Below are 288,358 nucleotides of genomic sequence, written 5' to 3'. Positions count from 1 at the left end.
TCTTGGCCCCGGGCACCTCCCTCAGTCGCTCATTCAGCAGACTCACCTGTGCACACACTCGCTCATTTACATGTGTATGTGTGTGTATGTGTGTGTGTTTACATTTTGTCACACCATGCCAGATTGGACTTACCTCTAAGTAGTCAATGGGCAGGAAGGTCTCGGGCTCGTGCCGCTCCGCCTTGAGGAAGTGGATACACTCACGAGCCACCTTCTCTGTTGCCACAACAATGGCGTTCATGTGGCGTCCAAACACCTTGGTGATGGCCAGCTGGTACTTCTTATGGATGGGGCTGCACAGGTCAGACAGGCGGCCGAACTGCCACAGGGAAAATAAATAAGATTTACTAGATATACATAAAAACTTTTTTTTTCTTTTTGACAAAAAAACACCACCACCCAAACTAAACAAACAAAATACATAAAAACTTAACATAGTCTTTGAAAGTTAGAGCTGACATTGAGCAGCATAAAAAACCTGAGTGAGTGCTTTGACAAAAATAACAAACAACCACATAGTAAAGTGGTTTAAAACTCGCGCATGTTTACAGAAAGGTCTTTTGATTGGTAAGTACAGATTTTTTTTTTATCAGCGTCTAGGAAAACATTTTAGTGGCGTTTCAGAGTTTTTTATTGTTACATATCGACATAACTTTTCCTTTGAGAGACAAGAAAAAGGTTCACAGAATTAAAAGTAGAAATAAAATACACTGAAAACCAAACTCAACGCTGTTAGGGCCTTACTATATTTGGGGCCGCAGTAGCTCAGTCTGTCGGTTGGGAACCAGAGCACTGCCGAGGCGCCCCGGAGCAAGGCACCGGACCCCCATCGGTGCACCCCCGATTCTTTAAATACACTGTAGGTACCCTGCTCATGCCATGCTTCAGTGTTCCTGCTCCATAACAGTCTGTCTCTTACCACTGTATCAGGGTAGAGTCTGTGGAGGCGCTCGAGCAGCTCATTGCGCTGCACCTGGCGTCTGCTCTCCTGACTGTCCAGACGAGCGTTCCCCAGCTCCTCCAGCACCTGAGCCAGCTCCTGGTTCACCTCTACTTGCCGCCGGCTGCCCTTCTGCAGCTCCGCACTCAGACTTTCCTCCTGCTGACGGTACTCTTCAAGGGAAGACCTGAAACATAAAATCCCTCTATTGAGTATGCTGTCTCCCTCAGTGAAATCATTTTGAAGCACGCAACTATAGGAGCCAATCAGCTTTCAGAAGGGTGGTACAGGCTGGCATTACACTGGACATGACGGTACACTGATTCATAAGGTGTCTTATGACGTACTTGCAGGTCTTGGTGTACTCCTCTAGCACTTCTGTTCTGCGTGTAAAGTCTTCCAGCTGAGTCAGGTTGCTCTTAATAGCAGCCTAAAACAAAGGATTTTCAAGTTGAAGGGGGGGTTCATTTGAGCAGCTATAAATAATTGTTAATCCATGTATTTGATTCTGTCCTCGCTGTATAAAACATGCTACACAAATAAACCTTCCTCGCCTTGCTTCAACACGAGTTAATGTTTGTACCTGCACTTCCTTCTTTCTGCGCTGGTCGAAGGCCAATTTTTCATAATCTGCTCTGACCTCCCAGTGCAGCTTCTCGACCTGCTGGCTGAAAACAGCACCCTGCTTTCGAGCCAGCTCCTTCAGCTCTTTGTATCGTTCCAGCTGCAGCAGAAAATAAAACAAAAACAAGCAAACACACATCTAGTTGAAGTGAAGATGATTCTCTTTTGTTCCTGGTGACACGGCAACATGGTTTGTAAAGAACTATTAAAGAATATGAATAATATTAACACTATTTCAGTGGCATAACAAGTATAGATAAGCTTAAACAAATCTCAGTTACAGACAGATGAAGTGCTGTGGACACTCACACAAACTCCACCGGCTACGTTATAAAACTGGTTCTTTACAGCTTTGCTGTCAGACCCTCAAGCTGCTACTTTGTACATCATGCTAACAGGCTACGACTGAATGAAAAAGTAGGCGGCGTTGTCTGACACATCCTCACCTGATCCTCATCCAGGTCGATGTCTCTCCCCCGGGAAGCTCCCGTCTCCTGCGCCTGCTCCTCGTAGCTCCTCCAGGTCGTCTCCAGGTCAGCGATCTCCTGCCGTCCCTCTGCCATCTCCTGCTCTTTAATTGCCATCAGCTTCTGACTTTTCCTCAGGGCATCCTGGACATCCTGAGCCTTCTTCATGTGATGGGAGGTGTTCACCTTTGCTTTGATGTACTGGGATCGACACTGGGATTGGACATGCTCCTGGGTGCTAGGCGACAAGGCGAGAGGGAGAAAATTCTAGATAATGGACCTTGTGGGCAATTGCTGAAACTATAAATATATCAGCAAAATAGGCGAGTTGGATACGTTTTAACTGCCCCATTAGCCATACGTTTGTGTGTTCTATTCTATGAAATGTACAAATCTGTCTCACACTCTCAGCTTGTAAAAACCTGATACAAACACACACCGGAGCTCCTTCTCCATGTGCTGTTGCTCTCTGCTGAGGCGTCCATGTTCTTTCTTGCAAGTTTTGACCGTGTTTTCCGCCTTCACCAGTTTATTGTTTTTGACAGCTGCCGCCTGCTGTTTCTCCCTCAGGGCGTCGCTTAGGGCGCTGATGCCCTTCTCATTATGGTAGAGCTCAGCCAAGCTCAGCTGCAGGCGGTTGTGGTAGAGTTCATCCACGAGTGCCTGGTACTTTTGGGCCTGGAGAAGTGAGGAGGGAGGGAGTGTATCAGTAATTCAGGGCATGTCAACTTACTTTTGCTGCTATCTCCTACTCCTACACAGGGTTTTCACCAGGGACTAACAAGCCTGGAGCTCCTTGGTTTCTATATCCGACTGGGCCTCAGCATCAAGCATCATCGATTTTTTTTTTTAACTCAAGGTACTAAAAGGCAGCTGAGTTAATCAAATATGATAATCGTAGACTAGTTCATCTAGTGGGATAGAAATATTGTGTTCCTCTTTGTGTGTTTCTACCTCCATTTTTTCCTGGGAAACCTGTTTTCTCTCGATGGTGGCAGATTTCTTCTTATTGAAGTGAAACTGTGTGTCCTCTTTGGCTTTCAGCAGGGCCTCTTTCTTCTTATCATACTCTGCAGCATGTTCTCTCGACTGACTAATTGTCTCGAACATCTTGGTCCTCTCCTTTGGGTCCTTCAGTGCTAATGACTCCACTGTCCCCTAGAAAAGAGCAGAATGAGTAACACGTTTGTTTTTTAAAAAAAGGAACAATGCCATTTATCTTCACTGAGCTGTGTGACTTGATGGGTATATGTTTTCATGTTTTACACACAAAAATACAGTAACTATGAATCTGTACCAATAACACCAGGGCAGTGACATGCACATCATTTCTGTGACTTGTTGGTGATTGTGGTTACCTGGAACACCAGACAGTTTCGAGCTTTGGTCACAATGCCAATCTTGGCCAACTCCTCGATGTATTTGGAAAGGCTGATGTGTCTACCATTGATCCGATACTCAGAGGAGTCACCTAAAAACACGACACACAATGAACGGCAGTCATGACAGCAGCTGAGGAAACTTTGAGAACAAACAACAGTACTTGTTTATTACTTCAGACTGCTAAGACAATCTGAAAAATGTGTTGTCTCACTTTTTAAAATGTGGGTGGATAAATATGATCTGGATTAATCCTGCACAGGATTTGCAATCAACTTCATGAACCAAAAACAAATCCTTAAAATGTATTGCCTGCTATAAACAGGGCGAGGTTGTCGACATTTGAGCATTCACATGCAATACAACTCAAACGTGCATTTATTTCAATAAATAGGAAAATGTACTCAAGTAAACAAGCCATGCTTTCTCAGTCAGCATGTGTGCATTTATAATTTCTAAACTTTTGACATTTATCTGGACGTTGTCTGATGCAAAATATTATCGATCCTCTGATTAATCATGCAAGTTTAGTGGCGTAAGAAATGTCTTTTGGATGTATTTTGGATTGGGGGGGCAGGATGCAAACACAGGTATTGCATCATCCTACATTCTCACATAGGCCTTGTAAATTAATACACCTGTTATTTGATTACTACTATAGGACCTTGAAAAAACAATGACCCATTATAGACGAACATTGTGTATGTTAGAAACTATAAAAGGAAAACTGACTTTCTTTGGACTGTTTTGCAGTATATAGAGGTGCATAAACAGTCTGAACAGATGAAGAAATAAAAAACTAACCTTGAATGGTCCTGCTGAAGACGGTCTCCTGGTCTTCATCGTCGCAGTACCGCATCGCGACGCAGGCGGTGTCGGCAACCGGCTGCCCGATGTGGGCTCCGTGGACCAGGTCTCTGAGGTGCTTCACCCGGAGAGAGCCAGCCCGCTCCCCCATGACAAAGCTCAGGGCGTCCATCACGTTGGACTTGCCTGGATTAAGTAAAAAAAAAATACACGCACGCAGCACATGTTAGGAATTACCGACTAAAGTTAAAACATTTAGTTGTGGTACTTTTAAAAAAAAGTAATGCCTTGTTATCTGAAATAAATCTTAGGATAGTGGTGTGAATTAATAAACTTAATGTTTGTTGGTTTTGTAACTGCTTCTACAAATATAGGTACACAAAAACTTTGTATTAATGTGTTACATAAATATGCTAATAATGGCGTCATGAGCTAGCAGAATTAGCCCGCTGACGGTTAGTTAGCAAAATCATCCGTTAAACGTTTACTTACCGGAGCCGTTTGTGCCAATTATACAATTAAATCGCATAAAAGGACCGATGACTTGTTTTCCACGCCACGACTTGAAGTTTTCCACGTCAATTTCTTTGAGATACCCCATTTTTATTTTCACCCTTGCACAGATAATTTATGCTGCTTGAGTTCAGGTGATGTTTCAGAAAGAGGAAGGATAAACAAATGAGCGGGAAATTATTTAAAACAGTCTGGCTAAAATGCATATCTATATATATATATATATATATATATATATTTTTTATATATATAATTTGATGTTTCATTCAAATTAACCAATGCAATGACCTATGGTATGTACATGATTCAATTATGTAATTCAATACACTCAGACTTAAAGAGGACATATTAGGCTATATCCGTTTTCCACCTTTTCAAACAGTCCTGTGGTCTAAACAAAACATCTGTGCTGTAACTTGATCAAAATATAACGTGAATCAAGCAGCAGAGAAGGTTTGTGAACCTGTAGAGTCTATGGTAGAGATACCAGGGGAGGGGATTTTATTTTATTTTATTTTTTTATTTTTTTTTACCACAATCCAATTTGTGATGTCACAAACTTAAAAAAAATTTTTTTTACAATACAGTGTATCTTTTCCCAGAGAGGTTGAACTGTAGTGTGAGACAAATGAACACACAGAAAAGAAATCAGTTACAAACGTGATTTTATTGGTTAATAAGTCAGATGTCAAACATCAGCATGGAATAATGAGGAAATTGCCCTGCTAATTAAAAGCTGACTCAACTGATTTTATTGTAAAGTTTTTTCTTCATGGTTGTAGCTTCTAATAAGGATGGTCACGGACGTACTCCATGAGGTGTTTGAGGGCAAGCCAGGTCTCGGTGGCTGTAGGGATGATCTGATTGGCTGGCAGGATGAAACCATAGCGACCAGTGTCCCTCAGCTCAAAGGCATAGGAGTACTTGATGCCCATGTTGTAAGACCAGTCAATGCTGCCGCCGCTGGCTTGGTCTGTGAGGAAGAGGACATGATAAAGTAGTACATGTACTTTTGGAGCTTTTTGTGAACAATAACTCAATGTTTTACTCTTTCAGTGAGTAGTAGAAATGCTGACGATAACTCTTTGAATCCTTTTAAAGGAATAGTGATAACAAAAAAAAAAAACCACCCAACTCATCAGTGCCCCCTGGTGGACAACCTATGTTTTGGATTTCTAAATTGGCTCCTCAAGTCTTTGATGCATCTAATCATGTCTGATGTGATATTTATAATTCCACCTACTGTATAGGCATACACATACATATCTACAAACAGATGCCCCTTATTATCTGTTTAATTGATTAAACAGACTGATTACCCAAATGAAAGCTTAGTACTGATTAGTACTGATACTATTATTCAAGAGGAGTTGAAATAAATACATCCTCTGAAAAACGTCCATTTCATCGCTCACTGCTTTTTCAGGAATGAAATGCATATGACTAAACTGTTTATAAAAAAGCCTGTCCCACATAATTATCAAATTAAGCTTACACCTTTCAGAAGAATAAACACAACAACAGATAAATCATTCACATTTATAATGAGTTTTGCGAAGCATTTTTAAAAAAAACAAAGGGGAACTACTGGTTTTTAATTAATCGCTTAATTCCATTATTTAATCTCAATAATTGAATAAACCTGGAACTTCACATTTCAGCGGTTTGTTGTGAGTTTATATAAATTGTATTTGTGTTGTTGTGGAGAAAGCAAAGACGGGAAATCGGTTACTCACAGATGATGTTGCAGATGCTTCCAACCTTGTATCTGGTGCCATAGAGGGAGGTGAGTTTCTGCACTGCTGCTCTGCCTACAGCATCCTATAGGGAACAGAGACACAAAGGTACAAAAATAGCGTGGTGAGGTACAGTTAACAGATGAAACTGCTGCAGAGAGTCAGTAAAAGGGTTGCAGAGAACACCTTCTCAGATTTCTCCTTGAGTATATATTTTGAGTAAAGAGGCCAAAGGACTTCTTTTAACCTTCATATATTAGCATCTTTACCTCAAAGATAACTTGACCAATCTCTGTATCATATACCTCTTTGTTAAGAAAAAGAAAGGACAGGATATTGACAAGATCAAGTTATATTCTCGTCATTTTTGTTCGGAAATAACAGTTTGAGCATCGCTTTGTGCAAAAAACACAACTTGGCTTAAAGGGGGCGTAAAGTCACATGAGATCAGACAACATTAAAAAGTTATTATATACTAGCTATAATAACAGTTTTTAACAGTACTGCCAGGGAATTGTAAATGTAGTAAATGATCATTTGAATAGACAAACTACTTCAAATAGACTAGAAATTGTTATCCAATATTGTACAGTTTAGGTGAATAAAGTTCTCAAAGGTTGTGGCTTGACTTGACTGTCTGGTATGAGAATTACTTTTCAATTACGGGGTCAACAGCAAGGTGTCTGATTTAATTTGCCCTTTGCCCTTTCCATAAATGACCATTTTCCTTTTCCCTTCCTTACCAGCTCAGACGCATGAGGCACATTCCCGCAGCTGTATCCGTAGGGGTACATGAGCAGCTGGGAGTAGGCGTGGACGGAGATGAAGGACTTGAAGTTTCCGTGGCTCTTGATCAGGTTCACCACGTTCTTCACCTCGATCTCAGAGTGAGCTGAGGGGCCGTGGTAAGAGTCAGAGCAGGGGTTCCTGCTGGCTCCGGGGCCTGGAGGACCATGATTAAAAGATAAACATGCTTGAGACACAATGAACATCATAACAATGTGCATACCGGTACCTAAGAACTGAGTTGTTCAAAAATCCTTCTTAAAGAATGACAGGACAGATGGATGTTGCAGGTCATTCCTTGCTCCCTTGTTTTACATCAAGGTAGTTTGCTTGTGTAGGTACAAACAGTAAACGTTCAGGCTAAGGGTGTGTGCTTCTGTTGGCGATAATGGAGGGCCACATTGAATGTTGTGTTTACAAGCTACAACAAAGAGAGGATGCATTTGTCTTTTCTTTACTGACCACCAAAGCCTGCGTCCCAGTTCCTGTTAGGATCAACTCCCCGGCACGTGGAGCCTGAGTTCATGGAGCGGGTCTTACGCCACATACGGTTCTGAACACATCACACACGCAGTCAGTCATGAATCAGGGACAATGTGAATACTGTTACTAATATTTCAACAGACGTTTGATGACCATGTTTTACTGTCATCTCTGAAAAAGGTTTTTTCTTCTACATAACTGGTCTCAAATGTGAACATATGGACACAGAAAATAAGCGCTAAGATCCAGCATGTTGCATTCAGTGGCAGTGACGCACGTTGGAGTGGGTGTAGGCGTAGCCGTCGGGGTTGGCCAGCAGCAGCATGTAGATGTCCATGGTGTTCAGGAGAGAGGTCAGGGAGGCATCAGTGCCATAGTCAGTGGCGATCTGAGCAGGAAAACAAAAAATTACATTCATATCTTCATAGCATTTCACACAAATAGAACGTGGTTATTTGAAGTATGAAACTTTTATGGGGATTTTTTTTATTTTTAAGTATATTTACAAAGCTAAAAGATCCAAAGGTTAATTTCATTTGCTATTAATCTACTGATTTGGTTTTAGCAACTCAAATCTTCTTGTTATGATAATTTTATTTTTTTTCATGAGTCCAAACCAGAAATCAGAGAAAATCTTATACCAGAGATAGATGAAAGATGATACAGATGTTCGAACAGTAATCCAGTTTAACCCTGTTGACATGCATTACCTTGTTAGCGGTCCACACTCCGGTAGCCTGAGACACCCACTCTCTGGCGTGGATCCCCGTGTCGATCCAGATGGCGGGACGCTTGTTTCCACCAGTGCTGAACTAATCACAACGAGGAGCGGTGACTGCTCAGTTTACAATACACACATCCAGTAAAGGCAGCTACAAACACATGAACTGTAGGTCTATGAGTTGTGTGTCCTACCTTGAGCACATACATGGGCCTGTTCTCATAAGATTTACCGATGTCCTGCATCGAGACCAGGTCAGGGTACTGAGCCACCAGAGTTTCCATCCAACTGTAGATCTGTGTTAATGACACAACAAACAATACAGATATATATATAATAATATATAATATAATTATAATATATCTAAATAATAATAATAACAGATGTAAGATGAGTTGAAGTTAAGTGTTTGTGGGTTGTAGCCCATGAACATCTCGGTATTTAAGTGGGTCATGAGTGAATCGTGTGTTTGTGTAAAAAGCCTACAGTCTCCAGGCGATGATAGGCTCCAAAGTTGAAGCTCTTGGTGCTGCGCTCGTTCATCTCCTTCTCCTGCATCTCAGCCTTCTCATCATCCAGAAGTTCCTAAAGGTGACGTACACAAAAAAAGGCTCAGATTTAGTATTGTGGAGTTAATGTGTAAGTTAAGAAATGACTGAATGTGGAGGATTATGTACCTGGAGGTTGTTGATAAGGACAGAGTAGTGAATGTCGTGGGAATCGAGGAACTGCGTCACAGCGGCCAGACTGGAGAGGGGCACACGGATGTCGACGGGGAGATCAGTGGAGACCGGGTCAAGCCAGAAGTCCACCTGGGATCAGACAGGTGATTAAAACACAAAGAAAGCTCAGTTCTGAAATGCAGAGGCAGAATATAATTTCTAAAATAATTTGTAAATGTTGTATTTCTGTTTCAGTGGCTCCTACTAAAATTTATGAACTGACATTTTTCCACACTTCTGTATCTTCTTCTGTATAAATAAAACCCATGTTAAATATCACAGAGATTCAAAAAGTCAAAGCCTGTGCCAAGAGTTTAAATCATTTTACAATGTCCTTGATTATTCCAATCAGAGTTTATTAACTTAAACATTGAAGGTAATTGTCACCATCCCAGTGAAATAAGAAGAAAGGTTCATCACTGCATTATTATTTTGTGTATAAGATAGTGCAGAAAAAGAAACAGGAGCCGATCCTCGGAGAGTTTCTGACTTCCTGATAAGTGCTGATGACTCTGTTAACCTTCAGCCCACACACTCTCTCAGGGCGGTTTGTCCAGCCTCAAACTCATTTACCTTTTGCACTTCTTGGGACTTTGTGAGAAACTTTTTAGCACAAGCAGCTGAGAAAAGTTAGATAACGTAGGTGTTTGTAACAGTGTGTGTGTGTGTGTGTGTGTGTGTGTGTGTGTGTGTACCTCCCACTCCTCCTGAGTCTCCAGAGCCTGCAGGAGCTGGATCTGCTCCTCGGTCTCAGCATTGGCCCTGATGACCTGATCCCTGGAAGAAATTCATTTCAGTTTATGAAAACTATTATTAACATTTTAGAGTTAGTACTTGCTGCTCTTACTTGCAGGAGTATTTGCTTACAGATATGGCAAGCAATCAATCGCACAGAACTGCGATCCCCGGGACCTCTGACTCCCACTCTTCTCTTTTTAACCCCCTCTAATGAAGAATTCATCTGTCTTCTCAGCTCGGTTAGTTATTTGATATGCTGAACAAATGAGGCACCTAAGGGGAGAAAATTCACCCTTCGTCTTTTCAAACTTTAATATAATAACTTGGCGTGTGCTTTCTCTTTCTCAGCTAAAAGGCAGAGAGAGCTGGAGGCTCTCAAAGTGTTGATTACCCTAACCCTTTATTTTGGTTGGATTCTTAAGAGTTTCCTCCAGGTGTCAGGCTGCCACACGCAGGCAGCACTGATTCAAATGTTCAAATCAGTGTCTTTATAAATATGTGTCTCTCCTATTCTGAGACAAAGTTAGTATTAATAATAACTCACCCAATAAAGACCCTCTCATTAGCGTTGGCCGCAGCCACGAGCACCAACAGCAGCCAGAAGCCTCTCATCTCGTCTGTATATCCCGACTGCTTCAGGACCATGAAGTGAGTCACGTCTCAGTTTTTCTAGTATCCTCATATCACCAGGCGACAGGTGGACTGTTCCCATGCAGGGAGTTACCTCACTCAGCTAAGAAACACGCAGTTCTCCTGCATGAGAAATAAAGTTATTTTGAGAGACGAAGTTGCTGATAAAGCTGATTTGTGGTTTTCTGTTCAGAGCTCAGCTGCAGATAGCGACACTTTCCCTGGATCTGAACCTTCAGTGGACAGCAGCTACAATAAGAGGGATCTGTCAGAGACGTATCATTGACAACTACTGTGAAGGGTCTTCATGTTAAGGACACTTTTATGAAAAGCTCAAAGTGTTTTGTTTTTTTAGCTGAAAGTAAAATATTCATAATGTTTAATAGTGTTAAAATATGAGTTGATGTGTTTGGTAAATGCTCTACTTCCCTAAAAATAGTTTGTGTGTCATGATTCTGTACAGCTTTTGAGCCTTTCGAGCCAAAGTGATCAATATGTGAGTCAGAGCAGCTGTTCCTTTGCAAATGGTCTAATTTTTAAGTTTCGAACTGTCATAGTAAAAACTATGTAGCATAAATAGACACAGAATGATTACAAAAGTCATCACAGCTGCATGTGTGTCCAGTAAAAGTGAATTGGTTATCAGCTTCCAAAAACAACAAATCTATAAATTTGAAAACTGTTAATGGTGTGATTTAAAAATCACCCATCACAAACCTGAGCTTCAACGTCTTCTTTCTGCGTTACTATTGTGTCCATTTAAAGTTCAACTTAACTCGGTACTAAACTTTAAAGTAAGCTTCAGTCTTTTCCTGAATCCTTGCTTTGATTCCTCGTCGTCTCTTTGCCATTTAGTTTGCCCGGCTCTTCTCGGCTCCATTCACGTCAGCCCTCTGGACTGAACTCTCATTAGGAGAAACTAAAGGCTCCTTTGATCCATTCACATCAGACTTTGTTTTAGCAGTCTTTTCCTTCTCTTTATTAAGACTGGACAAAAACACATTAACAGAAAAGAGAAAGAAACATCATTTTCAGTCCATGTGTTGCCTCTCCTCAGATTCATGGGAGTGAGAGTCAGATCATTTTGCCCATCCCTGTTAGACGTTAATAAGGCCCTTATAGTCTGAACTAAAACCCAGTGGCCAAAACCTTCAGAAGAACCTGACACTGTTATAGCAGCAGATCAATGTCAAAGATTTGTAAACTCACATGGGTGTAACGTTCAAGTGTCCAAGGAGTGTAACACTTGCATGTGAACACAGCAGCCAGTAGATGGCAGTTTGGCACTATGAATCATACTGAAGCAGACTATACAGCCATAGTAAACTCTAATTATGGCTCTGTTGAGTGACATCAGATTAAGCAGGCTGGAATTACCCTGAATCCTTAATTATTTATCACACAGTGAGGGTTTTTTTTGTCGTGATGAGTGTCACTTTTATAATGGGTGTGTATGAGTGAGTGGGGAGCTACTTACAAAAGCCGTTTCTACAGAGCATACCCAAGACTTGGAGGGCTCTGGAGCTTTTTTAAGGGGCTAAAAAGTAGGCTATATAGCCCATTGCTGTCTGCTTTTATAACCAGGGTCTTAAAACCTGTAGAGATCAGATTATAAAGTCTACTGAGGGGTAAAAAAATGAACCCTATTTTGCATACTGAGCTTACTGGTGTACAGTGCTGAAACTGAAGGCAACTCAATCCTCGTACTTTTGTAAATATTTAAAGCATTGTATGGTAACAAATCACATCAAAATACTCAAAGTTATCTTGGCCTACAAAACATTATCTTACCCCCGAAGCCCCTGTACGTCCAGAGGATGCTTCTCCTGGAGCTGTGAACGTTTTGGTTTTTATCCAGACTCTGCGTCCTGGTGGGAAACCCAATAAATATCTCCAAAACTCTTAAGAGCCTGGGGAGAGTTCCTGTGGTGGAAACAGAAATAAAACTACACATTATATTACCAGCAGTGAATATATTAGAGCATCAACAGAAAATGTATTATTTATAGGCAACTATTGAGTCGGGTATGTACTGCAAGACTGTTTTTAGGAATCCCAAGGCGACTCTATCTGCTTTTGGCCTCTGTTGTTCGGAGTAGCTGAAGAGGAGAGGCGTACAGACACAGCAGAACCAATTTTGAGACGTCGTTTTAAAGTGGGAGAGTAGACACAACCGAGCAAATATTGTAAGTGACCAATGAACGACACATCCATAATTTAAGTCTCATCTTATTTCCATATAATAAGAAGAAACTTGTACTAACAAAAAGTGATAACAATTGTATTATGAACCCGGAATCGTGATTTGTATGATATATTATTCAGATAGTAGATCAACTATTTTAAGTCATTTTATCAGAAAGATAACCAACATTTGCTGAGTCAGCCTCACAAATGTGAGCTGCTAATCTTTGGGTTTTAAACCAATCAAGGTGTTTTGGCGATGGCCTCTTGAGAATGAACACGTCTTTTCACTATGAAGCAATCAGAACTAGAAAGATAAGTGGAGTTGTTAGATGCAGCCACATACATGACTACACATCACTACATTAAAAATACACCTGAAAAGGGGTTGTTTTTCTTTCTACATTACACACAACACAGACAGTAAACTACAATTTAACATATATATTATAGTCTGTCATGTATTTCTTGTGATATATTTCTAATCCAAGTCTTCTATTGCTTGATAATGTAATAAAGTGTAAAGTAATAAAGCCTGATCTGAAACCCCCTCTCGGCGTTTCCCCTGATGTTGCAACACAGTCATATTTCATTACTGTTAGCTGAGGATTTGGGGTTTTGTGTTACGTTATTCATCCAGAAATCCACCGATTGACACATGCTCTCTGCTCCCATCAGCTGCTGTGACACCCCGCCAAACTCTCCCTCCTCTCAGAATTAATAAAAAGCGGTTTTAACGTGTCACTTCCCTTCCTTTTCACTCCCAAACAATCCCACGAGACAACGCGGGAGGGGAGGGCAGAGGGAGGGAGTGTTGAGGCTTGAATCGAAGTGGGAGGCTACAGGGCTCATGGGAGTCAAGCTGGGGCTTTCCGTCTTTCTCAATGTGGAAATTATTTATTGCTATTCCTGCTGTGTGTCTGAAAGTTTAATGTCCCCATAAAAAGTGGCTTTACATGCAAATGTGGGTGTAGTGTGTGTGTTTTCGCCCTCTTTTCTCCCCTGTCGTTTGCTTCTAAAAGCTATACGAACAAGGCAACCCGGACCAGCTTTTTCCACACGACTTCCTCTGCTACACTATAAATAGATCCATTTACATTGCATTTCATGGCTGAGCTCTCTCTCTCAATATTTCAGAGGGCCACCAGTAAATTGACCATTAATCATTTATTGCTCACTTGTTCATCTCATTTTGCACAAAAGATATACTTAGATATTACAGAGCATTTTACAAAAAAAAAAAAAAAAAATCCCTCTTTTGATGTGTATTTTAGGATATTTTGAGTTTATAAAAACCACTGTCAGAGAGAAGAGATGACTTTGCATTCATTTAACATGTGTAAAATGTTTGGTCACTTGAGCACCTTGTGATTTGTCCTTGTGTCCAGGCTGGCGGTCAGGTGACAGAGGCAAGGGACAATCATTCTCCTGTGAATATCTTTTGTGACTTGAAATCTTTCCTCTGATTGGATTACGCTCTTCAATATCCGCCTTTTACAACTGAGTGCTGTTATTTAATTGTACGGTGCATCAATTCTCTCTCATCCTGCATGGTTTATAACAGCATAACTTTCAACAGCGCCTGTGAACAAGACAGGGGGACAGTGAAAAAATGTCAATTTCCCTGCTGGCTTGTGAAAAAGTAGAGACAGACCTCTGAATTAAAATGCATCGTGACACGCTGCTGAACTTTCTCATCTATTTTGCCCACTATCCCTGCCTCCTGTAATGAATACTAAATAACTTGTTGATGATAATGAGGATAGAAAGATCTGCTCTGTGTTTCTCTGGGGCTGACACAGAATTTAGATTATTTAGATCCCTGGATAAAATCAGAAGTTCACTGCTAAATAATAACCTTTATTAGACTGTTAAATAAGTAAAATACACCATGAAAAGCTGCATTTGCACCTTAATATAATGTTGCACGTGATCGTGTTTCAAATAAGTTTGTTGTATAGGGAACAAACTGAATCCTACTGCGCATATACCAGAAGCTTGAGCAAGTGTTACAGCTAATATCTCGAAAACATACAAAGAGCAACGTTGGCATTGCTATTGATATACATGTCAGCTTCATTGGCTTCATTTCATTATTTCCATTATTGGAAATAATGGGAGTTTCATAGGTTATGTGGTTCAGATGAGATCATTAAATATCTTTTACGTGAGGTCATTTTTCAAGTTCAAACAACACCTTATCTGTGAAAGCAGTTATCATTCCACCAACTTGACAGTAAAGCAAAACATAACGTTTACGAGCTGTCATGATAGGGAGGTAATGCTAGCTACCAAACAGTAATGTTAGCTTAGTGGTGCTATTGTTATCCAAAAGTGAAGTCAGCCAGCAATGTTAGCTTACAAACAGTAGCATAAGCAGGATGGTGGTAAATGTTATCTATAACTGATAGATAGATAGCAAGCAAATAGAACTAATTGGCTAGCTAGTGGTAATGCTCTTCAGAAAGTGTTAGCTAGCGAAAGGTTATGTCAGCTAGCCAGAGTTGCTGCTTGTCAACAGGTATGCAGGCAACTCTATGGGGCCCCAGGCCAGTAGGGGCCTTACTCTCAATGCCCTGTTAAATGTTGCATGCATTATTGCTGTGAAATTAATAATGGATGCTGGTTGGAAGGGCCCCCAATGAATGTTTGCCTTGGGCCCCAACAGACCCTAGAAGCGCCCCTGTAGCAAGCAGAACAAAATGTTGGAAAGCTGTTGGTAATGTTCCCTAACAGTATTGTTAGCTAGCAGGTTAATGTTTGAAGATAATGTTAGCTAGCCAGTATGTTAGCCTACACACAGCAATGTTTGCATGCTAGTGGTAATTCAACAGCAGTATAAGCCAGCTAATGTTTCGTTAAGGACTACAAACGTTATCTTTTTTTGATAGGCCTACAGTGCCTTGGATATTGGGGAAAGGTTCATGTAGCCCTCATCCTTTCAAATTACACAGATTTTGTTGAGGGAGGGAAAACCAATTTGAATGTTATGTAAATTAAGCAGTCAGAGGATAAATGGCTAAATATTTAACAAATCAACAAACCTCTCTTGGATGTAAACATCAGAGGACTGTTTTTGTCATTATGCAGTTTAGTTGACAGTGTATCCCATCCACATTGACATTGTTAAACATATGCATCCAGGCGTTTACATTGATCTGTGTAATGGTTATGTAAGCTCTGAAACAGTCACATCTCTTCACTATGATCTACAGTCTTGTCACATTTACATTCTCCCTTTTGGCTGATTGAGGCTTCATGTAGCCGTGTGTCTGTGAGACATCTTGGACGCAGAGACTGGAGAGGCTCTGCTGACCTGTTTATCCCAATATGAAAACGTGCAGTGACTTTTATCTTTCCCAAGGCGCATAGTTTAAGGCTGAATATCAGCATTTTTTCCTCTTGAATCTTGCGTTTTCTTGCATACTCAAGTTGACATGAGTCCCCAAAGAATAAGTCATTACCTTTTCTTACCTGTCAACAATGTGAGCTAACAATGAGCCTCTTACCCATTTCATCCTGTCAAGATTGCATCACTTTAAGTCTTTTTTGTCACAAAAACAGCCAAACCACTTCCCCAATAGCTCTTTCTTATGAGAGAAGATTTCTTCCTCTAAATCGGATGATGGAATACTTCCCTTTGGGTCTGACTCTGTGTTACAGTATTGCATCATGCCTTGAGATCTGTTTATTATGTAATGGTCTAAAAAAAGACCAAAACAGCCCAGGAAGGCCTCAGCATGTGTAAAAATAGAAAGGCAGGCACAAAATGATCCAGTTATATTTAGCAACACTACCCCATCCAGTTCTAAGAATAGCTGCAGAGATGTTTCATATTCACCCTAAGACTATGCCTCGTTCGTGCCAGAACGTTATTTCCCTGTACTTTCTGAGTGGAGTGGACAGACGCTGCCTCCTCTAGAGTCTGTCTGTGTTTGTGAGCTGGCTGAGGGCTTTTTGAGGTGCATGTCATCAAAATTTTACACACTATTCCTGATTCCATTACTCATCAGCAACTATTTCAGCATGCAGGCATCTCTAAGTTGATGAGCTTATTAAGGGGAAGCAAGGGAAATAAAAACGATCATTAACGGCAGCTCGGAGACTTGAGGAGCTCCCCACATTGGCTCAAGAGATATTAGATTCATGCTGAGCTTGTTCAAATCTGCTTTATTGCTTTGCAGTCTCAAGGCTCGATGCAGGGGGTTCCCCAAGTGAGAGGAGCTCACGTGTGACCCCCTGAGAGGAGAATTTTAACTTTTTTTGTCCGATAACATGAAACAGAGTCTGATGGAGCTGTGTAAAAAATAACTGGATCGGGTTTATTCAAAGCTACAACTATGAAACACATTTTCTGCTACTGAGTTTAGGAGTAATGTTGGTTGTTTTTCCTTTTGCGTGTAATAACGAGCGAATAAACATGAACACACACGTAGGCCGAAATACACACTCATGCCCAAACAGGATCCTATGAACATGCATTAATAAAGAGGTCTCAGAGTGAGGGGGCTGCCCACAGCGAGCACTCCAGAGCAGTTTTGGAGCTCGGTGTCTTTCTCAAGGGCACCGCGGCAGTGCTCAGGAAGTGGACTGGCACCTCTCCAACTACCAGACCAACTTCCAGACTTGCTCCATGCAAGGACTTGAACTGGTGACCCTCCGGTTCCCAACCACACTGTTTGATACTATCATGCAATTCTAATTCGAGGAATCGTTTGACCTGTGGGAAATCTTCCTCTTCCCTTTCATGTTACAAATCAATTTGAAGTCCATGCCTCATATCAGTGTAATGATGATATTGCTAAGACAATTATCTTAATGAAAAAGGAAGCAGCTGGAATGATTTATGCCCAATATTATAAATCAATATACAAAGATGATTAATTTTAAACCAACAGAACCAGTTTATTACTTTTGGTGATTTTACTTCATAAACTGCTGCAATCAAACATGAAGTACCACAGGGATTATTCCTAAGACCTTTTCTAATGACCCACCACATGATGCTCATGCATACAGTATGATCAGCTAAAAAAAAAAAACCCTCCATTACAGTCACCAAAGCTGAAAAACAATTTAGAAAATTCCTGCTGTGATGAAAATTCCTCATTAAAACCTAATCCTGAAACTACAACTTCACTGTTAAACAGTTTTGGTAAAAGATTAGATTATTTTCCAACACTTTTTACAATTTAAATATGGCAAGAGAGCTTGAATTTCCCTCGGGGGCAATAAAGTATCTATCTGTCTGTCTGTCTGTCTGTCTGTCTGTCTGTCTGTCTGTCTATCTATTAATTCTATATTTTGCAGTTCCAGTCTTAATACTGTTCATGCTTTTACTGTTTGACTGTGCGTTTAATTGCTTGGTTGGTTTTATTGCACAGTCATTGCTCTTTTATTTTGTCTGTTTTGTTTTATTCCATATGTTTCACTTTATTGTATAACACTTTGAATTACCCCCCAGGTGTATGAGGCGCTACAGAAATAAAGTTTATCAGCATCATTACTTTTATATTCATTACATCTGAAGTCAACAAGCTTATTGAAAGCTTAAAATGTTCAAATCCAGCAGCAGGAAAACAGACAGAGAAAAAAAAGTAGAAACAGTCATGGCTTCTCGGATGCCCTTTATTACTGATATAATATCGACTAAGAGAGTGAACATCAGCAGAAGCCATTTCTTTTCTTTTAGGAAAATGCCCAAACAGGAATCCTCTACCATTGCCCCCTTTCTTGTCCCGGCAACGCTCGAGTAGACGGAGCTTCCCAAACCTTCATCAAGGTGATCAGCACAACTACCACCAGACGACCCTGTTGCCCAGCCATCACCACCAGACTGTGTCAACCCTCAACCATCGCCTGACACCCAGCCTCCACCACCACCGGACTGTGTCAACCCTCAACCATCGCCTGACACCCAGCCTCCATCACCACCGGACTGTGTCAACCCTCAACCATCACCTGACACCCAGCCTCCATCATCACCAGACTGTGTCAACCCTCAACCATCGCCTGACACCCAGCCTCCACCATCACCAGACTGTGTCAACCCTCAACCATCGCCTGACACCCAGCCTCCATCACCACCGGACTGTGTCAACCCTCAACCATCGCCTGACACCCAGCGTCCACCATCACCAGACTGTGTCAACCTTCAACCATCGCCTGACACCCAGCCTCCACCATCACCAGACTGTGTCAACCCTCAACCATCGCCTGACACCCAGCCTCCACCACCGGACTGAGTCAACCCTCAACCATCGCCTGACACCCAGCCTCCACCACCGGACTGTGTCAACCCTCAACCATCGCCTGACACCCAGCCTCCACCACCACCGGACTGTGTCAACCCTCAACCATCGCCTGACACCCAGCCATCACCACCACCGGACTGTGTCAACCCTCAACCATCGCCTGACACCCAGCCTGTGGTCCGCCTGCGGACTGTGTCGTCCCATCATGCATTGTTTGTCTAACAGTCAGATGAATTTCTAACATGAATGTAATTTTGGTTGTTGACTGCATCTATTCGCACAGTGAGAGCAGAAAGAAATATGTAACCATTCTTTTCCGAAACATTTTTTGCTTTCATTTTATTCAGGATTTGCTGTTTGTCTTCTCGTTTAACTTCAGAGATTTTACATTCACCTTTTAAATGTGCTCATATCTGTTCAGTGTGTATTATTGAAGAGCTCTCATATTTTCCATTAAAGCTTAAAAATAGTGATTGTATTTCTTGAAAGGTTTCTATAATAACATCGCTTAGTCACCATGACATTTCAGCACCTTTTAGTAAAAATTCCTTCTCTCTGCATAGCTTATCTGGTGGGATATAACTTGTACATGCTAAAGCCTTTGCTGTGTGGGATGTTAGGTTTCTGGTTTACAGTGCCAATTACAGTTTCTGATTATAGCTTTAAGTGGGAGGAGACCATAAAAAATATAATAACACAAAATGAAGTTAAAAGTCACCCAAAGATGAAGCAACAGAGTCGACAGCAAAGAGTGCTCATTAAAATCTTGGACAGGGCTCGAGCGAAGACAAGGGGAAAAAGTGTACCGGCTGTAATTAGCACACTGTCACTTGTTACGAAGCAGCCCACGCTCGTACACATGTCAGATCACTTCCCAGCATCATCATCAATCGATTGTTTTTCTGCTATTTTAAAAGCGAGAAACATCTGTGCCTGATAATGAAGCAGAAAAACGCCTGAAATATAATCCTGAAAAAACATTGTTTATCACAAAGAGGGAGGCATAAAACTCACACCCAGAGCTTCTCTTTCTGGCAGGTCAGAAAACGCCTGAATAAAACATGGAACACAAAAACTTTCACGTGATGTTTTTGAGCACAACACATGTTCCTTTTTGACGGTGAAATAAAAAACGGTAGTTTTGATTTGCTGCACCATCGAAGCAGATTGCACCACAATGTTCTATTATTTCCGTCCCAGAAAAGTCTCTTTTTTTTTTTGACGCTCCACGCGGCACTAAATAATGAAGCACTAAAATGTGATCGTTCAAAGACTGTCAGTGTCATCAAATGTAAAAGGTAAAAAGCCTTCAAGCGTTAACTCCACACAGCTCAACGTGAGCGACAAACCGCTCAGTGTATGACAGCATCTGCTTCCAGAGTCTGACTGCTGTTGGCATGTGAAAACCCATTCAAACCCTTTGGATAATACAGATAACACAACACAGTCGAAACACACAGCCTGTTTTTATTACTTCCTGCATCTCTGAAATTTTGGAGATATTGAGTTATCACCAAAAGTCAGGAAACACTCGAAACTGAATCTCATTTCTGAGAGTTCAATAAACAATATTTCACGAAGCGAAGTTCTCTGTGTGGCTGCATGTTATTCAAATCTGCTGATAAATGAAATAAATTAAATATCGAAGTGAGTTGCAAAACTGGGCTCATTGTCGTGCTCATGAAAAAGAAAGACAGTAGGAGGAGCCAAATGCAAATTAAACCAAATTATTGGATTAAAAAAAAAAGCAAAAAGGCAAAAAACAAAGTTTCTTTAGAGAGACGTGAGAAGTTTAACGCATGCATGAAAAACAAAAACTGTGAGACATGTCAAGATCATGGTTGCAACCCGTGTTTGGTCCAATATGCTGTATTTCTCAGGAGAAAAAAAGAACATGTTCAGGAAAATAAAAGTGACTTTCCCTGCACTGGTCAATGACTTCAATGATGTTTCTGATCCTGATTGCAGCCTTAAAGGACACAGACTAAAGATACGCATTATTTAGTTTTGTCAATAAACCCAAAGAAAAGACCAAAACCAAAAAAGGTGGATATAATGAACTCCTTTGTGCCCTAAAGCTCCACTGTTGTTAAGCCACCGTGTTGCACAAAGTGACATGTTCTTTAATTACTGTAAACACAGACAGTCCCCGTACACCGTCCTGCAGCCAGAAGTACTCACTAGAGCACCGGCTGTTTCTGTATCACTATCGCTCTCTGAAAACTAACACTGCACATGGTACTTTAAAGGCCTTAAAAACAAGAACAACAAAAAAAAACAATATAAATACCAGCTGTATTCAAAGATTTCTGTCAAAGGTTGTCACAATTAGCTATATTGGCCAAGTAAGCTTTAAAACAAGGAAGTTGAATTGGTAAACTGTGATTTCTTTGAATAAAGGGATCAAATAAAATATCAACAATATGTACAAGACAAAATAATAGTGCAGTGGTGAGTAATGCAAAAGATGCTCGGTAGTTTGGAGGTAAGAAAAGTCAGAACCTATTATGGATTTATTTTTGACATTTTTTTATGGCTTTAAGTGGCTGTGGAAAATCAGAGAAGACACACACATCCCTATGTGGGAGCTGGAAAAGACACGGAAAGGTAAACAAAACAAAAAAAGCACATAAGATCTGCACCAAAGAGCTCTTGTTTAAAGGATTTATTGACAAGTAAGGTATCGAGCCAACATGGTCGTCTGAGGAAGAACATGTTGGCTGGAAACGTCACTTGGCAGTAAATCATTTCAAAGGGAGCTCCTTGGTTTACAGATCTTGTTACCTTTTATTGACAGTAATTGATTTTTAAAATGCTGAGGCTGAAAGTGACAATGATTTTCTGTTTCCATTAAAGGTGTAATGATGTGAGGTAGGTCTATTCCAGTGTGCTAGCTCAGGTTGAACACATTTCATTAACCTGGTCAACATGAAGAGGGTCATGACATCATGTGTTTGTGCTTAAAAATAGAGTCAGTAGACTTACACTAAAGTAATCACCTCTGGGCCTCCATACACGTTTGGTGGTGTCGGTGTCTGCTGAGGCCCGGTCCTCTGCCTGCTTCTGGAGTTTGGTGTTTGGTGTTTGGTTGACACTGAATATTTCTCTGCAGGAAGCCGGTGTGTCTCTCCCAGCCAAAGACAAGACAGCTCGCAGGGGAGGTTAGGAGTGGACACAATTCAGCAATCAGACGTGACTCAAACCAGCTGATATGACGGGCGTGGAGAGAAGATCAAATACGATCATGCAGCTCGTTCCAAAAGCGAGAGTGAACCTTGTGTTGGTGTTTGACCAAGGATGTGGAGTTGACCGGTATTCTGTTGGACATGTGGATGCCAAACACCGCTACACGGATGGTAGCTTGCAGTAAACATGCACACCACGTCCTACAGTGAGTGTGTGCTTCAGGGGGCAATGAGTCCAGGAGGAAGGGCCCAGTTTGAATGTTGGCTTTACAAGCTGCAACAAACATTTCTACTACCTTTAACAAACTGTCCACTGTGCTGAGGATACACTAAACCCATATTCATCCTTTCATGACAAAACTAATCGGTCTTTTCCATTTGTGAGGTCCCACTAATATCCTTATTATAAGAGGTAGCTGAAAGTGAGACAAACTTTTCTTTCATGCTTTGAATTGATTGAATTCCCCTCAAATCGTTTTCCGTTTCTTTTAGCGTGATTTACTTCAGTGTCAAAAGGCTCAGTGACCCAGATCTCTTGCACTTTTTATGCTTTTTTTTCGCTTTAATCTCGTTAAAGAAAAAAAATCACTGAAGTCTGGTTCTATTGGGAGATCAACATATTTAAAGTGTGTCATTTTTCTAATACCATATTTAAGCAGTCTTATAGCTCCACATTCAACGACTAAAACAACTCTAGAAAAGCATCAAATGTGTTTTCAGTGACAAACCACAAAAACAAACAGTTTGATATGAATATTTATTTAAAGACTTTAACTCTTACAGAAATAGTCATTTTAAATTAATCTTTAGTGGCTTCCATATTTCCTATGAGAACAGTAAAACCTGTGCTGTATCACAATATCACTGATTTGAATACATATCATGTTTGAATGATACTGAGGATAGCCTGTAGTGTAGTCACAAGCATCATGCAGAATCCATGAATCACTCTTTGAAGATCCCAAATGACGACTGATGAAATCAAGATTTGATATGCATGAATTTGAGCAGGTTATCTGTTTCTGTTTAAGATAAAGTACAGATTGTAGGAGCTTTAAACACTGCTGTGTGTGACTACTGAATTCATGTTAAATGATTCTGTTTCTGTGCTTGGATTTAAATCAGCCGAATGTTTTTCTCTTTCCAGATCATTCTCCCATCGCATCGCGCCTCAACCACTGGGTCCGAGGGGAGACTGCTGAATTGAGTCGGATGAGTGGCTGTGCATGATTGTACCAAATAAAAAAAAAGAAATCAGAAAAGAAAAACATACAAGAAGAAAACATCTGAAGGCATTGCACAATTCCAAGATTGATCAGTGAGATTTTTAAGGCAAAAACGTTGTCTAAAATACTCTGAAACAACACGTAAAGATGTCATATTACAATTAGTTTTTAAAACCCCACAGGTGCATCTCTGTTAGAAAACTACACATGCAAACTGAATGCATGCTATAAAAACATCAGGATAAAACAGGATATTCATCACGAGCATTCGTTTAAACCACTTTGTTAATAATATAAGGTACAGTAAACAACTTTGATGTTGTATGTGTGAGAATAATGTGGGCGTTCATATGGCCGGGCATGCTGACACGGTACCGCCTTGGCAGAGTGACATGGATGCATGGATGAGCGGTGGGAGGCAGCGAGGTGTGAGCCTACTTCATTAAAGCTCATATGGCGGACTGCAACGCAAAGTTTTGTTGTTTGTTTTTCTTTGCCTTGCAGTCTCCTACACAATAAATGCTTTTGATTGTCACTCGTACTCTGACACAGCCTCAGAGGAACAGTGAATTCACACGTTCGAGCCGCACGTGACAAACACATAAGCCCAACTGCACTCGGCTTCTATGCAAACAAGCTCTCGTTTTCTGCTCCTGAGGGCAAATCCATGCAGGCGGCAGAAGAGCTCCATATACAGTCATATCTGTCCTCTGTATACAGCAGAGAACAACGAGGAAGTCAGGTAGTTGTATTATGCAGCCTTTATGATATATAGCATATCTTAGCCTGTCAAGCTTTGGACCGCTCCACATTTTTAATCTGTGGAGTCTGCAATTCTTTATTTTTTCGTTTAAAGCAACAATACGTAGGAATTTGGTAAAGTGTGATTTGGCGCCCTCCGAAGGTCTCTGCGTGCAACTGAACTGAACCATCAAACTGCGCACGAGTAAAACACTGATTCTGACTCGCTCACTCTCTTTTTCTTATCTTAACTTCATCAGTGCTCTTCCCCTCTTCGCCTCAGACACAGAATCAAACAGTACAGAGACGAGCTTTCTGGCTTCTTCTCAAAACTGAAGGCTTGAGTGAGAACGAGCGCCATAAAACTGTTCTGACTTCTCGCACAATGTCTTCAACCTGGTGCCAAAGTTACATAGTGTCGTCAACAGATGATCGGGCCGCTCTGTGGACAGGACAGAGGCTCCAGTCTCCCTGTTAGAAAAATTATTTTAACGATAAATAGACGACTATTTCAAGGTGATAAAATGACATATTGTTGCTTTAAATAGCCTGGGGTTGTGCCGTCTTATCCTAACCATTCCCAAAATAAAATCAGGAGCAATTTATTTTGATTTCTACATCATGAAACATCAACAGGTAACTTTTCAACTGTTTGCTTGAGCCGTGGGTTTTGAAAGGTTTTTTTTGGACTTGTTGGACTTTGTGTGAGGACTAAAATCCTGGCAGGCTGAGCAAAAATAATTGAGGGGGCGGAGCTTAACAAACTCTTTTCATAACCAATGTTCATAATTATCTGATCAAGGAATACAGTATTTGAATTTCAGAAAATGCTAGCCATCGCCCAACGATGGTGTGCTCTAAGTTCGGGGGACACTGATCTAAACGTAAAGTAACCTGAATCGCGGTTTTCACGTACAGAGGCCATCGTCTTTGTCGCAGTGACTGTGGGTTCAAATCTGACCTCTGCCCTTTGCTGCATGCCGTCCCCCACTCTCTCCTCCCAACACTTCCTGTCTCTCTTCAGCTGTTCTAACAAATAAAGGCAAAAAGGCCATAAATAAATCATTCTCATTAATAATGGTCTCTTCACATTTTTGAGTAGTTTCACTATTTTCTGATGGATCACTTCACTTAGTAAAACATATCGGCCTCATGTGTGATAATCAAGATGAACACCTCTACTAACATGTCCTACACATTTTGACCAGTCAGAAATGTGATTTGAATGTGATAATGATTTTTGTGGTTATCACTTTTTAAATCATCCAGATGTGGAGACATTGTGGATGTTCACTTGACAGGAAATGTTAAGAAACCTTTAAAAAGGCGCTTAATGCCCGATGATCACCTCATCACTGAAAACACTGAGAAAACAAGCGAAGGACCTCCTTCACACAGCTGTCACCTTGTTATGTAAGTGTCATGCATGTTTCATATACAAATACATGTACTGGATGTACAGTATATAAGAGAGTGTGGGTGTAAGATGAAGTTGACATCGTGTTGTGATAAATAAATGAAAGGCCCTGCCTTGTGTTTCAGGAGGAGAGTGTCAGAGTCCTGGCAGTTTGCTGCAAAGTCAACTCTCTGGAAAACATACGTACACATGTTATATACACAATATGTACACGAAAAAGAAAAAAAAAAACCCTGTTCCTGCCTGATCTGGTCTTATCTGGTTCAGGCTAGTGTTGCTCCAGTCTAATTCCATACTAAAGACCAGTGCTACATTGTGCAATTCAACATCCCCCGTCGTCCCACTGCACGGAGTCCTGCAATGACACGACAACACAGAAGGAGTACAAAAACCTATCAGACCAGCTGTCCCCACACTGAGGGACCCTATTCAGTCAGACTGAAAGATAACCAGCTTCTCTGGAGTGAGTCTCAGTCAACAATGACATGCTACACTTTCATTTAAATCCAATTTGGCAGAAATGTTGCTACGGAGTGAACTTGCTCACCAGGTCTACTTTTAAACATCTTGCACACATGAAACAACATTATTATTTAAACCATTCGCGTATACAAAAATACAGGCCTGTCGTTCATGATTTAAATATGAATAACTGATGTATAAACATGAATAAGGCCTGTTAGTCATGATTTAAATATGATTACAGGCCTCAGTATAAAATGTTACAGTTATATCAGCAGTTAAGAAGCAGCATTACAGACACAGTATATTTACCATTACACAAAAAAAGGCAAACATTTTGTACAGTGTATAAATATCTCAGAAAATATCTCACAAGCAGTTTATAAGTAGACGTTTGAACGAAGCATCATTAGCCGAGAAGTATGTGATAACTTTGAGGCGCAGGTTTAGAAGAAGAAGAAAAAAACGTCGTAAACCTTTATTTGTGTGGATCGTGTGTTTCGTGACTGAATAGGGCCCAAAGAGTACAGATGGGATCTACAGTTTGCACAGATACAGAGTTAAATGTTGAAACGCTGTTCTTCACACATTTACATGAGTCATAAAGGGGCCTCTGGGTGCGGTGGCTGGAGCTTTTGTGCTTTGCCTAAAGTCATAAATCTTACACATAACTGGGCAAAACTGCAGGGTTGCTTTGGAGTTTCAACCCTCGGAAACCTGGCTAAAAGTGACAGTGCAGTTACCTGTTTAAAGTATTTCCCCAAAGAACACTGCCCAGAATAACTCAGTCTTTTAAGATCAAATACGGACCATGACAAGGCTCTGCAGTGTTTGTAGTTTGCTTTAGTTATTCTGGCATCGCAGCAGATACAATGGATTCAGATGGTGACCCAATTACAAGACCAAATAATTCAGCGAAGTCTATAAAAAGCACACATAATATTTGTTTATGGATGGACAGTTTTAATTAGCTTCTACTAGCAAAGAGCGCTTTTTTTTTTTTGCTATACTGGGAGCATGTGTTTTTTTGATGACAGGGTAAAGAGGATCGATATTAAAATAATCAACATTAACATGTAGGAGTTTTCACACTTGCAGAAAACTCCTGAAAAACTCCTGATATTTCCATAAGGAGCTGTGTGTATAAATAAAAAAAAAAAGCAACATTTTTCACTCGGACTTCTCCTGATAGACCCCGAGTGTTTTTTTCCCACAGTCCGAGTGAGCTGATGTGAGAACGCTGCAGGATATAACAGGAGAATTCAGCTCGAGCCAATGGGAGGGGGCGGTGGCGTTTGTATGCTGTGACCGGAGGCAGCGCATTGACTGTCCGCCCACAACCGCTGCGATCTCCACGTACGTAATCAAACGGCTGCTTTACGTTTTCTGTTCCTCCTCTATCTTGTTCTCTGCTCTTTTGATGATATTGTGATTCTGTTAAACTACTCGTAGCGTTGATATCCAGTCAAGGCAAATATTCTCACTCTGCGTCCACTACTCCGTCACGTCTTACCCTGCCGTCTGACAGGGATAGTCTCCAGCTGTGAGGAGAATATGTGAACAGCCAGGTCAGGAGAATAATCCGGAGCAGTCTACCTGAAATTATCTATACATTATATTTGCACCAATAAGCTCTTAACTTCAAACACACTTCACCACCATTTGTTTTACTTCCACTTGCAGTTCAACAAACTCAGCTAAAGTCACTATTCGGCTGTGGTTTGGACGGATTTTAACGACAATCTTGCAAGAAAAAAACAAACTAAAAACTGCCATTGAATGAAGGTTTGACTGCTTCTCAACCAAACAGACATCTGTCTCTTAAGTATCAAAAATCTGTCAGATTCAAACTAATAAAAGAAAGACGTCCAGATGCCACTCGCTGATGAAAACAGGATTATTGAGACCACAGTTTCTCAGGGCCTTTTTTACTTTTTCACACTTTGAACCCGGCCTTTGAGGATCTGCCTGGACTTATTATGAGGGTTTGTTTTTTTCCAAGTAGGGGAAACAATAAATGATGAAAACAACCTTTTTGAATTTCTTTTAAAAAGTGACATTTCCACAAGAATCCATTGCAACTTTTGTATCCTCCAGAAGTTTAACTTCTACTAATGCAGAGCCTGTACATTTAGCATTATTTATTGCAATCAGAAGCATTCTGGTTTTTCTTTTGTTGGGTAGTATTGAATAACCTTAAAAAGGCATTTTATGTGTACAGGAAATAAAACAGCCAATGTTGCAGGCGAAAGAGCTTATTGGCCAAAAACTGTATATAAATATATATATATATATATATATATATATATATATATATATATATATACACACACCAGTTAGCTTCCAGATGTATTTTAGCCTTTCATGAGTCTATAACATTTATGCATTTAAATGCAAATATCCAAATGTAGGAATTAGCCAAGGTCCTTCTGTTCTTGTGCACCGGGACATGAAAGAGCCAAGTCTTGGCCAATGTATTTGTTGTGCCTGCTCTACACCTCCTACGACTACATCTCTAAAATATAGGTCATTATTCCCAAAGGGCTAAATTGCCAACAGAAGATAGAGAAATAATTCTGAGGTTGTAACTGTGCAGAAAAGCTGCTGTCATCCCAAAAGTAGCAACCTCCATCCTTTTCAAGCCAACAGGTGGGGATTATTTGAAAGGAAAACTGAGTTTTTCTGGTGACATGTTCCTTCAAGTCGATGATTAGCTACATGCTACTTAACCTTTAGGGCCTACTGATTATTACTACCATTGATTTTATAGTTACAATGCTGTTGGACCAAACAAAAAGACGTGTTCACAGTCACTTCTCTAATCCATTTGGGCAACTGTTCAAAACAAACTGGTCTGTTGGTGAGCTGTTTTCTGTGCACATATTCACAGTGTGTTGCTAACACGGAGAAGTGTGAGTCACCTGATGTGAAAGCTACCAAAGTGCCATGATTCTCATCCTACAGTTTGCCAGATATTTCATGAAAACTTAAGTGAGAAAAAGGTAAAAACTGTGAACTCAACGCACACAGAAACGCCAACACATTGTTATTGAAACGTTTTGGCACTATCAAACCAAGTGAGAGGTAGAGAGACGTTAAACAAAACAAAGAAATGCTTCTGAAGTACGATGTTAAGTCACAAAAAAAAACAAAATAAACAAGACGCTAACACACAGTCAGGTTCGGTTGTGAGATGTGTGTTTTTGACGCCTGGGCTTGGAGATCCACGTTTCCAGAACCCACCGTGTCTGTGAACGTTATCCGACAAAAAACAAAAAACAAAAAAAAAAATAGAGTAAGGCTGGTTCGAGTCCCTGCTGCATTTCATTTGACCAGACTCCCAGGGAGCACAGCTACCTGAGGAGTCAAGGCAGGTGGACGGAGCAGAAATTGGGAAGATTTCAGGTTGTAGGTGATTGGTTGGCTTGTAATGGGACATGGCAGTGGTGTCGATGTTGATGTGGGAGGGACAAAGCCCTGAGTGCAAGACAACAGTGCATGCTTCTTTTAAACTAGCACATGCTCCATTTATTTAAAAAAAAACAAAAAACAAAACACTCTGTAATGAAGAACGTGGCATCACGGCCTAAATGTTTGTTTTTTTGTACAAAGTCACAACTTCCAGTTTCTGCAGCCGAAAAATAGGAATCTGAAAGGTTTTCACATTGATTGGTATAAATGTCCTCCTGAAAAAAACTCCCACTCTAGTCCTCGATTTGTAAACATTTATATATTGAGAGATGATATTGTGAGGAAGTGGAAAGAGAAATCGAAAAGAGATGAACAGTGTTTGAAAACAGGGGCTCCAAAGCTTGGACCCTGACAGTCTGAAAGCTGCGAGTGATCTCAGTCTCAGTCCTGTTCTGTCTTTCTGGCACACCAGAATCCTCCTCCTTCAAAAACCTACAAGAAATGTCCCTTGGAAGAGTCCCACTCTGGGTTTTCCGCATCACGATCACAGCTCATGGCAAACCGAACCCCCACAGTGCAGCATGAGAGAGCTGGCGAGGTCCGCTGTGTGCTCAAAAGCTTCCAGTGAAGAGCAGGAAGAAGAAGCAGAAAGAGGAGAGGACAGACCAGAGGAGTCAGCCGGCCGGCGCTGAAGAGGCACCTGGGACTTTAGATCCGGCTCACCCGCCTGGCAAGGAGTGGGTGGAGAGCGGGTGGAGGGCAGGTGGTGTAAGGGGGCGGCAGGGGACCGGGTTTGATCCCTCTGGTTCTCATGTAGGAAAGGAACTGGTCTGGGATTTCTGCGAGCACTTCCTTCGCCAGGCGAGCCATGCTGAGGATGTGGTTTCCTCGCCGGTCGATGTAGTCTCTGAAAGGAACAAACTGTGGAGAGGAGAGGGGGGAGGAAAACCCATTGGCTGTCACATCATCCCTTGAATATGACAGACTATAAGTAAAAAGAAATGTGAGATTTAACAATGAAGGAAAAAAAAAAAAGTAAGAGAACCAAAAGTCAAAAGAATCAATTAAAAAAAATATTTCAGTTTCACTTGGGGGCTCAAAAAATTCAAAATTCAACAAATCCCTTCATAGATTTAAAGAAGGGAGGAGAGGGGTGTGAAGGGGGATAGAAGATGAAATGAGGAGAGGGAACAAGAGAAGAGAGGAGAGGAAACAAGGAGGAAAAGTAGGAGAGGACGAGAGAGGGAACAAGGAGAGATGAAACGGGTTGGAAGAGGGAAAAGATGTGAGGCAAGAAGGATAGAGGAGAGGAAGAGGAGAATATAAGACGGGAGGAAACAGAGAAATGAGAAGACAGAAGAGGAAGGAAGAGAAAAGGAGATGAAAGAAGAGAAATGAGCGGCAGAAGAGGAGGAAAAGTAGAGTTGGGTCAAACGAAGGAGGGGAAGGAGGGAGTGGGGGTGTTAAAAGGAGACGGGAAAAGAGAAGGAGAAAACACAAAGAAAGGAAGGAAGGATGGCGGAAACATGGATAAAAGAGAAGAAGGTGAAATGAGAAAAGAGACAGGTCGTGTTGATTGTTGAATAATCAGGTTAGAGAACGCAAAGGACACAAAAACGCGAGGTGGACGTAGTTTAGAGGTGTGAGACAGCGAAGAGGAGACAAAAAGGAGAGAAAAATGGCACAGTGAGGAAGAAGAGCAGAGGGTCAAGCACCGCGACCTTTCCCCATTAATCATAAATCCCACATTCCTCTGGGGACGTCCTGCTGAGCAGCCAGTCACATCGCCAGTCAGCCATGTCTCTACCTGAACTATGTCCCTCTCCGCGTATCGTCCTTGGGAAGAGATCCTCTCCTCGTCCCCGTCCAGCTCGATCATTTCTGTGTGGGGGGGGGGAGAGAGAACACACATCAGTCACACCCTGTCAGGAGACTCAAACCGCCATGTCAGAGCCGAGCCGAACAAACACGACACGCGGCTCGTCTGCTTTTAATCTGCTGGAGCCATTAGCATGCCACTGGGTTACATTCCCTCTGAGTGTTGGTAATGCCAAACGTGGCATGAGTACACAGAATTTGCGTCGCTGAGCGTGAAGCCATCGGGCTCTAAGTGGCGCACAAGCGTGCACGTGGGCGAGAGAACATGCGAGAATGTGTGTAAGAGCCAGCGATGTGCAGCACGGGGACGTCATGCAAACCGTCGTGCACCCTGGCTTCATAAGCGTGATAATCCCTGAATCCTGTTGACTGTGCAGGCTAATTGCTCATCTTCAGTGAGTTGTTGTTGTTTTTTTTCGTTGTTTTTTTTGCAGAGGACTGCTCCGAGAATTGTAAACATGACAACAAAAGGCGAGAGGTGGAAAGTAGGGCCATCATTCATTATAAGACTAACGCTGAAAACAAAACAAAAAAAACCACCACATCTGGCCTTACAAATGAGGAATTTCACATCCACTTAACCTCAGATTCAGAAGGAGGAGGAGGAGGAGGAGGAGGAGAGGGGAAGAATTAAGAAGGAGGAGGATGGAGGAGGTTGAAGAAAAGAAGGGTTGATCCATGTGGGAGGCGAGATAGGAAGGAGAATGAAGGCGAAGGATTACTGCATGCAAATAGACACACAACACAAAAGCATGCACAGGCACACGAAGGATCTGCTCCCATCCTTACCGTCAAATTCCGCTGGTCCAACCCCAACTATTATAATTGACATGGGCAGAGACGCCGCCTGTGAAGGGTGGAGGGGAAGCAGATGCATCAAAAGGTGGAGAAGAAGCAGCGCTCGCACTTTCCCCCCATTTTGCTATCTTAAACGCAGCAGGCTGACAGGAAAAAAATCCCCCCCCCTGCAAATGACTGCACTGTGCTCTAACAGTGCACAGAAGGGAAGCTCAATGACAAAATTCGACACCATTGTTAAGACAGACGGGGTTTATTCATTCACTTCCATCTGCCTTCCCCCAGCCGCTTTAATAAAGCCTCTCGTCCGTCCAGCTCGGGAGTTTTGTAATTTCATGCATCTACAACTTTGTCTAAATCTCTCAGAGCTTGGCAGCTTAAAAACGACTCCCATTTACATCTTCGTCCGTCTGCTCTGAGCTGCGGCTGAACTGCTGCCCCGCTCCGCAATATACTTTATTAAATCTCAGCCGCCCTCGTACAGTTAAAGTGATGAATGAAGCTTTTTCTTTGTTTCATTGTTTCATAACTTCCAGTGGTTATTAGACGCATGGCCAAATTGCTGGAGAATGGAGGGGGTCTGGGTCCTCTGCGGGCATGTAAATAATTACTCTGGAATCCAACTCTACAATGGCGTTACATCACACGGGCGAGCGAGAGGGATGGAGAGGCGGTGTGATGTGGAGCGGCGGGAACAGGCGATGGAGCCTCCAAATATATGAAAATCGTTAGACGCTTTACCCCTCATTAGAAGGCAGAGTTATTAGACCTGAATGTGGCAGGATCAGGGGGTTCAGAGGGGATATAGAGGAGAGAGAGAGAGAGAGAGAGAGGAGGATGACACCCCAACCCTCTCAGCTCATTAGTGAAGATGGGTGAAAGGAGAGAGAAGGAGGCAGCAGCTCGACAGCTTTTCATATCGCCTCCTTCATGTTGTTTGTTTGTTAGTTTATTACAATTCACATTAGTGGATAATCGTCGCTGGACCACCTGAGGTCCTCGCATGATTCACTACAAATTACCCGAATGAATATTGGATGCTGCTGTCAGAATCAGCCGCTCCTGGTTACTGGTAAAATGTGCTTTCAGTAATAGGACACGCAGTGCAATGAGAAGCTGAGGTACTGTACATTGACGATGGACTCCTTGGTCTGTGCCATGTCTGTGATGACGCCGTCAGAGATGATGAGCAGGATGAAGTACTGCGAGCCGTCCGTCACCGCTGACGCATACCTGGAGTGGAAAGATGCAAATCAGGAAACACTTCTTTAAACCAATCCTTCATATAAATGATCAATCAAATACAATCTAAAAAAGCACTAAAGAGTCAAACTTTGATATGTAACAGATTTGTTTTTGACATTTGATCGCCTCTCTTTTCTTCCCTGTGTTTCACCATTTGATGGTGATGAAACACCTGGTGAGCCTCGGAGCTCAACCCGGTCGTTATTTTTAATCGACGCATCTTCTGAAAACAACCACGCGTCACTTTCAACTTGATTTTATATTTTAAAAAAATCAGGTTTGATCGAATGTTTTAGGAAAAGCAACATCCAGCGTTTAACAGACGTACAATGGACGAGTTGATTAAAAAAAAAAAGGCGTTTCTAAGTTGTTGACATTATATGTTTAAAAGAGATCAAACAGTAAAATAAATGCTTATTGTTATTGGTCGTATATCTGAACAGGTTTTGTATTTTTAATGACTCGTTTTGGCAACATAATGATCCAGAAGTTGCCGCTTTTCACTCCGCTCCTCGTGTGAATGACGCTCTGTTAATAAACTGCCTTCGTCTGTCTTCCCATCAGAACTTTATTGAAGTTTAAAATTAAATAACTGGAAGAGAAAAAAACCCTTAAAATCAGTCTGGAACCACATGCACAGCTGCAATTACCTGAGCAGATAACACCCCTCATCAGGTTATTAGTCCGAAGTGATCACTTTCAAATAGACTTGAGAAGTGAGAGCAGATGGACCTGTTACACTTTAATCATTGTGCTGCTCCACATTAATACACTGGGCCACATTAACTACAAAATAAGCTTTCTTCCTGTTTATTCATTCGGATATAACAGCAGTTATTGGATACCTCTTGGACCCAGGTGTGACTTTCTCTCTTCACTTACACGATGAGGATCAGTTTCCCTTAGTCCTGGTAATATGTGCAGAAAAGATTTGAAGGATATGTTTGAATCAACAACAGAATTATTAGATCAGGATGGGTTCATTAGAAATGTGACGTGACGAGGTGTCACCTTTTTTTATTTTTATTTAGCCGTGTCTTCCTGGGTTTTAGTCAGACGCTGCTGCACAGAAGTGAGCGCTGAACAATGCAGCTATTCTCAGTGCGAGTGGGCGGACGACACTTTCCGAGAGAGAGAGAGCGAGAGAGAGAGAGAGAGAGAGAGAGAGAGCGAGAGAGCGAGAGAGAGAGAGAGAGAGAGAGAGAGAGAGAGAGCGAGTGAGAGAGAGCGAGAGAGAGAGAGAGAGAGAGAGAGAGATGGGCTTTTAAAGCTGATGATGAAAGGTGGGAAAAGTGCTTGTTACAGTGAGTCTCCAGGTTCATGACAGAGGATGTGGCGATAGAGGATGTCAGGTGGAAGTCAGAAACTGCTGTAGTACACAGCAGCACATGACATTTTTATCCGTGGTTATTGTTGTAATATTAGCAGAGTGCAGCTGACAGTTTGTGCTAACCTCCACTGAAGGTGTTTATATTAAGTTTCAAATATTGAAAAAGGCAGGAAGAGCAGGTTTCTGCATTTATAATTGGTTGTAGCAATAAAGTCTGAACTCCACTCGAGGGTCCGTTTGTCTCTTGTCTTGTCGGTTTTTTTTTTTTTTTTTTTTAATGGTGCAGCGCGGGGAGATTAATGAAGCCTGTATTTGTGAAGTGGGAGGTGTGACATTCATATTATCCTCGGCACTGTTTCTTCTAATGAGCACGGGGTTTTACCTTCATTGTTCCTTTCATCTGAAGGTAACCCATCATTGAGCCGACTGTTCACACACTTCACAGGACTGTTCTCTCTCTCTCTCTCTCTCTCTCTCTCTCTCTCTCTCTGCCTTCATATTATATTATTGCATGTCACTATCTTTAAATCCCAGTTTTAACCTGGGGACTGTTGGAGAGGATAACCTGCCCAAACAACCAGCGCTCGTCTTTCCTTCTTTCTGCATCTTATTCCATCTCCCTCTATCCCATTTTCAAGCCCAGCACAGTTTAGCAGACGGCTGTTCCGTCATGATCCGGGTCTGCTGAAGATTTCTGCCTGTTAAAGGGAATTTTTTTTCTTGTCACACTATGACGGATTAAGCTGGGCTCTTTGTAATATAGCAATATGTAAAGGTCCTTTATCTACTTCCTGAAAACATAACAATGAGCATGCTCTGTTCACCTGCTCTCTTGTTAATGTTAACAGACAAACAGTAAACAGGTCCTTCAACACTTGAATTGATGCTGTACCAATAAAGACTGACTGATTGTGGAAGAGTTAATCAGTGAGGCCTCGTGTCCACCAAGCGTTTTTAAAGGCAGAAGAGTTCTGACTGTGTGTTCACTGAGCGCCTACATGAAGCACATCCGTCCTGTCTCCATGACAACAGACTGTTCACAACGACAGCTGTATGACCGAATCTGCTCCGCCAACTTTTTACTGCACGTTTTTTTTTTTTTATTAAAGATTGTTTTAGCGATCAGACACGGAGCAGAGAGGATGTGGATACCAGACAAGATCCGCGGGCGGCAGAAATAAAGAGAATCTTTAATTAGATTGCTAAAAGAGTGCTGCTGTCAAATAAAAAATAAAAAACACTCACACAAATCAATCTAAATTTAGCACAATACGGACAAACCGTGCGAGATGATCTGTTCACTGGTTTACATCTGGGCTGTAGAACGTGGCGAGCAGGCCCATTAACCAGAGCTGCAGCCACTGTTAGTGACGGATGGCTTAGACATGACATTTACCAGTTATATATTCATAATTTTCCATCAGGATCAATAAAGTAAGGTATCTGTCAGATGGATTTTAATTCTAATTATGTTAACCGACTTGGTAAGTCTGGTGTCAACCAATCATGCGCATCCTCTTCCTACACAGATCAACTTAAAAACCATCCTCACAAACTATTGGTTTGTCTTCGGTGCGTTTTAGCGTGTCCCTTTAAAATCACCTCTTTTTGCTTTTGCACATCTCTGTAAACATCACTGAACGTTGTGCATTGTACTGCATGACGTTTGTGTCAGCCTACACATGCCCCCCCCATCCCGGGCTGTGATTATATAGGACCTACCTGGCCACATGGTTAATAACAGGGGAGAAGTGGGTTGGCCCGTAGAGACGCACAGATTTGAGACTCTGGTAATAGGCCTCCATCACCCCCTCGATTCCGTTGCAGTACGGGTTCTGTGGATTACCGTTCTGCACAAATAAAACAGAGAAAAAAACCTTAAAAGCCACGTAAATAAATACAGAAATGTACCTGTGGAAAAAAACATGTAGCCTTAGATCTAAGGTAATTTTCACACTGTCAATACATCCGATTAGAAGACTGTGGAGGCTCGCTGTCTTGGGATACGGTGGTGAAAATGTGGTTTTAAATGGATTTATGTTTAGAGTAGGAGAAAGCTGCAGAGAGCCATAAATGTCAATCTTTATGACCTTGTTCTCTCTGCAGCTTGGGTATAACAAGGCTTGTGGGAGCAAGCTGCTCTTCATGGGTGGACTCGGCTTCCTTTCATAAAATGTATATATCCACCACTTCAGAGTTAGAAGCATTATCTTAAATATTACCAATGTTTCCGATAGCATAAAAAAATGCATATATTATCCAATATTGTGAAAAAACAAGAAGTAGTTTAATAGATTATTTTTTAAATATTATTTAAACTTTATTTAACCAAGAAAGAAGTGGGTCTTACAATTCATTACTTAAACAATACAACGTGTTTGTGCTGTTCTACTGCTACTATTTGGATAAATGTTTTAACCATTTCCATCAATGGGGGTCACCAGTTAGAGGCAGCGGGGGGGTCAAACATTTGGGAACCCGTATATAGATATATAGATATGAATATGTGAAGTGGATGTGGAGAAATCTTCTTTACAGTTATTTCTTTTTGCAGTTTATTGCCTTGTATTTATTTGAAAAAAAAAGAAAGAAAAGTGTCTTGTTTAAAAGATGGAAATGAAATATGCACAGGAGATGTCATAACGTCTGATTGACTGACATTATGTCTGAATAGAAGAGGATTAAAAACAACACATTTATCCAAAGAGGAGTGTCTACAGAAGAGCAGGAGGGGCCAGTGGAGAATTTCTGTTTGTTTTCTGTATTTTTGAGTCAAACTGAGAGTCCTCCTTTTAACAATAAACTCCTCCTCTGACGTTAAAAATCCTCTTTGTGCTTCAAAACTTAAAATCCAAATCATAATGCACGAAGTCCCATCTCCCTTTTCTGATGTATATTCTATCAGTCGGACATCCGTAGCAGCCGGTATCCTTCCTTCTATCAGTCATCGGCTTATCTGCAAATGTGGCATGTGCCAATGTCAGTCGCAAATGTGTATCTGTTGAGTTGCATCAATTTCATGCTGGCAAGATAATTTATCTGCACATTCAGAGAAAAGGTTTGTCACAGGGCAGATGAAAACACCTGTTAGATAATCTCTGATTCTTTTTTTCATGGTGAAACATGACAGGAAATGTCAGCAGTTTGGGGGCCTGACACCGTCTCTGAGAAGCATCAGAGACTGTGCAGTTTGTAAGTCATGTGCAAGTAGGATTTCTAGAGGAGGAGCTACGAACATTTTTAAATTAATACATCAATTCCAACAGCTCATTTATAAACAGCAGCGAAAAAATCAAGAAGAAATCATGAAAAGGATATTGGTTTTGGACTCTCAAACATTGAGATTGGATTTTCACAGTCAGAGAAACTTTATTTCCTCATAAACCTGAAACTGAGAGACTTTCTGGACTTTGTCACTTACAGATTCTTCGCCTCGTTTCTTTCTTTTCGTTTTTTTTTTTTTTAATCACACCTGGCTCTAATGCTCTTCTGCAAATCTTCCAGAGAAAAAAAAAAAACCTGCGTGCCGTACTTTTGATTGCAAGGAGACAAGCATAATTACACTAAAGTGGCTACAGCCAAACCCACCATCGAAAGACAACCGCATATAAATGTAAACAAAATGCATAAGATGACCTTTTCCTGGGGATGGTATCTACAGGTAGGTGTGATGTGGTGATAAAGAACTTCAGATTTTCTAATGCACTTCTGTCCGCGTGAGCTTTAATAATGTAAACACAGTTATACGTCTTAACCTTACTAAAGGTTTTTTTCGATAAAAGATTTTGGGGCTTAAAAGAAGACTGCAACATTTCTCACATAAATCAAGTATAAAGTATCTATAAATAGTCACAACTGTCTACAATGAGTAAGAAGCTCCAGTTGTGCTGTTGTCAGTGCCGTTCACATCATGTTTACATGGGCGGATAAAGCATGCTAACATTAGCCTGCTAACACAACAACAAAGGCAATGGCCATTCAAGCCAAGAACAATTTTGTCTGCAGCTTATACTTAGTGGCGTTTAATTATGGTGCTTTCCAATGATATAACTCTTTTGTGCGAACACGTGGGGAGAAGGTTTGGAGGTGTGCTGCTGGAGGAGAGCGGAGGCTTCAGAGCAGTTTGTTTTGGTTTAATGCTGGTGCTCAAGGGCGACATCTACTGGATCAAAAAGTTACATATTCTTCCTTTAAAATGGGCTTATTTTGTAGGCTTATTATTTTTTTGGTTACATTTTGCCCATGTAAGCGTAAAAAAGGATAACATCTTCTTTTCTATCTTAAACAGGTGATCAATAACTTGATCACCTGTTGTGCGTGCAGTTAAACAAGAAAAGCGCAGCAGCTGTTTCAAACTGTTTTATGCATCCACATATTTGTTTGCACATCAAATACCTCCTCTATTCAGATTTTTAATTGCATTAGATAGTTTTGACGTGCACACACCGCCTGCACGGTAAATCACAACCTCCAACTAATTGTGTAATTGTTTGTACCGGCGCATTACAATCTATAGACGCCCCCCTCTTCCTCCTCTTTTGTAAGTGAGCGTCTGTCTGATAAACAACGAGGTGGTGAACTTCCCTCAGAAGGTAAAGTGGCATTAGACTGTGTAACACTCACCCCTTAAGGGTTGTATTCACTCACACAAGGGATTCAGGGAAGGATTAACTTAAATCAGAAAACTTGTCGTTAAAGTAACTAAACCCACAATTAAACCATTTGTCTAAACTCAATTCAATTTAATTAATGTCGGGATTATCCCAACTGATCATTAACACAACAAAACAATTTTATAACGCCCCAAATAATCACTTCAACAAAACCACAAAACGAAAACCAAATAAAGCAAACAAAAGTTCATATTTTACGGTCTCTTAGTCTCAGTTTGTCCAAAAATAAATCCTCCTTATGCGCATCCCAAACGTTTCGTCATCAAAAATAAGCGACGTAATCCAAAAAATAATAATCCAAACAGGGTTATTCCCACGCAGGCCACAATAAAAGGGAAACAAAAAACGATCTCACCCGGATCCTTGGAGAGCAAATGTCCCGTTCCCTGGCATCGCCAAACTTTTCCTCGTCAACGAGCCGCGTGTCCAAGAATGAATGAAAAAAAAGTTGGAATTCCTTATTTTCTCGATTGTTGCTTTGTTCATTTCATATTCCGCTGTTTATTTTCTTAAAACCCCTTAATCCCCATCAGCATATGAACTTCATTGTCAGCTGCAGAAAAACTTTTCCCTGGCACTGAACTCTGTTTTTTTTTTCACCTGTTCCCTCTGGGCTCTCGTTCTTTTTCCCCCTCCCCTTATCACCGCCCTCCTCCCTTTTCCTACAGGTTAATTGATGCCCCTACATCATTTCTTTCACTACAATGGAATAATATTTATTTTATGTTTCAATTGAATTTCCTTTCCTTCCTCGTTTTGAAACATTCATTCTTTTTGTGGCTCTGTCACAGCACATTGTCCCGGACTGCATGCTCGCACTCTGCGCGCTGAACGCAGCAGCACCGTCACGATGCAGCGAATTAACATTTCATTAACAAGTCACTATGAGAAGCTTTGTGCAAAAAGTTTTTGTCTACGGTTAATTTAAATACTGATATAAAAAAAGTCCGACATATTCAATATTATTTATTATGTTTTAATAGGCTATCCATCAGATTTCTTTTCTGAGCTCAAAATAAAAAGTGCTGCTAAATTAGGCCCTCAGATTTTTTTTTTTAAATATCAGACCATTACAATTTCTGCTTTCACGCTCTGACGCTCTGACGCAGCGACGTGCCTTTATTGTGGTTTGAACGTAAACAAAGTTACAGTAGAATGACGTGTCGGAAGGACATCAAAGGCAAGGTGATGTGTGACGTCACATTCATATCAATTCGAATCTACACTCGGTGCAGTCCTGAAGAATACATTTCATCAAGTGCATTCATCTCCAAGAGACAGACAGAGACAGGCAGACTTATCAAGAGACAGACAGAGACAGGCAGACTTATCAAGAGACAGACAGAGAAAGACAAACTTTCCACCTGTCCTCAGATTTTTTTTGCCAGTTTATCACAACACAATGCCTTTTTTTGCAGTTGGCTTCCTTTTTGGCAGCTTGATTACTAAAACTATGAGGACGCTCGTTGACAAATGTATTGTCCCAAAAGAGGAAGGAGCAGGCGATGACGACCTGAGCACCCCTGAACCTGCCGGCCATGATGCTCCTTCGGTTTCAGTTGACACACTGAGCACATCATCTTCATCTGAATCCTTCGTGGCGACGTCAGACGATAGCGATGACGGGTTCCAACTTCAAACCCCGTCTCAGACAGACCGTTATCTGCCATTAACAGATGTGCCCTGCTCTCCACTTCGCACGTCATCTTCATCTGAATCCTCAGTGGCATCATCAGACGATAGCGAGGATGACTACATATGTCATGGTTTGGTTTGGTTTTGTCTGTGTTTCTAGTTTTAGTTTTAATTCTGTCCTTAAGTGTTATTTGTTTCCTCGTGTGGTTTGTTTCCCTTGTGTGCTTTAATGTTTCATAGTCTTGAGTGTGTCTCTCTGTGTTCTCCTATGTTACCTGTTTGTTTAGTTCCTGTCTTGTGTTTTAAGTGTAGTCTTTAGTGTTTCCTGTTTTATTTTGTAGATCTGGTTTTGGTGGTGGTGTTAGGTTTTACTTTGTACATGTCCTCAGTGTTCTGGTCTTGTGTTCTTTGTTCCTTGTGTTTTCCCGCCTTTGTGATTACCCTGATGTTCCTCACCTGTCTCGTTAGTCTCACCTGTGTCCAATTACCCCTGTCTATTTAGTCTCTGTGTTTTTCCTCAGTCTCTTGTCGGTTCATTGTATTGTCATGTCATTGTCAGTGTCTTTCGTGTGTCGTCATCTCTGGTTGTTGCTTATCCCTGCTCCCTGTGTTTTCTCTGTCTTGGTTTTTGGATTTTGGTTTTGCTAAGTAAGTTTTTGTTTTATCTTTTTTGTTAGCCCTTACTGGTGTGGTTGAAGATGTGTGGCGTAGTTACAAATATTAACCTGAGCGGAGACGACTGGTGTATCGACTGTAAGTTCACTGCATCAAGCATGGAAAGCATCGGCCAGATTTACTTTTTAACACATACCCATTAGAGTTGTTAGAAGATCAATGAAGTGCTGACACCCCTTGGCCGCAACCCCACCCCCCTTCACTGTTCCCTGTGTTTGGTTGCCCCCCCCGAACTGTTACCCGTGTTTGGTCGGCCTTCACCCCCCCCCCCCGGACTGTTCCCAGTGTTTTGCTGCCCCCCCCTGGACTGTTACCCGTGTTTGGTCGGCCTTCACCCTCCCCCCCCCCCACCCCCCCTTCACTGTTCCCTGTGTTTGGTTGCCCCCCCCCCCGAACTGTTACCCGTGTTTGGTCCGCCTTCACCCCCACCCCCCCCCACCCCGGACTGTTCCCCGTGTTTGGCTGCCCCCCCCCCTGGACTGTTACCCGTGTTTGGTCGGCCTTCACCCTCCCCCCCCCACCCCCCTTCACTGTTCCCTGTGTTTGGTTGCCCCCCCCCGAACTGTTACCCGTGTTTGGTCGGCCTTCACCCCCCCCCCCGGACTGTTCCCCGTGTTTGGTCGGCCTTCACCCCCCCCCCCGGACTGTTCCCCGTGTTTGGTCGGCCTTCACCCCCCCCCCCCCCTGGACTGTTACCCGTGTTTGGTCGGCCTTCACCCCCCCCCGGACTGTTCCCCGTGTTTGGTCGGCCTTCGCGGACTAAGAACGGGGAACAGTCCGGGGGGGGGGGGCGATCAAACACGGGCAACTTGTGTTAAATGTGTGTATGTTGTCTTATTGTAATAAATGTGCATGTGAAAATATCTGCATGTCTTTGTGTTTTAAATGTTTGTGTCGTGCATGTGTCAGTGTGTCTTACTTACACGTGTGAGTTGGGTGTGTGCTTTTGAACTATCTTGTGTGTTATTGTGTGTCCATGTGTAAGTCGGCTTGTGTGAGTTAGTGTTTAAAGTTGTGTACATGTGGTAATGTGTGAAAGTAGAGACAATAAATAAGTTAGAAAAGACTTTTTGTCCCGCTCAGCTCAGATTAAGTCCGTCCTCCTCCTCACCTCTTTCTTCTCACTCGGACTCACACAGGGTGTGTGTCACTGTCGTGTGCAACATTAAAAATAGCTATTATGCACCTGCAGAGGACCAAGATTCATACATGTATGGTTTACTGTTTGGTAGACAGTTAACAGTCTAAAAACCAATAATAAAAAAAATCCACATAATCTGAACCAAGCGCTAAATGAATTAAAAGCTCCAGATTTTTTTTTAATCCACAGTGGGTCACACACTCAGCTCTACGAGAGGGAAAATGTAAAGCTGGAGTGGAGCGAGGAAAATACAGGAAGGAGGAGAGGTAAAAAGCAGCAATATAGTCTGTGTTTGTTTTCCTGATTTGTCTTTTGTCGTTTTGTTTCCTGTTTCAGTTTGTACTTCTTGTCCTCAGTGTGAGATGTTGCTGTCAGATCATTTAGAAAAAAGCGTTGATGAACGCTGGTTGGAGAAGCCCCCCTGTGAATATTCGTCTATAGGGCCCCAACACACACACACACACACACACACACACACACACACACAAACAAAGTGCGGCTCCTGTCAGGACCGAAACATCCATCTGTCCCTTTAGGGCCCTCTGACTTTTGTGAGGGGCCACCAGGATGTTTGAAGGGTCTGATTCTGTGTTCTCAGAGAAACACGGAGATGTTCTCAGAAATCGCCTCAGTGAAGAAAAGTAGTTCGTGGGTCACTGGAGTGAAATTCGCTTGGTGCAAAAACATAGAATTAAGAAGCAGAATATAGAAATGAATGTCAGCTGTTTCATAATGTAAGAACTCAAATCTAAAGCAAGTGGATGGGGGGGGGGGGGGGGGGGGGGCTGGATTGTTTTGTTATGAGTAAAAAAAGAAGCAAAGTTAAATCGTTTAAAATCAACTGTGATGTTTTCTGCTCCTCAATGTTAATCCCTGCTGACCTCACAAGAAGCAGACACAGTGTCAGCCATGATTGAGGCTTCAAAGCAACAATCCAGAGACCAATGAGGATCTTAAATATGGACCATGTCCACTTTTTTATGGCTTCTTACCCAAACACCCAACACCAACATGGCAGGTCATACTGAGAGCTTTAAACATGCTCTGAGCTGTTGTTTTAGGGAAGTTCATATTGCATTTTACGTGCAGCATCAGTCCCAGCTATGAAGGAAAGTTAAGCACCTTGCAAAGCTCTGAGACTAGCGACAGAGATGAACAAGGCGTCAATACAAGATGAGCTTTTTGTTATTTTCCAACAAAACTCGTGCACGGCAAAGATTAGAAAGACTATGAAATTGTAAATGCGTTCAAAATATAGGAGGACATCACAAGTCCGCTGAGAAGTCGCAGCTCGCCTGCAGACAGAGAGCTTTTTAAAAAACACAGACGACCACACAAGCTGGTCAAAAAATGAGTCTGAAAGTCTGAAACAGCTGAAGAGTAAATGCAGAGTCTGGATCTGTGCCTCTGATTTGTGCGTCCCCATTAAAACAGCTTAAGAGCTGCTGCAAAACATCTCAAGAGATTACACAAAGTGTCAAAAAAAAAGCCTCTGGTCTTTTCTGATCTCACTTTGTACCAATAATCCAAAGCTGAGACACAGACGCAGTTTCCTTTTTGTGTTGTACCAAAGTTAGATAAAAGACAGACAATGCTCTCACTCTGTTGTCTTTAAGACTGAGGACACTTTTATGTCATTCTTTGAACTCTAAAAAGAATTAGACCGTATGTACCAGAATTTATCTCGACTTTTGTTTGTCTTCAGGCTTTTGGTAAATCAGCATCCTCTACTTTCATATACAGAGTGCTACCATTATTGATTTTATGTCAGACAGCTAATACTTTGAAAATTTTGCTAATTATATTCAAGGGCATGTACAATAAAATGCTTACACTGTGTGTTTTTGTTCAGAGGGCACTTAGGCTAATTTTACATCATGCAATGTAGCTGACAATAATTTCATTATAGTTTGTTTTGATAAATTCAGAGACAGAGCAGCTAAAAGTGATAATGAAAAACAATCGACCCTAAAGGAGAATATGAATAAAAAGAGAGATTTTATCGCCCTTTATGGGAAGAAAGCTAAACTGGAATTGCCTTTTATCTTAAAAACAGGCAGGATTCGGTTGCAAACTGAAGGATAACAGAATTACAAGGATACTCAGAGAGATCAAAAATGGCCACCCCAGGGCCAAAGCATCCATAATGCTCCACTACTATCAAAAAATATTACCCAGTGTAAGAGGCATTAGAGGGTTACAGGCCCTCCAGGATGTAAAATCCAATCTTACATTGAAGATATTACGGACATCTTAGAGAGATGTCGACAGTTAAACTCTTCTGTTGCAGCCTTTCAGTGAAGAATATCCTGAGGGGAGCCGTTTTACATTTTTAACTCGGCATGAGGGATGGATACCAGGGGAAGCATCTTCAAAAAAATCAATTTGGGTGTGTTTCTTTTGGTCTTGCAATAGTGGTAGGAAGAAGAAAAACGTCTCTGTGTTAGGGTGACTGTCTCTTCTTTAACTTCGTCATTTTTGGAACCAAAGTGTTGTTGTTTTTTTTTGTCTTTTCACCCTTTGAAAATATAAAAATGAATGTCTGGTTGACTGGCTTTGAGATAGCCAAAAGAAACTCTGGGACAAAGAAGTACATTATTTAAGCTACCCATATGTTTTTTGGGGGGATTTCTAATTAACTCAGCATGAAACCATCTTGACTAGCTGTGCTTGGTTGCCCATGAGTACGAGCAGAGCTCCTGAGACTCCTTTGCTTTGTAAATGGAGCTTGCATAATAAAATCGGAGTCAGTGGTGGATTTCCCCCACTGCGGCTTCACAGCTGCAGTCCTCCTCTTTAAGAGCCGACTAAGCTAAGTCCTTAATGGTAAGAGTAGTGTGTGTGTGCCTTGTCTCAAGGTCTGGCGCCTCTGGGGAGGCAGTTACTCAACGCTGAGCAGATGTAATGGCTGTAAATGCCTCTGGAGCAACATCTGGAAGTGACAGTAGACAAAGAAGAGCTTTATGGGAGGCTGGGGAGAGTTCAGGAGACAAGCGCCGGGTATTATGTGACATAAAAGGAGTAAAATGGATAGAAAGATGAATGGCTGGATGGATGCAGGGATGAATTAGCATCTCTGATGGATGGATGTAGGAATGAATGATAAGATTGATGCACTGATAGATGGTTTAATGGAAGGATGGATTGATTTTGGGTTGGAAGATGTATACATGATTGAATGATGGGTGGTTTAATAAATGGATCAATTTGTCATGGGATGGTTGATGGAGGGAAAACTGTTGAATGTATGGATGGATGGATGGATGGAAGGATTGATAGCTGGACTACTTATCTGAAACTTGAATGATGGAGAGACAGATGGATGGATGAAAGGACAGACTAATGGATGGATGGATGGATGGATGGATGGACAGACGGATGGATGGATGGATGGATGGACAGACTGATGGATGGATGGATGGATGGATGGACAGACGGATGGATGGATGGATGGATGGACAGACGGATGGATGGATGGATGGATGGATGGACAGACGGATGGATGGATGGACAGACTGATGGATGGATGGACAGACTGATGGATGGATGGATGGACAGACTGATGGATGGATGGATGGACAGACTGATGGATGGATGGACAGACTGATGGATGGATGGATGGATGGATGGACAGACTGATGGATGGATGGATGGATGGATGGATGGACAGACTGATGGATGGATGGATGGATGGATGGACAGACTGATGGATGGATGGTAATCTGTATATGGTTGCAAACATTTAGATTTGACTTTAACAGAGTTTTCTCATAAAACTTTGTATCTTGCCGTCATAAAGCCATTAAAAAGTTCCTGTGTGTACGTAACCTTAGAGGAACAGACCCACAGTAAGTGTATGTGATTGATTGGATGACTGTATGTCTATAAGAAGATTAATGGCCGGACTTTGGATTGATGAAGTGATTGGAAAAAGTTGTGTCCTCACCAGAGCAAACTCGTGTGAGACTCTCCCGTCTGGGGGAAGCTTGGCTCCAAATCCGAGTGCAGGAAACAACTTGTCGCTGTCGTAGTCCTGGATGATCTCTCCCACCGCCCGCAGTGCCATGGCGTAGTCATTCAGCTGGTACGGGCTCATGTAATGGAGCGAGGTGGGCTGGGACGGGTTGCCTGAGACCCGGATGGTTCAACACAATATAACACACATCAGCATCAAAGTGTAATTATGCCTGCTCCCCCTGGGCTCTGAGTCATATTAGATACACACAAAAAGGAGGGGAGTGGGTGGAAGAGGGGTTAAAATGCAGACTGGAGTTTTAGTTACACAAACATTTCTCCAAGGCACAGCTGCATCAGAGGCAGAAATATCCTCACTGGATGCCTCCAACCTCAGAGGCTAACATGAGGAAGCACCATTTTTTTAATTTTTTTTACAGGATAGCTTAAGTAATACAAAACAACTTCGGCAATTTGGATGCTACCCTGATAAGATGAGATGAAGAGAGACCTGCTGAGCCCACAAGATCCTCTCTTTAACAGTCACGAAAATGTGATTGTTGTTTAATTAAAACGTCCGACTCTGCTCTTAAAACTCAGTTTTCTGTCTATAAAGAAGCACGATGCAGAATATTAGCTGAATTTGTCAGCTTGGTATTTTGGTACCACAAGGAAAAGACCAGAACCATATGTGGTCTTCGAGGTCTGAGTGTTGGGCTGTTGAGGGGGAGTCCTTGGTTTTTGCAGCCAACCTCAAGTGGACACTCGACAAACTGTAGTTTTTCAACATTGGCTTCAGTTTTCATGAAGAAGCAGAAGCTGCAGCTTGGGCTTGACTTTTCCCACAATCCATGAGCGCCTCGTCTCGACACACGTTACATGTATTAGGACTTAGTCTGGATTTTTGGGTTTCACCATAACACTACACAACTCTCGCTCCTGACCGACTTGAGTTTCTCTTCTCTGATGTTGAGATGGAGCCTTCAGGCATCATTTAAAGGCCTTGTCAACATGTAAGTGCATATTTAGATACAAACACAAACACACACCTTTTGGGAAACCCCTTCCAGGGTGAAGATTCGGTTTGTGTTTTTAAAATGAGAGAAGTGCAATAGCAGATGTAACCGACTGTAACTAGTGCTCCCTCTGTGTTGAATAGCAGAGCACTTTGAGAAGTGAAATGATCATTTCAGACTGGAATGGTGAGAGCGTGTGTGGACATGATTAAAACCTACGTTTAAAAAAAAAAAAACACCCATCAACGCGTGGACTACGTCAGCCTTCAAATTCAAGACCAAACCCAACTATGTTTCAGTGTATATGGAACTAATTTTCCACATTCGTATTTTCTTTGTTGCATTAAGACCTGAGACAGTTTGTTCTTCCTGTTGACAGGAAAGTCTAATTACGGGGTCATTAGTATGTACTTCTTTTCTCTAAAAAGGCCTCAGACGATTCTTTCACATCCGATGTTCTAAAGGAAGAAGAAATATTTCATGTTTTCCCCTGAAGATTATCACACACTCGGTGGTGCACACGGCGGTGTGTGAGGCAATGAAGGAAATAAAACTAAAGCTTCCATTTTCATCCTAATGAAGGGATATGTAACCCAGTGCAACAACAGTTTTTTTATGTTCAACTATGGAGCTCTTTGGCACAGAGGAATACTGAACATGAGGCGATTCAGGCATTTGAAAATCGTTGGTTTCATCCGGACTTATCTTTTTAAAGACGCAAAAACATATTAGATGTTAGCAGGTGGTGTTACAGAGGTTTAATATTCTGTTTCAACTTCTGTTCATAGTCGGGCTCAAAGACAAACCTCAGACATGATGTTATTACGTGCATAATATCACGATTAGTTCAGCCTCTCTCAGAGACGGGAATGTGGGAAACTGATTTGATGGCAGTAATGAAAGCCATCCATATCTTCCTGTGTCTCCACAATTGTGTTACAAACAGGAACTTAGTGAATCATCTCGGACTGAAATGAGAACATCGCTCATTTGTGTCAAAGTCTACAGCGTTTTGTTTGTTTGGTGAGTGTCAATTATATTCTCTGACAAATGGACAGCTGTTTACCTGCGGGGCTTCATAAACACCGACTACATTTGGAAATTGAATTTGAAGAAACAAGAGTGTGGGCACTTTGCTGTCTGCACTGAGGCAACAACTGAACATCATGTGGTTAATGAAAAATATCAATCTGAGATGAGATATTTTAAGAATCAGATGGTGTTTGAATCAGCGTCAAACTTTCGACTCTCTTTTTTGGTCTCCAGCTGAGTAAAAAAAGGGGGTCATTAGAATGAGGGGAGTAAAAGTGACTGATAAGAAATCTCTTTAGTCCTCACGTCAAATCAAGATCTGAGTGTTAACCGCCAAAGTTTTATCTGTTCGACACACTTAAGGGATCTAATTGACAGGAGCAAAGGCTTAAAACACTCACCATTTGATGCTGTGAAATCAATTGCCACCGTGAAATTAATCTGAGTCCTACAGGAGAAAATAAATCACGTCAGGACTAACATGGAATCATCAATCACGCCACATTATACCACAGCATGTTTCAAAGCATGCAGCAGCAAGCAATTAAGCAGCAGGTTATCAGCATCTGTCTGTCTAAATATTGAAGCTGATGGTGCAGTTCTGCTCTGTGCAGAGTGATCTCTCCGTTCACCGTTAACTTACCCGCCTCTGATATAGTCCAGGAAGGAGAGCTCGGTGTCTACCAGACAGGACAGGAGGGTGACCTGCCAGACAGCAAAGTGTGGTTAAGGTGGAATTATAAAGTGTTAGATTTGCAATGGTTAGAACAGTGAATGACGATAGAGTTGTTGGATCAATTCTGTGTCTTCTATTTAGTAAGTAAGTCAAGTTTATTTATTCAGCACCTTTCAGGAATAGGCGTCACAAAGTGCTTTACAATACAAAGATAAAAACAGAGATCATACAAATAGAGACGGATCACACAAAGGCAGGCCTAAACAGATGGGTCTTCAGCTGCATTTTAAAAGTGTCCACAGAGGTCAAGGCTCCCAATTCTGGAGGAAGACTGTCCCAACATTTCGGAGCCACAAACTTGAAGGCACGGTGTCTTTTGGTTTTTAGCCTTGTTCGGAACCACGAGCAGACCCTGGTCAGAGGACCTCAGGGTCCTGCTGGTAATATGTGGCCTCGGCAGCTCAGTAGCATAAGCTGGAGTTTGACCATGCAAGGCTCTAAACACAATAATAAGATCATTTAACGCTCCTTTCTAATGCTTTGACTCACCAGCGTCAACATGTAAACCTAAAACTGCTGTGCACAGTACACTGAATAGCTATGAGGGAGAAAGCAAAAGGGGCCCTTCAAAATAAGAGCAGCTTCCCTGTCTAAATAATAAAACATCAGGGGAGAAGCTAATCAAGATGTCGGGACTCACTGTTCCTGAGTTTTGGTATTTTTTCTTCTTCTTTCCTTTTTTCTTTGGATTGAGAACCTGTGGAGAAAAACAGACACGAGCATGTTTTTTTGTGTCTCAGCGACGAGCAGGTGACAAAGTGGCAGCAAGAGTTTCTAACTCATGTCTGCTTGTGGGTTTAGTAGACCGCCAGAGAGAGAGAGAGAGAGAGAGAGAGAGAGGGAGAGGGGGAGGGAGAGAGAGAGAGAGAGAGAGAGAGAGAGGGAGAGGGGGAGGGAGAGAGAGAGAGAGAGAGAGAGAGAGAGAGAGAGAGAGGGCATCAAATAAAGAAACTTTGAGAGAAATATCAAGGTTATAGGGAACATATTAAAACACTGTTTCATCGCATCCTTGAACAAAAACAAAAACAAAAACAAAAACAAAATGATTGCTAGCTCAAAAGTCAAAATATTTTTTTTCATGATTTACGATCTGTTACCCCAGGAAGGAGACACAAAGGGCTCAAGTCAAGCGTTCATTCCTGATCTAATCTATAAAGTCACATTTCACTTGAGTACACTGGATGCATTTGAATTAAGAGGGTTTTTTTTACAAGTTCAAATTTAACTAAAACATCACAACTTCATTTGTTTTTACAGATATCTAATCAATCATCTCTTTTTCATGGTGTTTGTCCTTGTTTAAAGGATATTAAAAGGTTTTATTTAAATGTTTTAGAAAGAGTGGCAGCAGTAGATTCACAGTTTATCATCGCGTGAAATGTGTGTAATTGAGGATGTTTTGACCGAGCGCTGATATTTGAGTAGTTTAAATGTGTGACATTTTACAGATAGATCCACAGTCTATCCTCTGTAAATATCTGTCTGAGTCACGACTGTCTGCAATGAAGCGCGAGTCCCGCTGGCTGCACGGAGGTCTGAGCCGTGTTTTCATGGACGGGACGGCCGACCTAACTTACTGTTCTCACTGCTTATTTGAACGTCACGTCAGCGTTTTTAAATCAAGGTCACTCCGAGTTAATTTGCATGCAATGTGAAGCTAGCTAAAGAGCGCTAACATTAGCCTGCTAACAAAACAATTGCAGATCGAGGCAGCGATAATTTTGTCTGAAATTAATGACAGTGAGTTCCAATTTGATAACTCCTTTGTGAAAAACGTGAGCGTTGAGATGAGAGCGGATGGAAGGAGCTGAGGATTCAGTGTCTCCAAACAGCAGGTTGTTTTGGTTTCACGCTGGCGCTCAAGGCCGATATTTACAGGATCAACATGCACATTCTTCCTTTAAATCTGGGGTATAAGTACAAACAGCCTGAAGGCGCCTCCTGTTTAAATCTCTTTGGTGTTTCTTTAAATATAACCCTTTTCAACAACAACTACATTAATGATAATATATTTATGACATTTTCTGACACAGTTATTGCCGCCAGCTGCAGCCCAGTTTGTGTGCTTTACACTTTTTAAAGTTATCAGATCCGGATTTGATTCTGAGCTTTGGGTGTTTAATGTCAAACATCTGGATTGAATCCAGCACAGAAACATTGCAGAGACAGCTCGCAGGCTGATGGGATGATATGACATGTTTGGAGAGAGAGAGAGAGCGAGCGCCCTGTCTTCCTGCCTGCACACTTACTGATTCAATCTGTGCTCCATGAGCACCTTTGCTGACTCTTGACCTTTAGTGGTTTATGGTTTGCTCACATGCGGCCGGTGTTGAAGTTAATAGCCGGCTCACTGAAGGGATGTGAGCGTTAGAAGAAGAGTCAGAAGTCAGTCTTTGAGGAAATAAGCCTCGCTCGATCACATACACCACTATGTATTCCAACCAGGACGTAACCTGCTTGTGCAGTCACTACGACTGTAATCGACTTATAGACCAGAGAGATGGAGGTTTTTTACATTTAATATTTTCAAAATAAAATCAATGAAATAAAAAAAAGCGGAATAAATGAGGACGTGGAGCAGAGAGAGACACAGAACTCAAATTAGATCAAACCGGTTCACCTTGAAAAAAAGATCTCGGAAATGTTTGCTGTGCTCTTGGACTAAACATATTTCAAATCAAATATGTGTCTCCATTTTAAATGAGCAGATCTATGTAATTTAAGCAATACATCAATCCACTGCCGAGCTCTGGTGTTTGTCTATTTTTTTTCTGCTTGTTATCCGTTTTCAAACAAGAGGCAGGAGACATGAGGTGTACCATCGGAGGACTTGTGTTCACATAATTGGGAAAAACTGCCTTCTCCTGACACCTCCTCTGTTATGTTATGGTTTTTTTTCTTGTTTGTTTTTATGATCCTGAGCTCATGGATACCCCCGCACTGTGTAGGCAGCACAATGACAAAAGTGTGACTACAAGCTGTGAGCCCAGCCTTTAATTGTGCTGCAATTACAGATGGATCAGATTCTAATAATGTTTGTTTATCCCGAGATATGAGGAAGACATATATGAAGACAAAACGTTATAAAAGTGGAGCTTTAAATATCCGTGTATAGAGGTCAGACCAGGCCAGTTGCAGAAATACTGTTTGTGTCACCGGGTGTTTTAATGAGGAAGCTTTGAGCGACGGCTTAAAAAAACAAAAAACAAAGATGGGATAAAATACTTTGTAAACTGTAAAATGCAGAATATAACTTTCACTGGTTTCTAAGACGCAGTCTGTTTTTGAAGGTCTCCATCCCGACTCTGCCACAACCTCTCTCACCCAATCCTGTTCTCTCTCTCTTCTGTTTCAGTGCGATCGCTGTGAAACTCCTCCGTCCCGGTCACCTCCAGTCCAGCTCAGCAGAGTTCAGATTCAGTCTCAGAAACCTACTCCTCATCACATCCTAATACACTCTTCCACCACCAGTAGGCTCCATTAGGACGGGGGGGTTTCCTATCCTGCTGTAGCTCTCGCTACCCCACCGAGTACATGAATCCGTCATGATGGAGTCTAATCCCCAAAGACTTTAAAAAGTAAAGACATAAAATCGGTTTTCTGTGACGTGTTTAATATTACCTCGTAGATGTGGAACTGGGATTGGCTTCTGGACATTTCTCTATAGCTGGTGCTGAACTCTCCGATGAAGTCGTGGCTGTAAAACAAAGACACACGTCACATTTCTCCCCAGCTCGGAATAATCCCTCTTTGTAATGATGCTGTGTCACAAAAAGCCCAGAACCTGTAATACGGTTAAAGTCAAGTGATTGCTTCAAGACTATAGATTTTCTAATGTCTTTGTAGTGCGTTCAAATTACCAGTAAAGTATTCTTCAACGTGCAGGGAGAATCAGGGGGGGGCACTAACAAGCTCCTTGGCAACCGGAGGCGTGGGTGTAGCAACCAATTTCATAATTTCATGGATATAATCAGCGCGGTTGGACTCGGGGTCAGAAATAAATGGGGGCTCGGGGCCAAATGTCCTTGAAATGAGGAACGGTGATGGTAAATATATTGTAGGTTATATCTGACTACACGGGTTCAGGGACAAACAGGCGGACCTTTATGAGACACATTTGTGACAAAAATGTGCATCCCTACTTTGCACACATGCTCTAAAAGGTAAAATATGTAGAATTTAGATTTCAATGTTTACATCTAAATTCACTAAAAACGGACTGAACACACGTTATAAACGTATTAAATTGTTGAGGCTAAGTTACCTCAAATATTTCCAACAGCTATCGCAGCCAGAGAAATCTGAACTTAAGAGCCGTAACGGATCGCGTCTTGACAGACGTGAGACGTGTTTATCGTTACCATGGAAACCTGAATGTTAACATCATGGTGCTGCTGCACGAGGAGGCGGGAGCTGCTACTGAAAGCTGCCGTGCTGCTGCTGCTGCTGTGATAACAAGACGTCATGTTCAGTTTACTTCAGGATACAGAGTCAGTAAACATATTCTCCTCCTCGGGTCGGTTTCGCCTGTTCCTTTTGATTAGTATTACTGATTGATCAGTAATCACGGGGGCACGACTCCCATGATTTCTCGTCGGCGAGCCCCCTGGCGGCGTATTGTACATACAGTGTTTAAATATCAGTGGGATCTGGTAAACAACGCATCTCTGAATCTAAAATGGCCTCTAGGAATATTACATAGAATAGATAATAGACAATAATAGACAGCTCTTGCTCTTCCCAGTGGTGTTGATGCAAAAGTACTTGCGATGTCAATAAAATACTTCTAACACATTAGATGGACTGAAAAAGTACGAGCATGGCTGCCTCACCCTCCATCTCTGTCCCAGTCGTACACCTCCACCTTAATGCTCCTGCAGGAAAGGACGAAAGAGGGGGGAAGAGGGAAGGAGAGAAAATCCCATTAAAAACCAATTAGCATCCATTAGATTTACAGTCTTTCTGCTTAAAGTGCTGGAAACTTCGTCCATGGAAGCTCGGGGTCTTAAGTGGTCCCAGCCTACGTAATGTAGAGAGGAGAGTCAGTGAGTATTCCTTTGAAGGTCGTTATTAGAACAACCCCAAGGAGAAGGTAAGGTACAAATTAAATCAGCATTGGAGTGGAAAAAACCCTCAGACATCCACGATCCAACTCTTCAAACTCAAGACGGTTTTCTGATCCAGAGTTGGTGGTGTGAGGGTTAAAGATGAAGTGTGTGGTCATTATACTGCAGCACTATATATAAATTAGATTTACATTATAAAGAGCTATGCTGGATCAAACAGAGCTTTCAGAGCAATTGGTTTTCTGCTTCGTGCTTTGAACGATGTGTTTGCATGAACAGGGACAAATCCAAACCTGGTCCTTCTTTTCTTTGTCCCCCTGCAGGACCATACAGGGCTCAACTGTGTGTGGTTCAGGTTCTCCACAGTGGATTTGATTATTAGCCACAGTGTCAGAACCACCCACGGTAGAGTGACCACGTGCTACCCGAGTGTGAATCGATGGTTTGTTGTGCTCCTGTAGGAAACACAGGCTCGTACGCTGTGAAGGTTTCTTCGCAATTTCCAAGGGAAACAAATGCACCACTCACAATCACGAGTGCCTCAGCGAGCTCTCTCATTGTTGGAGCTCGCTGTTACCATGGCAACGTTCCTGCTCCTGGGTGCTGTATGTAAACTGATAGTCTCGCTGCTGGGCTAGCTAGCTCGTTAGTTATCTAACAAAAACAATTCCTAATAATCTTGTTATGGCTCATTGAATGTAATGTTTACATTCACACAACACAAAGACATGATGTTGTATTATCAGTATAAACACGATAACAAAGACAAATGTTACATTTAAGGAGAGGCGATATCATCCTACTGCTGCATAAGAAGACCACTGAGATCAGCAGCCTCGGGCCCGCTCACCTTACCCGAGCCAAGGTGGAGGTCAAAGGTCGATGGAGCGTTCTCTTTGATGGCAGCTCAGCTCTGTAACAGTCGACTTTCTATCCGTTCAGCTGACTCTGTTTCTGTCTTTTTGCTGACGGATGATTTTATCAGTGTGCATATTTTTGTCCTTGGCTCTTTTACCGTCTTTCTGTTTTCACTGTGTGTCTGAATTAAAACTGCTTTTTTTCTCTTTTACTGAGTCAGTACCTGTGTTACCTGTTCTGTTATTCCCTAAAATATGTGAACAATATTCATACGATAAAATAGCTGTGACCCCATTAAAAGAGAAATGTTTATGTATGTGGGATTCCTGCAGTGTTCGACTGTACCTGTCATAGTCTCCGTTACACAACGCTCTGACGGGAATTTTAAAAGCCTGCCACACCGGATCCAGAGTGTTCTTCACCACCTCTGTCTTGTGGCAGATGGTAAACCTGCGAGAAATGCAGAGCTGTTAACAAGTGATACATCAACTTTAATCACCCATCACCCACATTTAAAATATGAAAAGTTTGAGCATGTTTTATCGTTTAAAAAAAAAAAAAAAGGAAGAATAAAAGTCTCCCATTAAAAAAAATCCAAACAGCTTCTCTTTTTCGTCTCAGCCGGCTGCATGGTTGGTCAATATCTGTCTTGATTGACGGCTGGTTGCAGGCTGCAGAAGAAGAAGATCTAGCCTGTGAACAACTGTAACCGACCAGCTGACCGACACCTTGCTAGCTTTCATCGCAAGTTATTGAAAAAAGAAAACAAAGCTTGCTCCATTTAAAAACTTGCTACGAATCATTTGAGCCACAATTCAAGTCATTGACTGCTTTGACTTTGCTTTTGACATGTTCATGGGGCCTCACTTTGTTGAAACAGTGCTGATCAAATTGTCGATGGCGCCACAGAGGGGGCTGATTCTGTTGGCAGCAACGAGAGCAGAAGTATAGATCCAGTGAGAAGCTGCACCAAGTTCATCTTCAGTTTGGTAAAAATCTTTTGTGAGCTTCGTCTGGACGCAATACAGGATGATTACTCGTGAATGTTCAGCTTCTGTAGTTTCTAAATCAGCAGTATGAGTACAGAAGAAGTTGTCATTGTCCTTCCCGTTTACTGAATTACAGCCTGTTGTTGGTTTTTTTGAGACAAGACTTCTCTGTCAAACTGTAGTGGGACTGCTGATTATGTTGTACATGTGATTCATGGAGCTTGTATGTACGAAGAAGAAAGAGGTAAAAATAAAAAACCCCGAGAGCACCTTGTGTGCATGTTATTAATGGAAGTTTTATGTCACAGAGCTTTTTTTTATAAAGCATGATCTTTGGCTAAAATAACTTCCTGCTCTTTTTTTATGCGTGGCACCTCGCCTGGCTCTTTGTAAGCGTGGCGTGCGGCTGTTAAACCCTGCTGCTGAACATTTAGGCTGCTTCAGTAGATACCCAGCTGCACAAAGAGAGAAAGTGTGTCTCCTCTAAGACGCTGAAGTCGACCTGAATAAAAGCATCTGCGGGGCAGAAGAAACTGTGACCCCGGCATACAGTTTTCACTTAACTCAATCTTATCCACCCTTTCTCCCTTTATTTTCCTCTTGTCAGCTCGGATCTATTATATCTGCTCATCCTCCTCCTGCTGCTTTCTCCTGTTAGCGCCTGGACGCCATAAGTCACATATACAGCAGCGAGAATTATGTAACATCACATAGGCAGTTTAGACCTTATATCGTCTGTATGGGAGCTTTTTGGAGCATGAAAAAAACAACAACACTCCCACTCCGTATGAATCGCAGGCATCTTTACATGCTGTGTATGTTTGCTTTGGTGTGTCAGCCTGAGATGGCTGCTTCTGATAATTCAGCAAATTGATGTCCAAATAAAACCGCGGGCGAGCAGCTTGTCAACTCACGATCCGTCTTCGTTGCTCCGGTAAAAGACGAGGAAGGGATCCGATTTTCCAAAGAAATCCTTCTTGTCCAGCTTGTTGCCACAAAACTGCAGCATCACCGACTCCTGAAAAAAAAACACAAACGACAAAGAAAATAAGTCAACAAAAAGTGTAGACGTGAGGCAGCCGCAGGTCCAAAAACTGCAAAATGAAGTCATGTTATTTGTCAAAGTGATAGTGAAGGATGACAAAAGACTGCGTCGTCTGTTGGCTCGTGTTCAGTGAGTTTTTCTGGAGCAGGGGGAGGAATGTTTTCAGTTCACAGGAATTTTATTTTGTCTTGCTGTGGCTTTTTTTTTTTTTAAAGATTTCATTTCTTTATGCCTTTATATCAGAGATATGACCGAGGACAGAGTCAGAAACCAGGGAGGGAGGGAGGGAGGGGGGGAGAGAGAGAGAGAGAGAGAGAGAGATGGGATTCGAACCAGGGCTGTCCGCTCTTGAGGATGGTGAGAGCTGAACATGAAGATGTGTCTCCTGCGTGTCTCCTGCCTGTGCTGACAGCCGTCACAGCAGGATGATGGAGGTACACGCTCAGTTAGGCGAGGCGGCTTTTGAGTGAATTTATTTTGAATTCTTCATTATAATTGAAAGGTAAGACGGGAACAATAAAACATAATTGGAAGTCGTTTTTACTTTCTGACTTCTCACTTTCAGTCACAACAACATTATTTATTAAAATCAAGATTATTACACGCTCATTTTCATCCTGACGTTATTGTTACACTTGCAGATTAAATCTTCTTCTTCTTCTGGGTTTTGATACAAGAAACAGGCTCCCCCTGCCCCACACACACACGCTTTTATGTTATTATTATTATGTTTGAATTCCTGTGTGTGAAAATAAATAAATGAATGCAATTAGCTCCTTAAATGTAAAATGTAATGACGTGCAGGGATTCAGTTTTAATTAAGTGTTCCCAATTCTGTTCCTCATCACTCCGACTTCACTCTGTTCTGGTTCTTAAGTAGGCCGTTTTCTTTGTTCCCTCGGATGTGTTTGGAAAGAACCCAGAAAAAGAGATGTCTGACTTCTGTGCCAACTTCTCTGATGACTACAATGCATACATATTGCATGAGGAGAAATGTCAGAGGAGAAATTGATGCCTCTGCCTCTTTTACGATGGTTTTGCCTCCTTGTGCTGGTCGATACGTTGGTTCAAAATGACAGCTCAGACTCATTTCTCTTTGATTTGAAGGGAAGGACACCAGAATGTGACATCAACCTCTAGATGTTTTGATCTCAGACACACACACACACACACACACACACACACACACACACACACACACACACACACACACACATCGGGCACTTCACTGCAGATATCTTGTTTGGAGTAGGTGACGCATCTCGAGGTGGCAGAAACACAATGGGCCCCAAATGGAAAGATGGTTTCTCAGATCCAGCAAGTTTTTACCTGAATGTCTGAGGTTTAATAAAAACAGGGATTCAAATAAAAGCCAAGCGGCCGAGGCGGTGGGTAGATGGAAAAAAAAATCATCGGCCAAATAAGAAATTGTGTTTTTGTGTCACATGCACATCTGACACATTTAATCAAAAAAAGCTTTATGTTCTGTTAAATCAATCACAGATTTTATCAGATGAGGAAATAGGTCTTTATTTTTTTAAATACATAGTTGATGACATCATGCAACATAAACTGAAGTGGACTTTTTTAAAAAACAAATCTGTGTGTGAGACTCTTATTCACGATAAAGCTTCTACTGGCCTGCAGCAACAGAATGTATAAAGAATGGACAGAGCGTAACCTCGCCTCAAATGAAGCCAAAAGATTTAGAGCTCCCCCTACTGACTGTCTTTAGTATTGATCAAAGACCTCGCCTCTCCTGTTCGTGCAAGGGACATGTTTTTAGTTTATCACGCTGATTTGAGGTTTTTTTTTTTAATGAGTAATTTGGCTATAAAAGAAGTATACAACGCCGTGATTGACAGCTCTGCTGAATGATGTCGCTCCTGGAGAGCTTTGTGCACAGAGTCAAAAGAGAAGAAGAAGAAGAAGAAGAAAGAGAACATAAAGAACACAAACACATGACTTATTGAACTTTCCATAATGTTGAGCGTCTGCTTCAAACTGAGACGAGAATCTCCTCCGCTGCGGACGGTAACGACCTGACGGGTCTTTGCCGGTTTATCGATAAGTTCAATGCGTGCTTTTGTGAACAGAAGGGTCCTGACGTCAATACCACAGCACTTCATGTCGATCTCTGCCGCACTAACTCCGGCTCCAAACGCTGCAGATAAAAAGTATGTTCGCTCCATCTTTGTACAATGCAAGGAGGTTGAGGCCCTTTGTCCATCTCTGTCAGAAGGTTTATACTTTTATTATGTCAGTATCAAATTTTATCCCACGCTCTTATCAAGGGGGGAAAAAAACGTACGTTAATGTTTTGGTAAAAAATCTGAAACCCAAAATGTGAAACCATGGCAACGGGGAAAAATAAAGGGACTCATGTTCTGTTAGCTGTCGGAAGCAGGAAGGACAACAAACATGCCCTTTAAATTATAACACAATCCAAGTGACAAGGAAAGGATTTACCGGGTAGCTAACTGTTAGCCACATGTAGCTTGAAGATAATGTTCGTGTCCCCTGAAGTCTCGTTTGAATGCATGAGGTCACACTGTTTTGAGTGTGTAGACTCTGGTTGTTGGTGAGTGATTTCTTTAGTGTGTGATGTGCTGAGTTGATCATCGTCTCTAAAGCTGTCATTATTTGACGTGTGTGTGTGTGTGTGTGTGTGTGTGTGTGTGTGTGTGTGTGTGTGTGTGTGTGAGTGTGTGTGTGTGTGTGTGTGTGTGTGTGTGTGCGCCGGGCGTTGAAAAGCAAAGGGAGAGTTAACGCATTTCTTTAATTGGTGTGAAATTGTTTACAAGAGTAGAACCTGAAACAAAATGTTCTTATTAAAACCAGACTTGTTGTCACAAAGGATTTTTTTTTTAGCAATTAAAAAAGTTTGGTGTCTGAACCAAAACTTTTTTTTTTGTGTGTTTTTCAGATTAGTAGGGCTTGTCACTTTGGGTAATTAGAGGAAGAAGAGCCTGAAATAAATCAACAGGGAAGCCAGACACACTCTTACCCTGCAGTTGCTCAGCTCTTCTGCTCTCACTATGATGGTGCCACATTTCTTCCCCGGGATCCCACTGGAAGAAAAGAGAGAACGGTTTGAGAGTAGAGACATTTAATGAGGAAATCTGTTGCTCAGAATCAGCTCTAACTTACATGATAATCACGTAACACAAGGCGATAGCAGCTGTTGATTTACATTTTTAAGATGGAAAAATGTTGTTTTAGACTCCCTGACGGTTTTCTACAACCAGGATTTGGAGGATACCACATCAGGTGAGTTGTGCGACGAGGCCTTGAACACATCTCAAACACAGGCATGGTCAGTGACACGACGTCGACGTCTTTGTTACCAAGCACATATTTTAAACAGCTCCTCAGCTCTCACATCTGGTAGGTTCCCTGTGGGGGGGCGACGTGCTGCTATGGACCCCCCGCCCCCCTTCTGTGTCCGTGTGTTAGAAGCCCAGGAGCTCTTGTCCCTTGTGCTTCCCCCAACCTTACGCAAAGTGATCATGCACGAATACAATCGCCGTCCTCATTCATGCACGGCCTTGCTCCGACCTCCACCTCAGCGGCCAGAAAGCGTGGACAACTGGAACGCAAGAAAAACAACGGAGAAATCCTTCCTGCATCTTATCCCGTCTTCCATTTTTCTGTAAAATGAGTAAGATCTTTTACCTGCGAGATATGTTGTTTGAGAAATAATGATTGATTGATTGATATGTGCAAGAGGTGTAGATAATCATCTTACTTTGCCAGAGTTTTGGTCTCAACACGATGAATTTGTCGGTAGTTAAATCGACAGACCTCCCAGCAGCCGACACTTTCATTTGAAAAGGGAGCTAATTATCTTTCTATGGCCTCATCCTTTATTTTCTGAGGCGACGCCTGCGAGCTGCTTCAGGCACAAAACTCGAGCTGCACAGATCCGACACTGACGTGCGTCACTCTCAAGACCTCCAATCACACACGTCCTCCCAACTCGGTGGTCCATTTAAGTGTCCTAAGTGCTGCACTCACACGATCTTTCTTTGGACTCTCATGCTTCACGATCTACTCTGAAAAAATACATTCACAAGTGTCTGCAGCGCATTCGGGTTTTTTTTTTTTTTACATATTTTCTGGTTATTGGTTACACACGCATGAGACCTTTTAGACGCGCACATGACTGAAGAGAAGTCTGAGTGTGGCTGGACGGAGCTGCTACACAGGGAGCTGGACGGAGCTGCCGAGGGTTTGATGCTCCTCTGCAGAGCTTGAACAGGCAACCCTCCAGTTCTTAATAAATATCCATCCGTTTCTAATCTTACACACAAAAAAGTTTTGTCCCCGTTTTGTTTACTTCATGATGCTCCATCGCCGCACATACTGGATTCAGGAAGTTTGTTTTTTAAACATTAATAATAAAAACTTGACGAGAATGTTAATTATTCTGTGTTTAAAATGTCAGCTGATTGCAACAACGGACCCCCCGCAGACATGCAATCACATTTCTCGACTTTTCCAGTATTTGTCACATTTACATCCAGGGCCTGATTTGTGTAGATGGATATTAATTAATGCTTGATGAAGACCTTCAAAAAAAATCAACGTGAAAATAACACCACATCCAGTGACATTTCAGCTGCAATGTTTGTTTACATCGTGAGCTGGCGAGGCGTAATGCTCAGCCAATAAAGCCAAGGGAGACTGACCACTAAAAATAGACTGAATGAATGCCACAAACCGCGGGCCTAATTCACAACGACCAAGAGGAGAGATCATTTCATTTGGATAAGTGACGTCCAGTAACGGCACAACAACAGGCAGAGAGCGAGATTAAACGACACGTGTGGAGAAAGTGAGGAGAAATTGATGCACGGCTTTGAAGCTCCCCGCTCATCACCTGAGACACACAGCTGTCCTTTGATGCACAGGGAAGAATTCAGGGATGTTAATTTATGATGCGAGCTGAGAGATCACACGGTGAGGGGGGGGGGGGGGGCAGATAGAGAGAGAGAGAGAGAGAGAGAGAGAGAGAGAGAGTGGGAGACAAAGACAGGAAGGACAGAGAGAGATGGAGGAGGGGATGACAGGCTGAAAACATCCACGAGAGATTTCCTTTTTTTTAGTTGGAACCTTTTGAGCTCATAATCAATATTAATGTGTTCATAATGAGGCAGATTATTTATGATTTATTCCAGTCTAATAGAGTGGTTAAATGAGCTGAATACAAACCTGGACCAGACTGAAAAGTGTATTTAATAAGTGCATGAATAAAATGTTCTTTTTTTTTTTTCATCTCCAACATAAACTGTGCAGACTGTCAGATTTCACGACACTCTCAAGGAAGAGCACTTTTGTTTTTTTGAAGGGGGGGCTTGGTAACTGATTGCTGTTCTGTTTACATCAATGACCTCCACTCAAACTTTTGTGGCAAACTGTACATTGACCAAGCTTTGCCGCAGTAAGCAGCAAGAATACAAGGTATATCTATATGACGGGGACGTGAACAGCAGCTTTATGAAAAGTTGAATGGTTTTCAACGTGAACGCTCGGAGCTCCGAGCGGCCGCACAACAAGAAGCAGAGCGCTCAGAAAGAGGCGGGGACCTGCTGCTCATTGCAAACTCAGAATAAAAGCTAGGCGGACGTAATAATTATAAAATAACTTCAATAAAATAAGTAAAGGCAGCATGTTAAAAAATGAAACTATGTGGTCACAAACTTTGCGATATCGCCCGTCTGGCTTTAAGGTTGTAAATGACGATCTGATGAATTCAAAGTGAGTGTTTAAGAGAACAAAGCCGTCTCTGTGCTGGAAACATGTTGTCTTAGTCACTGAAGTTAGTGATTTCACACAATCTAACAATGGAGCATGTTATCATCTCAGTCGTGTCTTTGTTTCTTCTTTATTCTTGCCATCCGCCTCCACTCCACTGAGCAGCAGTGTGATGTGTTTGACTTAATAATGCCTTTTTGTTTGTTTCACTCGGCGGCGTGTAAAACGCACACATGCAGGAGTACACACTTCAAAACGCAACGGAGCGTCACACAAAACAGCTAAAAATATCTACGAATGTCTTAAAAAAAAAAAAAAAAAGGCTAAATATAAACATGCAGGTACACACACACACACACACACACACACAACTCACATTTCTGAGTGAATGACTGTAGGCAGAGGTGATTACATAACTCGGCGACGGCAACACATTCTTACATCATGTTTTTTTGTGCCATTCTTCAACAGGCCCATTCAGCTTTAACCACTCTTTGATTCTGCCAGGCACACACACACACACACACACACACACACACACACACACACACACACACACACAGACACACACTAATACAGACAGACAGTCAGAGATTTAAATGCCAGGCCTGAATACTCAATCCTCTCTTACTCTCTTTCTCTCTCTCCACACACACACGTGTGGAGCACACACACACACACACACACACACACACACACACACACACACACACACACACACACACACACACACACACACACACACACTGTGTGTGTCAGGGAGGGGATGAGGCCAGGGTCAGACTACTGATGGCTCGCTGCCCGGGAGGAAAACAAAAGCAACAACAAATCGTTCTGTTCGGAGAGCTGGAGAAGATGTTGGCGTACTGCTCTGTGTGTTATAATGACAGTCACAGTGCTGCACACACACACACACACACACACACACACACACACACACACACAAGCCTATGTAAAGACGAACGCTCCCTTACTGAGTTGTTGATGTCTGATGAAACACTGACTTTAGATATCAGACCATTAAGTGGTCCAATGTTTGGTTTTCATCATTAGCTGGAGAGCCCTTAAAATCAGCCTGAGGACACTTACAATCAGCCAGAATCACTCCTATCAACACATCCACAGCAACAGGTGGAACGAGGCCACAGCTACAAACTACTTTTGGGTGAGAAGCTCCACACAGATGTTGAACATTTAATTAACTGGCCACACATCTTCACACTTGACTCATCCGCAGCGGTTTTCAGATTCTTGTTTTATTTGACCAGGTTGGTGCGATTAAGATTAAAAACCTCTTTTTCAGGGGAGACAAAAAAAAACACAACGTTACAGACAGAAACACAAAGACAGACAAAGTCGAATTTTCAATTTGCATTAAGTGGGAACCAAATTTGGAAGTCAGAAGGTGAAGCAGTCGAGCCAAAAACAACTGCCTCCTGTATAATCTGCTTCCACGTCTTTTCTTTGTCGATTTAAAAACATTGAAGGACGCCAGCTTCTTGACTTTCAACTCCTCCTGCAACTAATTCCAGACCGAGGTTGTGGTAAAAAAAACCCAAAAGCCCTTTTCCCAATTTCTGTTTGAGTGTTTGAGACGGAGAGCATAAAAAGAATACTGTCCAGTACTTTCCTCCACGATGAGACCACAGATAGTGAGGGAGCCTTATGTAGAGTGAACGAGCCTAGACGCCTCACCAGAGCACGCAATCAAAAAAGTAAATTCAGATGTTTACTCGTATGAAATTCTCATTTGATCTTTTCTCCATGGAATAGTTGAGGCTTCAGTAAGGTTTTGGCTTCTTCAGTAAATGAGCTGGGAGCAGACCACTGACATCCCCCCCCCCCCCCCCCCCCCCCGGGTGAAATGTCACTTTTCACTACACACTGTTTACCATCTCCACATGTTTACAGTCTGTCATTAGGCCCCGCTGCTATTTAACTATTCATTTCATCCTGCTGAGGGAGACACGGTAACGCTGTCATCAACATCTTCGCTCGTTTTCACGCCTTTGCTTCTCCTCATTTCAACGATGAACAGTTCCAAGCGATCTTAAAATGACATGCAGATTTTCAATTCAGCCGACTGAATGGAACCGAACCTGAAATCAGCAACACGAGCCCAAACAACTTTAGTGCCACCTAATGATAGCGGCACTCTGATGAGAGCAATGAAATACAAACCCTCCGCTTTTTAATTATGAGCGCCTAATTATAATAGCAACGAGTGTGTTTATTTGTTTTGTTGGAGTCTGTGTGTGTGCAACCTCAGTACTCACATCAAAGGTTTTTCCAGGCGACTCCCCAGAGAGCCGACGATCTCGCCCAGCGTGCAGAACGCCTGACCCAGGAAGTCCTGCAAGAAATGAAACGCAAATAAAGACGAGATTAGAGGCTTCATAGCAAAACAAGATCCTTTAATATTTGGTCAATTGACAAAGTGAACTGCATCAACGAAGTTTCCCAATATGTAGACTCAACGTTGTAAATTCACCATAGATTGTTGCTTCACAAATAAGAAAGAAATGTCCAATTCTAATGGCACCCAAAAGGTCCCAAAATAGCCATCCTTTTATTGACATTTTTTTGAAACATGTTACATGTTTATTGTATATTCTGTTTTTGTATTTTATTTTAGAGCTTGTTTTATTTTTGTAGTCTGCTGCGCTGATGTCACTTCCTGTTTTCCCGCGCCACTCTCCTCAGACAGTATGAGACCCGCTGAGGAGAGGTGATTGTTTGGTTGTGCTTCGGTGTATATATATAGTTAAAACATGGGAAAAAAAACATTAAATAGTAGATAAAACTATATTCCCTGAGGCTCATAGACCTTTTAGTAACGTGTTAACTGTTCAGTTGAAGTATTTAAAAAGTTCCCTTTAAAAGGTTCATATGTTGAAGCCACAACTGAAACTGCTATACTGTATTTCTTTCATTTTAAACAGGAGAGAAAAGGAGAGTAAATCTACTTTGTTTGGCATCAAAGGTCCCTTTGATTCGTAACAACGTAGAGAACTCAGAGCAGTGAAAGCCAGACCGGCTACGTTAGCGTTTTAGCATACCAGCACAAACCGCCCTGCACAGTCACCAGATCTTAAACCAAATGAGAACTTTGGGATGAGATTCGTCCCGTGGATGTGCGGCACACAACTCTGCAGCGACAGTGTGATGATATCACGTCAATATGGAAATCAAAATCTGTAATGAAATGTTTCTAGCACCTTCTTGAATCTACGCCACGAAGAATTAAGTCACTTCTGAAAACAAAAACGGTCCAACATGGTGCACTAGTGAACACTAGTAAGGTTTACCTAATGAAGTGGCCGGTGAGTATATTAGTCACATAATCAAATGAGCTTGACTGACGCCAGCCATAAGAGGCACAGACAGTTCAAGAGCAAATTATTTTCATTGTAATCCAGTTTGTGGTAATTGAAGCAAATTTATAACAGGCATCACGAATCTCCAGTTGTTACGGCCAAACGTCAACCTGTATGTGACCTGATCAGATTCACTTGAAAGTCTGTAAATGATATTATTGGGTTATCATAATCTGGGGTTAATGGTCAATCGACAGAAGCACACGATGTTTGGAATCAGTCTGTAGCCATGATGCTGGCCGGGGTTGACAGAGTAGGATCTTATCGGGACAACCTTGCGCTTGCTGGCTTGCTTGAGGAAAAGAAAAATGTGGAACAAATGTTGAAGCTGGTCACACATCTGTCCAGGATGGGATTCAGAATAATACTGTAAACAAAGAGCCGCTCCCCCTCCCCTCTCAGCTCTGAAACAATAGAAAAGAGCACAGGGAGCCTTTTCTTCTACTTCTGTCATCGACAATAAATTGATCAGTCGATGAGTTAAATGAATGCTGATTAATCACCAAATGTGACCATTTTTCAAATGTGATCAAATGTATGAAAAGTGAAAACAATTCATTAAATGTCTCATATTTTTTTGGGGGGTGTTTCAGTGGGACAAAGCAATCCAACAGGGTCAATGATGATATCGTAGGAATAAGCTGCAGTTTTACCTGCCAGGACCTTTCAAAAAAAAAAATCTATAAATCTAGATAAAGAGGGCATGGCCAGTGAGAGAAATATCATCTGCCGTCACATAGAGGCTGAGACCCACGGGGGGGAAAAGAAGGGAATGTGTAAAATGTTTTTCTTTCTTATCTACCACTAATAAGAACGACATCGTAGAATTCAGTGAGTTAGAAGTCATATAATTTACTTAATTTCTCTTTCTAAAGTGGAGTATGTTCTGCACAGTGACTCACAAGCCCATGTGTGCAAAGGATCCTGCGTCCTTGTTGATCACTGTAGGGTGACCACAAGAGAGTTTGAGCAGGAGGAGCCTTTGGCCAGCAAGAAGAGTCAAGCAGAGAGAGAGAGGCGAGGGCTTTAAAAAAATCTGTTTACAACATGCAATGAAAGTCGGTTCATGCACCAATACTGAGGCCTCTCCTCCCACTTTGTGTATGCATGTGTGCATGAGGAAGCATCCATGTATATGTGTGTGTGTGTGTGTGTGTGTGTATACGTTTGTGTATGCAAAAGTGCTTGACAGATGAGCCGTGTCGAGTCCAGCGGGCAGAAAGCTGCTCCAAAGATCTTTGCCGGTGCTGAGCATTTCTCTCCCAGCCGAGGTCTTGAAACAAAAAGAGATGGTTAAAAAGCTTGGGCGCTTCCATAAGAAGTGTGCTGCCCGCGAGCAAACCCAGCCCAGCGCCCGCTGCACTCAGAAATCTAAGGCCAGAGGCTGAGGCGCCTCAGATTAACTGGCTCAGTGGTGGCAGTGATAAAAAAAAAAAAAAAAAAAAAAAGGGTTAGGAGGGTAACTCCAAATAACAAGATCACAGCTGAATTCCACAAGTCCTTCTGATCACAAGACCTCTTACACAGAGAACACACTTAGAGTGTCTTTAGAGTTGTAGTAAGTTCAAGGGGTATTACAATAATGGCAAAAAATGTAAAAAAGAAATAACTGAATAAATCTTAGAAATCAGCACTCAGACATAATTGGACATTTACTAGACTTCAGAAAATGGGAATTGCTGATTGCAATCAATGTCGAGGCTGAAGTTGGGCTGCTCACAGGTGATCTGGGAGTGTCCCGTGGTTCACACTTCTTTTTTCTTTTTTTTGGGAAAGGGGTGAGGGGTGGTGGTGGTTAGGGAAGTGTTTGAGTTTCACTCAGGCTTTACATCTTCAGTTTTGTCTCTTTGTAAAAGCTTAACACACCTGATAAAATTGATGAGACATTCCCAATTTTCCAAGTTCCAATCACAGCTGCAAGAATTACACAGCAAAGTTTAATTCAAAGTTTAATTCGCCAATATGTGGAGGATTCGATTTATGAAAAGTTTCAGTAACAGGGAACCAGAAAAGAACTTCAAGTCAAATGCAGCTATACTAAAGAACGACCAGACGTCTCCCGTGTCCGCTCTTCTGGACGGTTTTGTGAGCACGGCTCCAAAACGGAAACATCTTTAAACTCCCACGAGGACGGTGAATCAGATGTCTGATATGTCTCTGGTCAAATTATTTAAGTATCACCACAATGCTATTGAAGGCTAAACAGTAGAAATACACTTTATCATACAAAACATTTTCTTTAGGAAATTGCTTCTGTTGTGTATAAAATGATGACTGTGGATTATCTTCATGGTCAGACTATGTTTCAGTCTTTCTTATATTTCGTTATCAGACACATCCTACAGATTCACCTCGCTTTGGTGAACACTTCTAAAAGGCGAGAATGAAGACATTTCATTGGCTTGTAGATGTCAGACAAACTGTAAACATTTCTTCAACCTCGGTGAATCACATTTCCTTTTCAGCTCACATCCTACACTTCATACACCCCCGATAGAGAGCTACGTGAATCTCAAACACGTGTTACAGCTACACAGAACTAAAAAAAAAAGGATTTAAAATAATATATCCTCAGAATTATCATGAAAGTTCTTACTAACTTAGCTAACGTAACTAACGTAGCCAACGTAGCCAACGTAGCTAACGTAGTCAACGTAGCTAATCAGATTAATTCAAGCACTCAGAAGTTCAATAATGACCAAAACTTCATAACTTTCTCGGATGTTGCTATAGCGACCTAGTCTGTGATTTACAACCAATCAGAATAGGACAAGTAAAATCGAGGCAAGCTCATTGCGAGGTCTTCTCGTTATATCAGCCCCAAAGCTTTGAATGATTTTAATTTGAGAGTGCCAGATACAGTTGAGCCAGTATTTAGCCAGTCATCTTCAGTGAACTGCCTCACTGAAAATTTTAACAGCGTGCTTCGAGGCCTGCTGGATTCAGTGGCCCCAGTAAAGATTCGCAGGTGCCCTCAAAAAAGTCCTTTACCCTGGCTCAATGAGGATTTATTGTCATTGAGAAAGGACTCCAGGAAAATGGAGCGTCAGTGGCGTCATTTTAGGCTTGAAACACACTATCAGATGTGGCAGGATTGTCTGAGTAATTATCAGGCTAAAATGTCGGCTGCAAAGGCAGCTTATTATTCTAACCTTATTATGAGCAATAAGCAGAACCCTAGACTGCTATTTGACACTGTGTCTAAGCTCACAGAGTGTCACCAGTCAGTCAGTAGCTCTGATCTCTCAGCCCATGATTTCTTGGTGTATTTTAATGATAGGGTTGAGGGCATCAGAAACAACATATCTCAGTCCTCCACTGTTGTTGGGGAGTGTCTTTTTGCCATGTCTGATCACACAGGACAAGGCCTGACTGAATTTGAGCCAATTTATTATGATAATCTGACCAAGGTTGTTATGGCAGCAAAATCTACAACCTGTTCGTTGGATCCTGTTCCATCCTGGGTTGTTAAAGACCTCTGGTCCACATTAGGGCACTATGTGGTCACTATCCTGAATTTATCACTCTCTTCTGGAGTTTTTCCATCCTGTTTTAAAACTGCTGTGGTTAAACCCCTATTGAAGAAACCTGGCCTTGATGCAGAGACTCTCACCAATTACAGGCCTGTCTCAAATCTGTCCTTTCTGTCCAAGGTTTTTGAGAAGGTCGTGTCAAAACAGCTCTTGGACTATCTATCGTCTCATGATCTCTTTGAGCCACTACAGTCTGCATTTCGAGTAAATCACTCCACAGAAACAGCACTGACTAAGGTGGTGAACGATTTATTGTTGGCTGCAGATGCAGACTCAACATCCGTTTTACTGTTGCTAGATCTCAGCGCAGCCTTTGACACTGTGGACCACTGTATACTGTTAGATCGACTGGAGAAACACTTTGGCATCTCGGGTCATGTGCTTCAGTGGTTGAGATCTTATCTGTCAGAAAGATCTCAGCGAGTTTTATTTAATAATGAGGTCTCTGAGTCTTGTGCTGTAAAGCATGGGGTTCCTCAGGGGTCTGTCCTCGGTCCGCTGCTGTTTTCTATGTATCTGGCACCACTGGGTCACATTTTGCGTTCGTGTGGGATTGCTTTTCATTGCTATGCAGATGACTTGCAGTTGTATATGCCAATTGTAGCAGGTAATGAGTCTGTTGCGTCGAAGCTTGAGTCCTGTCTAGCTGCTGTTAGAGGATGGTTGTCTTCAAACTTCCTGCTTCTTAACTCGGCCAAGACCGAGATGATGGTTGTCGGAGCAGCAAGACTGAATCATTTGTACGATGGCTTTACTCTGTCACTTGATGACTGTGCCATTTACTGTAGGGACAGAGTGAAAAATCTTGGTGTTGTGTTTGATCAAACTCTTTCTTTTGACCTTCACATTAAAGAGGTGACAAGAGTGTCATTTTTTCACCTAAGAAACATCGCTAAAATTAGATCAATCCTGTCCTTTAATGATGCTGAGACTCTTATCCATGCATTTGTATCATCACGGTTGGATTACTGTAATGTTCTTCTGTCGGGTCTGCCCAAGAAGAGTCTGCGAGGTCTGCAGATGGTGCAGAACGCTGCAGCACGCCTTCTTACTGGATCCAACAGGTATGAGCACATAACTCCGGTGCTCTCCTCTCTCCACTGGTTGCCTGTTCACGCCAGAGCGGATTTTAAAGTGTTACTGCTGACTTTTAAAATTGTAAATGGCTCTGCACCAGCATACCTGACTGGTCTCTTAGATTTGTATGTGCCTGCTCGGTCACTTCGCTCACAGGGGACTGGCCTCTTAGCTGTCCCTAAGGTTCGCAAAAAGACTATTGGTGAGCGGTCCTTTTCATTCCGCGCTCCCACTCTCTGGAACACTCTCCCTACGGACATCAGACTTTCTTGTTCCATTGATGTGTTCAAAGCAAAGTTGAAGACCCACCTTTTCACTGCTGTTTATGCCTGATGTTTTTAATGATGTGTTATGTCTGTGTGTTGAGCTTTTAAGCTGTGTAAAGCACTTTGTCTAAAAGTGCTCTATAAATAAAATTATTATTATTATTATTATTATTTTATTTCATGAATCAATCGATCTATTTTATGTCGAGACAGATTAATCATGATGCAGATAATATCGGCCGATATCAGTCAGCGTCTATGGTGTCAGTTAATTTATTGCAGATATCACTGGATTTATTCACCAGTCTAATGTCATTTCATTTGAGGTTTAATTTTATTAAACAATCAGTGTCCAGCGGGAGGGACGGACATGAGCTATTACTTAAATATCTGGCATCTGCCCCCAAAATCCCAAATTGGTCGAGCTCTAATTTTATCTTTCTTTTTTGTGCCAATTTTTGAAAAATGTGATCTCAAGAGACTTTACAAAGGAGCAGCTCAAAGACCTGACTGTTTGTTATATTACCTCCAAAGAGTCAACATTAATAATCCTGCGAGAACGATCTCTTCACCCTAAAACTCAAAACTGTTTCTGGGACTATATTTTATTACAGTGAGGGAATATCACGCTCTCTGAGTCAGGAGGGGTTTATTCAACAACTCTAAACTTTATCTATTAGATTATCTGCTTGGAAAAAGAAAGTAAATTATTAAACATGTCAGAGGTGAAGATAACAAAAAAGGAAAGTTCTGAGGGAAGAAATAATTGTACTCTTCCAGCGATTATAAATGTAATAAGCGGAGTGAAAGACTGCACTGCGTTCAAATAGTCATGAGGGAAACACAGCCAGCGAAGTCAATCACTGTGTGCAAACAACCAAGCTGCTTCCCTGTCTGGATTCTCCTTTGCTGATCAATTTTAAAATAAGGAATGCAAACTTTGAAATGAGATGACTGTTTATGTTTACTCTCCCACAAAAATACACGGCAGTGAAATAAAGAACTGTGCACAAAGCCATTAGAAGTCAGACTGAAGAAGCAACATACTTCTCATCTCTATTTCATGGAAAATGAGAGGCAGTAATTATATTTACTCGATGCACTGTCTTTGCACATCTTCCCCTGCAGACATATCGGCTTAAGGTATGCAAACCATATGGCGAGAAAAAAAAAAAACATCTGCTGTAGTGGGAGGTAGGAAGCACCCTCAAACTCTGCCAGTGAGCTGCCAAGAGACACACTGTACTTCTGTGCATTTTTTTTTTTTTTGTATCCTTCCAATTTTCCTGTTATTTAAAGCTGTGTGACAGGGAATGGACCAGTGCCTGGACAATGGAGCCATCACTGCGTGCCAGATCTCTAATCCCACACATCCACAGCAACGACAGGACGCATCCAAGCGTCCTCAGCCTTCATGCTGAGAGTGAGTCGCTACGCTCACATTGCTCAGCGCTCTGAGTAGAAGCCCGGGGGCACAGAGGGGATGGGGCTGAGGAAAGGATCTCCGCCTGCAGTTGGCAATGAGTATAAAGCAGAGTAATAAGAACGGGGGCCGGGGGTGTTATAGACAGAACTGGAGCAGGGTGCTGCTGGAGCTTCTGTTTGAACTGAAAGTGAAGGATGAAGCTCTGCTGAGGGGAAATCTGAAGGTAGATGTTTGTAAACCAAGATGGAGGTAGAGAAAGACTGAAGCAGCATGCTGAATATTCCAAGCTGAAGAAAAAACCGAACTGAAAAATGAGGATGAATGAAGTTCCCATGCTGGATCCAAGCCTGCGACGCTTGATGTTGAACTTATGCTGATAATACATATAATCTATGCGATATCAATCAATCTTTTCATAAGCAAAACACTTAGTGACGCTAAGAAAAGTCACAGCGGCAAGAAAAAAACCTGTCCTTTTCAGAGACAGAAATCGTGGGCAAAACCAGGCTCATGCAGAAGAACCGTCTGTGCCGGGCTTGAAAAATGGGAACGGGAGGGAGAGAGGGGATAAGATGCAGGGAGAAAGATAGGGACACAATTAGCCAAATTCGGTCAATTCGGATCCATGTACACGTAAACTGTTCTATTTAAAGTAGCAAAGATATTCCCAAATGCATCAGAGCCTTATGGGAAGATAATGATTTTTTTTCAAGTGTTGGTAAAACCCTTCAGGGAGGTGCTAGCGGAGCAAAGTCATTGTTAAAGGCTTCAGTTCTTTCACTGCACAATGCATAAAAACACAAAGTAAATGTTCCATCTTTTACTTTAACAACCACCAGGGATAACATGGACGTTGTAGAAGAATGATAATGGACGACTTGAATGGAATTAGCGCTTGTATAGCTCAATGAAATTGCCACACAAGCACACTAAAGCGTGCAGCCCAGAAGCATAGCTCAGAGACAATGTGGTGTAAAAACCCTCTGAAGGCCTTAAGCACGGGTCACACAAAAGCCTTATTCCTTTCTTTAGGATAGTTTAAATGCCAACACGATTGCTTTGTCCCTGTTGTGACACTTACCTTTGAGATTCTGATTCAAATCAGGCTGCTATTGTACTGGAAGGGTAAACATTTGGCTGTATAACATTTCCCTGAATGCATGACTGATTGTTGTACAGCTGAGGTGAAGGAGACACTCACGTGTTTCGAGAGGTTGTCGCTCTTGCAGTCCAAATCGTACCTGCAGAGAAAAGAAGGAGAGAGGACACGTCAGAGCCGGGGCCCGTCCAAAGGCTGAAAGGTTGGAGCTGCAGCAGGTCTGACAGTCAAAGGCTGCCGCCGAGCAAAATTAGCAGTCCATGTGACAGGAGCTTCTCTCCCTCATTACATATCATTAATGCCAGGCACTTGTCTGCTAATCACTGCGAAGAAGCTGTTCAGGGTTCAAGTAGGCTTGTGGTGATTGAAGCACCAAAAAAGATGAACTGATCTCATTTCATGCACAAGAGTGTGACAGCGACACTTCACCTCCCGCACCGTATGTAAAAAGAAACGTGCAATCGCATTGTTCAGCACTGCAATAACTACATGAACTGTAATACCTCAAAATATATTTAAGAATATTTAACAGATGTCTATCAACAGTTCATTGTGTTTCACTCAGTACCCGTGTTGGCAACATATCCCTCTTTAGTCCAACCTGTTCCAAAAAGCTCTTTAATTATCTGGACTATATCTGCATCAGAGTAGCTGACAGCTAGCTTGCGCTTCATCTGACTGCAACAAAAAGGTGTAACAGCACAGCCATCTTTTCTGGGGTTTCAGGTTTTATAACTCAGAATACATCTGTAGATCTCAGGAAACAACATACTGCAGACACATGGAATAAATAGCCTATAAATAAAATCACACTGATACTGTAATTGGTAATGTCATACTTGAAATCCAGGCCTGTTTCTCCATCAATGAACAGATTTGTCATTAACAAGCTAACTATTACACAGACGAAGCTTTATGGAGGTTTTTCTTTTATCAAACAGGAAAGATTTCTTCTCTTCATGGGTAATTAAAAAAATATTCAAATTATCTGTAATTTGCGTAAACCATGGGGCAGCTTAAGCAAGTTTGAGGAAGAGTGTCAAAATCCATCCATTTATTTCAACATGTATTATTTATTTACCTTTTATGAATTGGGGGGGGTTAAGTTTAGTTTTTTTAGTTTAGTTTTGTTTGAGGGTTTTTTTTCTTGTTGTTTTCCTCCTGTTCTGTTTGTCCTTTAAAGCCTGTGACATAATGAAAATTACAATAAGAAGACCCAAATAAGAAAATAAAAAAATCCACACCCTGAATCAAAGAACTGTTTCCCTCAGATTAGCAGCACAGTGTAACTGGACCTGGATACGCAGCTTTCACTGTACATCATATAGATGTTTATTTCTACTTACATAATAACTATGTTATTGTTACTATCATTGTTTTTTTCCCGTTATTTCTTTGTTGACATCTTCATGTATATTTGCATCTGTACATATTAGTTCCAGCCCTGTGCGTGTGTTTACAGAGAGCCACTGACAAGCACGTACGTGTCAACACACTCGGCCAATTAAGTCGATTCTGATTCTGATTGTGACAGGACAGTTGGCAGATATCTGGGATGCCGCTTTGGATGAAACTTTACATAGTAATGCGTCTCACTGCTCCACTCTAGCGTGGAAGTTGCATTGGGCCAAAGCAGAGTGATATCGTGTTTGAGTGCTTCGTCTTAAGCTGAGAGGAACGATGCATGTCATCACTTGAAACGCTGATCCCTCCGTCGGATCTTTCACAGCAACTTTTCATGAATGAAACTGAAAAGAAGAAAAAAACAGAGCAGCAGGAAATTCAGCCAGATTCACAGATGACTGGAGTAGATCCTGAACTCATTCAAAAACAGATTTTGAATCCATGGATCCAGAATAGTTTTGAATCAGAAAAAAAGATTGTGAATCGAATCGTGGCCCCAAGGATCGAAATCGAACGTGAGACACCCAAAGATTCCCAACATTAGTTACACGTCTCCATATTACAGAAAGTAGGTATAATACGTGAATATGAGAGAAGACAATAAAAACAGTTGGCCAAAGTGAGCGACCTCGATGTATTATCTGTTTGCCACAGTGAAGTGTAAACTGTGATCACGATGCTCATGCACTTCCTAAAAACACACCTGATATGTGACGTCATCAGGTTTCTCTTTCGGGATCGAAAACTTGTCTTGGTTAGCTGAGATCTTCCGCCTGGACATTAGATACAGCGATACATCGTCGACGTGACTGCTGCTAAACATTGATAGTTTGATTTTTTTCTTTTTTTATAAATTACAGTGCTCTGGACAGATGTCCAGATGCTACACAGGCGAGGATGAAGGGAACTTAAACTGAAGTCACCCGAGCAAAGAAAAAGAAGATAATGTCGTAAAGTCAATGTTCCCCTCAATGATGAAGAGGAGAGACCGACACGACATCCCCGTGAATAAACTCAACACAACTCGACTTTTCATTCTGCAGTCAATCAGATGGATCATTATATCATCACCATGGCGTGCGGCATATCGCTTCATATGGTGTGGTGCATTACCTTGTGATTCCCAACCCTATAGGAGCAGTCATCCAAATTCATCAGTAACAGCTTTACCACACAGACCATATAAACCACTTATCACATCTGCAGAGCGCAGATCCTCCAGCATAATTCACTTCTTCCTAACGTGTCAACCTTCCCAGCGGTGTCAGGTGTGGGTCAATATGAACGTGTGTGTGTGTGTGTGTGTGTGTGTGTGTGTGTGTGTGTGTGCAGCAGCGTGCAGCAGAGTGTGTAAGAGGGAGAGCCTTTCTACAGACAGCATGCCACGTACGATAAGACGCCTGCTGACAAACCGAGGAGACTCACGATGTGTCACTCCAGGAGAGGAGAGCCTTCCATACACTGCTGCTTCCGTTAATGTAATTCCATAAGGAGCGTGAAAACATGCTGCGTTTATGCAACACGCCATCTGCAAAATGCACAGGTGATGCACACGTTCTATTCCTCCCAAACGTTCAAAAAGGGATTTATTTAACCATCTTTAATCATTTGAGAACCAAAGACAGAGACAGGACCGAAGAAGAACAATGTACTCCTGATATATACACATTTTTAACCACACGTACACACACACACACACACACACACACACACACACATGCAGAGAGCGCGCAGGAGGGCATGTCCCAATGTGCCTCGTGAGTGCAAATTATTTGGTGTGACTGAACGTGCGATTGTGATTGTGTGTGTTTTCGAGGATGACATCACCCTGCATGGCACTGGGCCAAACAGGATTTCTTTTTGGTCCTGTGCTGTCTTGTGATGGGGGGGGGGGGGGGGGGGGGGGGGGGGGGAATGGGAATGGGAATGGGGGGGGGGGGGGGTCGGCCGCTCAGAGCTCCGTTTGAACTGAGCGATGATGACTAATGATGGCACACAAACAAACGAGGCCGGAGAGGCAGCAAACAACAGACGACAGCACACTGACACTGGAGCTCCATTTCCTAACATCTCCACCAAACCTTCATAAAAGCCTTCAAACCCACCGACACAAGACGCTGCACAACGTTAGGAGCATTTATTCTGTACCGTTCTATTTATTGAGACAGATTATCTGCAACGTTTTTAAACAGCTTTCAAATAATCATTTAAATGAAAAACGATATAAATGTTTACAGAGATTTGGCTCTCGCGTGATCGTGTGATTCTTGCGTGATCTTGTGATTCTCGCGTGATCTTGTGATTCTCGCGATCCGTTCTTAATTTGTTTTTGTGGACATGACATGCAGTTAAATCACTTTATATCACGTCACAAATTTCTGCATATCGCAAAATGTTTAATATCGCAAAAATATCGCACCGTGGCTCCAGTATCATGATGGCATCGTATAATGGGGCCTCATGATTCCCACCCCTATACAACCAATACATCAATAAAAGATCAATACTTTGTGTACAATATCAAAAGAGAATATATTATCATACCATGCTGCATTGATTGTCCCCCATCCCCACATTGAAACTAAGCTAATGAGTTAAAACTTGAATTTCCCTTGGGATCAATAAAGTATATATCAATCTTAAAATGTTATTGTGAATAAAGTAAATGAATGTTTTAATGGTTCTGATGGACTCATGTTTAAGGAGTGAACATTGTGGAGTGATGAAACTCCACTCATAAGATGTTCAAAGTTAATGCAGCCACATTGTTCTTCTCTTCCTCTCGGCAGGTCATTTCACTTGATATTGAGGTCTAATCCAATTTGTCACCCTTGATTAGACACCCACCCAGGGGACCTTCACTGGCTCCAGTTAACATCTTCAGTTTCAGCACCAGCAAAGAAGATTTTTTTAAGTGGAGGTCTAAACATGGCCATCAGTGAGATGAGGGTTAACAGGATTTCCAGGCACAGAAAGCACCAGAGGAAGTGAAGAGTGTCGAGGCTTTGGGGTCTTAAGGGAAGGACAGCGTGGGATGCTTCAGCAGCAAGCTACTCTGGTGGTTTGCAGGGAGTTTGGTGCTGTCTGTGGATAACCTGAAGGGATGTGAAGCTCAAAGTCGAAGTGAGGCAGTTGGAGGTAATGATGGGCTGAGGAAGCTGCAGTTAAAAAAAAAAAAAAAACTTCCAGACCTCAGGACAGAGGCTGAGGAAAGCAGGAGTAACCACTGGTACTGTAATGAGCAACGTGAGAAACCTGTGCATGTGTAGTGCAGAAGACAGCCTCAGTGTGTGAACGTGTGTGTGTGTGTGTGTGTGTGTGTGTGTGTGTGTGTGTGTGTGTGTGGGCTAAGGCAAGCCATGTCCTCGCTGTGAGTTATCGTAGCATAGGGCCATCAGCCCAGAGGACAGAAGTGGGTCCTGATGCTCTCCCACTCACAGCGTGCCCTCCTGCAGGGAGTCAGCCATGCAGCACACATGCAAACACACACACACACACACACACACACACACACACACACACACACACACACACACACAAATAACATCTATTCTTCTCCATTCCCTCGCCTAAAATCTTGCAAGATTCTCTTGCGTTGTCTGCAAAACATTCCTCAAACATTAAAAATCTACACATGTGCATAAAAGTGCACGCCAAGAAAAACACACAATCAATGAAAACACTAATAGACACACACACACACACACACACACACACACACACACACTCACAAAGTGGCACACCAATAAATCATAAATGTCTTTCCAAGCCGACCAGAAGCTGAGCAGGCATGCTCACGTAAACACCTGCACATGCACACACACCTTTAAAAATCAAATCAACTGTAAATGAACTGTAAATTTAATTCCCTCAAACAAAATATAAACAAAAAATAACAATTAGATAAAATGGACCACTTGTGAACACAAACACACACATTCAACCTACAGCGAGCTAACGTCTTGCCGTGACCTTCACTGTAACCTCCCACAGCTTGTGAGCAGCATGCGGCCGCGCTGACAGACCAACAAGTAAACAAACAAAAGAGCTGTTCCATATTTCATGAGCCATCGTGAAAAAATACAGTACATACGTGCGAGTCCAGAACACAATAGAGAACATCAAGATTATTATAATTACTCTGGACAGCTCGACTGTTGGAGCCACATGAGGACATATGTGACTTTTAAACTTTAACAGAGCCGTGACTCAAAGTACAGGTGTAGCTGATGTAGACAAGTACATTTGAAATATTCAATTCTAGGTACAAAAAAAAAACAAAAACATTCCTGTTATACTTTAAATTTAATGGGAGATTTGTCCCTCTAAACACAGCTGAATTACATGAACTATCCTGGATGATTTACTGACAGCATGTCAGTCTCATTAAACGTCCACTGTGACAACAGCAATGTTTCGCCATTTAGCAACCAGCTGCATGGAATGGAGGTCCGGGTCGCTGCTCTTCTCACCTGTGCGCCGACGTGAGTGGCTGCACATTCAGTAGCTACTTGAATTTCTATCTATCTATCTATCTATCTATCTATCTATCTATCTATCTAGCGGTTGACTGTTGGTGCTCGAATTGCCCCACGGGGATAAAAAAAACTTCTTCAATTGAGTACAATTTTCTCACCACTTCTGTGACTTCATGTTTAAAAAAAAAAAAAGACTAAAGCAACTCCTTAACATAAATGTCCTCACCTTTACGGTGAATTATAAAGACAAAAGACTAAACTAAAAATGCCCCAGCCTGGCTGAAAGTGAGGTTGTATTCACATGGACAAAGAGTTAGACTGCAAGACACATTTAGTTGAAGTTAGTTTGGGTGAACGACCTCTTAAGTTTGGCAACGACTGCCTGTTTTATGTCTCGCTCACACAAGGAGAACACACGAGAGTCGGGACGGAGAAAAGCTTAAAATATTCCGATACTATTTCTGTGTTAGTCTGTTTGTAAGTTTCCCCTGTGCTTTCCAGAAGGTGTTGTCCATCTGCTGACTGCCTAACTCCATGTGAGTGGAGTCAGGCAGAAGAGGATTCTTGAGAGACTAAATTTGGCACAAACATGTTTAATCTCAATTATTTTGTTTTCATAATTGCAAGAGAAAAAACATTATTCATCATTGTCATTATTAAAATGAGAACATCAAGGTTTAAACGCACTGTATGCCACCACTTGCTCCATCAGTATTTAATTGTTACTAACCGAGGTGAGATATATTATTTAAAAGAGAATACATTTATAGTGCGCTTTATTTTGTACCAAACACAGCAAATTAAGACAACTGGGAATGAAAACACACATCGCAAATTATGTTTACAAACTGTAGCACAAAAAAATCCTGCATAAGAGCCGAGAACATAATGGGGCCAAAGGATGAGCTCTGAGGAACCCCAGAGGTGCTTGTTATCTGCTCTGGTAGTTTAAGAATCTCCTGTTTTAACAGAGCAGGTTCATTTTGGCAGTGCGGTCTGAGGGAACTCTGCGCTGACCCAGAGATACCCACCCAGTGCTCAAGGCAGTCAATTAAAATTGTATGATCAAGTGTGTCAAAAGCCGCACTTTGTGCAGAAAGGATTAAGACCGAGCAATCTCCTGCATCTGCTGTTCCCAAGGAGGTCATTTGTTACTTCCACGAGGGGCTTTTTTGTCTGCATTTACTCTCATTCAAAAACATAACTCGATTTTTTAAAATATGATAATGCCATTCACATGCCACTGAGGACAAATGTGTGTTTGGACTGGATGAGGTGAAAGGACAGCAAATTGATCGTAATCGCCACAAAATGCCAAGCGAATGATTCACCGTTTGCACCTGGCCCTGTTTCTTTTTTTTTTTTCTGAAAGCATTGTATGAATGGGATGAATTCAAATGGAAATGATGTTGTAAAAGTGGCATGAAGACTTGTCTTTTATTTAGAAGGGAGAAGACTTACATCTCCCCCTGCACAGACCATGAATATTTCAGTCTTAGCTTAACTTTGCTCCGCACAGAGCAGCACTCTCACCCACTCCTTTACAGCACTCACAAAAAGACAAGAACACACACACACACACCCGCAGCACCAGTGCCAGCATGCATAAGTCAATTGTTAACTCACAGGTCGAAGCGTAGATTCTGCCTCTCCTCAAAGAAATAGTCCAGGATGAATTTGCGGACAAAGTCAGGGTTGAGGGTGTTGTCGATGACTTCTGTTCGGCCAAACTAGAAGAGAAATGAAAATTGTAACATTTGAAAGACTCATTGAACAAACTACAGCCCCAGGAACAAAAGGAATCCCTGTATAATGTAGTACAGCTTTGTGATGGTTGAAAATTTAAGTTTGTTGACATGTTGGGAATCTGACACTCGACACTGAAATTAGAGAGCGGCTGTTCGGAGAATCAGAGCGGAAAGCGTTCTATATGAATTAACAAAAAGTATGTCAATACATGTAAGGTCAATGAGCAGCGAATACAATCAAGTGTACAAGGAAACATATCAGCAGGCTCACATTAAAATCCAAGTCTGACTTCAGACAGCCATTGTTTTTGTCAAATCATGTTTCACAATTTCAAAAAACTAAAGTGGTGACGTGTTGACTCAAAGGTTTACAGTTGAAGGAAGGTTTTCGAAAAAAAAAAAACTAGCATGATTTTAAAAGTAGCATTCTCTCACTGCTGCGTCTTCACCAAACCCCCCACCCTCTCCCTCCGTGCTCCCTCAAAAGCCACGCCCCCCTCTCTTACATGCACGAGCACCATTGGTCCAGAAGCTCGGCTCACGCTTTGACGAGCACGAGGTAGAGAACGAACGTCCCTTATTCAGAGCACGTGAATTATTAATGTCTGTCAGGACCTCGAAATCTGTATCGGGAGAAAATGACCCAGTCGGCCTTTACATTTTTAATCTTAACCTATGACTGCATGTCCATGTTTGCAAATAAATCTGCAAACCCTGAGGCTTTTGTTTTTCTTGGCATTCGCTTTATCAGTGTTTTTACACAAACATGAACGCCCATTAAACAACATAAGCTTCTCATTAAACATTTGTATATTTTCTGCACGTGACTGGTAAGATACTCAGCGTCCTCATTGTGACAGATTCAAAAACAACACAACCGGCTTTATTTCGTACTTCAAAAGAGAAGAAAATAGAATTTCTCTCCCTGTTCTGATAATTCAACACAAACAGACACGTCTTCAAAAGCCTAATTATATTCCTTCAATGTGACATTCTGAAATACTGCATTGCTGCCGTTTAAGCTACCTGGAGGCAGTCACTGGTTAAAGAGTATTCCCCCCCTCCCATGCACTCACCTCTCTCCATTCCCTGTTGGCAATTCCTTGAGTGTACAGCACACAAACTGTTGAATAAGAAGCAGAGGAGAAGGGGAGAGAAACAACAGCGGGTTAGATTGATTGAAGAGTATTTAACTGAATATACAACGCTGCAGAGTCAGCTGAGAGCGTGTTCTTTCCCAGGACCCCAACATGAGAGGGAAAAATCCCTAATTAAATGTCACTAGAACTTTGCCTTGCAGCATGATGATATTTCAGAGAGGGGGACAGGAGGCAGAGAGACGGGGGGGGAGAGAGGACGGGGTTAGTGAGTGTCTGCGTGGGTGGAGAGACGTCCTCCTTATTGACATTCGAGCGTCTCCGTTCCAGGGAGTCTTGGAGTGTTTTTTGATGATGGACCGCTAGTGAAAACACAGCGAGGCAATCAACTGGCACTAACATGACATTTCATTTGCTTTCTAGCTGCCTATACTGTATTCACACACATCTGTCACATGGCAGCGGCTCACAGCTCGGAGAACCCCTGGGACGAAACACTTGGAAATCTCTTTTCACCGGCAAAATGCTGACATGAGGAAAATGTGAAAAGGGGGAATAGCTGAAATGTAAGATAATAAATTACATGTTGGGAGTCAGTTCACCATCTTCAGAAAATAATTATGCACGTGAATAACAAACTACATGTAGAACACATGGTTGGTGTGTTTTTCATCTCAGTGAAATGACCTGATTAAAATCAGGTTAGATAGATTTGTAGGTTTGGGCATCAAATAATCGTTATAGTTTTTAAACTGGAGCCGCTCAAGATCAAAAAACAATCAGATGATATTTGAGGATAAAGCTCAAAAAAGGTATCTAAAAGAAACTCAACGATCAACAATTAAAAAGGATTCACACTGGAACTATTTTGAAGTAGAGACCACCCAGGGTATTTTCAGCATGGAAGTACATTTGTTGTTTATTGTACTGTATTGTCAATACTGTATTTGTATTGACCAATGGTGCGTTAGCAGGCTTTGGGTTGTGCAAGAAAAGCAGTCAATGTGGAAACCAAAAGCAGGCAGAAATTAATCGGCGTGAATGAAATCCGACCTCAACACACTTCCTGTTTCCCGGCCTCAAGCAAACACTCGATGAAATGCAGGATTTTACCGCCAAAGTTTTTCTGTATGGCTCGTGTTAGCTGTTACATATCCGTGCACCCTCCTATAGAAATGATCTTTGAAAATGTGCTTTCATATGAGCAACACAAAGCAACCTGTTTCCAGCCCATTCCACCTGAGCAACAATGATGACAAACTGTAAAAGGCCATGGACACAACCTCTGTCCGTCCTTGGACTGTGTGATTACACAAAAGCAATGAATACCTAAAGGATATCCAACACACCCAGGATGCTATCTTGTGTTGAGTGCAAAGATGGAGTCTGCAAGCTGATAGACCTTCAAGGCAGCCAACTGCATGGTCGGTACACTTATCTATCTATCTATCTATCTATCTATCTATCTATCTATCTATCTATCTATCTATCTATCTATCTATCTATCTATCTATCTATCTATCTATCTATCTATCTATCTATCTATCTATCTATCTATCTATCTTGGGGTTTGATTCCTATATTATTGTATTATTGTTTGTGTTTATCTAACCAGGGAATGAAAATGGCCGTACCTGGTAAAAATGGAATCTGTAGTGAAGGCTGTTTTGTCAGTGTGCAATTAATGACTTTTTCTGACATGTCCCCTGCAGCAACTGTTTCAGACATTAAACGTTAAATCGTTATAGGAAACACTAATCTTGTGGCTGGTTGTAATAATAATTGTAGTTGTGTCTATAACCGCTGTGTATTGTGTGTAGGGTGTAATGTGATGAGACCAGAAGTCATGACAGTTAATAGATCATGTCCACGACTACGCCGTGTTTGTTGACGTGCAAATCCAGAATCTCTACTTTGGTGTTTTCGAGGAATCCTCCATGACACGACTTGTAAATGTACATTTACATATCCTTTTTCTGCATCACAAAGCATACACGTGTGTTTATTCATAATCGTCACCTATGAGACTAATCACATCTGAAGCAGCCTCCTATCTGATGTGTAAAAATGTAGCTTTGCCAAATCTTCCACACTGACACTAGAGCATATGTGTTGGAGGTGTTTGCACTGAAATGATGTTTGCATTAGAGCTTCTTTTTTTTTTTAACACACATCCGTCACGTCCAGCCTCGCTGCTCCCTTTATAAAGCTTTTATGAAAAAATGTATGCAAAGGTCTATAAAAGCAAGAGAAGGTAAAATGTATTCACACTTCTAACCCTAAGTGCTTTTCACAACACACAGGAAAAATACAATGTGATTTAAAAATAATACAAGCAGGCGAGGCCAGGCACTTAGAATAATAAAAAAAAAAAGCATGTAACAGTAGGGTGTCAGTAAAGACAGGACACTACGGAGGTTACACACTATGCAGGAAAGTGGGCTCTACTTCGTTTGTCCACCTTGCATGTCAAATATAATGTGTTTGGCTTGTAATGATAACTGAACTTTTAAGGTGTCATACAACAAGTGGGGGGGTTCAGGGTTAGTTTCCAATTCCTGTTTTGATATCAAAACCACTGAAATGGAAATCCTGCATGTGGTTTTTTTTTGTTTTTGTTTTTAATGATCAAATCTGCACTCGTTTCGCTCACAGCAGCTTTTGGTTAAAAATATGAAGATTCTGTACTTTTTAATTGTGCTGGACATTAACATTGATTGGCACACTTTTACTAAGTGTTTCAGAACAATACAAAGTGTTGAACCTCTTAAAGGCATACTTCAACCATTTACATGAAGCTGTGTATCATTAGAAACATGGTAGTAGTGTTGAACGGTCGTCTATCCAGCCCGTATCCAGCAGAAAAATGTGTTTCTCTTTGCTTGAAAGTTTTCTTCACGTGATGCAAAAAGCGTCATATTGCATCACATGAAGAAAACTTCCAGGCAAAGAAAAACATGTTTTTCTCATCTCAGGGCAAAATGAGGGTTGGATTCATGACCATTCAACACTACTACCATGTTTCTAATGATACACAGCTTCGTGTAAATGGGTGAAGTATCCCTTTAACTTCCTTTCTTCCTGATGCTCAGATACTCAGGAGGAATTATTTCTTGGACAGAAGTCAAACGTGGAAACTATTTGAAGGGTTACTGGTCGATGCTTTGCTGCGGGTTTTGAAGGCTCATAAAAACCTTTGTTCATTCTGACTTCATGATGTTCCAGCTGCTGGTTGTGTGCAAAAATTAAAGGGAAGAACTTTGAACAGGGAAAGGTACTTTTTAATCTACGGTGGCTCACCGAGGTCAAAAGGTGAAAACATTTAAATTTAGCATAAAAGCTCTAAAATGAAAGGTCTTGTCAGAAGGGGCCTCCATAAAACACGGGCACAGCTGATCTTATGACATCTGAATATGAAGGCAAAGCCTTTCACCCTTTACATGCATTATCATTAATCACTGAATTCATTCACCGCAAATTAATGCCTGAGTTAATCATGAGCTGCCAGTAGTTTCATTATGGATTCATTAACTGTTGTGATGGTGAGAGGAAATCAAGCTAGGTTTTAAATCATCAAACTGGGAAAAAAAAAAGTTTAGCATAAAAAAACTATATGTGTTGTTTGAACTATAAGGAATCACGCATAGTGAGCTTGTTGTTTTCACAGAGTGGAAACCCAACAGGGCGAGCTGGACCCGGACGGCAAGCAGAGAGGGACACTTGTTGGATTCATAGTCTTCATTCCAATCAAACTAAATATCAATTAAAACCTTTACTTTAATTGAGGCTGCTACCTAAAAGGGACATTCAGAAGTAATGTCACCATTCACACACATTAATATGCTGCCGCTCAGCAGAAGGAGCAACACATGGGTTGAGTATCTTGTGTCGTGTGGCTGCAGGATCAAACTGACTGAGCCACAGCCGCTCCTGTAAGCTAGTATGACCAATTGTTTAAGAGTGTGAGCTGCTGCATTTCTCTTGTTCCTTTTTTATGAATCAAATCCATATTTAGCTCAGCGTTGCTTCAGTATTTCTCACGTCTTAGCACATTTTTGTTTCTGTTTTCCTGACTCACATTCATGTTGTAAATGTTGTCGTGCTGTTTTTGGACGTAAACAAACAAAAGGACCAAACGTCCTGCTACTGGTACAGCAGCAGAAGGGCTCATACGTGTCGTCTTCCCAGCCTGGATGTTGTATACGTTGCGTTGTGGATGGTGTGCGAGAAGCACAGGCTCAGCTGGCTGAATATAAAGTCCTCCTGTAATGTTGCGATGAAGCACGAGATGACACATGGTCTCTGAGTTGTTGTGTGTGTGTGTGTGTGTGTGTGTGTGTGTGTGTGTGTGTGTGTGTGTGTGTGTGTGTGTGTGTGTGTGTGTGTGTGTGTGTGTGGGGAGGGGGGGAGCAAAACATCAATAGCATGCCTGTAAATAGCGATGCATCATCGCCCGCACCTACAGGTGCACTTTCAACTCCTGCTATTCATCAGGCCGGTGATGAGGAAAGGAGCTTGACAATAGCAGCGCTAACACCACCTCTGTTTTGAATGTAGGAGACAGTGTATACTTTGATACTGTTCCTGTCTGCTAAATGCCCTTTTCCAATCTGCTGAAGCTCTCCCATCAAAGCACACTTCCGCGTCCCTGCGCCACAGGAACAGCGGCTAACAAACACACGCACACAAACATGGAGAAAACACAAACACTGGATTGTTGTCCAGCTTTATAAGCTTATATGAATATGGTGCGTGAGCGAGCCCGAGGCCCTAGATGTGTGCACTTTTTGCGAGTGTGCGTGTGTGTGTGGCTCTGCTGAGGCGGTCTAATGCTGTGTGACTGGGGCCAGTGCTGTCAGCAGAGCAGAGACATGGACGCAGCACAAGTGCCTCCTTGTATAAACGTTGGGGCGGGCAGGAATGCTCATCCTCCTCTTCCACCGTCTGACACTTAAAGGTCCAACCCTCTAGTTCTGGGAGCTCATCAATTATGGGTTCACACACACCATGGCCATCACTAAAAACCCCGCTGGGTTCACTGCGCAGCACCCAGGCGATGAGGTGCTGAATATTTAGAGAATATAGCAAGGATGTGCTTAAAAAAAAACCATCATGCTAACCAAACACTGGATGAGAAGAGGATGAACAAAGATAAGATACATACATTTCCACCTCACCTTTTCATCATAACTCAGAGTATCCCCCCCCCCCCTCCCTCCCATCATGTTTATTTTTAGAGGGCTTTTAACAGACAGGACTGTCACAGTGTGTTATGGAAAACAAAGCAGGCACGACAGACAAAAACAGCGAGGATCTGCTTTACAATCTTCAAGCTCGAGTGTGCATGTGAGGCGGAGAGGACCCGCGTTTAATCAGGCTGCGTTTCATTTCCAACAAAAGGTGCGGCTGATATGATGTCAGAGTTTTGGTTCTAATATCTGATCAGAAAGTAGAGGATGATAAACGGCCCTCTGGTTGGGTTTTATAAAAGGCGAGAGCGTTTATCTGTTTAATGTTACTGTCATGGTTTTGTCTCTGTGTTGCCTGGAAGTTTATTTCCTGTGTTGTGTTTTAAGTCTAGTCTTTAGTGTTTCCTGTTTTATTTTGTAGTATCTGGTTTTGGTGGTGTCAGTGTTGAGTTTTACTTTGTACTTGTCCTCTAGTGTTCTGGTCTTGTGTTCTTTGTTCCTTGTGTTTCCCGCCTGTGTGATTGCCCTGATTGTCCTCACCTGTGTCTGATTACCTCTCGTCTATTTAGTCTCTGTGTTTTCCCTCAGTCTCTCCTGGGTTCATTGTCTTGTCAGTTTGATGATTGTTGCGTTTTTGCTCCTTTGGATTACTTTGTTTGCTCCTCATGGATTTGGGATGTTTTGGATTTAGTTTTGAGTAATTTTTTTTTTTTTTTGATTTTGAGTTTGCCTCTTTGTTCCTGCAATTGGGTCCTCCCTCCCTCCCTGTGTTTCTGAACACAGAGAGGCACTGATCCACTTTTTGTTTGATCGATTTTTTATATATTTTTGACTAGTTAGAATGTTTAAGGGAAATCCTGGCGTATATATTACTCTAATTCATGCTTTTTTTTTACTTTGTCTTCCATATTATATTGTTTTGTTACAAACATTGTGTTTATCAATAACGATATTTTCACATCATAACTATTATTGTTTTTGGTATTGTGTGCGAGGCTCCACAGAGCTGCAGTAAACTTTGCTTTGTGCTGGCGTCACAGTCAAACAGGAAGCAGCGACATCTGTAAGGTTTTTCAAAATAAACCCCTTTAGTCTGACGTGTCAGATTTGTACTTTTGATCCATCTCGTCTGAACTTCTCGATATTAACGATGTTGTGGATTCTTCTTACAGTTTAGTCTCAACGTCTTCAAAGTGAGACGGAGAGAGTTGAGATGGTTTAAAACGCCCAACCATATTTCTTTATCAGTGACGTGGATCGGTACCATCGGTCCGATATCCGACGCATAAATGGCATCAATCAAATACAGAGATAAAATCAGATCAGTCCAATCGCTATGTGAGCATGAAGAGAACACAAAGAACTCTAAATGTAAAATGACAGACGTCAGACGGTCAACATGTTAGAATCCAGATTGGGTCTGATCCTGTTCTAGTACTGAAACCTGATACCATGTCAGAAAGAAACCAAAGTCTTTAACGAGCTCATTTTGTACTTCTGCTGGCACGGAGGACTCCCCTCATCTGCACAGTGACACTGAAATAATTAGTGTAAAAGATCAGTTTCCACTGTGTTCAGGCTGATAAAGCACTCCTGCTCTTTTCTTCCTTTGCTTTGTTTGACTCCTTTGGGAGGTAAAACTGAAGAAGGTTAGTTTATTATAAAAGTACTGATGTTTAGTAAATTAGCCTGAATAGGTGCTTCTTTCCTTTCTGATAACTGAACTGATAACAGTGTTAAGACTTCAAGCTTTCCATGACTAACCCTCAGTGGGGACATGATGGCTACCACTTATGACAAAGAGCTTTCTCCTGACATCTAGTTTGCCATATATGAGAACAATCAATGAAGAATCAGCGCAGGAATAAATGTTTTTGTTCAGCTCTTTCATGTCTGCATAAGAACGTCGGAGAGACGCTGCTGGACTTTATGAAGTTCTGACTCTGTGTTTAACACGCGAGTCACTCTGTTTTGAAAAGGAGGAAGACCTCGACGGATAATGTGTCTCCTTTCAAATTAGATTCAAAACATTTATTTCAACCCCACAGACACTGAGGTTTCCCTCATTTGCAGTGACGTTGAGCTCACAGCGTAGAAGAGGAGATACACAAGTGAGTGGAGAAGAAAGAAGGAATTTTAACCTTAAAACAAGGAGAACGCCAGCTGCCGCATTAGATCACAAATCCCCCGGATCGCAGCGAATCAAAGATCTTCACGGCTCAGATCCGTTTCACACACTCGTTGACCTTTCTTAGCTAGCTGTGACTCAAACAGCATTTTAACGGCACTACAAATCTTCGTAATGGATCACATCTTCACGTTTCTTCACTTTAAGCTCATTGCTACGTTGCGCTCTTCAGACTGTCACTCCTGATCTAAAAGTTATAGTGGGAAGATGACGATGTCTTCTACAATAGAGGAGTGTTTTTGTGCTGCTTTTGATAAAACTTCGAGAGAACAGAACGAGCTCAATCACACTTTCTGTCGGAAGCCCAGAGTCTGCGTCTGTCGTTTCCCACTGCGGCGCACAAGGCAGGATAATGGTTTTTGTCTGACAATCTTTCTGATCCACAATGTCCCATGTGTGTTTGATCAGGCCATTATCTGGCTTATACTGTTTAGCCTGGCGCTGGCAGGAGTAAACAAGAGTACAAGTTAAATGCCAGTTTTGGGTATCTGGCTGTTTTTGATAGGGGGATGCGACGAATAGATTTCAGTCTGCACCGAAAAAGGAATTAAGGTTTAATACCCAGTCCTGGTGTTTGCGCGCTAGCTTAACACAAAGCCATTGTGACTCGAAATGAGAACTCAGTTTGAGGTTTTACCAGGAAAAAAAAAACGCCTTCAAACAACACTTACGGTTTCTCTATCAAGGCAAATGTCTGTTGGATTGCAGCTCCGGCCTTTAAAAACCACTGGACCAGTTGGCTAAATTGAACCCCTGCTGTCAAGGAAGTGAAAAGTGTGTGTTTGTGTGTGTGTGTTCTTATCTGTAGGAGGGCAGTGTGTGTGTGTGTGTGTGTGTGTGTGTGTGTGTGTGTGTGTGTGTGTGTGTGTGTGAGGATGATCTGCTTCCCCTCACTCACGTCTCAAGCAGCGAACAGTGACGAATACGACCCCTGACATATGCAAATGTCCACTGATTCACACGGGCCGAGCAGAGCGCGAGTGTCTGTCTGTGTGTGCATCTTTTTGTGACCGTGTGTGTCCATGTGCAGTGAAATCAAGCCCGTGTTTGCACACTTAAAACCTGCCTGCATGCAATGAATGTCGGTTGATAATGTCTGTTTGTCTGCAGAATGAAGTGTGCAGGGGTCTGTATGTGTTTGTATTTACGTTGTGTGTGTCTGGCCTCCTGGGAGCTGAAGCGTGTGTGTGTGTGCGTGTGTGTGTGTGTGTGTGTGTGTGTGTGTGTGTGTGTGTGTGTGTGTGTGTGTGTGTGTGTGTGTATGTGTGCGTTTGATGGGAGACATGCTTACTTGGATCAGACTTGGAGAATGTGTCTCTATCCAGCAGGTTTCTGAAAAAACAAGAAAACAAAGACACGTGTTGGCATTAGAACTGATTGTGCGGCGCTCAGACTTGAGCAAAGAAAGTAGAACAGGGTAGTTATTGCATCACTAAAACTCGCCTAATTAGCTCCCTCTATAACCCCCGACAACATGTTTAACCATAATCCTCCCCTGAGCTGATGAACAAAAGCCATTTCATCTTGTCATCAAGGCAACAACATTAAACAGACTATAAAATTGAGCTTAAAATGGAGTCCATTTATATTTCAAACAGAAAGAGAAAGCAGCGGAAGAGAGGACCTATTTTTCACTTTTTTTTGCACTCCCTGGATGCGCGGCAACAACAGTGGAGACTGCCATCAAATTTACATGACACTCCAGTCTTTGCTTTCTGCATGAAGGGGGGGGGGGGGGGGGATAAATGCACCAAAGAGTCCCATCACAGAACAGATGCTCGACACCACTGAGGTACTTTGCAGTTAAACAGCTCTGAAGGAATTTAATATGCAGAGAAAAACAACACGTTGGAGCTGTCGGAGACGCGAGAAGAAAGATATCGAGGAGCAGCTCGGGCTCAGGGCAGGGAGACCCGGAGTGTTACGTCAGTGATGGGCCCTCTCCGTGTGCCATTTGTCTTAAAGAGTCCACGTCTCAGGAGGAGGTAGCCAGGAGGTTGACAACACCCAGAGGAGCTGGGGTGAACCCTTCACTCGCCCACTCGCCTTGTACTCCTGCCAAATCTTACATTAAAACCCCATAAAGCTTTCATAGACCGAACCCAGGAGGATTAAATAATATGAGGGCTGCAGAAAGTCCAGCAGGACATTTCACCCCAAAAACTACTGTAGTGGAGCAGCTGGAAGCTTTTGATAAAACAGGCATGAAGAGACCAACTCTACTTTAGAATACAGGATTTTTATTCAAAAGACTGAGTGAGAGGCTACAATTATTGGGGAAAACCTGCAAATTCATTCATACCTGAGGTAACAAAACCGATATTTACAGCTTCAAAAAGACCGTATGGATACTCTGCATGAAATATGAGGCCACATATGCTTCACAGATTGTGTTCAAATGTCAAACCCCTGCACGGTGGCTTGTAGGTGAAATATCACTCAGTTACTTTGGGGATATTCCAAAAAGTCTGAGAACTTTGCAAAAGACAATTAAAAAGTAATGATTTTCCAAATTGATGTAACCGATGTACCAGATTTTTCTCTCCTTTTTCTCAATAAAAAAAAAAAAAAACTGCAACAGTTCCACTTCTCATGACACAAATGGGTTAACGTTTTTTATCTTAGGGAAAATTCTTGCAGAGGCTGCCCAGGCTAACAAAGACGCCCTAAATCTAAAGACAGCGATAATGATGAGAATATTCAATATTTTATGGCTAGCTTCCAGTGACAACTTTTTTTTTAATTTCCTGCAGATTTAATCACAATAATCACATTTTTAAAATAGATTTCATACCGAGAATGTATCACATTTAAAAGGGGGAAAAAAAGCTACTCGCCACCTATAGCAAGGCAGCCTTAACAGTTGATTCAGGATTTTTAGGTGGCGTCTGGGGTCGGACATGAATATGAGTGTGCACGTTCAAGGGAAGCAGGAAGGGCTGTCAAATTTAAATGAAGCAGTGGCCAATGTGGAAGACGCTCACTGGAAGACGACGGACCAATTGGGGCGGCCAATCAGATTTCAAGAGGGACCCGGGTCTCCTTCAACCCCACCTGGATCCACACCTGTCACCATGCCAACAAGCTGCTGCGAGATTGCATTACAGGCTTCCAGATCAACCACATGTGTTAAAGCGTGATACGTGCAACAAGATGATGACATGTTTTGCTGCAGACTTGTGAATTCAGTGGTATTAAATGCTTCTGTATGGATTTGGATCTGATGTGCATGTAGTCTACAGGGGGAGAAAAAAAAACAGATCATGCTGCAGGAGTTTCTTTGGATATTTTAAGCCTTTTTTCTCACTGCTTTCACTGTCACATTTGGAATCTTCTGACTGACATGAATTCAAGCTGACCTCCTTACAGCCATTTTCAAAGCCGACAGAGTGCGATTTTGACTCTTAAAAGGGAGATTTTGTGTAAAGCACCGCTTTTAAGCTGCATTGATGTCAGCAGCGAGACGTCCGCACAGTGCTCACAGTGCTGACAGAGACAGACAGAGACGAAGAGGGAGAGAGGGAGAGAGGCCCTTGCTATCATGCTAGCTGCGGGGTGAGCGTTCTGTCGCCCATCCTGTCCTTTATGACAAGCAGTGAGTGTCTTGAAGCCGTTGATGGCTAGTGATGTATCTAGATCAGGCACTCGTGTTGTGCTGATCCCAGTGAGGCCCAGATGGTAAAACGCCACGCTCGGCTGCTCTCGCTGTCAGGGAACGCCCACTGGCCTTTTCCCCGGCTTAGAGACCTTAAATAAATGATAATAAGCGATGGAATCAGGCCTAGTCATATCAGAGCTGTGTTTGTGACAGGCGGAAAGTCTGGGAGATTGTGTAGGAGTGAGAAGTGGGCGACTTCACCTGCCAAATGGGATCAATGTCTGATAAAAAGAAATACTGTAATATGTTGGCTCCCAGAGGAGAACGGGCACGAGCAGCCAACGAGATGTGGAGAAAAAAAAAAAGAGTTCAAGTATGTTTGAATGAGAGAGCACAACTGAATGTGGTTGAGTGCTGGCAGAGCTGCGCACACTTACATGGATATGGTAACTCTCCCTCTGATTCACGAGCACCTCAGGGCTTCCACCTGGCCCTCGTAGAGATGGCCGACTCTTTAAAAAGCCCTTTCCACCGCGGGCTGCCCGTGAAAACGTCTGTGCAGTCCGAGCAGAGTGCCCCATCGTTCATCAAACATTTACAAGAGTGGTCCCTCCCCGACACCAGAATTACATTTGAAATCCCACCAGTGACATCACAGCCTCCTAAACATCGCAGCTGGAGCTTTAAATACCTGTATGTGAGGAGGGAGCGGTGGCGGAAGCCGTGAGAACAATTGAGATGAATTTTTCCAAGATGTATTCTTTAAAATGAAAAAAGGAACATTGCTTGCCCTTCGTGTTTTCATCACGACCGGACTGATCAAGGACGAATTTTCCAGGGAAAAGAAAAGGTGACGCATTCCAAACAAACATCATATATATACCGTACCCCTTGCTTTGCCCACAGACTGTCGTGTTTCATAACACAGATGTTCTATACGTCTTTACACAGCCTTACAATTTACTAGTATTTTCCATTTCAGCACAATGTGATGCCAAGCAAGCAAAGACGAAAACAGCTTAGCCTGCTTGTGTCGTGACAAGAATATTCTCTTTTGTTTGCTTTGAGCAAATCCAACTAATTAATGGGTAAAAGGGCCTAATGCAAAGGATTAAAGAGAGAGAGAGAGAGAGAGAGAGAGAGGTACCACAGGGAGTCTTTGGTTTCCATTAACATCCGCACTATATGACAGTGCAAATGTATATAAGGTGAAAAGTCTTCCTTCTATCTTTCTGAGCTTTTAACCACATGGCACAGACTCGATCAACGGTCGCCTGCCTGAGAACATTATCTGATCGTATTTTCATTTCAGTTTCAAATGAACGTTAACCGATCTTTTCAAAGCTTTTTGCAGTGTCAATAAAATTTGAGTTCTTGAGGGAAGAATGTGCAACTTTTTGATGCAGTAGATGTCGCCCTTGAGCACCAGCGTGAAACCAAAACAAACTGTTTGGCCACGCCTCCGCTCTCCTCCAGCGACACACCTCCAACCCCTCTCCACTCACGTTTGAAGGAGTAATGCATTTGAACGCACCGTCACCCCTCAATTCCACCAGGTCGGTGCACATTGCGTGTCCGCTCCGGTGCGTCACGGTTCCTTGCACCCTCGTCCGTCGGCACCCATCGGCATGGAGAACGCGGCCGATGGGTGCTGAGACAGAGGAATTCCCGCGGCAATTAAACAGATTTACTCACAACAGCACAAAATTACACGATGTCTGTGCTCTAAAACTCTAAATAATCCTTATAAACACTTAAACAAACACGTGTATGGTTATTTCTCTTAACCGTCAAAACAGAGTGTTTTATTCTGAAAATGAACCAGATCTTTTAATGTTGCATCGGTGTCTGACTTCCTGTCTTGCTGGATCTTTTGTGTGCTAAATTGATGCGCCATGCTCCGGCATCCGGCAAAAATAAAAGCCTTGCATATCTGCTGTGCCGGGCTCTGGATGCCAGAGCAGAAGACGGAGCCGGTGGAAGCACACACATTGAATAAAGTGAAACCTATCAGCTGAGAAAATTGTCCTTTTGTCGAGCGCCTTGCATAATGCATTGTGGGATTCATACACTGTTCCAGACCACAATGGTTGTCCCCTATTTTTTCCTGAGATTACATTTTCTCATACCCTCCCTATCTTTTGAGAATCAACTTTGTGACACAGCCATTAATAACTCCCCCCCCCCCCCCCCCCCCCCCCCCCCCCCCCCCCCCCCCCCCTCACTGTATGCTTTTAAATGGATACACTTCTTTAGCCTGGCTAACCATGGTGGGCTTGGAAGCATTAAACCCCACCAGGGTTACTGTAGTACCGGCCTCGGTTCACTTAACTCCACATGACCACAAGGAGAAAAAAAGAACCTTCTCAGCAAGAAAAACCCTCCGCTCCTTTCTGCTTCCTGGAGTCACTGAGGTCCAGATTGCAGCGTGGGCGGACGCTCCCATCACATAACTTCACCTAAGCCCATTAGGTTGACATTTAGCCCTGCAGCCAAATGGAGGGTTTGCTTTCTGTTAGTGCAGAAGCAGTGGTCTGTGTTGCTCAGAACGGTGTAATGAAGAGGTCCCCTCGGTAAACAAAGGTGCAGGCACAAGCTTGTCCTGCCGAGAGGATAACAGCAGATCGATAAGGTCAATCGAGTCTGAAGAAACTCTGAGCTGCTCTGATCAATCAACCTTTGAAGCACCTGAGACACTCTTTAACTCCGTAACGATTTTCACAAACCCAAGTGTGTGTGTGTGTGTGTGTGTGTGTGTGTGTGTGTGTGTGTGTGTGTGTGTGTGTAATGTGTGGTGTGTTCCTTTAGTTCAATAATGAACTAAAGGAATCCTGATTCAATGAGAGAAAGCCACAACATCAGCACTCCTCCAACATCATAAAGAAGAGAAATTATAGGAAAAACAATCGAAAAACAATTTTTAACAAAACTAATTTCACAACAACACTGGGAGCCAAACTCCTTCAGTACGACAATTAACAGATTTTCCTTCCCCATCACAGACAATCAGACTTTCTTCTTTGTCATGAAACTACTTCAGTTATTTTTTCATTGCTTCTTAAAATCCATCAAGTCATCAAAACACTTGCTGCATGATTTGAGGAGCTGCAGTCGATCACAAAGACTCATGAATTGAAAAAAATTAAATGTTTGAGTCATACGTTTTCAATATGGTGGCCATCATTGTTTGCCAACACCTGTTGTAGAAGAAGCCAATGGGTGTTGTCCCTGACACGACGTGCAGGTTTTATGGATTCATCATGTCAAGTTTTGAAACCTTCTCCAAGGTTCAGAGCAAAACAGGAAGCAGTAGTTTTTGATGCATATTTTGTGAGCATTCTTACTCAGACATCGTTATGTAGCATATGTGAATAAAAAAAAAGAGAACTGCAAATTAAATGCAATTAGATAATAAAAAATTATGATGTGACTGCGTCATTTCGAATCAAAAGAAAACCCTGAATTAAAATGACAATGTGCTCAGTAGAAAGGCTTCAAACACTGCCAATCAACTGACTATTTTCCAATCTGTCCACTGCAATCAGAGAGAAGAAGGAGAGTGCATATGCAGAAGATGAAAGCAGAGGAGCAGAGGGGGCAGGAGGTGAGATGGTTAGTAATGTGATGGAGCCATGCCGGCTCTCTGAGCTAACCAGGCGCAGCAGCGGTGGTTAGGCTGGCGGCTGGTGTCTTAATTAGGGTAAAATTACTCCTTCAAAAACTCATTAAGGCAGCCACTCAGCATGACCCTCGCTGGACCTCCTGCGGTTTGGACCCCCCCCTCACATGTGACCGACTTGATCTGTTGGTTTTACGCTCATTGCTCTTTTGCACAGAGACAACGAAGGAATTGAAAAAAAAAAAACTAGACGTACATTTGAGGCAGCAGGGCAAAAAAAATGTGAAGCAAAACTGGAGAGGTGAAGTAGAGGGGACACGGGAGATCCTTTAAGTCCAATTAAAGTGAAAGCTGCACTGAACGTGGAGTTGTGACGCTTCAGTTCAAGTTAAAAGCCGACTACCTGGTAATTAACAAGACAAATTGCTGTCAGGTGGAAAAATATGAAACAATAAATATAGAAAGAAATATTGAGAATAACATCCCAGACAAGAAAGTGATGAATTGCATAAACAAGCTGTACCTGGAGGACTGTTTTCACAGCTTATTATAACAGCGAGCTCAGCCACAGTGTAGAATCTCCCTCATGACACAACTGTTGTTTTAAAATCATTTAGGTCCAATGATCACGTGAAAAATGACTCAACCACTAACTGAAAGAAAGCAGCAAGCCAAGAATCTAAAAGGGGGAAAAGAGTCATAGAATACTTTTCAAGAAATGTTGTGTTAAATGTTCAACCTTGATGTGAAGCATTCAACAGAAAATAAATGCTTCACTTTGTCCTATTTGTCCTGTAACTTGGGTCATTTCTGCTTCAAGTTTTAAACTACTTTTCTTGCAAGATAATCAAGTCTCCTCTGTGCTCCTGTCGGCTTCATTAGTAAACCGTGTTTTTCAGTTTAAAGGGAAAAAAAAAAAAAATCATAATTACACATTATTATTATTCAGTAAGATTTGATGTGTGATTAGTTCCTAAAAAAACAACACCTTCCTGTACAGCAAAACCTCGACAGTCACTTCACCCTGTTTATCTCTTCACACCTTCAACATGTTGCCAATCAACAACCAGCACTCGACAACAACGTCAACATTTACATCCATTGTTTTCAGCCCGAAACATGTCGAGTTTAAACATCACACCTAGCGGGTGGGTTAGCTGTGGGCTGCAATTATAGATCGTATAAAGGAGATGGACGGATGCTCTGTGATGCCACCCTTTGATTCGTGGGCGTTTTGAGGCCTTGAGCTGTGCAATATGGTAGTGCGACTAAACACTGAAGCATTTTGAATGTTGCAAGGATTGCCATGCGGGAATCCTGAGGTAGCCGTGCACACTCTTATCTACGTGTAGTTCATCTTAAACCGGCATCTTCATACAGTCTCTCCGTCCGTAGAATTGGGTTCATCGGTCTGTTGTCAGACAGTCTCTCCCCATCTCGCTGCCCACCTGCCCATGTGTGTTGGGAAGAGAGAGAGAGAGAGAGAGAGAGAGAGAGAGAGAGAGAGAGAGCGAGCAGGTGTGCTAGAGATCGAGGCGAAAGCAGCTTCCCGAGCCCGAGTCTGTCCTGAACCCAACCATGCAAACGTTGTGACTGTGTGTCATTCGATTGGACTCATTGCCATTTAGTGCAGGATTTTCACACCTTTATGTATTTTTTGGGGGGGGCCCTTTTTGCCAATATTAGCTAGGACAGCTGAAAAGAGACAGAAAATGTTTTGCAGCTGGGAACGACATGCAGCAAAGGGCCGAGGTCGGATACGAACCAATGGCAACGCGACATACCTGCTACAGTCTAATCTAATCTGTCAAAATGTTGGACAGGCTTAATTAGGAAACGTCCTCATTTCTCATCAGTGTTAAGAAAATGTAAAATATTGGGTTAACACAATCCCGTGAGTATAAGAGGATGCTGAAGACAAATATTAATAAATCTTTTTCCGATACTTCTCATTTAGCATCATGTCGAGTCATCGCCTGCTGGCAATAACCAAAAACACGTTTAAAGTAGATTCAGAGGTTACCCTCATTTCCTTGAGCAAACCGCTCCAGCTTGGCTTCATCCTGTTGGAGTTGACAGTTTTTTAAACTTTGTGTTATCTGGCTAAATTAGCTCACAGCAGGGGTTTGCAATGGATCCTCTTAAACAGCTTTCAGTGGATCACTTTGAGACTGAAGAAAACATGACCTGTGATGATTCTGGAGTGGAGCATCTTTAACAAAGCAATTATCAGCGATGGGCATCAGAGATAATGATATCTCAGGGAAGTGGAAGTCACACTCGTCTAAAGAACGATCGTATCACATCGGTGTGTTCAGAGTGAAGACTCTCTAAAGGACACACTTGGAACACAATGGGGTGTCATTTTAACCTCACCCCCCCCCCCCTCAAACTATAAACTCTCAGTACTGTTTTACACATCCACGTTCAGCTCGCAATTTCTCCTGAGCAGCGTCTTTGCCTCTCGTCTCCTCTCACCAGTTCTCCCTCTTTAACGGCCCCCCCCCCCGCCCCCCCGTGACGAGCCTCCCCTCACAGTTTGAAATCTCTGGTGTGAAATATCGTAATAAGCCTTTGGAGCGGTCGTACTCTGGAGGCTGTTCGATTTGAAGACGATGTTTACATAGTTGGCACCATGCAGCAACAGTGGGACTTCACTCGCCGTCAGACAGAACTCTGCAGAATCTGCCATCAGCACCGACCACAACCACGGCTAGTTGCCAGCGAACGTTCACATCGGACAAACACCAATACAAGCAGAGAAAAGTGATTACGAGACAAAAGGATTTTCACTCAAATCTAGAAATAGGAACTCAAAAAGTGTGTCACACTTCACGCGTTGAAAAATCAGGGAAGAGGACCCAATTGCAGGAACACAAAAATACTTAATAAAAACAAAAGGAAAAAACAAAAACTTGCTCAAAACTTAGCCGGTTTCTTTTTTTTTCTGCTTTATGGTGTATAAAAATAGATCTCATAGGCTCATACTGATTGGATATACATTGTAAATCCCTCGATAGTAATTTTGTCCAGCTGCTCATCTAAAAATGCAAACGATGACTCCAATGATTTAACAATGACACACACACAAGGAAACTACTACAACTAGTGAATGTTTCAACTAAACTTGACAGGTATATTTTGCCATTTTCACGACATCTGACCCTAAAGATTATTTGTCGATGTCTTAATCTTCTTCGAATGAATAGCTGACTGACTCGCCGCTCACTAATGCGGTGCAGTCGGCTGTTTCTGAAATATCAGAAAAATGCACACAGGATTCTTTCTCTGCTCCAACAACTCTGTGTCTCTTTCTTCACCTTCTTTGTGGAAAGTGCAACATCGGCTGTGACACATCGACCGGCCTCTCAGCAGGTCAGCGTCCGACTTCAATACAGCCACATCCCAACATGTCAATTCTTCGACGGGACACACTTCCTACCTTTTGTGCCAAAAGGTCACAGCTATCTCTTTGGCTGTGGACCACTCAGATCCTATGACAGCCACACATGTGAACGCCGACATCTTTGTGCACAAACACTGTCAGAGGCGCTCCGAGAGCCTGCATGGTTCACTGTTTACCATCCACACAAGGAGATTGACTGCATCTCTGTTTGTACGGCGCGTGGATCATCAAGGCCGTTTGATGAGGACTGATAGGTGCTCATCAGTCAAACAGCCGAGCGCTGCAGCGGCACACTGGAGGGATTTTCCTCTCACTGATGGACAATATTGGACCGGAGTTAATCAATCTGTCAGTGCTCCTGCTTGACTTCACACGTGATGAGAGTGGAGATGGTTCGGATTTATTGAGTGAAGGAGGCCTTTTATTGAAGGATGGGATCTATCTAGATTGAATGCTTCAGTAGGTTTGCCAACAGGCGAAAACACCAAAAAGGGAAAATAACACCATCCATCCACATGCTGCTTCAAAAATGATCCATCGCTGTTTTAGCTTTAAAAAAAAAAAGATCAAATTAAATAGATTAACACTGGTGTGTCCATCAGGGACTAGAAGCAGTACCACTCGCTTTAGATACCCAGGATGCAGAGTGACTCTGTCTATTACTTTGTCGTATCATAATATTATTTTATTGTCTGTGTCCGTACATCGACGTAGAGATAATGTTTCTTAATTCTTTCACTCAGTCTCTAATTTATACTCTCTCAGGTCACAGTCACGTAGCCCCGAGCTACATTTGAACGGCAACAAGTCGAGCAAGTCAGAAAGTTGAAATACCAAAAACCATTTTAAAGAAGAAGTACCAACAAAATACAGAAATGTTGATAGAGAGAGCAATACCAACTGAGCTGCTATCCAAAGGCAGCTCTTTCAACTAGAAGGGTGGTCAGTAACACCTCTCAGCACAAAATGAGAAGAATAAATCGACTGTTTCATCGTCGGGGTTCGAGTTCTTTTTTATGCAAATTTGGTAAAGATTTGATGGCGCCAAATTTCAGAAATTAAGATTAGTCTCCTTTTCTTAAATTATATTGGACGGAAAAACGTTGATTGAATGTGATTATTTAATATGATGATGTAGCTGAAAACAACCGTTTTATGATTATACACCAAAAAGAATAAGACAGTGTTTATAATCATGGAGACAGTGGAGGCAGTATGCTGCGTTTTAGTCCCCAGTAATGGGTGAAGAATCCTTCATGTTCAAACTGCTGGCGCATTTCCTCACACCCTTCCTGCCTGGTAAATACTCGTCTTTTAATCCCGTCACTTCCAGTACTAAGAGCATGGTTTTTGTCATAAATATGACACCTCTAAGACGAGATACAAAAACTTGACACAGCTTCTCCAGCGCGTTGTGCAGAGATCCGGCTGCTGTTTCCACAGGCTGAGTTTTTACCCCTCACAACAGGTGTAAAAAGATTTCATCTTAAGATGCTCTTTAAAAAAACGACTTACGGGATCTTATGACCCACTTTCCCTGGATGAAAACTAGTCGTTTAACAGGCAGCGAGCATCGCTTCGCCCTCATGTAAAACATTTTTTTTTTTTTTAAAACCAACATTAAAGAGAAAATATAGTCTCATCCCTGGAGGTGATGAGATAGCCGTCAATGAGACATCTGCCTCTTCTAAGCATAACAATCGAGGCTTCGTAAGAGTATTTTACAAGATTAAAAGCATAAAACGTAAAATGTCTCGATGGAAACGGCGCTCCTGTCGCTCTGCAGTCATCTCTGGAAACACTCGGAGTCACAATGGAACACCTATGGAAATCGTCTGACGAGATGGGCGCTTTGTTTCTGCAGAAAGATGTTTGTGTGCACGAGTCAGGCTGGCTGTTGATGTCAGGACAGGTGAGCATGAGAGCAAGAAAGCTGGACATGATGACATGATGTATCCAAAGATGCAAGGATCCAAATTACAAACAGAAAATCATGGCTGCTACTCTAGATTTTTTTGCTTTTCGTGAGCGATGGCTTTTATCTTTTTGACCACGACAGGTCACTTGTTCTCCCCCAGAATCAAAGACCGACAGGATGCACAACTCGCTGGTCCGATGACTCCAAACTCCACTCCAACCATGAAAAGAAATGTTACTGCAGATTGTCACAACACCGCCCCTCCATCCATACAGCTTCGAGTTTGTCCTACATGCCCATTCACATGGACTGCAGCTTACAAACACAGCGTTTTAATGCACGAAAATAAATTATTTTGAAAGAAATGACTCGTAATTCTTTTCCAAAAGAAGGAGCTTTTATTCCATTTGATTTCAAAAGAACAATTATTTTGTTCCACTGGTCTCTTCCTCGTTCTGGAGGAAACATCTTCAAAGGCTCTGATCTTTGAACAGTTAAGGTCATTACCAGCCTGACGTCTTCTGGCGAGCCATTATCAGGCTTTTATCTCAGACCACAGCGCAAAATAAAATCACATTTGAGGTCAGTGGAAAAGTGGCACACTAGAATCTTTGTCTTGTCTGTGACCATGTTTGACAACACACAGTTTTACAGTCAAATACATTTTATTTATTTTCAAATATCCAATAACTTGAATAAATACGTCAACCTTCATGGAATAGGTCAGAACATCATACCTTGTTACAATCATGAGATCAATGATGATATTATCAGGGTTAGCGCTGCTTTAACAGGCTAATGAATTATCTTTCAGTTATTAACGAGTAAAGAAATCTATCCAGTGTTCGTTCTCTAATCTTTACTTGTTCCCAAAGATCTTCTTCTTCCAGCTTTACTCTTGTGATGATTTGCAGCTTTTCTCAGTTTTATTTAAAATACCTGTCAGTTATTCGCTCTTGGTTGGACAAAGTGAGTCATTTGGAAACATTTTCATTTCTTTTACAAACAAAGCGACACATCCAATAATCAAGAAATGTCTCCAAAGTTGAATCAGTGATGAATGTAATCATATTAATTATTGTAAAAATACATCAGGCAGTCCTTTAAATGAAAACAGACTATGTGATAAATAGTTCCTATATACACTGATGCTTTTCTGTACGATCAAGGAGCAGAGGTGCAAAGACTTTTTTTTAAGCTTCATCTTTCACCCCTTACATTATTAATCACTGTGCATGCAAAGAAGGCATAGGAAGATATAGAGCCAGATAGTTACCATGAAGACAAACCCACAGAAAAAAAAAATCCATCATCTTAAAATAGGAGTGGCTACTATGCCTCCCACCTTCACAACCTCTGACTGTCTATCTCATCTACAGTACAGCTCTCTACTATAACAATAAGACTGATCAAATCTCCACACACTGTCCATTCACTCTCCATCCTGTCTCCATGCAGAAAATGCAGAGAAAGAAATATACAACTGTGGACATTTAATACCAGGCACTTCAGCGGCTATTTGCTGGAATACAGGCTTCTTTAATTGGCTGTATCAGAGCTGGGAGATGTGTCAGTAGAGTAAAGACATGTCAACTCTGACCTCCATCTGGCCATCATCCAAAGGCAAACTGCTGCCAACCGACGCACAAAATCAGCAGTGTCTCCCTCCAAGTCCCCACATCATCATTCAACTAGCACTGGTGTAATTCAAAGAGAGATCTGCTTTCATCAGGGGTTTAGATCAACGACAGTGAAGTGTATTTGGTAAGAAAACAAGCGTCAGGTTAGTTTGTGGTTAATCCATTAAACAGCGGCTCTTTCTTGAGGGTCAAATACGCTCATTTAAAAACACACAAGAACATGCATTGTATGTATAACACCAGCAGAGTGTGAAACCAGCAACAGTTTTTACTCACCTACAAGAAACCGTGAGTTCAACTTTAGTGGCAGGTATCGCAGCGGTGAAAGGGTCTGCGTCCCCGATGCACGCCATATTCATCGAGCTGCTGCCTGGTCGACCGCTAAGCGCCACGAATCCAGCGCCTTAACGGCGGCATGAGATGGACAAATGGGAGATGAGCAAATGGGAGAAAGAAATAGAGGGATGAACGAACAAGAAAGCCTTGCAAAGAGTGGACAATGAACCGTTTGTTTCCCTGGAGCGCAAAAAAAAAGCAGCGGAGAGAGAGAAGCGCGGACGCGGAGCTGCAGCGCGCAAGAGTCGCGTCTCAGTGCGCCTCGGTGCTCCGGAGGAGAGAGGACGGTGTGAAGGGGAGGGAGCACACACATACCGAGACACAAACACACACACACACACTCACCGAGAGGCATACACACAAAGTGGGAGTGTACTATGCATCTGCTTGTGAGAAACAAATGGCTGGACAGAGCAAGCACAGAGGAATTCGCATTTCTTATTAAATATGTCTTCGAAAAATAAAGAATATCTGATTTAGGGGTTGCCTGCATAGAACTGGATTAACTTGGGTTAAACATTTTGCTTATCGCTAAATTAAGATTTGTCTTCAAATGCACTTGAAGTTGAGGGTTGGACGGAGAAAAGATTTGAATAGCCTATAAAACACAATCTTTAAAACAGATGTCTGCTGCATAAATACATAAAGACCAGTTAAAGCTGTTTCTTCCACAGTGAAGACAAGTTGCAAGGTCTGAATTTCTTCCAATAGGTGATGACAAAGAGCTGGCTTCAGGCTTTCAGAGAGAACTTTGGGCTTGAAGGTTTTTCAGTAGAGTAATTGTTGCACTATTGTATGAATGGTGCATATAATCAAACCTGCCTTGCCTAATAAGCCTGACTCATTGATCCTTTCCCAGACTATGAGTGAGTTCTTGTATTGCTCTGAAATATCTATATCCTAATTGTGCTGTGTGTATTGATCAATCTATGGAGACATATTTATAATTGACCTATTGACCTTCAAACAGTTCTGCCTTTCTGTCAGTATGTTTTGAAACTGTATTCTGCAAGATACTGTATTGTCTGATTAATGAATTAAGCCCGGACGATAGTTGATTTTAAGAACGTTTCAAATACCAATTCAAAAGGAAAAACTATGAGAAGTCAAATTTGAACATCAAGGAATCATCCCCAGTTCTTGTTCATGTTGTTAATCATACATTTATTGACTGGGAATGATGTGCATTATGCATTCAAAAAAATCACACTGAGGCCAGGACATCTTTAGAGCAACAACTTTCAGCTTTCCCCCCCTGTGCTTTTTAATCCAGTTTGTTGTGTGTGCGACTGGAAGACGAGGGCTGAAGACGCCCTGCGCAGCAACAATTAAATTATCTCTTTCCACAGCAGCTGTTTGACAATTACTGTTCAAAAAAAATGAGCTGTTCTGTTAATTACTTGTTTGCGCTGATATCATGAGCTCCTCTAATCATTGGATGAGGATGAATTATCCAAAACCTAATTTTCCTAACAACCATTATTTAAAGTGTTATGATCACTGAGAAGGAAAATAGTAATAAAAGCTTAAATTTGGCTCTGCCATCATCAAAAAATTAATTTTCTGACACTGGGGAGCTAATTGAGTTATCCGTGTGGTTGTGAAGAAATGTGGTTAGAAGAGTGTGCAGGATAAATGGAAGGTAAACTTTCTTACACTTGCACAAGTTTAGAAACATTTTTAAAAAGTAATTATATATTATTACCATTCTGTTTGCCTGCAATTTTTACAACACATACATTATAAGAGTTTTTATTTTTCCTTATCGCACGTATAGGCCATGTTGATAACATTTAACATGGTCATAGAGGTGTCACACTGAAGCCACATGACAAAGGCCACCTGAGCAAAACTAAGTTCATTAACCAGCCCAGCATGAAACTGAGGGCTATAAATGGGCTCGTGTGTGTCAGCTTCAGTTACACTGAAAGAACAGACGTACAGTTCTCCCCACGAGCCCAACACCTGCTGGATTTGCTGAACAGAGATTCAAATGTTTTTTATTGTGTTGGAACATAGGTATAGTTTAACCAACAGTTTTATTTTAGTGATTTGTAGATGTTACATGACAACCGTCTGCTCGTGTAGCATTACAATATACCACGTTATTATGCTCGCTAAGCATGTTAGCGTGCAAATGTTTGCTGATTATCGCACTTATGTATCCAAACAGAGACAGCTGGATCTTCAAAAGAGAGGCGCCAACGGGAAGCACACCATCTCGGCTCTGTGCCAGGAGGTGACGTGCTTTAGCCAGCCTGACAGGATAAGGACTGTAAACTGGTCCTAGTCTAAGTAGAACCCAAACATACAAGGAGAAAAAAGATGCTGCTGGATGAAACCAATGCAAGGATGTCAATTATTGGTTTGTGAAGTCCTGTAAATTATTTTTAAGTTTGGCATTTTGGTCATCGCCATCTTGGATGACCTTCCGATTAAGAGGCGACAACTCTAACCACTGAGCCACAGCCGCCTAAACGTTAGGGTGTAGTATGCATTTATGACCTATATAGCAGCTATAGTGACAACATACCCCGACCAACCTGCAACCAGTGATGTTTCCTCCTGCAAGCCTCCAGAAATAATGCATGCTTTAAGTATCCCTGTAATGACTACACTCACCTTGTACAGTTTATGGCCTCTCATGACATATCAGAGGGTCACAGAAGTTGATTTAAAATTCATGGCAATCTATCCAAGAGACAGTGACGTACCAAAACCTGGTTTACAAACCTTAAGGTGGATAAGGCGATCACATTATATTTTAGGATTTATAGGCAATAAGCTACGGCGTAAACAAGCGCTTTGTCATTTTCAGTGACATCATGTAAAATGCAATTATGACCATCATGTTTGATGTTATTAATCTCCTTTTTTTTATTTCTAGTGTTGAGATCAAATTATTCAGTTTTAAAAACCTTACTTTCTAAATTAAAATAACCTGGTAACATACAGTAAGCCCATGAAGTTGTTTTATATGAGGTACACACCTGGAATATTCAGAGAAAATATGTGGACATCACCAGAGTTATTCTGCTAAGAGCATTGGATGTTTAGTCACAGAGCTATGCGACATAGCACCACAGTCTGTGTCCATATTGAAGTTTCAGACACTTTTCTCCAAGTCACCTTTTGGATGAAAGAACCGAATGTGACTTTCTTCGTCATTTTCTGCCTAAAATGATGTGTAGTTACACTCCAGCCCCTCATCTCCACCTGGATTCAGCACCTGGCAATTTTATAGATAAAAAGAACCACAAAATGATCTAACTCCCATTTCACTCAAAGATCTTTGCAGAAAATGAAGACGAAATGGTGGGTCGCTGTGAAGTCTCTTTTTTTTGTCTTCTGACGGCTACATCACAAACTCAGTCCCTCTTTGAGAGTTTTATTTCAGGTGAAACAGAGAGAATGAGTCTAAATGTGTTGGAAGCAACTTCTCCCTCAGGCCTTGAGAGGGAAGATTTTATAAATTCCAATCAAGTGTGAAAACAGTCATATTCGCACATTTAATTACTGTCTTTGTGGATTAACTTGTTGACAAGAATACCGTGTTCCGGAGAAGGTTGGTCGTGTTTATATTTAAAAAAAAGAAGAAGCAAGTTTACAATCCTCATTAGCATTTACACACCTTTTATGTGTGAATCTAGACAAACAATCCCAGGTGTCTTGGCTGTCTCTCCTCTCAAAGGGAATCTATAGCCAACGAACGTGTCGGGGAATTAAAAGATTTGTTTGTCGAGTCTTCTACTATTAGTAAGACAGTAAAATAACAGTGAAGAACTGCTGCTTTAACGTCTTGTTTACGCCAATAAAAATGGTGGGATAGTGAGTAAAAAGGGTGAAAAACTGATTTAAGAAATGGTTGTTCAGAATCAGAACATACACGAGGAGAGCAAATTGTAATTGTGTGGTAAGACTTATGCAGAGCACAAACAAAGGACTGGGTAAAAAGAGATGCACATGAAATGCTCAATAAAGTTGACGCAACAGATTGCACGTATTATTATTCATTAAATCTAACTTTGTTAAAAGTTGAGTTAATATATCTCGAATTAGTTGCTAAAGAATAACCTGTTTAAATTGAGTAGATTCAAATAAAGCACACAAATAAATTAACCAAATTTAAATTTCAGTAGATCTCAATAAGGGAAAACATCTAAATTGTGTTTAATTTTCTTTCTTACAATCAAGCTCCTGTGTGAACTACTAGAATCTGGGTCTGCTGAAAAGAGAGATGACTGTCGTATGGCTCGTCATTGTTCCTCTCTGAAGCATTATTCCACTGTCGCTCTGTCAAACAACAATAAACTACATATTCATAATCAATCAGAAATAAACAATATATACTCAGACAATCGAAAAACAAAACGTGGAGAGAGAAATGAAAGAGCGCAGACTGACCTGTATGAAGTCCCATTCAGAGTCAGAGGGTTTCTTAGTATGGCTGCGGGAGAATTCTTCTGGACACTAACATCTGTCTTCTTGGAAAACCTTTGAACCAAATCAACAAGACACGTTAGTTCAGATACAACAGACAGTTGGTCTAACTACACTTTGAGAGGACAAGGATGACACTTGTTGAGCGTTTGTAAAACTCCAACAGCAATCTGGCAAAACATAGTTAAAATTTAAATAAAGTACAGTTCGTAATGCAGACATGTTGGAGGAAAACTGTAATTGTTTGATTTAAAAAAAAAAACCAAAACATAAATACATTTTTCATTCAACCTCATGCGAGTACCGTCTGCCTCCCACTCCCACCGAGCAGGGAGGGATGATGCGAGAGGTCGCGGCAAAACAGAGTAAAATGTAAATGAAGTGTATTTGTATATGTTCTCCTGTGCCACAAAGTAATGCAGACATGTTGGAGGGAAATAGTAATTGTTTGATTTAAAAAAAATAAAAAAAATAAAAATGCACATTTTTATCTGTACACAAATTTTTTTGGCGCGACCTCTCCTGACCCCACATCCTGGGTCTCTTCCTATCTCCTGGTTTAGAGGAAAATTTTGCCTAGCTGTTGGAGCTAAGCTATTAATTTACTATCTGCAGAGTGAGACTAACACCAACGGATCAACACTAAAACAACTCTAAAAAAAAAAAATGGGGGGGGGTGTCCGTTTTATAGCCTATATTTACATTTGAGCTACTTTATTTTTACATGACTACATTTTTAAACTGGTACTTTTACTTGTGTTTAAGTAAATGTGTTTTTAATAACAATATTTTTTACTTGAGTATAATATTTTAGTACTCTTACACCTCTGCTGACTTACCTTTCCTGGGTATTCACCAGGTCCTTTGTTCCTTTGTAAAAAAAAAAAAATGAAAATAATAATTGCAAGAAAAAATAAATTAAGCAAAAAGTGCCAAACAACCAAAGAGACTGATCTCTAAACAATACCAGTCTGTGCCCTTAAACTCTGCACACTCTTTGGTAATTTGTTGGAACCTAACAGCTCTGTTCCACTCCAGCTCCAAACTGCAACTACCTATAGGCCACAGGTGTCAAACTCCAGTCCTGGAGTCCTCAGACTTTTAGATGTCTCCCTGCTCTCACACACCTGCTTTAAACCAATGTGTTGTCATCAAGCTCTGCAGAAGTCTGATAACGAGTCACTCATTGGATTCAGCTGCGTCAGAGCAGGGAGACGTCTAACAGTCTGAGGAAGCTGGTCCTCCAGGACTGGAGTTTGACACCCCTGATAGGCTCTCAAGCTTCCTCTTATAAAGCAGCTGGAACCTACCAAAATGGGGTGGAAACTCTCCACCCCGTTCTACAAACAACACAAACTATCTGCAATACAGCTGAAGCATGTCAAAATACATTTCAGTTAGGTAAATAACATGTTTAATCTTAACAACCTAAACATCCCTCCACTTCTACCTAACATGGCACCTTCCACTTGACACACCCCCACATAAACCCTAAGCTTGGTACAGCTCTGTTTGACACTTCCTGGTTAAGAAAGCAGAGATACACACATCAAGATTTGATGTGTAACAATGAATAAAATATTTTAATGCAAAATAGTCAGTGTTTCTTCTGTTGGTTAAAAACACAATGTTTGAATTCATTTTTCAATAAGTTATTCTTAAGTTTTATTCACATAAAGACTTGTCTCTAGTCATGCTAAGCTAACATTAACACATGCCTGTCAAATTGTCAAAAACTCAAAGTCTCGAGACATCAAAGTAGAATCTGAGTCCCCAAAAGATGAACATGTAAACAAGTCTAATGTAGGTGTTTTGTCCGGTTTGAATGTTGCAATTACTGTGTGCATTTGTAATTTGGTTAGCCTTTTGTCATCCTGTTAGCATGTAGCTGCAGCAAGTGACTATGTGTAGCGTTAGCAGGAGCCTTGGTGTTTTGTGCCATAAATTGTCATAACGTTGCTTAGCATTAGCCTTGTTGCTGTGTTTTATGTAATGCAACAGAGTACTGAACAAATCTGTACATGTGAATCAAGATGTGGCCTCTTTATATTTTGTTAGCATTAAGGTGTCTTAGAAGCCTACAGCTTTAGTGAGCTCATTTGTTTCTATTTCTGCCTGGAGCAATGACATGGAGGTATATCAATTATCACAGCCTTCATACAGTGCAAAGTGCAATATTAGCTTCATACAGCAGCTGAGGGATTGATCCAGATGAAGTGTAGAGTTAGATGATTTGTAATAAGAGAAGCCCAGTTGATTCAGAGATGGCTGCGTAGTGAACTTTATCACTGGGAGATGATTTTACGACCCCTTGTTCTTCCTCAGTAGTAATTAAACATCCCTTCTTGGCTTTTGTTATAAAGTCGTGGGAAGGAGTTGGATTTTCATCATGACCTCAATGCAGGAATTTGTTTTCAAGTAGTAATTTTAAAAATAGTTTTGCTATAAGCTGCCAGGGTATCTGACTAGAATTGTATTATATTCACGCCTGAGTGCCTCAAATAGATTTTAAATCCTCCGAGCTCTGACTGCTCCTTATTACCCGACTGTCTCTCCAATCTCTCCTTCCCTTGATTAACTGGAGAGAGCTTTACTGTAGTACCCTTTGTGTTATATATGAACAGAGTTTTCTTTTCTAAAATGTACCCACTCTGTCATTACAATCTCTCTTGTAGCTCCTAAAGCATCATACGGCCTCGCAGAACTTTATTCTAAAATCTCGCTAACATTGCAAAACTTTCACAAACAGTTTATTTTCCCACAGATGATTTTTTTTGTCCAGTAAATTTTCTGTTTTACGAGACAAAAAAAAAAAAAAAAAGATGTGACACTTGGGAAGCTGAATCGTGAAATGTTGTTGGTGCTTTAATGACAGAGACACTGCATTTATTGAAATAGTTGCTTTCACTTTTTTTCTGAAAATCTGTTCATGGACTCATCTTTGCGGGTATAAGAGCAATATTATTCATCATCACTAGAGACAGCTTGTTTCAATTTTAAAGGTAATTAAAGGAGCCATATGTTACTCTGACACATAGAAAACAGAGCAGAGCTGTCTTTGAATTCGGACTGCGGTACCAACTCTGAACACTCGTGTCTCTCCATTTTTCAAAAGCCTCTCCAATATTAATCCTATAATCTAACCACGTTTCTGCTCGTCGATCTTTTCCAGAATCGGTTATATCAGAAAAAGTTCACTTGCCTGCTTCCATCACTGCAACACCCGTCGGTTGTGATGTTTGTCTGGCAAACTGAGGGGCGTCCAAAACAGCTGTGTGGGGGGGCCTTAAAACTCTATAAGCTACCTTTGCTGGCTCCAACATTCAGGACCAGAATCTAAACTGAGGAGGAGGACATACTGGCTGCTGCGCTGTTAGCTGCTGCTATTTCTCCTTATTGTCTGATCTGATGTAAAGTCCTTGTATCATACCTTTGAGAGTGAAGCAACAATAAGACTTTTAGATGACACATATTTTCTTCAGTCATGTGTTAGTTCTGCTGTATGAAAAGACCAATCTCAGTAAATACCACCTGCTGTGTAAAAAAAAAAGGTCCTTCAGATCTAGTTTGTGCTGAAGCAGGTCAAACTCTCTCTCTGAGGGACGGAGATCTGCTCAGCAAACGTAAAGCAGGCGCCAGTGTGAAAATGTGCACATCTCTGCATCTTGTGAAGAAGAAAAAAAAAAGCTGGTTGAGCTGTTTTTAAATGAGGATTAATAGACTTGCATCAAAGAAAGAGGACCAAAGCACACATGTAATATATGAACAAGTCAGCAGGAATGGCAGGCATGGTGCTTGCTTTGTTAAACATGAAGTTAGTGTGTGTAAGAGGTGATGTCAAGGTCTGGTTGATTTCTGTAAACACTGTAAAAAAAAAAAAAAAAAAAGAGGAAGTCGATTCAACCCATCTACTATCTAGTGACATCTACAAACCCTAAACACAGCAACATGCACATCAGGCAGCCGGTGATTGCTGCTTCCTGTCAGACAGTCCTGCAGATTTATTTCAGCAAACCTCCTGAGATGATCATTAAGCACCTGAGCAAAGTGTTTGAATAAGTGTTCGTGTGCAGGTACACACTGTGGTGCAGAATAACCTGAACCTGATGTTGATGAAGTAACATATTTTTCACTACGACTTTCCAAAACCTGGTCTGTTAAACCAGGAGAATATACCTCAATTTTAAGATTTCAAAAAGACTGTGACTGGAGGGGAAATGAAAGAACACAGTGGCTGTTTTATGATTAATGAGCGAAGTGCAGCTGGTCTACAAATCTTGTAAAAAATGATTTTTTTGTGTTATAACATAGACTGAAGAAGTACTGCAATTCTCTCATTGATTTATTCATTAAGCATCCAACGCATGAATAAAAAAAGGTGCATTCAAAAGTAAAAGTGATGAAGTTAAATCATAAATCAACAGCCCTCACAACAATCACACAACAAACATTAATATGAGACAGAGGTTCAAAGAGGTCATCCTTCTTCTTCTTGGCTCTGCAACAACTCAACAAGATTTATTTATTATTATTATTTTCTGAACCACAAGGCTATTTGATTAAAAAACTGTATGTTTATCACTTTATTATTAGTGCTGTTTGGGATGAATTGAGCAGAGGCTTTAAGTAACTGCAGAAACAAGCTTAGCAGTCTTGGAAAAATAGTGTGTGATGTTGTTGAGCAGAAAAAGAAAACAAATGAATTTACTCTCGTTGCTCTTCTTGAGTAGATGTACTGTTCTTAAATAGACCAACATGCTGATATGATCATATCCTGTCACTGTTTTACCATAAATAACGACATTTATACCTTCAGGAGAATACCAAATAAACAAATCCATCAAGAGCCATCACAGTTTTTGTTTTTCAGCTAAAGCAAGCTATGTCATTGTAGCCGACATTGTATTTTCTGTTGTTACCTGTAGTGAAAAGGAGCAAAAACAAATAGAGTACTTTTATTATCATCATTATTATGAGCTGATACTGAGGTTAGATGTCTTTTTTTTAAAGATGCTTTTTATGTCTTTATTTTAGAGATAGGCCAGTGCATAGAGTCACAACCCAGAGAAAGAGAGTGGTGTACCACATGCAGGAAAGGAGTCACATTTTGGACTTTGAACCTGGGCCGCTCGCTCTTGAGGACTCCAGCCTCTGCACGTAGGGGCGTGCGTACCAACCACCAGGCCTCCAGCGCCATAAGACATGTTTTTGTTGTGAAAGAGATGATGTGTTCGGTCCTCCATCGAAGTCAAGTGACGTAGCCTTGCTTCAAAAGTGTAGTTCATTCAACACGAATGTGCTGATTCCATTTCCAGACATTTACCATGCGTGGAAATCAAATCAGTGAAACTAAATGTTCAGAATATTGTGTTATTGATTTCAGACTTTAGGCCGGGCTCTCAGTAAATGACTTCCCATATAAATAATGGAGTGTGTTACTGAACTTGGCTGCAGGGCTCCCTCCACTGAAGAAGTTAATTAATGTGGCGGTGAAATAAACAAGTAAAGCTGTTTGAGCTGCAGGGAAACATACTGCACACAGTCCGTCAATGGTCAGATCAATGCTCATTTATTAAACATCAACTTTCGATTAAAAGTATTTATTACAACATTTGGTTAAATGGATCGTTTCAAAGACTCCTTAACAAAGAAACAAGAGGCACTTTGTAGACGCCTGCTTTTTAACAGTTGAACAAAGTTAACGTTGCACAAACAATCGTAAGAAATACAAACGTTTCTTTTATTATTTGATTCAAGTTTAGTATTGAAAAAAAGCTGCTGTGTTTTAATCCGTCGTCTAAAGGCTCTGAGTTGGTTCCTGGTCAGAGTTTCTGATTCAGTAATCATTTCCAACCAGAACTGGCGAATAGTTCTCACAAGCAAGGCAAAGTGCAAACAAACAACTTTGCCGAAACCCGGGATCGAACCAGGGACCTTTAGATCTTCAGTCTAACGCTCTCCCAACTGAGCTATTTCGGCTCATCTACAGTCCTTTAACGGTCTACGTGTCCGGGGTCATGGTGGACTGGAGCTGATCCCAGCTGTCATTGGGCAAGCGGCGGGGTTACACCCTGGACTGTTCACCTGTCAATCACAGGGCTGACACACAGGCCTTGTTCACAAACCAAATCAGATAGATCTGTTACCATAGAAACCATTGTGGATCAGGCCACGTCAATATGGACAGGCAGATCGGATCTGGTCACTTGCGATTTGTAATGTGGACAGTCCGTTATAGTGAGATCGGATTCTGATCGGATTTGGGCAGCAGTCTGAGCAAAGCCATCGAGACAGACAACCAGCCACACTCACATTCACACCTTTTTAAAAAAAAAAAAAAAAAATCACCAATTAAGCTGACAAGCACGTCTTTGGAGTGCAGGAGGACGCCGGAGCACCCGGAGAGAATCCACGCATGCACAGAGAGACTCCTGTCCGGCCTGGATTCAAACCAGCAGCCTCCTCGCTGTGAAGCACCAGCTGAGAGTTATATCTTATATAATGGAATTAAATCAGAATATTCTGCAGAGTGAACATTGAAGCTCTTGTAAGGAGTGTTTATCTGGGTAGGAAACACACTGATGCCTTTCCTACAAGCAGGAGACCCTCTGTGAGATTATTGATTATTACAACACATCACTACTTTTAATGTCTGTAAACGCTGCCGCAGGGTCGGTGTCAGACCAGGCGGTAAACAGCGTAATGTTGAGACGCAACTTTGACCTTTTTTTTTTTCTTCATTTTTAGATTTTCCACAGAAAAGATGTACAGAGTGTGTGATTTGTTGCTCTTAAGAAGCACCCATGAAACACACACATTACTCCGAGGCAGGAGTGCTGATCTGAGCAGCTCCACAAACACTTCATGTTTAAATTTAGAGGAGAAAGAAAGAAAGAAAGAAAGAAAGAAAGAAAGAAAGAAAGAAAGAAAGAAAGAAAGAAAGAAAGAAAGAAAGAAAGAAAGAAAGAAAGAAAGAAAGAAAGAAAGAAAGAAAGAAAGAAAGAAAGAAAGAAAGAAAGAAAGAAAGAAAGAAAGAAAGAAAGACGTAGGTGAGTATTACCTGTGAAAGTATGAAGGTAAAAATACTCATAAGTACGATATTTGATTAACTACAACTGCAGCTACAACAGCTAAATTAAAACACAAACATACATAACAGCCTCACTGTCAGAATTAAATCAATAAGCTGAGGCTGTTTCTGTGAAGTACACCAAGATAATGAGTACAGTTACTAAGGTTACACATTGGTTTCCTGCCTATTATTTTGTCAGTGAGACTGGGATTCGAAACAAGCAAACTCTCCAGGCCTCAGACCCCCGGAGGCTCCCACAGCCCAATATTCATCATGTCATTGAGTCTGCAATAACACCGCACACATTCAGCACTAACACTGATTCTAAGGAAGAATAATATGATTGTCTTGTCGAGGGTCTCTGTGTCATATTTTTCCTTGCTGTAAATTCATCATAGTCATTTCACCCTGCAGGCCGTCTAGTGGATTCATTTGGAGATGTCAAGCAAGCAATCAAAGCTCCTCTGTTGTTTCTCTTGTTAGTCAAATGCATGAAATGTCAGTGGAAGTATTTTAGGATGTTGACAGCTCTGACTGTTAATCACACGCTGTCTGCGGTCAGTGGTGCAGGTGCCTCTACTGCCATCCAGTGGTCGCACGTCTTCAAACGTGGAGAAAACACAACTCCTGCTTTACAGAGAGTAGCCTCCCCCTCAGAGGAAAGGTTTGAAGAGAAGCACAGGAAGGCTATAGATGTACAGAAGGAGGGACACGAAGAATCATTTACTTGTTCACTGAAAAAGATGGGAGAATTGTGTCTGAACGGCCACACTTTGTAGATTAAAATAATGGAAAGCCCACCCACCCACCCCAACACAACAGCATATATCCGTGTTCACTGTAAGTCCAGGGGGCCGGCTGTGACTCTCAAACGGAAAGCCACATGTACGACGTGTCCTTGGGCGAGACTCCCAACATGCTCCCGCTGCCTCTGTGGCGACATATCAATGTGTATGAAGGGGATTGGTTACTTCTGACATTTCATGAGGAGTCAACGTTAGGCGACTTTTATGTGGCAGGCCTTTAAAAAAAAACCCCCAAAACTGTGATTGCAGAACTGAGTGCATTGTTTTCATTTAGCCAGCACCTTCGTAGAAAACGTCATAAAAATGGTCCTTAACAACAATAACAATAATTTAGAGCCTATACACAGAAATATGAATACAGATCTATCTACATGTTTGTACGAGTGACCAACCTGCAGATATTTGGACGGCTACATGTAGTTTATAAAATGTCTGACAGACCAGAGAAAAAAACCACACAGAAGTTGTCATTTTTGACAGATGGCGTTTATTCTCACCAGGCATCTGACATTAGAATCACTACAGAGTCCGCCACTCGGGAATGGCTTCTAAAACTCCAGAGAGAGAAAGAGAGGGGGAAGACGCCCGGGAAATGTGTAACAGGGAGAGCATTACAAACAGGCGAACAAGAGAGAAGAAAAAAACGTGTCGGCCACGAAACACAATCTACCAGCTCACTGGAGGAAAAGCTCCGTCCACAGATTTTATTCTGCTCGCCTAATCTGGTCCTCATGTGGGACTGTTTCCAAATCTGTGGTCCCACACAACAAACATTCGCTCTGATTTCTTTTTAAATACATTGTTTACATACATTAGATGTGTACTCAAATAACTCCAACAGCTGCTGTTTCACCAAAAACATTCAAAAAGTGACAGCACACAATCGCGACAGTTTGCATCATAAGACGCCGCGAGTGTCTCCAGGAAGGCCCCGCAAGGATCAGAGCTGGGACACGACGCGGGGCTGAAGGCCTCTCCTCTTCAAAAACAAAAAAAGAAACCTAAAAGTTACCATCACATTTATATACAAACACATTGCTCGGACCTCACCCGGAGTCCGTGATAAGAGAGAGCCCTCTTTATAGGGTTTGAAGAAGGTGAGCACACGACTTAGCAGCACGGGAGTTAGACGACGATCTCAGTAGTGAAGATTCAGTGAGCGCGAACTGCGACATGTGAAAGAGTGAGCACACGTTTACACACGTACAATGAAACATGGACAACAAGTGCAGAATACATGTGAACCTCTTAAGTGTTCGTCAAAGACTAGTTGTGTCGGTTCTCACAAGTGCTCAAGATTTACAAGAATACTTTGACATTTCCTAAAGGTTTGTTCCCTTTCTCTCTGAGAGTTTCGTTCAACACTTTTGCAGCCAATTAGCTTAGCTTAGCATAAAGACTGGAAAGCAGGGGGAAACAGCTAGCCTGGCTTTGGCTTCAGGTATATTTATACATGTAGAAAAAAAAATCTGCCTATTGGTAATTGAGCTTTCAAAATCGACCCATCACATCTGGTTTGCCTAATCCATACATCAAACACAGGACAGTGTTATATTACGATATCGTGATTTATTCTGACAGTCGGTCTGGAAAGAGCCAGATTGTAAACAGATTTATTTCTCAGCCTGACATCGACTCCAAACACGCTGCCTGATGCAGAGAATCATATTTGGAAAAGAAAAGCAGCTGATTAAACAGTCAGAGAGACCAGACCTGGATATGACAGAGACAGTGTGCGATCACCTGCTCAGACAGAAAGTTTCAATTTAGAGAAGAACGGCTGGAAAAAAAAAAAAAAAAAAAAAGACTGGGATTATTTAGTGGAAGATTTTTTTAAGAAACTTTTAAAGACATCAAAATGTGCTAAACGCAGAGAATGAATACTAACTTAAAAAAAATTACCTGTACTTTCAGGTTGTACCTTGATAAAAAGTTGAGTTATGGAAATAGAAGTGGCCGAAGACTTTCACACAGAGGAGGTTACAGCTGACCTCTGAGATATATTCCAGCACATGACCGAGGGTTTTTATACAAATCTGCTTCCATATTTCCTCTTTTAAGAGTCAGGCACGTTCTGACATCAATACAAAAAAAAAGTAATTTGTGTAAATGTAATGATCTGTATCTTTTGGCTGGTCATTCAATAAAAGGGCTAAAATGGTTCAACAACAAAACGAGCTCAGATTTCATTTCCTTGACTCATAAAAGTTGTTGTAATATTGTCCTTCTCTGAACACGACTGCTCTGTGATCACTCCGTCGCCTCTGACCAGTCGCAGGATTGAAACAGACCCGGCTTACTGACGACGCTTCGAGCTGCTGATACTGACTGTTTGTTTGACAATCAGCAGCTGGTGACTTGACGAGCTTGATCACGAGCGACATCGTCAGCTTCTCAGCTTCTCCTCTCTTCTTACACTGAATCTGCTCTGAACGGTCGTCTGAAGGAGCGTGTGTTATTGCTCTTCTTTAATTAAGCTGCTGTGCAAAAACAATGATGTTAGATTAAACTCTGACTTCCTATGTTTTGGCAAATTCTCAACTATTTAGCAAACTCAAACTTAGAAGAGAGAAAGCATGATAGTTATTCGACATCAGAGACGCTGACAGTCGATGGACGACGCCGTAACAGCCATTTTCTCTGTTTCCAGCCTTTATGCTAAGCTAAGCCAAGATAACCAAAACTCTATTTCACAGAGAGACACAAGAGCAGAACCAACAAACTCTCAGTGAGAAAGGGAATAAATACAAGTCTCAAAATGTCAAACGTTTTGCTGCTACTGTAAAGTGTGAACTGTTCACGAGTGCAGTGCAGGACAGCGAGGACGACACGTGCGCAATTTTGGTCGCTGATCTAAAACAGCTGCATGAATTTAGGAGGGGAAAGCAACGAAAGCAGGAAGGGGGGGAAGTTCAGGGGAACGATAATGAAACATGAGCAGCAGAGACACTTTTATTCATCTTGAGGGGAAAAGGAGCGCGGGGACGTTTGTTCTGCTTCGAGTGCCGAGAAATAAAATCGTCACAAACCCGAGAACTGGGTTTGGGAAGACCAGCTACCAACCCGTTCGCTCGGCCACCTTCTCTCCTCTCACGCAACTTCTAGACTTTGTTATGTTCTGATCCTGGCACAGTTCTGAATGGCGCTCGGCTCGTTTCTGTCGTTGTCGTGTTCCACTCTCAAATCGATCAAATCTTGACGTTGTGATGTTCTCAGATGACGAATCGTCTACAGCGCAAAAAGAGAAGAAAAAAAAAAAATACTGCGAAGAGTATAAACAATACATTGAAGTAAACTAACTAGCACAAGTTTAGGAAAAGAAGTATGGCGTTAGTGTGGGTCTGCTTGGCTCAGTCACGAAGGTTACATGGCGTTAAAGGTGTTTCAGGAGTCAGCATTGGGCTTAAACAAGTTTGGGATCAAAGTGCAGGATCAGCAGCATCCAAAGACGCCGTTAAGTGTCCTCTCAAGTCACACCCAGCAGGGGGAGCTGTGTTCAGATACTGGCCACCTCGTCCGCGTTGTCCACCGGCTCTAAGTTGGTGTCCAGTCCACCACGTGCACGCCAGATCTTCACAGTCCGGTCACTGGAAGGCAGGAGCACGAAACAGTCAGACACGGACCAGAGAGCAAACGAACCATTCAGTTGATGAAGTCATGAAAAGACCGAATCTTCAGAAGCTGTCTCTGCTGCTATGTACATGTGTTGTTACGAGTTCATGTTCAAAGTTACCTGGCACCATCGAGACGTGAAAGGTGTGTAATGTGGTTGTTGTGTGTGTGTGTGTGCGACACTCACTCGGAGGCGGTGAACAGGTGGCTGCTGTTGGTGGAGATGCTGTTGATGGGACTCTCGTGGCCCTTCAGCTCCCCCAGAGTCCCCAGAGTGTCCGTGTGCCACAGCTTGAGCACTCCGCCTCTGCAGCCGCTGAGCAAGGCGGGAGACCCCGGCACGACACCGAGCGCACACACCCAGTCACGGTGTGCGTTTGGGACTTGCTGTTGGAGGAATGAACGGTTTCAAAATCAGCAAGTGAAGAATGAAGCTCTGCTAGTGTTTTTTTTTTCCACTTGCAAAGACAGTGAAAACACATTTTGTTTTGTTTTTACATTAAATCTAATTTGAATTAGTTCCAACATATCTGATTATTTCTTACAGTTTTTAATTTAGTTTGAATTATTTCATCACCTTATTTCCTGTTTCATCTATTGTTGTCCGTTTCTGTTTTTTACTTCCTGTCTGTCATTCGTTTGTGAAGCACTTTGGGCTGCGTGCTCTTATGTACAAAAGCTGCTTTATTAAAAGGTGGAAGTGGAGTGAGGCAGAGCACTTTGAATCGGAGTTGACCTTGAATAAAGGACACCGCGGGGGGGTTTCATCTTATCTCACAGAGCCAGTACCTGCAGCAGGTCTTTGCGGTCCAGGTCCCACTTCTTGATGCCGTTGTCTCTGGAGCCGCTGAAGAAAATGTCCCCCTGGACCACCAGAGACTCGATTCCGTCGTAATGGGGAGGCTCAAAGTTGTGTGTGGGGCTGATGCTCCCCAGAGAGCCTTCAGTCACATCGAACAGCTGCAAGAGAGCCACAGAGCGCCGCGTTAACGGGCCGGCCATGTTACAGCACTTTGTGGGGATTAGCTGAGGATGGATTTGTTAATGTATCTTTTCTTTCTTCTGTCATGGTGTCTTGTGTAAAGCCCTTTGAACTGCCTTGTTGTTGAAATTAATCAAATTGCATCTTATCGCCTGCTTTAATCATACGTCTAAGATTTGGTGATCCAATAAGCATGTGTTTGGGAACAAACTCTAAAAGCTTCACCTTGATGTAGTGATCCTTGGACCCGGTGATCACCATGTCCTGGTTGTTTCCCGACTGATCCACAGTCAGACACATAACAGGGCTGAGGTGACCGGTAAGTTTCCCTGTGGATGCAAATCTGAGCAGGAAAAAAAAAAAAGACAACGAACAAAGACATTAAAGGGGAGAAAATGTAGCCCGCCTCACGACAAGCAAGCAGCTGAAAATCAATAAACGTCATGACATGAAATCCCAGAGTTAGTCTTTGTAGCATGACGTGGGCAAACAAGTTTTAGAATTGAGTGAGGGAGTTTAATCTGAGTGCATATTGTTGGTTTTTTAATCATCTATACTGCCTGTGACTGTCTCCCCTTTCAAATAAAAAAGAAAGGCTATTCATCAAAAGTTAAACAGGCTGTCACTGGACGCTGACAGCTTGGGATTGGATACCTGACAGGTTTTAATGAATCAGCTCCTCAAACTGTGCAGCGACGCCGCAATGTGCTTTGATGAAGTGTGTGTGTGTGTGTGTGTGTGTGTGAGGCATCAGAATAATGTTTAGCCAAGTTAGGAAGAGAGCCGATATGCAGGGAGTGTCGGTGTTGACTTGACTGATGGAAAATGTTTTACACTGACGTTTTCTTCGGGGTAAAGTAACGTCGACGTAAAGTCAAACTGCAAAGCAATGATCTCCATGACGACGGGACCCTCAACCTGGATTGTTTCATTCTACATGAGACAATTCTGTTCCTTCTCAGTCCCTCCGTTTACCTTCGCAGATCCCACACTCTGACTGAGTTTCCGGCGGCGGCGTACAGAACGGTTCCGTTTGGGTTCAGAGCAATCTGGTTGACCAGATTCTCTCCTGCAGGGATGGTGACCGTCCGACTGGTGTTAGACGCACAGGCGTCTCCGACGTTGACCTGACCAGAAGACCTAAAAAACAAAACAAGGATGAGACATTTCTGCATCTGTAAAAGAAACGAGATGTTCACACGACTTCATAAAACATGTGGTATTTTAGAGGCTTTAACTTGTGATGCCGTCTGATTCATTATTTTAAACTGTTGCCCTTACTTGACCCATGAACTCGGGTAAACTCACGTTAGTGTTCGAATGCACTTGGCGGAGTCCCGGATGTCCCACACTTTGATGTTGGAGGTGGAGACGGTGAAGACCAAACTGGAGCTGTAGCGGACCGACACCACGTTGTTGGGATGACCGGCCAGGGACATTATCTCCTGACCCGTCACCAGATTCCACACCTTACAGGTCCTGTCTGCCAACAAGAACACGGTCTGTCATCTCCGAGTGTAAAGACCACGCTGAGACAACCACAAGGACAAAACTAGAACGCCAACGCGTCGAGCTCAAAATCAAGGCTGTTTGAAAATGAGTCCAAACGTAGAGCCTGTTTTAGGTGATAAAAGGCAGACGACAGAAGTTTGCACTTTAGTCTCCAACGCCTGGAAGAAACATCAGGAAGGTTTATTCTTCTTAAGTGAAGCCTCTTTGTATTAATAACAGTGTCACGTCAGCTTACTGTCGATGAGGCATATTGTTTCTGCAGGACACAATAAGAACATTCACTCATCGTCACGCTCTCAGCGCCCTGAAGCAAACGTTTGAGACGTGATTCAGGGTGGGATATAAATCACATAGATGTGACTACTTTTCTCAGCATCATAAGGAGTTGATTTAGGCAACAAAAAAACTAAACATTTTTCTAAAAAAAATATTTTAACAAGGTGACGATATGTAAAAAAGTATTTTGTAGAAATGATTGATTTGTGGTAAAATTGCACATTGTGGGAGGTCACAGTGACCCTGACCTTTGACCATCAGGATTCGAATCGAGCGTTCAGCAGAAAGAGATGGACCGACTTCTCTGTACACTGTCTCCAGCACGGAGGAGGCATCAGACCTCGCAGCTCCAGGAGGATACACGAGCGATTCACTGTAGCTTATTACCAATACGTCTCCCTGCATTCATTATTATACAAGGCTTCTTAACTAGAATAGTTTTAGTGTATGTGTGATGTCATTTCTTCTACATCTCGTTTATCCACACTGTGTGCACCTGCCAATCTTAATTAAACCCTGTCAGCTTTTATTTGATGTTAACAGCATACGAGCATGTCAAAGTGGAATAAATTAGCACTGCCAGTATAGGAAGCAGACACGTGAGGAATACTGATGAGGGAGAGGGGAGGAGGTGACGGAGGGGAGGATGGAGGGATGACTGTGGGTGTTATCAACCTTTGGATCCGGTGAAGAGGAGGTCATCAGTGCAGTCGACACACAGGACCGCTTTACTGTGTCCCTCCGCCACGTGGACGCACTGCAAGGTCGCTGAGCGGCTGCTCTTAGTGGCCGGCACGGGATTGATGACGCCCCTGGAAACACACACACACACACACACACACACACACAAAACTATAAAAAGCTGCAGAATAGACGGAACACTGTCGAATAATCAGAGCGCAGCACAGGAATAAATCACACCCACGCAACCAGAATCATGCACAGCATGCAGCTCTCATGGCTGATTACCACGACGCTGCAAACCAAGAATAGAAAGAGATGACAGGAACAGTCCAAAGGAAAATTAGGAGGCAGCTGTTTTCAGAGTCACCGTTCAGTGTGCTGAAGAAAAAGAAAACCACGAGTCCAAAAATACCCCTGCTGCCCCTTCAAAAGACGAAAGAGATTAAAAAACACACAAAGACAGATGATGGTTGGAAACCAGCAGTGTTGGACCTGAAGGGTGCAACCATCCAATAAGCAACACAGGAGCCCTGATTGATCACCGATTGGCTGACAAATTGACATCTGCTTGTGTAAGTGTTAAATCATTATCCTCCACTACAGTCGCAGATCTTCAAGGAGCAGCAGGACGAGCTGATGGTGAACCACCGATCCACACCGCCGTAACAAGGAGGGTTTTTTTTTAATGAATGAGCTTTCACACGGCCTGTTGTGCACCGAATAAAAGAGTGGCTGAACTGGAGAGAAAAGATTACTGAAATGTTCAAAGGCTTAAAAAGAGGATGCTGTTATAATTATCTATTGATCCCTGAGAAGTATTCCATCCCCTGTTTATATGAAGTCTGGGTCTGGATGAGTCGTCTTCGACCTGAGAGTCGTCTTGTGTGACGTTGACAAAAGAAGGAAGGCCAACACAAGAAGAGTCTGTGATTAGATCCACCTCAGCCCTGTACACCAGAAGTGACCCCGTAAGGCAAATAAGACAAAAACAACAAACTGTGTACTTGGGTGGCTCCGATGGAGGAGGGGAAAGGTTACGCAGCATGTGGCTGGAGGACAGGTGACAGCATCCGTCTGCACTGAAGAGAGGGGTGAAAGTATCAGAGATTCCTGACAGCTGATTTACAAATCCATCATTTGGATTCGAAAATTATTTATTTGCTCTGCTTAAAAAAAAAAACAGGTTTCCAGGAAGCACAGTGCTAAACTCTGCGGCTCGAGGCAGAAAGGAAAGGAAGCTTTGTGCAGCACAGGTGGAGATCAGTGAGACGTATGACTTGCACTTCCAGCCTTTCATGAGTAAATCGACCTCTCTTGTTTGGCGTCAGCAGCTGAAGAAGAGCGGCGAACAGACGAGGCAAAAGCAAGTGAAGATTTCTGTTTTTTTTTTTTTTTTTTTTTTTTGAAGAGGCTGGGATGTAGGAACGAGCTGAGCGGACGAGTCATAAACAAAGCCAGATGAGTGCGAGAGAGCCGTGGAGACATTAGAAAGTGGTATCAGGGATCCAGTATTAGCAGGAGATTCCTTCTGAGTCAGACTTTTATACTAATTGACAGATTTATTTATTTATTTTTGAGTGCAACACTGTAGATAATCCGCACCACTTTCCCCGACTCTAATCTGAATCCCCGGCCGGCTTGTGTCAATCGGATTTATCGTCCATCCTGACTAAACCTGCCCGACGCTCGCAGTGTGCCGCACTGTGCCCGCTCTGTCACACGGTTACTGGGTGCAAGCAGGAGGGGAAGGGAAGAGCGGATGTGGTGGGCGACGATCGGGCTGTGATGGAAGAGAGCAGGGCTGCAGCATAATTCACGAGTGTGCAGAGCTGTTTACACACGGGTGGCAGGAGTGTGGGCGGGCTGCACGAGGGCAGAAGGGAGACACATATGCTGCTTTCACGTCATACAGAAGAAACTGTTTGGACAGCTTGACAGGGATGTGCTCATGTGTTCAGACATGTTGTGCACGTAGAGAAGACATCACAGAGGGTTATGATGGGATTCCCCGTACGCTTACATTACAGGTCGAGCTGTTGATGTTGACGACGGCGGGCTTTGTCGTCCACTTGGGGAAACTCGTCTTGAAGTCCAAGACGATGGAAGCATCATGCACATCTGCAGCTTGAATCTAACCAAGCGTAGGATGAGTCTGAAACACGCCTTGATTGAGCCCTTTCAAGCCTTTCAATCAGACAACTGGAGTCTCCATGAGCTGCGACCATTAAAGTCAAACTCACAGATTTGTTGGCTGGCTTTGCCATCGGACACGTTTTGAGTCCTCATGCAGTCACACAGTGACCATGCTTGTTGGGGTGCAGAAAAAGTATTGCCGTCAGGAGACAGGAAACAGAAACGTCTCGTTGTTATCGTCTTATTATTCTTGAGAAGCACATTTCAGGGGGAACTGCTCGTTCTTCCGTTTCAGTCTCTCTCTCCCGAGATTTCACCGATAAGACAAAGAAAGGGAAGGAACAGTGACCACTACAGTCGATCGTGTGAATGAGCAGGAAAGAGGCTGAGCAGCAGGTTGAACCCTGAATTCAAGTCAAACTACAAAAAAACTTTGAGAGGAATAATCTCATTATGGCTCAGAGGGAGTCATAATATCCAGGTTAGTTAGGAACAATGGGACTTGTAATTCAGTGTCAAACGCTGCGGCTCATGTTTTCACACAAGGCGCAGCTGAGACGACATGCTTCTCGGCAGCGGGAAACCCACAGGAGGAAGTATTAGTAGTAGCTGAAGAGAAGTTACTCAGCGTGATCTCGGCCCTGCAGCCACGACGTCGGCAGCGAGCTCTTACTGTTTCATCTCCTTGATCTTTGCCCTGTCCGACGCTGCTTGTGACTTGTCATAGGTCTTCCTGCGAGCGAGCGGGGAGGGCTCCGGAGTTCGTTTTTCCCGCCCTGGTGAAGTTCTGGAGCCAGAACTGATGGTTCAGTTTCACACATTTATACACACACACATACACAAACACACAACACAACACAAAAGGATAACAAATGAAAGGAGAAAAGAATGTGAAAATGAAAAATAAAATCAAAGGGCCACAATGAAAAGATGAAGTACACAGAGAAACACATTTACCTGATTTTTTTTTTTTTTTTTTTTTTAAAGTCCCAAAACAGTGGTGGTTCTCCGTCAAAGCTCACGTTAATTTATTAAGGACACTGTGCAGAATTGGTTCTAAAATATTGTACCACTCTTTGTCTTAATTGGCTGAAGGACACGGCAGTTTTGAAAGAGGAGTCAGCGTGCACTCGGGTGTAAAGCTGAGTTAGTATTTGAGCTGTGTAGGAATAAAAGCCGTTTAATGCAGGGGCCAGTAATAAACAACACATACAGCATGTTTACTGGCTGCTCTCTACGCGCTGTTTTCAAAAGACTCATCAGTAGGAGGAAGGCATGGCCATTTGATGTGAGGATGCTCATGAATTATGTGAAGCTAAATTAAATTACAGCCGAGGATGAAGCATCAAACATGCAGGAAGGAAGGAAGCGGTAATTATTGTGTTAGCGAGAGAGTGGCGGCCCTGGACTTACATGCTGCCCATTTTAGAGGAAAAGCCGGGAGAGAGAGCTGCGTAGTCCCTGACTGAGGAGCCCGACGACTCCACGTCTCCTCCCCCGTCGGGCGTTTCAACTAACGGCAGCATCGGACCGGAGAAGTCTGCAGGAGCGTCGGGGGCGGAGTCACTGTTCGCGTAAAGCAACTCCATCTGAGTGGTGGTCCTCCTACGAGCCTGTGCAGCAAAACAAAACAAAAACAAACGAGAATTTATCAGAGAAATACTGTAATGCGTATGTGTCGGCAGAGACGAAGCACGTTTCACGAGTTTGATACCTTATTTCTTGTTTTGTTCTCTCCGCAGAGTTTCATGAGATCTGATGCCAAGGTACTGAGGAGAAAACGCATCATGTTCAGTAAATACAAACAACTCTCTCTTTAAAAGACTGGCTTCATTTTCCATCAACAAGACACCATGAACGTACTTTCCCTCTGCAGACGGGCTCTGTGCAGACTCATCACTGCTGCTGTCGTCTCCGTTCTCTGTTGAATGAGATCAATGATGACATCAGAGTTGACTCTTTGCATGTTACTGATGACTTGTTTAACTAGTTTTTTTTTTTTTCAGCTTATATAGCTTTGACTTGAAGTGTGCACTTGTTATCTGTTTTGCTTTCTCTCACTGACAGAACTCGTCTTTGACCGTATTTTAAAAAGCTGCGCATAATGGATGAGGAGAAGATGAACGATCGAAGCAGACGAGGGGCGATGTCAGAGCAGCGCCATGCTGTTTTATCAACAAACAGAGACTTAGTCCTCACTGAGCTCAATGGGGCCGGATGGATTGAAAAAGGTCAGACAGCGGACAGGTGGTGGGTGTTATAAAGAGAGATGTGCGGGCAGGTAAAAGAGTCCGACATGGAACAACAAGGTGGGGAGGTGAAAAGAATCATTAGTCCGTGGCTTGGTCAGCTGACCTACAGGATCCAACAGAGCTACAGTATCCACGTTGTGAGGCTCCTGTGGAAGGTTCAGATTAGCAGGGTGCTAAAGCATGAAGGCTGTAGCACACATGGAGCTAGTGAGAGCAGGAGGAAGAGGTACTAGTGTGTCCAGATGAGAGGGGGGGGAGGGGGAGGGACAGATGGAGGGAAGCCTGGTTGCATCGCGCCTCATGCACCTGGTGGTCATGTTACGCTCAGTTAGTCTCCAGTTGTAAAGGGAAGGGAACATGCATTCATAACACAGGTAAGAGTCTAATGTGGGTTCACTTACCGGCCGGGATGTTACCTATCTCTGCACCAACATGAGAAAACAAAAAAAAGAAAAAGAAAACGTGGGGGAACAGAAAAAAGAGGCAGTGCACAAATCAAAAACACAATCCCCCGAAAAAATACCAAAACAAACAAACTCAGGAAAACAAAGTGAGGCTACTTTAACACCGCATCCTGCTGAACAGAGGCTGGCACAAACGCTCAACGATTACACTTCAATTAACACTGAAATCTAAAGTCTTTTGTGTTTTTTCTCTTATTGGTTTTCAAACTTTGTGCCAGACTTTTTATAATATTTAGGCCAGCTTCTATTCTGCAGAAGGCAACGAGCAAGAGCATGTCAGGAGGCCCCATCATGCAACTGACCAGTGACCCCGCCCACTCTACATTTTACATCCTGTTACTGAAACGTCCAGGATGTGTTGGGAGGTTAAATCAGGGGACTGGTCCATGTGTTTTTTGGGGTCCTCATCTTCAGGCCTATCTCACTCAAGAGAAACAGTGTTGTTACCTTGCAGTGCGTTCCCCAGCAGAGCGTCCAGCTCGGGGTTGAACTCGGCTTTCTCCTTCAGCATGTGAAACAGAAGCTGGTTCTGCGTGGCGCTGGTGATCTCCGTCTGCTTCAGCCGGCCCTCCATCACCTTCACCTGGGACTCCCTCTGGGCCGCCTGGAGACCCTGAAGAGTCCAGACCACAGATGTAGATAACTCACAAAGACCCGGTAAGACGCCACAATAGTTTCAGTTTTACAGACTATTATTTTAACGTCTAAATATGAGATGACTTATTCTTAACTCTTTGCATGACTACCTGCAGGACTTAAAATCACGGAGCCTCCTCAACATGCTTCTTGCAAATGAGACTCAGATATGACAAGTTAAAATTACTCTCTGTAAAAATGAGAGCTGTTACCTTGTTGATAGCCATTAACATAAAGTGATCAAGCAGAAAGCGAGCCTCAGTCAGGGTACAAGAACCGACCACGGCAGAGATGTCCACCGTGTCGCCTTCCTCCTGAAAAAAAAAAAGAAGCTCAAATTGACTCAATAAAACATGAAAAAGATAACTTACTTTCTACCACTCCCCAAAGTGTGTTGGCTGTCTGACCTTTGTTTCCTCCATCTGCATGATGTTGGCCTGACAGTCCGCGATGCTGTCGTTGATGTAGTCGATGTTAGCCGTCAGAGCGTCCACTTCCTCGCTAAGAGGAATCGCCGCCTTCTCAACCTCTGGCCCCTCCTTCACCAGCCTGTCCCTCTTCCTGAGGACCTTCTCTTTACGCTTGGTCAGCTCCTCTCGTTGCTGTGAACACAACAACACAGACGTTGTTATAAAAAAAAATGTGATCACCGTGGCTGTGGACCAGCGGTGGAGTCGGTCGTCTCACAACCAGAAGTTTGGAGTTTTTGATTGACAGCTCCTGCAGCCATGTGGGCAAGACACTTAACCTGCTGCTCCACCAACAGTGTGTGAATATGCATGCATGGATAACTTAATACTGACAATTTGCATAGCAGCCTCTGCCATCAGTGTGTGAAATGTGGTGTGAATGGGAAGGTGTGACCTGCGGTGTTAAGAGCGCTTTGAGCTGTCTAAAATGTTGCAGCTGTACAAGTGTGTGTGTGTGTGTGTGTGTGTGTGTGTGTGGGGGGGGGGGGGTTGCAGGCATTATTTTTTCTTCCTGTTGCCCGCTGATGATGTCAACGAATGATGCAGCGTGTGTGTGTGTGTGTGTGTGTGTGATGTAGCGGTGATCAGACCCTCGCATGAATTTTCCTCCAGAACAAACCTTAAAATATCCGCTCGGCTGTCACGAGCTTGAAATATGACACAGACATTTCGACAGCCTCCGCACAGACATCTGACTAAACTCTTCACTGGCACTTCCAGCGCCAAAACACAACGATTCGACTGTAGAGCGGAGCGTAAATGATGCATGTTACCGACACCTTCAGTATGCATGTGTAAGCTTCTATTTGAGTCTTCATCTACTGTACGCAGGCAGAAAATAACACACCAAATGTCATGAGCAGATTTTGAGTTGTACACCCTTTTGTTTTGGTTGTATTCAGAAGGTTTTGTGTTTATACAATTAAAATGTGTTAAATTATTCATTATCAGAATTTCCTCCCAGCTAAGTTTCCACCAAAGATCAGCAACTCTGGAGTACCTTGATGATTTGGTTTCTTGTCTGAGCTCTTGTGCATTATGTTGCTGTTAAACCGGCAGCAGTCTAGTCAGCATCCTAATTTGCGTTATTCATGTGGATCTCCATCTTAACGCTTGGGAAGGTGCCTGCAGCGATGTCGTCTTACTGCTGGTAAATCTTACAAGAGGAGGATGAAGACATTCCAGAGATATTGGTCTAAATGTTCACTAATGTTAGCCCGGTTTGTTAGCTAGCTAGCGCTGCATTATATGAAATCAAATGTGGGTTTTCATTTGAACGCCAACAAGCAGCCATTAGTTTATTGTGATGTTGAAATAACGAGACGGTTAGCTCGTCTTAGCCGTGCACGGTGGCTATAACGTTAGCTCGTCATGTTTGTGAGAATGTGTAAACAAACAAACATAAATATCGTTATGCTAATATGGATGACGCTTCACCTTGAGGAGGCGGTTCATGTCCGCCTCCATGTTGGAGATGGTCATCCGCTGCATGATGATGTCAGAGATCCGTCGCTCCAGAGACTGCCATTTATTACGGGCCACTCTGGTGGAGTAAACGCCCGCTGTACGTCTGTACAAATACCTACACACAAGGTATCGAGACGTCAGATATTACTCATTGAAATTTCATGGCAAATTTGCAAATATCTGATTTGCCCCGGAGTGTTTTTGGACAGAGCATCCTTAAAGTTATAAGGCTGATTGATAGAACTCCAGGATACCTTATTATGGTACAGGTGTTTAGAAAAAGTATGTTCACTTAGCATATCTGGAATCATTAACATCCTTTGAATGCAGCCTCGTGGGCACACGCTCACCTGGTGCCGTTTGGAGCTGCGTTGCCGGAGGAGTACATGCGTCCAGATGGGGGTCTATGGGGGGAGTCCTGTGATGAATCTGGGAGATTTACCTTCCTGACAACCTTCCCTGAGGTGGGTCTGGCCTGCCTCCTCAGAGCTGTGACCTGACACACACACAGACACACGACGAAACAGAAAAAGAAAAAAAAGTCAGAATAGTTGAGCGCTGAGCGAACTCCACGTGTGTTTCTGCATGCATAATGTATCACAAGTATTGCTGCATACATAATGCATGAGCACTATCCACATCCATCTGCTGCTGCTCACCTCTTCAGTCTTTCTCCGCAGAATCAGCTCCTGCTGCCTCTTCTGAGCCTCCAGTAGTTTTAGTTGATGCTAAAACACGACAACAATCTAATTATGGCATTGAGACACATGTAGGGCTGTGCACGATGAAAAGCTTTTTAGGTACCAAAAAAACAGAATTTGCGAAGTACAACATCGACAAGTCCCAACTTCACACCTTGGACCTACTCGTCTTCGACCGTGTGAGCAAGAATAAAGTCAAATTAACAATATTTATTTCACTAATTCTATTAGGTAAAAGTATTTAAACTTTAGTAGACTGTATAAATAATTTGCAGAACCTCAGAAAATAAAAGAAATAAAAGAGACTGACCTCTTGTTTGCGCTGATCTTTCTTTAAGGAGGCGATCTCTCGGTTCCTGCGAGACTCATTCATCCTGTTCTTCTCCTGCTGCTCCTTCATCTGCTTCATGAGACGAACCTGGAACCGCAACATTACATCCACAATGTAAAAGGTTAATAACTCTTTCTGAATATATTCTAATGATGGAATTAAGACCGAAGATTTCGACCAGAATCATTTTAGGACACTTTAAAGCATCAGCCCTCCCACTCTACCTTTGTCTTTTTCATTTCAGCCACATCCATCTGAAGCTTCCTCAGCTGTTTCTCGTACTGTGATTGGTTCTTCAGCAGGCGGGCGTGCTCCTTCTGAGCCGACTGGAGTTTCTGCAGCTCCTTGTTCATGACGCTCAGCTTCTTCTCGTATTCAGTCTTGATTTTTTTGGCCTTGTCTTCTGTGCCGCTCTCTACTGAAGCTGAAAGCGTACAAGATAAAAAAAATGTTTCTAACTGAATAAACATGAAAAGACGTGATGCAGTAATGCTGTAAAAAGTCTCCAAATGGTTCAAACTCCAGAACATTTCTTTTCTCTGGTGTCAGAAACTTTGATCTAAGCTGTCAAAAACTCTCTGACTTTTGTTCGACAGGCTGAAAACTCGTCCACGCTTTAAACCCGAATCAGCTTTGATCCCTTCGTGCTGATAAACATAAATGCAGCCGTCAGTGTCCGTCTGCTTGCAGAGATTATTCACAACTAACTTAAAGGGATTCTTTAAAGCTCATAGAGTCTGGGCCATTTGACGGATGTTTCCTTTTATTCCTAAAGAACAAACACGTGCGGATGAGATATAAATTCTTCTAAAAGAAAAGCACTTAAATATAAACCACTTACAGACTGAAATAAACTAATCAGTAGGCAGCAACATTCAAAGTTAAAGCCACATGTGAAGGTTTATGGGCAAGAATGGAAAGTTTCAGACATCTTAACCATCCCCTCTGTGGTTCTGTTCTTACTCATGTTCTGGAGGACACGGTCCCGCTCCAGCTGGGTGTCCCTGATCTTGCACTGCAGCATCATCAGCTTCTGCTCATACTGCTGTTTGAGCGTGTGCAGACGCCGCTGGCTGTTCTCCAGCTCGTCGATCAGCTTCTGCTTGATGGCGATCTCGCAGGTGATGTTGGCCAGGTCGGCCTGGAAGTTCTCTGTTGAGCACACGGGGTTAGATGAGCGTACGGACACAAGCTGACACTTCCCTTTGTTTTGTTTATTCAGTTCACTTCTTACTTCAGCTTTAACACATCACAACTTCTCAGACCTAAATATGGGTTTGCATTCATGTGACGCTGGCTGCCTCGTCTTTGTTTTGTCTTTTAGTGAATGAACAGCTCCCCCTTGTGGCAGCCTGGGAAGCTGAATAAGACAAAACAACCTTTCAAAAGGACCAATAAAAAGAAACCATTTGTACCTTTTTCATCCGACTCCGAGTCAGAATCATCCGAGCTCTCCTCCACATCCATCTCCTCTTCATCTTCATCCTCTTCCTCTTCTGCTTCCTCGTGGTCGCTGCCCTCCTGGACCTCCTTCAAGACAGCAGAATGAAAATTCACTTTTTGAAATAAAAGGCAATTTTTTTTTTTTGTTCTTTTTTAAAGTTAGGATGAACATGAAAGCAAATCAATCGTACCAATTCTGGGTCTTCATTGACTCGCTCCGCCATTTCCTTCTCCGTGCCCTTTTCTTGCTCGTTGTCGGGGACTTCCTCCTTGTTGGCACTGAAAGGTGTTAGACACGAGACTAAGAATCAACGACGCCATGGTTCTCCAAAGGTACGTTCACACACACACGTAGACAAGAAACATACTTCTAATTAATCATCGGAGGGGAAAAGAAGCATCGTTTATTTTAAACTTTTAGTTTTTATAAAAACCATCAAGCATAGGACAGATCACTGCCAACTGCCGCCGCCCAATTCTCAATGAACTATTTCAAACTAATGCAAACTACACATTTAACACAAAAACAACTTGAGTTTTCTCGTTTGTGGAAAAATGAAAAGACAGTTCATCATTTTAAGAGAGGCATCTCAAGGTCTGAAAAACAACAACAACAGTAAGAGCAAAAAAAGCATAGTATAAAGCAAAACGTAAAATAATAAGAATTAATTGATACTTGTAAAATGTGGATAGATGTGTTATCCAAACGCGGAGGGTTAGCAATGTTTAGGTGATGTTTGCAGGCACAAAAGCATAAAGAGAAACAGGACAATACGAAAAACAAAAAAAACATCAAGACAGGAAAGCGGGACAAAAAGTCACGACCTCCTGATGACAGCTTTGGTGCACTTTCGTGTGATTAACTTCGTCTAAAAAGAAGATGAACTTTTTGAACGTGCACTCAATTTAAGGACGTTTCAGAATCTCGTTGTCATCAGTAATTGTGAAACATCATGCAGATGACACGCAGCTCAACACTAACAGTGACAAACAATGAGACCCAAAACATTCTCTACATGTCTGTTTGGAGGAGAGCGAAGGCTTCAGTGCGGTGGAGGCATGGCCAAACAGAAGTTTGTTTTGGTTTTATGCTGGTGCTCAAGGACTCAGTCGCACATTTTTCCTTAAATGGAAACCAAGTGTTACATATTACAATAAGGCCTTGACTTTGTTTATATATAGTTTCCACATTCACTGTGATACTACGGATTAAAAAGGCCATTAACACATAAAAAACGAGGACATGGTTTAAGCGTGACGGGTGAGCTCGAAGGCATTGAACAAAAGAGATCAGAGTTAATTATGCAAAATAAAAGAGTGTTTATGGAGAGGAGGTGCTTGTATGCAGCCAGTCTTACTCCACCTGTCCAAAATAAACCAAAACTCAAATAAAATGCTAAATTAGGGGAAGCAAAGGAACGGGGGAGGCCAACAGCAGGATGGATGCTCTGACAAACCTGGCGTCCTCCACCTCTTCCACCACCTCTTCCACCACCTCCTCCTCCCTTTCCTCCCTCTCTCTCTCCTCCAACAGCTGCTGGAGTCTTCATGGAGGAGTGAAGGGGGGGGGGGGGGGTCAAACGAGAGAAGGAAGCAAGAGATGAACGAAGGAAAGAAGGAAGAATGGAGGGGAGAACGATCAGAGGAAGCTCTGCATGGTCACATATTCCCCTCCTCTTCAACCAGTTTAAAAAACTCTCAGAGCTGAGTGAAGTTTCTTGTTTTAAATCCACTCTGATCCTGCATCTGATCCCGCCTACCTCTATTTCAGCCCTGCTCAGAACAGGCTGTTTCTGTGGCTGTAGCTTTAAATATGTAAATGAGCTGTGTCTGACCACGCCCCCTCTCTGGAAGGGCTTGGGGTGGGGTCGTTATTTTTTACAATGACAAGGCAGACTCAGAGGGCAGAACAAACATCTAGCTGTGGGAGTGTCATCCACCTGGGGGAGGGGCTACTGCCCTTTGTGATGTCACACAGGGGAACTCTCAAAAATGAGCATACATTTTCTGAAAAGTGGAGCAGGAAGAAGACGTAGAGGATGGACTTTTCTCATCGTTGGGGGGTTTGTAGACAGACTAAGGACACTCACTAGTGTAGAAAACTAATTTGTAATTCTTGAGAATGCAGAATTGAATCCCTGAAGAAAGGCCAAACATTAATATGTGGAAGAGTTTGAATAGTTTAGGATTAAATCCCAAAGAATGAGTCGTTCAAGGTTTAACATTATTTAGGTGCAAATGACCATAAAACAGCCAATGCTTGGTTGATTATCCCGACAATGAAAGATGAACCAGGATACACGTGTACAGTCTCACTACCTTTTCTTTTTCTTCTTCTCTCGTTTCTTCAGTTTCTCCAGGTCTTTCTTGGCGAGTTCGATGATGTCAGAGGTCTCTTTCTCGGGGGCCATCATGGTGGAGGAGAACGAGCCGGGGCCTCCGTAGAACGACTGACGATTAGAGGCCCGAGACAGATTCTTCCTCAAGTTTTCATTCACAGCCTCGCTCTCCAGGAGTTTAGCTCTGTGGGTTACATCCAGGGACACGGGAGATGAGAGAACACACAAAAGGGTTTGAAAATCATGTCTATATGTTAATAAGTGCACTGGATCATGAAGAGAAAAAATAAAGGACATGTAAACATTTTTCACGCTTTGGTGCGTTCAATTTGAACTCAGAAAATCAGAGTGGCTGATCTGATAAATCAGGAGCGCCCCCTTAGGTTAGATTTTGACTTTAGGGAACGGAGGAACATCAGTAGCCCTGAGTTAAAATCCAACATGGCTGCTACCTACATCAACAGTAACATTTAAGCTGTAACTTTTATTTTTAAAAGCAACTTGTGTGAAATTCAAATCAATTAAACCCAAATTACGATGCAAGTAGTAATGTAATGTAGTCATGTTAATTTTGCACACAAACTACAAACAAAGGTACTCCTGGGGGCGTGCATGTTGCTTTTCCGACTTGTTGCCATCCCGCAACTGGAACGCGGTCAACTCGGGTGTGACAACATTCCCAGCTCCAAGATTTCTCCGCATTTATAACAGTTGGAAAAAAAAGATGCTAGGGCTCAGGAAAATACACTAGGTGGCCTAAAAGACGTTTACCTGAGGTCCTCAATCTCTTTGATGTAACCATGGATCATGTTTCCAATCTCTTCAGATCCTCCTTCACCTTGAAAAAAAAATAAAAAAAATTGTCAAGATACTTCCTGTTTAATAAAGTTTTAATCTTAAAAAAGCAAAGAGACGATTTACATGAAAAAGATAAAAATACAACATGCTGATCGCATGAATCCACTCCAAGTTAAGAACTGGAGCTTGTTGCTTTAAACAGGTCAGATCAATATGGCTGCAGCTTCCTCCTCACCTGCTTTGGAGAGCGCCTGATTGGCCTGGTCACTGAGCAGCTGAGTGAGCCTTGCTCTCTGGGCGTCGATCGTCTCCTGCATGGCCTTCACTCTCACCCTCAGGTTGCTGTTCTCCGTCTGCAGCATGGAGTTCTCGTGGAACATGTCGCTGAAGCTCTCCACACCGTCTTCGCCCGTCAGGCGTTTGCCCTGCAAGGGCGGGAGGGGCAATACAGAGAAAAGTTTATTTTTACTATTTAGAAGATTAATTTTTCAGTTTTCAATTTTGAACGCTTCTGTCTCCTCACCGTCTTATACTCCATCAGCTCGATCTGCAGCCGAGCGATCTCCGTCCTCAGAGCGCTGATCTGCTGGCTGGCCTTGTCCTGGTTCACCATCACCTTGTTCTTGATGTTCCGGGCTCGGTTGGCGTACTTTAATGTGTTCAGTGTTTCCATGAAGTCACGGTCAGACGGGCTGATGCAGGCGATCATCACGGTTTGGCTGAGACAAGAATAAGATAGATAAAAGTTAACGTTTGTGTTTCATGTTGAATATTTTCAATATGTCAAATGCTGCACTTTAAACATAAAAAAAAAAAGACTGTGCAGTTTCCTAATGATAAGAAAAGTCCATCCTCTCCGTCTTCTGCCTGCTCCACTTTTCAGAAAATGTGTGCTCAAACAGGCCATTTGGAGATTGTCTCTTCATGACATCACAAAGGGCAGTAGCCCCTCCCCCAGCTGTGGGGTGACACTCCCACAGCTCACCAGCAATAAAAGCTACAAATATTTTAAACTATAAGAATTATGACTTGCTGTGACATTGAAATTGTGCTTTCCTTTAGTATAAGTCAAACGTTGGGTTTGCAGATTAAATTTCTACATTGGCTACAAAAACCTGTCCAGGTCTAAGAAGTGTTCATGGTGAATCCGTCCTGCACCGACCTGTTTCCTCCTAATGAGTCCTGCAGCAGTCGGGTCAGTTTGGAGTCTCTGTAAGGCACGTGTGAGCTCCTCTTGCTCCGGTCACCAAGAGCGCTGATTACATTCCCCAGAGCGAGCTGCAGCAAGCGAGACGAGAACAGAGACAGGAACATAATCAAGGTGGTGCAGCAGCACATTAGTGTGTGTGTGTGTGTGTGTTGTGAAACTAGAGCTTGCATGGCACAAAAAAATTAATATCTGAGACATGATAAAAACTTCTACACAATTTCATCACTCTTGCTTTTTACGAATTTGATTTTTCTTTTCTCGATATTAAACAAGATGGAGGCCTTTAAAGGAGCCTGAAAAAAATGCTGATTTAGGCTTTAAAAGCAGAAAACAATGTATTCAACTTTTTTCAATTTATTTAGTACCTCCTGCAGGTTGAACCTTCGAGGACACAATTTTCTCCTGTCTGTCCTTCTGTGCATGACTGTCCTGACACGTACAAAGTTCTACCACTAGATGGCACTCACGCTCTACAGATTTACTTTTCTGCGTTCCTGAGTGACGACACAAATCCTGCTGGATGAAGAAGCTCACCAGTCCACAGTTGATGGAGATGCCCTCTTTGGCTCGGTCGCCCGTCGCTCCGGTTCTCTTCAGCCTCTCAGAACCGGCCAGGTCCACAAAGTGAAACTTGGCTGTCAGCGTCTCGTACTCGTCCATCTCGGAGTTTCCGTTGGACACTCTGTTGTCAGTTTCTTGCTGAGTGACATCGACAGACACACACACACTTTTATTCACACTGCACTCGCAGTAACTTTGTCATTATTTCTGGATAATAACGGAGGAGACGGGACTGACATTGTCGGAGGCACAGACGCGAACTTGGCACAGGTGGATGGTGAAGATGGCGTGAGATCGAGAGCTCTGGACATTCATCTGAGTGCTGGCTGTGGTGCGAGACAGCGCGCCCAGCTTCAGACACTGCATCATCTGAACAGGAAGACAAGTTATTAAAAATAAAACTGAAAAAGCAACCTGGAACAACCAATACTCTCTGGAACTTCTGAAAGTAAACGTGATGTATGGACTGTTTAGGAGTTATCGATTGGTAAATAAAGTCTAAATTATAGACAGTGTTTACGGGGGAATGATTCACAGTAAAGCTTCGGCATTATTAGAGTCTGAATTTGCTTATAATCCAGCAGAAGGTTTTTGTTTGCAGATTTGAGAAGTGGTCACGTCTCTTCTCAGTTTACTAATCAGGCACATGTACACAGATATTCTCTTTTAAATCACATATTCACAACGAGCAGGGTTTTTCTTTTACCTCAGCCGCGGAGGAAACGGTCCGAGTCGTCACACCGACCGTGTAGATTCCCCCGTTGGCGTCCTCGTGGATCTTGATGTGCGGTTTCTGCTTCATGTCTCGTGATGAGTCGAACAGGTCCAGAACTTCCTCATTATAAAGCTAGAGGGAAACACAGAGGACATTTAACTAGGCAAGAAAGTCTCATCAAATACTGGATTAACATAATCTAAAGGCCTTCATGATATTTTGGACCAAAATAAAGATCCTGAAAACTGACAGGAGTATTTCATCTGTCGCTCTATTCATGTATCCAAACCATGCCCTTAACCACATCAATGAAATAGCCTAAACTAAAAGAGAAATGCTGGATGTCACAAATATTTTTTCAGGAGAAATGTAACAGGTTTGATATATAAAAGTTTTTATCAAAAGGATTAGGCTCTGATTTTTATCATCAAATAAAGCCTTTCGTTTTCCCAGAAACATCTGCTACGCTTTTCAGGGTGTCGGGATAATCTGGATTTGGTTTCCAGAAATGACTTTGCAACAATAAAAGAACATTTAGGGACACTTGAATTACAGCCATGCCATAAAAAGAACATGAAAAGTAACTGATGGAGAATAAAGTCTGTAGCTATCACTTTCTGCACAGTGTTGGATTTCTGCAGATCATCCACAAATCATCCCAACTCCACTTCCAGGTCGTCTGGAGGAATTTAAACACTGTCACTCTCTGATGGAGCAGAACAACTGACTGCTACATTGTTCCCGTTGACTCTTCCTGTCCAGACGGAGATTCCCCCCCCCCCCCCCGATGACAGCTGCTGCACTTCAATTGTCAGTGTGGATGTTTTCACATGATGTAGCGCCGCTCTCAAAGCTTGTTAAATGACCAGTGTCAACAATGTAAGCCTGACCTGTGACATCTCTGTACATCCAGTCCATATACGAGTAAGAGGCCGATTATGTGCAGGCCATTTTTTTTGTGTCTAAAGATGATCAGCTGGGGCCTTTACCTCGAGGAATTGTGCGTTTATTTTAAACTCTGGTACGGGCCGTCCCTGCTCTTGGGCGGCCTGGCGGCGCTCCTCGATGCCCTTGAAGAGATGGTGGACAGCTCTGGGAATGATTCCCAGCTCTTCATCCATAATGTTGACGTCAAAGCCTGTCCCCATGGTGTATGTCTTCCCTGAACCCGTCTACATGAGGAGGAGAGGGAAAAAAAAAAAAAAGTCATTAAATTTCACATGAAATAAATTTCCCAGATGTGACACGCTCTCAACATGGAAAGCTCAAATGTCGTTGTAAACGTGTAGGCTGTGTGCGAGATTTCAAGTCATACACTACCACTGATCTACCTCCGGATCAATAATAAATTAATATCTTCCAAACATTTATAATTTCACTGTTTCACAATAGTTTAAGGACAATACAAATCAGGGGGGAGATTACACCATATTTCAATGTAAAACTCATTTATAAAGTCTATTTTCCAACACTTTGCTTCTACAGCTTTAGCATCATAGCTCGCTAGCAAGATGCGTTATGCTAAAAAGTTGGACTACTGTCTGTTGTATTTGTTTTTTTCTCTCCCTCTCTCTCCTGTGTGCTCTCCAGGTTCTGCTTGTCAGCCTCAGTGCAGCCAGCGATATTGAACCCACCGGTGGCAACTTGGAAATCTGGGCAGAGTATAAAAGGCAAGAGGAGAGAGGAAGCAGCTAGCTGCCAGCTAGCTAGCTGCGTGTGTGAATGTGTCTTAACGTTGAGCGACTTTAGTGACCTTTCATTAAGGCCTTAGTGTTTTTTTAGTAGTTGTATTTGACTTTTGAAAGAAGATTGTTTTCAGCTGTGAGGTTTTTGTTTGTTACTAAATACTCTTAAAACCTGCTTATTATACAGTACTTAGTTCCTCCTTGTTTTCCTGGGTTTTCCCCGAGAACGTAAGAGTTTACCAAAACCAGGAAGCAGTGAGAGGATGAGGTGATAAAGTCATCTTCCTTCAATGATGATGAAAATATAACACAAATATGTAAAAACATTACATTCAAAATGTAGCATGCCATGTTTAAGGTAGCTAACAATGATACACATGAAATAACAAAGTCCATTAATAACTCAGAAAAACGGCTCGCTCTGTATATATCTGCAACCCAAGCGGGCAGAGTTCTTGTGATGCAGCCGAGTGGGTCGATCTAAATCTAGACTCGTCCCCTTTAAAGCCACAGAGGCAAAACAGGTCTGATCCAGGACAAACCAACCACCCGCCGTCTCTGCTCTCAGAAGTAGGCCAGCTCGGGGAGATACGGGTTAATATGGACACACATTAAACATGTATGGAGGTCTAAACTAGGTGTTTGTGCACTTCACTTTGAAACATGTGCGTGCTGTACAGCAGGAGCTCTGTCGCTACGGCAACCTCAGCACTGGTGGAATCAAAGGAGGGGGGGATGAGGCCTACACTTGCACGTTATTTCCGGGTGATTAACTTTGTGATCGACAACTAAAAAGGGACAAACAGGACAGTGAAAGAGCAGTGGGAGTAGAAGAGGAGTAGATCTGCAATTAATGATTATTTTCATTATCAATTCATCTGCAGTTTATTTACTGGATAGACTGCTTCCTCTCGGAAATATTTGAAGTTTTAACGGGCCGACATAAAGACGACAAAGAACGCCTGCAGACTGCATGGGGAACATTTTCGACACGTTTGCTTGAGAAAGAATTCAATTAAGACTTTTTTGTCAAAAATTTTGCCACTAAATATTATCTCTTGAAGTATTTAATTGAAAGACTTCATGTCCTCCTCGTCTTCTGTTGGGAGTTTTCAGAAGTTTAAGGATTTAAATAAACTGTGAGGAGTCCTCGGGATGACCTTGATGAAGCTGGTAAAGCTATATGTGCAAATTATTTATCTTTAGAATTCAACTTAATTAAATCTGATTGTTTTGCTGTAAGTTGTTTTAACATAGAAAGTAGAAACAGAGTAAAGAGTGAGCTTGGACATGCAAAATATTTAAAGTGTTAACTAGAATGTCCTCTGAAGCTTTCTAAGGAAACACATTTTATATTGATACCAATGTGCTCTATTCCCTTGTTTTCTACTTTTTATGCTAAGCTAACTTATTAGCTTTAAAGGTTCAGAGGCAAGTGTTTATTTTGTTTCCTGTCCGACTCTCAGAAGAAGCAAATAAGTGTTTTTTTTTAATGATTCATTTAAAGAACAAAGGTCATAGAGGTCAAACTTCCACAACAGCGCTGTCCTCTGGTTTCCTTTTACCGAAATGTCAACACTTTCCACACCTCAAACACTGAACCTGTCTCCTGCTGTCCTCAAACACAAAAATGCACTGAGCCATTTCTCCACATCCACCCAGCTATAAAGCACCACCAGCGCCACAGCTGTGACACTGAGGACAAAGACTCGCCTGTCCGTATGCAAACACGGTGGCGTTGTAGCCCTCTAAGCAGCCCTCAATCAGCTTCTCGGTGCAGGTGGAGTAGATGGCGTCTTGCGTGGAGTCCATGTCGAACATGTAGTCGTAGGTGAAGGACTTGTCTTTGCCCAGGATCACCTGTGGCTCCCCGGGCATCACATATGTGCAGATATGACATCCTTCTATCTTCTCCCGGGCCAGCTGAGGGCGGATCCTACAAAAAAATATACAGAGCAAAACAAGAGATATGAGAACTTGTTCGGGGGACACAGAGGAAACGCACTCCCTGAAAACTTTATTGGGTCCTTTGAAAACACAGGAAAGCAATACACTGCCTCACATTCCTGACATTTTTGAAGTAATTCTGGTAGAGCCTTTAACAGGTTTTATTCTCTTCTTGCAATACAAGCATTTGTGAGCAACACAAATGCTTTCTCACACAGAAAGCCTGTTTCACCTGTTGGGGGGAGCCAAGCCAGCGAACAGCTACCCTCAGGTTACCCTCCACACTGATGCGACCTGTCCAGAGTCCCGCAGGGTTCAATTCTTGGGCCGATTATTTTTAGATTTGTTTTATTACTGTGAGCTTTAAAAGCTTGATATACATGAAGCTGTATTTACTAATCCACTGCCTTTCAGAAGATTTCTAAGAAGCGGTGTAAAAACTTGCCCGTAAATTTGCTTTTAAAATGTGTGATGGAAGTTCTGCATTCTGAGCACAACATTTGAAAATCATAGAAGTGCAAGTTGTTGAAAAAATATCTTCAAACAAATAATGCACCAATGAAATTAAGAATAAAAGAAAGAAATCCCTCGCTTTAAATTAAAACATAACGAACACTAGATTTACACCAAATTATGTTTGTTTGTACTATACTTCAGCTCATTCATGAAAGATTATGTTTCGTAAGGCTGATTAAATCTGAAGACAAGAGAAGAAAAAATGAAAAAGAAAAGCAGCCTAAAGCACGACGAACTGATGGTTTCATCGTGCAGCAAGTAATGGAAAGAAAATTCCAACCGCACCCAAAAACCACCGAGTCAAATCAAAACAACATCAGAGAATCAACACGACTCAGGCTCTGCTGCCAAAGTCTGATTAACTTCAATAAAAACAATACAGGAGAATATTGACGCAATCTGACACAAGGACAGAAAATAAACCTGACAGTCAGAAACAAGTCAGGCCCGTCGGCTCGGCAAAGAAATAAACAGAAAACATGAAGAGTTTAAAGGGGACTGGTTTTTAGTGTAACCTCGTGTGTTTCAGACCAGTTTGATTTCCACTAAGTCTCGCAGCGTTTGATAAGAGATTGTGACCGACAGAACACGTTATTGGAGATAAACCGAGCTGCTTTTAAGGATCCAAGAATAATTCATGGATCAATATTAGCTTACCTCCACAAACACAAGATTGGGCACATTAAACATGAAACCTATCCGTGTTTTCGTTGACTCAGCCTGCTGCTGTTGCAGCATTTCTCAAGGATTTCGAGAAGAGTGAGAATATTTTTGGCACACTTGGGATTGCGAGTGCATCCAAGGCCTTGTTCTCACTGCCAGCACTAATCCCTTTTTTTGGACATGCATCAACATTGTGTCCAGATTAACTTCACATCTCATATTTTATGTTCTTATTCTTAAGCAATCTGTGGCTGTTGATTTTCCAAAATTTAAAAAGATCTTAAAGAGAAAGTAAAGAGTACAGTAATTGTATTGGGCGAGAGGCGGGGTTACACCCTGGACTGTTCACCTGTCAATCACAGAGCAGACAACCAGCCACACTCACGTCTATGGGCAATTTCATGTTTCACTAACCAACCTGCCAAGCATGTCTTTGGACTGTAGGAGGAAGGGATTCGAACCAGGAACCTCCTCAGTGAGAGGAAGAACTGCACCAACATCGGATTTTCTTTGCAGATTTTCTTCACTAAATATTCACACGACATTCATCACAACCTGCAACTACCATTTTTCTTGACTTCGATGTATTTCAGAGCAAAGCAGCCAAGAGTCTGTTTTTCCTTTTTAATTCAAGGACACAGCTGCTGAAAAAGTGCAACAGTTGCTGTGGGGATCAAATATGTCAAACACTTTAATGCTTTGAAACATGCAGCTGAGTACAGTAGCACACATATGAAGCATGTTTATGTAGAACGACAAATGTCTTTGGATCATCTTTAAATCACACATGCTTTGATGTTTGTCTGCTGCAGATGTGTCGTTCTGATCCAACAACTGCCCGGGGTCAACGCCCTCCTCCGACCCAATACTTTGTCCCATGAAACCTGCCAGCTGGGTTAATATGTCCTGATTCAGCTCGTCTGTGTTTGTCCGCCAAAGCTGAAATGTTGCTTTTGATGTCCTGAATGTTTTCCAGCAGTCTTAATCTGGTGAGGATTAACGAGTTTAGTGTGGAGAGAAAGTCGTTTCTGTACGTGTCATTCTGCAAACAATCCACACAGATGAAGCGGAGCATAAAAGCAAGGTTGGGAAAATATGATAACTGAATGTAGTGATTGTGAGCGAGAGGGAAAGTCTGTCATGACAGTTTCATATTTTAACTCCTCTCCTGAAGCTTGTGAGAGAAGCACCTGACAGCGGGGCCTGTCGCTCTCCTTCTTTCCGTCCTGCATGGATGAAAAGCCTCATTGTGTCTCCAAGTTCAGGGGAAGACAATGCTGTGAAGGGGAGTACAGTGAGGCCATTGTTTTGTGGTGAGTGACTGGATCCCGGTGTGGACACTGACGTTGCGGCTGTGGGATTACATGGCCTGACGGAGGCGAGGGAGGGGAGGCAACGTCCGCAAATAACAACACAGAACAATCCCTGAATGAGGCAGTGTATGACCCACACACACGTAAACCTTTATTCCTCAGCTTGGTGTTTCAGGCAAGACAGCGTCCATATTTAAATTTGAATAACCTTCAAATATATGCTCCAGTAGACGCCTTAATGGTTAAATCAACAAAGACCTTCATGGCAAAATGCTTATTGACTGAAATATATCAGACATAATGAATCCTGGAGGGTTTAGAATAATCAGTGAGCAGCATCACTATAAACAGAGACCTGTACTGTAAATAGTTGATGACAGATTCCCCCTGTGGCATATCGCTTGGGTCAGATAGTTTCGAACAAAGTCAGCAGAGCCGTTTCACACAAGTAGGGCAAAACAAATGTTACACTGTATGTAAAAAAAAAAACTCTGCATAAGTGATGGTTCCAGGTACTCAAAGTTGAGGCTTTGATTACTTCTTTTTTTTTGGACATTTTTTCAAGATGAACCTTTGAGCTGCAGCGCTGCCTTTCAGCGCATCGATCCAAACAGGATATCACTGCAGAGATGCATCGTGCATTTATATTTTCCCAGCTTTCCCTGAACGAAGAAAGCACGAGCCACGTGAGCCCTTCCAGAGAGGGGGGGGCGTGGTCAGACGCAGCTCATTTACATATTTAAAGCTACAGACACAGAAACAGCCTGTTCTGAGCGGAGGGGTTTATAGACATGATCAAATACAGGATCAGAGCGGATTTACAACAACACACTTCACACACATGTTGTGAGGAGCTCTTTGACTTATTCAAAGCAGTTACAACTAGTTGATATTCTTGCACTCTTTCCCCCCCCGTGTCCAGGCAGACAACATGCGTCTATATCCACCCAAACTGAGAAGCATAATCCGAGTGTGTGCTGACTTTAATGATGGCCAGAAATAACCCATAAAAGCAAAAGAGTAACAACTAGTAATCATTCCCCCTCAACAGTCAGCCACCATGAGCGGCCCTTGAGCTTCTGAGTGGTGACAACACACAAGTGAACTGTGACGCTGAAGACCGAACAGAGAAACACGACAAACCTCCTAATCCGCTTCAGTTGTTCTGCAGAGCTGGTGTCCTATTGTTCGGATGTCTGTTGTTGTATTGAGAAGAAATGTGATCCCAAACCAGAAAAATCAATTAAACTGCATGTCGAATCACCGTACTCAATCAATTCTGTGTTTCCCCGTGTTTCGAGACTGTTAAAGAAATCTAATCCTTTGCAGGGGGCGGGGGGGGGGGTCTTTATTTCAGACAATTGAGCTCACTAATTGGGTGTGTAATCCTGTCTGTTTCAACACAGTGCTCTCACACCCGGGAATCAACTGGCATTTCAAGGATCTACTCGCTGCTCATCTGAGAGTACAAACAGGGAGACGTGCTGCGTCACACATCGGGACTTTAGTGCGAATTCATTTCTCATTCATACAAACATGAATATCAGACTTCCAGAAGAGACGCACATCCATTCACTGATGACAAAGGCAGAAGGACACGTCGGACATGTGGCTGCAGGAGCTGGAGAATGAACCTCTGACCTTCCTGTTGAGAGACCATCAACTCTGCCAACTGAGCCGCAGCTGCCCCATCCCATCCTCCGTCTCTGAGCTGAATGTCAGAACTATCACAGTCAGAGAAGGTCGGCGTGGTAAAAAAGCGTTTTGAGAGGTCAGGAGACGAGAACAGTCGGGCTCAAGTCTGCGACCAATTCAGCCACGAAAGCATCAGAGTTCGAGTGATATGAGTAACATGAGCACAGAACACAACAAAGTGACTGAAAGATTCATTGTGGCCTCGCAGTTATGTAATGCCCCCCCCATGTACAGAGGCTACAGTCCTCATCACAGACGCCACGGGTTCGAATCTGAACCTTGGTCATCCCCCACTCTCTCCAACATTTCTCCCCTCAGCTGTCCTATCCCATTAAAGGCAGGGCTTTGGTGAAGCATAGTAACCAGAGCAAGACTGTAGCGGTATTACAGTCGTAAAAAACCCCCAGCTGTGGTGATTTGTCTGAGGATCTTTGGCGTTAGGGAAGAGCGGAGATCAGAGGTCAGGTGAGGGTCAGGGTCGAGGGTCAGGGGATCGAGACGTCTCCTCAGCAGAGGCTTGTTGTCGAGTTATCACAAGCCGGAAACAGATAAAACACAATAAGATCCAAAGACATTTAGAGCTCTTTATCTTCCTCATCATCGTCATCATCATCATCATCAGGAGGACACGTTGAGTTGATCACCAACACAACAACTCAAAATACAAAAACAGACAAATGTTTGTCTTTACTTTCACAGCTACAGTTTGTTTCTGAACTGCCGTAGATTAAAGGAGCACGCCCAAACCTGCTGCTGCTCCCCCCCCCCATACACACACACACACACACACAGTGCACCCAATAAATCATTACGAGAGCAGCACTTCACTGGAAGGGAGGGGTGTCGTGTACAGAGGCATGTGAGTGTGTGTCTGTCTGAAACTGTAAACACCTACTGCACATATTTCCTAATAATAATAATAATTACCATCTGAAACAGTCTGAAACAAAACACTCCTTCACAGTAAACTGATATAAAAAGAAATCAAACATCTAATAATAATCACCGACCAATAAATACTACAAACAACATCACAAGTTGACTGCAAAGAGAAACGAGATGAACTAAAGTGTTTCTGCTAAATGTGTCCAGAACTGATCTGAAATCAAAATCACGATTCATTAAACATTTGATCTGGATTACACAGAATGAATGATTATTGGGTTTTTGTTTTTCGCTGACAGGTCTCTGCTGTAAATATGTTCAACTATTAAAGCTGATTGTGGTTTTATTGAATATTACTGAAATCAAAGCATCACTTAAAGTATTTATTAACTTCTCTAAAAATGTAGAAAATAAATAACTTGCATTTCATTCAAACTGTTTTTCGGCAGTGTTTTACGTTTTTCTTCTTTTTGTCCGGTGTCGTCTTCCCCAAAGATAAAATGTGTCCAAATGACCGACGTTGCTTCCATGTGGCGGATGAGACGTGTGGTCACATGACTCTGTCCTGACAGTAATGGAAATATTCCACATGGGCTAGATTACGTCGCCCAGCCCTGTTTTCTGGAGTCCTTTAGCAGTGACACTTCCCCTTCAAAGAAACTTCATGTTAATTTACAGCCTTTTTAAGGTTGCCTGAGCGACATCACATTAGTTTGAACCTCTTATTATTTTCTATGCATGTCCAGTATTTCTATCTTTTCACTGTACTTGCATTAAAAACGGTGTCCCGTTCACTGACCGCAGTAAATCTTTTAAGGCTGCAGTTCCTGCTGAGTGATTTCAGTTTGTGTTAGCAGACAAAGAGCTTTACTGCAGGAAAAAAGAAGACTCAAAGCTACCTTTGTTGTTGAACACACAAAGCCAATAATCAAAACCACACAGAACCCCCCGCCCGCTGCAGACTGGAGAGTAAACTGGCCCCGTCTTTATGTGCACACTTGCTGAGAGCAGCAGTGCGGCTGCCTCGGGATGATGTCACCTGCCTCCTCGACTTTGAGCGTAACGTCTCGCTGTCCTTCACCGAGCTGGCACTTTGAGGCTGTGTGAAGGGCGTGCAGAACAGAGAAGGTTAGAAAAGAGAAAGTGCGTCTTTGTCACACAGCTGGCCCCACGCCAGATACGCCAGGATGGAAAAATGTTGTGAGGCAGCAGGAGAGAGGAGTCTTGACACAGCAGATGCCCCAGAAGATGATTTTTACACGACATAATGTGCCGGAGGGGCGGCGGTTAACGTCTCAGGTCGGATCAGGAAGGTGCAGAACTGGTCTGCTCGGTTGCAAATTACACAAATATGTACCTAATTGCCTTCACAGCAGTCCGCTATTGTTCCTCTTTAGTCTTTCTGTCAATCACTGAAAATCAAAGGAACATGACAAACCCAGACTGGAGGTGAGACGATAAACATCTGAAAGTATTTTTAAGTATTTATGATTTAGAATCAGTATCAGGAGTACTCTAATCATCTGTTTAGTGAATGCTCACACTTCAGAGTTTCCAGACTTTAAACACAAAAAGGAAATCTGGAGAAAATAAAGGACTGTTTTTTTTCTTTTTCTACAGAAGACACTTGAAGGATGCGATCATTACTTCCTCTTCTGTGTGAAATAAGAAATCACAGTCGATGCCGTGAACCTGTCGTAGCCTTGAACCTCACTTCCTGTATCTACATCTGAATATCTTGATCAAAGCTGAACTTCCCCAGGAAATAACTTCAGAATCAACTTCTGTATTTAAGCATCTCCTCTCTGAATCATTTCAGTGTTTTAAAAAGCATCCTTTTCTGCCACGAATATATATATATATTTTTTTTACTTTGGGCATTTTTGCCATTATTTTTGGGCGGCTCCCCCAATTGATTCTTTGTTAGGGCTCCGAGGACTCTGAATGACTGTAACTGCTATACTGAGCTCGACTGTGCCTCCACTTCCACTGTATAAAGAACATGCATGCTGACAGTTGTTATATGCAAGCAATCACCTCTGTCTGCAGTTGGAGGATTAGTGTGACCGAGCTAAGCTGCCGTGGTTGGGGTGGGGGGGGGGGATTCTCCTATTTAGAAGTGTGTGTTAATGTGCAGCATGTTCAGTACCTGCAGCAGAAAACAGTGCAGTATAAATGGATCACTAAGATCCTCCCCAGCTTTAAAGGAGGCTTTTAAAAAGAGTGTTTCAGCACAATGAGACGGTTCATTTTTAGTATCACACACCCTGCTAGAAGTGGTTTCATGCTCTGCACACTCAGCCAGACAGGACCTCCTGCTGCAGCAGACAAAGAGCGCATGAGAGTACAGTCTACAACAAAAACAAATGATCATCAGTACCGGTATATATAAAAAAAAAAAAGACAGAAAAAAACGTGAGCACGTCATGCAGCCTCTGCCGAACACAAACCCATCTCAATGAAATGCTTTCATTTCATATTTCTGGAGATCTAATGCTCCCTGGCACTGTACCATTATGTCTGTGCAGGACAGAGACACTCTGCGTGACATAGAGGATGGGGTTGCCATGGCGACCGGTAATGGAAGCCAAGAATTAAAGTCATAATCCGATCCCAGCAGGATATACAGCAGTCTGCTCGAATAAAAAAAAAAGGAGAAAAAAAAAGGAAAAAGAAATGCCAAAAGGGGAGGGGCCGAGGCGGCGGGCTCAGCGTCCTGACACCCGTCACACACTTCACCAGGAGATTCATCAACCGCTAAACCAAGCGGTGTTTGAGGCGCAACGATTTAAAAGTGTGAGCCTCCAAAATGGTTTATCATTTAATTATTCCACACCCACAGGGATCATTTTTATCGACTTCCAAGGGCAACCACTTAGTCAGGCCTGAATGTACGCTGTGAGCCTGGAGTCTGCTTGGAAAATAAAAAATGAAAATGGTAACTTTATAATGAAGAGTTAAGTATTCCTCTACGTGAACAACAGGGTATGACTCTGAAAACTAAAGTTGGAACAGTTCTTCTATTAAAAATAAGAGGATAATAGAAGAATGTGCAAATTGCCCGCTATCGTTTTGTTTTAAATATCACTCAGAAATATGTTGAAGAATAAAAGTGTTGAGAGTGGATTATGATTTCATTGTTTCAGTGTTTGTAAACATTACAATAATGTCACCAACAGGCTTCCATAGGACATTAAATTATTGCACAAATATCAGTTTGAGTTACAGATGCATCCCGGGTTTGGAGGATATTTGTAAGCCCAAAGCTGAGGATGAAAAAAAGAATGAAGGGGTCTCAAAGTTGAATCACTCCCAAGTCTGACGGCAGCACTGATTACACCAATCTGTCCAAGTCTGTGTCTTTGCTCTGCACTCGAGTAGAGTCGGGTATTGATGGTATTGACATTTTCAAACCAACTTTTAGCTTCAAATCTCTGAATGCACAATCGACATATGAGACGGTTTGTTAAGAGAGGCTCCAGACGGCAGTGATTTTATGCACATCACTGATAAACCTGAGAGTTACACAGAGAAACAACAGGCTTCATGATCACGAGGGATGTTTGCAGTTAGTCAAGTAAACAATCAAAGGTCACATTTTATCCTCCTTTTAAACAAATGTAAATAAGTCTCAGAGCTCCTCAAAACATGTGTGAAGTGTCCTGTTCTAAATCCACTCTGATCCTGTATTTGATCGTGTCTATAAACCCCTCTATTTCAGCCCTGCTCAGAACAGGCTGTTTCTGTGTCTGTAGCTTTAAATATGTAAATGAGCTATCTGACCACGCCCCCTCTCTGGAAGGGCTCGGGTGTACTCGGTGCTTTCTCGCTCCATTCCCTATTGTTTACGGTGAGAAGGCAGACTCAGAGGGAAGAACAAACACCTAGCTGTGGGAGTGTCACCCATCTGGGGGAGGGGCTAACTGCCCTTTGTGATGTCATGAAGGGAAAATCTCAAAACAGCCTGTTTGAGCACACATTTTCTGAATAAAGGAGCAGGCTAAAGACGGAGAGGATGGAGTTTTCTCATGATTGGGAGGGTTTGTTGACAAGGTAGGGACACGCATGCGTAAGAAACTCGGTCATGTGTGTTCAGCATAATCTGTGAACTTTAAAGGGTTAGTCTGCTCTTTTCTGAGTCATAACTTTAAACTAGTCTACTGGTCCAAATTTAAATCGATGAGAAATCAGTCACTAGGAACATCCGTAATGATCGCATGTCCAGTTTTTTTATTCCTCCCTTACACTTTATTATTTTGTCCTTATCTGTCTCTTTGAAAGTGATGATCTTTAAACAAGAAACCAACACATTTAAACAGAACTCATTACTTTTGACAGTCATCAGTCACAGACATCTAAAGAAAAGCGTTATCAATAACCGATATGTCGCTCATAGAAGACTGAACTTAGTCAGAGTTATTGGTATAAAGGTTTTTCACATCATGAACTTCTCAATGGTTTTGTAATAGAGCAACAGCACATACAGCTGATCCATCACATATTTTTATACATGAGGTCAGAGCTGGCAGAGATAAGACACACACCCCTGCATCTGCTGGGACACATTTGCTGTGTTTTATAATCTGCACATAAGGTTCATGGACACTCACACACTGCTCAGCTGCAGCTGACCTGAGCTCACTGGTTCATCTTCCTCTCATAACACTCGGGATATGCTTGGATATCCCACTGATCCCAGACCCTGAGAGCCTTTCGGAAAATGTGCTTTCAAAAAACAAACAAGGCTGCGCCAAGTCCCGCGGCACGCTGATAACAGCTTTACTGCTTCCTGCAGGTCAACGGTCAGGGAGCAGACCGCCCCGTCATCATGAGGGGAGCAGGGCTGGGGAAGGGGGGAGGTTAGCCAACAGGAGGTGTCAGCAAGGGATCATCTGTGGCTGTCAACGTGGAGAGGAAGGACTGCGAGTGGTGCTGGGGTCAGGGTTCGAGGGAACATCGACCGTGTCTTCCTCTAAGTGGAGCATGTTATGCACACATAAGCTTGATGAATTTTCAATACATGGAGTTTTAAGCTGCTGATAACCTCTGTGGGTGCTTCTTTTACAGGGAACAGTGGAATAAGAAACTTACTGCATGCCAGGTTTTGTGTTGGATAATGACTTGTTGTCATTAGCACCGTTAGCAGAGCACAGATAGCTAACATTATTTTTACTTTTCCCAGAGACTGCGAACCTACGGAGAGACTCAGAGGTTTCTGCACAGACCAGGTTGGAACTTTCAGGGCAAAAGTTGGAAAAAAGGCTCACTGACTAAATTCTTCACTTTACATGTTTATATTTCACCTGCCACAAACAAGCTGCTGAAAATGTCGGAGAGTTTGACACCATTCACTTCAATGATCGAGCACTAATGTTGGAGCATCTATCTTTATTTAGTCTATTCGTGGACTGGTCGCACGATGTCTCCTTATTGGGAGAGGAAACGCTCAGCACATTTAAATACTCGGAGGTTGAATTAAACCTGGATCATCGAGCACAACACATAAACTCGGACTGTAAACAGCTTTTGGTATCACGATATTACACTTTGAAATATGAGGTCGAGCATCTCGGAGCAGCCTCAAATCAAATGAGATTATTTTTAATAGCTGTGTAAGGTGATGAAGATATTCACACTGGGACTCCTCCATAACAAGAGCTTCTGCACCTACCTAAAAATACTTTTATAGTTTTATTTATTAGATGTTTGTTTTTCTATCATTTTGAACCTACAGGCCCATTTTGTGATTTTTTTTACGACTTCTGGCTGCAGAAAACCCAAACCAGCTGAAGTGTTAAACGAGAGGCTTCAAAGAAAACACGTTTTATTAAAGTTTAAGCAAATGGAATCCAAAATGTTTTTGGTGTTTTGAGCTTATTATTACTTTAGTCATACAAACTGTAAGGGGTGAGTTTTCTTCATTTGTAATTACTCATTTATACATTTGTATAAAAAGGGGCGTGGCTAAATACGACTAAAGGAGGTGGTTACACGTACATCACTCAGGAGCAGGGCCGTGCAAAATCAGCAGACTTTAGAAACGCCACAAAGCGTTTCAACTGATCACAATGTTTGGAGCAGAAGAAGAAGAAGAAACTGTGTGATCACGGGCCGCTCTTCTTCTGATAGCTGGTTACTTGTAGGCTGTTTGCCTGGAGATGCATTCGGCCTCCCTCCACCTCTCTGCCTGGTTCTAGATCACAAAAACACACATGTTCAATGTTCTATAGTGACAACCTCGGCTGGTTTGAGTGTCCATGTGAGGCCGACTGAGAACCAAACGATGAAGCCGACAAAACAACAACCACGGAGCAGAATAATGCAATATAATCCAAGTAACAGAATGGAAGAAGAGAAGGGTTAGACTGTCAGTATGACAGAGTCCGCCTTAGACTGCAGTGTCATTCAACCATGTGCTGTTGACACAGGAGCCCCATCTCTGAGTCAACCACCGACCAGCCACACAAAGGCAATGTGGACATGCTGTGTGTGTGTGTGTGTGTGTGTGCGTGTGCGTGTGCGTGTGCGTGTGTGTGTGTGAGACACATCAGCCAGCCGCCATCTGTAGCTTTCAAGGCAGCCAGATAGCAGATAATGGGTTAGGCAAACACGAGCAACGGAGGAGGTGGAGTGGAAGTCAGTCCGGCTGCACAGTTAGACATTTGCATCTTGTGTCACATAAATACGTTCAGACATTTGTTCTCTACATTATTTCTCAGCGGGCGGCCAATCAACACAGAAGGCGTTTCATTCAGACGCCGCCCACGCTGAGAGTTCACACCTGCAGCAAAACTCCAATTACACACGCCTCAGAGATATGCAGATGCAGACAGCTGCTGCGTGACGCCAGCAGGTGTTAAAGCTTCATTTGCATATGCTTCCACCTTCTCGAAAAAGGTGCGAGACGGTCCCTCACAGGACAGTTTGTGACACGTGCACGGCACAAAAGGGGTGTGAGGAGACTTTTGCATTGCAAATATGTCTGTTTAAAAGTGTTTAATGTTGATAAATGTGGTAGAGAGAGAGAGAGAGAGAGAGAGAGAGAGAGAGAGAGAGAGAGAGAGAGAGAGAGAGAGAGAGAGAGAGAGAGAGAGAGAGAGCGACATGTGGGAAGGATTCAAACCCAGACAGTCTGCTTTCCAGGACTCCACCATCTGTACATGTGGCGAGCAAACTAACCACTAAGCTACTGGGACCCCCCCCTATGTTCATACATATATTTTAAGTATAAGATCTCCATTAGGCCATTTATAAGACTGATTTAAAAATGAAGGATTTAGTGAACGTCACATATCACATTTTAATGGACAGACACCATTAAATGTGACGGAGCGGCTCACCTAACAGAAAATAACATGGGTACACTTGTGAAGTGCAGAGACAGCCTCTGGACATAAATAAGGAGGTGGCAGCTCCCTGTGCAAACACGGCTATTTGGGACCGTCTGAGGCCTATTCCGGATGCTCTGCTGTCACTTTGGTGATGGAAGTTAAGTTACATCCACATCCTATTCGTGGCACCGGTCCCACATTTAGACCTCTCGTCCGTTTCAGTCGAGCCCTTAACTGGACAGATCTGTACTGGGAGGAAGAAAACAACTGAAGAAAGTGAAGAGACAGCGGCGTATTTGAGCGGGTGTGGCGTACATGTAAGCAACTCTACAATTACATCCAATCCACTCTGCATGAGCAGCTAGTTTTTTAAGGGCTTCACAATGAGAGGGAGGGGGGGGGGGTCCATCCCTTGTCATAAAAGTGTCCACATGTGGTGCGAGCGTGCGAGCGGCTCTCTGCAGCGGTGCAGATGCGTGCGGCTGAAATGCGCTGACTCCTCCGAGCTCGTGATATAGATAACTGAGGTCTCTGAGAAATGCTGCGGCCCGACCACAGGCTATTTTTGGGGGCGAGTTGAGTTTAAGTGTAGGCTATGCTTAGTGTCGTCTTGGCAGCCCCAGAGCCTTCTGTCTAGAAAGAGGGTCATGACGGCTGAACACTGGAAATGTTTTTTCGGGCTTCACTCGTATTACACACGGCGTCAGAGGACGGCCTGTCATCATGAAGGAATCAGTTACTAAAGATCATGTGATCACTGGGACTCTCTCTGCAGCAGAGACGAGTCTGTCACTCGTCAAAGTAGAAACGTTTCTTTTTCTGCCGACCTGTCCAGAGCCAGAATATTATTGCATTGTATTGTATTATATTGCATTGTATTGTATTGTATTGTATTGTATTGTATTGGTCTGGGCAGGTACACACTTTGTGTTGCTGGTACGGACATAGAAGAGGCAAAGCAATCAAAGACTGTCGGAGGAGAGTTGGAGAAAAAAAAAAAAAAAAGCAACGATTGCATTTCACGAGCGTAAAACTGAAACTGGCTTTCAGAGCGTCACAAACATAACAGGCTGTAACACAGATACACGTTTGTGTTTGTCATCATCGGGGACAGTAAATAAAATAAAAAGTCTTCTTTTGTTCTATAAGCTGCTCGTTCGGCTGTTTTAGTAAATTAGAGACTCGTCTGTCTATTTGAATCTAGAATCTAGCAGCTTTCAAATCTTAAAAAAGGAAAAAACAGCAGACTGCAGTGATCGAGTGATTTATTGGACGGATGTTCGGAGCCGATGACACAGCAAACCTGCAAAGTAACAAGTCGCAGCATTTTTATGATGGTCAAGTTGTCCAACTTTACGCTTTCACACTCGTAGGTCAGGTCAATAAAGTGATCAGAGAGGAAAGGAGAAGGTGGTCCAAAAGGATCCACTGGTTTAGAAAATGTACAAAAATGTATTTGAGATATTCAGGGGGGCAGAAATAATAAAAACACTCAACTCTTCATCTCAGATATGAGAATGTGCAGCCTTTTATTTGTACTGTTAAAAAAAAGCAGATTTCTTCGACCTTTGACAAACAAACCAAAAACTTGACCCCAGGACCTCGGACATTTTTAAATAGGAAGTCTTCCACTCATTTTATTTTAGATTTAAAAAGGCTAAACGTGGACTGTAGGCTACGCTAACACACACACACACACACACTTTGGTCCATCACAACGCTAACAGCATCACTATAAAGTGAGCAGCCTGAGTGCACTCCTCATGGTCCCATAAAACACTAAGTGTGAGTTTATTTTACACTTTAATGAGCGGCGTCCTTTAAAAAGCTCCCATCAACCAGCGCTGCGGGCAAACTAGGTGTTATTCATAGCTTCCGAGCGGCTAACTTGGCTAACACTTTAACACTTTGGCTAACACTTGGAAAGACATGTGGCATGTGTGGAGCAGGAGCACAGCTCGGTGCGAGCTCCCCCTCGGGCTTCTCCTCTAATAAAAGCTCGTGGATCAGAAGAGGAGGAACTCGGGAGCGCGGTGGAAACGACGAGAGGTCGGAGGCAACGATCATCATCGCTGCGCACAAAGAAAGAAAGGAGCAACGCCAGGCTCCCCAGAGGCAACATGGAGGATTCTCAACAAAGAAAATCCACCTTTATTGACGACCAAGTCAGGCAGCACCTGAAGCAAAGTTTCCTCAGTTTGCACTGTTGATTTAAATACACTCAGGTCGAAGGGTTTCAAACAGCCTCAGTGTCAGATGTTGGTTATTTATTGATTCAGCTTTTTAAAGCTCCTCAGAGGATTTTTAAACAGCTTCTGAAACGATATTGATTCCCCTTTTTTATGACCTACAAAAGCACAACAACAAGATGAGCATCTAAAGATGAAGCCTGAACATTTATGAATACTTAAACGGCTCAGGTGGATCATTAAAGATCTTGTGCATCTGGTCAGTCAGGAGGAATAGTTTGTTGCAGCTGAAGGTTGCAGTTTTCTTCTCTGATGTCCTTGTCCTTGCGTGTCCATGAATCTTGGTTCATGGATGTAGAGCCAACACAGAACCCGTTCAATTTTGGTCCAGACCCAACAAACAAACAAATGAGCTCTTGGCTGAGGAGGTCTAAGTGCTCCAGTGGTTACACATCAAACGGTCTCTTGACCAACAGAGAAGCACAGTTTCACCATTTCTTCATGACAAAGGTCAAGTCTGTACACAACTTGTTCCGTCTGAAATCCAGAAATAGTTTAACTTGTCGTCATGGAAGACGAACCAAAGCAGCAGATTCATGATTAAAATCATCTGCAATAAATAAACTTGTTTTATTCTAAATATCCCGTCAGTCTCACATCCAACACAGTTACATGCAGTGAAACAGGGAATGGCTTTCAACCGTGCATGCTATGCGTCTTCATGACATGCGCTTGTGTTTAAAGAGCAGGATTTCTCTGAAAGAAGTCGGACAGCACAGAGTTGAATGTTAAAGCAGACTAAGAGTTGCAACAATGAGAGGAGGAGGAGAGCCTCACACACGGCTCAGTGGCTGCTCCTGACAGACAGACTGGGCTCAGTGGATGTGAACAAAGCACGAGGTCTGCAGAGGCTTTAGACCCGTCGGGGTTTTTTTGTGTTTGCATAGTGATGCCAGGGGTAACCGACGTCACCCATCTGAGCTCCCATGGTGCTCTGCCTGTCCTCGACTGGGCCTGCCCACGTGGAGAGCTCGCTCTCTTCCTCTATCTGCTGTCACAGTTTATGAAGAAAAACCATCTCTGGTTAATTATGTGATTTTTTTATTTTTTATTTCAACGCTGCATGATGTCCTTTAAAATACATACTGACACCATTCAATGACATTTTTGGGGGGTGCACTCTCTATTTCCAACAGCAGCTCTTCTCCTTCTCCACTGAGCAGAGGCGCTGCTTGTTAAGAAGCAAGGCATGCAACCCCCCCCCCCCCCCCCCCCCCCCAAAGTTTAAATGCCCTGCTAAGTGTTGCATGCAGTATTGCTGTGACATAATAATAATGGATGCTGGTTGGAGGGCCCCCCAATAAATGCTTGCCTAGGGCCCCAACAGGGCCTAGAAGCGCCCCTGCCACTGAGACTCCCCCTCCTTTGTTTACACTGTAACCCCCCCCCATACACACACACACACACACACACACGCACACACGCACACAGCCACAGTCAGCTGCCGCCTCTTGTCATGTGAGTTCCAGCCCGGCCTGCTCCGCTCATTAAGTAATAGTAGCTATCTGCTTAATGGTGCAGCTCTATTTAACCAGCTCGTTCTCACACACAGTTAACCCTGCCTCCATACTGCCGGCTCGTGAGCTTCAACCTGGGGCTTAGACTGAGCCACTCATACCAGTCGCTGCATGCCTCCGTGTCATTACATTAAAGCAGGCCTGTAACTTAAGCCTTAAGAGGGTTAAAGACTGATTTCATTTCATTAGCGTCATTGTTCAGCTGAGCGTCAGAACACCGCGCAGGGACAAAAACAAAACCGAGGCAGACTGACTTTCATGATGCAACACGTCCACTTCTTGTTTTGAAAGCTTAATGAGCGGCTGAGCTGCAGCACACTGAAGCTGTTTCTGCAGACACAAGCCACTCCCTCCCACTTTGATCGCCTGTCACCACTCTGACAAGAAACGATTGCTGCGTTATGTTTGTCGTATAGTCGAGTGTTCTTCCCAGCAGGCAGGTTCAACAAGTCCTCAGCTCCACCTGAGCCCCTCCCCTCAATGTACACCGACCACTCCAGAGCTAACTTTTGTCACTGTGCAAATACGCTGCCTGCACTGTAGTCAGGACGCTCACATGACCCATGTGAGGATTTTCTCAACTCCCATCCATTCTGTGCACAAGTACACACACACGCACACACACACACACACACACACACACACACACACACACACACACACTATGGACACAATCACAGGTTAAAAGCTGTTGTTTTGAGGAGATATTGGTAAGAACAGGACGGCCTCTGTGGATATAATCCGAGGTCTTAAACTGATTTAACTACCGCGAGAGGAGCACTCGAGTCTTTATGCAAGCAGCCTGCAGGTAACATGCAATCCAGGATCAGCCACTACGGATTAAAGCCTCTGGGAATGTGGCTTGAAAAAAAATACAAAACCTTACATAATACTATAGATGACAGTGTCATTCGGAAGGACCTCCATAAATATAACAAGTCCCAGTTTATAAACTGCACGTTTTGTCTCAGGAGCGTGGAGGTGTGGCCGATAGGAACTAAATATTAAAACTATGATTTTGGTCGACATTAATTCATTCAATGATTAACCAGCTAACTGGTGAATGCACAGCACCATGACTGTTTGCCTTCTCATCAAATGTTACTGATGTGTTTCAGTGAAAAGCAAGAAGAGAGATAGTAACATTGAACACAATCATTTTATTGTGCAGATCGCTAAACAAGCACACAGATCAGAGCTGGCTCGGCTCATGTGGAGTTCAAACAGCTGAGAGAATGAAGAGTCACACCCAGTGGGGGGGGGGGGGGGGGGATGTCCCATCACGTGCATGGTGAGACTTGTCAACATCGGTCTTGACAAACTCTTCCACCAGTTGGTAGCAGTTCCAACACGCCCCGGGGCCCGAGCGTCCTGGAGAGGGAAAGTCAACGTGTGAAGGCCGAGCTGATAATTACCACACTCCCTCAGGTGTCGGAATGACATCGTGACAACTCCAGATGTAGATTATTAGTCAAAGTTTAGAGCTCCAAATATCAAGTGTACCTCTCTGGGTCGGTTTGATAATATGAATTAAGATGTCATTTTTAAGACAAGGACCTTTGGAGAAAAGTGTTGAGCAGACATTTGAGCTTACGTGTGTCCGTCCTCATTTGTTCAACATGTTGCTCTTCTTGTTTGTATGCTGCTCTTATTTAGTATTGTTGGATTTGACTGCAGCAGTAGCTCAATCTGCAGGGAGTTGTGTACGGAAAAGTACTGAAATTGGCCTGGTAGCTGGAGAGATCACTTCAGGTCACTTACTGACCACTGCCGAGGTGCCCTTGAGCAAGGCACCAAACGCCCCACCAGCTCAGGAGTGCTGGCTGTGGGCAGCTCTCTCACTCTGACCCCGCCCCGTTCATGCATGTCCACAGGATCCTGTTTGTGTGTGTGTGTGTGTGTGTGTGTGTGTGTGTGTGTGCGTGTGTGTGTGTGTGTTGTTTGCAGTTCCTGGTCCTTCTGATCTTATTTCATGTTCTGTTATGATGCTCGGGTTCTAGTCCTGCTGTAGCTGTATGGCACAGCACTTTGTAAACCTGTGTTTTTAAATGCACCATATAAATGAAGTTATTATTCCCTCTATCAGACGGAGGTCAGTTTTATGAGTCTCGTGTTGTTATATTTCATTCTAAGACGCAGCAGTGACGACACTTTAAGCTGAATTATGTCTGCTTAAGAAGAAGCTCATGGTTTCAGTCTAAATGCTGAAGCTTGAAAAACACAGAACACAACCGCACATTTCTCTTATAGACGTCTTCGTCTGGGGAAGAAAAAGGAAGCTTTTTTTCTTCTTCTCTGCTTTTTGTTAAATGAAGTCGCCGGCTGTTTTCACTTGCATGCATTCCTGAACATTTCTCGTGAATTTCAGGAGGACGTCCCCTGAAATCCCCCTGACCTTGCTGTTCACACGTGCACCTCACAGTGGGAGACCATGCCTGTCAAACATGGGGGGGGGGGGTGTTCCTTAGCAAAGACTTGACGGTAACTGAATGACTTAAAATCGCAGGACAAAGAGACGATGAGTATACGACACAAAAATGAGAGTATTTGCCTCCGTGTTAAAAGCAACAAATTTATCTGAGAATAACATTAAAAAGCCTTTGTATGTGACATTACTGCCAAACATACATCACCATAGTTCATCTTTGTCTGGTAAAGTACAAGTCATCCTGAAGCTGCAGACCAAGAAACAAAGCAGATCCACAATGTGTGTCGTTGTTGTTCGGCATCAAAATAGGGATTTTAACCGTCATCCACGTGTGATAACAAGGAAGCTATCAACGTGAAGCACACACAAAATGATGATGCACTTTTTGTGTACATTCGGGGCCAGTGTGAGGCACAGTCAGCAAACAAAAGGCATGGAGGAGACGGAGAAAGGAGCACATGAATGCAACAGTACTGCCCATTATCTGCGATTTCATAACCATGAGGGGTCTCGGAGTGAGAAGTACAGAGGGAGACTGGTTTCCCATCATGCCACTGTCACTGTCACAGTGCCACCTCACCAGCTGGGTGGGAGCGGCCTACTTCAGCACAAAAGCACATCCAGTCCATGCACCGTGCAGGAGAAGAAACCCAGATTCTGTCCGGTCTGAACAGACTGTTTGAATCACTTGAGCTTTGTCCCCGTGTCTGCAAACAAAGAGCAGACTTGTCAATGTTACAGGAGCTGCTGCACTGAACGCTCTGCTGTCCTTTACTTCAGAACCTGGCGGTCAGTGAAGCTCCTCTTTCATTGATTAACTGTCCTTTCTGCAGGAGAGGCTTAGAGGAAAGGAGAGGCTTTCTGAGACACACAGGCTGATTGTTCCCCCCCCTCCCCTCTCTCTCTCTCTTTCTTTCTTTCTCTGCTCCAAAGGATGATATCATCTCTCCTCATGCACAGCCACAGTGTGCTGCACAGAGACTGCCCCACATTGCACCTGCCAAAAAGGGTGTGATGCTTCTTGGTGCTGTGCAGAGATAGAAAATACACACAGAGCATCACACTCTGTCCAAGTGCTGATCCCACAAACAGACCGAAAATCTGCAGTCAGAAGTCGGGAGCAGTACCCAGAGGAACCCGGATGGAAGTGGGTCACCGGGCTTAAAATGAAATGAGGCTGATCGTTTATAAATCAATTGTGTGTGAATCAGCAGATGCTGCTGCTGCTGACCTGCAGGTGTTCGCTGGGCCCGCGGCGCTGACTGACAGGTGGCACCGGGCAATTATGACACAAGCTACGCATTTGCTAAATAAAACACATTGAAGTGACTTACCTCAAGGCCACACGGACCGTGCTCTCATCCTGTCCCGTCGTCATGATTCCCTTCTTCGGCAGGCGATGACAAAGCAACACAAATTCACTGTTTAGGCTGCGATAAAAGTGCGCACAGTCTCCGCAGGCAGGCAAGCTGACCGAGAAACGGAGCCGCTCACCTCGACTGCAGCGTCGCCATTTCAAAACAAACAACAATTATCTCAACGGTGTTTGAACCGGTGACTTCAACGAAAAGGTGAGCCGGTGTTGTCCAGCATGTCGCGTCTACGTGCGCCGCATCTCTGCGCAGTCCGGTTCAGATGCTTCAGCTCCGCTGGCTCAAGCCCGCATGCATACTGTCATCTACCGCTGCTGCTGCTGCTGCTGATAGGTGAGCCATGCACGCGCGCGTCAACACGCACACACACATTAAAAAAGTAGACACACACGCGCACCGCGTTGCTTTCTGATCCGTTTACGCGTCGGGGAGGGAGCCGCAATGCGTCAGCAAGCCACGCCCTCGCCGGAGAGGTTGTCTGCGAGGTGACGTCATGACAGGGTACTTATTTATGTATATGATCTATCTATCTATCTATCTATCTATCTATCTATCTATCTATCTATCTATCTATCATTATTATATTGTAAAAGCATGATAAATTTAAGTATACTTACCCTAACCCATAAAAGGCCTACAATTAGGCATTGGACACATTTTTCACAATCACAATATAAAAATTGTCCAAAACACATTAATAGTTATTAGTCACCAGTAGGTCAAGTAGTCAGTAGGTCAAACACATTACTCACTGTCATCTTATCTTAACTAAAGTCTATTAAACTATAATCACCTGTTTGCACATTTCTTGTGGCATCGTTGACTTTTTCTGCTAATTAAGCCAGAGTTCTTCTTTTACAATGATTTCTTTTTATGGTGCAAAAAAGGTAATGTACAAAAGTTCTCAGTGTTTATGTTTTGACAATATATATATATATATATATATATATATATATATATATATATATATATATATATATATATATATATATATATATATATATATATATATATATATATATATATATATATAATAGCCTTCTTAATAATAAATTACAAGAAAGCCTGACAGTCTCTCCTCTGTTTGAAAGTAGCTTGAAACAGTCAGGACAAACGTTGTTACTTTGTCAACTAGATACTCACACAAACGGAATTATATTCAATTGAAAAACTGTATTTGTTCCCGGGGGTCATTTCAAGGGCACACAGAGCAGAAAATGATCGACAGTGTTTTCATAATTAAGTCAGTTCATCAAATCCACCTGCTGGTCCATGTAACGTAATGTAACAGTCTCTCACTTCTACAAGCTGTTAGTGCCCCCTTGTGGCCATTAGTCTTTATAACAAGAAGAAACGACATCAACCACTTTTCATTGAGACAGAAAAAAGTCACCACACAAGATGTCCTTCAAAGTTTGTTTTATCTGGGTAGAGCAGCAGCATAGAGATAAAACAGATAGAACAGACTGTGGAGGACATTTAGTGAGTCACTCTGTTGGACTGTTCAATGTATACCTTGTTGTTAGGCTAGGTTAGCCTGAACAGATACAATGAAGATACACTTTAGCTTTAATGGCAGATTATAAGTAAGCACAAGACATGAAGTCAACATTAGCATTAATAACAAGCACTGAATTTGAGAGTCAATCTAAAACAGCCTGACATACCCCACCAACCAAACCAAACTCGTTTTTGTTTATTTTTTGCCTTTATTTGGAGATAGGACAGACAGAGCCCCTGAGGAGAACGAGACATATTTGTTGACAGCCATCAGCCATGACTGGCGGGGATCGTGACATTTGAACGGAGAGGAGAAAACAGAAAGACTTGCGTTTTTGTTGCTTTTATTTTTATTTTATTTTTTTTGAGATCGGACAGTGGACAGAAACGAGAGAGAGAATTTTTTTTTGCGCTGATAGCTTAATATGGTAGGTGCACAAGCCCCGTGTACGGAAGCTAAAGTCCTCCATGCAGATGACCAGGATCCGAATCCGACCTGTGGCTCCTGTCTCATTGTCTCCCTGATCCCCAAACACAACTGATACTATCACACATCTTTTTGGTTTGGTTGTACATGTCCTATGAATTCTGAAGTTCATGTTGTTCCTTTAATTCAGACTGACTTCAGTTGTGTGTGTGTGTGTGTGTGTGTGTGTGTGTGTGTGTGTGTGTGTGTGTGTGTGTGTGTGTGTGTGTGTGTGTGTGTGTGTGTGTGTGTGTGTGTGTGGAGCCTGTGATCCATCTTCATCATCAAAGGTAAAAAAAAACATTCTTGGTTTCTCTTTTTGCACATTTTTTCATTTCCATCAACACACAACCCTGATATATTATTGGGGACGGTCACATGCTGATTTGCAAACTCTTTAACCTGCAATGAAATTGACATTCATCAGTTAGAGAACACAGGTGTGAATAAGTCTGAGGCTCGAGCACGCCCCTTAAAAAATCAGTGAAGACTTATCTTTTTCAAGATTTGAAGAAAAAGTTGAGTGAATGAGACCCATCGTTTAAAAAAAAAAAAAACTACAATCAAATGCACCGAAATAATGTTTTCATGAAAACAAGGCTGCATTTGAAACACTTCACTTTTTTTGGCAGTAGCTCAGTCTGTAGGGACTTAGGGTTGGAAACTGGAGGGTTGCTAAAAGACATGGAACTTGTTCTGATAGCTGGAAAGGAACTTCCTCAGCACTGCCGAGGTTCCCTTGAGCAAGGCACTGAACCCCCCAAAAACCAGCTTTGGTGCGCTCCTAGCAGTAGCAGTGTGTAGCAGCCCCACTCTGACATCTCTCCACGTGTAAAAGCAGAAAACACGCCAGTCAATGCTCCAATCCAGTACCATCATTTAATAATCTCTTCAAAGTGTCAGTAACAGTTCTTATCATCAAACATGGAAAGTGCCGGACTAATGGAGAGCCGAAGTGACCTGTCAGTTTTATTCCAATAATATGTCACACCGACACTCTGTAAGATCACAGATTGTTTAAAGCTGTTCAGGGGTCGTTGTTTCTTAGCTGTGAAAAAAAGACAAGAAAAATGAAAGTGACATGAAGCACTGTATTAAAAACAGAGACGCAGACTTGAACCCTTAACCCTGTACTTACAGTCACATAAGATATAGCACTGTCTGACTCCATCGATCCGTACTGTGCTTGGCTGAATTCTGCAGTGTGCTAAAAAATAATAATAATCAAGAGTCGTGCAACTTATTCAAGCAGTATTCAGACGTCATATACAAATCTTTCTTTTACCCAAATAAAAAGAGTGCAGTATCTTCTTCTGTACAGACAAAAGCAGCATTTGATCATTTAGTTTCACTCCGGCCCGATTAACAGACTAAACCCTTGTTCGTTGTTTTAACAGGAATGTGTTTTGATTTGAGTCTCACAGCGTGCAAGATATGTAAATGACTTAAAATAAAAAGAATTCTTCCCACATTGTGGATCTAAAATCTTCATTCATTTAAAACCATGAGGCCAGTTCAACAGACCGGGCTCTAAAATCGGGCTTCGTAGTACGTTCACCCCCCCCCCCCTGGGTCATTCATCACTGTTGCAGAGAGACGGTGTCGTACACCGAGTGGATTATTTAACTGAAAACATACAAAAAGGTCTTTACAGTACCGGGGAAACATAAATCATCATTTTGTTACAAACAAAGAAAAAAAGAGAAAATTGAGAGTTAGAAAAAAGGTCACTCAGTTTCTCAATAAAACAAAGAGACTTTGATCTGCTGGTCGTCTTGGTGAAATCACAGATAATCAATCTGTTAATAAATCAAATGATCCCTGCTCACCCTCGTTTTTCCACACTGGAATGTTTTGTTCGAATGATCCCCTTTTGCGATGACAGAGAGCATGATGGGAAGGAGGAAAGTGTACCGAATCAGAGAACACCAAACTCCCAGATGAGACAAAGAAAACCAAAAGATCCGCCTGAGCACGGGGGAAAGAGTCAGTTAAAGTCACCGTACTGCCACCAGGGGGCAGCGCCGCCCCCTTTTCCTCCCCACAAAGGAAAACCAGAAGGCCAGAGGAGAGAAATGGTCCCCGTCTAGTCTACATCAGAGGCCTCATTGTCAGAGGGGAGGTAGTTGTTTCCTTTTACCCGGATGTAGTGCACTTGGCGGCGGTCGTTGGGCGAGGAGGCGCCACAGGTGCAGAGCGGACCCATGAACAGGTTCTCGATGTCCTCAAGCTGCAGGCCCTTCGTCTCTGGGAGGCAGCCGTAGACGAAGAGGAGAGCCAAGACCACCAGGCCCGAGTACAAGAAGAACGCCCCTGAGCAGAGACATTTACACGATCAACATTACTATCAGCTATCTGAGCGACTCGCTCTTCATGACTGCACAATAACTGCTTCAACATGACAGCCTTTAAAGTGACCACGCCTGCGTAAGTGTGACCTCCTGACAGTCTCACCGTAATATGTGAGGAACTCTGCGATGTGGAGGAAGGTCAGAGACACCAGCACGTTGAAGATCCAGTTGACCCCGGCTGAACAGGCGTTACCCGTGCTGCGTGCCCACAGCGGGAAGATCTCCGAGTTCACCGTCCAAGGCATAGGACCCATACCTAAAACAGACAGTCGTTCTTAAATACACACGAGGAAACTATTTATTCTGACTGTGGCTCAGTGGGAGAGTCGGGCATCTGTCAACCAAACGTTCAAGGTTTTGGTCCCCAGCTCCTGCAGCCACATGTCGATGTGTCACTGGGCAAAACCCTCGACCTCGTCAAGGTACGGTCAGGCGTTTGTTAGCACGGAGAGTTTAAGGTTCAAGTATAAACAAGGTTTTCTGTTTTATCAAGCTCCAGGTATCTTTTTTAAAACCTGGAAACAGTCTGTACATTTACACAGAACTGTAAAGACATGTTTCAAATTAAGAAACAAAAGAGATCAATTGTTTTGACCTGGAGCAAAGAATGCAAGGTAGAGAATGAGGCCCATCAGGATGATCCAGGAGTCTGATGTTGGACAGTAGTTGTAGGCCCACACTGGACTGTCAGCCTCCTCTGTCTGGTTGGAGCACCTAGATGAAAGAAATGATCCGTCCAAACAGTCAGAAAAGTTATAGTTTTCAAGCAGTTACCAGTTATATGATGTCTACTCTCCTCATTTTAAATGATTAAGAGAATGCTACTCCTTTAGCGTTAGCTCAGAGGAGTCTAAGTGAATTTGACTGAAACTTAATGCCTACAGCCGACTAAAACAAGCTTCTGATTTTTTTTGGATTAACAGGGTTGTTATCAGTCAGAAAAAAAATCTTAAATCATTATCTTAAAAAAAGAAAAAAAAACTCTCTACGCTCTGTATTTATAAATAAAGGAGAATGAGAAGACCAATCAGCATTTGTGCTACATGTAGGAGGTTACTTCTTACAGGAGTCTGAGCTACGTGAAGAAGCAACATTTTTCAAGGTAAATACATGTTTTTCATACCTTCTCCACATATTGGTGTTCAATGGGTTATTTTTATTTTAAATTTTCACATCAATCTAAAAGCCTTGATTTTACCTCTATTTTTAAACTGTGTTTTACCAGGAACATCCCTGAAGTTATGAAACGTCTCTTTCAGGAGGAAGTCCTTGATGCGGCAGAGTTTCACACATAAACATGGAGAAGCAGCATTCAGTTTCTACGCTCCGTATATCTGGAACAAAAAACTGCTGAAACTCTCAACTCTTTTAAATCCACGTTAAAGATTCACGTTTACAGCGGCCTATAACTAAACAATTTTAATCTTTTACTCTGCAACTGAACTTTACATTTTTTAAATAATTTTCCTTAATTCTATTTGAATTGTTTTTCCAATAGTATTAGTGATTTTAAAATTTTCTATTTTAATGTTTCTTTTCTTTCCTCTGTCATGATGCTTTTTATGTCTTGTGTAAAACACTTTGAATTGCCTTGTTGTTGAAATGTGCTATTCACATAAACTTGCCTAAACTTGGACCATAACAACCAGAAATGACATCATTTAAAAAAAAAAGCAATAAGATCATGATGGTTAACTGATCTTAATTCAGGTTTTAAAACGATTTTAGGTTGGTAAACATTTCTAGTTAAATGTCTCTAAAACACTTGAACAGGTTTTTGAGGATGCAAGTGTTTGATGACTGTCGTATCAGCTCAGTGTTTCCATTTAGTACTGGGACAAACATGTAACTCGTTGTCACTCTCTGGTGGACTCGCTGTCTGACCTTCCCCACGAGGCGTGTTCTGTGGACGCTTCATTGACAGGGACGCAGGACGAGTCGAACACTCTGGTGCCGTTTTCTTGGAAACAAAATCCACAATCTGGATCCAGCATGCAGAGCTCGCAGGACCTGTAAGGAAAGAGGGGAATGTTAATCCTCTCCCTGAGTAAGAACATCCATGCACACGTGTTTTCAACAAGCGTCAGACACAGACACGAACACCACTGTGTCAGCACTCAGCCGTGATAAGAACAGAGATACTGAAGGTTTACATCGATGTCCAGAGAGGCACGTAGAGAGAGGAGAAAGTGGGGAGACGGCTCTCTCCAATGTTTTGAATTAGGACTGCAGTACCCCGTTTTAAACACTAGGTGTCAGAGTTACATACGGCTCCTTTCAGGAAAATGCTGCCATATCTTTAAAAATACAAACGAGCAGTTAATGTTGAGTAAATTGGAATTTAAATGTGCTCTCTTACCCGTAGAGTCTGCAGGTTGAGTTTTGAGGATCAGCTGGGTGGAGGGTGACGGGGGGAGAACTTAGAGCAGAAAGCAAGAACCCGATGGCCAACAGAGCCAGACTCAGACCAGTACCTGGATCAGAAAACACACTAAATTAAACTCTGAGACAAGAAGGATAATTAAAGTATTGAATATCCGACAGACAAAAAAACAACGACCTTGAGACGGGTATTAACTCAAACAAATCTTCCCAAACGTTTGTCTGTTGTAAACGCACCGATGCAGAACTGAGGAACGTGACTATTGATTTGTGAGTCCAGTAAAAAGTGTGACACAGTTGTCGAAGTTACAAACCCAGAAGGCTGCCGAGGGTCAGCTTCCTGCGGCCCACTCTCTCCACGAGCCAGACTCCAAGCATGGTGAACACAAAGTTGGTGGCAGAAGTTGCAGCAGCCAACCAGATCGCCTGTTTGACATCCCGCACCCCTCCCATCTGCAGAATGGTCGCACTGTAATACCTTGAAGAAGAAGGAAGACGTTTACTGACGAGAGAAAATCTACTTCAATTCCAAACGGAGACCAGTCAGGGCTAGATTTAAGATTTGAGATTTTATGAAAGGTTGTAACGTTTTCAGTCAGTGAGGAGAAAATAACGTGATGAATTAATGACTTACATGACGGTGTTTATCCCAGACAGCTGCTGGAACATCTGGAGGCCACAGCCCACTATGAGGGCTCTGCGAGTCGGACCGTGGCGAAGGATCTGCATAATAACGAGGCCTCCTGAAAAGGAAAAAAAAAAAAAAAAAAGGCGACATAAATGTCACTCAGGTATCTTCTACTTCTTTAAATATTTTTGGGTATGTTTATCAGTATTATCACCTCCTGCAGTGTCTGTCCCTTCCTCCTCGATGCTGGCTTTGATGAGGTCGTACTCCTCGTCAACGACCTGGTCTCCTCGGATTCGACTGAGGACTTGTCGGGCCTCTTGGCTCCGGCCCTTTTGGAGGAGCCAGCGGGGGCTTTCAGGCAAAAACAAGAAGCCCACAAACTGCAGCACAGCCGGGACAACGGACAAACCCAGCATGTACCTGCAGTCCAGAGACAGAATCAAGTCTTGGTTCGGGTTTTGAATGTTGCATGAATGCATCCTGCATAGATGGAAAGAAAGACGCAGCTGCTGCTTGGTGGACCTCTTTTGTAGATAGAGAATAATTTAGAACTATTTCAACTAAATGTTTTAATGTGTTCACGTTTTGAGTGGGCTCTGTCAGTGTCTGAGGTGACAGAGGGACAGAGAGAGAGAGAGAGAGAGAGAGAGAGAGAGAGAGAGAGAGAGAGAGAGAGAGAGAGAGAGAGTGAGAGGAGAGAGAGAGAGAGAGAGAGAGAGAGAGAGAGAGAGAGAGAGAGAGAGAGAGAGAGAGAGAGAGAGAGAGAGAGAGAGAGAGAGAGAGAGAGAGAGAGAGAGAGAGAGAGAGAGAGAGAGAGAATGAATAAAACTGTGTAAAAACAAGGCACACCTCCAGCCGCCGTGACTCATGTAGCTGAACGCTCCATCGACCACGCTGGCTATAAACTGACCACCAGTGATGAAGAGCGAGTTGATGGTGACAAGCTGACCTCTCTGGTGAGGGGGGGGAAACTTCAGCGATGTAAACAGGGACGGTCATGGAGGCGATGCCTAGTTTGTAAGAGACACAAAGCAGAGCTTCATTTGAATATCAGACATGTTGTGACTGGAGCTCTTTCTGTGACATGATCCACAGCGCCGTTCTTTATGTCTGCAGAAACACACAGTGTGTCCGCTCATAAGATGATTATATGCAGCTTAGAGTTTAACATTTAAATAGTTACATGCACCCAGTCTCTTTTTCTGTTACAGCTGGAAGTTTCACCCACTCATCTCTTACATTATAATACACATTTAGACTTAGCTTAGCGTTAGCTACAAAATTTATTTTTCTGTTTGACAGGAATTATGTAAAAAAATAAAATAAATCACATCTTGCAAGTTGCCTTTATTGAAACTACTGTTTGATAATTCTTATAGCTGGTGTGTCAAAGAAACATTTAAGCTGAAAAATGATCAAGAATTCAGAGATGCAGGGACTGCACAAGAAATTAAAGCGAGGTCAAACCCTGTGTACTGAGGACATAGTCCTCTAAGCAGGCGGCCTGGGTTTAAGTCCGGCCTGTGGCTCCTTTGCTGCACGTCATTCCCCACTCTCTCACTGGTTTCCTACTCTACACACTGTCCTTTCAAATAAAGGCAAAAAAGCCCCCCCCCCCCCAAAAAAAAAATAACACAGAGATACAGCAAATTGAAAGAGTGATGAGGGGGCGGAGCCTAATTCTCACTCTCAGGTAAGGAAAGAAGCTGTGACCGCAGGAACAGACATCAACAATTCTGCTGTGTCTGCATTTAAACTTCAGTCGGACAATGTGGAGTTTCACATGTGTGGTCACAGCTCCTGGATGACATAGAAGATAAAATGCTAAGTGACAATATGTCTCTAAATCATAAACAGTAGGAGAAGTTATGCTGCAAAAAAAAGATTCAAAACATTTTCTTTTAAACTCACCTATGCCCAAACCAACTATGATTCTGCCCACAAGCAGCACCTCCTTATCGGGAGCTATGCTCAGGACAACGCCCCCGATGCTGAAGATAAAACTGGCCAAAAGAATGCAGATCCTTCGTCCGAGCCGCCCGTTCAAGAAGCCCCCGCTCAGGGCGGCCAGAGCAGCAGCTCCGACAGTACTGGAAACCAGAACCTCCTGCCACAGAGTGGTCAAGTTCATCTCCTTCTTAAGGAGCAGCATGGCCCCGGAGACCACCCCGGTGTCATAGCCGAAGAGGAAACCTCCCAGGGCGGAGAAAAACGTCAACACGTACATGAACGTGGATGTGGAGGAGGCATCGTGGTCCAAGTGATCCCCAGGTGTGGCAGAGTGTCCGGATGGAGATCCAGTGAGACTCTGCTGTCCATCTTCAGTTGCTTTCTGTCCCCTGCTTCCCATAAGGATGTTTGTATGCGTCAAACTGTATTCATCGTAGCTGCAGGACATAAGGGAAAAGTTCACCGAGGGGTTAAGTTTGACAACCTGAGTCCTACCCCTCTTTCTAAGTGAGGATAGACTTCCTCATAGTGCACACAAACCCGTCCAAACAAGAAAAGTTGAAGGACATATTAGTTTAACATCCTTTACAATACCAGACGTCCCAGTAATCCCAGCTCAGAGTTAAAACCTTAGCTCCAGAGAGAGAGAGAAAAATCAGTATTAGGAAGCTCTGTCTAGACATTGTCAGCTTGATAACATCTCGTGGTTAGTCTCTGCGGCTGCCTGTACCTTGTTCCTGCTGCTCAAGCAGACTTCACTATCAAGTCACGAGGATTTACTTTTTTTTTTTGCAAAGCTGCACAAACTGACGTGATTGACACAAAACAGTGGACTTTAAAGCGAATATTTCCCCACGCACAGATCAACTCCAACTCCACTGACTGCGTGCAGCCATGTTTGGCGTGACGTCATCTAACGACCCAAACAGAAAAAAAAAAAAAAAAAAAGACGTAAAAACACAACATATTTGATGTAAATAAATGCTGATAATAAATGTTTACGTGACAAAAATTAATCCAAAAATGATTAGCTGCTGCATAAATATTTTATGCTGACTCAATTCCCCGTGTCATCGCCGAACTCCTTTTAAAAAAATTATATTTTAGTAAATCCTTGAATTTTGGCATGCTTAATAGCAGTTAAAATTTATGTAAACGCAACTTAAAGAGCGCATCTGCAATTCGGCTGACTAAGATTTATTGAAAATGTATAAATTATACACATTTAAAATGTGACAGTATTTAAATGATCAGTATTTCAATACTAGTAAAATGTATTAAAAGTATTTAAAATGTGATTTTAAAAAAAAGCCAACAGGATGTGACTCTGTTGTTGCTTAAAATGTAAACATTGACTCAAAATACGTGACATTTTACACGTGTAAGTCTACAGAACCGCAACACAGCCAACCACAAACTCTAATCACTATTCTACCTTCACCTGTCAGACCCGTGTGAGACTGACAAGATGACAGATGAAACTCGAGTTGCATATCTAAAGGTATACTTGATGTCCCTCACGACAGATAGCCTAAAACCCTTTGCATCTGTATAAAATAGTTTGATCCATAGCCTACCTGTTTTAAGTGTTTGCTGTTCAACAGGGAAGTGTATCTGATGACTGTGGCCCAGATCATATGATGTAGCCAGAGGAAAGGGAAGGACACGCCCACTGAGGGAAGAACACGCCCACTGACTTTGTAAGGCATACTGAACTTACCTGTGCGTCGAGTGAAACTCTCACGACCTGAAAAACTGCTGGTTTGAATTTAAATCCCAAACAGAAAAAACTTGCCCTACCCAAAGGAAATGTAACTTTAACATTTTAAAGTATGTTCACACCACTCTGCAGACTGAACATAAGGCTACATTTCGTGTTGTAAAACTTTGTAAACCTGTGTTTTTAAAGGTGCTTTATAAATAAAGGTACTATAGCCTATACAATTAGACCATAGACTCTACTGGGGGAAAAAAGTTAGTTAGTTTTAAGGTTCTATGATGGGGTAAATGTGTCATTACATCCTATGGGCCTACATAATAAAACATTTTAAACTTTTAAACACAAAAGTGACAACACAGAGTAAGATCACAGAATAGCAAACCACAAAACAAAGACAAGCAAAATGCGAAGAAAAGGAAGAAACTACACAAACTATAGGCCTACGCAACAAGAAACATAGGGGTATAAAAACCCCTGAACTAAACTAACACCTAGAGTTTTACAAATATTCACAGTTTTATATCTTCCAGTCCATGTAACGATGTATTTTGATCATTTAAATTGTTTTTGGGTTTCATATACATTTGAGAATATTGTACTTTAAACAAAATTAATGAATGTGCACATCATAGAAGCCTGTCTTTTGCACAGTCTGTGGGTGTTGTTGTTGACCATGCATGCTGTCAGTGTAAACAGCCTACTGTAGTTACAGTGCTGTTTGCACACTGCAAAACAAGACGGCTGATGTGACTTCAAAAACGTACACAAAGTTTCTTGAGCTAATCTCAACTTTACGTGAAGTGACGTATACTGAACATAGATTTAACAGTCATTACAATTTAAAATGGTTAATTATGAGCACTGTGTATTAAGTGTCGATTTGCAAAAAAACCCATTGAAACTGAAGAATTGTTGAAGGGAGTACAGTATAAATAATCTGTGCCAAGATTATCCCACTCGCAGGAACTCTGTAACCGACACCAGACGAGAGGTGCTGCTTGTCAACAGGCAAGGCAACAAGATTGGGGACCCTGAAGGCAACATTTTTTTTAAACCACAGTGATAAATGAAAAGATGACATTTTGTAGTGACAGAAAGAAACTACCCAAATGTCAACAATCACTCTCATGGTCCTGCTTAGCAGATGATGTATTACGCTTGTGAAAACCAAAGGAAATCACTAGAGGAGGAAGAGCTTTGTGACACTGCTAGATCTAATAGGTTGGTGTCTGGGGGGGGCCTTATTAATTTATTGATTCCCTTCAACTTTAAAAGTGAAGCTGTCCATACAGTCGCTCACATTTGTGTATAAAAAAAAGACGATTCAGTGCTGCAATTACATTTTTTTTACATGACGTGCTGCTGCTGTGACTCCTTCTTCTTCTTGAAATGGAATTCCGGCAGGCTGCAGTTTGCTTCAGCCTGTGATGCTGCCCTCTACAGTCCCCGGATGTGTGCCGTTAAATTTGCACGGTGACCGTTTCCATGTTTCCTCGTTCTTTGACGGACGGGAAGTTTTTTTGAGCTCTTGGAGTCATATGATGTGACTCTGAAGAAGAAGAAGGAGAAGGAGGAGAAGGAGGAGGAGGAGGAGGAGGAGGAGGAGCCTTTGTCTGGGGAGGAAACGTTATAAAAGTGTTCAACTCCACAAAGAGGAAGATGTGGGGAAAGTTAGCCGAGGACGGTGATGTCAACGTGGGAAACGAAAACAAGCAGAGACACTGACAGCTTCCCCAGGCAGCCGTGACAGCAGCCGGGTTAGCTGTTTTTAGCTTCTGTTTTATGAGGCTACTATTTAATAACGTGGTGTAATGCTGTGAGATCTACCTCAGTGTGGTGGTCGCCTCAACTTCGTTGTGTTAAAACTGATCCTGACCCTATATAAATGCACTTCAAGCCGACAACTGGGAAACAGCCTTTCAAAGACCATGGTTAACCAAGAGGAGTTGGAGGAGAGGTTGAAGAAGCTGCTGGTGAGGCTGAAAACCCTTCAAGAGGACAGACAGCTCATCACACTGATTCAGATCATCCAGGATCTACTTTTCCTGGCGCACACAGACAATGGTAGGGAAACGGCCTCATCCTGCTCATGTGCATCATGCTTAGAAAAAGACTCCACTTCCTTTGCATGTGTTGTTGATTTAAGTGTGGAAATACAGAGGTTTACTCATGCCTATTGTTAATGTCTGATTATTATTTGTCCCCTTGTTCTGACACAATAACTCGTGAGCAGCATTTTTTGTTTCGATTTGTGCAGGTAAATGTTTAATCCATATTTTATAAAGGGCATTTAATGTTTTTATGTACAAAGACAGGCTACTTATAGGTAACATCTTAATCACCAAAGTCAACATTGATCAGTAATTTACTATTCTTTTTTTTTTTTTTTAAATGGCTGTAATGTGAATGTAACAGGTTAAAACTGTAACAGAGCAGAGGTAGAAAATGTAAACATTCAAAGTGAAGAATGACATGATCCATGAAATGATTTAGGTTTTATTTTGTTCCTGATTTGTTTGCTTTTCAGAGAGTTTTAATTCGCTCATCATCAGCAGAGGAGTTTATCTCACAAATAAGATTTTAACATTTCCTTTATGTGCAGCATTAAACTCAGGTCCAGTCACACTTCCTGCCCTGTGTATACACAGTACTGTAGATGTACAGAGATGTGACACATAGGGACGTGTCAGTGCTAGTGCTGTTTTTATGAGCGGTTTCAACATCAACATTTAAAGAGTAGAAATAATGCACATTATTTTATCACCATGCAAAGTAATATTTTTTTATTTAAGGCTTTTTCAGTTATACAGACAAAGGTTAACATACACAAACATAAATTCCTATACCACCATGCAATGTGGAAGTCAGTATACTTTCACATCTGAATATTGAATTCACGACTTGCTGGAAGAAATGTTAAAAGAGAAACGTTTAGTGAATGTCTCATGTCAGCGTCTTGAAGGGTCAGGAGGATAGTCAGGATGTTTCTCTTGATGTACCTCTCCTCTAAGCTTTGTACTGTGCATTTTAAAACAGGAATGACCCTGTTCCTTCAACGCCAGCCTCGGCTCTCATCTTGTCTTTTCATCTGTTTCTCCTGTCACGCAGCTGCTGAACTGTTTGAGGACAAAGACGTCCACGAACCTCTCATGGTGGTGCTGTCATCCTACATGAGCAGCCGCGGCGTCCAGCAGGTACAGCCACACGTCTTGACCAACTTTACCCAGTTAAAAAAAAACAAAAAAACAGAGCGGCGGAGTCAGCGTGCTGAAAGGACAGCAAAGTGTTGACCGTGTTAAACTCAACAGGAACACCGCTGAGAGCTTTCTGCTGTTTGTGCTGTTACTTTGAAAGTCGTCCACGGCTGTCAGGCCTGCGTCTGAGCGAGCATGTTTATGGCGCCCCGTGACTGCCTGCAGTGGACGGTAGTTTATCAGAAGTGAGATTACAGCATGACACAAACTGACGCTCAGATGGTGAGACTCATTTACAGGCTCGGTCACGGACCCGAGGTTCGTCTTTGAGGACACCTTTCAGGCTGTTTTTGACAGTGTGGGGAAAAAGTGAAAGAACGGAAGCGGACTGATTTTACACTTTGTGAAAACGCTGCAGAGCCCAGCATCCATTTTTATCAACAAAGATTTATGGTGATGGGTCATTTTGTGCAGGCATCACCTTGCAAACAGCGTTGGAACATTTTGCAGTTCGGGCGTTTATTGTGGGACATGTTCAATCATTCACAGCTTGTAAACGTAGGATATTCTTATTCTGCTGTGTGTCCTACTTACAGCAGTCAAAGACTCAGTGGTTGGTCATGTGACAGGATCAGGACACGGGCAGTTTGTTGGTTATGGAAGAATCAGAATCTGGGTTTTTGCCAAGAATTTTGTAAAAAAAAAAAAAAATTCCACATAAATGTGTTGTGTTGTTTTGCTGCAGTAAACAAGCAGAGTAAACAGCAGTGCTGCTACTTGTGAAAAACACAGAGAATATAAACCCAAAGGAACATTGTTTGTACGGGAATGTGAAAGCCGGCGTCCACGGGAATGTCGTGTCAAATAGAATTAGCGGTGTACTTTCCAGAGATAAAATGTTTGAGGCGATTTGTGTAAATGTGAACGCGGAGATAGAAATAGAGACTTAATGTTATAACGTTACATCAAGGGCCGGGGCGACGTGGACCAAAAGTCATCAATCATTCAAAACCGTTCTGAATCAAATTCACTTGAGCCAAATGTCACACAGACGCTTTGAGTTTGACCTCAGGAAGAATATCTGAGCGCTCGCGTACAGCTAATGATCAAATACACAAAGACACAATAATAATCATGATAATAATTATATGAATCACATTTTAATGAAGTGAGAGAGTGAGGCGTAGCAGGGTGAGGTGGATTTACGGGAGAAATGTATGACTGTGTTTAATGCAACATAAACAGTATTGGGTTAAAATCTCATCTCTCTATGACTGTATATTAAAAACCCAACATGATGATGCAGTGTGTCATGAGGGTTTGGTTGGAGGTCGGAGAGCTTGTTGAGCTGGGACGTCTCTCCAGTAGAGTCAAAGATGTCGTTCTAAAGGTTTCAGTCCTCAAACATCTTCAGTATATCTGCCATTTATTCCGAGACTTTCCTCGTGTTTATGAATTTGTTTTTGTGTCTTCATCACTTCACGCCCTGCACTCTGCTCGCTGCAGGTGGGTTGGTCTCTGCTGTGTCGGCTCATTGAAATATGCCCCCGTACCCTGGACCAGCTGACCAGACCTCTGCAAGCAGCCAAGGACTGGGAGGTACTGGGAGTGCACCAGTAAGTAAAGGCAGACTTATTGGGTGTCGTAGCTGTGATGCACTAACATGATCAAACTTTACGATGGATGGTTTTGTGTCACATACAGAGAGGATCAACACATTATAGCTCCGACAGTGACTGTCCAGATGTGAACAGCCTGATGACTCATCATAACCAGGCGATCTCTGACAAACACATGCATTGATTCCAGATGTTACATTTGTTCTACATCAGCTTTTTTCCCCCTGTCAGTCGACCGTTCGCTGCTTTCAGGAGTTAGAGAACCAAGACACTGATGCTATTTTCAGTTCCTCTTCATCGCACTGAAGCGGCTCTTTTTTTTATCACCTCTCCTTTTATGCCGTTTTTCAGTTCCTATGCACCGACGTCTTACTGTACATTTTCTCTAAATAATTTTCACGTTTCATTGGCTTTTTTTTTAACTAAAAGCCCTTCTATGGACCAGTGTTGTGAATTAGCTTTGACTAAAACCCTATGATGCAAACATCAGATGACTGTTCAAGCCTGTCTAAGTCTTTCTATCCGTCCTTCTTCAAATAAACCTTCAATAGAATGTTTTTTCTTCCATCCTCTGTGTTAGTAACAGTGGTTACATGAATGTGCTCAGACAGTAGTGGGGAGAGAAGGGGGTTTACTTGATGATCAGCTGGTCTGTAAACCAGCATCATGTTTGAAATGTGCAGTATGCCTTCATGTCTGCTGCAGCCCTGGATCATTTCTGTCCCCACGTGTTCTGCAGGCAGATCCTGAAGGCTCTTTTTCACTACAGCACAGACTGCAGAGTGACCATGGTGGGACTCAGAGCGCTGGCTCTCCTGCTCAGATCAGGTACAAGACTTCAGCAGAGATATGCTGTAACACAGAGTCATATTGTCCCTGCTTCATATGATGCTTGCATTATGAGTTTTGCAAACAAATAAGTAAAAAAAAAAAAGGTAGGTAAACAAATAATCAACAACCCAGTGAGGTTGGTCATTCAAACATCCTGATGTCCTTTTGAGAGATTGAACGTTGGAGACACGTGTCATTGTAAGTATAACATGGTGAAGTCTATTTTAAAAAATATGTGAACTTTTTTACTTTCAGGCTTTTTATGCCTTTCATTGTAGAGATAGGACAGTGGGCGAAGTCAGAAACCAGGAAGAGAGAAAGTGTGGGGGATCGCATGCAGGTCAGATTTGAACTTCTGCTCACCTGGAGGTTTAAATCAAGGGGGCGAACCACTACACTACCGGTGCACAATAAGAGACTTCACTTACCACCCAACAGATTGTGTTATTTCAAGTGTACGACCTTGTACACAAGGTGACACAGCGGTTCGAGAGCGTGTTGTGTGTTTTTAGGAGCGGGCCTAAAAGTTCTCAGTTCCTTTGCATTAAGTTTTACTTCAGCTTTCTCCCCAAGCGCTCCTTGTTCTCTCTAACGTGAGGAGTCACTCCCCGCCTGGTCAGATATGAACCCTGTCGAGGCATGATGTGATGTGTGCTTTAATCACACGGTTGTTTGAATCCTTGTTTTGTAGACACCGTTCCTCTGCTGGTGCTGGAGGAGGACGAGGAGGACGTGTTCGGCCTGGTGGTGCAGGCCATGAAGACGTTTCCTACCAGTGAGGAGGTTCAGCTTCAAGGTTGTGCAGCTCTGCAACCGCTCCTGGAGAGAGGTGAGCCGACTCCACCTTCTTTACAGCGGAGGATGGACGTGTGGAGCTGCTCTTCTGATGTTAGCCTGCCTCAAACATTATTTTCATGTTAGCATACCTGCCTGTATGCACACAGGTGACACACTTCCAGCTTGCAGCTTTTGAAAGTTTACAAGCTCATGTTCACCTTCTAACCTGCAGCTGTTTTAGCGTGCTAATGTTTGCACCTTTCTGTTTATTAGGTTTACCTTTTTCTGCTTGCTTGAGTGGAGTTTGCTAAATATTCCTGTTGCTCGTGTATTCCTAGTGAGTGATGAACACCTGGTGGAGTTTGTGGAGAACCAGGATCACGTTGTGGTGCTGGCGGCGCTGCAGAGTTTCCTGGACAGCCCCCAGCTGCTGGAGCAGGCCATGAAGGCACTGCTCCCACTGACTCGCCCGGGTAAGTCGCCATCACACCCCTCATTACGTGTCAATGTGGGGGACAAGAGAGACACCATTGACCTTTTAGAGGAGGTCCAAAAAGATAGGAGAACGTGTAAATGTCAGTCTGCTGCTTTTGAATGAATAGATTTCATGTCACTTTATGTGTCAAACCCCACGACTCAGTAGATCGTCATAACAGAAGCACATTCCTCACAAACTCTTCTTTTATTCTCACCGTGTATTTCAGGCCCCAGCGGCGCACAATGACGTCACTGTGCCTTTAAAACGGTCTCGTTGTAAATCCGATTATCCCTCCAACATGTGTGATGAACAACACTGTGTTGATAAAAGAAGAGTAGTGTTCATGGAAACCCCCCTCCTGGAGCGAATGCTACACATATTTACTACCTACAGTTGATGCATAGTTTTATTATCAACAAATTAGGTTTTGAACAGCAAATTCAATAAAGAGACTTGATGTTAGTGGCTGGGTACATTTATGTAAAAATAATAAAGATTTAATAAAGATTGGTGATGAAATTAGTTTTGTAATCATTCCCCCTCAGCATAAGATGTTGTTCATGTGTGCAGTTTTAAATAACAAGGATAGGACGAATGTAATCTTCTACTGCAGGTCACTCAAGTTTGATTTTAACACCGGTCCTGATAACAACGATTTTTGTCAGAAAACAGCTTTAATGTTTTTACAACGTGTTTAATGTTTCACACGTGTATGTTTTAGCATGCTCTTATGAAAGGTTATTTGTACCACCATCATTGACATGACTCTTTTTCTCATCTACTTTCTTCTTGCTTTGCATTTATTCGCTTGTTTTATCGGCTCTGAATTTGAGAGACAGATTGTGTTTCAGACTCAAAACGGGAAAGTAGTAGCATCGATGTTCAAACTTTGAAGTGAAAAAAAGAAAACGGAGGTGGTGTGAAACGTAACCGTGGCTTTTCTCTTCCAGCCGGTAACGTGGAGGTGCTGATGTCGGGAGGCGTTCGCTGCTACAGCGTGATCGTGGCCGCAATGGACGCTTTTCCCGAGGTGGAGGATCTGCAGGAGACGGCCTGCTGTCTGTTCAGGAGGTTAACATCAGGTCAGACATAGGAATTAAAATGTTCAAATGTTTCCACGCAGTCTGTGCTTGATTTGAACAAAGCGTCTGAAAATGTAATTATACCCAACCTCCCTCCGTTTGCACTGAGCGCTCGATGTTAATAAATAAACTCAACACAAGAAAAATAAGAAAACGTCTTCACCAATTTCAAACTTTTTAGCAGTTTGGGGATCAGTTAAAATCTTCCTTTTTTTTTTTTTTTAAATTTATTGTAAAATTTGATGATATGATCGCAGAGTCAGTCACTCCCTGCTAATCAGTAGAACTTTAAATAGAGCAACAATAAATTCAGCCAGTCTCACAGATGACTTGAGTAGATCTTTAATTACCAATTCAAAAATAGACTTTGAATCCATGAATCAATAAATCCAGAATCGTTTTGAAGTGAAAATCGATTCTGAATTGAATCGTAAGACTCTCAAAGATTCTCAGCCTTCGTGTTGACTAAATGCACCTATTTGCTTTACTGTCTTTATCTTGCTCTTGTTTGTTACATAGTACAATGACGATACGCACTTCTGCAATAACACTTAGTTTAGCTATGTGGACTAATCGATACAGAAGGCTCACTAAAATCTCAGTATTTTAGTGTAAATAGTGTGTTTTAAAAGTATTTCATGACTGGTGGTTGAAGTATTTAATGTGTCCGGAAATACCGGAGGGTTATAAAAATGTGAATTCGAACAATTCTCCGCGCTAGCATCTTTTAGTTGGCTCACACTGAATGAGAAATCATTCATGTTGTGATAAAGGCTTTTTGTCAGAAGCTCTTCTGTTTGGTGGCCTCTCTTACTTATGTTCCTTATTTGCTTTTGTAACAAGTTGTGCACATGACAGATTCTCTTTTTTTTAACATGTAATGATGAACCAGAACGTACACATTTAGCTGAAGGCTAATTTTTGAGGAGATGATAATTCACTGTTCAGTGTTTGACCAGAACCAGTGAAGCTAAATCGTTGAATAAGCACAGTGTGTCTATTGTGTTTACAGTCAGTGGTGATAACACTGTTTGTGACATCAATAAATTAAAACAGCCGTGTGTGTGTGTGTGTGTGTGTGTGTGTGTGTGTGTGTGGGTGGGTGGACTGTACTCATCAGAGAGGCTAATGTGTTTGTCTGCTGGCAGATTAAGATTGAAGAGGTCAGCAGCTGTAACCATTTAAACCATGGTGTGTTTGTTCTGTGTCCTCTTTGTTTGTAGAGAGTTACTACAACATCCTGGTACTAAACGGCATCCAGAGGGTCGCTGTGAGAGCCTGTCACACTTTCCCTGATAACCCAGCGCTGCAAGCTGCTGCGCTCTCCTGCCTGGCGGACCTCAGTAAGACTCCACACGCACACACGCACACACACACGCACACACGCACACACACACACACACACACACACACACACACACACACTGCTATTTTGAACTCATTTATCTATAGAGTAACAGGTGACTTAGGGCCGTCATCTCAACTCCCTTGCTGCAGATTTAGAATTAGATTGATTTTCGTCAGTGAACCTGCTAAATATGAACATCAGCGGGCTTCAGCTGTTTAGTCTGCCTCTTGAGAGTGCAATCGTCTGAAGAGAACAAATAGATTCAGTCTGTCTTCCACATTGTGTCGTTTTTCCTTTTTAATGCCCCTGTTTGTTTTTTGTACCTCTAAAGCCAGAGAATATCTCCTTCATGTCCTTTGATTTTCTCTTTCAGTTCACCGTTATGTGACACAGAAAACGGGCCGTCTGCAGCACATGGTGTTGACTCGAAACCTTTGAATACCTAACCCGAATAAACCCAACACAGCTCTATTTAAAAACAGAGCTATACTCTGTTTATAAAGATGAAGTCGTCTGCTTATTAGTAAAATTAAGTGAAGAAATGGGGTCATTTGATTCACAATAAGTTCTTTCTTTCTCTTTCGGAAGGCCTACAGTAGTTGTATATTTTTAGTGATAAAGTCAGTTACTAAGAACAGAAGATTTCAAGCTTTAAAAGCCATGAAAATGATCTGATGGTTGGATCAGATCCTCACATGAATCCTCTCTCGTCAGCTGCCAGCGTTGTGCAGAATAAGGCGGTGGCTGATCAGGGTCCCGAGGAAGGAGAAGAGGAGGAGAACAGGGGTAAGGAGCAGGTGGAGGACATGGGCCTGGGCTGGATGGAGGCCTGCTGCGTGGCACTGGAGCTCCATGCTGCTGAACCGGCTGTTCAGGTCAGTCCACTTTACCTCTTTTAGACACTCAGGTGATATGTAACGCAGAATCTTCTTGATAATCTGAATTCTTCCGACTGTTTCAGGAAGCCGCCAGCTGGGCCATTCACAATCTGTTACTGCACGGAGCTGGAGTGAGCCAGTCAGAGGAGGAGCAGGACGAGCGGTAACAGACGCATACTTCCTCTACAGACGTGTATCACTGGGGGAAATTTGCTTGCAGTGTTATAAGGGGGGATTCACACGTGCCACAGACGGACCGCGGCGTGCGCGGAGTATGTGTGAACGAGTCTTAAAACACATGAAGCTGTGAAATGCTGAACAGACTCAGTTGTTGAGGATGGAGATTTTCTCAGCAGACAAAACAAAGGCCAAACAGGACAGCTTTATCATTTCATGAAAATAACCTTTGACCCCAGTCGAGAAAAAAAAAAAAAATGCAGGCACTGTGAGATTTGAAAACACGATGTATTACTCCCATGATGAACTGATGTGTTGGTTCGATCTTGTGCGGCTGTTTTTCAGGACTCCCGTTCACAGGCAGCTGATGGCGGCCATGCTGCTCCACTCCTCGTCTCCCAGTGTGTTTGAAGCTGCTACCAGTGCGATCGCCACACTCATCACGCACAACAGTGAGTGTTCCACAGTGCACAGGGAAGCAGCTGTGGTGTTTGTAGCTAGCCTCAGCTCTTGTTACTCAAACGTCTAAACACTGGCTTGTTACTGTAGCGTCTGCTTTGCTCTGTGTGCAGATAAAATGCCTTCCCTGCTGCTGTCCAGCGGCCTTCACGTCAACCTGGTGGAGATGATGAAGGGACACTCGACCTCTGTGGAAGTTTCCATCAGCGCCTGCAAACTGCTCAGCCTGCTCTTCCGGGGAAGGTGGGTGAACGGACGTTTCCATTCCTGCGCGAGGAGCAGTCGATGCTTGTTTTGAGTTGGTGCACATTTTTTGTGCGGACATTTTAGTTTTGCTGAGTCATGAAAAAATACGAGACCAACGATTAAGCGTCAAGATTTGACGATGCAGCACAGAAGGCCACAGGAGGTCGTTCAGCCAGGGGCCATGAAACTCTCTTTGACAGAGTCACACACTTCATGTCCTGGACTCATTCATTTACACTCAGAACTGGAAAATTCTCCATTCATGAGCATTACTCATACATGCATTAGCTACACAGTCAGATTTCCAAACATTGCACTTATGTTCATATATTGAATTTTCTGTGCTTGTATATAGCTAACGACTACGTCTACATGTCATACTATTCATTATGTATGTGTTTGATAAGGACCTGTGTCTGCAATAAAGCTTATTATTATTACTTTATGTAACCATCACATTTATTTCAGATTCTGGTAACTTCTTGGTGTTTTCTGCGTCTGTAGGACAGCCAGTCTCGATGAGCTGAACATGGCCATGAGTCAGATCCTCAGCGCCATGAAGGTCCATAACTTCCACCCCGAGGTTCAGCTGGAGGCTCTGCAGGCCAGCCTGGTCTTCCTCTGCCCAGGTACGCACCAGAGAATTTCAGCCCACACATATTAGTACTCTCTCTGTCCTGCTGATAGACCTCCCAGTCTGTTCTTTCTACTTTGCCGTTTGTAGAGATGAACTCACAGCGTCTCATCACCCATCATGCAGGCGTGCGTGCGTTTGTGTGTTTTGTGCTGTCGTTCATATAAACTGTATATGCACTGATGCTTTTTACATAACTGAAGCTCCTGAATTGCACCACATCTGTACGTCCTCAGATGTTTAACTGTAACGTCACGTTTCGCCTCCTTGCTTCGTCACGTTCGCCTGAAGGAGCTCGTCGAGGCTGCTAGGGGAAAAAAAAATAGGAAAAGTTCTTAGAAGTTTGAGTGGAAGTTCAGAAAGAAATCACACAGCTATGGAAACACATATTTCACTGGAGACCAAAACGGAATCAAAGAAGCGTAAATACTGGGTCAAGAATCTGCGTTTACAGATTGCACACATGTTCTGCGCTTTCAATTTGTTGTGGAACCAAGAACTTAGACACAGCTCTTCATGTTCTGGGACCTCCAGGACAAACGAGCATGCATGTACAGTAATAGTTTTTAGGTCAGTCTGTGTGATGTGCCTCTTAAAGGCAGAACATTAAATGTGATGTCTGATTACTCTCTGGTTGTAAATGTTTCCAGATGAAGCTGCTGGATTTGTTTGAAAGTGGCTCATTATGAGATTTATAATGTGCCGTGTCTCAGCTCCGAGCGCTGCCCTCGTTATGCTTCCAATTAGATTAGTTATCGATAACAGAGCAGCTGTGTCTCTCTATGTATGTGTGTTTGTGTTTCTCTCTTTGTCTTCACTCGTTTCCTTGGTGTTCTGTGAATTCCCAGACCGCAGTTTGAGGGAGCACGGCGTCTCCGTGTCAGACCCGGACATGAGCGACGTGTCGCTGAAGGTCCTGAAGAACCAGTGTGTGGTGGAAGGAGCTCACACTCTCTTCTTGGAGGTTCTCAACAGGGTGATTAAAATAATGTCTCTCTTCCACAGCTGGGGCGATTTTGAAAAATAAATAAACGCCCCAGAACCCCAAAAATAAATCTTAAAAAAAACTCAATATTAACATTCATAGAACATTTGTTATGCTTGTTTTGAAACTAATGATATCTGATTTATTATCGCTTCATCGCCCTGGCCGACTCTCTGCCGTCTCGTCACTTCTGTGGTTCTATTTTCGTCCTCGTCTGCTTTGAAACGATGAAATGACAAACATATTCACATGAAGGAATTTAAATTTGAGGGCAGTAGGACTGGGGGAAAAAAAGCAACGTAAGCAGCAGATAATGATCCACAGTGTACAAAGACTGAGCCGCAGACTGAGTACATACAGTTCTCCTCATTCATTACATCCATGAAACCACAGTCTGTCCATTCATGGTAGAAATTACACACTAAGTTGCTCTCCAAACAGAAACTTAATGACCTCCTTCCCATGTTCTAGGAAGGATTTTCCAGTTGCCTTACTGGTATGAGGGACTGGTGAGCACATTTCTTCAGAGCAGGATTCTAACAGTAGAAAACACATGGTGTGTTATAGACAGCAGGTCTTAACGCATACAAAGCTCTGTGTTAGTTGTGTTGCTGTTAAATAACTGTTACATGTTTGTCACACACTCTGTAATAAGAGTGACATATTAAGTGTTGTGTGTGTGTGTGTGTGTGTGTGTGTGTGTGTGCAGTTCATCAGCAGCTCCGTCATACAGACATGCGGTCTGAAGGTGCTGTCTGCTCTGGCTGACTGCTCCGGAGCCGTGGACCTGCTCTGCCAGCAGGGGGCGATAGACACGGTGCTGCATACACTACAGATGTTCCCAGGAGAACGAGGTAACAGTGCACGTGGAGAGAGAATCACCTGCGTGAGCCTCAGTCAGAGTGTTGTCATTTTAATAATCGCACTGGAAAAAAAAAAAGTCAGGTCAAAGTGAAACTTGAAGAGATGTTACGACCATGACAGTCTGAGGACCTGAGCCTGAAAACAAACTTTAGTAACATGTCGGTTGCTTTGACAGAGCGTGCACTCAAACACGATGATACTGTAGTTGTACGGGTTGAAATTCCTTTCATTTTCATTTTATTTGTTCCGAACATGCCAACACATCCGATGTTCACAGAAAAACAGAAAGAGGAAAAAAAAATCCTGTTCAGAAAGGAGCAGATAAAAAATCTTCAGCATACCATTTAAATATGATTCTGACCTGATCTGACCTGATCTGAACTGGCTCTGTACCGTCCTCCAGAAATCCACTTCTGGGGTCTGACCCTGCTGCACTACCTCGTATCCAAGAAGAAGCTGTCCAGGATGATCGTACCCGTTCTGGCCTCTGTGGTGGTCGCCTCGCTCATCCAGCACAGAGAAGACTCGGACATGCTTCTGAAGGTGATCAAAACTAGCTGACTGTAGATTAGCTAACTATAGCGTGTTGTCTGCTTCAGGAAGTGATGCTGACGGTGTGTCTCTCTGGTGTCTCGCGTCCTGCAGGGTTTTCAGGTGTCTCTGAGAATGCTCGATGCGTGTTCAGGCTCAGCTGCCGAGCTGCACAGAGAAGACCTCGACAGGCTGATCTTCCAACAACTCCGAGCGGAGACCCCGGACCAGAGCAACAACCCGGTGAGACTCACAGATTGTTTCCTCTCTCCTCGTCACTCTGTATTTGGAGGCTCCCATTTAAAATCTGCATTTTTTTAAAGCTCATGTTTTAAGCCACACAGATTAGATTACAGCCTCATTCTGTCACTGTAATGTTCCAGTTCATCTCCTGTTTCAATCTTAATTAGATTGGCTAAATGAGCTGTCAGGCTGTAGTGTACGTACACAGTAACATACAGTACAATCGACTGTGCAGGGCTTTCCAGAGAGGCCTCAGGTTGCTCGTCTGCTCCTTGGAAAGTTCTTAAAAAGCCTTGCTGATATCTTCACTGTAACTTAATCAAACGGATTCGGAGACATTCCTCTCCAACTTGTCTGTCTCTCCGTCCTCCGACAGCTGCGTAAGTCGGCGTGCCTGCTGCTGTCCAAGATGTGGTGCGACTCGGAGCTGCACTACAGCATGCTGGAGAAGGCCTGCGAGGACGGAGACACCACCCTGGCAGAGTGTCTGATCGAGCTGGGCGCCGACGTCAACAGGAAGACCAAGACAGAATCTCTCATCTACCAGGTTAGAGGCCGCCAAGAAGACGCTTTATGAAGCTTGTATTAGAGTAGGCTAAGATGCACAAACGTTTTGACTCCAGAGCATGGTTTGAACGCTTGTTTGGACTGATCTGAGACCAGACGTTTTCTTTCTTTCTCAATCAGTCGCTTCGCAGCGTGTTCCCTTTATTCTTCGTTTTCATTCAAGACAACAACACTTACTTTTAGAAATATTAAAGCTACTTAAACTAACTAAAGTATCGAGATGCCCTCTGTGACCAGACCATCACCCAGATTAATCCCTGCGGTTTCCACTGTGCTGCGTTTTTCTCAGGTGTGTGAGCGAGGCGGACCTCTTGAGCTGGTGGAGCTGCTGCTCAGCCGAGGCGCCCACGAGCAGTACCTCCGCAGGGCGCTGGCTGTGAGCGTGAAGCGTGGCGACGGACCCACCGTCATCCAGCTGCTGGGCCGTCTGGGTCTGGACCTCAACAACAGCGCCCTCTGCCTCGGGGGCTTCAGACTGGGCCGCTTGGACTCCGCCTGGCTCAGCCCCCTGCTGGCTGAACGGAGACAAAGCAGCTTCCGTTACAACAACAGTGAGAATGCTTTTTTCTCACTTTACGATTTGAACATTGAGCGTGATTTGTCTTTTCCATATGAAACTCTGTATCGGTTATTTTTAAACCAAAGGTAAAGGGAAGAGCTTGGCGAGGTACATTCAGTCTTTGCAGAAGTCCAAGAGCAGCAGCGGAGCTCCTCCCAGGTCTCTGGCCGACCCCTGTCTGACCTCTGGCTACATCTCTGAAGAGAGCGACGACTCAAACTTCAGCTTGGTCTCTGCAGAGGACAGCTTGTTTTACTTTGATGACATGGAGAGTGACGGTAAAGTTTAATCCTCCTCTGTTTTCAATCTGTGTTTGTTTGTGCTGTTGGTACCTGTAGCAACTCGACGTCTGTTCAAAGCTGTAATTAAAATACTGTTTGTCCACCTTCAGTATAGAAACACTTCATTTGATTCTATTTGCAAAGGGGGGATACTGACATTTTCGCACACAGTGTGGACAGCGAGCATTCGTAGTAATGAAGCTAAGAAAAAGGCCTTTAAATATATTGAAACGTTTTCTCTTCACAGGAAGTGATTCTCTGTCCGGGGTTCTGTCCCCGAAGCCTCACAATAGTTCATCAGAAGAGCTGAGGGGAGGCTCGTCCAGCAGGAAGCACGGCCGCCGCAGACACGCCAGTGCAGAGGTGCACACGTGGTCATTTATCAATCAACCTATCTCTCTACCCTTCTGTTCGTATTAGAGCTGTAAACACATTACTCATTACTGCTGCGTGCTTTTATTTCCTGTCCAGAGCGGCCTAGCAGAGAGTGAACACAGTGAGCCTCTACACCGGAGAAACGGACGCATCGGCTCAGGCCAGAAAGGTATCTCCATCAGTTTATTTTAGAGCGTTTATGTGAGTCGTTGAACACAGCAGTGACGCTGCTTTGATACGTCGTGTTGTGTGTTCATGGTGGATCATGAAACGCCTTGACTTCTGTCAGAATCAATGAACCCTTTGTGGCCTCCTCAGTTCTCGTTTCTGGGGAGAACTCGGCTGCTCTGCCCAAAGAGAAGGAGAGGATCCGCCTGCTGGACCTGTCCGGTAACGAGCTGGACTCGCTCTCCTGTCTGATGGATGTGGGCTTTGTCCAGCAGCAGCTGGGGCATCTTCTCCGCCTGGACCTGAGCCACAACAATCTGCTGGAGTTCCCCTCGGCTCTGTGCCAGGTTATTCATCGAATATGTGCATCATCACTAAGATGTTTAAAGGAATACGTTTAAAAGTCAGCGTTGACTTTTTATTTTTTTTGTCCTTCGGCACAGAGTCTGAAGAGTCTGACTCGTCTGGACCTGCAGGGAAACCAGCTCCGGTCGCTGCCGGTGGAGCTGCTGTCTCTGCTCTCTCTGAGCACGCTGAACGTCTCTCGGAACTGCGTGGGTCCCTTACTGACGTTTGACCACGCCGTCACCTGCCCGTCGCTGAGGCAGCTCAATCTGTCCTTCAACAAAGTCACCGCTTTTCCCGACGAGCTGGGCCACGCCGTGGCTCAGCTGGAGGAGCTGTTCATGGAGGGGTAAGCTGCTGGCCTCAGAGCAAGCAGGGGGGATGTGTGACATGGCCGTCACTGAAGTGGAGGATTGTGGGATTCAGCTCTTAAGTGGCGGCATTTTGTAAGACTGAATTTCCTAGAAATGTTTTTATGAAGGGAAACACACACACACACACACACACACACACATTCTCTGGCCTCAGTCAGAAAGAGAAGAGAGGGAGATTATGAAATCTTGATTGTGGACTTTAACATGATTACAAAGCAGAACGGCCAGTTTTAAAGGGGTATTTCCTCCTTACATGAGCAACACAATACAAGCTTGAAATCGGGACCTCTGACCTCATCATGTTATCAGATCGTTGTAGATATGGCTTTTAAGCACGATACTGTTGTGCTGTGATGTTGTTTAGTAAAACTTTTGTGCCACTACTGAGCACAGTTGTGATGATGATTCTCTTCCTGATTTTCAGTAACAGCATGACGGAGCTGTGTACGCCTCCGAGTCTGCCCGAGATCAAGCTGCTGGACGTGAGTAAGAACAGCGTGGAGACCATTTCTCCTGACTTCCTGACGGCCTGCCCCAAACTGGAAACTTTCAACGCCTCCATGAACAAAATCTGTGAGTGCTCTGCCGTCACTGTGATTCTTCCCTCACTGTCACAGCGAGCTGGATTTGTGCGCGCGCACGTTTACACATTCATCACAACAACACGTGAAAAGAAATCACTGAAACAAAAGCTTAAAAATCAGTGAAGAGAAAACAATAAAAACAGCTGAGATATAAAATATCAGAGTGAAAGTTACAGTGCAGAGCAACATAAGTAAAAAACTACAAATATATGTACAACACATGGAGCTCTTTATGTTTACCTGCTGTCAGGATAACATGCATGTCAGACCACGTGTGTACAAACAGGTTTACTCATCACATGTCAACAGCATATTAAGTATTTGACGTACGAGGAAGCAGAGAAGGTTTTCCTCAAAGTCAGTCGTCACCGTGACCCCGATGAAGGACGCGAGCCGACACGAGTCGGTCTACTAAAGTTACTCAAGTTGATCTTCGTGCTGCGAGTGTTGCTGCAGCTTTTTGAGATCACACATCCAAATCAGTCTGCGAGCAGAGCTGAAAAGGCATTTAGAATTTTTGTCATACAATGAACACAGGAGATATTTGAGATCACACTCTGAAAAAAAAAAACCCCACTAATGTTTTTATTTATATGAATAAAAACACGTTGTTTGAGTCTTCACGCTAGCTTGACTAGCTGCTTTATTTTTTACTAACTCATATCCAACGTGTTCTCTAACTCCTGTTATACTGCCACCTACTGGTCAATTGTGTAACATCGTAAACACACAACTATCATTACAGTCATAAAATCATTGTCTGTTTAGATTTGTCAGAATATCGATGGATGTCAATAAATCAATAATCATCAATGAAAAAAAGACATTTCTCCAGTGTTTAAAATTATCTTTGCATCATAGTAGTTTTATTTTCTAATTTCAAAATCTATCTTTCCTCTGGTCTGCAGGTTCTGTAACAAACCTCTCATCAAAGATCACGACGCTCAAACTGGCAAACAACAGCTTCACTCACATTCCTGATGCTGTTCTGCACCTCCCAAAGTGAGTCTGCTGCACACACACACACACACACACACACACACACACACACACACACACACACACACACACACACACACACACAGCTGGACTTTCACCTGTTTGTTTTCTTCTGATCGTGCTATCATGTCATGGCTAATTTTTTTTGGGTGTCTGTCCAGCTTGCGCTCGGTGGACATGAGAACCAATCACATTGCTGCGCTGCCAGGTCCGGGCTCCTGGGAGTCCTGCAACCTCCGAGAGATGATGTTCAGTCAGAACTGCATCACAGCTCTGGATCTGAGCGGACCCATCTACAAGTGGGCCAGACTGGAGAAACTTCACCTGAGCGACAACAAACTCTCTGAGGTACAGAACATTAAACCTCCAAAGTGTTTTTAAAAAAAAAATTATTCTAATCATTATGTTTGTCTTTAAACGGTTGGCTTGTCTTTGTTTAGATCCCGCCACAGATCGGCCTGCTGGAAGGACTGACCTCTCTGGACGTGAGTCGTAACGCTAACCTGCGATCCTTCCCCGATGAGATGGGCAAACTGAGCCGACTGTGGGACCTGCCTCTGGACGGCCTTCGACTCCAGCTCGACCTCAAACTCATCGGCAACAAAACCAAAGACATCGTCAGGTCAGAGTCAGGGTCAGGTGTTTTTGAATAACATCTGCTTTGTCCACAGGGCTCAGCTCTGGAGTTCTTGAAGTAATAAAATCAGAATAAACATGGCACACTTGTCTCTTCTCCTTGTCTCCCAGGTTCCTGCAGCAGCGTCTGAAGAAGGCCGTGCCGTACTACAGGATGAAGCTCATCGTGGTGGGGAACGCGGGAAGCGGGAAAACCACCCTCATTCAGCAGCTGATGAAGCTGAAGCGCTCCCAGATGAACTCCAAGCTGACAACTGTTGGCATCGACGTCCGGGACTGGACCATCAGGGAACGGGACAAGAAGAAAATGGTGCTGAACGTCTGGGACTTCTCAGGTCTGATCACAAGTTTTCTATATGGACTTTGATTTTGTGTAACACAAATTTCCATGTCACACAGACTCTTAAAAAAAAGAAAGAAAAAAAAGTCAGACACGGTTGGTTTCAGTTGTTTATAAATATTCTTTAACTGCTTGGACATTGAGCCAATCACTGGGCAAGAAAGATTTATCAAATTGATCCACTAGGTGTCACTCTTGACACAGTTTCTGATGCAACTAGTTCCTACAACTCCAACAAGCACAACACAGAGTTTGGTTACCGTGTCATATTGTTTCCTACGAGATCAACGTGTTCAGGTCCAAGTCATCAGTTTATTGTGGGGACAGGACAGTGGACAGAGTCAACAATCAGGGAATGAAATGCAGGAAAGGAGCCAGCTCACCGGCGCCCCACCAGGAAGCTTTTCTAAGACAAACCAAACAACATATTTTAAGGGCACATAAACTTTTCTCATGTCTTTCGTCTTGCGTGTTTTAATAGACCGATTTATGTTGATCACACATGTGAGAAGTATCGATACACTCAACGCCATGCTCTGCTTCTCCCCCCACAGGTGGAGAGGAGTTCAGCGGCTCTCACCCTCACTTCCTCACCTCCAGAGCTCTGTACCTGGTGGTTTACAACCTCAGCAAAGGAGCCGGTCAGGTGGACGCCCTCAAACCCTGGCTCTTCAACATCAAAGTGAGTCATCAGAAACCTTATTCTGTCAAAACACTGCTAAGATGCATTTAGCTTTTAGATTTAAAACGCTTTGTAAACGACTCCAAGCAAAGTATCAACTTTCATTTATAGTAAAGCTGCAGTGATTTATTATTTTTTTTCGTGCGCTAACTGGTTATCAGCTGTCGACCGCTGGCATTTTAATGGCTGCACTAACTTGACTTCAGGCCGTAGCTCCTCAGTCGCCGGTCATTCTGGTGGGAACCCACACAGACGTGAGCGACGAGCTGCAGCTTCAAGCGTGCCTCATGAAGATCAGAGAGGAGCTGCTGAGCCACCAGGGCTTCCCCGCCATCAGAGACTACCACATGGTGTCTGTCTGCGAGGACTCGGACTCCCTCACCAAACTCCGCAAGTCCATCGCCCAGGAGATCAGCAGCTTCAAAGTAAAGGAGATAAACGGCGGATAAGCATTGACTTCCTTCACCTGTCCTCTCTTCTGACCTCACCTCCTCGTCTCGACAGATCCAGGGCCAGCCCGTCATGGGTCAGCTGGTTCCAGACAGCTACGTGGAGCTGGAGCGCCGGGTCCTGCAGGAGAGATCGAGGGTTCCCCCTGACTTCCCCGTTGTCAGGCACCAGGAGCTGCTGCACCTCATCCAGGAGAGTCAGCTGCAGCTGGAGGAGGCCGAGCTGCCGCACGCCATCCACTTCCTCAGCGAGGCCGGTCAGTTTTTATCAGGGATACTTTAAAGGAGTGCACAGGCCTTGTACATAAATCTACATTCATAACATGGAGCAGACTGACTCTTACATTAGTTTAAAATGAACTTCCTTTTAAAAAATGTTGGATTATTAATTAACTCGATGTTTTGAATACTTCCTCGTCCGTCCCTGCAGGGGTTCTTCTGCACTTTGATGATCCTGCACTTCAGCTCCAAGACCTCTACTTCATCGACCCGCAGTGGCTGTGCAACATCATCTCCCAGGTAGACTCCATGATGAGCGAGGTTTTAAAGCTCCCCCGACGGGGCTGTTTTGCCGTTGGGATCGATACTGGAGATGCTTCTGAGAAACAGAGTTTGAGGTTAAAACGCAGAAAGGTTTACAGATCGATGCAGAGCTGGCTAAACGCTGAAGCTTCAGTGTCTGTGACATGACAACCTGCGTGCACATCGACACTAAGGAGGAGGACGCTCCTCGACTGTACCCGCTGAGATGATGCTTGTCATGTACAAGCAGCTGTCACTTAGGAAAAAAAGTTGTATCATTGGAGAAATCTCCCACATTACTTCTACTGACAGAAGTGAAACCCAGCGTGATGCAACATGAAGGCCCTCTGATCACACTCATGTGAAGGGACAGAATATTAATGGGACTCGTGAGATGTTGCACTGATGCATCTGTTTTTGTCCGCTCCCTGTGTAGAAGCTGACTTTAAAGGGCCGCAGCCTCTGGGAGCATCCCAAAGGAGTCGTCCAGCGCTCGGTGGTGGAAAGGTTTCTCTCCGAGACCAAATGTTTCCCGCTGAGCCACCTGACGCACTTCTTCAAACTCCTGGAGAAGTTTCAGATCGCTTTACCCTTCAGTGACGACCAGCTGCTCATACCCAGCAGGTATTCATTTAACGTGACGGTAATGTAGAGAGATGAGGAAAAAAAAGACACAAACATCTTATGGCTTCCTTCTTGCAGTTTGTCCAAACACAGACCGGTGATAGATTTACCTCACTGCGAGAACTCTGAGGTGATTGTGCGTCTGTACGAGATGCCGTATTTCCCCATGGATTACTGGTCCCGCCAGATCAGCCGCCTGCTGGAGTTTTCCTCCTATCTGCTTCGTGGAAGAGGTGAATAAACGTACAGTAGAAAGATTCTCTGTTCAGCAGACATATATATTTAAAGAGACAGATCCCAGTGAGTCACTTGTTCTTTGTCCTTTGGATATACCCTAAATGAATTCTGACCTTCTTCCTAATGTATTTTTTGACACCCTATTAAAGCACCTGTGTTCTGTATTATGCCCTGACAATAACACAGAGACATATCCCTGTGCATTACAGGAGTTTTATACGACATCAGAGTGCCTCAGACTTTCAGTTTGAACAGCTCAAATGTTGTTTTTCATCAGGACAGTTCCTTCCTGTTGTTTTAGCTGTTAGACTTTTGTCCTCTGTCCTTGGAGAGCTCCTGAGTCCGCCTCGTTTGTTGACCCCCCCCCCCCCCCCCCCAGTGACCTCTAACCTCCTTTTTTATGATGGATGTGTTTTAGAAAAAGTGCTACGACCGAACCGGATCTACTGGAGGAGAGGAGTGTACCTGAGCTGGTCCCCTGAGGCCTACTGTCTGGTGGAGGCCGCCTCGGTGGATCAGAACCCCTCCAGCTTTGTCAGGATCACCGTGCCCTGCTCACGCAAAGGTGAAGCTCCTTCTGACTGTTAAATAATGAAGAGTCTGCATCACAGGGATATAATGTGACTGTCTGTGTCTCCCCTCAGGCCGCGTGCTGCTGGGTCAGGTGGTGGACCACATCGACTCCCTCCTGGAGGAGTGGTTTCCCAATCTGCTGAACACGGACATGCACGGCAGCGGCGAGGCGCTGCTGAAGAAGTGGGCTCTGTACAGCTTTGAGGACAGGACGGAGTGGAGCAAGATTCTGCTCGAGGACCTCTTTACCTACTTTGACAACGGTAAAAAAAAAATCACAGCAAAGAGGAGGAGATGACGTTCTGAACTCTGTGAACATGCATGGTGCAGATTATCAGATGATTATGTTCTGTGTCGTAGATTTCCTGCTGGTCAGCCCGGAGGATCCCCGCTGCACACTTCCCATCTCTCAGATTGCTCCTGACTTGGTGCTGAGCGACCAGCCTGCAGGAACGATACTGGACAGTGAAGAGCTGCACGTGGACGGGTCCAAAGAGAACCGACTGGGTACACTGACTTCTTAAAACCTTGAGTTTAAGGTCAAGACCCAGCGTTGGATCTCGTCCTGTTCCTGCCTTTTTCATAAAACACGTAGTAATAATAATGATAATGCATTTTATTTGAAGACACCTTTCAAAACACTCAAGGTCACCTTGCAGAGATAAAAAGAGCAAAGTACCTCACGTTGTCTTGAGTTGATTGAAGGATTCACGTGGACGTCCTTCATGTGTTCGTGTGCAGGCGACGGTGGCTTCGGAACCGTGTATCGAGGCGTCTACAAAAATGAAGAAGTTGCTGTGAAAATCTTCAACAAGCACGCGTCGGAGCTCTACATCCACAGACTCCTCAGACAGGTACCAGCACACATTTATTTGAACACCTTCTGAGACGATTCCTGTTGCCTGTAAGTTCTCCTGGAGAAGAGTTGCATGTTTTTAAAGGCAGACTCCTGCACATTATACACTTCCTGCCTCTCTTCACTCGTCCAACCCAAGAAAAGAAAAAGGTAAAAATGATCATTTTTAACAGAACAAGCCGTTGTTGCTCTGCAGGAGTTGACGGTGTTGGGTCGCCTCCGTCACCCCAGCCTGGTGGGTCTGCTGGCGGCCGGCTCGTCCCCTCAGGTCCTCGTGATGGAGCTGGCTCTCAGAGGCTCCCTGGACTCCCTGTTTGAACACGAGAACGGCAGCCTCAACAGAAAGCTGCAGCACAGGATCGCCCTGCAGGTGGCCGACGGACTCAGGTAGAGACTGAGGACAATGCAGTGAGACTCCTGGTGCTGAGAAGTCTCATTTACGTTAGCGTGTCCTTTAGTGCTAAAGTAGGATTATAGTCTTGTGTTGACGATATGACTGCACACACTGAGCTTCCTCCAAGGCTGCATCAGTTAATAACAGAGCTGCTGTTGTGTCACATGAATGCAGAGTGCCAGGTGTGCAGGTTTAGACAAGCTCGTCCTCCTTTGTTTTCAGGTACCTCCACTCAGTCATGATCATCTACCGGGATCTCAAGCCTCACAACGTCCTTCTGTTCAACCTGAAGACCGACTCCGAGATCATCGCCAAGATCACCGACTACGGCATCGCTCAGTACTGCTGCAGCATGGGAGTGAGGAGCTCGGAGGGCACGTCAGGTCAGACGCCCCTCCTCTCATCTTTTAGATCCGTATGATGCAAAAATCACATTTTGCTCCATGACGGCATGAAACGGGATTGAACTGTGCTCATAAGTACGTCCTGTTGTACGTCTCGCAGGATTTCGTGCCCCTGAGGTTGCCCGGGGTAACGTGATCTATAACCAGCAGGCTGACGTCTTCTCATTCGGCCTGCTGCTCTACGACCTGCTGACTTGCGGTGAACGAATCTCCGACGGGATGAAGTTCCCCAGCGAGTTCGATGAGGTGGCTGTGCAGGGAAAGCTGCCGGGTAACTCTCCACTCTTTGTTTTGATTTTTTAGAGATTTTAAGAGAGGACAGTAGAGTCACGCAAACTAACTGCTGGCGTCCTTTTATTGGATATTTAGACATTTTTGTTTTTGTGCATTTTATGTAAAACCAATGGCTAGATAAATAAATTAATTTAAATAATGTACAAAACACTCAATTTCCTGAGAAGAAGAGGAGAGGAAGAAGAGCAGTTTAAAGTACTTACATTCAGTTCTGTGTTAACACAAACACACAGAAAAGGACTCGTTTGTTTGTCTTGCACACAGATCCAGTCAAACACTACGGTTGTGCTCCCTGGCCGGGCTTCCAGAGCCTGATGAAGGACTGCTTGAAGGAAAGCCCTCAGAATCGACCCACCTCGGCTCAAGTGAGGACCGAGAAAAAAAATCTCAAACTATGATTGGGAGGGTTGCTGCTGCTCCTGTGTGCACGGAGAACGTTAGAGAAGCGAATGCAGCGCAGAGACGAGCTGCAGAGCTGCTTTCAATCAACCTGTGTGTGTGTGTGTGTGTGCGTGTGCGTGTGTGTGTGTGTGTGTGTGTGTGATGTTTGCAGCTGTTCGACAGGCTGAACTCAGGAGAGATGCTGTGCCTGATGAGGGAGCTGGCGGTGCCCCAGGCGTGTAATGCCGAGTGCTTCGCCGTGAGCTCGGGCGGCGGCAGCGAGGGCCACCGAGCCTGGCTGGGCGGAGGCAGCAGCGCGCAGAGACTCGGCTCTGTCACGCGCGTGGACCTCGACACCAACGAGGTCACCACACAGGTACCTGCACCTCTGCGATCACCTCAGGAGGGAACACTGCACACGTTGCTCAAGTGGAATTTTGTTATGCAAGCCTGCTGCTGCGGAGAAAACAGCTGGAGCTTGTAGCTGAACCACAAAGCTGTCTGATTTATAACAGCAGCTGATCTGAAGGTCAACGTTCACACGCTGGTTCTCTTCGTCCTGCAGGAGGTCGACAGCGGTCCTGTCTTGTGTCTCGTGACCGTCCAAATACCACATGAGGCCTGTGATTGGCTGGTTGCAGGCACCCAGTCTGGTTCCTTAGTGGTGATCAGCACGCAGGACCCGTCGACGTGGCACCGCCTGCAGAGTGTCACAGACGCCGTCACTTCACTCTACTTTCACGTGCACCCACACTGCAGGTAAGCGTCTGCAAAAACACAAAACAAAAAAACACGTGATAACTTTAGACAACCTTGTTCTTCTGCGGCTGAAATGCTGAGGGAAGTTCATGCTGGTTTTCTTGTTCAATGTGTGGACTTTCCTGTTTCCCAATAAGAAGAAGACGGGGGGGTGGGGGGGTCAAAAAAAAAGGGGATCCGCTCTCTAAAAACCGAACTAAGAATTAGATCCAAATGAGACAGAGATGCTTGATGATGCTGCCAGAGGTTGTCGGCCGAGGTTGATGAATAGCTGAGGTCAATTTGGATGAGCTGACTTTGGCATCCTGTTAAAGCCGAGCCGTCACTTCTGAGCATCAAGGATTAATGGAGACAGAAATACAGAGAGAAATAAATAACATAGAATGGGGAGCTGGAATATTAGCACTGATAACCTGCTGTCCACACAAACTGTTTTCACCTCCGACTACTACAAATACAGCTCGGATTAACCAGAACACTTCTCATGCAGGAAGTCAAAACCCCTGTGTACATTTCTTTATAGAATAACGAGTAAGAAGTCAAGGAAAGGAAAAACTTTGAGTTGTATCTGTTTGTAATAAATGTTAACATTTGGTATCGATCGTGTCCTGCAGAGTGTGTCGAGCGTTTTGCACGTGTAGGGCGACATGATGCTTCAACTTTAACACCTTCTGCTCTTCTTTATTTCAGCCAGAGGAAGAACTACTTGTTGGTGGGGACGGCTGATGGGATTCTTACTATCTATGAGGACTCTGTGCTGAAGGTTAAATATGGAAGATTTATTTTCTCATCCTTTAGCGCAGCCTCATCCTCCCCCAGCCCATAAAATAACAAAAAAACTGCATCCGCTCTCCTCCTCTGTCTTCCAGCAGCAGAACGGGCAGCCGGTTAAAACTGTGACTGTGGGAAACGTCAACACGCCCGTCTTGTGTTTGGGCCAGTCGCTGCACTCGCTGGACAGCAGGTGTGTGTGGGCCGGCTGCGGGAACAAGATCCTCTCCTTTACAGCCGACTACGACGTCTGCAAGTCCATCGACACGAGAGCCAGCCTCCTCCTCCAGTGAGTCCACGTTACGTAGGGAATGAGAGGCAGTGTGGGGCGCAGAGGTCAGAGCGCTTTGTGTGGGACTGAAGAGGTTTCTTTAAACTTAAACTTTCATGAACGGGTGAGATTTTCTTTTCTTCATCGGTGGAGTTGTGACGTTTCATGTGAGTGTTTGTGTGATTGGCCTCCTCTCAGGCAGCGGCGACCGAGCGGCGAATCGTGTGTGTCTCGAATGGTCGTGGATAAAAACATTTACCTGAGCAAAGCCGGGGCGCCGACTGTGGAGGTTTGGGATAAGAGGAGTGAGAGGATGGTGGACTGCATCGACTGTGCTCACATCATCAGGTAATCACACACACACACACACACACACACACACACACACAGAGGCCTTATTCACATTCACACCTACGGCCAGTCTCGCGTTACCAGTTAACCTAACGAGCGTGTTTTTAGACTGTGGGAGAACGCCAAAGTACCAAGAGAGAACCCTCGAGTGCACGAGGAGAACATGCAACACATGCATCATGTTATGTTCCCTGTAGAAATATAAACGAAAAACCTTCAATCTTAACTCACAGGAATTTGATTTTTAAAATGCAAAATACAACCAGTTGCTGAGTTTGAATACATAACATGTTTATCTTTGTGGAAGTACAGACAGAATATGGGAAATCATCAAATCAATAAATAAACAACATGAGAGCAACAAGCACACAGAATGTGTGTCATCTCTATGATTCCCTGCCTGTTCATGCAGCCCTGCAGAGTGTTATGAGTGACGTTCATGTAATTCAGCTGCGTGTTGTTGCCTCTTCTGTCTGCAGACACGACTCTGGCTGCAGAGGCAAGCAGGGCAGCGAGCTGCCCACTGAGGCGTCTCCCTCCTGGGCCAGGGTGAAGGCGCTGCTGGTGCAGAGCGCTGCAAATCTCTGGATCGGCACTAGAGGGGGCCACCTGCTGCTGCTGGAGCTGAGCAAACTGCAGACGCTGCAGGTCATCGGCCCCAGCTGCGGTTCCATCCGCTGCATGGCCTCCGCACTCATAGGTTAGTGCTGAAGCTTCTCTGGGTGACAATCCAACACCAGAGCGGATCGTGTAACGTCATGTTGTCTGTCTGTGCAGCATTTTTAATTTGATGAAACCTGAGTGCCTTTAAGCAAGGCAAGTATATTTAGACAGCACATTTCAACTACAGAGCAATTCAAAGTGCATCATGACAGAGGAAAGAAAAGAAACATTAAAATATAAAATGTAAAAATCAGTGAAATTAATAAAACTTCAAACATGTTCAAGTAAAAATAATTCAAACAAAATGAATTGAAGTAAAAATACAAATAGGATTAAAGTTACTCTACAGGCGTCCCATTCTCTAAATAATCTTATTTCTGTTTATTTTCGGGCTTTTATGATATCTAAACGGGGAATGACATGAAGCCACAGGTCGTATTCGAACCCGTGCCGTCCGCTTCCATACATTTAACCAGTAGGCCAACGTGCCCCCCAATAATCCTCATCTGTAATCACCATGAACCGACTGTGATTGTTATTCTTCGTACTGTACGTCCATCCTTTCCTTCTCTCCTTTGTTGTGGAGTGAACTTACTGTGTCCAAATAAACGGGTCGGTCTCGCTGATTACAGAAACGCTGAACTGGAAGAATGTGGTTCTGGTTTTGGGCAGAAGACTCCCGCAGGACAAGAATCATTTCGGTGAGTGTGACGGTTTTATTATCTGTCGGATTCCTCTGTGCTGGTCTCACGTGTGACTTTGTCTGCGGTCTCAGACGAGGAGTCGGTGCTGATGGTGTGGAACAGCACGCTGCCGATGGAGGTCAAAGACCTGAAGAAACACTGTGAGAAGAGAGGGCAGATCGCCGCCAAGATGAGAGAGCAGCTGCTTCCCGACTGAGCCCACACGCGTGAATGTACGTAGAAACGCTTAAATGAACAAACTATGGAGGGAATCATGCAGGGTTCACATTTTTGATCTAATTCTGCAGCATAACAGACCCTGTGAATAAATGTGGCAGATTTGATTTGATTGTGTTACGAGTGACATGGTGCAGGGTTTACTGTTGTAAAATCACCCTGCAGACTCGTTTCACTGAACTATTCGGTCGTCACAGTGAACACAGGTTTGTTTGATTTCAGATACTTCTGCCTGTTCCTCTCATTGCCCGCACTTCTTTTACGTCTGCTCACTCCTTTTGACATTCGTCGATGTTCAAGGCCGTTTCAAAAACAAAAGGAAGCATGAAGAATCTGTGCAGCACAGTTCAGTCGATTCAACACTCCAAGGCTCTCTCTGGAAACGATTGAAACGCCTTCTTTCTGTTTCTGTCTCGACGTGGTCGTTTGGCCGTTAAAAAAACACACTTGATCAGGTTTTTAGCATCGAGCCTCATCAGGAGGAAGAAGTCCTGTAGAAGAAGGACATTGTCTTAGACTGTGTGTTCAGATCATTCTCATTCATCATGTGCATTATTACTTTTCAGTCCTGCGTTCACATTAATGATGGATTACACCTGTTCACACCACGTGCAGTAGAAGTAGTAATATCAGGTACACTTGTCTTTTAATTGTTGTTTTTCACAGACTTGACGGAAAAGGGATCGAGGTGTCTGCAGGTGACACTGAAGGAGACGTCTTACCTCATTTTCTGACAGCCATATGAACTTTATTTTGCACTTTGACCCTTAAAGACAATGAACTGAATGACGACGAGACAATCCCGAGAATTTCAAGGAATCAAGTGAATGAGGACAACTGAAAAGACGACACTCCGTCGTGCTGACGATCGATCTGAGACGTCTCTCTGAGAAAGGACACAGATGTTCTGGTGTGTGCGTGAGCTGTGCAGATGTTCAGTCAGACCTGCTGACTCCTAATGAGTGTTTGTTTACTCGTGCCATAACAGACAAAACAAACAGAAAACTGGAAAGAAAGCCAAAGGAAAATTCTTTTAAAACTTGTATATTTGATTATTTATTCTGTACTTGAGCACACGTTCACTCCACAGCTGAAGGATTTGTCACATGCTGCCTGATTTTTACACCGCTTGTCTGTAAACTGTTTGTGATGGAGAGTAAATATTATTTGAGGTTCTGTGATGGATGTTTATTTTGTGTCGGTGCATTATTTAAAGAAAAGAAGAGTGGAGGCCGGATAGTGAAAGTGAAACACCTACTACGTTTAAGTTTCAGCTTCTTACATGTACGTTTTATAATCGTGACTCTTTTTTTTAACAGTAAAATATTCGCAGTCAGAGGCGTCATTAGAGTGGGGTCAAAGGTCATTCTCTAAAACCGTGAAGAATTAAGATATTTTCTGCATTTTGAAACCTTTACAATCATTTTTTTTTTTTTATTTCTCGATCAGTCTGAGAGTCTGAAGAAACCGCAGACTCCTCCGTTACCCATAATGCAACATCTGCCATCTGGCCCAAGGAAAGACCACCGCTCCGTAAAAGACAGAAGAAATGACAAACATGAGTTTCAGGGTCTGGACCATATTTGATCTTTAATCTTGATGGGGGGGAAAAAAAGACATTACATTTGAAGCCATTTCATGGAAAAAAAAAATTATTTACACGGAGGACTCGGTCCTCACAAACATAGACAGCACATTAGTAAAAAACAAAGACGTGGGAGTTAAGGATTTGCAGTACCTCTGAACCTTAAAAACATGATGTTCTGATATCCAAACTATCAAGATAAATATATTTATAATATTTATATTGTATTTACAGAATACCTTAAATATACAACATCTGTCATGTATTCTATAAACAAATATAAACTACTTAGGCACACTTTGTCGCAGACAATCATGGGAGTGATTCTCAAAGGCCATCTTTTTGCTGTTTGCGCTCGGTTCATCTCGACTTTCTTGCATCATTACGCTATCCGGAGCGGCGACACTGCTAATGATCTCAGTACTTGTTGTCCAGCAGTAAGGTTAGTCATATTGAACACAAGTTACAGATCTATTCAGCAGGACTTGAGGCTGGCGTGATTTACACTGCCCATAGACACAGCTTCAGTCCCAAGTCTCTCCTCCAACCCTCTCGCTTGCTTTCTTCTTTGCAGATTTGTTTAGTTTGTTCAAGTAGGCCCGGTGGTGCAGACCACCTTATTGCTTACACCTTTTAAATGACCTGCAAAGAAGGGGGGGGCGATCAAACGGTGGAGGGAGAACGAGCTAGAGGAGAGTTTGGGACACAGCCAAAAGCAAAGGAGAGAAGGATAAGACGAGGATGACATTTATTCCCACACTTTTTTTTTTTTGTTATGTTTCAGTAGACGGCTAAGGTTCAGAGATGACAAAAAAAAATATAGCAGCTACGATATCTACAAGGAATATACAGTACAAGTGAAATATACATCAATGTTATAGCCAACTAAACGCACGCAGAGGGGTGGAGGGGGAGGAAAGGCCAGTTTAGCGGGGCTTATTTTACAGTCAGTCTATAAGTCCGACTCGGGAATATCTGGCATGTCGGCCATCAGGTAACCGATGCCATAACGGCCGTTTGGAGCGGTGTCAGCCTCAGGACCGCCACCGTTGCTCTGCTTGCGGTAGATGCTGTTCCCAGGCATGGGTGAGGGCGCCTCGCTGGGTGACTTGCCGTGGATCAGGCTGGCGTCGTCGTCCTCCCCCGGCCGAGCGCTCTCCTTGATGATGCGGCCCTTCTTGTAGGAGACGGAGGAGAGTCCGCTCGTGTTCTCGTCGATGACGTTGAAGTAGCGCAGGCCGAAGACCACGGGCACGGGCATGATGGCCATCACCACCAGGGAGATGCAGACCACGATGCCCCATGGAGGGAAAATCAAGGACTGCTCCATGGCCTGGAGGGTAAAAACATCAAAAAAAGTTGGTAAGTGGTTTTAAATGTTGAAATGTTTTTTTTCAGTTATTTCTCCGTGCTGATTATAGTGAGCAGTAGGACCGCTTAAATAGCAGGAATGCAGGCCTGGAGTATTTAAAGTATTAAGCAGGGCTGGTTCACCCCCCACAGTATCTTGTGATCAGTTTATTCAGTAGACACTGGTTTATACAAAAGCCTGCTTCATGAACTACACAGAATTGAATGTCGAATCACACTTTTCCTTCGAGGCTGAGGTGGTCTTTAAACAAAAAGTCTATTTGTGTTTTGTGCCCACAAAAAGTAGTCCAACATTCTGCAGTTTCATACATGTGAGTGTCATTCTGATATTGCAATATCTAATATAATCATATATTTGTAGACTTTAGGTTGGAAGTTAAAAGTTACAGAAATATGTCAGACATGTATAAATGGAAAGGCTGATTTTATTAATGTTTTACGATAATGTTTTTAGAGAATAATCCCAGTATCAAAAAACAATTGGGACACTAAAAATGTAAAGAAAATGTGTCCTGGTTGTTGCTGAATCATATTTAATTCAAACAGGCAAAATTCCAGTTCTTCACTATTCAAACCAGAAGCTCGTAATGGTTTTTTTAAAGATTTATTTTGGCATAGTTGCCTTTATTATAGAGGGAGGAAAGTAGACAGGTGGAAATGGAGAGAGAGAGAGAGAGAGAGAGAGAGAGAGAGAGAGAGAGAGAGAGAGGAGAGAGACGTGCGGGGGAGGAGCCACAGGCTGGACGCGAGCCGCGTGAGGACTATGGTCTGGATGCATGGGGACGCACGCACTGCCACTGAGCCCTCAGCTCTTCATGTTTTGAATTCGATATCAGCCAATTGAAGTGTCCAAACATGTCTGAGAAGGAGCATGTCTCACAGTGTCCAAACATCACGTTGGATATTGTAAGTGTTTCTTTGTTTTCAGTCTAAATGTTAAATGATGACGGAGGAGTCAGGAGTCTACCTGAAGGCATTGAGAGTCTGACCTTCATGAACCACAATGACCAATCATTAAATAAATCCAAGTCACAGTGATGATTAGTTCAGCTGCAGGTAAACTTCATTAGCTTCTTCGGTGTGAGCCCCACATGCATGTACAGTATGTGTTCCTTCCTGCTGAACCGCTCATGTGACCAGCTTCTCTTGATCATCAAGCTGCCTGCAGAGCTTCTACTGTGGCTCTACATCCTATTGTTAGTCTGAAGGACGGAGATGCATGAATGTTTGTTTGTCATTTTTAAACGACTGCATCATCACTTTGAACCCTTTAATTGGCTTTGTACTTGTTCCTGGTTTTGTAACAAGTGAGACAACTTCCACCCCCATTGAACCCGGGTCCCACGAGAGACGAGGCCGAGCTCTGACTCACCTCCTCCTGTATCCAGGCACTGTAACTGGGGGGCGTCATAGCCAGCTGGACGAAGCTGGAGCCCAGGAGAACAAGAAGCAGGATGGGCGTGATGTACTTCCACATGTAGTAGTAGAAGCGGTACGGTGTGAAGCCCAGCATGTCCTTCAAGTCTTCAAAGAACCTGAGGGGGGGGACAGAGAGCGACACAGCAAGAGGTGAGATCAGATGTTTGTGGTAAAGAATTCATTATTGTTTCAGAATTCTGCTTTATGGTCTTTTTATGCTATTTATATGGCTTTTGTGTAATTGTCTTATTCAAACCAAATACAAAAAGAATGGTTCCAGAAATAGCTGCCTTCAGGAACAGTGATACTCACAACATGTGGTGTGTGACGCTGCCATAAGTTCAGACTGTTACGCTATGCAAGGTCAAACGAACCAAGTTAACTTTGCATTTAATATACAAAAGCCGATTTATACTATTATTATTTTGTACACAATATTTCCTGTACAGGTTCCCTCTTTGCTCAATAAATGCAGCACATTTTAACATATGAAAATAATAATGGGGCGTTCTTATAAATCCAGTTAATTCAAGTTCTTTGGCCTCTAAAGTTTATGCTTCAAATAATGAGTTATTCAGACGTTAATATGCAGATGATACTGTGCTGTACTTTGTTATCAGTCTTATTTCCTTCTGTTGTCGTCAACTCTGCCCAGATGAATCTACTGATCGATCAACGTGGCCTCAGAGCTTTGAGGCCCGGTGCTGGCTTCAGATTCAAAGGTTTTGGAGTTGGGACGCCTCTCTGCATGTTGTTGTGTGAAGTTACATTAGTTTTGAGTTGATCTTTGTTCGTTTAGTTTATCTGTTAATAAATGGACATTGGGTTGACTTTGGTAAGGTGTTTTATTGGGTCTGTTGGTTCTCGTCAGCCCCCTATAGGGCCGTAACACCTGTCAAGTCATGTCAAGTTTCTGCGTTTCAAATAACGAGTGATTCTTTCAGAGTTTGCCGATATGCCGACGATCATGTGGTGTACTTACTTATCGATCCCGTAAACCCAAGCGACTGCCACGTTCTCCAGCACCACCACTATGAGCAGAGGCAAAGTAGCAGAGTAGTCGTCAAACATGGCCACAAAGTAGTTCCCTGAGCGCTGAACGAACAGGAGCCCGATGGAGAAGGCCAACACGCAGCATCCCACTGCAAGAGAGGAGCAGGTTAGTTACTGTGCGTGCTGTTATAGTCAGTGTGAGACGTCAAGGTCTATATTTAAAGTTACATCAATAAAATATCTCTCTCTTCAAAAGAAAAGTAATTACACTCAAAGTGTGACTCTCATCTGCTGTAAAGTTATTGCCAAGTTGACCCGTTTAAAAAACGGGTAAATGTGGAAATACTCAAATTAATATTACACAACCTAAGCTGTCTGGGTAAGCTGCAGAGTCTGTATCCCATTTCCTGTTTCCTAATAGTAATATTGCTTCAGATTTAATGGACATACTGGGAAGACAACCTCAATATTCACCATACAGGAAGTCTGCAGAGCACTATTTGCAATCCTGCATCAAGTGACTCATGTGAGATATCTTACAAACAACACCTGCATGGATGTACCCAATACTATTACAACATTCCTTCAGATTGCAGGCTTGCTTGCAAACAAATGAAATAAGAGGCATCTCAAACCTGTAAGAAATTCCTTGCGGACTTTGAAAGTGTCTATCAGTGGAGTGAGGATGCCCTCAATGGTGCCGAACATGCTGCCCAGGCCAAGGTTAACCAGCATGAGGAAGAACATGACGGACCAGAAGGGCGAGGCTGGGAAGTGCGTCATGGCCTCTGTGAAGGCAATGAAAGCCAAGCCTGTGCCTTGGACCGCCTGTGGTAGATGGAGAGAAAAAGAAAGGAGATGTTGTTCTAGTTTTGACGTTGTGCTAAGCTAAGCTAACACCCTGTTAGCCATGATGTTCACAGCACAGGTATGGGAGTCGGCCTTTCATCCAAATCTGAAGCAACTGTTGACATTTCATTTTGTAAACCTTATTGAGCTCGTCCTCGATGCTGCAGGATTCCAGTCCCAGTTTAGGAAAGTCGGCCTCCTTCCCCATTTTGATGACGTTAAAGGTCTCGATGTAATCCACATTGCTGATCTGGGTGGGATGAGTGAGGTTGATATGGTGGGGGATCAGGCTTGCTTCAATCATGCCGTTTTCCGTCAACGACACAATCTTCTTGAAGTTCCTAAAAAAAAGAAAAAAGAAAAAAAAAGAAATCATTAATCGTTAGCAGCTGTTGCTAATTGTGTAAAGCGTTCCCTTTTATCGTGCTGCACATCTTCATCAGCTGAAATCATAGATGAACCCCTTGATGGTCTGCAGGACACACTGGTGCAGTGTAAGAAGAAGAAGAAGAGAAGAAGCTCCTACTCACAGATCGACACACTTGGTGATCATGATGTTGGCTTTAAAGCCCAGCACGGCGAACACCACCAGGGTGGCCAGCACAGAGGTGAAGAAATTAATAAAAGACACCAAGACGGCGTCAAAGTGGCAGTTGTTGTCCCGCTTGTTGTAGCTGGAAAAGGCGATGACGCCGCCGAAGCCGAGGCCCAGAGCGAAGAAGACCTGGGTTGCAGCTTCTCTCCAAACCTTCGGCTCCAACATGATCTCCAACTGGAAGCGTGACACACACAGGTACGAGGCTGAGTTTGTTTAAGGGAAACAGTTATTCCTGTTTTCATATAAAGTTATTCACGTGTCATTCGCTCACTGATTTTTTTAATGATTATGAATGCTGCCCTTATGCTAACTAACCTACACAGCCTGATGATCTGATGAAAATGAATACAAAGTGCATCTTACAGACAAGAGAATTCAGATTTGCATCATTTGGCAAATGTTAATACAAGCATTTGGGGACAATGTATGTAGATGTAAAAAAAAAATCTTTATGATTTTGTATATATAAGATGAATATCACTCTCCAGTCTAAAAACCCAATCCTGTTATTCCAAGTGTTTATTTCTGTCCGTATTTTGCTGATTCTCATTCTCGTCTCTTTTCAAATGGCAGCTGGCATCTTGACAGTTTCCTGGTGCTGGATTTCAAAATGCTCGGAGTAGGAACAAAGCAGAGCAGAAGCGCAGCAGGACTTTGATGAACACGGGAGAAGACAGAGACGGAGCGTTTTCTTTTGAAGTCTTGAGATGTCAACTGTCGAGACTGAGCAGACACGTGACGCGGACGGACGGACACGCTCTGCTGTGGGAGAGCGTCTTTTTGGCTGGTTGGTTACATAAAACCTCAGTTGACTCCTGCAGTTTCCATGGTGATATGATTCTGCAGCCTGAGGTGCCATTGGCCTGTTACTGCTAAAGAGCCAGCCAATCACAGCGCAGATATAATTTTTGAGTTCAGACAACCTTTTTTTTTCCAACAGCCATTGGACTTCTTTCAACTGTCTGGTTTGTAATGCACAAAGCCCTCATGTGCACTCCTAACTGTTAGTGTTTAAATAAAGTTCATTTGTATGGCACCAGTCATGAATAAAATAACATATTTTAAAAAGGAGAAATTTTCTTTTCTTCAGGAGACGTAGCAGATGAATAAAGGCGGATATCCAAGCTGGATGGTTCCACACGGGTTTCATCAAAAACAGCTTCAAGGATGAAACAATAAGTCGACTGAAAGAAAATTCACAGGTAACGTTGACCGAGAAAACAGGATTTGATTCCCTTTTGTCATATAAAATCAAACCCTAATGAGGCGCAGATGGTCCAGCGGTGAGGTCGCACCCCATGTACAGAAGTCTTGGTTAAAGTCCGACCCTGGTTTCTAACAGGCATAAAAAGCCCAAAACTAAATCTTAAAAATCTTTGTTCCCCATTATTTCATCAGACTAAATGAGATTTGAAAACATCACCTGCAAACTCCGGAGTGTGCACATGTCACTAGTTTGAGCATTTTAAACACACAATAATTGGTAGATTAGAAAAAGACTGTAAAAAGTTACCTTGGGTGTGAACATGTGTCGAATCCCATCCATGGAGCCCTCAAGCAGCAGAGCACGCACCAGGAAGCAAATCAGCACAACGTACGGGAACAGGGAGCTGAAGTACATCACCTGCAAGAAAAGAAACCCTTAGTCCTGTTAAACCGCTAAAACACTCGGCTATAAATAGCAGGAGCAAGTTATAAGGGCACTCGTCAGGTTTTATGGAGCCTTAATTCTACCTCAGAAGAATAACACTGAGACTTAAAGCCATACATGAAGACAGATAAATAAAACATTACAGTTTGTTACCATAATGATCAGATGATCAGTGGATGTAGACAGAAATAAACATACTTGGAGATATAACTGAAGACAACATGTAGCATAACAATTAAAATACTACATCCAGGCCTGGAAGTTGGATAAGCTCTAAACCGTAACCCAACATTTATGTCCATTAAAATATCAGTTAAATACAGATAACATAGAGATACGCTTTAAAAAAAACATCAAAAATCATGATGTAGTAATATCACAAACTGATTGACTCTGCATTTTATTGAAGTTCCTGTTCATCCAACAGAGAGAGAAGAGGAAACCTCTGTTTTATGAAGATGACGGTTCAATGCAGGTAAAAACATGTGAATGAAAACTTTTATTGCTCCGAGGGGGATTTGACTCATAGAACACTAAACAAACAAACATTTAGAAGACAGCAGAAAAAAACCCACACTATAGTTAACATTATCTTCCTTTTCTCCTCATGTGTTCCTTGTTTGATTAGATTCTGCCTCTTTGTTACAGTTTCAGACAAACAATATTTTCTCGACTTCATGTCATGCATCTTTGACATCATCACTCACAGCGCACGTGGTGATGACTTCATGTACCATAGAACTCAGCAGAGGACCCAGGTCTGATCTGGGATAGCTGCAGAGCCTGGGCAAGACCCTTCGTCCAATTATCTTGCTAATTAGACAGCGGGCCTCCTTCTCCTCCTCCTCCTCTGTTTAGACGCGGGAACACTTGAAAGGCTGAGACGCCTGACTCAGACGCTCGCCTGTGACATGTTGCTTTATAGGCTGAGCATTGTGGTTTGGGTGCAGGCATTGAGAGATAGTTTGGGGCTGAGTCATACTCTTGTTTAGTGAGATTCAGAGACCTCGAGGCTCTTACATGGTGGTCCATACTCGCTCTGAAGGAGAGAGTGTAATGTGCCTTTGTCCTCTTCTAATGTATAGGCCTTAACACACTGAACAAACTCGCATTCAAGCAAGTGTATTTGTCCGATTTTCAGTCTAAAATATCTCTATTAAGATATAAAACACAGAAACAAAGCAGCCTGCATGACCACGGGAATTCAAACGTACATGTTGAGTGTTTTAGAATTAGCTGTACTTTCATCTCATTGAAAAACTCACGTAAAATCTGCTCGCCCCACCAGTAGACTTTTTTTTTTACTTGTTACAGGCAATGGAGGCTTTTGTGTGATTTATATCTTGAAATAAGATTTTTATTTTTTTTTATCTGGACCTATTGAATGAATGTGGCTCAAAATAAGTGAAACTAGATGTTTCTGATGAGCGACTAGACAAAGAAAAAAAAAAACCTTTGCAGGAAACCACACTGGGGAAATCCCTGCTGTGTATTTGCCACACATTTTTACAAAGACATAAATGTGTTATTGAGCTACACAGTAGATAGATATAGATACACTTAGTTCGTTAGATGAGACCTGTGAGATTTTTTTTTTTTGGTGGACACAGTGATGACCTTGGTCAGCACAAAGCCAGACAGGCTGCTGTTCTGCTTGTCTGCGTGTGATAAGCAGATATTTACAGCTTTGTAACCTCTACGAAAGGAGAGAATGAAAGATGAAATGTCGGGGCTGATAACATGTGCTGCTTGCAAAGGTCACACTCTGACAACTGCTCTGTTACCTTCATGAACTCACAGAGAAAAAGTTTCAGAATTACAGGCATACATGCTTGTCTTCATGCACTGAGTGTCAGTAATCTAAAGATTATTTTGGACATCTAAAAGTTGTCATTTTTCTGCAGATTGATATTGATTTATATAAATAAATAAAATAAAGATTGATACTTGATCTGGTGTTGGGGCGACTTCAAAAAACACTTGAAATTCATCATTTTTTAATCGCTCCCCTCCCCCCCTCCATCTCCTTTTTGACACACTCTTGACAATCAAGCCAAGCCAAAAGAGCGCGTATAACCATGGTAACCAAAATGGTCTGATCCCTTTCACGCCCACCCACACACACACACACACACACAAAAAGGGGAGAGAAATGCAGATCGCTGTGGGGATATTCTTCGGGGAGGCTTTGTGAACACGGATGGAGAGGGCATTAATATTCTTTTGTGGCGCACAGGGCTGATTAAAACTTCAAAGACACTTGGAGTTGGCCCCTTCCAGGGAACGTTCATGCCCAATACAACTGTGGCCAACTGAAAAGGCCATCCAGACATGCCAGGTAGTCGGAGGAACACCATCTGGCAAAACTGTACCATTAACAAGCAACTTGGGTGGTTCCTTTTTGCCTGTTTTTGCCCCAATATGAGCATCTTAGTTTTAGCTATTCATTTCAGTCTGTGGATGTGAGCGGAAGGACTTGCACAACCTTTGTGTCTCTGACAGCGACTGCAGCCATGATGGTGATTGTGACAGTGATTGTGGTTATCAGAGACATTTCTTGCCAGGCTGCAGCATGTGGCTGGCAGGGGAAATGAGACTGTCTAGCTCCGCTAAGCCACGGTGGCACAGGCCAAGATTAAAGCACCTCTTGTTGTTCAAGGCGTCCATCTTGTTTTGTCTGCAGCTGTTGATGAGTGAATGCAGCGTGAAAGACAAGGACCCGTTAGAGCCAAGCAAACAGCAGACAGCTGCTGGGATTAGACTCGAGTTAAGGACAATATATTTGGAGCCAAGGCGGGAAAACTCATTGAGCTATTTCAACTCAAATAATTCAAATCTAATAATTAGACTTCTTTTTTAACATTCAAACACTTTCTTCAAAGCTTGTTCGACCATTGACAACATAAAATAAATCATCTATAAATGTATCAAGAGATAGTTGGAATAAATGGTCGAGCAAGGCCAAGATCCGAAGAAACCTTTTACGGCTAAGCAGACAACCTTCAGCGTTAGCCTTCTTGTCATTGGCTGCTAGCTGTTTCTTTTTCTCACGTTAGCGTCTCTTCAGTTTAGTTGCAGGTTAAAAACAAACAAACAAAAGGGCTGCAGAGTAAGGAGTCAATTGTCCAAGGTTTTTGTTCAAATATTACGACTTATTCAAGTAAGTTATGTTCAGAGAAATTCTGTATTTAAGCTTGACCTTAAACGCTGTTGTGACCCAGCCCAGGTCTGGCATAAGAAGTCGGTATAAAACCGAAATCAAATGACTTCCCTATCAAAGCTTACTTTCTAGGAAGATTAGGAAGTTTCACCAATTTTTTCCAATTAGCGCAAGCTAGTCGGTGACCTCAGGAGCACATCGGGCTAATGCTTGTCATATGATATGGGAAAGTGTGTAATGATAGAGATCACCTGTAAAAAGAGAGCAGTGGGGTGAGCATGCAAGCAAACACCAACCTTTTGGCCAATGAGCTAATCCCTTCCGGATGCTAGTCACGCTACTGTCAGCTTTACTGTTCTAAGATAAAGTAAGCTAATCCAGAAATCCCACACAAGATCACATGAGGTCTCAGGCTGGTTTCTGAAGCTATATCATTAGGAAAATTAGTCAAGTCCTATTACAGTAGTCATTTAGTGTCTTTTAACCAGGCACAAATACCTCTCACACTTTGTGAGCCTTTTACCTTAGAAGCTAGCGGATAATGTGTGAGAGGACTTTCCAAAACACTTGGCAAGAAACGGCCTTTTGTTTCTGTCACTGTTCCCTATTTTTTTTTTTCAGGGTACAAAAGTTGTATTTGAGTAGTTAAGTAGGCCAAGCTGCCAGCCAAGATTTGAGGGCAGCTGTAGTAAGCCACTTCTTATGTTCTTTTCCTCTCTCGCTCCCACAAACTGCCTCATCTTCTGACCAATTCCCCACTTGTAATTGTGATTTTTTTCCAGCAAGTGAAAACCTCGGAGTGTAAGAAGCAGACGTGCTAACAGAAAACCAAATCTTCCTTACCTTCCCAGAAGACTGAATTCCCTTGATCATGGCGAGGCAAACCATCGACCAGGCAGCCAGCAGACACAGAGTCATCTTCCAGTTGAGTCCTCCCCCCTCCGAGATGCTGTCAGAGATGTTAAGAGCCTCACGATACCAGTAGTAGGTGGTGGCCGAACTCTTCTCACACTCTGGCTCCACATCTATCAAACAAAATGGTGGAGGTGAACTCTGAGCTCAGCAGCCCTGAGGGAGCGGCCTCAATATATCATTTTCTCACATGTGGTGGTCTTGTTCTTGACGAGTGGACACTCATGCCATGGCAGAGGCTGCTGGAAGGACTGGGAGAAGTAAAACAGGCTCCAGCTGATGATGACATTGTAGTAGAGAGCGACGAAGAAGCACACCTGCAGGCAAGAAGGGCAAGTCAAAGAAGACCCACAGCAAACACGTAACTGGTCTAAACAATCCACCCTCCATCCCCTCCTGTGCTCCGGTTAAATTCAGAGACAACTATTTGTGCAAAACACCATGAAGGAGTTTTGGCTGATAAAAGGTAATTTAAGGTGTATCACACACGTTCTGGTTTATAGTACCAAAAGGGGACTGTCACTTTCGGCTGGAAAAATTGAGGACACCTGTTTTCGTGGTCAATTTTTCAAATTTTTTTCAACACAAAAAAATCACTGTAGATTCGCTTTCTAAAACTTTTTAGAGAATTGCCAAAAAAGATTTTTGTATGTAAATTATCAAAGTGGGGACCGCTAGTCTTATTTATGTTATAAAACAAACTTTGTAAGATATGAATTATTCATTTCAAACCTTTGTTCATAAAGTTGCAAATTGTTTCTTTACATTCACTAAAACAAAATGTAAAGAAGCAATTTTGCATTTATTGTCACTCGTTTCCATAGCAACAGGTAAACTGAACCCCTTCTGTCGTCATTACTCAGTCCTTGTTCCACACTTTGTGATATAGACGAGCTGATTGAAGAGCCGCTGTAGGACTCACCACACAGCTGGCAAAGCCGATGCCGCCCAGGCGAGGGCTGATGTAGTTCCAAACCCCGATGCTGCCCCTGCGGATGCGCTGTCCCACCGCCAGCTCCAGGAAGAACAGCGGGATGCCAATCAGGATCAGCAGGATGAGATAGGGCACCAGGTAGGCTCCTACCAGTCAAAACAACACAGACAGCACGATGAAATGAGGTGCGCATACAGACTGTGTCATCAGATAACTGTGTGGTGACCCCAATTCAGTTCAGAGAAAACATACACCGGTTTTTCCTAATCTCTCGATCTGCCACATGCTTACTATAGCTCACACACACACACAGCTAATGCGTTATAATCTTCAACTATCCTTCCTCTTCATGTTGCCTTGATCGAGACTAAAAACTGAAAACACGCAGCAGCTTCTGTAACTTTATTTATGATTGAAGCGTCTGCTGTGCTGCCTAATGTGCACCTCGACTTTAAACATCCCTGCCAGTGCGCGGTGCAATCTAATAAACTGTAAAACCAGGAGAGATGCTGAAGTCTAACATTACCTAAATTACAGTGGGATTACTTTGAGGCGTTTTTACAAAGGGGGCATTCCTCTCTGGAATTAAAGTTTCAGGGTGAATGACTAACATCTAGACAGGCTGTAATAGAGCGGTGCAATAAAACACAGAGGGGTATGGCTCCTGTGACAGCAGAAGTGTCCACTACAACTTTGACTATTTTTTAGCGTTTTAACGTATTTTTACATTTGCTTTTACCTTTCTTTATGATGTTTTGGATGTAATGTATTTTACTAAAGTTACTGTACAGCACTTGGCTGTTCTAAATGTGCTATATAAATACAGTTGACTTGACTTGACGAGAGTAAACCCAGGCACATGATGGCTGAAGAAGACCTGGGGAACCTTGAAGTCTTTGTTTAGAAGATAAGGCTGATGGTCTCACGTGTTCAGCAGTTTACAGTGTAAAGTACAGGAAGTGAGGTGATGATCATTTTTACACCCTCAAACACGTAAAATGAAAATAAACTATTGCATCATTCTAAAACTGCACGCCACTAATGGAAAAGCCAGACGGGTAAGTTCTTGAAAGCTAATTTTTTTGATGTTGTGTTTCTGGGTTAACATCCCCCATGCCGCCGTGTCACTACGCTCAGGTTCAGGTTAGACCACAGCTTCAAATGAGGACGGAAAGACTGAGTGTAATGTTTGCGTAATTGATGACGGCGTCAAAACTTCCTCCATAGGTGTATTTGTTTTAAGATTGGTTTCATCACAGTTTATTGTTTTCACCTGGCAGGATGTTCATTCAGATCCTTTCCTGCTGTCCCTCCCAGGTTCGGCTTCGATGGGAGTGGTCACAGACAGGATGTGTATGTCTGTTTGTTTTAAGCCAATGTGTTTGTGTATGGACAGTAAGCTACTAGGTTTCTCATATTAAAACATCCAATACTGGTTCACTGAGTGCACGGTTCATTCTGAGAGGAGGCTTTGACATCCGCAAGCATCAAAAAGCCCTCTGGTTTCCATTGTCTTTGAAATCCCTCAACCGTCTCCTTTGGACTTTTCCAACACTTTGATGACACTTAGAAAAAGCAAACAGCGTGATAAGAGCTCATTTCATCTTTTTCTTATAATAGCTTCGTGGTTCGCTTCACTTACGGTACATAAATGTGGGAGGAAAAGCATTGTGCAAATCAGGGACGTTTCTGCATTTTTCAGCAGCACCATCATTACGATGTGCAAGGACTGTCTCAAAACTTCCAAATCACATGATATCAAATGATAGTATCACTAAAGTTCTTCTGTTTAGCTCACTGTAGTAGTATTAACACAAATATATTTATCTATTGAAACACTTACAAGCATCTTATAAAAGTTTAATATGCTTGTATTGTACCCAATAATAACATGTGGGATTAATGTCATACATCCAGTATGAGCAGAAAGGAGACATTCAACATATCTCTCATTATACGACACGTGTTTCCATCTCAGTTTTTTTTAACAAGCTTCACAATGTGTGTAAAAAAAAAAGCATAGCAGGTTAGTTACCATGGAGAGCCAGATGCAAGAAAAGGTGTTTTGGGAGTTATTTTTTGTCACAAAGGATCCTGGAGTAAGATAAAAGATGTAGATGGAGTGCGCGCACACACACACACACACACACACACACACACACACACACACACAGACCTGTCCCCGTTTAATCTAATTACAGTTGAACACAGCAGGCTGACCAGAGCTGATTAGAACAGACCTGAAAAACATGAAAGAGTCTAATGAGAGGTGCTGACTTGAACTGAGGTCCCCCAGCTCACACACACACACACACACACACACACACACACTCACACACACACATACAGTCTTACAATACAAACAGGGGAGCATCATTCTGCACAGACCCAGTGGAGCCCTCTGTTTCTGACCAGACTGAAAAATCAAAAACATGATCAGTCAGTTATATCTGAATCAGTACGGACTCTTTAAAGTGCATAGAGCTAAGTCTAACACTTATCAATATTTACTTTAGGAAACAAGAACTTTGCTTTAACATAGCTCTAATTTTTCTGTTTTTAAGTGGGTTTATTTTTTTTTTTTAAGTGTGCCAACTTGTAAGACTGTATAACCTTGTGTTTTAAAAGTTGCACTTTTGCACACGTCAAAGACAAATTTCTGCCTTTGCATGCAAAATTAAACAAAGTATCTGCTATACTATTCTGTCCTAATATCAAATAGTCAGAGCTATCGTTTGCTACAGAGAGCGTTAGGTTTGCAAATCTAAGAAAAATCATACTTAATGATTAAAATAAGGTTCACTTCAAATCATTGTATTCCAGAGTTAGCCTTTAAAAATGGACAAAATCCATCATGTCATCACATTTATAAATGTGTGACTGTGATGTGGAAATCCAAATGTCAGTAAAACATGAAGAGTACGAGACAGCTGGATCTAAAGACTGGTTAACGACCTAGTTTCCATGTAGACATGCAAAGAAATTGATTGGCCGCGTTAATTGTTCTTGTGCATCAAATGTGTCGTTGGAGCTCGGAGAGGAACAGGAATCAATACTGTTGTGGAAAAACACACGTATGCATAGCACATGTAAACCAACTTGACTCAGATCACATATACACATGTGCTGTGTGGACGACCTGGAGGAGACGGTTTCATTTAATCAGCTTTAGTGAGCTCGACCTAATCTCCAGGTGGGAAGAGCAACAACTTATCACCTTCCTCGAACACATTATAAACCCTGCAGTGAGTGAGCCCTCATGTTATTCCAACAGCACTTTGTGTGGAGGGTTAAAATACAGATAAGTTCAACTGAGGGAATTATGGGAAATGTGGTTTGATTGCAGCTTTTAATGTTGCTCTTAAACTTAAATGCTCAGAACCACAGCTGTTCATGAAATGATTTCCTGAATTTGGACATTTTTACGAGGTCACATCTTAGCGAAGCTGCTGTGAGAGACGCAGACGCTCACATGGCTCTCCGAAAGGTCACTGCGCAGTTTTTTAAAGACCAAACAGGAAGTCTTCCACTCCATCTTTCAAAGAAAAGCACACACATCAGTCTATTTATGATCTATTTATCACAGAACCTGTATCTGTGGCATGCTTCTTAATACACATTTAAAAACTAACCATTATGAGTCAAGCTTCCAAGAAGTACAGTGAGAGAAGTTGTGACTATTCGAGGGTATCTTGTTGGTCTGTCTTACGATGTCATTTCTTAACACAGCACGGTTCAGATGTGTTTATAAACGTGGACAATTGAAATGATGCTGTTGTAATAAAAGTCACATTCTCATTGTCTGAAAAGCTGCATCACACACCAAAAGAGGAAGACTGCTTCTGTTATCTGAGAATAAGAGAAATGCATTTTCATGCACAAGTCTAATTTTACAGAGAAAGAGGCAGCTGACTTTACACAAGGCCATAAACACGTCTGTCCATACAACACACACACACACACACACACACACACACACACACACATAAACTAAGCTCTTTACCTTCAATAATAAAAAAATATTATTGTTATTGATTTAATACTGGTTCCCAAATGATGGTAAGATTATAAAAGGTTGTGCTCAGTTTGCATTTGCTGGCTAATCACACGTTTATTGTAAAAACTCGATTATTTAGAACTCCACTGAAAATAATATAGTACATCAGTATCAGTTTTATTCTTACTCAACTCTGACTCTTCTTGCGTAGTAGCGTCACATTCACATTTTTCTCATATATGTCAGCCATTATTACCGGCATTCTGGGCGTGCACACTTTTGGTTTCACCTTCACGTAAAAGTTGGCCAACCTGTTGTCTGAGTGTGCTTCTTCTTAATACTTGGTGTTTCTTGACCCTGCGTGATGTTGTTGTACAGTAACTATGTTGTTGCATGTTGCTGGTGAATGTACAGTAAATTGTTATATTGAAACTTAAAAAAAAATCGTAGGAGCACCGACCCAACCACCTGAGAGATTCAATGAGTGCTGATATAGATCCCCACATCACCGGGACTTTCCACAGTATGCATCACTCCACCTCCGCCAGGTTTTCCGAATACAGCCAATCAATCATATCCCTCAGCATCACACAACACTATAATTTCTACTGGAATGGCTATCATTAAGTTCATTACTTTTTCCATTTTGTCAGCTATAACCATGCCAGTGAAATCTTAACTCACCCCCTCCATTCTTCTGACACAGGTAAGGGAACCTCCAGACGTTGCCCAGGCCTACAGAGAAGCCAACCTGGGCCAAGATGTACTGGAGCTTGCTGTTCCAGGCCGGGCGTTCCTCCTCCTCGCCATCCGAGCCCCCTTCCTCGACATCAAACTCTTTCCCATCCCCTTCATGGTTATTGACGATCAACGAGGTTTTCTTGAAGGAATCGTCGCAGGCGTCCTCATTGGAAAGCAGGTCCTTGTGAGACTCTGTGACATCCTCGTCAAGCTCTCTCTTGACGGCCTTGCTGTTTTTGGGCATTTGATAAAGCAAACAAGTGCAAGAGGTGGAACGTCTTTTTTTGGTTGTCAAGCTGAAAGGGCAAGGCCAGGCGTGTGCGAAAAGTCACAGTTTGAACTTTGACTGTGCAAAGGTGCAAGTTTTTTTTTGTTTTTGTTTTTTTAAAGGAGTTTTGGTTCAGTTTTTGAGAACAGTTTTTGGAAGATGAGGTTGATCAGGGAGTTCTTACTTCTTCATTATCACCAAATGTCTGAGGAGAAAACAGAGACAAAAAAAGCAGTAAATACAATTAAAATACCCAAGGAGGATTTAGTGAAGCCTTGTCATTGATAAAACGCAAAGAATGGCTTCTGCTCAGATCTCAGATTTAGTCATTGGTTTGGTTTAAGTTCCTGTAGTCTCTAATCTGCTGCCATAAATTTTTCTGTGACTGCTTTCACCCTGAATGAACTCTGTGCAACCAAAGTCAGCTAGGTTTGGCAAATGAGGAAAAGATGGGACTTTTTTATGAACTATTTCTTTTTAATGAGCTGTGGTTAAATTACAACCCAAACATTTCACACAAGACATTAGCGATTTGATCCAAGACCAATAAAACAAAAGTGTTGAGTAAGGTTAAGTTGCTGAATAACTGGAGCAGCACAGTCGTGTCTGATTTTTATAGTTTTTGATTTATAGGAAATATTACAAAAGTTTTTAAAGTCCATTAATCCACCACACAATCTAATCTGACTCTGCAAAAAGTCCATTAAGAGAATTATTGCTTTATCCCGGGTATGCATGAGTTATTTCTCACATGAAAATCACATGGCTGGCTTTGGCAGCTACATCGATGAGGATAATTTTTATTGCAACTGCTTATTCTGTGGGATAAGAAACGCCTGGGAACATTAGCCTGCCGGTGGACGGTGACTCGGACAGGGACAGGTCGTGGTATGGAGACTATCGTGTTTCCAGCCTCCTGAATTATTGAAGGGAGAAGGGCATTTGCATACCAACCCAAACACTTCTTTTCACCGCGGCTCCCTGGGATGGGAAAAGCCCCGAATATGCTCAATGATATCTTCTAAAATACAAAAAAAAAAAAAAAAAGCATGAGCAGAGTGTGCTGGGTTTATCTGAGGACAGAGGAAACAGTAGTAGGTGTCCTCTCTTTTTTGTCCTGCAGAAGAAGAGGCTGTTGTGATATTTTCTCATTAAGTAGCACTCAGTATGATGATTAACAGCATTCATATTCAACCAAAGGGTGGATCAAGGTGCGCAATGTTCATCTCTTTACAACATCAAACATGATCCTACTACATCTTACACATCCCCAAGCCCTCACATACTTTCATATAACGCCACGGAACAGAAACATGCCCCCCCCCCCCATTTTGAGGATTAAGTGATTAATAGCTTTGATTTAACGCTTCCAGATTAGCCTCGTTTGTATGAGGCAAGGGGCCTCCGTTTCATAATCCAGTGAACGCAAGGAGCGAGGATGCTGAGTAACCTTCACTGCAATCCGTATGGAGGCTGTAAGACTAAAAAAAGGCGTCGCAATAGTAGTGTAACGTTAAATCTTACAGTAGCTTTAAATAGGGCTTTGTCTGGGTTTATGCTGGTGGGATGACTGAGCGCTCAGTCTGCACATGACTAAGGACTGATGACGATTCAATGGCAATGAGGGAGAAAAATGCGGATAAAACAATGAATTACGCACAACAATGAGGAAACACACACCGGTGCAATGTGGCTCGTCGTTGTACCAATTGGCACAAATTGTTCCCTCAGGAATGCTAATTTTGTGTCCCTCCCTCCTCCCAGCCTTCACGACATCCATGTGAGATGTTTCATCATTCGCTGGTCAGCCACATCCTACAGTATGCGCACTGGTACCCCATGCAGTCAGCACACACACACACACACACACACACACACTCTTACATCCACACACACCATCATGCAATGCCTTAAACACTAGCCTTATATAACCCATTAAAGATGCAGTGGATGGTACTCACCAGTTTTGAGTAACAGTCGTCCTTTTTCTGAAATGATGCGTCTCAAGGAATGAAATTGTGAGAGCACATGCACGGGGCAGACATTATGAATGTGCGTCTGAATGAACCAGGCCAACCAGTGAGTGAGTGAGAGAGCGCGTGAGGGAGTGAGTGCTGCTCAGACTCCGGCTGCCTCTCCTCTTTATCTGTGCCAGAAACACGACGCGCTGAAAGAGGGGAGTCCGCCTTCCAGCTCCCTCTGATTGGCTCCTTTATGACACATCAATCATGCTCATCTTACTGAAAAAACGTCAACAACTCTCTGGTATGAATACATACAAATAAACGTGCTGACAAATTTTAGATTTAAGGTGTAACTGGGATCGTTGAATCCGCAAACCCCCATATAAGTCTACTTGGTACAGTCCACTATGAAATGTGCCTCATGGAGGATTGCAATGTGCCTCTGTTTATAAATGCTCCTTTTTACATTTTGGTGTTTAATAATTTGGAAATTATGCCGATTTATTTTAATTGTGCCGTATGCTATGCACGTTTAGGTTCCTTTTTAGGCTTTTAACGAGCAAAAAAGAAACTGAGGTTTTGGTTCAAGGTCGTAAATCGCGCGTGATCCACCCGCGCAATGTGGTTAGTTGACAAGAAGAAAGAGAAACAAGCAAAGAAACCAAACCAAACCATTAACATGCAGACTAGACCAAACAGGAAGAACAGAAACAATTCATAAGGAAGGTACAGTCAAGTTAAAAAATGATAGAAGTATTCAATCTAGAACAGCACCCGCATGCATCATTATGGACATTTTTCTTCATTTGGCCAAATTGTTCCTCTTTATCTTTTTTTCAGCCATCATTTTGGCTGTTAGTGCTCAGTTTTTTGATTCAATTTTTTTGAGGAAAGACTCAACACATTACTGGAATTCAATTTTTTTTTTCATTTTTTTTTTTTTTTTTTTACAATAGATCAATAGTACACTGTGAAATTGTTTTACCTCTTCAGTCATTGTGAGGACACAATTTTCCCCTTAAAGAAAATGCTTTTAAAATAGTACAGATTAATATTATGTTCTGCACAAATCTCTTAAAAAAAAAACCTTCAGCCCTGCTCAAAACTACAGAATATTTACACAGTTTAGGGATTTTTATCTATCTATCTATCTAAAAAAAAAAAAAATAAAAAAAAACTTGAATTTCCCTCAGGATCAATAAAGTATCTATCTATCTATCTATCTATCTATCTATCTATCTATCTATCTATCTATCTATCTATCTTTTAACCATTTAAATGCCAGTTTGATAACACAACGCTCATATTATTTATGAAAATATCCTCAAAATGATTGAATCTTTGAGTTTTGCAGATAAGGTGTATTAAACGGATGCCTAAGGGTTAAATCGGCTGGATATCCTCCTCGTTACCTATTTACACTAATGTCAGACATATATTGAAACTAAGAGTCTTTTCGAAAATCTCCATAACCCAAAATGGAAAACTCATGCTCTCTGGACAAACAGATTGTGATGACCCTTTGGTTACTGTTTTGTATTTTCTGTTTCAGGTTCCAGTGGGTGTGGCTGACCAAGGATTGAGAACACCTGGGCTCGGTTTTCTCTCTCCATAAAGGCTCGCCCCACTTCCTCGTTACGGGAGACTTGCAGGAAGAGATTGAGGAGACAGGCTGTCCTCAATGTTTCTAACAACATTTGAACTTTATGTAATATTGACATAGCTCCTTGCAGATCAAATACAAATCACGTGCACCAGTAGGGTAAATATATGGCAGTGTTAAAATCATATGAATGTAACTAAGGAAGCAGCCTACATATTTATAATGAGGGATTTAATGTCTTCAAATATCACAGCCTGAACAGTGGGCCACTTTTTGATAAAAATGACCTTTTAGTCCCACATAAACAGGGTCGGTTCTTGTTGGATAATCTTGCAAAGTTGTCATGATAAATACTGATATAAAAGCTAAGATTCAATTAATAAAGAGTGGATCCATAATTATTTCTGTGAAAGTCAAAACTTTTGGCTGGTGAAAAGTTAAGCGTGGCAAATAAAAGTTTTTGTTCAAGATTGAAACTTTTGGCGGTTAAAAGTTACACTGTGTTGTGTGATTGGTTAGAGTGCGAGACCTGTTCATGTTAAGAGCAAAACCACACAGTGAGATGGTGGATATGACTCACAGAAAGAAATGTGGGTGTAGAAAGGGAGCTTGCTCGTGCACTCATTCACTCTTTGATCAAAACCTAAGAGTAACGGCCCATTTTCATCATCAGTAAAGTTAGAAACCATGAGTTTACTCTTTCCTAATTCAATTTATCACATTTCCTCAGAGGGACACGCCGACATCCCTGCTTTCTTTGAGGGCTTGCTCATTATTTTCTGGCTGATTTGTTAAAATAAAATTCATACAAAGAAGAGACCAAAAACCACTGATGTTTGTGTCCGAGTGTCAGGTGTGATAATATCCACCTACAGTGTCTCAGGTGCACCAAGAACATCATCATGGAAATCTCTTTTGATGTGCCAAAATGTGTGTGCGTGTGTGTTTATTTGATGCTCGCACAAATCTCATTACGTCCAGTTCATCGCCCTCTGTAGAAAGATGAAATGGAATATTTCTGAACACAGCTTGTCACCTGCATTGTACAAAAAGTCCAAGATACAGCCTGCCTGCCGACATGCAGCAGTTTTCTGTTCCTGCAGGATTTCAGATTGAGCAGCATAAGTAGAAAACATATTGATTGCTGCTAATAGCCTCCATCTCATCAGCAGGATGGCACAGAAACCTTGAGAGCAGTGACAGAAAACCAATGCTCATAGTTATTCTCTTAATGAGTGTACATGAAGTGTGGTTGATGACATTTAGGTTACTTTATTCAAAGATAACATTTGATCGCTGTAGGCCAAATCTCTTCTCTTTCAGACAATTAAGAAAAATGAGCTTTCAGTGAAACTACCTTACATGAAAGTAAATTGAAAAGATTGAACTCTTTATGCTGACTGTTCATTTGAACCTTTTTGGTGCCTGCTGTGCTGCCTCTCTCCACGCCGACACTTTTTCTCGGACTCCTCTTCAGTGTTGTTTTCTGCCTGCTCTTGTTTTCTATTAGAAACTGTTTGTCCGTATTTTCACAGCTGCTTTAATGATCAACACAGCTGGGTCAGATGGAGCTTTTGGATCAGAAGTTCAACTTGTTGACAACTCAGCGGGTGAGTGTGTACTCTGGACATTATAACCCAAAATACAGTGTCACAAAATAATAGAGAGAAAGGTTTCTCACGTCCTTACTTTTGGGGACAAACCAGTAAAGTCAGGCCTTGATATAACACGTAATCTATCAATTGTGAGAGTTGTTTTTCATGTTGTGAAATCAGAACGAATGGATTAATGTTAATAGCAGATATTTGATATCCTGTGTTCTGTGCTGCTGTTTTGATTTTGTGATGGTAAACACAGAGACAGTCACAGATGGCGGCTTACCTCGCCTACCTGTTGAATTCTTTATAAACTGACCCTGACTTTGGTAACATAACGCTGTCCAGCCGTCACGAGTTTACCCCTCCCACACCTCCGATGGAAAGTTAAGGCAGATTGGTTTTCACCGTGTCACAGGGACGCATGATCTCAGCCAATAGGAATCACACAGAGAATGAATGGATGAGCCGTTCTAGGATTTTGGTGATGTCTCTGTTTTCTTACACTCACATGATGAGAAACAAATACTGAGGGAGCAAATAATGACAACAGTCATGTTATCCAAAGAGGATGTTTCCTTTATAGTACACAAAGGGAAGGTTTACACTCATTGGCCAATTAAACTTTATGGTCATTTTTAGGCTAGTTTGTGGTATGTTAAAGTGTATGATTATTCCATTTCTTTGACTCCATCATGAGGGAAAATTCCCATTCACATGATTATTGGGACCGTTGCTTCACACACACGGGCACCAAATGCACAAACAGGACATACTGTATGGACATGCAGTAATGAAGAGTCAGACAATAAGTGGGGATGCTATACACTTCTACATAGGGAGTGCATAAGCTGCCTTGCTCAAGGGCACCTCGGCTGTATAATCAAAAAGCAACCCCTGGCACCTCTCCAGCCACCCGACCAACTTTCATACTCTGGTCCACACCTGGACTTAAAGCGACGACCCTCCGGCTACCAACAAGTCTCTACACACTGCCGCACCTGGTCAAGGGAGCGTCAAAATCAACACGCACGGTATCTTTCAAGGTTGTTTTACATACAGTGCATTTACATTTCTCATTTACGTAGTTGAAATATGATATATAATTATTGTCTTCCAAGCAAGATAGTCAAATGCATACTCCCATTTGACAAAAACTACAACAACAGAATCACTTCTCTTTATAGTGCATAAACTCCATCCTCCATGGAAGTCCTACTATCCACAAATATAACAAGTGTTGAAAAAAAAAGGTGGAAGTTCTTAGTTAAATGGGTGAAATTGAGGAAGGTGAACTTTAAGAGGTCACATCATGCAACTGTTCTCTGCTCCTGTGGTGCATTTATATTTAGATTAACTATTTATAACTTCAAGTAACACGCCAAACTCCTCAACTTACAAAAACGTATGATATGTGTGTGTGTGTGTGTTGTATTGTCTCAAAAAGCTTCGTTTTCTCCCAGGGGGGAAACAAAGAGTATTTCATGTGCTGTCTGGAAGCAGCTTTGAAGCACAGTAAAGCCTGTGTGTGCTGCTGTGATAGGCGAAGTTCAGCTCAAACCTGCTCTGATAAAACAAAAGAAAACAGCTAGCAGTGATAGTGACGTCCAGCCTCACAGCCTTGATCAGGCTTTGTGGGGTTTTTGTGTGTGTGTGTGTGTGTGTGTGTGTGTGTGTGTGTATGTGAAGACGAGTCAAAATGAAAGTGTAAGGCCATGAAGAGAGCTGATTCCCGTGTTCAGATGTGTTGAATAAGAATTGAAACACGAGGAGATGATAAATGCTATATGCTCCCACCTTCTTGTGCCTTTTCTGAGTTGAAGTCTTCTCCTGTAGTTTTTGACTCTTGGTTACCTCGAGGTGTTTATCCACCTCTTAGTATCCCTAATGTTTTGGGCCATATAAAACTACAGAGACGTACAGTAGGTAAGACACATGGGTAGATCTACAGTACAGCAGGTTAAGTTCTGGTGCCCTGATCTTCTGTTAATGCTCTACTGCTGTGTGTCCATGTGCTCTTATGTCACTCTTTGACCTGTGATGAGCTCTGCACCATAGATTCTATACATGAAATGAAAATGGCCTCCAAGTCTGATAAGTGTAGGCAGTGTTGAAATAAATTAAAAATGATCCACTTCTCCTTGGATTTGTTATCTAATTATTAAGTTTCCTGAGTTTGCTATTTACAAGACTCATTCAATACAGCAGGGTATTTTATTTTAAAATTGCTTAAATTTAGAGTCAAACAGACAATAAAGCAGATAATTAGAGAAATCAGTCCCACTGTATTGGCTGCATCCCCCAGTGGACCATGAAGGTATTGCAGGTGGGCAATATATCTTACAATAAATAGCCTACATTCTAAAAATTATGAAGAATTATAAAGTTTCAAGATTGTTGCTTTAGCGCAGGGATGGGCAACTTTGGTCACAGCAAAGGTCCACATTCATTTAATTTTCACTGCCAGGAGTCCATCATTCAGTTTTACACATCTTGTTCACACCATGTTTTATGCTTTCCAAATAGCATCCTTATTATTATCACATTGAATTACTGATGACCCTTTTGCTAACTATGCTAACAGAGCATTAGCATTTGAAAAGAATGATGAAAACCAAAATGCAAAACACAAGGTTTCAAAACACAAAGGTGGTGCTATATGGTCACTTCCTATTCATGGTTTATTCTCATAGACTGGTACATGGTTGGAAACTGGATATACATAGTTGTTTTTGTTGGTAAGTGGTGTAATTCTTCTCGTCGGGACAGTATGACTCTGTACCTTTGCCATAGAAGCTACTCGAGCAGTATCCGGAAATTACTGACTTCAACCGTAATGTTATTCTGATGTTTTTCTTGTTATTCTTCATATGTCTGACACCACTGTGCGTAAAGTCATGGTATTTGATCTTGTTTGTATTACAGGAAGTGAAAATGTACACATTTGTTTCCTGATCTCCTCCTCAACAGTTTCATTTCTCAGTCCAAGTGCATGCAGGTGAGCTTGCTTTGAGACTGGTTCTTTCCCACAGATGGTATTGTAAGCTGGTCATGTTTGCCTCGATAAGTACAGTAGTACAGTAAAAAAACAAAAAAAATATTTATGGACAATATAATTTTCTTTTTCATGAAGTTTAACTTCAAAAATTCAATATGAGGGCGACTCTAAAACATGGTCATTTAAAGGCACAATTAACAAAACTGCACTATTATTTGCACAGCCCTGCAGTAAGTTGCACAACAGCAAAGTAGGCTAATACATCCAGCAGTACACTGCCACACAAACAGTCACACAAGCTTCATTTAGAAAACATAATGGCAGCGCTGTGGCTCAGGCTCACCTCTGGCTCTTGCACTTGGAGGTGGAGATGCGTTTTCAAAGGGAGGATTAGCTGCAGTAAAGCCTCGTCTCCTCTCTCACTGTGAACTGTCCTGTGACACAAGGCCAAGAACAAGTCATGAGACCCAACAGAGAACATCACAGCGCTGAAACTCTACGTGCTGTTTTTATAGTTTGTTTTACCCATAACCCTTAGGTGCCATGTGGGTGGGAGTTTTTAATGCATCCTAGAATAATAGTAATAATTAGATTATTTGACAGCAACGTGAGTGATTAAACTCGATGCATTCGCGGCTATTTGCTAATTATTTTCTAAGGTGGGTTTAAAACCCCTCCAACATAAAAGTATCTCATTACTAATATTATGCGGCAGTATATGTAATTTTATCAACTAAAATAATGTCAGTGTAAAGTTGCACACCCCTCTATCCTGCTATCTTTGTCAACTTAAATATAAAAGAAAATACCTTGTACAGCATTTTAGTAGGTTGCAGTGGCACAGGAGGTAAAGCGGGTTGTCCAGCAGTTTGTGGTGCAGCAGTTCCAAGGCGAAGTCATGACCACATCCAGAGTGCTCTGAGACCAAGAGTTCAAATCAAACAACTGTTTTGAGGTGGGTGCAGAACATTTGCATGATGATACATTTTGGAAAAAGCACATGTGATTAAGCGATGTCCCATCAGTTGTTGTCCCGGCGTCGACTGATTATTTCTACAATTCATTTAGCAGATATCCAAAGAGATTTACATGAGAGAGCCAGTGCAACACAAACGATGATCTAAAACTGGAGGAAACATCAACAAGTACCACAAACAGCCTTCAAGTGCACAGAGGCAAACCACAAAGTGTCATTACCTTTGTTTCCCTAATTGTTGCTCTTAATATCATCAACAACAACATCAAGAACAGCTGCCACTTGACTTCATCATCATCAAAGTCAACATCCTCCACATCACATTCATCAGCATCATCAGTGTTGATAAAAGACCTGGGTCTTTAGCGTTTTCTTGTAAATGTTTGCCAGGAGCAGAAGAGTTCCCGAGCTTGTTAGGAGGGAATTCTGACTCCAGTAATCCCACAGTCATTTGAAGGAGATTTAGAAGTGCTAAGATCCCACTGACAGCGTAATGATATAATAGACAATCCAAATCTGTTTTTATCCTCCTCAAGGAGACATAATCTCGGTTAGGAGGGTGCTCTGGTTGAACTGGTTGAACTGGTTGAACTTCACCATTGTATGCCGCTTTTGTGCAAATTTAGCTGCTTTGGAAATTTGTGAAGAATCAACGTGAGATATTGGTTGCTCATGCAGGAAAGAATTTGATAAGATAAGAGTGATTAGGCTTATAATGAGGCTCGTGCAGGATTAGCTCACTTAAATATGCTCCCCCTTCACGTGCATCAAATATGTTTTAACAACAATCAGGTCTACATATAAGTCGCCTTACCCTCAGAGGCCTATAATCTGGATCAGTGTATTGAGAAGAATCATCCATTTTCCAGCACTGTGGCTTGAAACATCAGCTAGAGTTCATGCATGAGAAGTTTTTCATTTCTCGAGGTGATACTTTTCTTTCTCTCCTGTAGTTTAATTAATTTGTGTTGAATAAAGATGCTGAATGGATTAGTCTTTAATCGATGCATAGAAGCACAGTTCAATGCCATTCATAGGTCATAAATCTGTAGGCGGAACCCATGCATTGAAATCAGCAATAAGCGAGAGACTAAAATGGTCGTTTGAGTTGTAATTTTTCCCTCCAATCACTTCTTTCGTCAAATCCCCGAGATGGAAATGATAGGCTTGAAAGGCCCAATGGCTGCCAAGATAATGGCTACAGACGAGTAACAGAAAACCCTTGACAGTGTAAACACACGGCTGCTATCCAAACCTCTGCTGCGTTTGGGCCGGAGCCGCCATTGACTGGTGTAATCTGCTGTGTAAATCTGCAGCTTGGCCCTGTCTGGCTGCTGTCTGGGTTCCGTGCACTTTGACAAAGGCGACGGACACCTTGCCCACCGACAAAGGGCCTGGCCCTAATCGGAGTGGACAAGGCTTGCTGATGGAGCCTTTTTGAGCAATTGAACTTGGTCAATGATTCTTAGAGGACCTAATGAAACATAAGGGACAGGCAGTTTGACTCCAACAACGGGGGCAGCACCAAAGTGTCCCCTTTCTGGCTGTCAGATGAAGGACTGTAGTCGTGCTCTGACCCGTGATGACCATGATAAAAGCACTTCTTGGTCTAAAATGTGAAGATTCTGATGGTGTTGACCTTGTAGGCCACACAAGTGATGTACATGCGCTGCCTTTCATTGTCACTGTGGAATTCAGTTTTTGGTCTTTGAAGAAAGAAATGCTCCTTTATGGCGCCATTCTGTTGTTTTGTTTTCATCCTGGAACGTCACGAGACAGGGAAACAGGCCACCGTGTGTCTCCAAAGCATGGAGGACACGCTGTTCTTCTTTGAAACTATGAGGAAGGAGACTGGGCTCTTTTTAGAAAGCCCTTGGGAATGTGTATGGGAAAACCTGTGTGGGCTACTGGAATCTGCTCAAAGAGAAGAAGTACAGCATGAGTGCAGATTTCACCACAGGAGAGAGGAACTGGTCTTTGTAATCAGAAATGGCGTGGAAATAGTGTGCATTGTTAGCAGCCAAACACTTTTTTTGTTCTTCTGGTCTTGTGATTCACCTACAAGGCACAGGCTCCATGACCTCTTCCAGCTGCCCAAAAAGCCCACGCAGGTGCTTGACTCCTCATCTCATGTTCACCAAACAGAGCTGCAATAGAACAGCTATTCAGTCATTTGATTACGTATTAAGCCAAAAAGTGATGTGCAAAAAGCTTACAGTTTAGAACAATGTGCAAAATAAGAATTATTGTTAAGGAGGAATTAGTGTTATTTGCATTAAATAGAATAATGCATTCAAGAACAATACAACAATAGTACAGTAAGGATACCTTTGCAGCCAAGAAACCTGAATAAAATGAAATGATAATACAATTCTTAGGTTTGTACTGAAATTTAGAAACATGTTTTAGAGGTTTAGAAAAGTTTCCCGAATTGACCAAGATAACGTGCAATATGCAGAAATAACAACACAAATACAGTTTAATATATGAATACAGAATAATAACTGTGCAAGCATGTTATCCTATAAAATAGTCATCATAGGATGTAGTGAACATCATATACCTATGTTTTAGGAGTTCACAGCAGTTATTAAGCGACTTCAGTTAAATAAGTAATATCATTTAGATTTATAAAAACAGGTGACCTATAACCTGCAGTAGGCTACTTTCATATTTTATTTAGCCTCTTGTTTTGGAGCGATAGCAGGTCAATCTGCAAAGATCCCAAGAAAGTTAAATTCTCGCTGTCTTATAGTGAAACATAAAACTTAACATTTTTTCGCTTCTTGCACGGTTTGTCCCTCGCCAGGATACGTACCCCCACAGCGTTGTTTCCATGGAGACAGAACGCATCACCGAGACGCTAAAAGACCTTTTCTGGTTTCTTGTTGTGCTGGTTTTCAGATGTTAGCTAAACTACGACTATATTTGGAGAACATTTAGTCAGACTGACGGCGTTTTCATCCATTATTTCACGACGTTGACGGTTTTTTTTTTTTTTTAAATGACGCATCCTAACGACATGTTTGGCACGAGCGCGCTGGAGCTGAGTAATGTCGTCGTTTGTGATGAAACCGATGAAACTACAGAAAAGCTGCAAAGTTTGTCAGTGAACGACGAGACGGTGAGTAGCCTACAGTCTCCTGCAGAGCAGTTTAAAACGAAGAAGAAAGTACAGGTGTTCACTTTGCACTGACAGCACGCGCTCTGAAACCATCGAGTGAACTCTATGTAACCCCCCCCCCCCCCCCCCAAAAAAAAGAAAAAAAAAAAAGAAGACAGACACATTTAAATATTTCATTCAAAAGTACAGAAGTTAGATAACAAACAAACACTTAAAAATTGTTACGTTTTAATACAACAATGCTTAACAAGCACATGCATTCATTTAAAAAAACAGAAAAGAGTTCACACATTTTACATTATACATTTACTTATTTGCATTGCACACATAAAAGCTGAGATTGTACAGTATATCCAGCACCAGACATTTAGGTTCAAGTCTGATGTAATTTGAGTTTATTTGAGAAGAGTCGACTGAGCTGTGGACTCTTGAAATTGAAAATAAAAATGATCCTAAAACAACAGAATTTATTAATTGCATGATTCACACAAGTGAAGTGTAAATCCCATAATGATGCAAAACACAAGCAGCATAGATAATGGATGGCTAAGGGACAACTACTACAAGCTCACCGTATTCATCAACATGACCATGAACCCCGAATTTCCCCTTGGGGATCAATAAAGTAATATCTTATGAAGGCAGGTGCTTTAACTTGTTGTCACTCAAATCAGTTAAAAAACAAGGTCATCTTGACATGTGGTTTCTTACAGCCTCACTGTGTTCAGGCCAAATAAACTCAAGGCATCTTTTCTGACTTTAGGACCTCGAGGATATTCCACTGTCTCTGCTCAGCTACTTTGAGAACTCAAAAAGTCGAGCAGCGGCGTGTGAAAAGCTCATCCTTGAAGAACCTGGAGGTGTGCCACTCATTCTTCTCAAGGCTGCTTTGTTTTTTTAAGGATGCAAAGGCATGGATTTAGCTCATGTGATTCAGTGAAAAGCTGCTAAATTGTGTTTCTAACTTGTTTCTGTTAGTTTACTATTCTGTATTTCTAAATGTTCGCTTGATGATGCCTTGCACAGTTTCTCTCTGTGATGATGGATCTGTGTTTTCTTTGTGTTAAATCTCAGACTTCTTTGTATCACATCACACTGAGAACACCGAACTTCATGAGGACATGATGAAACATACGGAGCAGGTAACTGTCTCTCGTTTCACACTTCTGTAGTCTCTCACTGTATCACTTGTCAAACACTTATTATTATTTTTCCCTGATTCAGGTCGTTTGTGACCCGGAAATAGACGAGAACAGCTCCTCCACTGACGTGCGCCTTCTTCATGCTCCCACAGAGACGGAGGAACGTCTCCCTCACAATGTGTCAGTGTGTCCCAACAATGAAGGTACAGTACACAGTGTGAATACAGTAGTGTGAGAATATTCATGCACTGAAATGAGGTTAACTGGTAAAAAACACACAAATGGAGACAAGGCTTTATATAGGCTAAAAAACATTTAATACACCTTTATAAATAACCACATTCAGGCAGTACTTGAAAACGACACTTGTCCGGTTACTTGAAATGAAAATCACATTTTATGATAAGCCCAGAAATGTGGTTCTAAATAAACGTTTAGGCAGCATTATGAATATTTCTTTACTTCAATGTGAGTCAGTATTAGTCCTTTTTTAGCCACCTTAGTCTCATTGTTTGTTTTTTCTTTCGAAGGAGACCTGGTCAACAAATAAGCAGCAAATAAGAATAGATGCATCCGCCTAAACTGTTGCATACAGGAAGCTTGGATTCAAGATTTTTTCATAAAGGATTTAAAAAACATTCAGGGTATCTACATTTTGCAGTTTTCAATCAGATTGTAGATTGTTCAAAACAAAAGGAGCAAAAAAAAAAGTTTCTTTCCCAACTCAGTTTGGACAAACTGCACACTATTTTGAAGATGAAGAGATGAGGTAGTCATGTCCTAATAAAGATATACAGTCTGCAAGCTGGCAAGTTCTTCATTCAGTTTCAGTTGACTTTAGGTGAGAAATCTCAGTCCTCCATGATCCACACTGTCCAGCATGTGAAGAGAGGCTTTCATTTAAAATACATCACCACAATCAGACTCAAATATGAACTCTTCTAGTTTACTTTCACATAAAAGGAGGAACTGCAGGGTTTTTTTCTGTAGTGAAGTGAAAAAAGCCTTTCAGCACCATACTGAATGTGTAGTTAAATCAGTGTGATTCTGTTGCTGCTGCTGAAATGAATAACGCTGGTAGTACAGCAGTTGCCCACAAGAGGTCACCCTTGTCCTATATTTTGTTCCCATTAACGTCTGTGGTGTGGTAGAGTCATAAAGAAGAGGTAAAACATCTCAGTTATTGAACAGAAAAAATAATAGGGTTACATTTTATATAAGTGCAGACCTCTTCTCATTGGTCCAAACTGTTACTAAGATTCAGCTTTTTTAGCAATATGTCCAAACTACCAGAAATGATTCTCATGCTCTTATATGATAAATAAATGTAACTCTTTGAAAAGACATCAACTAAATCACCACCACTGCATTTAAATGACATGGTGTACATTCCCCGTCCAAGTGCTGCCTGAATTAGTGTGCATCATATTCAATTTATTTTGACTGTATTGTATAGAAAAGAAAAAAAGGCAGACACCATAAAGACAGTTTTTCCCCTCTCACCTCTTTTTTACCAAACGACTACAAAAACCTCTTAAATAGTTATTTGTCTTGTCACAGCTGAGGCTGGGGCAGATCTAGAAAAGGAGGGTGAAGAGCATTCTGTTGATGGCGAGTGGACACATGAGATCTTACTCGATGACGAGGAGGACCCGAACAGCAGCGCATACAAGGCAGAGCGAGATAAACGCCGCCGTGAGGAGGTGCAAAGGGAGGAGCAAAGGAGACGGATAGAAAATGACTTTCAAAGGGAGCTGAAGAAGATTATGGAGGCAGAGAAGGTGAGTCCCTCTGGAGTGTTCAACACGTTTGACTCATAAAGCTGCTGTGAAGGTCAAATGTGTCGACTGATGTTTGATTCAGTTATGGAAACAGACATCCGGAGTCATATTCTGCTGCCTTGCTCAAGTGCTGTAGACTTTTCACAATCACAATCTGAGCCTAAGCCTAAGTTTACTTCAGACGCTCTGAGCTAAGGATGTAGGGATGGTCTTGTGCTGCCTTGCTCAAGTGCTCCCTCTAGCCTATTTAAAAGACATTGTGTGTGTATGTGTGTGTGTGTGTGTCTGTCTGTGAGTGTGTGTGTTACACAGAGAGACACCACAAGCATATAAAACACTCTGAGCCAAGTTTGTTGAGTTGGCCTTTGTTTCTAGTTTATGATGTTCACTCTCGAACTCTTTGAATTGTACAGTGGTTGATATGTTGTCGGTCAGTGAGGCGTGTATCCTGTGTCAAACGAATCTTAAAATGTCCAGATCAATCAGCTGCTATGCTTTCCTTGGTTCTAATTCTGGCTCTTTGTTTCAGCTCCATCAGAGGGAGCTCGAGATGAAGGAGAAGAACGCTCAGGAGAAACTTGAACAGGAGTTACTGCTTCAGCAGGTAGTCCTTGTTTCAACAACATAGAACCAGCACATTAAACATGTAGAGGAAGAAACAAATGTCCTTTTAGGGGAGCTTCACTGCCCTGAAATGATCATCCATGGAGAGCTTTGACATTTCATTACATTTCACTTGTGTGTGTTTTTTTTTTGTTTTAATTAATACAATTAAATATCTTATTGAAATGTTCGACCTTGCAGTGTTTAAACTATTTTATTTTCTAAACCGATTAGGAAGTGATCAGCAGTTTGCAAAGACGAGTGAAGGAAGAGAGGATGAGGATGGAAGAGGAGCAGAAGAGACTGAAGGATGAGGAGGACAAGAAGAGAAGAGAAGAAGAGACAATCAAGAGAGAGGCAGAGATGAGGAGAACGGAGGGGGAGAGAAGGAGGAGAGAGGAGGAAGAGATGAGACTTGCAGAGGAGGAGAAGAAAAGGAAGGAGAGAGAAGAGGAAAGGCTGCTGACTCTGAAAAAGAGGATGCTAGCAGATGAAATGAGATTGATGGAGGAAGAGGAGAGAACAAATCGAGAGGACCTAGGGAGGATGAAGAGGAAGGAAAAGGGCAAAATGGAGGAAGACGGGAAAAATATAGAAGACTTAAGGAAGACGGAGAATAGAAAAAAGAAGGACGAAGTGATCCTGGAGAAAGAGGAGAGAAACATAAAGGAACGTGAACGTTTAAGAATAGAGAAAGAGAAGCAAATAACCGAGGAGAAGAGGAAGTTGAAGGAGGTCAGGAAAAGAAAAGAGGAGGAAAGTGAGAGAGAGGCAGAAAAGAGAAGAATGGGGGAAGAGAGAAGGAAGATGATAGAAGAAGAGAAGAAACTTAGAAAAGAAGAGGAGAGAAGAAATCAGGAAGAGGAAAGAAGGAGAATGGAAAGGGAAGAAGAGGAAAAGGAAAGAAGCAAAACGGATTTGAAGTTGGAAGCTGAGTTGAGAATAATGAAGGAGGAAGAAGAGAAGCGAAAGAAAGAGGAGCTAGAGAATATGAAGATGGAGAAGGAGGAAAACAAGAGAACAAAGGCTGAAGATGCTAACAGGAGTCAAAAAGATCAACAGGAAATGATCCGGAAGAAAGAAGAGGAAGAGAGAAAATCCATCGGCCAGGACAAAATGAATCAAGTGGAGAGGACGCGGGGTACTGATGTGAATCAAAAAGCTGAAGTAAAAGCAGGGGGTCGGAAACAGAAAGAGGAGGAGGAAAGGGAGCAAACGAGGGAGACGAAGATGGAATGGAAACAGATGGAGGAGAAAAAGGCAACAACAGAGGAAGGGGTTAAAACAAAAAGGACAAAAGAACAGAGACCTACCACGGAGGCTGAGAAGAGGACGCTAGACGATGAAAGCAAAACAAAACAGGAAGAACCAAGGAGGAGGCGAGTGGACAGAGAGGATTACAAAGAGGAAGAGAAGGATGTGCTTGAAGGGTGTGATGGGGACAGAAGAAAGGTGGAAAATGAAAACAAAGCAATAGACAACGAAAGTCTGAGGGAAGAGGACGAGGAGATGAAAAATGTAAAGGTGGAGGAGGAGCAGATTGAGGAGGTGGTAGGGAAAAACAGGACACATGTAAAAAACGAAACAGGAGAAGAAGTAAGATTGAGAGAAGAGGGGAAACATCTGAGAGTAGTGGAGGAGGAAAAAGTAGCAGAGGAAAAAGAGAAAGGAAATAAAAACAAACATCACAGTGCAACATTTCTCTATGAGAAAATCGATAAAGGTGTGCCAGAGAGTTCTGATGTCAGCAACACCAGGACTTCCTCAAGCCCTGGTCCTTCACACAAAGAGTCAACAGTCAACCCCATCAGTACACAACAACATGACTCAGACTTCACCACCAGTCTGACCTCCAATGAAAAAAGAGTCGATGATAAGAACCAAGCAGAGAGACCTTCCTCTGTTTCTGCTCCTGTACCGCTGTGTCTGCCCGAGCACACAGAGCACAAGAGGCTGACCTGGATGAAGGAGTGCGTCCCCTGGTCCAAACTCTCCCTGCAGAACAAAAGGAAGCAGAGAGGACCTCCCCGCAGCGTGAGAGTGCCGAGGAGGTCCGTGGAGGCCAGCAGTCTACCGCCTCTATGCATAAATACTCTGCTTCAGACCACAGGCTGGACATCTCTGAGAGAGGTAACAGTGCAAACGCTCAGCTGGGATTTAAATACACTAACAGTTACAGTTAAGAACGAGGTAGTTAAACACAGACATTCATGTTTGGGCGATTTAAACTGAAGCCACAAAACTCTACGGTCATTTACAAGTCAAGAAGTGTTTTATTCTTTATCGCATATTAAAACTCCTGAGCACGTCTTTGTCTCTTTAACAGGTGACCACAGTGACGCTGGAGGACTTGCCCGGCTGCAGCTTGTCCACTCTTTCTCAGTGTGCTCATCTTCAGTCCCTCACTCTCAGACGCTGTGGCCTCAGATCCTTGGAGAGCGTCAACCAGTTATCAGAGCTCTGCTACATCGATGTGCAGGTGGATATGAAGTCTCAGCTGTATCAGTCTTAATGCAGTTTACTTTAGCTGTGAGGCCTTGAACTATGACCATGAAGTAATACATTTGTCTTTTGTCTAATGTCTTTTATTTTAAAGCTTGTGAGGGTATGACTGGAGGAGTTTCAGTGAGATATCTTCTTTTTTCCTGTACAGGAAAATGACATCTCGTTTGTCGACTGTGAAAACATGACGAGTTTACGAGTTCTTAAACTGGGCCACAACAAGTTGACGTCCATCCACGGTTTAACTGGAGCTGAAAGGTTGGACGTTCTGGAGCTCTCGCACAACTCCATCACACGCATAGGTGAGGGCTGGAAAATGTCTTACAATTCAATTCAGCTCAAATTAAAAAAAAAACGTAATTTGTCCCGGGGGGGGGGGGGGGACTCAAGGACACAGAGCAGTAAATGAACGAGAGTGAAAGTATACTAAAATGTGACCTAAGATAAAGTGTCAAAAGAATAAAGCATCAAAATGTATGTTACACGTTACATTAAAATATAAAAACACGTGTTTTATGAAAGATAATAGTTAATATGAAGAACATTTACTTTCACCAAAACACACATAATAATTTGTAATCTGGAGTCTTTAGATGATTAATGAGTGATTGAGGGTGTGAAGACGTTTTGTGGACGTTAATTGTTTCAACAGCTTGAACTGCAATAATCCACAAGAGGGCAGCATCTCTCTTCTTCTCTGGCTTTGACGATATTTTTAGTCCAGCAAAAAGCTCTGAACAGTGATTTATTACTGGAAGTCAGCCCTCAGGTTGAAGTCATAAAAGGTTATTGGCTAAACAAGAGGTCAAACACGTTGATGTTTCCCCTCGGTTAGAGGACGACTTCTTTTTGACTCGCTTCTAAAAGTGAAACATTTTGGACTGCCTGATTTAAAATTTCGCAGAGGCTGTTAGACGTGCTTTTTTTCCGCTTACATGTGCCACGTTCAGCCGGTCTGGAGTCTTTGAGGAGGCTGCAGAGGTTGTCACTGGATCACAACCAGCTCATCAGCACCAAAGGACTGAAGGAGGTGTACACACTGCTCCACCTGAGCTGCACACACAACCACCTGGTCAGGGCGGAGGGTCTGGAGAACTGTGCTCTACTCAACACACTGGACCTGAGATCCAACAGCCTGACTGAGGTAAAACAGCTGATCACTGAATTTACAAAACCTCTATAGAAGGTGATTAGCAAGTTTAAGGGGAGGAATGGGCTTTATTCTCAACAGGGTTTAATGTCTGAGGTCCACGTCCTTCTTTTTCTATTTCATACTGTAAGGATTTTAAAAAGTGCAAAAGTGGAGGCTGTGGCCTTGGGTTCAGGTTCAACCTCACCTCTTTGCTGTGTGTTGTCCCCACCACTTCCTTCTCCCTTCAGCGTGGCTGTCCTGTCTGGTGAGGGCAAAATGGCCGAAAAATATCTTTAAAAAAAAAAAAGAGATTTTAAAATTTCCTACAACGTCACGACTTCTTACGGACCGTTGCTGCATTTGAAAAGAAAGAACATCACACTCTCTTTCACTTCAACACTGCTTCACCTTTGTACCGCACAGTAATGTGATTTAACACAGACTATTGCACATCCATATATCTCCCAGAATAAATCACACCCAGACAACACAACACATTTTTTTAATTGAAGGCACTGACAACGTGCAGGTTGAACAAACTTGTACTTGGACACAGAGATCTGAGACACATCAAACTGAAAACATGAAGGGCTGTAAAAAATGAAAGAGAGAGTAAGAAAGTCAGCCAGCACAAAGAAGGTGTCCTTGCAAACCTTCACAAAATAAATTAAATTATGTTATTACGGACATTTTATTCACAGGGGTTAAAATGCATAACATCAGAACCATTTCCAACAGTTTGAGAAGAAAAATTAAAATTAAGTTGCTGAAACTCGTCGTTCTCCTTTAAGAAAAGTCACTTGTTGTCAGTGTGTGACTCCGTCAAGAGGAGTACATTTTAAAAATGCAAAAAATGTTTAGATATTAACAAAGGTAATTTTTGTTGAAACCGTGCGCATGCTTCGAGCTTTGTAAGACAGCTTTCAGTTGCAGCAAATGTTTACTTGTTTCCGACGCTGATGGCTGTAAACACAGCAGCACTGAAACGAGTGACAGTGACGGATGAGGCCATCTTGACTGAGCAGGAGCAGGAGCAGGGTGAAGTTAGTCTAACCTCTCAATGTGACCGCTGTTAACTGTCATCTTCTCCCCGCTTGGCCATTAGCCCCCGAGTCTGAACAACCACGTCCTCCTCGGAGAGCTGCGTCTGGATGACAACAGCATCTCCTGCCTGCAGCAGCTCAGTACCTGCTGGCTTCCCCTCATACAGCATCTGTCAGTGGCCCAGAACAGGTACATATCCTCCAGCCCTACTTCATGTCTGATGTGACAAACTTCCTGTTTTCTCATAATAAATAAATTTAGAGAGGAGAGATAATACATTCCTTGACTTTGAGTTGACCTTTTATTGAACAATTTTACTAAATCAAGGACATAATTCATTTTAAAAAAGATTCAAGGAACTTGGATAACTTAAAATCTATCATTTCAGTTTTTAACAGCCACCACATGTATGTCGTTTTAAAAATGAAGATTTCTCTCTGTGTTTCGTAGAATTACCCGGCTGCCCTTCATGTCTGATTTTATGTCCCTCGCAAATCTTGATCTTCGATTCAACTGCTTGTCAGGTAACAGATTGACTTGATTTTACCGGCTGTTAAATCTGATTTCCTCATCATTAGAGCATACTGACTTTGACCACACGGGACAAATTTAATTTCCTTTTTCTAACTTTAATTTCCTTTATGATTTAGCTCATTTTAATATTCTGCCTTTGGTAAAGCTATTAGTCATTTTGGTTTGGAAAGTAAATTATTGTAGCTAATATTATGTGAGACTCAGATTGTGTTTGTATGAATTTAGAATAAAGACAATTTGAAGCTGTTGAATTTTGACTTCATGGCAGCTGTTTGAGTTCTCGATGCATTCTGGGAGTTCCAGGTCCATCACTATTTGTTTGATCCAGTTGATCTCTCTCTTCATAACGAGAAGTGACACTGGTGAAAATGAGAAATGAATTGAAAAATCGACATCGACATGGCAAAGTTGTGTTTCTTTTTTTAGAGCTCCAGAATTTGTGTGAAAGTCTGGAGGGCTGTCATGTCCTGCGAGAGCTCCGACTCACAGGGAATCCTCTTCAGCAGGAGAGTGGCTGGAGGTAAGAGTAAGGTTGTGGTGCTGTTTGGAGTTAAGCACATTCTTTCTCTTGTAGCTGCGTTTGCTTATAGGTAGACTGAGGCCATTTCTAACTGATTTAAATGTACCAGAAATCAATTTTTTTTCTGGATGGCTGTTCGCTCCTCTGCAGTGGAAGCTACTCAGCTTCAAATCAAGATAGTATCATAAGAAATTTCCGTAGTTCTTTCTGCGACATTCTTTAGTTAAAAAAAAATCAATTTCATCCTCCTTTCCTCTGGAATATCACCCACTCACTGTGACGGATGTTCAAAGGAGTACGCCAATGAAAAGCCTCCATTTCTCTATCACATATTCAGTCTATTGGCTGAGGTAGTCTAAACATTCCTGCAGAACGCGGGCCTTCCTGTCCACATCCCAGGATTAGCGCTGTGATCCGCGTCCGCTATTAGATTACTGCAACGTGCCACTGACACCCGTGTGTGCGCACTTCGCACTAAGGGCTCGTAATTCCCTCAAATATTGATACAACAGAAAAATCAATTATCCTCTCAGTTCAATTTGCACTTTCACTTATCATCCCCAAATGTTCGACCGATGTTAGGACAGTTTCAGTGAGTTTAGGAGAAAAATATGCCATGACCACTTACAGTTTTCATGCCTCTGTTGGCCTGTCATGAGCGATGATGTCAGCTGTTACCGGTTGGCTAAATTGTTTGGCTCCTCAGAGCTACTCACACCCAGTTAGTAACGACACAATATGAAAAACTATACTTCGCTCGCCCCTCCAAACATTCACTAAGTGTTTTGGTTTGAACATGTTTGTAGGGCTTGTTTAGATAACTTCATCTTTGCTTTTGAATTGGGAGGGTTTCATTTTTAGGACTTAAAAAAAAAAAAAGTTTTCACCTTTAAATGTTTGAAATAAAAACCGAGAAGAGTTGAATGTCAGCGAGACCCTTCAAACATTTTTTGTCTTATAGCGGCTGTGTGCCTTTTAAAACGCTTACAGGTTGAATATTACATTTCCATTTTTTGTAAATTCTCTTCATACTTCGTAATTCTCTGTCACTAAAAAACATGGCTTAGTCCTAAACTTGTCTTAAGCCTTAGCTGAAACTTTACCTTCATATGTCATTGAACTTTATTTAACCTCTCAGTGCCAACAGTGGAATTAACCCTCTGTATTTCCACCCTCATGCCCTGGCCCTTTCATCCCGTGCCAGCGATAACACCGGCTAAATTAAAGCACCAAAAGGCAAGCGCTAAGACTTACACTCCCCGTAGGCCGCCCCTGATCCAGGAGACGTGGAAGATGAAAACACTGGGCCTGATTAATCAGAGGCCGCTTGAAGAGCGTGTGTTTTGGAGGAAGTCTTCACTAAATGAAATACGGACTTGTGCCGGAGAAGGAGGAGGATGGAGGAATGTGAGCACAGCGTTTCCCCTCAGAAAGGAGGAAAGGCATTTATATCAATTTAGAAAAGGTTCAGGTTCAAGTCCAAGCGAAATAGATGTAGGGAGAATTAGTAAGAGAGATTAACGGCTTTTAAGTTGTGATGCTTTTACTTCTTTTGAAGAGTTATGAGGTTCATGTGTTTAGTTAAATTTAACAAGTCTCGGCAAATACATGTTGTACCCCACAGAAACACGCTTCAGAAATATCGTCAAACCAGCTGAGTGTAGTCGAGAGGGTATCACAGTGAAACCAGCAAAAATCCTCCTCATCCATCAGTAAGCTCCACAAAGATGGCATTCAGTTGTTACGCACATACATGTTGTCTATTCAGCGTTTTCCCAAGTGTGTCAAAGTGGCGTCTATCCCTGAATTGAATTACTCTCCCCACCTCAATGAGCTCATGTAACGATGCAAAGGTCCTATTTGGGTTTGGGAGCTTCATTTGAAGACAGCCAGCAACATGCCCGAAGGGTTGGAACCTAATCCTGATCTGTGTCGGAGAGAGCAAGTGGGCCACATCAAAAACCCTCTGAGAAAACACAGATCCGGACCTTCATGCGGTCATCTCTCTCTCTCAGGGTGGCAGGACCGTCTGGAGAGCTCAGCATGCTCTCACAATGCTACATGAACCATTTATATGGGTTTGAACCTCCTGCAACATTTATGACAATCCAAACCTGCATTAAAAAAAAATAAAAGATCACTGCCTATTTATGACATTGATTTTATGACACATTATATTTATTTAATGAACCAACACGATGCACACTTAAAAATGTAAATGGCTAGATAACATTGAGACATAGTTATCTATAGAAGTACAGTATGAAATAAGAAAACAGAAATATTGCCAAAAATAACACATTATGAGCTGTTGAAATTCTCCAAAAAAATATTTGATCCTCCTCTCGTGAGACTCAAGACAGCCGACAACTTTTCAGAGCATGTGGTGCTCTGGGAGTCAATTTTTAAAAAGAAGCCCAGTTGCTCAAAACGTTTTAAAAAATTCTGCTTCGTAGCCCGAAGGCTTGTATTCTTTTTGTTTTTTTAACAGACTTTATAGTTGATGTTCCCCTGTGTCCTGTAGAGTTTCCAGCTCTACATTTTCCCACTGAACTCAGACCACATTTGGCCTCCGCTGGTGGACGCTCCGAGTCTGTTTCTCTGGCAGATAGTTGGGATTCCTCTGCTTGGACATCCTTAGCCTCGGGCAGCCGCTACCTCTCCCCCACACTCACAAGTCATTCAGGGATCCCATCCAGTTTGAGAGGACTCTTCTTCAAACATTATTTGTCTTAGTTTGAATCCAAAGTGGCTCTGCGGCTTCTTTGTCAGAAAACAAAATGCTTATAACTGTCTCAGTATATATTCTGATTTTTACACCTGATCCTAGTGTGCATCATTCCCAGCAGCTGATAGAGAACAGCAGATGAAGCAGATCTTTGTAAATAGATTCTATTTATTCTGGAGGACAAGTGTACCCTGTCTGCTGAACAGTACTCTTATCTGGGTACATAGAGAGGGTCCTCTCCCTTGATCTTGACATGCAGCATCTCAGAAATACAGCTTTGAATACAGCCATTGAGAGATTCAGTTCAATTAAAAAAAACTTTATTTTTCCCCTGGGGTCATTTCATTTGAATAGCCTATTAAGATTTTTTTTAAATAAAAGTTCTGTTCATTTTTTGATAACTAAGACGTACGGCTTGAAATCGAGGCCTTAACGTCGGCAGATATTTGATTCTGTTTGCTCTCCTTTTCAGACCCGCTCTCCAGAAAGCCGTGCCCGGTCTGAGGGCCTTCGAGGACCAGGAGACAGACTGCTTTCCATCGCTCCCTGCTGTTCAGCAGGTCAGCTTGGCCTCAGGCAGCTTCCGAGCGTTCTGTCAGGCTCAGCTTCAGCAGACTCATGATGTACAGCAGCAGCACAGCAGGGAGCTCAGGTAAGAGACAGATGACTGACAATGTGATCGTTGCTAACGAGAGAAAACACACTTACATCTTCTGCGCTGTCAAACAGAAGATGAATAATGTGTCAAGCAGCTGATGGGAAGGAAGGATGGGATTTTCTCCTTTACGTTTATTTTCTGGTTCTCTTTAGAGAAAAATGGTCATGACTGGACCTCGTTCATTTTCTCACACCAGTTGTCATATAAATTGTTTGCACAAATTAAATCAAATTACACTTATTCCTTTCTAAAAATAGATAAGGTTTTAAAAGAGGTGTTCGCACATCCGGCTATGTCATGAAGTGAAAACACACTTGACGAATGTTCAGACGGACCAAAACGTTTTTTTTTTCTAATAAATTGGTGATGTGTAGCGAGGGTAGTGTGCTGGATTTTTTCTTTTTTTAAAAATTGAAATAGACAAGAACGTACGAAAGTTAAACAAAAAATGAAAAGGTTGAGCGACCATAACTTTATCTGTGATAGAATTGATTACAGTAGGAGATGGGTTAGAAGATGACACAACCAGGGGACAAGAGATCCCAAAATAGTAATAGTCAAATTGAAAAAGATGTAAATAAGTTCTCAACATCACACCATTTATCAACCTATCAGAGAGTCAGAGTTGCTGTCAGGAATGTTAGCTATCCTCCTGTTATGTCTGATACATAGGGCGTAGTGAGCCTTAAGACAACGTCCATCTATTTTCACAAGTCCTTCGATGTCACCGGCATCCACACACATTGACACCTCTGTGCGCGGCGGACCACCAACACTTAAAACAGTTGTCAGCTCTCTGCTTATCTTCATGACCCTTCCAAATTACACAGCACAAAAGATGAAACATGGCTGTGGCTACCAGCGCGGGTCACACCGAGGACTCCTATGGCTTAGGGGTAGCTTGGTGCTCCCTTTGCTTCACCCCTCACTGTGTGCCCTCTACCCCCCTGGCCTCTGGACAATGAGCCATTCTGGGGGCTTTGCAGGGACCGACACAGCCATTTAACCCCCGACCTGACCTTGTGTCTGACTGGGGTGCAGAGGAGGTGAGCAGAGTGCCACACGTCAGTCCACTGCTGACTGTGAGGTGGGGAACCATGGGGTTTGTCAGGCGTATGGTTTCACAACTTTTCCCTACAGGGTGCGGGGTGGTGGCTAAAATCTCTGTTTCATACAAAATGCCTCTGTTTTATACATTCAGATGTTTTAAAAAAGAAAATGAAACTGGCTTAGCAATTGAGAACGTTGTGTCGTTATGCAAACACTGTAGTAAGGGAAGGGGGAGAAAAAAAGAAAACAGAATCACATTGTTTCAGATGTACATGATTGATAAAAAAAATGAAAAGAGATATAAAAGTAAAATCTTCAGTGAAACAAAAACTTCATCCTCTTGCTACTTCACCAGAGGAAAGTGTGATAAATGGTCACACAAATGCTTCACTGTGCAGGGGACGATTTTAGCATCAGACCTTGTAGCTCAGCCCGATAGAAATTTTGACAATTAGAGTTCCTTCAGAATGTTTAATCCAACTCCTAAAGAGCTAATTTCACTAAACAATAAATGTTTTCCTACACGTAAGAGGGGTAAATGCTGAAATAACTGATGACATGATTCTTTCTGTGGAGGCCATGTTGCATATAATAAACATTGACATTATAAAGGTCAATAAATGAGGACTTTAACAAGGAATATTGTACCAGACAACATGGCCAGCAACGTGTCATAGATCATTGCGTCAGAGAACCATGTCTTTAATGTGACAGCATAGATGACAGGCTGCCTGAAGGCTCATTGGACTGTTGGATCCCTTTTAAAGTGTATTGTCAGTATATTTCCAGATTATCTTCTTCTGTTTTAGATACACTTCAGTTGCGGTTCCATGAAATTCAATTCAAAGCTTGATCCCGAAGCTTGATCTGCCTCTGTGGATCATTAGCATGCTAATGATCATGTATGACTCACATCAGAGACGTTAACGGAGTCATTAACCTAGTTTCACTCGAGTCGTTACCTTTGTCTATGGTCGTTGGAGTCACATGTTCCAAGGTGGGACTGGGCCTTCAGTTGTAAATTCAAAAATGAAAGATGGTGTCTAAGACCACCACCTCTGTTCAGAGACGATTTTTCCACCTTGACATCAATGGCTTCTTTAACACCCCTTTCAAACCAATGGTCTCCCCTGTTCCATCTAAGACTTAACCGAGGTGGTGGTCTAATAAACCACCATGTCACTGATATACAATGCTGTTTTTAATACAAAACAACTGAAGCCCCAGTTCCACCTTGGAACATGTGACTCTAACGATCCACAGACGACTGAGGGTGGTGACGACTCTTGGTGAAACTTGATTAGCCATTCAGCTAACGACTCTGATGTGAGTCATCCAGTGGTTTAAATTTCAAGCTCCGTCCACCAGAAAGTTCAGAACTGAAGAAACCTTTTGGAGGAGAGGTGAAAAGTCTTCAAGATCTTCAACCAGTCCAGGTGCCTTTGGATCAAGCTTTACATTGAATTGAGAACCTACCATCATGGAATTTATTGAAGGAAGTAAAGGCGTCTACAGAGCCATTGGGGTGTTGTTCGACACCCCCATTTATGAACGTGCATTGCAGATCTGCTGGCACATCCAGTCCTATAAAATCAAGATCGCAATGGTGGCTGAATTTTTACATCTTCAGCAGAAAAACAAGCTTCTGGCTGAGGTAACTGTTGAAGACCTGACTGACCTGCTGTTGATGGAGAGCAAGAAGTCTCTCAGAGTGCAGCTCTGGGACTTTGAGATGGACGATTTTGATGTGGACATCAGGTCTCTTCTCAAACTGGTGTGGGAGGTGAACAACAGCCTCCAGATGAGAGATGTTGAGTTTGAAGCAAGAAGATTGCTCGACTCACCAGAAAAGATGCCCTCCTCCTTTCAACATCCTCGGATCATCAGCCAGGCCCGGGAATACTGCAGGATCCTGGAAGAACAGCGACATAATGTTCCCATTTCCAAACAGTTGGGCCCACAAGAGGTGGTGATAGATGTGGTTCCCAAAGTCCTGCAGGACTTATGGGTCCCCCCAAGAACCACCTCCCGGAAAATGCCTTCCCAGCAGCTCAGTAAAATGGCTGTTGGAGTCACTAAGGCTGTTCTCGATCATGTGCTTGCTCTGTCAACCAAGCTACGACAAGTCTCCTTTTCTCGATCCATCAGAGACGACATAGTTCTCGCTGTTACAGGAAAGGTGAGACGGATGTACTCTCCAGACATGCTGAAGAAGAAGAAGAACGGCTTTGAAGCAGAGCTGTTGGACACCATCACTGATGTTGCCGTGTGGCACATTAGTGGGCTGTTTGAGCCAAATGGACAAACATGCTGATGAACACCCTGTGAGTTTCAATGTTTCCACGTTTAACTTCCCGGCACTACCAAGCCCTTCAACTCCTATAACCCTGCAAGCTGAGCCATCATTTATTTCCTCAGTCCTGGAAGATCCCTGCATTGAACCAGACTCTATTCTACCATCTGTAACCCTGCCAGCTGAAGCTACTGTCCTTGCTTCAGTTCTGAGGGGTAAAGGAGTGGGTGTTCAAAATGTGCGAAATGCAATGGCTGACATTTATGAGAGCTTAACAAATACCCTGCTCTGACATGATTGTTGTCTTGGGCAACAATCTATGTTGCGTTGAACTGATGCATTTAAAACTTTGTCTGCGTGAATGAGCATCTTCTAAAAGGTACAATATAACTTGTGTCTGACTAATGGCATTGATTGAAGAGAGTCTCAACAGATGATTTCGCCAACCATCTCTTTCACTGGTGTCATGTTAAGAAAACAACATTTGTGGCTGGTATTAAAGAATTTATGATAGTAACCAATTAATATCCATTTGTACAGAATACATTGATCATTTGCCAGTCAGTGTCACCAACAGCTTTGGCAGCTAAAACTTTTATTGTAATAAATGTATGAAACATAACCATAGCAAGTGCTGATTAAAAAGAAAAAAAACAAAAACTTGTATGGCTTGCAATTCTTCTGTCTCTTGAAGCTTTAAAAATGTGAAGCATTTGTCTTCCACCCTGTCCCTGCTCTCTTTTATCAGTGGCTTGTTGATAGTGACCCTGGAGTGAACCAGCAGGTACCGGTGGCTGGGGTCAGCAGGGTCACAATCCTTTTGGACCTCCCGACTCTTCTCTCTCTTGTCCCACTGAGACTGAAGAGCCAGTTCTTTGTAGAGAAGAGGCTGCACTACCTAAGGCTAGTGGCCCTCCAGAAGAGTATCTGCCCCCTCTGGGTTTAGGGGAGGGGGAGGGGGAGGGGGGCAGAGCTTTGCTAATAGATTCATTAAGTTTCCATTGAGGTGGCTTTGAAGTTACTTTATCCCCTCAATGAAAGAGACATTATATGGGATTGGAAGACAGAGACACACAGTTCATTGATATCACCTTGGCTGCACTGGTCAACATTAGAGGTACATTAATAAAATAAAACAGCAGGTATAATGAATTATTCAACAGCTCATGTGATTATTTTTATAATTGCATTTGAATGAATATTTACTTGAGACATGGAAAGAACGAAGTTGTCATGAAATATGTGTAGTTGGTCCTAAAGATGAACCAGTTTTAAAGCCTTCCTTACTTTAAAGCAGACTGTCAATTCCCATTTAATGACTGTGTCTTTTTAGGAACTGAAGCTCGCTAAAGACTATTTTTTCTGTGTGTTTGGTCTGACTGGGACCATCACTGATCTACAATACATGCAAACATAAGTGAGGATCTAAACCTAAAACTGTGTTGTTTTTTTCTTCCCAGTGAAGCCTTATCTCCTCTGGATGCTCTGAAGACTTCCTGTAGACATTTCACCGAGGCCCTGCAGCTTGCAGAAGACCAGAGATTCGCCCACGAATACGGTGATACTACAGTGTCAGACAGACACACCGCAACAACACTCGAAGAGACAACTGATATGAGCTGTGTCAGTATTGAGAGGAATACAGAGCAAACAGAGATGGAGGCTACAAACAGAAACAATATCAGATGCAGCTACTGGACTTTGAAGAAGTCAGCGGCAAAGATTCAACATGACGCATGTGACAGTGTTCCTGCTGGGCTGAAGATGGGGTTCAATACTACTATAGCTAACTCTGACAGTGAATACACAGTGGCAACAAAGTCAAAACGTAGCAGTTCCTCTGATTTCGTTGTGGCACCCGTGTCCAATCATCAAGACTTGGAGCTCCAAAGGTAATTCACAAAATATTCAAAGTTGACAGTGTTTACTTGCTCAATTCTTCCATCAAACTATACACTGTTGACAACAGATCAGTGGCATTAGCAGATGTTTGTATAGAAAACCTCCAAATTCTTTCACAGAACACACGACTGGACACTTCTGGCTCCATGCCTCTTTTTTTTTTTTTTTATATGAATCTGTTTTATATTGGCTCGGCATTTTATTAGTTTCTGTTGCAGAGCATTTGTCATCATTGGAACCTCCTCTGTGTGATTTACAGCAGAATATGTTGAACATCTTATTCATTTTAACGCACAGCTTCATCATTAACACTGCACTATCTTTGGGAGGACGATATATCTTTCATTTGAAGGGTGGCTCTGGCAGGCTTTTAACTCCCCAGAGCCCTGCTCTCCAGATGTCGGCTCAGAAATAAATTTTTTGTTTTTGAAAGACGAAGGTGCCATGACATCATGTAAATCCCTCACTCTGTGTGTGTGTGTGTGTTCTTTTTCGGGCAGCAAAGCAGCAGTCGTGATTCAGCAGATGTGGAGGAAATACAGACAGAAATGTGGGTACATCAGCAGCCCCGCCACAGCTGAGAATCGAGAAGGACAACGAGGAGGAGGAACTAAAAGAAAGCCACAGTCAGGAGCTTCTGTTATTAACAGAGGCAGTAATAGCCAAGATTATGCAGCAACTGTCATCCAGGTAATACTGTCTGCAGGAGTGAACAGATTCTGAGTTCCTCCTATATCGGCTTTACTGGAGTTTAAAGGCTGAATATGCAACATTTTTACACACAATTATAGCAGAAATCCAGTATATACTCTGAAACTAACTTTTGAGTCATGACTGTCTCCAGTGATTGTGACACCGAGTCACGCTGTCTGTGAAGCTGTGTTATCTCCACTGTGTTTTCATGGACGGCCGGCCGGCTCATCCCCCCCCCCCCGTCTAAAAGTTGTTTAAGTCAGTGTATATTGAAAAGAAGAATAACCTACTGTTATCGCTGCTTATTTGACTGTCACGGAAACATTTCTAGATCATGGTCATTTTGTGTCAGTTTACATGCAGTGGGAAGCTACGAGCGAACTAAAGAGTGCTAGCATTAGCCTGCTAGCACAACAATGCAGCCACAGTTGTTTTGGCTTCATGCTGGTGCTCGAGGGCGACATCTACTGGATGAAAAAGTCACATATTCTTCCTTTAAGTGCATCAAAAGTTGACTGTTTTCTAACATGAGCTGTTGCATTTAGAGCATATCTCATTATACTCCATCAGACATGCGCTCTCTGGTGCTATTTGGAAAGGATACAATCACATTGCCATTTGAGAAGAAACAACATCCACATGTGATATAGGGCAGCTATATCTGAAAACAAATGTTCTCACCCTAATCTGGAGTGAATTATAAATGCACAAAACAACATTCCCACAGAGCATGTCTCCTACTCTCTGTATCTCTGCAGCTTGTTTCCCACATTAGTTCCAAAGACACAAAATAGGAGCACACGTAAAGTATGGATGAACCTATTTCATGTTTTGTAAAAAAAAAAAAAAATCATGCATCATCCCAGTTGATGCATGATTACTCCATTCATGGAAATACAGTATTAAAAGTTGATTACATCCTCATCCTGAGGTCTATTTAAGGTCTTTAAATCAACAACATAATCATCACAACTTGACTTACTTTAATGGTTTTAGGAATCTTCAGCATGGACAAGAGACTGTCAATAAGTAATAGAGCAACTGCTAAAATGAGAATTATTCAATATTGTGGCTGAAGGCTGGAGTTACTTCCACATTGTGGTTATCTGTAATTTGTACTTTGTCACCCCTGATCATCCGTCTCAAGGCCTCAATCGTGCTGTGGAGGCTTATTGGCTTAATTCTCTGCATACACTGTAGGTGTAGGCTGCTGTTCTGAAAAACATGCTACTCAACACTTCTCCCAAATCCCTTTTCAACACAGAAAGTGTTTGATGATCCTCTTGGGCTCTCTTAGGCAGGAGATGGGGGTTCTGGCGCGGTGGGATAGTGTGTGTGTGGGTGTGTGTGTGTGTGTGTTGGGGGGATACAGAGTGATTAATCAGATTCCTAAGAAGTGCGGTAGTAAGAGTTGTAGGATTCCTGCTCCGCTCAACTTGAAGTGAAGTGTGCCCCCCTCAAGCCCATTGGGAATTGGAGGATTTAAAGGCACAATGGAGCTCCATTTGTCTCCGAACAGGCCGGAGTCACACAGAGTTCAGACAGCAGAACACTCAGCAATTAAAAGAGAGGTTAACATGTTTTATCTCCCTAATGGGATAACACACAATATTTACGTTTGCGCCGTGATTCACGAGAGGTTTTCGGCCATTTCTTCTCTGTTTACCTCCAGGCTGTTTGGAGGGGCTTCACTCTGAGGAGGAGGCTCACATCTGCTCTGGCTGCCGTCACACACACAGACACCGGAGAGGACGACACCTTCGAGGAGGTGGACATGGATGAATTTGTTTTTGATGAGGTATGCACACAAGCTCATGTGCTCCTCATGCTCACGTTCATGATTCAGTGTTTTCTTACCCCTCAACTTATCAGACACACAAAGCTGCTCAGACATAGATTTAAAACAACATACATGCATGAATATACAATCCTTTGCAAACACAAATATTCATACACAAAAACATGCTTGTGCATATGTTTAATAAATCTGCAGTCATGACAATTTGTGCGTTTAAACAAAGATGGTCATAAAAACATGTGACTGTGCAGCCAACTACAAAATGTTAACCAAATGCTTTTAGCGAAGTTAAAACATGAAATTCATGACATGAGAAGATTGTTTTGGTATCAATGTCGACCAGAGAAATACCACTGTAAAGACAACATATTATTAACACGTCAAATCACACTTATACACACATACATGTTTTCTCTGAATGACCAGTAGTGAAATTTAAGCTCTTTGGTCAAATTGAAAGATGCAATCACATATACACTAACAAAGATCTAATGCACACTGTGCAATGTTTTCTCTGGAAGACTTAGTTTATGAACTTTGGTGCTAAACAATCTTAGTTTTCAGTTCTTTAACCTGTGGATAGAAACCATGCGACAGTGTAGGAAAAAAAAAAGTTCACCAAAGAAAAAAAAAACGATGTCTACTTGAGGCTTGTTGCAAAAGCCAAGGTATTTGTTGGGAGGCTTAAGCCTCGCCTTCGCTCTAGTCCACTTATTAGCCTGTGTGTAGACTGATTGAAAGTTTAGAAAGTATTTACATCATTGTTGTGCTTCACAACGCCTCTTCAGAAAACAATCGCTGATCTCACTGAGACTACGTTCATGTCTCATACAGTAACATCTCCCAACTCAAGGCAACTTGGAGGCATTCTTCTGTTGTTTGTGAGCAGATGAAATGAGGACAGCGTGGGTGGGATATAATTGTGCCGTGTCGCCACCCAAGGCCCAACAATGACAAACATAAACTTACCTATCTACACACCTATTCATTCATAATAATCATGTCTGCAAATATTTAGGATCTCTTATTTAACCTCATCCTGACACTGAAGAACTCACCTCCCTATATCATATCCACTATCAGGCACATATATTAAAGAGAGTGTTAGATGTGGTTCCATATATATTTGATTTTCACCTCTTTGTGTCGACTATTATATTGAGAATCTAAACTTTATTTTTCTTTTCAATAAAAAAAAAAAAAGGCAGCACTGGAGAAACACTGGACGACGCTTTGTGAAGAGCCACCTCCCAGATGTTACAGTGAATCAGAGCAGCAGCTGTCTCTTGAGGTAAAGCAAACGTTCAAGGTCAATATGTAATCCTGGTAAACCTACTTGGCTGGTCGTGATCTGGAATCACCAGATATCAATGGCATCACCAAACGCCCCCCCTCCCCCTTCCCTGGTTGATCTTTAAATGTATTCTTTAAGAAAACAAGATTATTTCCGGGAGGACTGAAGGTTGTCATATTTCATGCAGGCGGACTGTCGTGTGTTTTTTTACCTCTCGTTGGATCTTTTCTTTGGAGCGTGCTCAGGGCTGTACATCATGGTCGTCGCTTTAGGCCAGCTGATGTGATGCAGCTGCTGTCGTGGCCAGCTTCAGTGTGTTGACACTGAGGTACACATCAAAGTCGGGAATGTAGAATTTAGAGCTTCCACAAAGAGAAAATGGGATCTTGAGGGTAATTAAACTGTTAGTTGGACTTAAATATGAGCATTCCTATAGTGTATAAACTTTCTGTGGTGAACAGTGTCAGCCACATACCTCAAAAGAAAACACGAGTTAGATATAACTTAACATTGTTATACACATTGTTTTCTATTTTCCCTGTACTAAGGAGGGCCTGTGTCTGGACAAAGTGTATATTGTATTTTTTAATTTGAAGATTAAGCATCAAACTTTTTATAAACACCTCAAGTCAGGATTCATCTTTTAATCAAGTGAAGGAAAAGTTACTCAAACTGTTTTGAATGATGTTTTATTGTTGGAATTCATAGATAAATTGAAGCCACTATAAAGAAAAGCAGCTTTATATCAATGTGTATGAGCTGTAAGGTCAGCTTTTAAGAACCAAGTCAGAGGGACAGACTTTTTTGGTGACATTGGTGCATATATGTATTTCAGCCTCCCGGGACCTTTCCTGAAGCCTCCCAGTACATGCTCCCTCCACCGCATGTACGCAGGTCAAAGCAGGCCTGGGTGGATGAAGAACAGGTGGTTTCAGCTGAGCAGAGAGTTTCTCCTGTGAGCTCCACCAGGTAGGGCAACCCATCTACGCATAGTTTAGTTTATCTATTCAGCGCACACACACAAAAAAAAAGTGCAAAGAGGGAATGAAGCCCAGCGGACCTGTACAAGAGTTCCAGTCAGTTTATACAGTATTTACAAGGCTATAAAAATAAACTTTTAAAAAGTAAGGAGATAAAGTACTAACATAATCAATGATATATGGAGAAAAAAGAAAAAGGCAAAGGACACAAATTCATTGTAAATCAAGACATAAGGGGAGAAGATCCATACACTGATGTTAAATCTGGACTTCCGTTGATAGCATGAAAACTTGTAGTTTAGTTTATTTACACACAGGAATGACTCCTAAACACAGATGTGAGTTAGCATTTAACACTGTGGTTTCTATCCTCTGAAAGTCAATGAGACACATCAAACATGAAAACTGTAAAAATGAAGAAGGACATACTCAGAGGCCTTTATTAAAATGGATCAATCGTTTTTAAAAGACGACGTGTTTTGACCATATTTTATTATCTCTATCCGTCATGGTCAAGATGGGATTCATTTTCAGATCAATCCCAGCCCATGTAAAAACTGCTTATACAGTGCCTGCTGTTATTGGCTGTTATATACAGCTCATGTGATTCTTTATCGATGTGTTTTTGTAAAATGATTTCAGAAGTAAATCTCCTGCCTCGACACCAGTGCTCAGCGGTCTCACCGAGAGATCTGAAAAGATTCTCGAAGAATGGTAAACCATGATTTCTTTCCCTTCTTTATGACGTCTATAAACACAATTTAATGTTTTTTTTTGTATTGCTGTGTATGTGTGTATGTGTGAGCTAGATTCCTCTTGTCTTCTTTAGGGGCTTCACACACAGCCACACAGCTCTTCTGATGCTGAAAAGGGCTCAGAAGATGAAGTCAAAGAAGCAACAGCCGAGGAAAAGTCAGTATTTGAACATGAAGAAGTGTACAAGTAACAATGTCTTACATGTGCCTCTATTCCTCTGTGTGCAATATTACAGCTTAAACCAAAACATTATGATGTAAATTGTTAGCAAAATACACAATTAATAACATTGTTAAGGCAGATGTAGATGGTTTCTTTCTTCGATATTTTAAACAGCACAGACGGATCTGTAAAGACAAAAGGGGACATGTCTACTGTACTTAGTGCTTCCTGCTTTCTTTGTTCATAACCCTTTATTCAACAGCAGCAAACATTTCCACCCTGTGTATGTTAATGAGCCGTAACAGACGGCAGAAGCCCGCGCCCGTCGCCTCTTATTCGACCTCATTTCAAATCCTGCAAAGGAAATGGCGATTGCCAAGAAACGTCCTGACAAGTCATCCCGTGATGATTTTCAGTACGGTTCACTGTAGTGGGGCTGTGCGCGGCTGCAGTGAAAGGTGACCTCACCTCAGCTCTGCTCCAAGAAACAGTAGTCCTGCCACGGGTATCATGCCACAGTCGTGTAGAGGCAGGGCTGCTCTTTGTTCAGCGTCTCTTTATAAATGCACAGTTCCAAAGGCAGGCCTCTTGTCATCTCGCTCCACAGACAAACAGGTCTATGTCGACGTTAACTCCTGATGACAAGAGGCCTCAGTGGAACCAGAGCACTGTTCTAATATTTTCCGAATGTAAGGATCTGGTTTTCTGCTTCTGTTTCTCTGCCTGGCTTGTCCTTCTTTGACCTGTTCTTTCTCTCTCACTCTCTTAGATCCAACCGCCCGGCTGACTTTGTTCAGCCACTGCAGTTACCAAATGGATCCAGTGGGGGCATCGAACAGGCGAGCTAAGCGCAATAGAAATGATAGAAAGGGTAGGACTGACTTTACCTGTGTTTACTCTGATGAAAGTCAAATGTATAGAGTGAAAACTGCTTCAGTTTTGGACCGATGTGTCCCGAAGGCCAACATTAAGGAAGCTCCCAAATCTTTGATTCTTATTGGTCGAGCACCATTTTTGGAGTTGTTGCGAATTAACCACAAAAAAGCAGACGATGTCAACTTTGATTTCATGTTCAGCTTTATCTTGAAATTGCAAACTGCGTACAAAACTGCACAGTCAGCCAAAATGGCAGCCAAAAAAATTGAAGCACTGAGGATTTTACAGAAGAGGAAACAATAAAAAGGGGGAAAAGACGGCCGCTGCAGAAACTAGAAATGAGACGATGCAGTCTGAAGACAAACTCCAAAAAGGAAGCAGACGTTTAGAAACTAAATAAGACACACGTCCAGTTCCAGCGATACTCCATCAATAGTTCGTCTATGACAGGAAGTTGTTACAGAGAAAAATGATTGTAGATATGCAGATCTGGTGCTTATGTCAAGGGCATGTTTGAACCTTTAAGCGCTTGTGTCACGTATTAAAAAGAATTCAGCATTTTACTCAGCGCTTCACTGTTTGGACACCTACCTAATACGTGGCCCAATTTCCCTTTTTAATGTGTTTACACCAATAGATGAGCTTTAAGCTACCAAAGAGCGGTGACTTCGATGTAAAGCAGCGCAATAGTCTGAAGAGGTAAATTCCTCCCACCATATTTTTCCTTCTGTGGCCTCTCGCCCTGCACCGAGGTGGGTCGATGATTTGACTTTGTGACATCCACAGCCAGACTTAAAAGGGAGGAAGAGCTGGAGGGAGGGCAGCACAGAGGACTGTGGACGTCTGCTTTTATCAGAGTCTGTCTCCACCTTTCCCCTCCACCTCCACCCAGCAGGGTCAAGGCCTCACTTGCAGAGGGCACGGTGCTTGCGGTCATCCAGCAGTCAGGGTGACGCTGTAACAACAAAGGTCACCAACAGTCAGTGAAATGACTCTCTCTGGTCCAGCTTCAGCGCTGCCGTGAGCGTTAAAATACCTGAGAAACTCAATATGTTTGTTTGTCTTTTACAGCCTATTCTTTTGGTTTTGGCATCCTTTTTGTTTCACTTTCTCTTTTTCAGAGATAGATGTATTCATTTCTGTGAATCTGGTTCATTATCATCATCAGCTCACTTTATAAAACGTCTTTGTTTGACATTTAGCTGCAATGATTCTGAGGAGTGTTTCTAAACCTCCTGACACCTGTTTAGTTCGTAGTTAATAATTGACTGTCATTGGAAGATGATGGACTAACTAATCTTTAGCATTCGCTCGACGGCAGCTGGATCTTTCTAAAAGATGAAGAAGTGACAAGATCATTCTGCTTCCATTTTGAGCTGCATCTGTTTCAAGTCAGCGTTTCATCTCTCTTCTTACCAACAGTGATATCGTGTCTGAGCACAATATCGTGGAAGATGAGCTCTCAGCCAACTGGCAGTGGAGAACCAGCTCCATCCAAAGGCTTTTTTACAAGCACCACAATATTTCTAGTCAATGCCTCTCCTCTTGCATTGTCTTGATGATTATTAAACAGGGCTGGTGTTCCTGTGCAATCAGCTGATGGAGTCATAGTTAGGACGTTTGCATGTTCCCTTTTTAGCTTAGTGTCCGAAGTCAGCTTTCTGGTGTCTGAATGCAAGCTGAGCCAGCCTGTCTCTGGAGGGGACTCCTGTGGTCTTTTAATAAGGCGACTGTAAGATAGTTGGGACAGAGATACAAGATTTTTGTGTTTGGGGAACTTGCTTATGATCTCGTTTCTCTGTCACTGGGCCTAAACCAGCCTCCCCTCTTTCTCCCCTGATCCTGACCTGTGGAAGGCACCCCCTCCTCCGGATCCATCCTCAGTGCCCGGGGCCTAGCCAGCCCAGCCCGGCCCAGCCAGCGCTCCCCGACAGGGGCTAACGTTTCAGGCTTTGAGTCAAGCCCCTTCTGGAGGTGATTAGCCCCAACCCATGACAGATTCTTTCCAAGATATCCGACGCGGCGTGTTTATTTTATCCGGGCTCTTTGTGTGGATGTGCTGGACATGAGTAACCCACTTGAAATGGGTATCGTCTTACATACCCAGAGAGGGAGATACTGAGGGAGAGAACGGAGCAGAGCCACAAGACATTTTCTTTTCAAGGCGAAAATATATGTATCGTTATAAAGCTCCTTATTTTTTTAGATGGTTTGTATTGTCAAGTTTTTGGTGGCTGCAGATGTTGAAGATGTTTCATGCCTTCAAGCGCTTTTTCTCCTTTTTTCTCCTCTTTCTTTTCAACAAAACCTTCCACACTTCCCCCCCCCCCCTCCTCTCTGCACACACACTCTCTTCCAACCTTCTTGTTCCATCCAAACTGGGATCCAGCCCCACTAAACATCCGTCCTCATGTCAGAGGGACACAAGAGTATATATTTTTATTTCAGCCTGGAACCCCAACCTCCTGAGCACTTAACTCGATTTCACACTTCAAGTCATCTACAAAGTCCGACTGAAACTCAATCATCTTGTTTATCATTCATCCTCCAAAATAACTTCATGTCAGACTATTTACCACCATTCATGTGCGTTCAATGTCTCTCCTGCAATCCCAGCGGAGCCTTCTCTTCGTGGTGTATGTTTGAGATGCACTTGGCACACTTAAGGAAGAAACATGTGGAGCTAAAGTACAGTCCGAGTCGCTTGCAGTGGCAGGCTCTGTGTCATGCTCTGATTCTTCTGTCACTCAGCAAACATCATGAAAACAGGATTCATCAATGTGTTTAAACTTCATTCGAAATAAGTTCAGATTAAATCTTATTTCAGCTCTTTTTTCTGAAGGTCAGGAGATGCGTTGCTCAGTTAATCAGGAGTTCATGTTGTAATAAAGGTCGTAAGGAATAGCAAGCAAGGATTCTATAAACCATCAACATAATGCACTCATAACTCTCTTTTTCATGTTGTTCAAATTCAAATTTGAGGCTTTTAATCTGAAAGACCTGGATGACAAAAAACACACAGACTGAAGATTAAAAGATCATTTTAATGTGTTTATCCGCGATCATATTTCGTCTTTTTCTTTGTACTTTGCCCATGAAGCATTAATAAATGTTAAAGGCATCAGTGTGCATTAAATGAAGGTCTGAAATTAATGCTTAGTCGAAAGTGGACGGTGTCTGTGTCCAAAGTTTTTGGTAGTTATTACAGAACAAACATTTTTCAGGCATTAAAGATATGCACTTGTCTTCATAGACCTGCTGTCATCACTTGTTGTGCAACGATAAGAATCCCTGAAGAAGAAAACATCCAGATTCAGATTCAGACTCTCTTCATTGTCTCACAAGGAGAATTTAGTTTTGCAGCAGGAGCTCGCAGAATGACACAATACAGACGACTTCGTCTGAAAAGACAGTATCAGCAACGTCAGTAGAAAATTAGAAGAATGTACAATTCAACTTAAATGGCATTTTTTTTACTCTGTGGAAATATACAAAAGTACATTATGGAGGTGTGCTAATCTTTAATAAGGATGCAATAACAGTGCTGCTCGAGTTCAAGTTTTCAATAAGCATTTGAATTGTCAGAACTCCCGTCCAAAAGTCTGCACTTTATCCTCATTTTTAATGAATACGAGTGTCAGTCTTTCTATGATGGCAGGCTTTTTTTATTATACATTTATTTATTTAACTTTTATCTAACCAGGAATGAGATTAAACATCTGTTTTTCTACCCTGGACCCCTTTGGGTATGGCAGACATTTAGCAGTCTCTCTGTAGTTGTGCATTCACAGAGTATTACTGTACACTGGAAAATCATTACGGCTGAACTTCATACACAAATGATTTGTCGAATCTGACTTTAGTAGGCGTGTTTTTGACGTGACTCTCTGTGTTGTTTGTTCCATCAAAAAAAAAAAGAAAAAAAAAAGGAGAAGATGCTTAAAAGTGGGAGCAGTGTGTCTCCTTTATCTGCAGTTTGCTGCAGGCCGAAGCCTTCATCCTCCTCCTCCTCCTCCTCCTCCACCTCATCCCAAACTCTGAGATATAAAGTCAGGCCTCTCTCCTCCTCAGCAGAGTCAGGATTGCCTAATGTGCTTAAGAGCCTTTCTTAACAGGCGTGACTCCTACAGACCCCCTCCTGATGTCCTGGAGGGGCACTGCAGGGGGACTGAGGAGGTTTAGGGGGTCGGTGGAGAGGGGGGGATTTGGTGGGGGGTTTCAGAGGGGAAAACGGAGAGTGGAGTATCTGCTATTCGAGTGCATTTTACATGACAGCTTTATTTTCTTATGGTGCTCATCTTTTGTCACTGTTTGCTCCAATAACCCTCAGAGAGGTCTGTTGTATCGCGAGTCTTCGACGTAATGTGTTGATCTATCATTGTAGAAATCTCCTTATCTTTATAGAGTGTAAGTGGCCTGTCTGTGCCCTGCCTCTCTGTGTACTTTAGGAAGTGTGTGTGTAGCCATTTCCTGGCCTTTGCTGGCCCGAGGGGAGAATCTATCACTTGACATTTTTAGTGGGGCTTTGCAATTAACCCATGAAAACTGTAAAGCCGTTTTTGTCCTTTTTATGGCTCAGCAAAAGCAAGTAAATGGCTTAAATAAATGCATCATTAGTTCCAGCATTGGGCTGTCAAATTTCATTATCAGTTTACACCAGTCGGCGGCGGCATTACTGTCAGCGCAACATAAATGTTTACTTTGAATTATGACCTTATTACAGGATGTCAGTACGGCTCGTACATCAGCTGCCTTTCAGATTTCATTTTCTAACAAACTGTTGCTTTGATTGTGTGTTTTTTTTTTTTTATATATACAAAGAAGCAGATCTGTAACAGGCCTCTCCTGGTGCATCTCGTAGCAGCTGCCTGTGACTCCTCCAAACAAATACGAAATACTTAAGCCCAAACATAAACACCAGGAGCTTTGACCACTGAGCTCTCCCCCTGAGCAGCTTTAGTTCCAGTGAAATATGTCAAACTTAGCCACAGATCAACCTTATGAGCTGTTTATTTGCTAAGCTTGAGCATCTGTTAGCACGACTCCTTTTTCAGCAGTATTGAGTTCGTCTTTCTTTCCTTTTTTAAACCTGTTATCTTTAGTTTCTCCGATTACGCAGCACACTCTCTGCTGCCGCTGTCTTCGTGGAGGGGACCTGACTGAAGAAAGAACTGCCTGTGATGTTTGTTTGAACTGTTGTGTTGATTGCAGTGGTCGAGAGCGAGCTGGGCCTTCAGCAGGCCGACGAGACGGAGCGAGGGAAGCAGCCCGTTCACTGGGACAGGGACTCAGAGAGGTGAGGCACCCACTCTTGGTCATATGATGTTTGTTTTTGTCCTGCTGAAATTGAAAGGTTGCTTTGAAAACTTGCGCCATTTTTTCTGTATCCTGATTTAGCCCTGGTTTCTAGACACGCACACACTTTGTCTTGTAAACATTCAAGTTTTGAAAAGTCTATCTGTGATTTCAAACTGAGGTGAATAAACAGCTTAACTTGAATGTTTTTAGGTTTTCTTTTCTTTCAATACAAATCATGAATTCTCTTCAGTTCTGTTAGAGACGCTGAAGTCTGATTGGTAGATATTTTAAAACCTGCACAAAGGAAACTATTTAAATGAATGACTGAATGATAAACCACTGGAGGTGTAACTATTGATTTTAAATAAATGTTTAAAGATCCAGACATTTATTGAAGACATATTCAGCTGTGAGTCAGAATTTCACTCGTATATGGTTTAAAGTATTAAAATACAAAATGAGATAAAGAAAGGAAAGATAAGAATTGGTGTTTGTGTGTCCTCACAGAATTAGGGAGGCGTTTTTTTTTTATTTCTGAACATGAAGTTTCATAACTGCTCTTCTCTTTAATTAATGAAGTATTTCTAAAGTAAAGGAGGTACATTGAGGGGCAGCATACATCTTGTATATACAAATAATAAAGAGCTGAAATAAAAGCAAGGCAGACGTTTCCTCAAACAAAGGCTGTCGGCCTGTTCTTCCCTCTCAAAGAGACATTAAACTTCTCATTCACAGCAGGTGTGTTGATCTCATGATATGTCAGAGGTCATCGCACAAATGAAGGAGGGAAACTGTTATATTGATAGAAATTTGCAGAGCTCTAAAAGCCTAAAAAGCTCGTTTTTCTTTTTCTGCACAGTGTTCCTTTCTTACCCGAGATCAGCACAGACCTTCTGCACGGAGGCAGAGTGCAGCTGGTGGTGAGTCCACTTCTCTCCTGTTTCTCTCTGCACTTTATTCACTTCATGGCATGACAGTGAATCTCCATTTGGATCTTTTCTTTTGGGGGGGGGGGGTTGCAGTTGCATGTATGTGAAGGTATGCAGTATTTACATTCACCAGTCAGAGTCACGTCCTGGGCTGCATGTTCCCTCCCCTGGAGAATGTCTCATCAGCTTCCATTTTAAGGAGTGGAGGGGGGGCGGGGGGGCTTTCGCTCTGCGGTGACACTTCCAATTGGATCAACTGGCCGCAATTTCTTCGTTTTACTTGCAGGAATCCCAGTGTCACTTTGGAGCAGTTTGCCTGTTCTTGAGAATGATGCTGATGCTGGTGAGCTCTTTGAAGTGGGAAACTGCAGGTCTCCCTGTGCAGTTATAGAGCACTTTGAGTTATGATCACTGGCATGACGAGCCCCCCACCCTTTCCTCCTGTTCCTCAGATATGTTCAGACTGCAGAGCCGCTGCTTGTCCAATGTTTTTCATAATATTCGAGTGCCTGCTGCGTGAGACGCGCCATGTTGGGCCTCATTTATGTCTGTGTGTGTGTGTGTGTGTGTTTGTGTGTGTCTCTGTGCGTGCAGGCAGACCTTGGATACACAGAACGTCAGCATCACGCCAGCGGATTGTGGGCCAACAGCAGTGTAGCTGCCCGGCCCTGCAGAGAAAACAATTATCCTCACAGAAACTCTGTGGGTCATGCAAGTGAGTCTTGTGAACTTTTTCAGTCTGAAATTGATTTAGAATCAACCTCTCCCAGGGTTTTTAAATGTGAACCTTCATGACATGTTCTGCATTCAGATGACTGTGAATGCAGTCATGGTTTGAGTGTCGGCACTGACGAGCTGAATATGCTCTCACAATAACTGTAATCCAGGTACAGAACGCTTGACATTTTCTGGTTAAGCTGCATTTATGAATGCAAAATACATTCAGAAACACTCAGATACATGTGAATGAACAGAGAGTGTATACGGTTGTACTGTATTTATCAAATGTCTTGTTTTTGGAACTGGCTTGCACGACCTGATAATTTTTTTTTTTTTTTTTTTTTTTCAAATGAATTTATATGAAATGATTCAAATTCAAGTCAACAGTATTTCATGACCAGCAAAAAAAAGCTGTGACAATTTTAGAGTTGAGCAACTATTCCTGTGGTATTAACAGATTTATTGTATCACTACATTCATGCTCCTACCTCGGAAACCTGCCTGTTGTTGTTTATACCTGCAGCCTGTAAAGACCTGCACGTTCAGCACATGCACAGATACACACGTGTGTCAGTGTTTGCACCCAAAGACTTGGATCACATAGACCTGAGGTTGCAGAGCCGGGGATAAATGCTGCTGCTTATTCAGCCCAGACTGAGTCCACCGGTCTGCTGCTTTGAGAGGGGAGAGTGGAGTGGGAGTGGGGGGGACGGGGGGGGGGCACAAGGTCGAGCTGGGGACAGAGTGCCGTGAATTTCTCCTCTGACAGGAAACTGGCAGAAAGGAAGAAGAAAAAAAACCTCTCAGTCCTTTCAGAGAAGAATGACTGGCCCTTGTGTCAGAGGACGTGGGGCTCAGGAGTTTGAGTGACAAAGATGCTACTGACCGGCTGAAGGCAGATGACCACTTTAAACAAGCCCAGGAATCTGAGTGAAGGAGAGCCCTGTCCACCTTAACGAAGTCTAATTGGATTTTAAAATGATATCCACGAGGTGCAGCAGCAGCAGCAGCAGCAGGAGCGAGTGTCGCCAAGCTCAGCAGGCAGACTGTTGTTCCCCTGCTAAAGGACTGCCTCTTTAAAGAAAGCGTCTTTGTCTGCCCTGTTAAAACGCTGTTTATTGAAAAAAAGCTACCACACATTGAAACATGAATGTGGATGTAAGGAAAGAGCATTTAAAAGCCAATGAAGATATTCCATAAACTTTAAAAGAGTGTCCGATGGTCTCTTTGCTACAGCATCAGAAAGTCGACATATCAGAGGAAAAGGGTTCCTCGGGTGAAATACGGGAAGCAAGAAGGTTGAAACGCAGCCTCAGTGAGAAAGGTCTCAAGTCAGGAAAAAGGGCGAGATTAAAAACAAACGCTATCCATAAAAAAACCATGTATCTTATTCTTCTGAAGTGGCGCACGCACATCAAAGTGAAGGTTTAAAGTGGGGAGGGTCACTTAGTTTGCCAAAGCAGTAAAGACTACATAAATACTCTATAACCGACTCTATAACCTTTTTGCAACACGATACTCACCACTCGCTGAGGCGGTGCCGTAAAATGCGTTTCCAGCCTCACAAAATATTTTCACTACGTGTGCAGAGGAAACCGCTTAAGTTGCATATCTGCTCCCTCAATTTTGTCCGCCGCTCCGCTCTAATAGGAGCAAAATGAAGGAAAACAATTTGTTTGGTCACAGCGGTTGGGTCAAATGTACGGCCATTTGTTTATCTCTGTACATTTAATGGTCTGAAATGGGCAACATGTGCGTCAGGTCCTGTGTTTGATTTAAGACAGATCATTGGACAAAAGTCTTTAATAAACTGAATTTAGCCACCAAACATGGCCGGACATTTCTGAGAATAAACGCACAGGGCTGCGGTGGCTTTATCTTCACACTGAATCGCTCAGACCGTGAGGAAAGGGAAGGATACCCTCAAACACGGGTTCAATCAAAAACTACAGAGGGTGTGATTAGGTATGATGTGTGTGTCCGCGGATATTCTATATAGTGTGCAAGCTGTGCAGATATTCAGAGCAGGGTCAGTACCTGTGATAGCTCCCAGGGCCTCCACCTCCTCCAGAGCCCTCCCTGCTGTTTGGCTCCCTGTGTGGGGCGGCTGTGGAGACCGCGGGCCCTCGCTCTACACGTGGAATGCATCATGCCCGGGAGAAGCTCGGCCTTTGTTCTCTGTGTTTTAAAAGCTTTGTACTGATCCCCAGGTGAAAAGGACAGGCCTCAGATACTGCACAAAGAATACCTGCACACACTGAAGTCTTCAAAGAGAGTTTGAATAGACTGTAGTGTAGTCCCAAATCTAAAAGAAACTCCAACAGTTCAAGTAAAAATGTGTCTTTATATCCTCCAATGACTCTCCCCCCCCCCCCCCCCCCCATTTAATGTCAAATCTCTGAATGTCGCTTGATCGGAATCCATTAAAAAAGATGCTCAACTTTAAATAGTTCATTGCACAATTAAACAGCTAAGTCTTTGATAAACAGCCAGGTTAGCAATTAATAAGAGCTGTTGTATCAGCAAGTTTAATAATTGTCTAGTTTTTGTTTTTCACAGAGATGTTCTGGTGGAGGCACATATGACAGGAAACCAAACTTTACTTCTTCTTTTCTTTTTTTTTAATAATGACATGAAGATAAAATCACATTCTGGTGACATCTTTCCAGGGATAATCGTCAGACATGCATTACTTTTACAACAGCATCAGCCGCATGTTGTTTTAGGATGATGTGCTGGTGGTCCTTCCTTCAGAAATCTCTCTATATGATTTTTATTCCAGTGATAGGACAGTGGATAGAGTCAGCTTCCTTTAAAGAGAGATAGTGAAATGACATGCAGGACAGGAGCTACAGGTCGGAATTGAACCATGGCTGCTCGAGGGCTTGAGCCTCTGTACGTGAGGCACGCACACCAACCTCTAGACTGCTGCTGCCCCGAGATATTAAACATTAATAACCCAAGTTATCAAGGAAGACAAATTGATGAGCAGATAAAAACAAGCAGATCTGGTCTCCAATTACAAAGGGCAACATGACTTCTATAAACTGCACAGATATCAAACAACTTAAAGTTTACATGTTAAATAATGTTTGTTTCCTTTCTCTGCCTCCAGAAAAAGAGCTTCCATCTCCAAAGCGAGTCCGGTCTGCGCCGTCTAAGAAGGAGCGCACGTCCTTCAGAGACAACCCCGTCACGCTGAGCGGCGGCTGGGGAGGAGGCAAGAAGTGGGACAAAGTGTTCAAGTAAAAACTCCGCACCTTCTGCCTCTTTATGTCATCCTTTCCCGACACACATACAAAGAATGGAGCTTCTCTTGTTTGTGTTGCAACAGACTTACAACTTTTTCAGTGAAGATCACACTTTTCTTCCACAGAGGTATCTTCTCTTATTTATTTTTACTCTTTTGATCCTCCCGCAGCAGCTCATTTTAAACCCTCTTTTTGCAAATTATTGAAGACCAATCGGACCGGCTGCAGCCCAAATATCTCCAGGCACTTTCACTGTGTTGATTCTGCTCAAGTGTCAGCGGCTGAGTTTGATGGCAGCCGATCAGCACCAAAAAGCACATGGAAGACCAGGGCACACTTCATATAAAAACATCAGGAAAGACAAACCTTTGAATATCTTTGCATTCCTGTTTGTGAAGAGACTGCTGCTTCTGCACTAGCTGTGGTTTGCAGCTCTGGGAAATAAAGAGGCGCACTTTAACAGCTCTTCTCGCCCCCTTAACCTTAAACTTTAATAAAGCCCAAAAGTTGAAGAGAAAAGCCCCGCACTCTGTTTCTATTTTAAGCTTCTGCTTACCAACAAAGGGCTTGAAATGACTTGTTTCTATAAGCCGAGCACAAACATTGGTGTTGGAATTAGAACAATGTTTTCTTTAATCCTCGTAGTGGATTATGATGGCCTTGTCTGTGTATTTGAATTTGGAGAGCTAAGGCGTCAAACACGGCCTTACCGGAGGCGGTGAACCTCAGGCTTGGCGGTTCCTCGCTGCTCCGCCGCCTGGAAATGATAACTTAATGAATGTCAAAACAAATAGTCAGAGCTGCAGAGTGGCTGCCTGGCAGGAAATGCATGTCGCTCGTCTATTTATTTTCCTTCTATCTTTCACTTAGCGCATGTCTGGAGGGTGTGTTTTGACTGTACGAGAGCTGGTGGGGGAGTTTTGTCTCGGAGAGTCGTGTATGCCAAAGATGTGGAGGTCCTGTTGTGAAACCAGAGAGCACTGTCCTCCTCCAGGGGGAGGCTCGGTCTTCTGGCTCCCTGGGGGGCACGAACAGAGAGTTTCTCTGTCAGTTTTTATGTGAAATACATGAATACCAACAAACAGGTACTGTAACGTTCCTAAATGTTATATCTCATCTCACGAGCTCGATTGTGTTGTTCGACCTCCATCTACCAGCCTCTGTTTGATCGATCTACTTTCGGGTTGTGAGTAAATGACGTGTAACCGAAGACAAAATCCACGGCCTGGTGAAATGAGTTTTCCACCGCACGTTTAGATAAGAAGAAGAATGTCCCTGTCGACATGCACCGCGCTGCCAGCTCGACCTCGAGTCCAGTCTGGCAGGCGGAGTCCCTGTGCCCTCCAAATCCTTCTTCCAATGCACACAGTGCTGTCACGTTTAGCAACAAACTATATACAATGCACATGTCTGCTGACTGAATCCTTTGCTGTTTTTGTCATGTTTCCTGAACCGTTTCAGGCGATTTCTTTTAAGTATGGATGAAAAAACAAGCTGGTGAAATTAATCTCACGAAGCAGCAAATCAAAAGTTTGTGATTTTTTTTTTCAAATATCATCGAATTCTAATGCACTTTATTTCGTCCAAGAATATTGAACACAAGGAACACAGACTGAGTTTGGTGATTGAAGCTGTTTGTTGCCTTGTGTTACACGTGTGCATGTTCGCTGGACGTACACGTATGAGAGGCGACATGCAAGCCTCTCATCCATCCTGATCCGTGACGCTCTGCACACACACACACACACACACACACAAACACACACATCTTCCACAGTCAGCCAGCAGAGCTGTACACGCTGTACTCTGCGTGAGCTGGTTCTTATTGAGCTATCGTTTGGAAGCATTCGACGCCCAGACTGTCGGCATAACACTTCACAGTGTATCACTTCTTTTCTTTTACTTCCTGTTGGAAAGTCGGCCGTCTTTGTTGTGATGGAAACACCTCTGCTCGTGTTCTGCAACTATATCTTTTTTTCATGTGATGTGGAAACAGTTGTTGCTTCTAAGAGTCGGGCCTCGTTAACCTGCTCATAAAGATGATGATCTGTCTCCAACCAAACATCCTGAAGGTTTAGAAAGTTCACTATGATAAAGAAAGGCCACTGAACTGAGGCACACTGCTGAGGACTGCTGTGTGTGGACAGAAGAAGAATGCTGATTTAACTGATTCCTCAAAGATAGATACTTTACTAATCCTGAACAGGAAAAGATAAAGTCACAGCAGCTACAATCACATTCAAGACACCAGATCAAACACGGAGCATTGAAACCTTCAGACACATAAAAAACTATTTAAACACTGCAGATGTCTGAAAATGTGATATAAGAGTTCAGGATGCAAACTACTAAAATCCTATTTACAAATATGCATAAGTGTGTGTGTGTGTGTGTGTGTGTGTGTGTGTGTGTGTGTGTGTGTGTGTGTGTGTGTGTGTGTGTCTGTGTGTGTGTGTGTGTGTGTGTGTGTGTGTGTGTGTGTGTCTGTGTGTGTGTGTGTGTGTGTGTGTGTGTGTGTGTGTGTGTGTAAAAACACTCCTGGAAATATGAAGCCCGTTTATAGCTCACACAAACACAAACTGTTGTGCAGCGTGGTCGAAGTCAAAGCTGATTTAAACAACGGCCGGCTGCTTTTTATGTCACGCAGATAAAGACGGGCTTGAGTCGCTCTTTTCACTCCACGGACAGAAGTGACAGGCAGGGAAAGCACTCAAGAGTGTTACCCAATGAGATCCAAGCCTGCTGAAAGAGATCGAACACGTTTATCGTTCGTCCTGTTTTTTTTTCCTGCACAGATGGAGGACTGATGAAATGTATTGATCATACTGTACGTGTGCCTGCATGTCTGTATTCACGTTGATATGTTAGAGACGTTTGCAAAAAATGTTCAGATTTCGATTCTTAAAGCTGTCATGAATGCCTTGTTTACACACACAGACACATCTTGATTTTTTGTTTTAAATTCTAATCACATTTTATAAATAAATAGGTAAGACCAGTAGGAGAAAACTATATAAATATTCAATCAGTGGCTTGATTTCCTTTAAAGTGTTTTCATCTGGAGCCAGAGTTCCTTATGTGTGGAGTTAGTGTTCTGTTAAATCTAATGTTTTTAATTAACTTCTTAGGAGTACACATTGCAGTTTAAAGCCGCATCACTTTGACCTTAATCTGTTCTACGTTTTGAATATTCAAGCATTAAGAGAAGCTGTTGTGGTGATTTGAATGTGATGATGTGTTTGCTCACTGTTAGTTTCTAACTTGTCGCCGCGTTCTCTGCCGATATAAACTGTTCAAGTTCTTTACGAGGGGAATCTTAATGTGACTTTTTTAATGTTATTAAAATTTGTCTTTTATTGTGTATCACGGCATCTGGATTCAGTCTTGACAGATGCTTGCGGCGGCTCAGTTCTGTTTCCAGTCTAAGGTGACTTGTTTAACATTCTGTCATGAACCCAGATGACTTTGTCAAGTGACTGAGCGCTGAGGACTGTCAGGAACGCCTGACTCCTGGAAAAACAAAAAGACAAACAAACAAAATCAAAACAAACTCTTAAAGCACGAATGCGCTGCTTTCACTTTTTCAAACTCGTAGCGTTACGAGCCAGAAGCTCTGCAGGCTCAGATGACATTCATAAGCTCCATAAAAAAAAAAGTGGGCAAATTCAGGCAAGTTAGGGGAAATAAACTCTGCTCGTCTTTGTGTTTGGTGGCTCGCCAAAGCTTGAAGACTTTGAGCAACATGACGTCATGTTTGTGCCTGCTGAAGTGGCTGACTTTTGTTTACTGGACTGTGATCAGACACGTCAGAACTGTAATGGATGATGATTAGCTCGGTTCAATCACATTTTGCCCATGTGGACGCTGCATGAGGTTTGAAAATTTAAAATGACATGTTGTCCTTTCACATGACATATTGGCTGTGTGACTTACAGAACGAATCTGACAGATGGGCCTGAAGGTGACCAAGCCCTCGAAACTTCACCAACCCACACAGCATCTATCGTGGCAGGAATTTCCAGACAAAGTCCCAACGAAACCTCAGTGAACTTTTCACATTTTCTCCTCAGCGTGAGCCAGTGTGCAAGGTCATCTTAGAAGCCCAATAAGACATCCCCCCTGCTACCCTGTTTATTTTTATTCTTTTCTCCTGTGGCACCGTGAAGCTCCAGGTAACTGCCACTGACCCCACAGCGAACCAAAGCTGCATGCATGGTGTGCATGGCAGGTGGTGTGGAGGTGGAGGCAGATAGGCTTTGGTTAGTGGTAACATAATTCGTCCAATAAGAAGAAATAGAAGAACCGCTTTTTCCTGTTATTTCTTTGCAAAAACTGAAACCCAGTTGAGACTGTGTGCTGCATAGTCCAATGCAAGTAAAGGTTAATACTTATGTCGTATGATTGTAAGAGATAACTGATTTTATTGTTACTTTTTAAAAAAAATAAAAGATAAATGTGTAAAGGTCAGGAAGAACACTCACTGTTCATGAGCACAGGGCTGTGGTCATGTTTATTTTATAAGCTCATTTTAAACTATTAAAAACTGAATGAAGGAATTAATTCATAACGTGTTCTTACGACGAAATCGTTTGACAAAAATGTTAATTTTTCATGACGTGAATTTCATCGAGAACACTGACAAGATGTCGTGCACAACATGCGCAAAACCGTCCAGAATTTTTCGTCAATATCAAACCTAATGAGTTAAAATAAGGAACGTAATTTTAATTTTCGGATAGCTGAGAAACTTAAGCTAATAGTTGTAAAGGCGCTCGAGGAGTTACAAATGTAAACGTTGAGTTTAACGAAGTCCCTGGAACTTTTTTCAGGTCTTTTTTTTTTTTTTTTTCGTATGAAAGTCCATTTAAAGATTCCGCCTAAAGTCTGGAGGTGTGTTAATCAATATTACATTTAGTAAATTTAGTAATGAAGCACCAGCTTGTCTTACAAAATCGAAACGAAAAGGAAAGCTTTAGATCTATATTTTTAATTGAAATGCACGTGCGCAAAACGCAAATGACTTTATTAGAAAAAAGAAATTCGTCAATTAAAAAAGGTTCAGTGCTTTTCTAACCGGGAACAAAATGTTAAAATTAGTGATCTGATTTTGTCCTTATTTTTACCCAGGGGCCATCAATTATCTCTTGTGATGTTTTTAATGCTACACTTGAAACATCAGGTTTAACACTTTTTCATGGCCTAATTATTTCAAAGCAAAGGAAGCACCAAACGTCCAAGTTTAGAAATAATAACTTCATTAATTTGAATATAATTATGCGAATGTAGATTTTTTTTTTCCACTAGTAAATTTTCGAGCATTTTGCAATTAAAACTTTAAAAATCAAAGTTAATGAGCAGCAGAGATCAGCCACTTGAAGTAGATCCACAGCCTCAGTCAGATGAGCTCCAGTTTGCAGCAGCTGCAGCATGAATTACAGCCTCTTTGCTGATGTGTAAACAGGCTGTAAATTAAATTCACTTCTGATCGCCTCCTCTCTGAGTCCTTGTGGGTCCAGATTCTCTTCAGACTGCTGCTCGGTGTGGGTTCAGCTCGTGGGAGGAGTTGGTGCTGCTTCATAATCAGAGAGGAGGGGTGGATGGGGGGGCTCTTAAAGATCTCTTTCTTTTTGGGGCTATAAAGACGTAGTGCCTTCAACACAGAGCAAATTAACTCCATTGGCGAATTATTGCATTACGACGCATCGCTCCGCTCGTCTGCGCGCGAAGGAGATTAGTTTGGTTTATGGTGACATTTGGTTAAAGCGTGCGGATTACGGTGATGGAGTACATGGAGGATAAGTTTGCTTTGAAAAGCCAAGCGATGAAGGCCAGCGATTACTACATGGAGCAAGTCATGGAGAGCCTGGACGGGGCGCAGTACTTCACCAAGTCCTCCCCGAAATGCGTGCAGGCCTTCGGGCTGCAGAGCGGAGAGCACCGCTCCTCGCCCTGCGGAGACCCGAACGGTGCGTAGAAGCCACTTTTTCTTCTTTGTGCATGAACACTGCAGTTTGTCTGGAGTTACTCTGCATCTGTCTGTGAGTAAGAGAGACACTTGAGGGAAATGTAACATCCGAACTTTTCTTTTCATGATTCATTTTTGGTTGTCTTTTAAATTGTGTACTTGAAGGCTTGTTTTTTATGTTTTCGCAATTTAATGAAAGTTTCAAACATATTTGTTGGCCTTAGAAAATACCGGTAATTTAAGTATGATACACGTTTTTTTTTTCTTCATATGGGCTGCAAGCATTTCCGTATTGCATATTTGGTTTTACGTTTCGTAATTTTCATTGTCTTAGAAGAGCAGGTGAAAAATATCTTATTGTGAACATTTGATTTGGTTTTGTAGGCAATTACGGTGTGCCAAAAACAGACGAGGACACGTTGCACTCGGACCTGGGCAGGTCAATGGACAGTTGTTGCACTCTGCGGGCCTCTCCGGTGACATCCGGCCAGGAGAAGACGGACTTGGACGACATGGGAGACAAATGTGACAGCAACGTGTCCAGCAGCAAGAAGAGGAGACACCGGACCACCTTCACCAGCGCGCAGCTGGAGGAGCTGGAGAAAGTGTTTCAGAAAACGCACTATCCAGATGTTTACGTGAGAGAACAGCTGGCAATGAGGACGGAACTAACCGAGGCCAGAGTACAGGTAGATCGGCGTTCTTGTAAATGTCTCGTTCGAAAAGGAGAAAACAAAAAATAAAAATAAAAATCAGCAATTAGGCCTTCACATAAATGTGACGCACTCGTTTCACCAATGTGCGTTTAAATCCAAATTGAGCGAAGCAGCGCTTATAAAACACCATGTGTAACTCTCACAAGGCATTTATTTTATTATTGTTTTATTATTATATATAATTTAACATTTTTATTTTTACCGAACGCGCAAACGAGGATTTTTAATTTTTGACTTTACTTTTTTTTGCCAGAACTTCGTTGCAGCTATACTCCTTTTACTAGCAATTGCCAAGAACAATTATTTTAAAAAAAAGTCTAACTATTTTTAGTGGATTTAACTTGTATGTCACAATATATTTCCCGTCTTCTTTTTCCAATCAGGTTTGGTTTCAAAACAGAAGAGCGAAATGGAGGAAAAGAGAGCGCTACGGTCAGATCCAACAAGCCAAAACTCACTTCGCAGCCACCTACGATTTATCAGTGTTACCGAGGACTGACAGCTACACACAGGCAAGTTTTTATAACAGTTGTGGTTTATATTTTCAATTATTTTAAATGAGCCTCTGATGGGAGTTTTAATCTATTTGTCAATCGTAAACTCTGTGTAGGCGGTGGTGCGTAATGTATAATTCTTCATCTCAATAATTCCTCTCTTTCAAAAAAAAAAAAAAAAAACCTCCTCCCACAACAAATGAAAGATTGGATCTGCATTAATCAGCGCCTGCCATTGCTGCTCCATTCATCACTTATTATGAAAGCCACCCTTAGATAAGAGGCTGGACGCTGATTAGAGCCTGTGTGAGGTGTCATGAATGAATTAATGGTCTTATATCAGATTTCATGTTAGCTGAGCATTTGTCTTGGTGTTTGGAACAAAGGTCAGGTACGAGATGAGGTGAGAGGAGATGCACGGTGTCAGTTTGTCCCTGAGGAGGGTGTTTTCTATCACAAACTGAGATTAGGCCTCCGAGTGTTGCAGATATACAGGCGGGAGCTCTTTGGATTGGGTTTGTGCTGACATTTTTTAGCTCACAGAAAGAAACTTATGTGCTGAATTTTTAAAGAGGTTGAATTTTTAAAAAAGTCAAACCCAGGGCCCAGCTATGCCCCGGCTCAACACCAGGTCAGAAATGTGGACTTAAATTGTCTCCAGACATTTTTCTGATAGATATCTGGGATAGCAGCCATGCCCTCTTCTTCCAGCTGATCCAGATGTCGCTCATTAAATTGACCGTCCCTTGTGTAATCGTGCTGGCACCGGGTTGGGGTTCGTCTCCCTGAACACAGTGGACGTGGATTGCATTTTTTGGTGGCTTTCTCAGGGTTTTCCTTTTTGTTTAGTTTTAAAGGGAGTTTATGGCCTACAGTTCTGCTTTATAGGGAATTATTGCTTATTGATGGCTCATTTCAGGGACATGTTGGTGAAGCTGTTTCACGAGCTACGGCAATGATTTGAAGGAAATTCACAACACTGTCAGAGCCCACAGTTGATTTGTACTTTTTAAATTCAAGTCAAACTGACTACATACTCTGGTCTAACATACTGACCTGTACTGAGCAATAGACAGCCAGTATATTTCATTTTCTTGGTTTGTCGCGTAAATATTTAAAGAACTATTTTTCAGTATTTCACTTCTTCAAAATGTATTGACACATTTTGGAACATTGCTTTATTTTGATTTGGATTAAAATAGCGTTTGGAAGCGTTCGTAAATGTGTGAGTATGTTAGGAATGGAAAACAAAATGATGTTGGCACATTTCCGTGACATCATTCAGATGAAATACAGTTAAAGGCATAAATGAGTTTTCATGCTTCTCGCGTTGGCTCGACGTCTCGACATTTGATTGAAATCTTGGCGAATCAAACCAAATGATCTGCGTCACAGTGAATCATGTCAAACGAATGTGAAGGAGCTGTCACTGCAGTCTGGATTCAGTGCGCGCACACACACACACACACACACACACACACACACACACACACACACACACACACACACACTGCCATATGGACTCAAAACCGCTGACCAGATGAGATTGTCTCCTCTCTGTCCGTCTCCAAGCTCCCCATGTACGAGTCTTTCACCATTTCTTGTCATTTGCTGCCTTTTTTAAACCTCCTGTGGTGGAGTGTGTGTTCAGTGTGTTCAGTTTTTTTCTGGGACAATTGGGGTCATAAACATTTTGTCACTTAAAGTCAGTCACAATGATCAGTCTACGCTCCCACGTACGGATTAGTTTCAAAGTAAACGTGTTGATTTAAAGCTTGATTTGAAGCTTTTAGGAAAAGATTAGAGACTCAGTTGTAGCTGAAATAATAAAATGTGTCTGAAGCCAAATACTTTACTGTAATAATTTAAATGTGTAGATTAGAGTTTGTATTTTCTCTCTTCTTATTTAACCCTCCTATTATCTTTGAGGTCAGTTTGACCCCATTCAACGTTTAGCGTCACTTTTCCTCATCTGATGGGGACAGACGTAACATTTACATGATGATGTCCTACACGTGTGGCTGTTTAAGCATCTGTTGAAACGTTACAGTCCGTGAAGAGATGAATACTGCAAGTCATTTTCACTGTGGATCATAAACACACCTGCACAGCTCCTCCACTCAACCTTTTAGGCAGTTTGTCGTTTTTCATTTTAGAACCTGTTAGATCGTTTTTATTTGCTCCTCATGGTCGTCATCAGGAGCTCGTCTGTTTTATAGCTTGTTGTTATTTCATTTTAAGTCCTCTGTTTATTTTTACACAACAGAGAATTATTTTATAAGAAATAACTGGATGGCATCACCTCACGTAAAAGCACAGAAATGTTTCTGTAAATAGATTGTAAATTAATTGATTACTTTCTCTGTTTGTCTAAATAAACAAAGTACCCTAATAATGAATTCATATCACAGTGTGAATAATAATACCGTATGATGAATCGGTTTAACTTTGTCACCAATTCTTTTTACTAGCCTTTATTTCAAATGTGTATTTGTTTATGCATGAAGTGAAGGCCTGACTGATTGAACTACAGATGTTATTTCATCCTTGTGTGGTTCAGTGTTAGACATGAGAAGATCAACAAACAGTTTAAATATTCTTTATTCAACATCTTTTAACTCGGTAAATAAATGTCGGGGAGTCGCTGACCTCATTCCCAGTCTTGACAGAAAATCCTGTTTTAAGGACACACACAGTCACCTCGACATCGACTTACCACCAAAAGAACCAAACAAACAAGGATTCAAATTTAGAAAGCTTAAAATAAATCATTTAACACTTTAGGATGGAAGTTGTGTTCATGCTACTAAAGCAGTACAGCAGTAAATGTGTCATCTGTGTTCCTGGTAGGTCACTGAGCATGTGCAGTAAGAGTGTGTTCATCTAAACGTGCAGCTTCCTCATAATAATAATAATAAAAAGAAGCTTGAATGGATCTTTAATAACTTAAGCTGTCTCCCACTAACAGATCCCCAACAACCTGTGGCCGAGCTCCTCCCCCGCCGGCTCTGTGGTGTCCTCCTGCATGCTGCCTCGTGGCTCCCCTCCCTGCGTCACCTCCTACTCGCACTCCCCTCGTTCCGCCGCCGGCGCCCCGGACCACGGCTACGTGGGCTTCCCCAATCAGCAGAACCAGTTCAGCCACGTCTCCCTCAACAACTTCTTCAGCACGGACTCCCTCCTCACGCCGGCCGCCAACGGTCACCACGCCTTCGAGACCAAGCCCGAGTTTGAGAGGCGCTCGTCCAGCATCGCCGTGCTGCGCATGAAGGCCAAGGAGCACGCGGCCAACATCACGTGGGCCATGTGAGGGTCCGTGGGAAGTCTGGATGATGTATGGAAAGAGTTTTATAATTTCCATAATTTTCAGAACAGCTCTAACGTTTCTATCCACCTACGAACTCAACGTAACTTATTTTTGGTTGCCAATGAAAATCCGAGCTGCCCTGGCTGTTGTCCGGATTTCAAGTCAATGTGCTTAAACGTGTTGCATTAAGTTTAAAAGTCATAATATTGTGTGACAGACAATCAACAGTGTCATCTTATCTACAGCGAAGTGGACTGGACCAACATGAAAAAAGATGCCAAACAATAAAATGAGGTCAAAGGTCTCCCCTCAGATCCTCATTGAACAGATTTATAACTGGACTCAATAACATGCTGACGTCTCTGTTTGACCTACAGAAGCAAACAGGCCGTCTATTCTATAACGTTATTTTTGATGCATCTCAGTTCTGTCGGTCAAATCAAATCTGAAGTGCCTTTCTTTACATTTTTAACCAAAGAGATTAACAGTGAGTGATATGTATGACTGTTAACAAAAAGCAGGGTGACCAGACAACATACTAACACATGTACGGGATATGATGGACAATGAGGTCAGAGGTCGGCTTTGTCCATAAAGTCTAACGTTCCTCACAGTCATTTTTAGATTAGCATTACGCTTCAGGATGACGTCCAGTGCCTCCTTTTGTCAGACAGGTTTTTTAAGAACCCCTGTGATTTGCTTTCTTCTTTTTGTTTTTTAATGAAGACCAGGAAGTCCTGAAGAGTCCTTTTTTTTTTTGACAAAAAGAGTTTGAAAGCGAGGCGAAGGAGGAAAAACCTCCGGGGCTCCGGTTGGGATTCATACCCAGTGTGGGCGCATGTGGCTCCAGAGGGGAGGGGTCCCCAAACCACTACAGCATTTTGTAAGCACTGTGAATAAGCTTTCTGTACCTTGGTCTTCCTGCCTCCATGCAGCTCAGGACTGAAGATGAGCACCGCGGGGTCAGAGTGACGCGATGTACTGACATGTGTTTGTGCTTTGCAGCAAAGCTCTGTAATCTTTATGGCCTGCCTCTGCTCTGTGTCACCGGTACATGATGCAGGAAGAGGAGGCCCGTTTTGTTCTTGTGTTGTAGATTTATCTGATGTAAGCAAAATAAATGGATGTCACTCAACTTTCTTTTCTTGTTAATAATAAACTTATAGGGTGGAGTCTATAACAGGTGACTTTAGGATTCAATACCATACAGTGATTGGTCAAACTGGTGGATTTGACAGACGTGGACGCAGCGTCAAATCAGAGAAAACATTTTCACCGTGAGGTGAAACATCAAGCAGATAAAGTACTGTTGGACAAACACTGACGGTTAGCTTGTGTTAGCATGCAGTAAACGTACATGCTGCGTCCCGCGGTGAGTGTCAGCTCCGGAGGATGGGTCCAGTCTGAATGACTTCAAAATGACTTGATCCACAGACACGTACTCTCTGTAATTAGTTTTCTGTTAGAGCTTCCAAACTTTATAAAAAAGTGGATCTCATGAGGCGTGTTGTTCCTTTATCACCCTGAAAATACACAATCATGTTGACTAAATAAAACGTTACACGACCCTGCTGTAAATACTCCAACGATCAATGAGCAACTGAAAATAAATCCTTTGTGTGTGTTAGAATATATTTAGTTCAAACTCAAGGGGCCAAGTTCTCAGTCATAGACAGAGGCAAGTGGTAAGGGTTCGAATCTGACCTTTGACTCCCTCCCTGCATATCTCTCTCTCTCTCTCTCTCTCTCTCTCTCCTTAAAGATCCAACAAATCAAAAGATAAATCTGCTGTTGAAGAAATACCACACACCTAAACACTTTGACCAAGTGGAGATTGCTGTTTGTTATCTGTTTTTTAAAATGGAAGTCTTAAGTAAGACCCCGTGAGCTTGGTCCCGTGTCCCAGAAACACGAGGCTAACACTAGTAATGAACTTATGCCGGGTTTGTCCCGTAATAGAATTTGTCTTCTTTACAAAATAAAGTAAATACAGCGCGCGCACTAACCGCGAGGCTACTGGTGAGAAGTCTCAAAAATGTCCTAAAAGCTATCAGCGCCTGAAGTTTTCAGCAAACGTCGGGATATAAAATGCTTTTCTCAGGGACTACTTTCGAATGTGGATGAATACACACTTAGTGCTCTCATGTAAATTATTTGGAAGGCGGTGTATGCTGGAATAAAACAAAACAAACTGCAGTTCCTGCGGTCAATTTGTTGACAGCATATGTCAGCCGCTGCGTTTTCTGAGACTCCTCCAAATGTTTTGAATAGTTTGAGGTCAAACTTGAAGCTTTGGGTACACAGATGCTGCGTAGAAGAAGGATCATTCCCTGTGCGAGTTGGTCATTACATTGGGATTGGTGGACAACAAGAAAAATATACAGCGTAACCAACGTTATCCTTTTAACTATCCAAAATCAGGCCTGACCTTTGTAGTCTGGAAAGAGCCATGTCAGCTCATTAAACACAGTTAATCTCCTCATTCATCAGTAGTAGCCGAGTTATTTCCATGAGGCCCAAACACGCCGCGGCTCTTCTGAAACCTTGCAGAACTTTAATCCATCACATTGTCTCGTAATTGGGAGCATGTCTTCGTCTTCTTCCTCTGACATCATCCCTTTGTTTGGCTGTGAGATCACAGTCAGCGCAGGATGGTATCTGAAGGGAAACCCTGTCCATAGGAACGGTAGGCTTGATTCAATTAGGACCGTAACTGGTGTCAGATGTTTGAGTGAGGAAACACGTTTGTTTCCTTTTGTGCACTTCCTGGTTACTGTCATTTAAGAGCACAAACACAAGAACTTTATCTGCACGCATCAAAACATGGAGGCTTTGATCCTGCAGTATCCATGGAAACGGTGTTCAGTGTTTTCCCTGAAGTTTGTAGTGAGATGGGGGTTTTTTTGTTATCCACTGCATTGCATGATTTTTAATTCATGCTAGGTATACTGAATAATTATCTCTCTCGCATGTTTGCAGTAGAAAATGAGTCGGCTTTACTCTTTCCCATTCATTCTCAATGCAAATATTTTGCAATTTTTTGTGACACATTTTGAATGAATGTAATATGATGACTGGTTGGATGTTACACACATGTAGCGACACAGGGCTGAGAAAGTGCCACAACCTGCAGTTCCTACACTGACCACTTGGTGCAGACTGCAAAAGTTTTTTACACACTTTTTTAATCTCTGAGGGAAATTGTGGTTTAAACTTTGTTATTTAGAGACATGCTTCTCACACACATAGCGGGCCGAATGACACTACAAACATGTGAACATGCGTGAATGGAGAGATGTCACAGTGCGGCTGCTACACACTGCTACACAGGGAGCGCACCTGAGCTGGTGGGGGCTTGTTGCCTTGCTTAAGGGCACTGGAAGTTAAACCGGTGACCCTCCGGTTCTCAAGCCAAGTCCCTGAACTGCTGCCACACAAATCCTGCAAATCCCCTTTAGGCCCACTATTGAAATGCTCAACATTACAGCAGAATTAAAGAAGCTAACAGCCTTTGAAAAACTTTGGTTTCATAGTTGAATAGTTGCAGTCTGTTCTTTGTCAACAGCACCTTGCATTTATCAGAAACATTAAAAGAGGGTTTATTGTTTTTGTAAATGTCAGATTTGTCATTTAAAAAACCTGTCAAGTTCTATTTTCCTCCTCCTGTCGCGCAAAAGACGCTGACTCTTTACGCTGCTGACGTCATTTTGGAACCAGAGTCTGACAAGAAGGATTGGCTGTTGGAGCTGCAATATTTGACACACTGCCGCCTCCACCAACCAAAACACACATTTAACTGAATTAAACGGCAGGTCACACAGGTCGGTATACGGTCCACAGCAAAACAGATTCTTGCGTCGGTTTGAAGCAGACGCTCACGGTTAAGGAAGTTCAACAACTCATGTGTTCGTGTTTGTTACGTTTTCTTAGCGGCGCATTAGTCAGCAGCTTTTGGCTTCACTTTTAGGGAGCTGTCATGTAAATGGTTAATGGATTTGCGCTTGTATAGCTCTTTTCTGACTACTCAAAGCGCTTTTACGACGCAGGCCACACCTTCACATTCACTGATGGCAGAGGCAGCAACTTTACAGCAGTAAAGTTTAATGTCTTACCCAGGAACACATTGGACATGTGGCTGCAGGAGCTGGGGATCGAACCCCCAACCTTCCTTCAGATACGACCAGCTCTACCACTGATCTACAGCTGCCCCATCGTTAGATACATTCTGCATTTTTGACAAAGACATGCTCATGAGAGGCCCATTGTGGGACTTTCACCAACATTGAATTAGATGGAGTGATTCTTCTAACGTCAAAGATGATAAAGTGACATGCAAGGTAAGCATATCTGTGTGGTATTATATTTGCTGTCAATCCTTTCCCTAACCCTTGACTCACCTGATTTGTAGTTCCACCCACCGTGGTTAACTTCATCCAGTGAGGTGAATTATTTTTCAGCCTCCTATGAACACATCCTGTACCTAAAACTTAAACATGTTCTTATCTTTATCTGTATTTTTCCCACCATCTGTGAGCTCATGCTGCCCTCCGCTCACCTCCTGCATCAACTTCAATCTCGCTGCCACAGAAGTTGTGACTCGACAGCCAGAGACTGATGATCCAGCAACCAGGCCTGCACACATGTTTGAGTGTGAGTGTGTGTGTGTGTGTGTGTGTGTGTGTGTGTGTGTGTGTGTGTGTAATAGAGAGAGTTTTTGAGAGAGAAAGCTCCTGCAGACCAAATCCATCAACAGCTCCAATGGGTTTGACCCCCTCAGGTTAACCTCAGCCATTAATATAAGAGCTTCCCTCCCCTGCCTCCCTACTTCCTGCTCTACCTCACGTGGGGGAGGACAGGCCTGTGTGTATATATGAGAAAACACACACACACACAAACACACACACATTAGAGTGTAGACAGAGCTAGATCAAACGTTCTGGCGGCTGAAAAATGGAGTTGGCGGTCACGTATGTTCCACAGCAGAGATGTACACTCTGTGTCTGCTCACTGTTGTTTTTCTAATCACTCAGCGCTGATGTTCTACTTCTTCTTCTTCTCTGGAACAAATAGACCCGCTCACCACCCATATTTCTTCTTTTTTTTTTGTCTGCCAGGACATCTATTAATCACAACCCCTCACCCGGGCCCAGTGTAAAACTTGCAGACCAAATTCAGAATGCTATCAAATACACACGTTTCTTGGCAAAAAAAAAAAAAAAAAAAAAAATGCATTCCAGTTGAGAAAATACTTTTTTTTACTGTACAGAAGGGGAGTTTATGTTTCTAAATGAAGATATCTGTAATTTATCCAAGTCACTATATTTATATATTACCTCTAGCTACTCCTAAAAAACATGCACTTTAAATTTGATGCATTTGAAGAAATCACCTTCAAAACATCAAGACTGATTTAAAAACACACTTATGTGGGGGGCGCTGATAGCATAGTGGTTAGCTAATGCACTGCATGTATGCAAGCTCTCCTCCAAGCAGATAGCTCAGGTGTGTCATGCCATTCCCCCCTCTCTCTCTCTCTCTCTCTCTCTCTCTCTCTCTCTCTCTCGGTCTGTTCTCCAGCTCGCTCCACCATCCTGTCTCGACTATCTTGCCTAAATCTTTAAAAAAAAAACATACATAGATGGGACAAAAACACATGGAAGGAACATCTGCTTGTTGTATCCATCATAGCGTGCATGACAAATGTAACATGATAAACAAAAGAACTTGAAAGATGTAAGACATCTTTTAAGCTGTTTTATATTAAATTGGTTTTCTTTGTCTTTTTATGACGTTAAAACAAGAAGAATCAGGTATAAAAGAGTTCAAATATGACTTGTGACTGAGGTTCATTTAGCTCTGCACAGAAACGCCAACAGAAATGTCTGTGTTAGGGACAGTTTTTGAATTTAAAGTGTGACAACATGTCATGGTCCTTACTTCTATCTATCTATCTATCTATCTATCTATCTATCTATCTATCTATCTATCTATCTATCTATCTATCTATCTATCTATCTATCTATCTATCTATCTATCTATCTATCTATCTATCTATCTATCTATCTATCTATCTATCTATCTATCTATCTATCTATCTATCTATCTATTCATATTCACCAGATTGAATAAGGAGTGAAAACTACAAGACAAAAGAGAATGCACAGATTACTGTCATAAAAAAAGGTTGATATAAAAAACACTAGAGGTGGGACTTAAAAAAATGTAACTAATTAACTCAGGGCTTTCTAATTAATTAATCAAAATGCATCACATTTTAAGTGCATCACAATATTTACCCTAAAAAGCAACACTTTTAAATCTAAATGGATTTTAGTGGATGAATGAATATATATGAATTTTACTTGCTTCTTAGTTTCATAAAGCTGTTGGATCTTGTTTGAAATTAGTTTTTCTACACAGCAGTTGGAAAGTTGGATCAGACGTTGCTACCTTTAGCACATTTTCTAACCCCTTATCTTCTACCACTAATAGTGGTCTACATTCCAGAGCAACCAATTTAGCGAGTGAATTTCTAAGTTTATCAGACGTTGAATAACTAATTTTGGTCCTGAAGCCAGCCATTTGGTCGAGTTTAGGCTGCAAATTCTTCTTCTTTGTACTTGTGGCGAAGCTAGCGCAGAGCGAGTGCGGAGCAATGACAAACAGTTCTGCGCTTTATATGAGGAAAACTGTGATTAAATTATTTTCTTGTAATTAATTAATCGTAATCAATTGGTTAAAGTGCCATCCCTAAAATAAATACAAATTATTAACTAAATGGTAAATGCTGACGTACTGCAAATATATAAAAAATAATACGTAGTTGTCGCTAATGTTATGCTACATTCTAATGTTATGCTACATGCTACGTTACCTCAATTGCATTACATAAAACATAGCAACAAGGCTAATTCTCAAGCTAAGCAACATCGATCGTTCTGTGTCAATTTATGTTCAATGTGAAGCTATCAGTCAACAGTGTGCTAACATTAACCTGCTTACAATGCATACCATGGCATTTTGCTATTCAATCAAAGGACTTTTTTTAACCACCTGCTCTAAATGGTGCTTGATTACAGTGTGTTCAAATGTATTGATCTTTGTGTGAATGTGAGTGGAGAGGGGTTTTGAGGTGTGTTGCTGGAGGAGAGCTGAAACTTCAGAATAGCTGAGGTGTTGCTTCAGAGAGGCTTTGCAGAAGAACAGGTACTTACTTTTATTTGGATGCATTTCTCTTTTTTCCCATTTAACATTTTTTTAAATTATTATTTTGTCTTCTCTTTCTCACAGACTTAGTAAACAGAAGGCGGAGAGGATGGACTTTTCTAATAACGGGGTTGGTGGACAATTGCATCTGTGGTAATTGATGGTGTTCAAGACTCTTATGAGTACCGGTAGTTATAATATAACTTATGATATGTATGACAATAAACAAAAATACAAAATTCTTTTCTGGAATATTTAGTGTTTCATCAAACATTTTGATCCCACTAACATTGAAGAGCTGCTATAGGACTGTTAACAAGCACGGATGAATACACACTTTTCCAACAAGCTGTAATATTTAGCCTTATAAAGCAACTGCACTGTAAAAACAAGTAAAATCAACATTTCTTTAGATCTTTATATTTCTATAAGTATTTTAAAAGCAACTGGGGGTTTGTTGACCGACAAGGAACCCATATTAAAGTAAGAAGATGATGGTAGTGTGTATTTTACACAATACGTGGTCTTTAAGTTATAAACACCTGTATATGCTGTTTTGTGTTTGCTCAATGCAAAAACAAGGTTTTTTGTTTTTTTTTCGATTTAATGCATCTAAAACAAAATCACACAAATTCAAATTTTATTAGTGTACTGCTCATATATTTCTCACCAGCTGCTCTTTGTTCTAGTTGCTGAAGGTCACTGCTTCTCCTGTTTTTGCTCAACAATCAGCAGTTGTACCTCTCTGTATTAGTCCACTGCCCAGGTAGCAGAAGACAATCCCCTGAAACTATCCTTCATGAAAAGGTCTTTATTAAAACTCTTGTTTTGCCATAATCAGTTCTTTTTCTTTCTTGCTGGCCTGGGTCGAGCAGAGAAACTCTCAGCTGGTTGGCTCTTTGTATTACCTGTGATCAAACTGCAATAAACCAGCTTTTGACTTGATCTCATTTGCTCGCGATATTTCTTTCAGATAAGACGACAGCCTAAAAATCATTAAACTGATGACGCCGATGTGATGTCTGATTGACAAGACGAGTCTGAAGTTAGGACCTTGTGCGGTGGAGTTGGCGGACTTCTCCACAGACGATTCACGAGGTCCCCCAACTAAAAGGTGAGCAGAAAATCTTTTCATATAAGAATTTCTGTTATTGGATAATCTAAATAAAATTCGTCTCTCTCTCTCCTGATATCTGTATCTATCCACTTTCTCTCTCTCTCTCATAATAAAGGCAGAAAAGCCAGAAAAAAAAGAGATATTCTGTGAATATTAACTATAAAAGGAGGACGGGGACTTTCATCTAAACTGGCATACCTCTGATGGTCAGACCCAGAGAGGGGCGATGGTCCTTACAGCACAGGTAAGGATTTGTTGTTTTTCATGAAATGTGTTAAAGGGTGGCAGATTGACACACATATTACTTTTTGACGTGTAGATTGACATCATAGAGACTTCCCAGGGAAGACTCGAATTCGTGTAAATATCACACGGTCAGTGTCAATCATATTGGGAACAAAGAGGGCGGTTATAGGTAACTAGTGGGATGTACATTGTGAATTAGAAATTAGGGTGTGGACACTACGGTCCGAATTCAAAGCTGATCCGGAGGATCTATGACTGGAGGGACCGGACTCTCAAATTAGTTGAGAGCCTAGAAGCTCGGCCTTCACTCCTTGATCGGTAATGAATCATCAAACGTATTGGTGAGACATTATTCGGACTGAATTGATTCACACGTATATGATCTGTTTGACCCTCACATAAATTAATAATGGCAGAAAAAGTCATTTAAAAGTGGGAGGATGGAAGGCCCAGCATGGTGGTGTTGGCATTGCTTACCATATGGCAGTCATGGAAACCTTTTTTTGCTCTAAACCTTTAAAACTAAAGTAAAATGTTTGTCAATGTTTATAGATATTTTAAAAGCATTTTTTTTCTCTGTTAAAATATATTTTAAGCTATATATTTTTTAATTTAAAAGCAATTTTTGCACAGTTAAAAACAAACCAGAAAAATGTCTTTAAATCATTATATTTGTGTAAATATTGAAAGCAATTTTTGCACTTAAAAACAAAAAAATTAAAATGTTTGTAAATATTTATACACGTTTTAAAAGCATTTTTAAAAAGCAACTAAAATGTATTTAGATCTTAATATTTGTGTAAATATTTTGAAAGTAAAATTTGAATCGTTAAAAACAATCTTCTCTCTTGTGTTTATTCTGTATTTCGTAAACTGTTACAATTGCACAACCGTTCAAAAGGTAAGTTTAGACTTACATTTTATTTTACTTCACAAGCACAAGTGAATACACACTTTTCCAACTGGGCATAATATCTAAACTGTTAAAAAGAAAGTAGTAATATAAAAGTACTAAATATATATATTTTTTTCCCCAAA

General features: G+C 42.4%; 9 protein-coding genes across 13 annotated transcripts in view; 3 read left to right on the top strand and 6 right to left on the bottom strand.

Annotated features, from left to right (window-relative positions):
* Nucleotides 1–4,910, bottom strand: part of smc1b (structural maintenance of chromosomes 1B) — an 11,408-nt gene extending 6,498 nt beyond the window's left edge. Inside the window, exons 1-11 of the mRNA XM_079346965.1 lie at nt 4,711–4,910; nt 4,216–4,404; nt 3,390–3,502; nt 2,986–3,189; nt 2,471–2,709; nt 2,011–2,269; nt 1,524–1,664; nt 1,288–1,370; nt 920–1,127; nt 134–319; nt 1–46 (exon numbers count right to left, since the gene is read on the bottom strand). The exon at nt 1–46 is cut by the window's left edge and continues 146 nt beyond it. Of these exons, the coding sequence (XP_079203091.1) occupies nt 1–46; nt 134–319; nt 920–1,127; nt 1,288–1,370; nt 1,524–1,664; nt 2,011–2,269; nt 2,471–2,709; nt 2,986–3,189; nt 3,390–3,502; nt 4,216–4,404; nt 4,711–4,819 (1,777 nt within the window). The 5' untranslated portion in view covers nt 4,820–4,910. The remainder of the gene's footprint in view (nt 47–133; nt 320–919; nt 1,128–1,287; nt 1,371–1,523; nt 1,665–2,010; nt 2,270–2,470; nt 2,710–2,985; nt 3,190–3,389; nt 3,503–4,215; nt 4,405–4,710) is intronic.
* Nucleotides 4,911–4,978: 68 nt separating this feature from the next.
* cpa4 (carboxypeptidase A4) lies at nt 4,979–14,314 on the bottom strand. Its single transcript, XM_079346977.1, has 12 exons — nt 14,096–14,314; nt 10,462–10,670; nt 9,875–9,956; nt 9,135–9,269; nt 8,944–9,042; nt 8,652–8,753; nt 8,447–8,548; nt 8,014–8,124; nt 7,716–7,806; nt 7,211–7,410; nt 6,468–6,552; nt 4,979–5,704 (listed from the first exon to the last, which is right to left on the bottom strand). The coding sequence occupies exons 2-12, from the start codon at nt 10,560–10,562 to the stop codon at nt 5,517–5,519; spliced, it is 1,296 nt and encodes a 431-aa protein (XP_079203103.1). The 5' UTR covers nt 10,563–10,670; nt 14,096–14,314; the 3' UTR covers nt 4,979–5,516.
* A 14,005-nt stretch (nt 14,315–28,319) lies between these two features.
* On the bottom strand, nt 28,320–104,948 carry LOC306825971 (copine-8-like). Its single transcript, XM_079346972.1, has 20 exons — nt 104,595–104,948; nt 91,429–91,469; nt 82,740–82,786; nt 81,542–81,645; nt 74,136–74,175; nt 65,532–65,608; nt 60,506–60,569; nt 57,368–57,471; nt 55,810–55,914; nt 54,373–54,414; nt 53,162–53,237; nt 50,181–50,237; nt 49,448–49,509; nt 49,206–49,252; nt 46,749–46,930; nt 36,401–36,528; nt 33,234–33,336; nt 32,095–32,152; nt 31,235–31,308; nt 28,320–30,348 (listed from the first exon to the last, which is right to left on the bottom strand). Exons 1-20 carry the CDS (start codon nt 104,675–104,677, stop codon nt 30,136–30,138), a joined length of 1,707 nt encoding a protein of 568 aa, XP_079203098.1. The 5' UTR covers nt 104,678–104,948; the 3' UTR covers nt 28,320–30,135.
* A 12,494-nt stretch (nt 104,949–117,442) lies between these two features.
* kif21a (kinesin family member 21A) lies at nt 117,443–163,551 on the bottom strand. Of its 4 annotated transcripts, XM_079346960.1 has the most exons (36): nt 163,122–163,551; nt 142,957–143,179; nt 140,548–140,730; nt 139,550–139,690; nt 139,081–139,212; nt 138,817–138,981; nt 138,235–138,350; nt 137,596–137,791; nt 137,308–137,497; nt 137,046–137,112; nt 136,255–136,458; nt 135,393–135,479; nt 134,127–134,214; nt 133,908–134,022; nt 133,456–133,644; nt 132,717–132,916; nt 132,472–132,579; nt 132,120–132,188; nt 131,811–131,956; nt 131,431–131,575; nt 129,931–130,125; nt 129,736–129,837; nt 129,335–129,500; nt 128,825–128,845; nt 128,035–128,092; nt 127,886–127,940; nt 127,585–127,784; nt 126,845–126,970; nt 125,043–125,117; nt 124,030–124,166; nt 122,875–123,049; nt 122,542–122,706; nt 121,792–121,909; nt 121,374–121,544; nt 120,772–120,971; nt 117,443–120,559 (listed from the first exon to the last, which is right to left on the bottom strand). In XM_079346960.1, exons 1-36 carry the CDS (start codon nt 163,163–163,165, stop codon nt 120,469–120,471), a joined length of 4,863 nt encoding a protein of 1,620 aa, XP_079203086.1. In that variant the 5' UTR covers nt 163,166–163,551; the 3' UTR covers nt 117,443–120,468. The 4 variants fall into 4 exon arrangements, with proteins under 4 accessions (XP_079203086.1, XP_079203087.1, XP_079203089.1 ...); XM_079346961.1 differs by lacking the exon at nt 125,043–125,117; XM_079346963.1 differs by lacking the exons at nt 125,043–125,117; nt 126,845–126,970 and having other exon boundaries at nt 163,122–163,550.
* A 2,440-nt stretch (nt 163,552–165,991) lies between these two features.
* On the bottom strand, nt 165,992–173,335 carry LOC306825444 (proton myo-inositol cotransporter-like). The gene is given in 14 exon segments (XM_079346216.1): nt 165,992–166,174; nt 166,265–166,333; nt 167,267–167,439; nt 167,581–167,733; nt 168,073–168,191; nt 169,362–169,487; nt 169,837–169,951; nt 170,174–170,337; nt 170,494–170,602; nt 170,702–170,910; nt 171,340–171,455; nt 171,457–171,500; nt 172,402–172,877; nt 172,981–173,335. Coding segments are annotated over 14 exon segments (1,923 nt in total). The 5' UTR covers nt 173,010–173,335; the 3' UTR covers nt 165,992–166,153.
* A 2,405-nt stretch (nt 173,336–175,740) lies between these two features.
* On the top strand, nt 175,741–204,066 carry lrrk2 (leucine-rich repeat kinase 2). Of its 2 annotated transcripts, none has more exons than XM_079346890.1 (52): nt 175,741–176,224; nt 177,269–177,354; nt 178,861–178,970; nt 179,713–179,801; nt 180,496–180,633; nt 180,920–181,054; nt 182,010–182,141; nt 183,365–183,484; nt 184,204–184,364; nt 184,451–184,530; nt 184,890–184,996; nt 185,117–185,246; nt 185,754–185,878; nt 186,732–186,859; nt 187,578–187,722; nt 188,136–188,275; nt 188,378–188,506; nt 188,883–189,053; nt 189,363–189,624; nt 189,719–189,910; nt 190,161–190,276; nt 190,385–190,457; nt 190,607–190,803; nt 190,900–191,150; nt 191,600–191,748; nt 192,668–192,761; nt 192,920–193,106; nt 193,199–193,380; nt 193,506–193,729; nt 194,289–194,416; nt 194,623–194,841; nt 194,921–195,122; nt 195,296–195,384; nt 195,824–196,011; nt 196,090–196,244; nt 196,667–196,813; nt 196,893–197,084; nt 197,182–197,328; nt 197,563–197,675; nt 197,874–198,064; nt 198,294–198,454; nt 198,576–198,746; nt 199,034–199,134; nt 199,323–199,526; nt 199,716–199,909; nt 200,600–200,672; nt 200,782–200,969; nt 201,150–201,299; nt 201,800–202,002; nt 202,598–202,666; nt 202,741–202,881; nt 203,552–204,066. In XM_079346890.1, the coding sequence occupies exons 1-51, from the start codon at nt 176,089–176,091 to the stop codon at nt 202,863–202,865; spliced, it is 7,599 nt and encodes a 2,532-aa protein (XP_079203016.1). In that variant the 5' UTR covers nt 175,741–176,088; the 3' UTR covers nt 202,866–202,881; nt 203,552–204,066. The 2 variants fall into 2 exon arrangements, with proteins under 2 accessions (XP_079203016.1, XP_079203015.1); XM_079346889.1 differs by having other exon boundaries at nt 200,779–200,969.
* A 392-nt stretch (nt 204,067–204,458) lies between these two features.
* Nucleotides 204,459–223,471, bottom strand: slc6a15 (solute carrier family 6 member 15). The gene is made up of 12 exons (XM_079346891.1): nt 223,325–223,471; nt 221,039–221,568; nt 216,346–216,503; nt 215,614–215,740; nt 215,355–215,536; nt 211,214–211,324; nt 209,633–209,874; nt 209,242–209,443; nt 208,889–209,081; nt 208,243–208,402; nt 207,214–207,376; nt 204,459–205,803 (listed from the first exon to the last, which is right to left on the bottom strand). Exons 2-12 carry the CDS (start codon nt 221,337–221,339, stop codon nt 205,423–205,425), a joined length of 2,220 nt encoding a protein of 739 aa, XP_079203017.1. The 5' UTR covers nt 221,340–221,568; nt 223,325–223,471; the 3' UTR covers nt 204,459–205,422.
* Nucleotides 223,472–233,325: 9,854 nt separating this feature from the next.
* On the top strand, nt 233,326–273,092 carry lrriq1 (leucine-rich repeats and IQ motif containing 1). Its single transcript, XM_079346299.1, has 27 exons — nt 233,326–233,623; nt 234,387–234,483; nt 234,698–234,765; nt 234,848–234,968; nt 236,326–236,546; nt 237,076–237,150; nt 237,384–239,279; nt 239,476–239,628; nt 239,803–239,953; nt 240,602–240,795; nt 241,889–242,016; nt 242,278–242,351; nt 242,788–242,881; nt 246,082–246,261; nt 251,071–251,502; nt 252,013–252,202; nt 253,878–254,003; nt 255,208–255,294; nt 256,133–256,266; nt 256,920–256,991; nt 257,107–257,189; nt 257,965–258,066; nt 263,283–263,367; nt 264,229–264,289; nt 264,893–265,013; nt 268,134–268,263; nt 272,205–273,092. Exons 1-27 carry the CDS (start codon nt 233,522–233,524, stop codon nt 272,365–272,367), a joined length of 5,340 nt encoding a protein of 1,779 aa, XP_079202425.1. The 5' UTR covers nt 233,326–233,521; the 3' UTR covers nt 272,368–273,092.
* Nucleotides 273,093–273,225: 133 nt separating this feature from the next.
* Nucleotides 273,226–280,361, top strand: alx1 (ALX homeobox 1). Its single transcript, XM_079346298.1, has 4 exons — nt 273,226–274,235; nt 274,619–274,923; nt 275,334–275,462; nt 278,413–280,361. The coding sequence occupies exons 1-4, from the start codon at nt 274,049–274,051 to the stop codon at nt 278,752–278,754; spliced, it is 963 nt and encodes a 320-aa protein (XP_079202424.1). The 5' UTR covers nt 273,226–274,048; the 3' UTR covers nt 278,755–280,361.
* Nucleotides 280,362–288,358: the final 7,997 nt, after the last annotated feature.

The sequence above is a fragment of the Symphodus melops genome, assembly GCF_947650265.1.
Source record: "Symphodus melops genome assembly, chromosome: 6".
NCBI classification, from domain to species: domain Eukaryota; kingdom Metazoa; phylum Chordata; class Actinopteri; order Labriformes; family Labridae; genus Symphodus; species Symphodus melops.
The sequence above is the reverse complement of the archived record's forward strand: the minus strand, read 5'-3'. Positions and strand labels throughout refer to the sequence as shown.

Excerpts from the sequence above, each read along its gene's own strand:
- cpa4 (XM_079346977.1), bottom strand. The coding sequence starts at position 10,562 with ATGGTCCTGAAGCAGTCGGGATATACAGACGAGATGAGAGGCTTCTGG. Across the intron at positions 8,754-8,943 it reads CCTATCATCGCCTGGAGACT|ATCTACAGTTGGATGGAAAC; the intron begins GTAGGCTTTTTA and ends TCATTAACACAG. Across the intron at positions 6,553-7,210 it reads TGCCTCATGCGTCTGAGCTG|GATGCTGTAGGCAGAGCAGC; the intron begins GTAAGGAAGGGA and ends TGTTCCCTATAG.
- LOC306825971 (XM_079346972.1), bottom strand. The coding sequence starts at position 104,677 with ATGAATATGGCGTGCATCGGGGACGCAGACCCTTTCACCGCTGCGATA. Across the intron at positions 82,787-91,428 it reads ATTCTCCAAGTCTGATCCAA|TTTGTGTGCTGTACACTCAA; the intron begins GTAAGCATGTCT and ends CTTATTCAACAG. Across the intron at positions 57,472-60,505 it reads AAGAGCTGAGCAACTGCAGG|GAGTCGGTGATGCTGCAGTT; the intron begins GTAAGAGTGTGT and ends TTTTTTTTTCAG.
- kif21a (XM_079346960.1), bottom strand. The coding sequence starts at position 163,165 with ATGACGACGGGACAGGATGAGAGCACGGTCCGTGTGGCCTTGAG. Across the intron at positions 137,113-137,307 it reads TCAGGCGCTCTCCAAAGCAG|GTGAAGGAGGATCTGAAGAG; the intron begins GTGAGGAGGAAG and ends TTTTTTTTCAAG. Across the intron at positions 132,580-132,716 it reads CTGAAATGAAAAAGACAAAG|GTTCGTCTCATGAAGCAGAT; the intron begins GTAGAGTGGGAG and ends TTGCGGTTCCAG.
- lrrk2 (XM_079346889.1), top strand. The coding sequence starts at position 176,089 with ATGGTTAACCAAGAGGAGTTGGAGGAGAGGTTGAAGAAGCTGCTGGTG. Across the intron at positions 189,911-190,160 it reads TGATGACATGGAGAGTGACG|GAAGTGATTCTCTGTCCGGG; the intron begins GTAAAGTTTAAT and ends TTCTCTTCACAG. Across the intron at positions 198,065-198,293 it reads CAGGTGGCCGACGGACTCAG|GTACCTCCACTCAGTCATGA; the intron begins GTAGAGACTGAG and ends CTTTGTTTTCAG.
- slc6a15 (XM_079346891.1), bottom strand. The coding sequence starts at position 221,339 with ATGCCCAAAAACAGCAAGGCCGTCAAGAGAGAGCTTGACGAGGATGTC. Across the intron at positions 209,082-209,241 it reads TCGAGGACGAGCTCAATAAG|GCGGTCCAAGGCACAGGCTT; the intron begins GTTTACAAAATG and ends CATCTACCACAG. Across the intron at positions 208,403-208,888 it reads CCGCAAGGAATTTCTTACAG|TGGGATGCTGCGTGTTGGCC; the intron begins GTTTGAGATGCC and ends CCTCTCTTGCAG.
- lrriq1 (XM_079346299.1), top strand. The coding sequence starts at position 233,522 with ATGTTTGGCACGAGCGCGCTGGAGCTGAGTAATGTCGTCGTTTGTGAT. Across the intron at positions 237,151-237,383 it reads AGGAGTTACTGCTTCAGCAG|GAAGTGATCAGCAGTTTGCA; the intron begins GTAGTCCTTGTT and ends TAAACCGATTAG. Across the intron at positions 240,796-241,888 it reads GATCCAACAGCCTGACTGAG|CCCCCGAGTCTGAACAACCA; the intron begins GTAAAACAGCTG and ends CTTGGCCATTAG.
- alx1 (XM_079346298.1), top strand. The coding sequence starts at position 274,049 with ATGGAGTACATGGAGGATAAGTTTGCTTTGAAAAGCCAAGCGATGAAG. Across the intron at positions 274,236-274,618 it reads GCCCTGCGGAGACCCGAACG|GCAATTACGGTGTGCCAAAA; the intron begins GTGCGTAGAAGC and ends TTGGTTTTGTAG. Across the intron at positions 274,924-275,333 it reads TAACCGAGGCCAGAGTACAG|GTTTGGTTTCAAAACAGAAG; the intron begins GTAGATCGGCGT and ends TTTTCCAATCAG.